The 266,485-nt window shown below is 59.5% G+C and overlaps 19 protein-coding genes and 3 long non-coding RNA genes across 63 annotated transcripts in view; 11 read left to right on the forward strand and 11 right to left on the reverse strand.

The window, feature by feature from the left end:
* Positions 1-5,757: 5,757 nt before the first annotated feature.
* PKP3 (plakophilin 3) lies at positions 5,758-15,074 on the forward strand. The gene is made up of 14 exons (XM_086676466.1): positions 5,758-5,890; positions 7,483-7,678; positions 9,794-9,873; positions 10,013-10,638; positions 10,732-10,855; positions 11,261-11,465; positions 11,805-11,979; positions 12,416-12,533; positions 12,605-12,775; positions 12,852-13,037; positions 13,803-13,956; positions 14,165-14,357; positions 14,434-14,521; positions 14,732-15,074. The coding sequence occupies exons 1-14, from the start codon at positions 5,810-5,812 to the stop codon at positions 14,765-14,767; spliced, it is 2,433 nt and encodes an 810-aa protein (XP_086532592.1). The 5' UTR covers positions 5,758-5,809; the 3' UTR covers positions 14,768-15,074.
* Positions 15,075-15,852: 778 nt separating this feature from the next.
* Positions 15,853-24,796, reverse strand: SIGIRR (single Ig and TIR domain containing). 8 transcript variants are annotated; one of them, XM_086676474.1, is made up of 10 exons: positions 24,568-24,796; positions 20,063-20,212; positions 18,950-19,148; positions 18,413-18,546; positions 18,145-18,285; positions 17,626-17,769; positions 17,153-17,255; positions 16,936-17,086; positions 16,495-16,684; positions 15,853-16,178 (listed from the first exon to the last, which is right to left on the reverse strand). In XM_086676474.1, the coding sequence occupies exons 2-10, from the start codon at positions 20,067-20,069 to the stop codon at positions 16,015-16,017; spliced, it is 1,233 nt and encodes a 410-aa protein (XP_086532600.1). In that variant the 5' UTR covers positions 20,070-20,212; positions 24,568-24,796; the 3' UTR covers positions 15,853-16,014. The 8 variants fall into 8 exon arrangements, 7 of the variants coding, with proteins under 7 accessions (XP_086532600.1, XP_086532597.1, XP_086532599.1 ...); XM_086676471.1 differs by having other exon boundaries at positions 20,063-20,215; XM_086676473.1 differs by having other exon boundaries at positions 24,517-24,796.
* A 248-nt stretch (positions 24,797-25,044) lies between these two features.
* On the reverse strand, positions 25,045-40,818 carry ANO9 (anoctamin 9). 2 transcript variants are annotated; one of them, XM_086676468.1, is made up of 24 exons: positions 40,702-40,818; positions 34,795-34,869; positions 34,585-34,712; positions 34,261-34,404; positions 33,368-33,414; positions 33,182-33,240; positions 33,025-33,098; positions 32,639-32,773; positions 32,427-32,523; positions 32,177-32,237; positions 31,979-32,061; positions 31,754-31,858; positions 31,585-31,680; positions 31,394-31,430; positions 31,065-31,176; positions 28,517-28,574; positions 28,196-28,293; positions 27,904-28,043; positions 27,622-27,774; positions 26,716-26,863; positions 26,045-26,146; positions 25,865-25,958; positions 25,636-25,748; positions 25,045-25,529 (listed from the first exon to the last, which is right to left on the reverse strand). In XM_086676468.1, the coding sequence occupies exons 1-24, from the start codon at positions 40,813-40,815 to the stop codon at positions 25,502-25,504; spliced, it is 2,301 nt and encodes a 766-aa protein (XP_086532594.1). In that variant the 5' UTR covers positions 40,816-40,818; the 3' UTR covers positions 25,045-25,501. The 2 variants fall into 2 exon arrangements, with proteins under 2 accessions (XP_086532594.1, XP_086532593.1); XM_086676467.1 differs by having other exon boundaries at positions 31,519-31,680.
* Positions 40,819-53,816: 12,998 nt separating this feature from the next.
* PTDSS2 (phosphatidylserine synthase 2) lies at positions 53,817-77,719 on the forward strand. Its single transcript, XM_086676483.1, has 12 exons — positions 53,817-54,163; positions 60,926-61,027; positions 68,475-68,557; positions 72,401-72,468; positions 74,361-74,495; positions 74,930-74,980; positions 75,281-75,394; positions 75,484-75,602; positions 75,839-75,953; positions 76,027-76,172; positions 76,264-76,449; positions 76,627-77,719. The coding sequence occupies exons 1-12, from the start codon at positions 53,982-53,984 to the stop codon at positions 76,784-76,786; spliced, it is 1,461 nt and encodes a 486-aa protein (XP_086532609.1). The 5' UTR covers positions 53,817-53,981; the 3' UTR covers positions 76,787-77,719.
* RNH1 (ribonuclease/angiogenin inhibitor 1) lies at positions 77,681-85,337 on the reverse strand. 10 transcript variants are annotated; one of them, XM_086676476.1, is made up of 11 exons: positions 84,957-85,190; positions 82,905-83,058; positions 81,633-81,803; positions 81,004-81,174; positions 80,310-80,480; positions 80,053-80,223; positions 79,758-79,928; positions 79,343-79,513; positions 78,862-78,944; positions 77,980-78,150; positions 77,681-77,885 (listed from the first exon to the last, which is right to left on the reverse strand). In XM_086676476.1, the coding sequence occupies exons 1-10, from the start codon at positions 85,054-85,056 to the stop codon at positions 78,023-78,025; spliced, it is 1,491 nt and encodes a 496-aa protein (XP_086532602.1). In that variant the 5' UTR covers positions 85,057-85,190; the 3' UTR covers positions 77,681-77,885; positions 77,980-78,022. The 10 variants fall into 10 exon arrangements, with proteins under 10 accessions (XP_086532602.1, XP_025771189.1, XP_086532608.1 ...); XM_025915404.2 differs by lacking the exons at positions 78,862-78,944; positions 84,957-85,190 and adding an exon at positions 85,205-85,337 and having other exon boundaries at positions 82,905-83,010; XM_086676482.1 differs by lacking the exons at positions 78,862-78,944; positions 84,957-85,190 and adding an exon at positions 85,205-85,319.
* An 86-nt stretch (positions 85,338-85,423) lies between these two features.
* Positions 85,424-118,224, forward strand: LOC147576273 (uncharacterized). 2 transcript variants are annotated; one of them, XR_015240625.1, is made up of 5 exons: positions 85,424-85,562; positions 85,761-85,916; positions 86,619-88,715; positions 112,385-112,571; positions 115,174-118,224. It is a non-coding gene; the product is annotated as an uncharacterized LOC147576273 (long non-coding RNA). The 2 variants fall into 2 exon arrangements; XR_015240624.1 differs by having other exon boundaries at positions 85,437-85,562; positions 85,652-85,916.
* Positions 118,225-121,133: 2,909 nt separating this feature from the next.
* LOC147576274 (uncharacterized) lies at positions 121,134-123,766 on the forward strand. The gene is given in 4 exon segments (XM_086679311.1): positions 121,134-121,176; positions 122,135-122,287; positions 122,516-122,874; positions 122,908-123,766. Coding segments are annotated over 4 exon segments (837 nt in total). The 3' UTR covers positions 123,190-123,766.
* Positions 123,767-124,366: 600 nt separating this feature from the next.
* HRAS (HRas proto-oncogene, GTPase) lies at positions 124,367-127,515 on the reverse strand. Of its 4 annotated transcripts, XM_086676490.1 has the most exons (6): positions 127,372-127,515; positions 126,105-126,270; positions 125,752-125,930; positions 125,439-125,598; positions 125,251-125,332; positions 124,667-124,798 (listed from the first exon to the last, which is right to left on the reverse strand). In XM_086676490.1, the coding sequence occupies exons 2-5, from the start codon at positions 126,213-126,215 to the stop codon at positions 125,270-125,272; spliced, it is 513 nt and encodes a 170-aa protein (XP_086532616.1). In that variant the 5' UTR covers positions 126,216-126,270; positions 127,372-127,515; the 3' UTR covers positions 124,667-124,798; positions 125,251-125,269. The 4 variants fall into 4 exon arrangements, with proteins under 4 accessions (XP_086532614.1, XP_086532615.1, XP_086532617.1 ...); XM_086676488.1 differs by lacking the exon at positions 125,251-125,332 and having other exon boundaries at positions 124,367-124,798; XM_086676489.1 differs by lacking the exons at positions 125,251-125,332; positions 127,372-127,515 and adding an exon at positions 126,984-127,119 and having other exon boundaries at positions 124,367-124,798.
* LOC147576276 (uncharacterized) lies at positions 126,393-128,767 on the forward strand. The gene is given in 7 exon segments (XM_086679312.1): positions 126,393-126,464; positions 126,595-126,776; positions 127,021-127,315; positions 127,318-127,494; positions 127,496-127,561; positions 127,563-127,614; positions 127,617-128,767. Coding segments are annotated over 7 exon segments (1,728 nt in total). The 3' UTR covers positions 128,501-128,767.
* Positions 128,768-128,962: 195 nt separating this feature from the next.
* LRRC56 (leucine rich repeat containing 56) lies at positions 128,963-148,607 on the forward strand. Its single transcript, XM_086676487.1, is given in 15 exon segments — positions 128,963-129,548; positions 131,124-131,363; positions 131,842-132,020; positions 135,587-135,674; positions 136,264-136,324; positions 143,666-143,762; positions 143,835-144,035; positions 144,516-144,615; positions 144,694-144,948; positions 145,341-145,517; positions 145,596-145,660; positions 145,874-146,010; positions 146,230-146,351; positions 147,732-147,997; positions 148,000-148,607. Coding segments are annotated over 13 exon segments (1,761 nt in total). The 5' UTR covers positions 128,963-129,548; positions 131,124-131,363; positions 131,842-131,855; the 3' UTR covers positions 148,027-148,607.
* Positions 148,543-153,720, reverse strand: LMNTD2 (lamin tail domain containing 2). Of its 3 annotated transcripts, XM_086676486.1 has the most exons (13): positions 152,967-153,720; positions 152,741-152,893; positions 152,221-152,335; positions 152,006-152,122; positions 151,645-151,716; positions 151,476-151,563; positions 150,839-151,135; positions 150,505-150,583; positions 150,013-150,202; positions 149,810-149,929; positions 149,525-149,721; positions 148,936-149,188; positions 148,543-148,815 (listed from the first exon to the last, which is right to left on the reverse strand). In XM_086676486.1, exons 1-13 carry the CDS (start codon positions 153,152-153,154, stop codon positions 148,684-148,686), a joined length of 2,001 nt encoding a protein of 666 aa, XP_086532612.1. In that variant the 5' UTR covers positions 153,155-153,720; the 3' UTR covers positions 148,543-148,683. The 3 variants fall into 3 exon arrangements, with proteins under 3 accessions (XP_086532612.1, XP_086532611.1, XP_086532610.1); XM_086676485.1 differs by lacking the exon at positions 152,967-153,720 and having other exon boundaries at positions 150,839-151,131; positions 151,475-151,563; positions 152,006-152,741; XM_086676484.1 differs by lacking the exon at positions 152,967-153,720 and having other exon boundaries at positions 149,804-149,929; positions 150,839-151,131; positions 151,475-151,563; positions 152,006-152,741.
* A 1,376-nt stretch (positions 153,721-155,096) lies between these two features.
* Positions 155,097-157,923, forward strand: RASSF7 (Ras association domain family member 7). 2 transcript variants are annotated; one of them, XM_025915677.2, is made up of 6 exons: positions 155,097-155,247; positions 155,891-156,021; positions 156,204-156,916; positions 157,055-157,183; positions 157,261-157,342; positions 157,424-157,923. In XM_025915677.2, exons 2-6 carry the CDS (start codon positions 155,898-155,900, stop codon positions 157,453-157,455), a joined length of 1,080 nt encoding a protein of 359 aa, XP_025771462.1. In that variant the 5' UTR covers positions 155,097-155,247; positions 155,891-155,897; the 3' UTR covers positions 157,456-157,923. The 2 variants fall into 2 exon arrangements, with proteins under 2 accessions (XP_025771462.1, XP_025771461.1); XM_025915676.2 differs by having other exon boundaries at positions 157,261-157,923.
* A 1,726-nt stretch (positions 157,924-159,649) lies between these two features.
* LOC147576277 (uncharacterized) lies at positions 159,650-161,274 on the reverse strand. Its single transcript, XR_015240626.1, has 2 exons — positions 161,161-161,274; positions 159,650-160,680 (listed from the first exon to the last, which is right to left on the reverse strand). It is a non-coding gene; the product is annotated as an uncharacterized LOC147576277 (long non-coding RNA).
* Positions 161,275-166,288: 5,014 nt separating this feature from the next.
* PHRF1 (PHD and ring finger domains 1) lies at positions 166,289-196,668 on the forward strand. Of its 8 annotated transcripts, none has more exons than XM_086676498.1 (19): positions 166,301-166,449; positions 166,817-166,934; positions 171,152-171,267; positions 171,673-171,792; positions 175,716-175,939; positions 178,739-178,822; positions 180,323-180,441; positions 183,771-183,868; positions 184,065-184,234; positions 185,092-185,221; positions 188,706-188,833; positions 189,866-190,047; positions 190,399-190,518; positions 190,988-191,142; positions 191,800-194,376; positions 194,645-194,802; positions 194,947-195,207; positions 195,298-195,426; positions 195,942-196,668. In XM_086676498.1, the coding sequence occupies exons 3-19, from the start codon at positions 171,174-171,176 to the stop codon at positions 196,083-196,085; spliced, it is 4,893 nt and encodes a 1,630-aa protein (XP_086532624.1). In that variant the 5' UTR covers positions 166,301-166,449; positions 166,817-166,934; positions 171,152-171,173; the 3' UTR covers positions 196,086-196,668. The 8 variants fall into 8 exon arrangements, with proteins under 8 accessions (XP_086532619.1, XP_086532623.1, XP_086532624.1 ...); XM_086676496.1 differs by having other exon boundaries at positions 171,676-171,792; positions 184,059-184,234; XM_086676499.1 differs by having other exon boundaries at positions 171,676-171,792; positions 184,059-184,234; positions 190,402-190,518.
* A 169-nt stretch (positions 196,669-196,837) lies between these two features.
* On the reverse strand, positions 196,838-199,955 carry IRF7 (interferon regulatory factor 7). Of its 2 annotated transcripts, none has more exons than XM_086676501.1 (10): positions 199,866-199,955; positions 199,304-199,620; positions 199,058-199,220; positions 198,768-198,975; positions 198,478-198,533; positions 198,180-198,387; positions 197,908-198,003; positions 197,321-197,830; positions 197,112-197,230; positions 196,838-197,038 (listed from the first exon to the last, which is right to left on the reverse strand). In XM_086676501.1, the coding sequence occupies exons 2-10, from the start codon at positions 199,321-199,323 to the stop codon at positions 196,883-196,885; spliced, it is 1,536 nt and encodes a 511-aa protein (XP_086532627.1). In that variant the 5' UTR covers positions 199,324-199,620; positions 199,866-199,955; the 3' UTR covers positions 196,838-196,882. The 2 variants fall into 2 exon arrangements, with proteins under 2 accessions (XP_086532627.1, XP_086532626.1); XM_086676500.1 differs by having other exon boundaries at positions 198,478-198,536.
* Positions 199,956-201,052: 1,097 nt separating this feature from the next.
* On the reverse strand, positions 201,053-207,723 carry CDHR5 (cadherin related family member 5). The gene is made up of 15 exons (XM_086676502.1): positions 207,572-207,723; positions 207,315-207,490; positions 206,865-206,915; positions 205,444-205,536; positions 205,217-205,318; positions 204,995-205,105; positions 204,735-204,905; positions 204,061-204,151; positions 203,790-203,887; positions 203,488-203,688; positions 203,293-203,406; positions 203,128-203,215; positions 202,673-202,984; positions 201,926-202,131; positions 201,053-201,586 (listed from the first exon to the last, which is right to left on the reverse strand). Exons 1-15 carry the CDS (start codon positions 207,624-207,626, stop codon positions 201,149-201,151), a joined length of 2,307 nt encoding a protein of 768 aa, XP_086532628.1. The 5' UTR covers positions 207,627-207,723; the 3' UTR covers positions 201,053-201,148.
* A 1,355-nt stretch (positions 207,724-209,078) lies between these two features.
* On the reverse strand, positions 209,079-210,121 carry SCT (secretin). The gene is made up of 4 exons (XM_086679331.1): positions 210,016-210,121; positions 209,832-209,933; positions 209,606-209,698; positions 209,079-209,318 (listed from the first exon to the last, which is right to left on the reverse strand). The coding sequence occupies exons 1-4, from the start codon at positions 210,090-210,092 to the stop codon at positions 209,195-209,197; spliced, it is 396 nt and encodes a 131-aa protein (XP_086535457.1). The 5' UTR covers positions 210,093-210,121; the 3' UTR covers positions 209,079-209,194.
* Positions 210,122-212,502: 2,381 nt separating this feature from the next.
* Positions 212,503-223,066, reverse strand: LOC147576279 (uncharacterized). 3 transcript variants are annotated; one of them, XR_015240627.1, is made up of 3 exons: positions 222,962-223,066; positions 212,970-213,144; positions 212,503-212,717 (listed from the first exon to the last, which is right to left on the reverse strand). It is a non-coding gene; the product is annotated as an uncharacterized LOC147576279 (long non-coding RNA). The 3 variants fall into 3 exon arrangements; XR_015240629.1 differs by lacking the exon at positions 222,962-223,066 and adding an exon at positions 219,167-219,273; XR_015240628.1 differs by lacking the exon at positions 222,962-223,066 and adding an exon at positions 213,584-215,641.
* A 68-nt stretch (positions 223,067-223,134) lies between these two features.
* On the forward strand, positions 223,135-227,213 carry DRD4 (dopamine receptor D4). Its single transcript, XM_086676503.1, has 4 exons — positions 223,135-223,455; positions 226,081-226,193; positions 226,267-226,745; positions 226,874-227,213. The coding sequence occupies exons 1-4, from the start codon at positions 223,186-223,188 to the stop codon at positions 227,188-227,190; spliced, it is 1,179 nt and encodes a 392-aa protein (XP_086532629.1). The 5' UTR covers positions 223,135-223,185; the 3' UTR covers positions 227,191-227,213.
* A 3,473-nt stretch (positions 227,214-230,686) lies between these two features.
* DEAF1 (DEAF1 transcription factor) lies at positions 230,687-254,673 on the reverse strand. Of its 3 annotated transcripts, none has more exons than XM_086676510.1 (12): positions 254,053-254,673; positions 251,703-251,800; positions 249,540-249,669; positions 249,126-249,272; positions 248,463-248,602; positions 247,883-247,948; positions 245,212-245,338; positions 244,097-244,225; positions 243,521-243,649; positions 241,794-242,041; positions 234,903-234,992; positions 230,687-231,108 (listed from the first exon to the last, which is right to left on the reverse strand). In XM_086676510.1, exons 1-12 carry the CDS (start codon positions 254,339-254,341, stop codon positions 231,004-231,006), a joined length of 1,698 nt encoding a protein of 565 aa, XP_086532636.1. In that variant the 5' UTR covers positions 254,342-254,673; the 3' UTR covers positions 230,687-231,003. The 3 variants fall into 3 exon arrangements, with proteins under 3 accessions (XP_086532636.1, XP_086532637.1, XP_086532638.1); XM_086676511.1 differs by lacking the exon at positions 254,053-254,673 and adding an exon at positions 253,150-253,262; XM_086676512.1 differs by lacking the exons at positions 230,687-231,108; positions 234,903-234,992 and adding an exon at positions 240,537-241,239.
* Positions 254,674-254,771: 98 nt separating this feature from the next.
* Positions 254,772-261,675, forward strand: TMEM80 (transmembrane protein 80). Of its 2 annotated transcripts, none has more exons than XM_086676513.1 (5): positions 254,772-255,150; positions 257,831-257,850; positions 258,603-258,696; positions 258,979-259,071; positions 260,543-261,675. In XM_086676513.1, exons 1-5 carry the CDS (start codon positions 255,132-255,134, stop codon positions 260,746-260,748), a joined length of 432 nt encoding a protein of 143 aa, XP_086532639.1. In that variant the 5' UTR covers positions 254,772-255,131; the 3' UTR covers positions 260,749-261,675. The 2 variants fall into 2 exon arrangements, with proteins under 2 accessions (XP_086532639.1, XP_086532640.1); XM_086676514.1 differs by lacking the exon at positions 254,772-255,150 and adding an exon at positions 256,357-257,718.
* Positions 261,676-263,548: 1,873 nt separating this feature from the next.
* The window catches only part of EPS8L2 (EPS8 signaling adaptor L2), a 17,008-nt gene continuing 14,071 nt past the window's right edge, over positions 263,549-266,485 (forward strand). The window contains exons 1-3 of one of the 5 annotated variants that reach the window (XM_086676509.1): positions 263,549-263,703; positions 266,225-266,331; positions 266,416-266,471. In XM_086676509.1, coding sequence (XP_086532635.1) covers positions 266,288-266,331; positions 266,416-266,471 — 100 coding nt within the window. In that variant the 5' untranslated portion in view covers positions 263,549-263,703; positions 266,225-266,287. Of the gene's footprint in view, positions 263,832-266,224; positions 266,332-266,415; positions 266,472-266,485 lie in introns of those variants that run through there. The other 4 variants (XM_086676504.1, XM_086676506.1, XM_086676507.1 and 1 more) reach the window with 4 other exon arrangements.

The raw sequence follows: 266,485 nt of genomic DNA on the forward strand, positions 1-266,485 counted from the left end.
CATGTAATAACGTGGGCCTCACAAGTCCTGCGGGTCCACGGAGCGCGAGTGCCTACAGGGCAGAGGACACCACCACGCTGCCACATACCTGCTCAGAAGCTACCAGATGCCTTTAGCTCACACTGCCCGCTTCTCCCCAAGTATCTAGTTCAAGTATCTAGTGAGTGGGAATTTTCTCCACTCACAGATATTTCATAACAAGAAAAAAACGAGTGCTGGATTTAGAAATACATTCTCAGGGCGCCTGGGGGACTCAGTTAATCCCACTTCAGCTCAGGTCATGATCTTGCAGTTCATGAGTTCGAGCCCTGTGTCAGGCTCTGTGCTGAGGGTTCAGAGCCTGGAGCCCGTTTAGGATTCTGCGTCTCCCTCTCTCTCTCTGCCCCTCCCTGGTTCACACCCTGTCTCTCTCAAAAATAAATAAACATTAAAAAAAGGAATACATCCTCTAAAGGGCAGGGGGCATGCAAGCAACAGGCAGATGAAGCCTCACACCAAAAAAAAAAAAAAAAAAAAAGATTACTTCCAGAAGCAGAAGAAAATCTCAAAATCACATATAATCTGGACTATACATAAACCATAATTTATTAATCCATTTTAACAACTGTTCATTGAACACCGACTGTGTTAGGTGCTGAGGAAAGGTGAACAAAAGAGACAAGAGTCTGTCCTTGTAGAACTTGGCGGATGAGAGACAGAATAAGAAAACGTCTAGCATATTAGATGGTGGCAACTGTTGTGGAAAAAATTAAGCCAGGAAAGGGAATAGTAAGTTTGAGTGAGACTGCAGTTGTAAACAGTGGTCAGAAAAAGCAAGTCTGGGAAGGTGACATCCCAGAAAAGATCTGAAGGCTGTAAAGCTACCAAGGATGCCACTGGGGGTACAAGGGCTCAGAGGTGACACTTGAGGACTTTTTTTTTTTTTTTTTAATTAGCAGTAAATGCCTCTCACCACTCCGTTTCAACAACATTGGAAGTACAGCTGACTTCCAGGTTAGGGGCAAAATCCCTGCACAGTCAAACATCTGTGCATAACTTTTGACGCCCCCAAAAGTTAACTACTTACAGCCTACTGTTGACGGGCAGCCTTACCGATAACAGCCAATTGACACATGTATTTTAAATATGTGTATTATATATTGTATTCTTGAAATAAGCTAGAAAAATGTTATTAAGAGAATCATAAAGAAGAGAAAATACAGCACAGTACTGTATTTGTTTTTTAAAAAATCCACCAATAAGTGGACCCGCACAGTACAAACCCATGTTGTTCAAGGGTCAACTGTACTAGCTAATGCAATAAGACAAGAAAAAGAAATAAAAAGTATACATAAGGGAAATAAAAGGGTTACATACATGAATGGCTTTGTTTGCTGATGATCATCTATGTAGAAAATCTAAAAGAATCAGCAAAAAAAAAGAAAAAAAAAAACAAAAAGAAAAAACCCTCCTGGAATTAATAAGCAATTGTAGCAATGTTGCAGGATATAATAAGGTTAATACACAAAAGTCAATTGTTTTCCTATACACCAGCAATGAACAATTGGAATTTGAAATTTAAAAAAAAAAAAATTTTTTTAACGTTTATTTATTTTTGAGACAGAGAGATAGAGCATGAATGGGGGAGGGTCAGAGAGAGGGAGACACAGAATCTGAAACAGGCTCCAGGCTCTGAGCTCTCAGCACAGAGCCCGACGCAGGGCTCGAACTCACGAACCGCGAGATCATGACCTGAGCCGAAGTCGGCCACTTAACTGACTGAGCCACCCAGGCGCCCCTGGAATTTGAAATTTATAACACAATACCATTCACATTAATACCAAAAAAATTAGTTACTTCAGTATAAATCTAACAAAATATGCACGAGATCTATATGAGGAAAACTACAAGACTGTAATGAACAAAATCAAAGAAAAATCAAATAAATGGAGAAATATCCGTGTTCATGAGTAGGAAGACTCAATATTACCATGATGCCTGTTCTTTCCCAACTTGATCTGTAGATTCAATGCAATCCCACTTAAAATCATAGCAGGTTATTCTGTGGATATCAACAATTGATTCTAAAGTTTATACGAAGAGGCAAATGGCCCAGAATGGCCAACACAACACTGAAGGAGAAGAACAAACTTCGGTGGATGCCACCTGACTGAAAAGCTAGTGATCGAGACTGTGATGTTGATGGAAAGTAGACAAATAGGTGAATGGAACAGAACGGAGAGCTCAGAAACAGACCCACATAAACACGGTCCTTGACAAAGGAACAAAGACCGTTTCTTCAACGACATTGCTGGGCCAGCTGGACGTCCACATGCAACAGACACAGACCTTAAACCTTCGCAAAGGTTAACTCGAAATGGATCCTAGGCCTTAATGTAAAACACGAATCTATAAAACCCTTAGAAGATAACATAGGAGAAAACCTGGATGACCTGGGGCATGATGATGACTTTTTAGACATGACATGAAAGGCATGGTCCATGAGAGTAGTAATTGGTAAGCAGGACTTCATGAACTTCCGTGAAAGACAGTATCGAGAGAATGAGGAGACAAGTCACAGCCAGGGAGAAAATATTTGCAAAAGACACATCTGATAAAGGACTGTTATCCAAAATACGGAAAGAACTCTTCAGACTCAATAATAACAAAATAAACAACAAAACAAAACATTTTTAAAATGTCTTTTTGTAGTTGTTTAATTATTTTTGAGGCAGAGAGAGAGCGTGAGTGCGGGAGGGGCAAGGAGAGAGGGAGACACAGAATCCGAAGCAGGCTCCAGGCTCCGAGCTGTCGGCACAGAGCCCGATTCGGGGCTTGAACCCGCGAACGGTGAGATCATGACCTGGGCCGAAACCAGACGCTTAACTGACTGAGCCACCCAGGTACGCCAAAACAAAACATTTTTAAATAAACGGTAAAAAGTGGTCCAGAGACCTTAACAGGCACTTCACCAAAGAAGATACACGGATGGCAAGTGAGCACACGAATGGCCGCTGTGTGTCCTGCGTCATCAGGAAATGAAAATTAAAACGACGAGATCCTTCTACACACCTGTTAGAATGGCCCAAATCTGGAACACTGACGGCAAACGCTGATGAGGACATTGGGCACCAGGAACTCTGTCATTGCTGGTGGGAATGCACACTGGTGTGGCCACCCTGGAAGACACTTGCCAGTTTCTCACACAGCTGGAAAGACCAGTGGTTATCAGGGGTTGTGAGGGTGGGGGAGGGGATGAGTAGGCCGAGGGTTTTAGGGCAGTGAAACCACTCTGGCTGACACAATGATGGGCACATGTCATGACGTATTTGTCCAAGCCCACAGCGTATACACCACCAGTGTGGACTGCGGACTTTGGTGGTAATTACGTGTCCATGTAGGCTTGTGAGTTGTAACGAATGTATCACTCTGGGGGGGCATGCTGGGAAAGGGGGGAGTCTATGCATGGGGGGGCGGGGAAATCGCCGTACCTTCCTCTTAATTTTGCTGTGAACCTAAAACTGCTCTAAAAAATTCAGTCTTCTTTAAAAATCAGTGATAAAAACCAGGGACACAGAAGACAAGTCCAAGAAAAGTGCACAAAATGAAATGGAAAAGAACAGAGCTAAAAGCGATTTCTGAGGAGACAAGAGAAGAAAAGTATGTGAGTGATGTAGCAGGAGAAAACTTTTCTGAAATAAATACATGCCAGGATCAAAAGTTTGAACCAACTGATGCCAGAAATTTAGCCAATGCACAGGCACAGGTGGTCAGCGGGCTTCAGAGGTGAAGATCCCGGAGAACACGGCCCGGGTCGGGGCGGGTCGGGGCAGGGCAGGTCAGCGCCGGTTTCTCCTGCGGGGCAGGAGAGCTCCCGGGGAAAGCTGCACACATCTGGGTCACACCTGCCTTCCCCAGAAGAGCCCCAGGTGCCTAGAAGAGTTCAGGACACATCTGACCAACACACAAGGGACGGACGGACGGACGGACGGACAGATGCGGGGGAAGAGCTGGGTGGATGGGTGTGGAGATGCAAAGTGCCACCCCGCTCCCTGGGCCACCTGGCGCCCGTATCCTTCACCTACCTTCCACGCCAAAGGCGCAAGGCAAGAGGTGGGGGCACAGAGGATGCCAGGTCCCAAACGTCCCAACCAGGGTCCCCGGGTATTAGACGCAGAGGGCAGCCTGCCCACAGGGCCAGGGGGTTGGTGGCCATCGCGCTAACCCAGGTGGGCTCTGTGGACGAAGCGGGCGCAGGCTGCATTTGGCGGGATCCCAGCCCGTGGAACGTTGGAAGCTTTGCGAGCGTGGGCACAGGCTCACAGACAGGAAGCCTGGGAGGCTGCGCCCGGGGGTGGGGGGGGGGGGTGCTGGAGCGGGAAGGAAACAAGATGTGAGCCTTGGCCCTCCCGCCGCCAGTGAGCTGCTGCGCCCTCCCCTCCAGCCGTCAGCTCCATCAGCTCCCGGCAGGTTCGCCGATCCACCCCCACCCTTGCGGGCTGTGTGGTCCCAGGCAATCCGCTTAACCGCTCTGTGCGCCAGCGCCCACATTTGTTGTCGATATTCTTTTGCCGCAAACTTTCCCCATCTTCTGCTCCCTAACAACCACCACTCCACACCCCGCTCCTGATGGTGGGGTAGGGCTGGGGTGCCCTCTGGGCCCCTCCTCCAGTTCCAGGTCACTGAAGCCAGCACTAGGGGGTCCTCCTTCCACCCCCTCCCTCCACTCTGGCACTGAGCCCTGGAGGCCTCCCCATCCCTTGCCCCCTGATTTTTGTCCCCCGCTCCTCTTCCAGAGGTTTTTCTAACAGCCGCCTGGGGGTCCCCACCTCCAGTCGACCACCTGGCACATCCTCTATGCCCAGTGCAATGGAGGAGTATAAATGCTAAGTCACCCCACTCAAGCTGCCACAGCCTTTCCTTCGAACTCCCCAGAGCAGAGTCCAGGCTCCCCCCAGGAGCTGCCCACCTCCCAAGTGAGAGCCTAACTTACTCCCCCGTGGAGGCCCCAGGCCTCAGGTTCTCAACACTGATGATGCACCATAAGCCATCTGGAGGGTTAGACGCGGGTTCCCAGGCCCTGCCCCACAAACGGCCCTATCCGTTTTCTAAGCTCCCTAGATGGATCTTCCATTTGCCACAAATCCACCTCCTCCAGGAAGCCTACTATCAAGCCTAGGTTTGAATCTTCCTTGCACTACAGGGAAAGGGGAACTCTGAGGAGGACAGAGCAGAAGACTGGTCGCAGAGGCCAGATGCGGCTCCCAGCCTGGGCTTCAGAGTGCTGGTAACAGGTCTGGGCCACGGCCAGCCCCCTGGCCCTGCGGTGGTTACAGCGCCCAGAATCCCAGACTTCCTAGGAACGCTGGGCCACAGAGGTAAGAGGTCCATGGTGGGGGAGGGGTCCACACGTCCTCAGGGATGCTCAGCACAGCTTTGGGGCAGTGGGAGCCAGCCGTGCCACCCCAGCAAAGCCCCCTCCACTCCTCTGCAGCCCCGGCTGACCCGGCTTACCCCTGGGGCTACCCCACAAGCCCTTGGAACCCCTACCTGCAGCCTCGAGGCTGGTTCCCCAGGCAGGGCCCCAGGTGGGCCCAGGTAGACCCCAGATGGAGGGCGGGCCCGAGGCCCGTGCCAGGCGTGTGCCTTCAGGTGAGCTCAGCGCCGCACAAACTTGTCTCCCAGGATTTTTCCACACAAAACACGTCTCCCAGGGAAGCAACCGGTCTGATGAGCTAGGCGTGCGGGCGTTCCCACCCCGCCCTCCTGGTGCCCCCACAGTCCCGTCCTGCAGTGAGAGGCCGCCCCAGACGGACGCGCTGGGCCTGGGATGGAGTCCAGGACCCCTCTGCCTGTAGCAGTGGCCTCCGGGTTGAGCCACGGAGCCTGCAGGATCCAGACCCCCAGCACGGTAGGTCTCCCACCCAAGCGCCCACCTCGGCCCAGCAGTCCCACCCCAGGCTTCACCTTGACCTTTCCGAGGACCCTCCCCTCCCCTTTGAGCCTGTCCCCACCCTGCCCCTTCCTCTCCAGCACTGACCTCACTCCTAGGCCGGCCTTCTGACCCTGACCTCCCTCCTCACCCCCAGGCCCCCATCCACCATCCCCACCTGGGGCCACATCCCCTGAAAAGACCGATTGCAGATTAAGGCAGTTGTCTTCAGGGGCCAGGGTAAGGGACTCCCGCGGGAGAGAGGAGGCTGTTAGGGTGGGCCCCACAGTGACTCCTCAAGGGGGCCCCAGGAGGTACCTGAAGCCACTCAACCCCCCCACCCCTCCAGCCCTGCCCAGCTCACCCCTTGCCCCTACTCCATGCACCAGGGGCCTATCCTAGATTCACTCCAGGCCTACCCAGGAGGCCTTGCAGCATGCTGGTCCAGCTGGATGGGAGCACCCCAGGGAGACTTTCTGGGGGCAAGCCCTGATAGGCCCGGGCCCCCCTCCCCACCCCTGATGCCGACCCCTCCTAATCACTGTTCTGCCAGATTCCTGGGTTCTTCCTCCCCTGACACAGCCTCTGCTCCTGCACCCCAGCCTGGACGGGGGGGGGGGGGGGGGGGGGGCAGAGGGGGGGGCTCTGAGTCAATGCCTTGTGGCAGTCCTGCCTACCCTGCCCCATCAGAGCTCTGTTGAGCTGAGCCCTGACTCACATGTAGGGAATGGCCTTCTACCTCACAGCCTGGGGGGCAGAAGCCAGGGAGGGGTGAGAGAGAGGGCCAAGCCAGCCCTTTGGAGGCCTCTGCAGAAGTTGGGGAGATGGGAGCAACTTCTGGGGTCTACAGGACAGAGATCCAGAGGGTCACAAGACTAGGGTGTGGGCCAGTCTATCTGTATGCTTCTGGGGTCTCCTGGGCACCAAAGATCGAGGTCCATGGGGCCCTCTTCTACCCGGAAGCTCCCCCACCCCAAGCCCTTTGTCCTCAGTCCTCACCCTTAGCCCCTGATTCCTAATAGTGACCCAGGATGCTGACCCCTGCCTGGCTCAGGGCCCCCAGTCACCCAGGGAGGGAAGATCCCTCCCTTCAGACTCCTGGAGGTGGCTGGCCGTAGCTTCCCCAGTGACCTAACCTGGCCCTTCCCTGACACTCAGGACAGTGGGGCCTGATTACCCCGCCCCTACCCCAAAGGCCCCACTGTGGCCGGGGAACCCAGATGGGCCCGGACCCTGCCGCCCCGTCCCGGAACAGGCGGAAGGAACGGGGAGGCCAGGCCGGGACGTGGGGCCTGTTCTTCCGCCCAAATTCCACCTTAAGCTGGTGGTGGCCCCTCCCTCTCACCTGGCCCAGGTGTCCCCGCCCCCAGCCAAGCTCAGGGCTGGGCAGGCGTCTGTCTCCAGGCTGGCTCTGGGCGAGGCCAGTGGGGAGGGGACTTCGGGGACGGGACGGTGAAGACTGCTCAGGCCGAGGAGGCCCCGGCGGCGGCGGCGGCCCAGGCCGGGCGCACACCCAGCCCCGCGCGCCTGCCGCCATGCAGGACGGTAACTTCCTGCTGTCGGCCCTGCAGCCCGAGGCCGGCGTGTGCTCCCTGGCGCTGCCCTCCGACCTGCAGCTGGACCGCCGGGGCGCAGAGGGGCCCGACGCTGAGCGGCTGCGGGCGGCCCGTGTCCAGGAGCAGGTCTGCGCCCGCCTCCTGCAGCTGGGCCGGCAGGCTCGGCACAACGGGGCGGCGGAGCCCGAGGGCGCCACCGAGGTGGCCAGAGGTAAGCGGGCGCCTGCAGGGTGGGTGCCGGGCAGCGGGAATGGCAGTGGGCAGAGGTGGCCTCGGTGGGTGTGGCGGTACGAGGGCCAGAGGCCGGGGTAGAGCCGGCATGGGGTTCAGCGCCCTGACTCACCGAGGCCTCGCACTGAGTCACCCGCCCCGCCCGCCAGGTGTGGGAGAAGGCATGGGTGCGGCCTCCCACCAGCCGGCAGGGACCCCCGAGCTCGGGCCCCGCCGCCCCTTCCGCCCCGAGCGCCGCCGTCGGCACATGGCAGGATCGGCACATGGCAGGCCACCCGGGCCTGCCTCTGTCGGCAAAACAGGACCGCGCACACGTCCGGTCCCACGTAACACAGGCTCGCACGCGGCCTCGGGCGCGCAGACATACACGTCAGTCCCACTAAGACACAAACACCCTGAGACACAGACACCCAGACTCCAGCGTCCCTCCCCACCACCCTCCAGGCCCCAAGGGAATAACCAGACAGAAACGTGAGGGGGCGGGTCTGGGAAGCCTGGACCAGAGCCACCTGCCTGTCTGGACCCGGGTCTCCCTGTGGAATTGCGGCGGGGTGGGGGTGGGGGCCCGCAGGAGTGACCCAGATATTATTCCCGAGAACATCAGGTGGGGGAGGGCCCCCTCGGTGCGGGCAGACCGCCCTGTGTCAGAACCCCGGCTCTACCAGGGTGTGCGTGAGTTCGAGAGCAAATGCGTGAGTGTGCCTGCATGTGTGTGTGGATGTGTGTGTGTGCATGTGGGCGCATGCCTGTTAAAGGATCCCACAGACACAGTGAGTTCAGAGCAGTTGTTCTAGAAATGCCATTTCCTCCCTGGCCAGACTGCAGCAACAGGGATCAAGGTTAGATAGTAAGGTGAACTTCCCAGGATGTCAGGAGCCAAGACACCAGTTCCACAGTGGTTCACGTGACCTTTAGAGGGCCCTTTCCCAGGACAGGTCTCCAGATGCTGGCCAGACGGGGGGGAGAGGGTCAGCCAGCATAGGGGCCTGCCAGAGCAGCCTGGATTCCTGGGTCCTCTCCTCCCTGGGCCTCAGCCTTGCTGGTGGCTAGGTAGTTGGGTGCCCGGGGGTCATGGGGTGGAGGAGGGAGCAGGGAAGGGTTAATTACCACCCTGGCTACCCTGCCAATTAGGGGGAGGATTATAATTTGGGGGTGGGAGTAAGGTCCCCAGGCTGGGGGTGTGTCCCCCCAGGCTGAGCCTCACTAGCGTCAAAGGGTTAATAGCCCCTGCCCAGAAGCCTCATTAACCAGGGCGGGTCTGGGGAATGTACTGGGAGGGGAGCCCCCCAGACCTAGTTGGAAGAGGCCGGGGGAGTGGCTGAGGCCCCCTCCCTTCACTCACATCATGAGTCCTTTCAGCCACTCACCCTGCCTAGGCTCTCTGGGGACGTGTGACTCTTCTCCCCCAAGATATGGCCCTAGCAGGGACCCTGGCAGAGGCTGATCCCCTCCAGGCACCTCCTCCCTGTCCAGAGACGCCGGAGCCACCTCAGCCCAGTCCATCCCCCTGCTCTGCTTTGGTCTGACCTTCACCCAACCGTCCTCAGTGTTTCCAGCTCATGCACCTGTTGTCTATCAAACCAGCCATCCATCTGTCCATCCACCCCTCCTTCCAACGGTCCGACCAGCCCTCCCTCCTCCTCCTCTGCCATCTCTCCACCCTTCACCCACCCCCCCTGTCTGTCCACTCACCACAGAGTCGGGCTGGCGCCAGCAGCCTCAGTTTCTGTGTGGCTTGATAGGACGGGCGTGGCTTTTCCAGGTGGGACAGGGAACTGTGTGTCCTTGGCGAGTGTGGCATCACTCCCGTGTGACCACAGCAAAGGACGGGCTCACAGAGGTCAGTGTGGCTTCCTGGAGGAGGGGGTCAGGTGTGTGTCCTGGCAGGGACTAGAGAGTTGATGGAGTCCCGGCACACTTCCCAGGCAGCCAGGGGGTTGGGGGTGGGGGTTGGGGGGGGGGTGAGCGTGCCCATCCCCCAGCACAGCTGGAGGGGCAGGGGGCTGTGGGAGAGGTCCGACCAGGGTTGACCCACAAGCGGAGGAGACCCATGAGGCATCTGGCCCAGCCAGGCCACCACTGTCCCTGTCGGCAGGCACATCCCGCGGTCACTACCACACCCTGCAGTCTGGCTTCAGCTCGCGCTCCCAGAGCCTCGGTGGGGACAACGTCTCTGTGAGTACACTCTCTCCAGCCTCAGGAGAGGCTCGTGGGGGAGGCTCTGGGGGAAGCTGGGAGCTGCCGGGTCAGGGAGAGGGGCTGGTGCCAGGTGAGCCCCCAGCACCCACTCACCGCTCTCCTCCCTGCCCCGCAGACCTTCCGGCCCGTTGCCAAGCCTGCCTACAGCCCGGCCTCCTGGTCCTCCCGCTCAGCTGTGGATCTGAGCTCCAGTCGGAGGCTGAGCTCTGCCCACAACGGGGGCAGCGCCTTTGGGGTCGCGGGGTACGGGGGAGCCCAGCCTGCCGCACCCATGCCTACCCGGCCCCTGTCCTTCCACGAGCGTGGGGGGGCGGGGAGCCGGGTGGACTACGACACGTTGTCCCTGCGCTCGCTGAGGCTAGGGGCTGGGGGCCTGGATGACCGCTACAGCGTGGTATCCGAGCAGCTGGAGCCCCCAGCTGCCTCCGCCTACAGGGCCTTTGGCTACGAGCGCCAGGCCAGCTCCGGCCGGTCAGGGGGCTTGGACTGGCCGGGAGCCGCTGAGGGGCCGCCCAGCCGGACCATCCGTGCGCCGGCCATGCGGACCCTGCAGCGATTCCAGAGCGGCCACCGCAGCCGTGGCGTGGCCGGGGTGGCCCCAGGGGGTGTCCTGGAGCCTGTGGCCCGAGCACCATCCGTGCGCAGCCTCAGCCTGAGCCTGGCCGACTCCAGCCACCTGCCGGATGTGCGTGGACTGGACAGCTACGGTGGCCACCGCACTCTGCAGAGGCTCAGCAGCGGGTGAGCTGGGCCTGGCTTGGGGAGGGGACTTCTGCCACGGCCCTGGCCCAGCCCCAGGGTCAGCCTGACCCCTCCTGGCCCCCGTCCCTACAGATTTGACGACATCGACCTGCCCTCAGCAGTCAAGTACCTCATGGCCTCAGACCCCAACCTGCAGGTGCTGGGAGCAGCCTACATCCAGCACAAGTGCTATAGCGATGCGGCAGCCAAGAAGCAGGTGACCCACCGCCCCCGCTGGTGCCACTTGCGGCCCACTGGTCCGTGAACACCCCTGCCTACTACCCTCGGTGATCCTCCCACTTGTCATTAATCTCCGGTCCCTAACCACCCCTCAACGGTCCCCACGCTGAGTGGGCAGGCAGACCCCCCTTTGGCCCAGAGCCTCCCCAGCAGACGAGGGGCAGGAGGAAGTGATGTGCATACGTACAAGTACAGCTGCGTGCCTCTGCGCACACCTACACGCATCTGCACACATCTAAAGACACCTGCGCACCCCTGCACACGCCTGACACGCCTGCGTACACCTGCACGTCTCCGTCACCAGCACACGCCCTCCCGTACTCGCACCCGTCTGCGCACGCCTGTGTGCACGTTGCTCACACCCGCGTGCCTGTGCGTGCAGGCCCGCAGCCTTCAGGCCGTGCCCAGGCTGGTGAAGCTCTTCAACCACGCCAACCAGGAGGTGCAACGCCACGCCACGGGCGCCATGCGCAACCTCATCTACGACAACGCGGACAACAAGCTGGCCCTGGTGGAGGAGAATGGCATCTTCGAGCTGCTGCGCACGCTGCGTGAGCATGACGACGAGCTGCGCAAGAATGTCACAGGTGCCCTGCCAGCCCACGCCAGCCCTCTCCTTCCCTCCCTCCGTTCTCTGTTCCTCTGTCCCCGCCACTTCCATTGGTCCTGACTGTTCTTGTGCCATAGGTCTGCAGCTAGCCTCCAGCCCCCAGGCCCCATGTCCCCAAGCGTGGTCTCTCGGCTGTGTCACAGCCCCGTGACCCGTAGGTTGTATGCAGGCTCTCTCCATGGGGCTCTCGAGCGAGGCTCCAAACGCCAGGAGGGGCCCTGGGAGAGGTTGGGAGCCTCGTCCCCACCCTCCCTGGAGGGCCTGGAGGGGACTAGTGGGCGACTACTGACCATGGCCACGGCCCCGCCTGCCCCAGGGATCCTGTGGAACCTGTCCTCCAGCGACCATCTGAAGGATCGCCTGGCCAGGGACACACTGGAACAGCTCACAGACCTGGTGCTGAGCCCCCTCTCGGGGGCCGGAGGACCACCCCTCATCCAGCAGAATGCCTCTGAGGCTGAAATCTTCTACAATGCCACGGGCTTCCTCAGGTGCGCCGGGGCGGGGGGCAGCAGAGAGAGGCTAAGACGGTGGCCGTGGGGAAAGAACTGGGTGCCTGGAAGGGGGCAGGGGAGGCCTGGAGAAGGGGCACTTGAGTCCCAGGTCTGAATGGCAGGGTGGGGCTGGCCAGGGCGGCAGGCAGAAGCAGCCCGGCCACGCAAGGTACGGGTGCTGGCACAGAAGTGAGACAGGCAGCTGGTCCCAGGCAGAGCGACGATATGTCAGGGGGCAGCAGGCCCTGGGGTCCGCAGGCTCCCCTCCGCTCTGGACACTTGGCGGGGGGTGGGGGAGGACGGGCATGCAGAGGGGCTGCAGGTGCCAGGGGGCGGGGCCCAGCTCAGGGCAAGGAGGTGACTGGGGCTCAAGGGCTCGGCCCTTGGGACTGGTTCCCACTGGGGGTGCTCCCCGGTCTGCCTCCGTCCGCAGGAACCTCAGCTCAGCTTCCCAGGCCACTCGCCAGAAGATGCGTGAGTGCCACGGGCTGGTGGACGCCCTGGTCACCTACATCAACCACGCCCTGGACGTGGGCAAGTGTGAGGACAAGGTGAGGGGCGGCCACTGCCGAAAGGTCCTGGGGGGTTCTGGCCCACGCTGACCACGGTCCGCCCTCTGCAGAGTGTGGAGAACGCCGTGTGCGTGCTGAGGAACCTGTCCTACCGCCTGTACGATGAGATGCCGCCCTCCGCCCTGCAGCGGCTCGAGGGCCGGGGCCGCAGGGACACGGCCGGGGCGCCACCCGGCGAGGTGGTGGGCTGCTTCACGCCTCAGAGCCGGCGGCTTCGAGAGGTGGGCGCGGGCCTGGGCAGCTGGGAGCAGGGCCCCCCGGCCCGAACCCAGCTGACCCTCCACACCTCCCACCCAGCTGCCCCTCACGGCTGATGCACTGACCTTCGCCGAGGTGTCTAAGGACCCCAAGGGTCTTGAGTGGCTGTGGAGCCCCCAGATCGTGGGGCTGTACAACCGGCTGCTGCAGCGCTGTGAACTCAACCCACACACGACCGAGGCAGCCGCGGGAGCACTGCAGAACATCACCGCGGGCGACCGCAGGGTGAGGACCCACGTGTGGCCTTGCACTGGGGACACGAAGGGTGAATGAGGAGGGTGCAGGAGCTTTCCAATTTAGTCTGTTGGAGCGGGATGAACACAGCCAGGTGGATGAGCCAAAACCCAAGACGGAGGGGACAGGACGCTGCCAGGGGTGCGAGAGGCAGGGGACACCGGAGGGGACAGGACACGCAGCCAGGGGTGGGAGAGGCAGGGGACACCGGAGGGGACAGGACACGCAGCCAGGGGTGGGAGAGGCAGGGGACACCGGAGGGGACAGGATGCTGCCAGGGGTGCGAGAGGCAGGGGACACCAGAGGGGACAGGACGTCCAGCCAGGGGTGCGAGAGGCAGGGGACACCGGAGGGGACAGGACATGCAGCCAGGGGTGCAAGAGGCAGGGGATACCGGGGGACAGGACGCACAGCCACGGGTGCGAGAGGCAGGGGACACCGGGGGACAGGACGCACAGCCAGGGGTGCGAGAGGCAGGGGACAGGAGGGGCAGCCAGGAGTGTGAGGCCAGTGTCCCAGACGGGACAGGCCCCCAGGATCCCTGAGGGTTTAGGGAGAGGCGTGAGCTGAGAAGGGGCTGACCCAAGTCACACGTGATGAGGTTCCTGGCTGGGCTGTGAGGGCAGAAGCAGAAAGAACAGAGCAGGTGAGAGACAGTGGGGTCCAGTCCTGCCTCAGGGTTCTGGGGAGGGAGAGGGACGGGGACAGAGAAAAGCCCCAACCCGCGGCGCTCACCAGCTCCTCTCCTACCCGCAGTGGGCGGGCGTGCTGAGCCGCCTGGCCCTAGAGCAGGAGCGCGTCCTGAACCCGCTGCTGGACCGGGTTCGGACCGCTGACCACCACCAGCTCCGCTCGCTGACTGGCCTCATCCGAAACCTGTCTCGGAATGCCAGAAACAAGGACGAGATGTGTGAGTCAGGCCACCCCGCAGCCCGGGCTCTGCCCTCACCCTGCCTAGCTGGGCTCACACCTGGGGTTTCTTTCCTGCTGCCCGTTTGGGCGAGCCCCTGGCAAGCTAGAGCCGAGCGGATAGATGGGGGGTGCGGAACGGGGGGTGGGCGGGCGGCCAGGAGCGGAGGCTGCCTTCCTGACCTCCCCACCTCCCGGCCTCCCGGCAGCCACCAAGGTGGTGAGTCACCTGATCGAGAAGCTGCCGGGCAGCGTGGGCGAGAAGTGTCCCCCCGCCGACGTGCTGGTCAACATCATAGCCGTGCTCAACAACCTGGTGGTGGCCAGTCCCATCGCTGCCCGAGACTTGCTCTACTTTGACGGGCTCCGAAAGCTAGTCTTCATCAAGAAGAAGCGGGACAGGTGAGGCCCCTCCGGCACCCTCCCTCACGGCCCAGCCTGTCCTCCTGCTGACCCCTGCCCTCCCGCCCCACCCCAGCCCCGACAGCGAGAAGTCCTCCCGAGCAGCCTCCAGCCTCCTGGCCAACCTGTGGCAATACAGCAAGCTCCACCGAGACTTCCGGGCGGTACGTTCTGGCGACCCAGGGCAGGCAGGGCCGGACCCGGGGGCGGGACATCGGGTGGCAGGGAACAGACCTGGCAACTCACGTGGAACAGGAGACTCGGGAAGTGGGGAACGTGAGAAAGGAGACCAGAGACCCAGGGAGGAGTGGGGCATGGGGACCACAGGGCCCGCGGGCAGGAACCCTGACTCTGGGCCCCCCTCTTCACTGCAGAAAGGCTATCGAAAGGAGGACTTCCTGGGCCCATAGGTGAGGCCTTCCTGGAGGAGGATGCAACGTCGCCTAGCCTCCAAGGGATAGGCTCAGCTCTGCGCTGCTCGCTGGCCAGCCTGGCGGAGAAGGCTGATGGCCCGGGGCCTCTCACGGGAGCCCCGTGTGCCACTTTGCAGGGGCCCAGGCACCAGGGAGGGCACGGGGGTGCTGTTTTAGGGATTTGGCTTCTATAGGGCAGGGGTAGGGCAGGGCTTGAGGCTGCTCGGTGTGTGGGGTGGTGACCGGGTCATTGGGCGGAGGTGGTGAACTGCCAGTGCTGGGAATAAAGATAGCTATGGACACAGCCCTGCAAGTTTCTTCGGCTGGCTCGACCTGGGGGTCCAAGCCAGGGACTCAGCAGCGTCCCTGAGCATAGCCGTGCCTGCCCCTGATGATACTCACCCCGAGTCACTCAGATGCTTCTCCAGGTCAGAATGCCCAGGACCAGGACAAGAGTATCCAGTGGGGAGAGAACTGGAGGGACCAGGGCAGACAGCAGAGGCAGCCCAGGGGCCAACCGAGGCACAAACGCAGCGGTGTTGGGGACCGTGTGTGCAGAGGGGTGGCCACTCCTGGGAGAGCTGTGACCTCCCCTGGCTGAGGTGCTGCCCTGCTGGGCCGTCCACACCCAACACTTGTCTCTGCCCTGCCTCGCCGGGCCTGGGGGTGTCCTGACCAGGGACTCGCACCGTCTGACTGAGCCGTGGGAACCCATCTCACCAAACCAGGACATTTGGTGGTGAAGCTCCCTCCCACTCACATTTTTACAACAAAAGGCTTCTTCTGCAAAGCTCAGAACCTGCAGACTCTAAGGGGCCTGCCCCTCCTCCAGGACCTGTGTGGATCAGAGCGGGGCTGGGGACCGTCATGCCCCCAAGCAGAGAGACCCAAGGAGGCTACTGTTAAGAGATGTGTCTGAGCTGGCTCAGGATGGAGGTTGGAGAGAGGGCGGGACTGCGTGGACAGCCAGACCTGTGACTGGGTGGCCGTGGGGATGAGGAAGGGGAGGGGCTGAGGGCCGTGGAGACCCTGAGATGGACGTGCCCCTTCCTGCCCCAGGAGAGGAGAGGCTGAGGCTCAGGCAGGATCTAAAAGGACTTTATTTTCTGGCACAAGGAGGCACACTAGAGTCCCCCCACTTCCCTCCAGGTCTCATGGCTGGTAGTCCTGCTGAGAGGAGAAAAACCCCACCCCGCCCTGCACCCAGCTGTCCTTGGTGATCCTGACGCTCCGGCGGGTGCAGGCTACACGTCATCCTCAGACACCAGGCAGTAGAAGTCCGTGCGGGCACTGTAGTTGCGGGAGCCGAGGTCCGAGACATCCACCTCGCTGCCCCGGCCCTCTCCAAGGGCGACCCCACTTGCATGGGGTGGAGCTGATGGCTCCCCAAAGATAGGCCCTCGGACACCTGGGAAGAGGGTACCACCAGGCCTGAGGCTGGGCTGTCCACAGCCTGACTTCTGCTAGGACCCATGAATGCGGGTCACTCCCTGCTCACCCTCCTGCATAGTGGCATCTGAGGTCCTGGAGATTCCCAGGCAGGCCTTGGGTCCGCGTGCCTCCGGGAAGGAGGCAGTGAGGGTGTGCTGGGGGTCAAGCCCACCGATGGGCTGCAGGGAGGAAGTCCCCGCCACCTGGACCCCTTTCTGGGCTCCTCAGCCCCGTGCACCCCCTCCGCCCCAGGCCAAGCTTCTCAGGGTCGGGGTGGGACCAGGGGGGCATACCCAGGTCCCCCTCAGGGTCGGGGTCCAGCTCCAGGTGCAGGGTGCGACCCTCGGGCAGGTGGCCTTGCACGATCAGCATGGGGTCCTTGTCACCCTGCAGCCGGGTCTGGGGGTCTCCCTCCAGGGCTCTGTGCCGCACCTTCCGTGGCAGTGCCAGCTGCAGCTCCTTCCAAAACTCTGAAGAAGGCGCCTGGGGGCCAGGACTGGGCTGTTAGCCTGGTGGCCTTGGCCCCAAAGAGCACACCTGGAGGCATGCGTTCACCTGGCTCCAGGGGCCTCAAAAGAGGCCCCTCTTCTGGGCGGCAGGCCACAGAACCCTCACCCCCACGGGGTCCCATCCACAAGTCCCCACACCACAGAGCTGCCCACGGAGAAGCCCCTCCTTGGAGCCCGGTACCACCATCCCCATTAGGGCGCCCCTCCCCTCGCCCCTCTCCGCACCACGGAGCCGGGCTTCCAGAGCAGCAGGGTCACCAGGTGGCGGTGCTGGCGCAGCAGGCGGAGCGCGGGGTGCACGGGGTCGCGTCTCTGGCCCTCGAAGGTGATGAATATGGGCCTGCGCGTGAGCTCCAGTAGCCGGCACAAGCCCTCCCTGCGCGGGCGGGACCGTCAGGGAGGGGACGAGGCGGGGGCCCACCCCACCCTGCGCGGGACCCACCGGAAGCTGTGGCTGCACCAGGCCCGGCCCAGGAATGCTTCCGACAGCACCACGATGAGGCGTCGACAGCGGCTCAGGTTCACCAGGAGATCGGCGGAGGGCTCTGCGAAAACCAGGCGTCGGCGGGGCCGAGGGAGGGCGGGGCCCGGAGGGAGATGGGGCGGGGCCCCGGGGGGCGGGCCCGGGCCCAGAACGGGGCGGGGTCACAGAGAGCAGGCCCGGTCTCGGACGGGGGCGGGGCCCGGAGATGGGGCGGGGCCACGGAGGGCGGGCCCGGTCCCGGGACGAGGGTGGTACCATGGGAGGGCGGTCCTGAGCCCAGAATGGGGCGGGGCCACGTCGGGCGGGCCCGGTCCCGGAACGGGGGCGGTACTATGGGAGGGCGGGGCCCGGGCCCAGAACGGGGCGGGGCCATGGGAGGGCGGGCAAGGTCTCCGGACCCGAGCGAGGCCACCAGGCTGGGCCCGCGGTACCCGCGCGTGGCAGGAGGTCGCGGTCATCCAGGAAGAGCTTGTAGCCCCGACGCCGCTCTAGCTGTGGCTTCAGGATGAAGTTCACGAACTTCCGGTCCTCGGGGCTGTCGCTGTAGGAGACGTAGGCGTCGTAGAGTTTCCCGTCTGCGGAAGGCAAAGGGTCAGCGCCCGGCTTTCCAGGCCCGGGCCCGCTACCCTGGCCGCCGCCCCCGCCCATTCCGGGTCCTCTAACCCCTCCCCACGAGCTTGGGGGGACCAGGCCTGCCTACCTGGCAGATCCCACCTGGCAGATCCCGCACGCACGCCCACAACGCCGCCTCCAGCTCTGGATGCTGGCCGCCTATCTGGCTTCTGCCGACCCCAGCCCTCTGCCCTCTTTCCTGGACTGCGCGCTCAACAGCCCCTGAGGGACCTCCAGGGTCCCCCCTCCACACCTACCGGGGCAACCCGCCCACCCAAAACAGCCTAGGGAGGTCTCATAGCTGATTCATTCTCTTCGTCCATCCTGGCCCCACGCACCGTTCATCTCCAGCTCCCCGTAGGCGTCTTGGTACCAGAGCAGCACATTCAGTCGACACTTCACATAGAGCAGGGCCGCCAGGAGCAGGGCCAGCAGGACCAGGAGTGAGGCCAGCACTGCGGCCAGGTGGCCAGCTGGGCCTGCGACAGAGCTGCAGTCTGAACCACTGCCACCCCCACCCGGCATTCTCCAAGCCTCAAGGCTCCCCAGCCCCCCCACCCCCACCCCCCCGGCCTCCCACCTTCCACCCAGTGTACTTCCACTCACCAGCTCTCCAAAGAGTGAAGGAGGAGGAGCTGACATTCCGGATGGAGCAGGTGAAGACCCCATAGTCCTCAGCACTGGTCAGGTTGACCCCCAGAACACTGGACACAAGCACCTCTGATGAGTTGGCCTTGATCCTGGGGAGACCAGGCCCAACCCTCTTACCTGGGGCCTGAGAGCATCAGTGGATGTCCCTGGACTCACCCACGGAGGATGCAGGTGTGGGCTTCCTGAGTAGCCCTTGAGCCAAAAGCTAAGAGAAGTGGCCAAAACCTGGTGGGGGTGTGGATCTGTCTGGGGCAGTCACGTGATCTTGGGTCTGGGTTTTGGGGGGTCAGTGCCTAATTCAGGCCATAGGACTGTGCTAGCACCGTTGGCCCTGGGCTGTCTACAAGGGGCCATCTGTCCCTGCAGTCACTGACCCTTGGTCTGTGTCAGAAGTGGCACTCTGCCCATGTCCAGGTGGTTATAGACCAGGGTATAGGTGGCCTCGGGTATAACCAGGGTAGTCACCTGACCCTGAACACCCCAGTCTCTTACCGGGAGTCTTCATGGAGGCCACAGTGGCTTCCATTGCCCGGCGGCAGCCCATCTTTCAGCCACTGGACTGAGGGCAGGGGACAGTGGGGCCCAGAGACCACCCAGGCCGTGCAGTTCAGGGAGACCGCACTGCCCAGGGCAGGCTCCAGGGCCTGGTTTCCAGACGGGGAGAGAAAGTTGGGGGCCGCGTCACAGACACCTGCAGAGAGAGGACCCAGTGATTAGCCATGCCTGGAATGCTGGGCTCCCACCAACCACAGATGGTCTGTGGGCCAGGAAGAAAACAAGACGGTCAGTGCCATGTGATGCTTGGTGGCCTCACCATGTCCATGCACAGGTCCCACAGGGGACAGGGCCTGGCAGGGTCTTGGGTGTTCTGCCTGCCTTCGATGTGGCTGCTCTGTCCTCAGAGGACATTGGAAGGCAGGGGCCAGAGTCATAGCTGAGCTGACCCACCCCAGCTCAGGGGGCCCACCTGACTGCCCATCTACCCAGGACATGAGCCCAGCTCCCACATTTTCTGTGTGCACCTGTTGCCGGCAACTGTGACTCCCGCCCAGGTGAACGGCCAGGCATTGCACCCCTCCCCCGGCCCCTCTGCTGGGGGAGCTACAACAAGTGTAAACACCAGGGTTTGGGGGGCACAGGTGCTGAGCGTGCCACTCCTTCCACGTGGGATGGCAGCACGGGATTCCAGGACCTTCCTCTGTTGGCCACGAGCAAGCTTTCCCACCTCCCTGAGACCTACGCTTTCTGATCTTTAAATCAGGGCGAAGAGTCCCAGGGGACGTGAGAGGAGACCACCGTCATCTTGGTGGTGTGGTCTCTCGGTAGCCCACACCTACCCATCCTGCCCCCGGGGGCCCCCCACTAGCTGCCATTTCCAGTGTCTGTCGGCTTTACTGACTTCCACGACCATAGTCTAGAGGCTTTGGGAAGGAGAAGGCGCAGGGCCTGCCCTGACTGTGGGGTCAGGACCTCGGGCTACGTGGGAGGGGTGAGTAGAGGCCTTTGTACCCCTGGCCGGAGGCCAGTCAACATCACAGCATGGAGCCAGCCCGAGGGATGGGGGTGGGAGTGGGGTCCGTGCCTGTCCCTCTCTGACCCGTCTACCTGCCATGGTCTGGCCGGGGCCTTCTCGGGGCAGGCTGGGCACTGGTGCCACCCCCCCGGCTCCTCAGGGCTCCTTGGCTGAGCAGACTGGTCCCCCGGGGCTCTCTGTCTCTGTGGCCGGTCAGTCAGGACACCAGGAGGGGTCAGAGGCTGCTGCCACCCCAAAGGAGAAAGTTAAACAAGAACAGGATGAGTTAACATGTAACCTCGTACCAGTTGCCTGGAGGGTGCCAGGCACACCAGCACAGCATCATGTGTGGCACCTCATGCTGGAGTGGGCACGGCCCAGGGGGCTTGGGGAGCCCTCAGACTTACCTTCGCCTGCTCCGGTGTCACCACGATGGCCCAGGGAGGGCCCCCTGGCACCCCTCATAGGGTGGCACGTGGCTGTGTCCCCACTATTCCCCGGGATAGGGACGCCACAGACAAGGAGGACTAGGGTGCAGACCTCGCTTTACCCAGGCCCTGAGCGCCGAGGGTCACATGCAACCTGCCTGCCACCACGGGGTGGGTGTGGGCTGCTGGACTCGGAGCCATACTCCCAGCTGTAGCGTTTTGTCCTGGACATGTCCCGTGTGCACGCGTGTGTGGGGACAGGGCACCTGAGCTGAGCCAGGCCACAGTCCTCAAGGCAGGAGGGAGGGGGCCTGGCTGGACTGAGTCTGCTCCAGAAGGCCTTGTGGGTCCCCCCTCCTTCCGGGTCCCACACCCGTGTCCCCCCCGCCCCGTCTGTCATGTCCAAAACCAAAGACCTTCGTCCACATTGTCTAGTTCTCCAAGGGAGGCCCCCACCCCACCACGGGTGACCCTCCTCTCCTCTGTGGGGCTGGGACCATCCGAACCCAGACTCGGAGCAGCCGCAGGTGCCTCCTGACACAAAAAGCTCTAAGGCGACCTGGGCTGAAAGGAGGGGCCAAACCCCCCAGCGCAGGAGCCAGAGGCCTGGGGCCACCTCCTCGAAGCCCCAGCTGATGCAGCAGGTACTTACTGAGACCTCACTCCACTCCTGCCTAGGGCTGTCCTCCCCACGCCTAGGGCCCCAAGTCTCTCAGCCTCCCCTGCGTTCCTTCTGCGTGGGTGATGCCACCGTGGGCCTGGCCCAGCCTCCACACCCCCAGGAGCCCTGGGCTCGGCTGGCTCAATTTCCTCGGGGATTGCTGGAGCATCAGGCAGGGAACTGGTGAGGAGGTTCCTTCCCGAAGCCCTCTGGTGGGGGGCAGTCTCGGGAAGGTCCCTGAAGTAGAACCAGTCCACTGGGAGACTGTGGGAGACAGGGCAGCGCACACCCCCTCCCCAGGGTCCCCAGCTCGGCGGGTCCCAGGGAAACTCCTGCAGTAACACTCACACCTTTCGAACTCTTAAGATCTTTTACCCCCGGGGAGGCAGTCTCCGGCCTTCCTGGAAGGTAAGGCCAAACTGCACAACCTCCCCCTGCGCACCCTCCCCTGCATAGTCTGTTTTGCACACCACATGCACACACAGCCCCCTCCCCATGCACACCTGCACTACATGCACCCCACCCCCCCCCCCCGCACCTTCAGCACTCTTGTGGCCACACACACAGCACACACGTACTTGCAACGGCTCGCACAGGGCGCATGGCCTCGAGCATCTGTACAAACCCCACACCGCACGCTGCATCTCACACCTGCCCTTGCCACCCATGGCGCGCACACAGCCTCCTGTCACCCCCTGCTCTTACAGGCACACACAGGCTACACGTGCTGCGGGGCCTCCCCTCGGCCGGGCCCGACTCTGAGGACCGGCCTCAGGTCAGAATGTGTCCGAGGGCAAGGACACAGGCCCACGCGGAGCGGCAGGGCTGTCGGGGGAGCTCACGAAGTCACCTGGTTCCGGCTCTCTCCTCCTGGGGGGGGATGGCGGTCGTCGAGGTCATTGATGCTTGCTCGGGAGCAAACTGTGTGCTCGGCTGGGCCCCAGGTCCGGCCCGCAGCACCGCAGCCCCAGAGCTCATCGCCAAGCACAGTGAGGACCTGCCTTTTGTTCGTGTGTGTGTTTTAATCAACTTTCCCTGCAGCTTCCTGGCTTTACAGTCACATCCTCTCCTGACCCCAAACCCCACCCAGGCAGGCGCGCAGTTGGTGGTTCTCGCCCCTGCCCCGCCTGCTCAACTTCTTCCTGTTAACTCCGAGTCAAGCTGTTCCTTCCTCCGGGGCCCACCCCAGCCCACCGAGGCAGTGTACTTCCCGAGGCCAAGCCTGGGCGATGGAGAGGAGGTTGCGGAGAGGCTGGGGCCCCGGGTGATGTGAGGGGGTCCTAAGGAGACGCCCCCCAGTCAGGGTCATCCCGCACACAATCTCATAGGGTCACCGCTTCCCAGACACAGCCTACAGAGTGACACTCAGGATGGTGAGAGCCTCCAATGTGCATCTGGCCTGTGACCTGCTGGGGTGACGGGAGTCCTGTGGATATTCCTGCCAATAATGGGGCCTTGAGCAGAGCTTTTGGGCTCCCTCCGGGTCCACTTCCCCCCTACAGTGCCCAGACAGGGGCTGTGGTATCACATGGACCTTAGTTTCAGGCTGGGATGGGAAGGCAGTCCCCCCTTTTCCAGATAAGGAAACAAGAAAAGGCCTCAATAGAGGTTCCTGGGCTCTGAGCCCAGCTGTGGGGGGGGGGGGGAGGCAAGGCAGCTGGCATCCCCTTTTGTCACTTTCCCTCCCAGACTGACTGGGACTCAGGGCCCAGAAATCGGTGGCTGGCATCACTACCCATAGAAACCGGGCAAGGGTCCCCTTCAGGCCCTGTCCCTGCTTTCACCTACCCAGAGCAGAGGCCCACCAGTGGGCCACCCTCAGTACTGGCTTTCATTTGTCCTTGCTCTGACCCTACCCCAGCCCTGCTCACCCCCACCCCCACCCCATGGCTGGCAAGACCCTCAGCTGATGGTGCATCTAGGGCTCAGGGTCCCACAGAACTACCGGAAGACCTGCCCGCACCCTCTCCCCACCACACCCTCTCCCCACCGAGTTGCAGCTTCCTGGATGCGCGCGGGTATTGCTACCAGCCCCTCCTGGAAGGTGCCTCAATGGGCCTGACGCCCAGAGGTGGATGGTGTAAGCACCTGGCATACAGTCGGCAGTGACCGGCCTAGGGGTACCCAGGGAGGACACAGAGAGCCCCGAGCAGCCTTGCTGCCTCTCAAAGTTCCTGCCAGACTTCCTGTTGCTCAGTGTGTGTCCCCCGGTGCCACCATCGCACAGCCATGACGGCCCCCGCCTTCTTCCTCTAAACTACACCCTCCTCCCCAAGCTCACGCTCCAAGGTGAGCGCCCACAAGCCCACTTCACCTCAGGCACCATCAAGAACCGCCCCTCCCCTCCCCCCACCCCACCCCCACCCCACCCCCACCCCCATCCCCAGGGGTTCCTAGAAAGCTCCGGGTCTTCTGCTTGTGCTCTGACTGGAGGTCTGGCTCCCTCGGCGGCGGCGGCGCAGGAAACGGCGGGGGAAGGGGGGGGGGTGTGGGGGGTGGGGAGGGGCGGCGATCCCACCCCTCCGCCGTCTGGTTTGCTGCTTAGGACCCCACGGTCTCGTTACATCTTCCGCTCAGCGGGCCTGCAGCCCTCTGTGCGCCACGCGTTTGCTGCGCCCCCCGACGTGTCTCCCGCAGGACAGAACTGCACACAAGGTCTCGGCCCCGCAGGCGAGGAGCTCTGTCCCGCTCCCCCGGGCCACACGCCCCGTTCTCCTCCACTATACACCCCACCTCCGGCGCTCCGCCTTAGTCAGGGGCGATCCGGATTTAGCAGGCCCCCACCCTCCAGGCGCGGTGAGCACGCGGGTGGGGGTCGGGCACAGAGGGCGGGGACGCGGGTATCGCGATGGGAACGCGCACCGAGAGCCGAGGGCTGACTGGGGCGCGCACGAGGGGGCTGTCGATGGCGGGTCGGGCGCGCACGGCGGTGGCGCGGAGGGCGCGCAGGCCTAGCACGGCAGGTGGGGGCCACACACGGACGGCGGGAGCGCGCGCGTGACGGTAGCTCCGCCCGGCGACCAGCGCCGCGCACGGCCCCAGCCGGCTCCTCGGTACGCCCCGGGGGCCCTGGGAGGCCTCGCGCCTGGGATCCGAGCTGCGGGCGGCGGCGAGGGTCCCCGCGCGCCTCCGCGTCCCACCTCCCTCCCCTGGGCAAAGGTCACGAGGAAGCCACTGCCCACGTCGGGCGGAGCGGGAAACGTGGCCCTTGCGGTTCCCCTCCCTCCCCCCCCCCCCCCCCCCCCGCTCCGCCGCCAGGCCCACGGGGCCGGCACGCCGATAAACTCAGGCTTCCGGGCGACGGGGACAGCCGGCCCGACTCCGAGCCACTTCCTGCGGGACCGCGCCCGCCACGGCCCAGAGGCTCTTCGGGACAAGGGGCCCCCAAGCTCCAAGCCTAGTCCGGCTCCCAGGAGCCGGCGACCTCAACTCACCTCCGTGGGTCTGAGCCACTCACCTGCTGCCAAGACCTGGGGATCGCGCCGACCGCGGGGGCGGGGCAGCTCACCTGAGCCAGGTGCGCAGCGGCGAAGATCCCGGCGGCGGCGGCAGGTGCAGCCCCGCCCAGCAGCCAGGGCCTGAGGGCGGACCCGAGAGTCCCGCTTTGCGCCCAAGTCCGGCGCTTAAGACCGTCCTGCTCTCAGGCGCCGGGAAGCCTCGGAACTGCAGCCACGCAGCCTGGGGGCAGAGGGCGAACCGGCCCAACCAGCCGGCAGAGTCTTGGACCTGGGGGACTCCTCAGAGTTTCCACTGTCCCCAGGGGCACCGTTCTGGTTCTGCCCCTCCTCCCCAGCTCTTCCTCCGGGAAGCCTGCCCCTGACCCTCCCGTGCAGGGACGGTAGGATCTCAACACGGCGCTGCTCGCTTGGAAACCCACGGAAAACCAGAGGAGGACCAGGAGGCTACCACATTCCAGACTTTGCTCCATCTGGGAGAATTTCCCATCTAGCCCTGAGGACAGACACAATCCACAAGAGGCCCAGAATTGACATGAAGAAGTTTTTATTTTATTATAGAAAGTTCTTCAGGCTGAGGAGAGCCAGAGAGGTGGGGTCAGGGCCCCCTGACCAGCCAGAATTGGGCAGGGGGGGGGGGTAGGATATGGGTCCCACAAGTCAGAGAGAGGCTCAGGAGACTGGGCTGGTTTTCCTGTGTTCTGACCGCTGAGAAGCACCCCCCCAACCCCAGTTCTGTGGGTGGCAGGAGTCAGTCAGAGTTCAAGTCAGGGCTGTACCAAGCCTGAGCCCTAACACGTGAAACAGGCCTCCTAGACAACAGAGTGCTGCTCCGCAACACCTCAAATGCACGCAGGCCCTCCAAGACCCCGCGTATACACCGGCCTCCCGGGACCCCACACATAAGCGGTGGGGGGGGGGGGGGAGGTGGTGGTGGCTCTGAGTCCCAGCTCCGGGCACCAGTCTTCTTGGCCAGCTCTGGGTCTCCTACACATCTGTGCTCTTGCGGCTGGAGCTGGAGGCAGGACCGGGATTGTTGGGGATCAGGGCGAAGTGTTGGGGTTCAGGGTGAGGCTCTACCTCGGGCCAGCCCACCCCCGCCTGGCCTCAGCCTCCCATACCGTATCTTTTCCCGGAGTGTCCGGTACTTGTCTTCCAGAACCTTGTTCTTTACCGACTGGGGGACATCGGGCACGAACCAGGCGGCAATGAGCTTGATGCACAAGGCCACGTGCTGGGCGTGGGGGGACGGGACAAGGGCTGAGCAGGCATTTTAGGGGCTGGGGGCCAGGGAGAAGGGCTGGAGAGAGCCGCCTCCATTGTGGGGCCCCTCCCCCAGTTCTGGCCCACCTCAAACAGGATAAGGAAGACCAGGCGGATGGCCAGGAGGACCCAGAACTGCTCAGATAAGTTGTAGTCCTGAGCGTTGCGATAGTCCCGGTACCTGGCGGGGAGGGGGGGAGCACCTGAGGTCAGGGGGCCGAGGGCAGGAATTCAGAGGTTGCTCATGGGGGCTGTGGGAGTCCAGACCTGCACTCAGTCACGTTCTCTGAGCCCTCTATCCGGATGGGGTCCTGGAAGTCCTTGGTGTGGAACACGGACAGACTGTGGTTGATGTAACCTGTGAGGCAGCTGGGGGAGGGAGAGAAGGGCAGAGGCAGGTGTGGGCTGCAGAGCGTGGCCTCTTCTGGCTTCCAGGGTGCTTTCCTGGAGCTAATCCCTGCATGGTGGGGGCTGTCAGGGTGGAGCACAGCACGGAACCCCCTTCATTTCTCTGCGTGGGAGAGGGGCCTCTGGGGGTGACTGAAGGGACTGAGAGGGCCCCCCCTGCCTTCCGCGGCAAAAACCGAGGGGAGCCTTCCGGAGGGAGACCCCTGCAAACCCCATCTGTAGGAGCAGTGGTCCCCTGTTCGGCCCTCTTCTGTGGAGCAGACCCCAGAGGATCCGACTTTTGGGAGGGAGTCATTCTGGCGGTGGCTGCTCAGAAAACAGCTCCTGCTGGGACCCTAATTCCCCCATGGGGGTTCCTGGCAGATTGTCACGGGAGGGCAGCACCCCCCTCAGGCCCAGATTCATGACAACCACAGACGACACTGGCCACATCAAGCCCTTCCCCTGCGCTCCCCTAGGGCCGGGCTGTGGTTGGGCCAGTTTTCCCAGGCGCCTCGGGATAGTCTGAGGCTCCCCTGGCGCCCCCTTACTCGACTGCAGGGTCGGCCCCCTTTCGGCACGGGCCGTAGTGGTACTTGTACACCACTCGGGGGATGAACTCCGATGTGAAGGCGATGACCATTCCGTTGGCAATGACCGCCAGCACGCCGATGGTCTCCAGCACCTGCAGCCAGGTCCCTGGGCCACAGCAGTGGGGTGAAGCAGTCTGCTTCCTCCAACCCTGATCCTCTGACACTGCCCGCCCCACCTCCACCCATGGTCCCCCAAGGCTGGGAGCCTGGATGGTCATGGGGCCTTGTCACCTCTGCCCATGCCTCTGCTCAGTGGGCAGCATTCACCGACGAGGAAAACCTGGGCCGTGGCGGACATAGACCAGGAGGGGCTCAGGTCCCCCCTGGCCCCCATCTTCTGCCTGAACCCCTCAGCTGCCCCAAGCTTGCCCCACTCCCGGGTCAGAACACCTTAACCTGGGCCCTAGAGTGGGGCCTCTCCCCCCCCCACCTCTCCCTCTGCCCACACCCAGCACCCAGTCCCCTCTGCTCTTCCCTGATACCTGGCCATCTCGGCAAGGACAGTCTGGGTGACGGAGGCCACCTCTTAGTCCCTGCCCCCAGCTGCTGGACCCCTCCCTCCCTCAGCTCCGGGCTCTCAGAGCCCAGCTCCTCTGCCTGGGCCCCCCCCACCCCACCCCAAGCTGGATCCTCCTCTGGGAGGGAGGCAGGGGCCTGCGGGTGCACACCAGCCCCGCCTCTTCCCGGGGCCTGAGCACCACTCTCCAAGGCCAGCTCTCAGCCTAGGCAGAACCTGGGGAAGGACTGGGGGGAGGGGGCTTATCTTGGGATCATTTCGAGGGCACCACCTGGTCCCAGCACCCCTCGCCACCCCGCCCCTGGCTGGAGCGCCCGTGCTCCTCGCCACCGAGTCGGGCCCCTGACCGATGTCCTTGGCCTTGCGGGGCACCAGGCGCCGCTGCAGCCTGACCATCTTGATGGCGTCCAGGCGGATCTCCACGAGGTTGCTGAAGAGCGCCAGCAGCGGGGCGAGCGGGAAGGCCGCCACGAAGATGGTCGTGAAGCCGTACTGGATCACTGGGGGGTGTGGAGATGTCCCCTTGTGCCGTGGGGCACGCCACCCGCCAGAACGCCCGCCCCCTCGGCCAGTCCCCCAGTACCTGCCCCCCGAGACTCGAGGTCAGGCCCCCAACTCCACCCACGTACTCATCTCCATGAACTCGTCAAACAGGCTGAAGGTGTTGACTGGGTTCAGGAGGTAGTTGCGCCGCCAGTCCCTGAGCTCAGGGTCCTCGGATGCGTGGCCCAGCTTGACCCGTATTAAGCGACACTTGTGGGCCAGCCACCTGGGGGTGATGAGAACAAGTGGGGAACAGGGAGGGGAACTGGGGGCTGAGGACCCTTTGGGACTGCTGGCTCTGGGAGATGTGGAGATGGGGGGGCTCCCTGGGGTGGGGGGGGGAGCGGGAGGGCCCTAGGGAAGGAGGGAGGTCCTCACGGGCCCAGGTACTCCATGCAGTTGCTGAGTGTTTGTTTCAGACCCATGATAATGGCCATCTGCAGGAACAGGTCCATCATGCAGCCACTGAGATGGCACTGTGGGGGGATGGGGGGGGTCAGGGGGTCAGGGGTGGGGAGTGGGAGATCAGGGGTGGGGATGGGAGGTCAGGTATGGGGAGGCAGGGCTGTGGGGGATGGGAGGTCAGGGGTGGAGAGGTCAGGGGTTGGGATGGGAGGTCAGGTATGGGGAGGCAGGGCTGTGTCGGGGGGGGGTGGGGTGCTCAGGGACAGCATGACAAAGTGTACCGGACAGACTGACCTCCTCCAGCCTCCACAGCCCCGCCAGGCGCACAGACTTCCCGGGGTGACCATTGATCCTAGGAAGGACAGTTAGGCTAGAGGAGGGGCAGACCTTGCTTCTGACTGGGTGGGGGTGGGGGACCTGCCCACATCCACACACATCCCTCCACACGCACTCACACACACACACAAGCAGCCCGGCCATCCCAGGCGCAGACAGGTGCTTGACAAGACCTGTTAGGAGTGGCCTCAGTTTCTCCCCATTGAAACCGTGCACACAGGATTACTTTGTGCTTAAAATCACCTCCTTTCCCTTACATGATAAAAAAAATACAAACTGCATTAAACCAAAAATCAGGTTCCTGGCCAACGGTCAGGAAGACAGAGTCTCGCTTCTAGGGGGCTGGACCACTGCATGCTGAGACCCCCATACTGTCCCCCACTGAGCTCCCAGCAACACCGACGAGCTTCCTTCTGCCACCAGGCAGGATGCAGGGACTGACAGAGCAAAAGCCCCTCGCGGGAGAGGTGTGGCCCAGAGCACAGCCACTGGCACGCGCCTTTCTCACTGATGGACGGGGGCCAAGAACATCTAAGGAGGACAGCTAAGGAGGCCGCTAACATCCAAATCGGAGACCATTAAGGAAAGAGTAAAAGAGTGAAAGAAACGTGGAAAGCATAGAAGGAATCGCAGAGCAGAACGGGAAAAAAGAGGAAGCTCCTCAGACAAGAAAAGCCATGGGGTCAGGGGGCATGAGAAGGAGGCTGTGAAGGAACTGTCCAAAGGAGGGCCCGAGGGGAAGTGCGTGTACAGAAGTAAAACATTCAATCAAAGGGTTGGGAAACAGTGCCGAGAAGAACTCCCAGAAGCTGGAGCAAAAACGGGAGGAAAAAAAGCAAAAGCAATTAGGCGGTCCGTTCAGAAGGTCCCATTTCCAAACAAAAGGAATGGCGTCTGTGTCCAAAGACACAAGATGCACGAAAGCCACTCGCGACTGAAGGACCCGAGGCTCCGGGCCCAGCAAGTGCCTGGTCATTTCTGTCCATTTGACTGAGGTCGACTCTACAGGCCAAGCCTGCTGTGGTTGCCCGCTCGGCAAAGACCCCTCAGGGAGCTGCGGTCCCGTAAGAGAGACTGCAAGCAAAGAGACCGTGGGGCCAGAGGGAAAATGGGGAAAGTGGGGGGACCAGGGCTCTGGGCGCAGGAGGGACCGTGTGGACAAACGGGCGGTAAGGCCGGCGTGTCGCCGGGGCGTGTGAGGGGGAACGAGAGGCAGCCGGACCCGTGAGTCTGGACTTCAGGGAGAGATCTGTGCTGGAGACAGGAACGTGGGCCTCACTGATGTGTCTAGATGACGTCAGGTCATGAGGACAGATACCGGAGCGTTGGCATGTTTCGAGGCCGGGAGAAGAGGAGAAGTGGGCATCCAGGGAAGGGCCGGCAGGCCTGGGGAGGGGAGAGGCAGGAGCAGGGAGGCCCGGACATCGGGCGCACTGCTGACAGCACTCCTGGAAAGGAATAGGGCAGGAGACTTGTGTGGAGGTGGAGATGATCCTGGACAGAGATCGCCGTGGACGAGGCAGAGGAGAGAGGCGAACCGCTCAAGCCCGTCCAGTGAAAACACCCACCAAGACAGTCTGCTGAGAGCTTGCAGAAGCCAGCGTAGCCGAGGTTAGAGCAGGGAGAGGTCTGCCTCCAGCAGTAGGGGCCTCCGATTTCCTACGGACCCTTCCTCAGGAAGCCTGGGAAACCTGGGGTCCCACACGGCAGACCACAAGGGGCTCCCGGACCCAGCGTGAGCACACACAGCCGCAAGGGGAGGGGCAGGCCCCTAGGCGGGGGCATCTCGAAGGACGGCCCAGGTCTAGGCACCGCCTGATGTCTTTGAACGTACTTGGAGGAGTTGGCGTGGTTTGGGTTGGTTTTGTAAGTTCTGCTGGAGTTTGGAACCAATTGGCAATATGTTTGTGTCTTGTGCTATTTAAACGCACGGAACAGGTGAAGCAATTATTTTTTTCAGGAGGGACAAAAAAGTGTACGTTGGCCGAACCGAAAACGTGTCCATTTCGCCAGAAGGAAAGGGAATGGGGGGTGCGTGTGCGTTACACGGGATGCAGCTTTATGAAGCTCAAACATTGGAGATGAGCCGAACGTCCACAGGCCGAACTGAGGAAACAAATTCCAGCACGTTCCACAAAATAGCGCTCATAGCGTGGTCTTAAAAATGAGGCCTCAGCATGCATGCGGAGGTGGGAGGTGCCCATGGTATGTTTTCAGCGTAAAGAGAAGATAGGATTATTTACAGGAGACAGCAGTGTATGTCAACAGGTGTATATGCGTGGGTACTTCAATGTGTAAAAAGTTCTGGAAAGACCCACCGAACGGTTACAGGGTCACCTCGAGGGCAGGGAGCAGGGAGCCGGGGGTTCACCGTGGGCTCTTGCACGTGGTTTTACATCGGGCTCCAACTGCTCTGAGCACAAACCGTTTTAAAAATTAAGATGAGCAGGTATTTCCTTTAAAGGGGAAAGAGTCGGAGGCAGGCGGTGGGAGGGGCCGCCCCTACCTGCCCAGGATGAAGGCGATGTAGACGAGGGAGGAGAAGTGGGCAAAGAACTGCAGAGTGAAGAACTTGACGGTGAACTTGCTCTCGCGCTCTGAGAACGTCCTGGGCTTCTCTAGAATGAGACGGGGGCTGTCCCTCTCCCGTCCCCAACCTGTCCCTCTCCCGACAACTCAGAGACACCGCCAGCCCTCACCTGCCTGCCGGCTGTGAGAGGCGGCGGAGACACAGAGGATCCAGGGACCCGGGCTCCCAGCCCCGAAGGGTCCTGTCCCTCCCCTGCGCACCCCTCCCCCCAAGGCCAGAGAGGCGCCGGACGCCTCCTCTCTCACCGAAGTCACAGAGCTTGAGGGCCACACGCTTGTTGACCTGCAGGACGGGAGACCAGACGGCTCACGTGGGGCCTCGGTGGAGACCCCCGCCCCGCCCTCCCTCTGTCCGCCCCCCCTGCAGCCACCTTGGTCATGATGAGGATGGCCACGTAGTGGACCAGGGCCCCGGTCACCACCACGGCCGTGGTCACCTGCTCTTCCTGGAAGAGCAGGGCCGAGTTGAAGAGGGCGGCGGCCAGGACGCGGTAGACCACCAGGACGTGGGCCATGCCGATCATGAGGCAGATCTGCGGGGAGGGTCCTCAGGAGGGCTGTCGCCGGCCCAGGTCTCCAGCCCCCCGGCAGGCCCCGCAGGAGTACCATCAAGAGACACAGAGTGAGGATGGCCGTGCTTCTCAGGTAGGAGTGCTGGTGTGGCCGGAGCTTGTAATCAGGGCAGTTAATGAGCTCAAGTGCCATTTCCTCCTGTGGAGGGAACGCAACACTCAGTCGGGGGACGGCCTGCCACACAGGGACACCCGCGTCCCACGCGCTGTGGGGGCCGCACGGGGCGCTGGAAAGAGCCCTGCACGGCCGGCCGCTCACCTGGTCCTCGTCCCACCCATACAGGTCCCAGTGCAGGACCACTCGGGCTCGTTGCCGCTTCCAGATCTCCAGGAACACCGTGGCTGGGGGGGGGGGGGGGGGAGAGGGGGCAGGGCTGGGGTGGTGGCAGGGGGCGGGGAGTGGCCCCGGGGCTCAGGCCGCCCCCCCCACCTCCCTCCCAGCGCCCCAGCGACTCACCCCACAGAGCCATGAAGATGGCAAAGAGCACGGTGCCCTCGTTGTCAAAGAGGTGAGTGAGCTGGGGAGAGCGGCAGCCGGGCTGGGGACAGCCTTCTGTGGCCTGCCGCCCCCCACGCCACGGCTCTGCAGGGGCAGACCCTCCGCCCTGCTCGTGGGAGAGGATGGCCGGAGGGGACCCCCGGCTGGGAGAGGACAGGCCAGAGGGGACCCTCGGGTGGGAGGGAGCAGAACCCCCGGAGCCGCAAACCTTGGCAGACATGCAGGTGTCCGAGAGCCGTTGGTACTTGCGGCCATGGTCCCCGCGAGGACACAGCAGGATGTCGTCCGCCTCACAGATCTCCTTGCTGAGGGCGCAGGGACGGGCTGGTGGCGGCTCTCCCCTGACTCGGGGAGGAGGGGTCCCTGAGGGGTCCTGTCCCCCCCCCCCCCCCCGCCGCGTCCCAGGCCTCCCATCCCCACCTGATCTGACTGGCGTTGAACAGGGAGAAGCCGCTCAGGAAGATGACGAGGCCGGCCACCGCAGCGGGCACCAGCATGTATGTGTACCAGCCCAGCCAGGCGAAGTACAGGGCCACCTTCTCGCCAAAGTAGTCCCTGTGGGGAGGCTGCCCCGTCAGGCCGCCCCTCCCCACCCCCGGATGTGACCCCACAGGCCAGTGCCGGGGTCCAGGTGCCACATGGGGAGACCAGACTGCTGTGTCCCACCCAGGAGCACAGACACATCTGTCTGCCGTGGACACGGGTGTGTCTGGGGATCTTGGGTGTGTCGGTGGGCACATGCATGTGTCTGTGGGGCCACGGGTGTGTCTGTGGGGACGCAGGTGATTTGTCTGAGGCAGTGTCACCTGATGTCATCAATTGGCTGCTTGTGCACCATGTTTCTCCACTGGGCCCATTTCTTCTTCAGGTCGTCCTCCCCCTGGGCACAGGTGACAGACAGCGAGGGCTCCCTGCCTCCGGTCCTGCCCTCAAGCCTTCTCCCAGCCCTGGCCCACCCCTCACCTTGTGCAGGGCGAATCTGGTCTCAAAGACCCCATTCTTCACCAAATCCTCTAACGTGTCTGGAGGTCACAGGGAGTGTCGGGTCAGAGGGGTGAGGGGGGACCCTGCCCTGCTCTCCCCACATCGACACCCCTCCTGGGGCAGGGGTGGGGCGCTGCACAGGCCACCTGCCCACCCCATGCTTACCACCAGCTGCTGTCTTGCTGTTCAGTACAAAGTTGACAATTCGGATTCTGGAACACAAGAGCTCCTCAGGGGACCCCACCCTCTGTCTGGCCAGGTCCCAGGCCCCTCTGTGTCCCTAGTGGAGCCTCCAGCCTGCCTGCCTTGATTGCCTGACCGGAGCCCAGAATCTAAGACTCACCTGGGAGCCCGACCCCCACCTCTTAAGTCTTCCTGTGGCCTGTGCCCCACGGCTCCAGGATGGGGCTCTCTCAGGGTAGGCCCTCCCCTCCCAGGACCCCTCCCAGGGCTCAGGCCTGCACCGTTCCCTCCCAGATACTGGGCCTGGACCCCACCCCCCGGCCTCCAAGCACACCTCCCACCTGGAGCCCCCACACATTCAGAGCACACTCTACGCCTTTACATGCACATATCCCCCTCGCACCCCGTGAGCCATTTTGCACACGGGGAGACTGAGGCTCAGAGAGGCCTGTGCCAAGGCCAGGCAGGTGACAGAGGAGGGATATGGGGAGCGAGGGTAGAGTGGTGTGGAAGGTGGAGTCTCAGCAGGGGAAGGGGATGCTTGCAGAGAAGAGGCTGGGAGGCCTGGGAGGCTGAGGAGAGAGGTCCAGGGAGGCGCGGCTGGTCTGGAGAGGGGAGGTGGGGACCCACATCCCAGGTCGGCGGGGGTAGGGGGAGGGCTGGCTGGGAGGGTCCTCCCGGCCTGTCCAAATCCCGCCGTCCCTTCGGGGAACACACGTAACCTCCAGAACTCTCCTAGAAGCAAGAACTGAATTGTCCCTTATCACAGACACGGACACCGAGTCACGGAGCCCGGCCCCTGGGACCTCTGACACGAGACCACGCCTAGAAGCCTGACGGGACCAGGGACACGGCGTTCTGGGCCAGCCTCTCACCTGGTGGTGGCTGGGATGGGGGCTGGCCTGGCAGGCTGCACTCCGGCGGCAGGACCCTCAGGCTCCATGAGGAGTGTGCGGTATAGGTCAAAGATCCTGCTGTCGGCTCGGACCCCGAAGAACACCTTCTCGCGGTCCTCCAGCCTCTGGGGGGCGGGAGGGCGCTTGGGGACCTCCGCTCCACTTTGGAAACCATCCCCTTCGTCCTTTTTTGACACTGGCCTGTCCCTTCCACCTCAGGCACAAGGCCCCAGCCGTGTCTCCGGGCCCCCGGGACACACTTGTCCCCTGTGCCCCACACCAAGCCAGGCGCTCAGCCAGCACACCTTGTAATGGAAGCCCTTTGTCCTGAGCTCCTCCAGGAACCGTCGCTGCTGGCAGGCCTGCCCGGGGTTTCTCTGGGTGCGGCGGTCAGCCACGAGGACGTAGTCCCACTGCTCGGAGGCCTCGGTCTGGAGGTAGGAGGCACGAGGCTGGGGCCGGCACAGGGCCCGGGAATGGGTGGGACCCATCTCCCCTCGCCAGGGGACTCACCTCACCGGCGTTGATCTCCATCAGCGGGAGGCTGTCTCCTTCGGTCCCCGCCAGGATCCGGAGGCTCTCCTCAGCCTGGGAGCAGAGGAGGGTGGGGCTCATTCCTGCGGGGAGAGCCCTCCCGGCCGGGGCGCCTCGGCACCGAGGGGGCAGCACGTAAAGCAGGGGTGCGGGAAAACGAGCGGCCGAGGGGGAAGCTGCAAGCGGGGCTGGGACCACAAGGAGCAAGGATGGCTGCAGAGGCGTCGGGGCCCCCGGCAAAGGTCTGTTCAAAAACGTAAGCGAACAGCTCCTCAAATCCTTGAGAACAGACCAGCAGCAGAGAGGGGTTTCACAGAAGAGGAAGACGCGGGAACTCTAGACGGTCAGGGAAACACGGGTCAGGTCACCGGAGGCATCCCCTCTACCCGCTGGGTTACGGGCGTTTCAGTGGCCCGACCGCGTCAAACAGATTCCCTGCGCACGAATTTGCGAGACAAAGCTGAACATCCTAGACTGTACAGCCGGGCCACCTACCCCTGAACAGGATGCCCCCGGTAGCATATTGCATACAGAAATTGTGGCGATAACCCGAGTCCCCACCAGCGGGTGGCTGGATGAAGTTATCCCGCACACGGTGGACAATCACGCAGCAGAGACGTGAACGGGCTGCGACACACGGAGCCCTGGGGACCAACGTGACACGGCTCTGAGCTCAGTCAAAGTCGATGAGAATCCCCAGGGGTACGTGCTGCAGGCACGTCCAGACAGACGGATCATAAGTCAGGGGCAGAACCTCAAGGAGGAGGCGGATGAGTGCACAGCCCCCGGGGCCCCTCCTGGGCCCCCTTACTGTGGCGGCGTTTATGGACAGCACGGGGCCTTCTCTCTTCCTCCCTCGGTGCTCCCCCTTGTGAGTGTGCTCCAGCCTTCCCGGTCGAGAAAGGACGCGTGGGAAGGGGAAGGAGAGGAGCCCAGCGGCGGGCCCCGCCCTACATGATGAAGGTCTAGGTCACAGTGGTATGGGTTAGCTGTTAGGGACCCCCCCCCCAAAACACGGAGTCCTGGGTCAGCTTGAGAAAACAGCAGACTTTCTCCAGAGCCTGAGCAGACTCAAAGCCGGATGGCCAGGGACAAGGAGGGAGAGAGGGAACGTCACAGACGGGAGGTGCCCAAGGAGACGTGAGGATAAGTGCCACGTGGGATCCTGCAAGGACCCGGGAACAGGAAGGACGCAAGCGGGGCAGCTGGTGACATCGGAGTCCAGGTGCCCGTGTCGGGCTCTAGGTTCTGACCGGATCCCCAGCCACGGGGCTGTGGCATCGGGGCAGCAGGGCGAGGGACGCTGAGAAGCCTCGTGCTGTCTCTATACCCCTCAGGAATCTTTACAGAGGCGCTAAACGTGCACAGGTGGGGAGGGGGCGGGCTCAGGCCTCACTCCTCATGAGCAGACGGACAGCAGGCTGCGAGGCAGACCTGGGCCCTTTCGCCGCGGGGCCGGGCGGCCGAGGGAGTGGAGGTGCGGGAGGCGGGCGACGAGGGCAGACAGTCACAGTGGGTCCCAAGGGGGGAGCTCCAGGCTGAGATGTGGAGGGGACCTTGGCCTTGGAGCCCAGAGCCTGGGCTGCCAACCCTGTGCGCCCTCAGGCAAGACTGCCCACCTCTTCCGGCCTGGCTGCAGGACGCGCCCTGCACCCCAGTGTGGCGCTAAGCGTGCTTCCCAGCCGGCAGCTCTCCGGGGAGGCGCAGGGACCCCGCAGCGTCCCGGGGATGAGGGTGCGGGGGACGCCCTGGGGGCTGGGCCCACAGAGCACCCACCTCGCTCCTGCTGGGCTCTTGCCATGGCCTCCTGCCAGCCCACCACCCCTGCCGCCCTTCTCCTTGGGCTTACGAGCTCAGTGTGGGCCGCGGCTGTCTGGCACCACATCACACCCTCCTCTCTATCCTGCCCGCTGCCAGGCCTCCTTCCCCCTGCTGGTCCGCCCACCTCCTGCCCCTTCCCTTCCACAACCACTTTCCACCCAGCTCAAGACCTGCCTCCTTCAGAAAGCCTCCCTGGGCTGCTCCAGCCAGTCCGCCCTGAAGGGCTGTCAGGAAGAATGCAGGCTGCCCGGTCCCAGTTGAATCCGAGACAAACAACAGAGGCTTTGTAGTGTAAGTATGTCCCAATTATTGCATGGGACACACTTATACCTAAAAAGAAAGTTTTCCTGTAAAATTCAATTTAACTGGGTATCTGTTTTTTATTTGTTTCAAAACCTGCAACCCCACTCAGGCACACCAGGAACTACTAGCCCCAGGGTGGGACCCGGGTCGGCCCCACTCTCCCTGTGTCCATCTCAGAAGCCTGGGCTAACACAGACAACAAGCCTCTGGCGCTCGGATGTGGCTTACGGTGTCTGAAACTCCTGTCCCATCTTGGGCCAGAGGAGAAACCTGCCGTTCACAGAATTGCAGGGACGGGGAGAGCCCCTGGGCTGACGTGCCTCTGTCTCGGGGAAGAGAGTAAGGTCTCAACTGGATGGGAACAGGGACATCCAGGTCATCAGCCTCGGGTTCTGTGACTCGCCCACCACAGGCTCAGCAAGTGCCGTGTCGGACGATGACCCGTGCACCGACAGGACCTCATGTGCTTGACCTCAGACGCGGGAGGGGGCTCTCCCTGTCCACCCCCAACCCCGAACTGAGCGCCTCTGGCAGATCCTGCGAGGAGAGACCCCAGCTTCAGTGGGAAGAACAGGCAGGACAACCAGGGGTGGGAGATGGGACCCCAGGTGGTGAAGGGTTAGCACGGGGAAACCAGACTGGGCAGAACACGGGGGTCCGAGCCGGAGGATGGAGCCTGGGGAGGAGGGACTGTCCTAGAGGCACCTCAAAGCTCAGGCTTTTGGCGGGGGGCCCTTACTGAATCCCAGAAATGAGGCTGCTGGGCCTGGTACAGCTCCCGGTTTGGACAGCACCTTCCCCTACCAGAGACATTGCACAGCTTTGGGACAGTTGCCCAGAGCAACTGGGAAAGGCTGACTCGGCCTCTTCTGGGGGCCTGGCGTGTGACCTGGACAGTGGGGAGTGATGCACCTAAGATATCTGATTCCCGCCACTGGACAGAGGACCCCCCCCCAGGTCACTGCCTGGTCACCCCCGACAATGGGCAGGCACCCACAGGAGCGGTCAGGTCAGGGTCCCCCCTCCCGTTTGGCCGTCCTCCTCCCCACAGCCAGACAGGGACCAGGTTCTGAGAATCTGCTTCCCATGTACTCTGGGCTCACCATCCCTGAGGTCACTCGCTGGATGCAAGTCCCTTCTGTGGGCCACAGCCACAGCCACGGCCTCCAGGACGAGGCTGTCCATCGGTCCGTCTGTCCTCCAGGGTGACAGGCCTTCACACGTGGGGACTGGGCTTATGTGAAGTCGCCCCCACCTACAGCAAGCTCCACCTCCGGGAAGCTGTGTGTGCCCATCAGGCCCCCAGGCCCCCAGGGCAGAGACAGGGGCTGTCCCTACACACTTGGCCTCGGCCACGTGCAGACCCCAGGCAAGTCCCTGCACAGATGAGGGGTGCAGGCTCGGAGACCCATACTGTTCCCCCTTTAGTCCTTACAGCTTCCACCCCCGGCGAGCCGCACACCTAGTGGGCCAGGGCCCACGGCGTAACACGGGCCAGAGTGGCTCCAAACGAGGAAACTTCTGGAGACACCACAACTCCTGGGAGACATTCCCGCCCCGACAGCACAGGACACGAACAGTTAGAGCTGGGGAAGTCCTTCCCAGTTTGGCCTCTAGGTCACCAGTGAGACTGAGGACACTGCTGTGCGGGTGGGACTGCCACCCAGCTCCTGATCAGGTGGGCCACATGGAGCACGCACGGGTGACACCCCAGCTGCACAAGGAATACGTTTGGACCGCCCCTCACTCTCCGTGGCACATCTCACCCTGGGGTCACAGCACACCTCTGCCTGGGCCCCATGGGCATCCTGGACTTTCATCATCCAGCAGGGGACCCTCCTGCCCCCACTAAGGTATACAAGCACAGAGAAGCCCACCCTCGCTTACTCAGCCCAAACGCCCTGGGTCCACCCTTCCTGAGCGAATCTCCCCACACCTGCTTCTCTCTTCAACTTCTGAAGCCAGTCATCTGCACCCCCCCAGCCCCCCTCCACCTCCTCAGCTGTCCGTCTGTCTTCTGTCAGTTCCTCGTCGCATGTGTCCATCCACCCATCCCCAGACCCTTTATGATGCAGCCTGCTACAGAGCAGGCTTGAGGGTGATGTGCGGTGTAAGTAGACACAGGGGCCTGGAGAGGCGGCCCGGAGCTCGGCCTTGTAGGGCAACAGGCTGGCAGGAGGCAAAAAAAGTAGGGGCAGCGTTCCTGGGAGAGGGAAACATGTAGGGACAGGCCCTGGGGGGCAGCATGCAATCAGTGTCCGGGGACCTGGTACTCAGGACTTCCCAGGGACTCAGCACTCAGCACCTCCAAGGACTTGGTACTCAGTACCTCCCAGAGACTCAGCGCTCAGCATCAACAAGGACTTGGTAGTTAGTACTCCCAGGGACTCAGAACTCAGCACTTGAGCTTGGCAGAAGCACGAAGAGCAAGAAGGGAGCTGCCAGGAAGTGAGGCTGGGGGTTGGCAGAAGAGGGATTATGGAAGCTGCTCGGGCCGCTGGGGCCATGGGGAGCCATGGTTGGGACCGGAGTGGAAGGGTGTGTTCAGATCCCGCTCGTGGCTGGGGCCACCAAGTCCTCCAGGCCGTCTGCATCTGCCTACGTCCCTTTCTTTTTTTTTTTTTTTTTTTTTAATTTTTTTTTTCAACGTTTATTCATTTTTGGGACAGAGAGAGACAGAGCATGAACGGGGGAGGGGCAGAGAGAGAGGGAGACACAGAATCGGAAACAGGCTCCAGGCTCCGAGCCATCAGCCCAGAGCCCGACGCGGGGCTCGAACTCACGGACCGCGAGATCGTGACCTGGCTGAAGTCGGACGCTTAACCGACTGCGCCACCCAGGCGCCCCAGCCTACGTCCCTTTCAAGGCACTGATTCTCGGGCCTAAGCCAAACCCCGTGCCACCTCCCCTCCCGCCCCTCGGCAGCCCCGAGTGTCTCCCTCACCCCAGCTTGGGACTGGCATGAGGGGAAAGGGCTGGCAGAGGAAGCTGGGGTCAGGCTAAGGTGTGCCCGTGTGCTAGCCTGAGCAGCCAGGTGCCAGAGTTGGCTCTCGGAGGGCCGAGGAGGCCCTGGGCAAAGGTGGGGCGGGAGGCCGCCTGCTCGGCCCACACCTGGCAGAGCCCCAGGGAGGCTGAGTGGGAGGCTGGTTGCGCTCTCATCCTCGGCATGGGTCTCCTCCCAGAGCTACCCAGTCGTTGGCCCAGGCCCGGATGACCTTCCCAGGCCCGGCAGAGGGGAGAAACGATGTCTTCCCAGGATGTTTTCCTGCCCACCTCCCTGGGACTCCCACAGCCTCCTACTCTGCCTCGCAGAGTCAGAGTCCAACATCCTCCAGCCGGCCACCGACCCGCCTGGGGCAGGACTCCCAGGGAGCAGAGGGCCCGGTCGGCCACCCTGGGCCTCCCCAGCCCCAGGTCAGCCCACCCTGGAGGCCAGAGCCCCCTCTCCCTCCGCAGGGCAGAGCTGCAAAGTCTAGAGATGGACGAGCTCTCCTCTCGTGGGCCCTACATATGCACTAAAGGCCTGGCCCTGGGGTCCCCAGAATCCCTGGCTGGGCAGGAGGAAATCTGCCCTCTGTCCTGCTCCAACCCCCAGCCAACCCAGGGGCTCCGTCTGAGCTCTGGCCACCCTCACCTCAGCCTTGAGGGCTCCAGGGAACCTCCACGGGCACTTTCCAGGCGAGGCTGGCAGGGCTGGCTGGAGGGGCCCACGGGGTGGGCGTGGCCTGGCCTCAAGCATGGACCCCGCCCAGCCCGACTCACCTGCATGCTGGTCCCAGAGTCTGGCGAGGGGCTAGCGATCGATCGCGGTGCCCGCAGAGCTGGACCGGAGTGTGGCAGCAAGGCAGCTGGGCGCGTCCCACCTGACTTCCGCATGGGACTCACTCCTCCCTCCTTCTTCCTCCTTCTCCTGGCTGATCCTTCTGCTGCCACTCCTGTGCTGGAAGGCACACCCCTCCCTGTGTGTGTGTGTGGGGGGGTGTTGACACCTTCCTGAGGACCTGGTCAGGTGGGGACCCCTCCCCCGACCTGAGGGCATTGCCCTCACCTGCAGGGGGGTTCCCCTATAAGATGAGTTAGATTGGCACCTCCCTCCTGGGGTACAGCATGAGTGGAGCGCATGAGCACTCCCCACTATCCCAGGCTTCACTCTTCCAGATCCCAGGACACACTTTCCCCAGCCCCCCACCCCTCGCCCCCAGAGCATCCAGCCCTTGACTCCCACTCCCCAAGTCCAGTGTTTGTTCCCTTAGAGGAGAAATGGGCAGGAAGGATTGAAGATGAAGAAACTGTTGCCCTGAGCCCCTGCTTTGTGGACCCCAACTGGGAGAGGGGAGGACCTTTGGGATCCTGAGGGCACACGCTGGCCCTGGGCCGCATGGATCCTATGGTCCTAGGGCAGCAGTTGGGGAAGGCTCTGGGCCACCAGAGAGCAGAGTGCCCCCAACAGGGACGTGGGGCACCCGGCTCGGAAGCTGAGGACGGAGCGGAACTGCAGCGGGGCGAGGCACGTGGAAACATGGAACAGCGTTAGTGGGCACCTGAGGTCACGGGGGACAGGCAGCGCCCACAGCGTCAGGGCACATCATCATGCAGCCCATGTGACCCTGTGGTCCAGGCCCAGCGTTGACACACATTTGCTCTGGGATTATGTGGCTCCATCTCACCCACATTTCTGCTTCGGAAACCCCATGGCAGGCTGTGACAGCAGCAGGGCCCAGGACCAAACTGTGACAAAGAGGGGCCGAGAGAGGCACCTAGCGGCACAGAGCCTGTGCGGGTGTGATGGAGCAAACCCAGACACGTGCACTAAGACGGAGGCCGCGGAGTCCCCATGGCAGGGTTAGTCCAGGACTAGTATTAATTGTTGTTCTGCCACTGTAAACACTTGGTCTCACCACATGGCTCAAAGTGGCTGCTAAACCACCAGGCATCACAGCCACGTTCAAGCCAGCAGGGAGAGGAAAGTGAAGGAGGGGCGCTCCACCTGTCACATAGTTGGTCACTTGCCCAAACTTCCTGCAAGGTAGCCTGGGAACTACGATCACTTTTCCTGAGAAGGTAGAAGCACACTAGGGTCACTCAGCAGTGTGCACAGGCCAACAGGCTTCAAATGGCCCATTAGAGTTCAGGGAACAGAGGCAAGGGCTTTTGAGCACGAGTAATGCGAACTCACGGTCCACACTGCCAGCCAGCTCCTGGGCTCAGTCGCCTCCTGGTCTCCAACTCCACCGGCGCAGGGGGGTCTGTCTGCATTTACATTCGCATCATGTTAAAACAACCCAATGGATTTCCCCTGACACAGGCGTCACTGCAGGTGTCTCCAGCCCAGGTGGGGGAGGAATGCCTGGCCTGACAGGGACAGGTGTCCTACTCTCGGTGAAGGATGTAAGATACAGGCCGATCTCATCACCCGGTCCCATCTGGCACAGCCCTTTGGGAAAGCAATTCAGCAAAAAGAATCAGAAGCCTTAAAATAGCTTATACTCTATTAACTTAACTTTTTATAAACTATCCTAAGGAAAAAACCCCAAAATAATGACAATGTATATGAATCTGTCCTTGGAGGCAAAAATTATAAACCACCTACGTGTCCAACTGCAGGGAGACGTCTGAGAAAGCACCGCTGAGCCGTTACAAAGTATTCTTTCAAAGTGCTACGAGCATATGGGAAAATGCTTATGTTACACAGTTAAGTGAAAAAACAGATTAAAAACACATATGCATTTTTTTGTCTCAACTGAGTGAAAATGCCTTAAAATAACTGAAGAGTAGGTTGAATATATATAACTGTGAATGGAGGGATACGCTTTTCTTCCCTCAGCTTGCTTTCCTCAAGTTTTCCATAACACACATCATTTTTACAAACTGAATCATTACGGGGCGCCTGCGGGGCTCAGTCCACTGAGCGTCTGACTCTTGATTTCAGCTCAGGTCATGATCCCAGGGTCGCAGGATGGAACCCGTGTCGGGCTCCACGCTGCCCTGTCTTGGGGAGAGCACGAGGCCTCCGTGGGCCACGGACCCTGGACCCTGCTCCGTTTTCCTTCCTCCTCCAAGCTCCAGAGCACCCTGCCCAGCCGTCGTCCTCCGTGAGGCCAAAGTACAGCAGGAGGCGGGACTCCCGTTCCCACTGCCTCCAGGCTGCCTCGACTCCTTGTTTTTTTTTTTTTTTTTTAATGTTTTTATTTATTTTTGAAACAGAGAGAGTCAGAGCATGAGCGGGGGAGGGGCAGAGAGAGAGGGAGACACAGAATCCGAAGCAGGCTCCAGGCTCCGAGCTGTCAGCAGAGAGCCCGACGCGGGGCTCGAACTCACGGACCGTGAGATCGTGACCTGATCCGAAGTCAGACGCTCAACCGACTGAGCCACCCAGCTGCCCCATGCCTCGACTCCTTTTAACTGGGGGCTGGTGGCCACACTGCGGAGGGGGTCAGGATGACAAAGCCACCGGGAGTGCCCCAGGTAAAATCCCGCAAGCAGGAACGGGCATGTCCTCACCTTGGGAATCTGCCCTCCCAGCCCCAGTGGCCTGTCTTGTGGCCCAAAGATACTCTGATGTCTCAGTGAGGACAGTTCTCAGAGGCTCACAGCCAGGTCAGCTGGAGTCAGGGCCTCCCAAGCTCTCTCTGGGCTGGTCCCAGATGCCCCTGGCCTCCGTTTGGCCTCTCTGGCTCACAGCGCCCGTCTGGGGCAGCAGACACCCCCACCCCCCCCACCCCACCCCCCGTCCTCAGGCCCCTGCAGGGAAGATTCCTCTCCCAGGCTGGGCCTCTGCTCCTGGGATCGGCCAGACACAGGTCCTTGCCTGTCAGACCAGGGCTTCAGGGTGGGGACCCCAGGCCCTGATGTCCTCGCCCCGGGGGCAGCTCTGTCTCCCTGATGCTCTCCTGGCCAAGGCCTCTGGGCCTTAAATTCCCAGCAGCTCCTGTTTTTAAGGAGCAGAGAGTCGTTCTTGCCTGGGCTGACAGTCCCGTAGCCCCAACCTCTCCGTCAGCCCTCAGAAAACGGAATGTGGGGGAGTTCTCCGCAGTGTGTTCACCTTTACAGACTTACAGGCGTCGTCCCGACACCCGCAGATTTCTCTCCCTTCCCTGTAAGGGTGTTTTACGAGAGCATTTCTGTGAATACTTTCAGTATTTACCACCACGAATGTGGGTCCTTCGGGCCTTGGGAAACCTTGGGATCTGAGGCCAGGACACATGCCACCCAGATCTGTGGCTCCATGTGCTGTGCTCACAGGACCAGCTACGCCTGAGAGAGGCCAGAATCGGCCGCCTTCACGGCCCCCGGTGCCTGGGCCTTCAGGCAATCGCCTGTGTGGCTGAGGAAGCCCAGGGCCGCTGGGCCCTTCCCCAGGCGGGGTGAGTCCTGCTGACTCGGGCCCCCTGCGAGCCCCAGGCACGGGGTGTTGGACCATGTCGTCAGAGCTGCTCTGCTAAGTGCTCTGACCTGCCACCAGGCCACCTGAGCCACAAAGTGCCGGGCTTCTGAGACAACTTCCCCGCTCCTGAGTCCCATGGTGGACCCTGCCAGGCCACGCGTATCTGAAGGGAGGGTTGAGCCAGGCTGTACCCAGAGTGAAGGGTAGTGGTCCAGGCGGGGACACGGTGGAGGCGAGCTCAGGCCCAGGGGCGAGGCCGCAGGTGGACCGCTCCTTGCAGAGCAGGGGGGTCGGGAGAAGCTCTAGGTTCCAGTGGGGACAGAAGAGCTGAGAGTAGGGGGCTCACCAACATTCTGTGCCTCAGCATCTCCGTCTCTCAGCCAGAGACGAAAAATAGAACCCGAGAGGGTGTGGAGGTCACAGTAGTTAGCATTTGTTTTTTGTTTTTAATGTTCTTATTTATTTTTGAGACACAGAGAGAGCACGCATGAACGGGGGGAGGGCAGAGAGAGACGGAGACACGGAATCCGATGGAGGCTCCAGGCTCCAAACTGTCCGCACAGAGCCCGATGTGGGGTTTGAACCCACAAGCCACGAGATCATGACCTGAGCAGAGGTCAGATGCTCAACCGACTGAGCCCCCCCCCCCAGGTGCCCCACAATAGTTAGCGTCTGTAAAGCTTTGGGAATTCTCACTGGCATGTGGCCAGAGCCTGGTGGCGACTGTTAACTAACATGTGGTCTGCACTCAGGGCAGAGGGCACCCCCCGGGGGTCTGGCTCAGCCCCTGCCCGGTGTTCCACTCCGGCCCCCAAACCTGACAGACCCTATCCAGCTCCACCCCCGCCCAGCCCTATCCTGTCCAGTGTCTGTGCCTTGGAGAGGCAGTGGCCCCCTTCACGTAGGAGGGGGGTGGCTCCCAGCACAGTTTGGGAGAAATACCCATATCCAAGAAGTTATCCCCACAGCAGAGGGCAGCACTGGGAATTTGGGTGGAACAGAGCTGGGGTGGAGAAAAGGGGCCTTGAGGATGGCTCTGAGGGGCCCTCAGGGCAGAGTGAGGAACCAGCCCGTGGGGTGCTTGCTGGAAAGAAGGGGGGGTGGGAGCTGACCTGCTCTAGGCACCCGGGTCCAGCATCGCTTCCCTGGATAAAGCAAGTCTCGGCGTGTCAGTCTGGGCAGGCCAGTGCAGTGGGGACCGCGGTCCTAGTTCGGGTGAAAGTGACCTTGTGTGACTCCTTGTGGCCTTTGGGACGGAGACCAAGGTGCAGCCCTAGCCTCACACTCGCACGTGCACTGGACGGTGGCCACAGAGAAGTTGGCAGCCCAGGCCCGTGTGGGTGGGGTCAGGGCCTGGGGTGTGGAGTTGGCCCAGGGCTGGACAGAGGGCATCCTGGAAGGCTTGTTAACCTTAAAAATAACACCGTCAACCATAATTACCAGCAAAATGAGTTTATCTGGGAATAGCAGAGAATTCAAATCTGGGACACGAAAGTTACAGCAAAACCACAGGCGAGTTCCCAGAACAGAGGAAGGGGGTGGTTAGGGGCCTGTTGTGAACCAGAAGTCCCCTGGAGTAAACTGGGAGCTGGGAGTGTAGTGGCCTCTCGCTGGCTAGGCTATTGCCTAAGAGGAAAGCTCGCTTCCTCCTCCTGGGGTTGTAAAGTGGCATCCACCTGCGAGGTGTGTCTCTTCCTGTTGGCTCTACAGTTGATAACTAGTGAGCATGCCTCCTGCTGGTCTCCCAACTCCATTCTAAACAAGGGTTCCTTTATTCGGTTTCACAAGCCAGAGAGCACACCTCCTGGGGCCAGCATTTCTTTGCACATCTACTGGTGCCTGGCCTATTGGGAGGCTCAGCATAGTGGTCAGGGACTGCGACTTGGAGTCACATCACAATCAGGCCCCATGCTTGGTGGGTGGGCCTGGGAAAGGGCGCCAGGTGAGTACATCTCTATATAGATATCTATACAGTGAAACAGAATAAAGGAAACCTGACTCACACTCAGTGAAGACCAACAGGAGGAGCTCTCATGTGCATCCCTCACTCCCGCAGCCCTTTGCATTCCCAATGGGCTTCACAGCCCCAGGGAAGGAAGGAGGGTTTTCTCCCCTCCCTCTCCCTCAACAACCCAGCCAATGGGGGACCATCACGGCCCAGCCAATGAGAAGTCACTACACTTCCAGCTCTTAGTCCAATGGACTTCTAGTTTATAAGAGGTCCTCCCAACTCCCCCACTTGCTCTATAAAAGAGCATTTCTCTCTTCTGTTCTAGGGAACTCTCTATGGTTTGGTCATAGCTTGCTTGTCCCAAATAGCAATTTTCTACTATTCCTGAATAAACAAACCCATTTCGCTGGTAAAATAACTGGCAGATCTATTTTTAAGGAAAACATTACTAGGTGTCAGAAGTGGGATGCAGGCAGGACGCACACACACACCGCCCCCCCCCCAACCCCACCCAGCGACTGAGGCTGGTGAGCAAACAGGTGCCAGCACCCTCAGCGCCAGCTGGGCTCACTGCTTCCTCACCAACCCTGGGGTTTGAATGTGAGTTTTTGCCTGGATTTGTGCTTCACTCTCTGTTTTGAGCTCTCCAGACTTTATTCGGGACCTGCTCTAAGGCTTCATCCTTTCAGAGAGTACTCATGTGGCCTTTGTCTGACTCCTTTCTAGAGCCCGGCTATTCCTACTGGGGCTGTGCTGTTCAGGAATTTTCCTCTTGGCTCTGGAGAAAAGCCTCTGGGAAATGGGATTCCAGTGATCAAAATGCTTTGAGGGTGCCCCTGCCCCCACTCTTCTGGGAGCCCCGCCGGTTCCATGATTAAAAACTGTGCTCCCTCCTCACGTGCATTCTTATATGGACTAACTTAACAAAAAACAATTTACAACTTCAATGGCCTTTATGGGGAACTTTCGAGCTCCCCAAAATTCCCTTCCTCACAACTCAATCGGACAGCCATGGGCTCTAAAATTGTCGAAACTGAATTGGATGCTTATTTTCATTGATACCTTGAGGCTCCCAAACAGTTTTTGGATTCAAAGTCTGCCTTTTTGCAAAGTACTATTTGTAAACTAACCGAGGCAGGCAAACAATTGAAAGATGTCCACATGGCTTCTGAGGCCTTGTCCCCTCCCCATCTTCTTTGTCTCTTGACAGGTGGGGCGGCCTTGCGCTCAGGCCCCACCTCTGGCACAGTTTCCCTCTCTTCTCTCCTCACTGTCCCCAACACCCCCTCTACCCATCTCCCATTCTAACTCTTTTGCTGAGCTTCCTTTTCCCTCCAAACTTCTCCTCACCCCTCCTCTCCCAAGCCTATTAATACCTACCCCTCTACAGTTAACTCTGCTGGGGGTCCCGAAGAACGCCACATTGCTTACGTTGCCTGGATTAAGGCTGAGTTTTGAGCCATAGTGAAAGAGTTTCCTAAAGTGACTGAGACCCCATAAATTTGCTGAAGAATTTAACATAGTTATTCAAATTTACTAATCTGAGTGCTCAGATTTATATCAATGGGTCCACATGCGTGTTGGTGAGGGTCGGGCCAAACACCGGATGAAAACATCCTAATAGGCACATCCTGGAAGGGATTTAAAGAAACAGATGCCTAAATTTTGGCAAGATGCTAGAACATTCACTGGAAATCTCCACTGAATGCTTACAGCTTTTCCTAAGCCTGTCGATCAGAACAAGATCCAGGCTTGCACACAAAAGCCTGACGAACCTGTTCATGACTATCACCATCTACTCCACATTATCTTCGAAGGCCATTCTGGATTGCTGTAGATGCTGAATCCACCTTGGTAGCTCTTAACTCCATGTCCATTGACAGGCTGAACTGGGGTTGTTCTCTTTTAGTTAAAAGGACCAAGATATAATGGGAAACTATGTCCACTCCGGATTGAGTTAATTTGGCAAACCAGCTCGCTGGCATCCTCGAGGAGTCACCTAAAGGAAAGACCACTACAATCCTCAATTTTCAGCTCCAGCAAATGAAGGCCCCTCAACAAACCCAACCCCTGCCTCCTGTTTCTGCTGTTACTACAAAGAGCCAAGGCACTGGGGAAGACGGAGTGCTCCCGTGAGGCTGTCCCAGTGTCCTCCTAATTCCTACTGATGGGGCTCTGGTCCTTTCTCTCCAGATTGGGAGAGAACCTCTCTGTGTCCTTATTGGCCCTGGAACTGTGCGCCTGGTGCCCAGCCCACAGCTCTGATGCAGCCCCTGCTGCAACGTATTAACACGGTTCCAATGGTGGGGTTCTCTCATAAACCCCAACAGGTTCCTGTCTCTGAGCCTACTCCTCCTGTCTGGCCCTTTGAGGGGTATGCGCCCTTTTCTCCTCAGTTCCTCTGCCTCTAGTCCTCCTTTATTGGGCTGAGATTTCTTGGAAAAGCATCATGTCAGAATTCGCTTCTCCCAAAAGGAGGAGAGAATTCTAGAATTTGACAGTAGTAATCAAAATGGGCAACCAGGGAAAATTAAATGATTCTTCAGTATCTTTTTTATGCTGTGTCTTCGATGGCACTATCGCTGAGTCTGAGGACACTGGCTGTTGGCCCCTAGTGGGTCATCTACCACCCTCTCTATGGGCAAAATCTTCAGCTGATACAGGCAGAGTGCAGTACCGGTGCACCTCCCAACAAGAACGAATGAATACCCCGTAAATAAGCACGCCCCTCAAGGCATCAAGCCCGTTACAGGGGACTACCAGGCTTGGGGCTTCACTGCCTCCCGCACTCGTCCCCGGAACACCCACTTTGAGAAAACTCAGTGACTGAGGTGCAAGTTTTGTCCGGGACCTCCAAGCGATAAACAGCATCCTTACTCCTCAGCAGCCTCCCACCCTACGGACACCATTTGCCACAGCTCGCTGCTCCCAAGGCCAATCTGGTCCGAAGGGTGCTTTTTCATATGATAATGTGGATGCCCAGCAATTGGTCCCAGAGGGGGAAATCTAAGAACCGTTGGCTGGAAAGGAAGAGAGCTCTGGTTTGGACCAAATAATAATCTGGCCCCATCAGAAAGTCTAAAACTCCCACTACTTACCCTGGACGAGCATTTAACCTACTGACAAAGTGACAGCACTCGTGACCCACACTGGTGGGGAAATATTAATGAGGCAACGAGAAGTGCCCACCTTCCGGTCCTAACTGTCCGAAGTGCCGTCCACAGAATCCCATTCACACAATGGCTTTCATACAGCTGGCCCATCTCGTGGACATAAGTATGTTTTTGTCACGGTTTGTATGTTTTCTCGCTGGGCCAAAGTTTTCTCTTACAGACAGGCCACTGCTTCCTCTGTGGCTAAAATTCGGTTAGAAAAGATTATCCCTACCTGGGAACCCCTCTTGAACTGCATAGGACCGGGCAATCCATTTTACTGGCCGGTGGCTTTGGCAAGTCTGTGCCGTTCAGCCGGTTTTATAGCACTGTCACCATGCATTTCATCCCCAATCCTCAGAGTTTGTCAGATACACAAATAACACTTTTAAGACTTAATTGGACAGTTTGTAGAGACCGTCCAAATACCTTGGTCAGAAGAACTGCCGTTGGTCCGTCTAAACCTCAGATCCACTCCCTTGGAAACTCATAGACTCTCACCCTTTGAGGCAGTCACAAGATGCCCAGTGCACTTGGCCCTGCCTCCCTGACCCACAGTTGCTAAAAGGAGATACATGTCAGTACTGTAAAGGTCTAATTGCTTCCATTAAAAGTAACCGTGATTTGGGGCGCCTGGGTGGCTCAGTCCAGTTGGATGAAGTTGAGCATCCATCCAACTTCAGCTCAGGTCATGATCTCATGGTTTGTGGGTTCCAGCCCCACATCAGGCTTTGTGCTGATGGCGGGGAGCCTGCTTCAGATTCTCTGTCTCCCTCTGTGCCCCTCCCCCACGAGCTCCCCCCCCTCTCAAAAATAAACAAACATTAAAAAGCAAGTAACCATGCTTTGGTAGAGCGATCTTTTTCACAGTGGGCTCCTGGAGACAACGACCTGAAGCATCATAGCTTGCAATCTGGAGACTTCATTTGTGGGAAAATGACACATCCAGAAAGGCTCTCTTCAACCTCACTGGAAAGGCCCTTATCAGGAACTTTGAACCAACCCTCGTGCTGCCAAACTCCAGGGAATAAACTCTTGGACTCACACGACACATCTGAAGACAGCACCAAACCCCGACTAGCCCTGCACACCAGCTGGTGTCCTGAGAGTGGACTTCCCAGAATTGAAGCACAGGACATCTGACGAGACACTGTCCCGAGACGTCCAGACAGGCCCCTGTACCTTTTCTCACTGCTGCTGCTTCTCTCTTTCACAGAAAGACAATGCCCTTGCTTCTGCATTTCCCAAAACCTTGAGAAAGACAAAATCTATTTTGATTATGGCCTTTTGTAAACAGCCTCATCACGAACCTGTGACAAATTCATCTTTTCAGCTGTTTTTTCTGGATGGTTAGAAGGCTCAGGATTCACAAGTCCTTCCTTCATCTGAACGAGTATCTGGCTCTGGATTCCTATCCAGATTCATAGCTTCTGAATTTGCAACCTTACAGGCTGTCTGATTGGTATATGTGCTGCTGAAGCGAGCACACAGGCCGTCTGATTGGGTAACAGTTGTTTCCAATCGGTTCTTTTGAGATAACAACATAGTTTTTTCTTTAATTTTTTAAAATGTTTTTATTATTTATTTTTGAGACAGAGAGAGACAGAGCAAGAGTGGGGGAGGGGCAGAGAGAGAGAGGGAGACACAGAATCTGAAGCAGGCTCCAGGCCCTGAGCTGTCAGCACAGAGCCCGACGTGGGGCTGGAACTCATGGACTGTGAGATCATGACCTGAGCCGAAGTCGGACACTCAACCGACTGAGCCACCCAGGCGCCCCAAGATAACAACATAGTTTTAATACATCCTTGAGGTTTTGCTATTGCAAAGAGTTCATCAGTCATTGCATCATGTTTATATCTGCACTGTAACCCCCCAAACGCACCTGATCCTGTGTGCTCTCATGGCGTTCACTATTCTGCTTTTGTGGTTGCTTCAAGTGGGGACCTCCAGGAGGCATATGTGACTCCAGGTTTGCCTTTGTGGGGAGAACTCTTCTCCCCTAAGTCAGAACAGGTGCCAATAAATATTTCAGTTGGCTACTTTCAGACCTAGGATCCTAGTTTAGAAGCATCACACGATTTGGAATTGTAGTGTTACTTCTGTTTTGTCTAAGTTTTGCATTTTGTCACCTGTCAAACTTTTGTAAAAATGGTGTACCAAAGCCATGATCTCCAATGCTTATGGTCTTGATAAACACGCACAAGAGATGGGGAGCACCTGGAAGTCCTCCCTCCTGACCTTCCTTGTTACTCAGCGTGGCCTTAAGTGGTTTCCAACTGCTGTGCACTTTCCCTCCATCATGGAACATGACAACCAGAAAAGGTCCTCCCTAGCACCGAGAGACAAAAGCATTAAATATGGAAAACCTGACTCTTGATCAGGATGCTTTCAAAGAGCGATCTTGATCAAAAGGGGAAAATGTGAAAATTAATAAAAGGAAATCGCGTTTAGAATGGAATCAGGAGGGTGGGCACCTGGGTGGCTCAGTCAGTTGAGCGTCTGACTTCAGCTCAGGTCATGATCTCGAGGTTCGTGAGTTTGAGCCCCACGTCAGGCTCTCTGCCGTCAGCGTGTCAGCACAGAGCCTGCTTCCGATCCTCTGTCCCCTGTCTCTGCCTCTCCCCCACTTGCACACGCTAAAATAAATAAATATTTTTTGGGGTGCCTGGGTGGCTCAGTTGGTTGAGTGATGGACTTCAGCTCAGGTCATGATCTCGCAGTTCGTGGGTTTGGGTCCCGTGTCGGGCTCTGTGCTGACAGCTCAGAGCCTGGAGCCTGCTTCGGATTCTGCGTCTCCCTCTCTCTGCCCCTCCCACTCAAGCTCTCTCTCTCTCTCTCTCTCTGTCAAAAATAAACAAACATTAAAAAAAAATTTTTTTTTAATATTTTAAAATAATGGAGTTAGGAGGCCAGCAGGGGGAGCGCTCACGCACAGCACTAGTTGTCAACACAGCCAACAGGAAGGTAGACACCTTGCAGGTGGAGAGTACTTCGGAACCCCAGCAAGAGGAAGCAAGATTTTCTCTTCCTGGGGCAACAGCTCAGCCAATAAGAAGCCACTATACTTCCAACTCTCGGTTTACTCGAATGGACTTTTAGTTTATAACAGCTCCCTCCCCCAACTCTTCCCTCCCTCTGTAAAAGAGCTCTCCTCCCTTCTGTTCCCAAGACGTGCCTATGGTTTTCTTGTGGCTAGCTTGTCCTAGGTTGCAATGTTATTCCAGAATAAACCCATTTTGCTTGCAAAGTAACTGACGGTTTCATTTTTAGGGTTCACAAGGTAAACACATACATATACATTAAACACAGTTTTGAGGTGTAGTTCACATATCACACAATTCAGCCATTTGGAGTGTGCAGTTCAGTAGATTTTAGTGAATTCACAGATGTGTGCAACCATCACCGCAATTTTAGAGTATTTCCATGGCCCTTTAAAGAAACCCAGTACCCTTTAGCAATCACCTCCCCCAGCCCCCTTCCCTTTCCCAGCCCGTGGTAACTATTAATCTTAATGTCTCCATGAATTTGCCTATTCCGGACATTTCGTGTAAATGGATCATATAATATGTAATCTTCTGGGACTGGCTTCTTTCACTGAGCATAATGCTTTCCAGGTTCACCTTGTTCCTCGTTTAGGGCCGAGTGATTTCCCATGGTTGTACGGACAGACCACACTTTGGGTAGCCATCCACCAGTTCTGGGACCTCAGCTTGCTTGCCCCTCTGGCTACTGCGAATCATGTTGCCACGGACATCTGTGTCCTGTTCTGTATCCTCCCTTGGGCACACACCTAGTGTCACATATAACTGCGCGGGAAGCTTCAAAGGAACTGCCACTGTTCTTCAAAGCAAAGAGCTTCGGGGCCTTTTTTTTCCCCCTTTTTTTTCTGCGGGGGCCCTCATCGTATTAACAATTTGAGCCAACCCAAACCAGCAAATCCACGGCATTGCGACCGCGGAGACCCCGTGAAAGAACCACCCGCCTGCCCGCGGACCCTGCGGACTAGAGCCCCGAGCGGCTGGCGGCACCCGGCCCCTCGCACGTCGGATAGAGGGTGGAGAGGCGCCCCAAAGGGACGCGGGTGCGACCACACGGCGGGAAGACGCTCCAAGGCAGCGCGGGCGAGGCTGCGTAGCGGCCAGGGCCGGCGCTCGGAAGGGCGAAGGGGTCGAGAGGCTCGGGGCCCGCCGCCGGGGCAGGAGGGTCTGGCGTTGCCCCTACGCGCCAGGACGCGGGGAGACGCCAGCTCACCTGGCCTGCGGGCTCCGGTTTCCTAGCAACGAGGCGGCATCCTTCCCAGCAAGCACTGCTTCTGACCCGCGGCGTCGGAGACTACGAGACCCAGCGTGCCCCGCGGCCCGGCCGCAGGGACTACAAATCCCACAAGGCACCGCCCACCCTTTCCTAGCCGCCCCCAACCCCTGCTCTCCCAAGACCCCGCCGTGGGAGCGCCGCGACCCCTTCCCGGCGCTCCTCGCGCCGTGCGCAGCGCGCCCTCGCGGTGACCCGCTGTGCGTGGGGTCAAGGCGCGGGGCGGAGCGGCTGGGCTGGCGCCATGCGGAGGGGTGAGCGCAGAGGCGCGGGGGGACCGCGGCAGGGGTCCCCTGTGCCGGCGGGCAAGGCCTCGCTGGAGGAGCCGCCCGACGGCGCGACCGCAGGCCGAGCGAGCGGGCCGGGCGCTGGCCGCCGCAGCACGGAGTCCGAGGTCTACGACGACGGCACCAACACCTTTTTCTGGTGAGGGGCGGCGGTCGGCGGTGGGGCCCCGGGGGGCGCGAGGGTGATGGGCACGTCGTGCTGGGGTGGAGGGGCGCCTGCGAGACCCGCCCGGCCGCGGCTGGTCCCTCGCGGCGGTCGCGCCCGGCACCTGTGACCCCTGCCCCATATCCCGGGAGGAGTAGGCTCCAGAGTCATGTCGGAGAGGCTTTTCCTGTCCCAAATTCACCTGTGCCCGCTGTCATCTTGTTTCTTCGCAGCGCCTGCGTCGTGCGGAATCGGCTTCTCCCCCCAGCGCGTAGCAGTAACGTTAGCGCGAGCACCTTCCCACGTGCCCGGAGTTGAGCGGCTGTTTGTCAAATAAGGGTTCTGTCTCTTTTCAGGGGCTTCTCGCGGAGCCTGCTCTTCGACCCCCGTACCGCTGTCTGCAAGCCAGGCCCCGGCGTCAGGCTGCCCGCAGTCTGCCTCGACGGGTGTTGGGGAGGGAGAGGCCCCCGGGAGCATTCCTGACCGCTCCCCCCGCCCGGAGCCTGTGTTGGAAGAGTTCACGCTCTTGCTTTATGCTGAATTGGGCACTTCTGTATGTGAGGTCCCAGGCGTGGCTCCTACGCCACATGGCTCTGTGACCTTGGATTAGCCCTTCACCTTCCCCAGCCTCCTTGCTGCTCTGTAAGAGAGAGAAACCCCGTGTACTAGACAGCATGCTTCTTGAGGGCTGGGGTTTGGTTTTCTTTGCTGGATGCTGAGTTCCTGTCAAGAAGACAGTGCCTGCATTTGAGGCCTGCGGTAGGCCCTGGGGGACAGAGGGAGGTAGATGTGGCCTCCAGCTGCAAAGGGAATGCCACGTGGAGGCAGCTTTTCAGAGAACCGAACTGTGGGATTGTCATGGGAGGTCTGATCGGGGAATGCGGAGAGCCTGATGGGAGTAATTGGACGTTTCAGGGGAGGGTGCCGCCGCAGGGGCAGAAACCGAAGAGGAGGCGCGCGTGGGGCCGAATGGGTGTCGTGGTTTCTATCGGATTCAGGAGAGGTACAGGGTGGTGGTGGGTGTTGATAGGGCTGCAGCCCTGCATCTGGACGAAGTTGGTGTCTTCCCTGTGGGTGCTGGCAGCTGCCGTGCAGGGTTGGCTTTCAGCCTTGCTTTGGGGACACGGTGCATTCAGGTGGCCTCGGAGCCCGTGGGAGCGAGACAGGGATGGCATGCCTCATCCAGGGCGTTGTGGCCCCTGAGCTAGAGACCGGAGCACTCCTGGACCTGCTGGGCCTGCGGCATGCAGGCCAGGCCTCTTCACCAGCTGTGTCTGTGAGCACGCCCCTTCGGGCTGCAGGAGGGAGGGCTTCATCCTAGGACACGGCGGCTGTTCTTGTTTCCTGCTCGTGCACATACTTGGGGGCCCCAACTGGGTGCCCGTTGCTGTTCTAGGGACTGCAGCAGAGAACCAAACAGGAAGCTTAGACTTTGGCGTAAGCCTGGGGCCTCAGAATCACGAGATATACTGGCTGAAGGGGATGCACCAGCAGGAACCGGGGAGCACACGCCTCACCTCATGCAGTGAAAGGCAGACGCCCACGACAGCCCTCGGGTCCTATGCACAAAGGTGCTTGGTCAGTCGGGTACTGGACACACAGGTGCCTGCTGTAGCCGGGTTTACCTATGAGGAGGGCTGCTGGGGGCCTGGAAGGCTTTCCACGAGGAAGTGTGACAGGGCTGGCTAGCTTCAGGGGCCTGCCTCGTGGATCTCCTGGGTGGGTGGCTCCTGCCTCCCCACCGCGGGTGTGAGGGGTGCTGTGCTCTGTGGTCCGTGCAGGCCCTTGCTGCGTCCCAGGCCCCCCCTCACCTGTATAGGGGAAGGAACTTCTCATTTGTCCTGGCAGGTAACCAGATGCCTGCTTGGTGAGAATTACTCATTCTTACTTGTAGAGCTTAGCCACTCGCCACCTTTTTAGTCTCTCCTCACTGACTTGATGTGTTATGGTTTTGAAAACTTTTATTTTGTGTTTGAGAGAGTTTTAGTAACGAATGGTACAAAACCTCCTGTAGAGATTAAAAGTTAGTATTTGTGGAAATGATTTTTTTGTTCCAGAATTACTCAAAGGAACTTTTGCAGGATTCGAAACCTTACTTTTAGGGTTTTCCCCACAGATGCCCAGTGACGGTGCTGTGCACGGCCACGTAGGAGAACTCTGGAGTGTCTTTGTTTTCCCTTGTCGGCCAGGGGCTGTGTAATTCGGTTCAGGATTTGCCTGCGCCTTGGAGCTTGAGGCTGGCCTCCCGGAAACAGGCCCAAGGGGGCGGGCGTGAGGACTGCCGGGGTCTGTGGTGGCAGGGACACCAAGTCTTCTACTGGTTGTGGTGGTCCTCTGGTGCAGAACATCCAGGGGGAAGCAGGACCGCAGACTCAGAGGAACGGCACAAAGATGTGTTAGCCCTCGTTTTCTAAAGATTATCTGGGAGCCACTTGGAGACTTGATGTCCTGGAGAGGTGCTACCGAACGCTGCCACCTGTGGATGGAAGGTGGGTGAATTGCCACCGGATTGGCACATTTCCTAACCAGCTCCTAAAGCAGGGAGGGGAGGGACGGTTGTGACGTTGTGGGAGTGCTTGCCGTGTGCTTGTGTCTTGTAACACTGGGCCTTGGGTGAGCACTCTCGGCGACCCCAGGACTCTTGTCCACAGCATCCGATAGTAGCAGCAAGAGTGCGCAGGGGTGATCTCGGTGCCCCGGGTTCTGGAAAACGCCTTTCTCAGTCATTGTGGGGTAGGGGTTTGCCAGCTCTGCCCGGATCTGGAAAGCTTGACTCTGCAGCGGATTCCTCTTTGGTCATGTTGATCAGCAGCCGGGGAGGGTCAGTGTCATGGCCGCAGGCACTTCTGGCACACCTGGGGCAGGCCCTCTGGTCTTGGCCTTTCCTGGCCGAGGCTGCCTTGTGCTCGCGGTGTGCCAGCCACACCTTCATGTTTCCTCTCATTGGTTTGGCGGGCCTGCCTTCCTGCCCACTTGGCGTAATGAACGTGGTCATCTCGAGAGAGGGACTGACAGCTGGGTATTTTCCACTCATCGTGGCAGGGAGCCAGCTGTCCTCACGCCCTCGCCCTTGCTGAGTGACTGGAGAGTCACGGGATTTACGGCCGCTCAGAGCTCCCTGAGTTCTCTATTAGCCGTTAACCCAGAGGATGTGCTGGTCTTCCCAGTACCAGGGAGGTGGGACAGGGGGCGTCTGGGAGGGACGGGAGGTCTCCCCGAGTGTTCCACACGTGGAAATGGTGCTCTGAAAGATGAAGAAAGCTGCTCAAGACCGCAAGTCTACTGAGTGGCAAAGCTGATGACCAAAATCCGTATTTTCCCACTGTGCCCCATTGCCTCTCCAGGGAAAACTGTCAGAGCAGGAAACATAGACTTTACAGGGAAAAATGGGAGGAAAGCACAGGCCATGGATTGAGCGGTGGTCTGAAAGAATTCTCGGCATTCTGTCTCCCGGGCGCCGACCTGGCATTCCCCTTTACCACTGCCGGCTGCCTGTAGTGACTGCTGTGTCAGGGATCGAGTCCTGACCATGCAAACCCCACTTCGTCCTCCTGGCAGCAGGTGGTCTGCACCTACGTTTCTGCCTTCATCCAGAGTGCCTCTGTATCTACCTGTGAGTTTGGGTTTTGTGTCTAGATTCCACACGTAGGAGAGATCACGTGGTGTTTGTCTTTCTCCCACTGATCTCAGCACGATGCCCTCGAGGGCCACCTGTGTTGCCGATGGCAAGATTTCATTCCTGGGTGTGGCTGGGTAACATTCCTTTCCGTCCAGTCGGTGAGCACTTGGGCTGTTTGAGTAACGCAGCAGTTCCCTAGGGGAGCGTGTGTCTTTCCAACTTGGCGTCTTGTTCCCTCCAGTCCCCGGTGGTGGGACGACTGAGTCTTAATGGCAACTTTATTCTCGTTCCTCGAGGAACCTCCATACTGTTTGCAGAGGCTGCACCAGTTCGCACCACTGGCAGCGCATGGGGTCCCCTCCTCCTCATCCTCTCCGACACTGGTGGTTTGTCTTTTTGACGCTAGTCATTCCGACAGGTGTCAGGTGACCGCTCGCTGGTTTTGATTTGCATTTCCCCGGTAATGAGTGCCATCGAGCACCTTTCCACGTGTCTGTTGGCCGTTGTGTCTTTGGAAAAGCATCTGCTCAGGTCCCCTTGCTGTACAGAAGGAGGGAGCCTTCGTAAAGATGCATTTCATCATAATTTAGTAATAAAAATTTTACTTTCTAGTAGCACTTGACCTTAGCAGTTCTGAAGTCTGTTGTTCTGTGAGACTTTGGTGCCCTGTGCTCTACCTCTGGGTCCTGGACTTTGTGCTCCTTCCTGCCTCAGATGGGACAGAGGGAGGCCTACTTATTCCTTATTCCTGTTTCCACAGGGCCGGGGGTGACTGACCGAGTGACAGTGGGAACGTTTATTTCAAAGGACAAAAAGTTGTTTTTCATTTTCAGATAATCCTTGTGTTTTTTCGGAGGATGGAAAGATCTGTGACTGGAGCTGTCTGGGGCTCCTCAGGGAAGGTGTCTTAGCCCAGAGAAACGATAGGAAGATTATCGTGTTTGTGGAAATTAATACGAAAGAAGCCAGAGGGTTGAAGTCATTTTTTAAGTCCTGGGACAAAAGCTTCTGTGCTCCAGAGGTGCGGTTTCGGTGGGGCACCTGCAGGGTGCCTCTCGTGCTGTGTGTTTCTTAGATCCTGGCAGGACCCGGTGCCTGTGCGTGGAGGGGTGGGGGGGTGCCCAGCGGGCCCCTGCACAGCACCTTGGCGTCCTGATGTCCCTGAAGCCGCGTGGACGGGTCCTGGGCCACAGCGCATCAACAAGGTGTTCCCTGTGCCCCTCGGGTCTCTTCCAGACCGTGTGGTCGTCTCTCCTCAAACTGACTGGCTTGTTTTTCCTTCTGCAAGTCTGATGCCAGTTTGTGGGCTGTTAATCTAGTTTACTCTCCTTCCTCCCTGAGGCTGGGGCTCCTTCCCATCCCTTTTCTCATAGACACTTGCCTTGCTGGGAACCCTCTGGGCCAGGTGGCCGCGCAGGCCTATGGCCAGGCCCCTGGGACAGTCCTGTCCCTTTCCTAGGCAGATGGCTCCCAGCAAGTGCTCCCATGAACACCGCACACTGTTGGTCTGCCTGCTGTGGGCATTCTCCCAGTTCTGGAGGCCTGGAGCCCCCTTGGACCGACCTGTCACTGGTGGGGAAACAACTTGCCACTTCGGAAACATGCACCCTTTGGAGAAACCCGTTGAGAACTCCTGGGACAGGAATTGGGCCCAGCGGGTTCTTGCTCTGTGCACCTTACCTGTGCTGGTCTCTGGGTGGTGTCTTCTCAAAGGTACACGGGACGGGCGTTCTGCCCCGTGCCCTGTAGACCACTCCGGCTCTCCTGGCGTGCTTCCCTGGATCCTGACCTTGCACCAACAACGGTCGATTTGTAACGTTTTGTTGTAAGTTGCTGTACAGTGAATCTGTTTGTCGCTTTGGTGCGCGTAGCTTCCTGGAACCGCCGTCACGGGTCAGGCACAGAACAGGACCTCACTCCGGCCTCTGGCCCGGTCTCTGTCATCATAGCTTGGCCTTGGAGAAGGCCACGTAAGTGGGGTCGTGTGGTGCGTGCGTCCCGGAGACGGGCCTCCCGGCGTGCCTGAGGCCCCCACAGCCGAGCGGTATTGTGTGTGGCACAGTCTCCATCATCCAGGTGTTTTAGGGATGTCCGGTCAGTTAGTGATGAGTCTGCAGTGGGGTCTGCCGGTTTCCGGTCTCTGCTTCCGTCCCCGTCTCCTCCACGCCTCGGGTGGGTTATGTGCGCCGCCCGCCCCCCCCCCCCCCCCCCAGCCCGTGTCGGTTTGGGTTACGTCTCCGCTGTTGCCGCAGGGATGCAGTGAGCCTTCTCTGCTTCCCGGTCTCCGCGTCCGGGAGACCACATCTGCCACATGGAGTCCACATTGATCCGTGCAGCGTCTCCTTCGGCCACGGCGGCCCCGTCACGCGGTACAGTGGCCGCTTGCCGTGGGCGGACACGTTTCGAAGAGCTGGGGCGGAGAACAGTCTGTTTCGCCGTTTCTCTTGCCCTTTTTCCGTTCGCGGTAGCCTGGTTTCTCTCTTCCTCCGGCAGCGCTCTTGGAGCAGCCCTGCTTCTCTCCTTACTGTCTCCTCTTTCCTGCCCAGAGAGCGTTCAGTTCGTTCCTGAAAGACGTTTGTGCTGGATGTGGAAGCATCCTCTCTCCGAGATCAGGACACGAGGCGTGGAGGGGTCGCGTCCTCTCCAAGCACTCGCAGGTGTTAGATGCGGAGAGCCAGGGTAGTGTCTGGAGTCTCGGCATCGGCCGCTCGCCCCACAGCCTGGGCGCCTGCCCGGTGCGGGCCCTGTTTCCCGGGGAGGCCGTCCGCTGGCTCACGGACGGGGCCGGAGCCCGTGTCTCTCCGCGGCGGACACGCACCGTCTCGCTTTGGGTCCGGGGGTCCCTTTCTCCGAGTTCCTGGGCTGTCCTTTCGGAGCTCTCGGATGTGGTCGCTTCACGAATTGTGAGGCTGGTCGTATCGTGCTCAGTGGAAACCGCCGCGTTTACCTGCTGCCCGCTGCCTCCACCCCGGACCCAGCAGGGCCGCCGCTTCCTCTGAGCCACAGCCCGCGGCGCCCACCGCGCCCCCGCCCGGCCGCCGGCTCCCAGCCGGGGTTTCCGAGCTGCGGCCGTGCCCGCGCGTCCCAGGTGCGGTAGCGCTCCGGGCTCTGACGCCAGCCGTGTGTTTGGGTTTCAGGCGCGCCCACACCCTGACGGTGCTCTTCATCCTCACCTGTGTGCTCGTTTACGTGACTCTGCTGGAGGAGACGCCTCGGGACACGGCCTATAACACCAAGAGGTAACACGGCCCCCGGCCTGGCGGGTGCAGGCGCCTGGCGTGCTTGGGTCGGGGGGGGGGGGGGGTCCCTGCTCTCCGCAGGCTGGCCTGTGGCTCGCGGGGCCAGTATCCACTCGTGGGCTGGCCAGGCTCCCGGTGTCCCCACTGCGTGTGCCTGAAGCGTCCCTCCCAGGCTGCCTCCTGGAGCTCTGTGCTGTGTTTACCCCTCCTCCACCTGTCTCAGGACTCCTGAGGGTGCTGCCCCTCGTGGACCTGCAGCCAGTGAGGGATTCGCATGAGTAACAGACCACAGTGTGCCTCAGCGCCTCCAGGGGTGGAGCCCAAGAGGGGTCCTGGTCACTAGTTCTGGCGGGAGGGATGGTTTCCCTACACATCCCACCAGCAGTGCCCTGGACCCTGCCTGAGTGTCCTACAGTTCAGCTCAGTCCTGCAAGATCACCCCCCATCACCCCTGCAGGTGCCAGCCATATGCCCCAGTTGTCACCGGTGCTTCTGACCGAATGGCTGCAAATCAGAGGTTTCTGTGACCCCCTTCTTGGTACTATTAATTTGCTAGAGCGACTCACAGAACTTGGGGAAGCGTGTTGCTAGATCACCGGTTGATTAAAAAGGAAGTAAGTGAGGGACAGCCAAGGGTGAGAGGTGCCCGGGGCGAGGTCTGAGGGCTTGGGGCGTCCGTGCCCCCTCCAGGCACGCCACTCTCCCCCGACCTCCACCTGTTCACCAACCCAGAAGTTCTCAAAACTTGGTGCCCTGGGTCTTGTGGAGGATGAGTGACTGTCCCATCGCCTTTGGTGATTTGACTCAGCCTTCAGCGCCTCTCCCATCCCTGGAGGTCAGGGGGTGGGACCGAGAGTTCCAGCCCTCCAGTCCCGCGGGTGGTTCTCCTGGCGGCCAGTCCTCACCCTCAGGTGAGGGTCCGAGACGCGCCTCAGTAACATAACACAAGAAACCTTTAGCCCTTCAGAAATCCCTGCGGTTTTAGGGGCTCTGTGCCAGGGGCGGGGCGGGGTGGAGGCCAAGTGTTTCTTATTATAAATCACGGGACCACAGAGCCTGTGAGTTTGGGCATCTGAGAGTGTACAGGTTTGTGTGTGCAGAGCCGTTCTGAGCTCTGATACTGCTGCTTTTGGAAAATTTTAAGTGGGTTTCTCGGGCGTGATGCCGTTGTGCGGGTCGGGAAGCGGGTAGACTGCCTTTGCCATATTATTTCCAGACTCGCTGGCCGGTTGTGTCCCTTGCTGGAATCCCACGGATTCTGAGGCCACTCTCAGAAGTGTGTGAGGAAGATTGGCTGGTTTTAGAGCAGATTCCCGTGAGGTTTCTGCATTGGATGGACTCCCCCAGGCTCAGGAAGCCCCTGTTGCAACTCTGACCCACTTGCCCTGGTGTGACGGGCACCAGGGCAGGGACAGAGGCAGAGGGCAGCGCCGGAGGACCGGAGGTCAGATTTGGTTGGTGGGGCCAGGCTTGTAAAGTAGGGGTGTTAGCGCCGGCCCAGAAGTGCGTCCTGAGCACCGTTCTTTGCTCTCAGGCATCAGTAGCCCGTGAGGACGCCGGGTGCTCTCAGCGGTGTGTCCAGCCGCCCATGAGGGCACGTGCTTCAGAGCCCCCAGTTTGTCTCTCAGGCCACAGCCAGAGGGTGGGGGCTCTGCCCCTGCGCCCTCCCTGCGCCGTGTCCCTGGCTCCTGGTTGCACGCCCTGTGGGCCGCCTTCCTGCATCTCTCACGCTGTCCCCTGGGTGGCTTTGCCGGGTCTATCTCTTGTTTCCTGAGCCCTGGGTGTCAGCCTGGGGCCCAGCATGTCTGCACACGGCACTGCCCGTTACTTGGTGTCCCACTGGTGCAGGGGGGCTGCTCGGTGCAGCGTGTGTGCGTGATGGGGTCCAGAAGTAGAGGGAGCTTGGCCCTTCTGGGGGGCCCCAGGTTGCGCTCACTGTGGCGGGTCCCTCATCAGGGACACTGAACCTGTGGATGTAGGAGACAGGGAGGCTGTGGTGGGAGCCCGAGTGTGCTCAGTGGGCATTTCCAAGTAGAAGGTGGCCTTCTCTGTGCCTTTGTCTGTTAGTGCCAGGTGTCTGCTGGGCCCAGATGGGCAGAGACCAGAAAGAAAGCAGGACTTGGTCACATTTAAGAGGTGTCCCCCCTTGGCTGTGGGGTCAGGCCAGAAGTGAGCAGTTCCAATGACACCAGGCAAGAGTTGTCACAGGTAGGGCACAACCCCAGCCACAGTGGGCCCACGCAGGGCACCCTCGGAGTGCCCTCCAAGGGCAAGGCCTGGGTTCTGACTCATCGGACGCCTGCCAGGGAGCCCCTCCAGCCTAGACCCAGGGGCACGTCCCACCTCTTGGCCCTGTGTCGGCTCCTATCCTGAGCTGCCCCTGCACGCGAGTGGCTGGGACAGTGAGCAGCAGGTGCCTGGGCCCTCGCCCAGCAGCCCCTGTGCACGGTCACTGAAGGAGAGGCCTTGAGGGGTGTGGGGATGTGAGGGCTCCTGGACACTTTGCTGCTCTGAAGTTATGTGTCCTGGGGACACTGGAGGTCTTTGTAGCTCACAGTCTCTCCTTCCTGGGACAGAGAAGAGCCACCTTCCTGGCCCCGTAATTCTGCACGTGGTGCCTGGAACCTACTCCTGGCTCGTCCCTGGAGGCCTTGCTTCAACCCCACTCTCGCGCCACCCGTGGCTCTGCTGCTGCTTCCCAGGATCTCCTGGGTGTGTGGACACATGGGCACACAGCCTGCCCCCAGCTCAGCACCCCTGCCTGGCTGAGGCTGGCACTTCCGGGCAGCCCCCCAGCCCCAGCCCCGCCCCTTGGTAGCACATCAGAGCTTTTGATGCGCTCGGGCTTATGTCTTGTGTAAAGGAAGAGCTTCTAAAAATTATGCTTACTGTTAAAAAAAACCCAATGAGTACATCGTTAAAAAAGTAGGAAATTGGCTTGTGTTCCGTAAGCTCTCCATTTCAGCTTGTGTGTATTGTTCTTTTTATGGGTCTAACAAGTCCTGTTACTTTGGGGGAGTAGGTTTGGTTTTTCTCTTGAAGTCAAGTTTATTGACCAGTAATTTAATGCAACATGTGTCTAACCAGAGCACGGCTCAGTGAGTTTCCACAGATGCACAGACCTGTGGAGATACAGCCCTCCGCACAGGCCGTCTGTCCCCGCAGGTTCCTCTTGTCTCCTGTACCGTTTCGTGTACACGGAGTCACCCACCCTGCACACTGTGTCTGGCTTCTTCCGCTGGGCATGATGGTCTCGTGACGTCCGCGTTGCGGTGTCCATCGGTGGGGCAGGATTGCTGGGGGTGTGTGCTGTGTGGATGGGCTTCACCCTATCGTCACCATTTACCCATCGGCGACATTTGGGACGATGGCATGCATGTACACAGTGTGTACACAGAGATACGTAAGTTGTTACATGTAAAACGTGAACGTACTTTGCGTATTAGAACACACAGGAGATACAACGTACTCCGAACACTGAGGAGGAACAAAGCTGGAGGAACGACACCAGCTGACCTCGCTGTGAGGCTGCAGTGACGAGGCCAGTGTGGTGTTGGCAGAGCGTTCGGCTGGGACGGACCGGGGGGTGCAGGTACATGCCCACGTCAATGCAGTCGCCTCGTCGCTGCACAGGAGCAAAGGCATCAGGGGAGAGCCTTCTCAACAGACGGTCCCGGAACAGCGGAGAGTTCCCTGCGAGAAAGGAGATGGATACGGGCTCTTCACTTCTCACGATAATTAATTGAGAAGGTTTATAGACCAAAGTGTAAAATATGAAGCTGTACAACTTCCTGGAAAGACAGAAAATCTGGCGATCTTGGGTTTTCAAAGATGACACCAGAAGTTTGACAGTCTCTTGTAGAACTAAAGTTATTCTAACCATGGAATCCGGTAATTGGACTCGTAGGTATTTATCGAGATTAAAGTGAAAACTCGTGTCTACGCAAAAACCTGCACGTGGATGTTGTACCAGCTTTATTCTAATTGTCCAAATGTGGAAGTGGCCAGCGTGCCCTCCAGTAGGTAAACGGGTAAACAGAAACAGGCACATCCAGACGATGAAATGTTATTAAGCAGCAAAATGAAATGAGGTACGAAGCCATTGTCAAATGACAAAAATTGAAGTAAATTTAAAGATCAAGCTGGCTTCGTTCAGTGATTGATGGATGGGCGGTGTCCCATCCAGCAGTAGAAGGGACTCTGCCAGGCTTTTTAAAGACGAAAGGGTGGCGGTGAAGGAGGTCATTAACAGAGACCACATGGTTTGGGGCAGGGTCACCCTCCTGAGGGGGGCAGAAGGGGGCTCGGGCCAGCTAGTCCCATGTGGGCCGGTTCAAGGTTGCGCTCCTGGGACCGATACTACACTTTGTTTGGGTGGGGATTGAGTTGTGGTTTGCTGACGTGGGGCTCAGCCCAAGTGACTTTGTTTTGGGCCTGCTGTCTCCTTTTTAACACTGCAAAGACGTAGGTGAAACTCAGACGCGTCTTACTAAGTGAAAGAAGCTACGTGGAAGGGCCACGCACGCTGCAACCGTGTGACTCTGGTAAAGGTGCAGTGGTGGTAAGGTCACTGGTTTCTAGGGCAGTGGGGGAGCCAGTGGTAGAGCGCTGGGGAGTGTGGAGAGTGTTTTGAGTGTTCTGTACGGTAACTATGATGGTGGACCTGTGGCTGTGCGTTGGTCAGTGTGCACAGGACTCAACAACACAGAGTAAACCTAATGTTCACAAGTGAAGGAAAGATAATTTCGGACGTCGGGGACCCAGGAAGGGATGCAGACGGTGGCCAGACTCTCGGGGTGTTACAAACGCGTGAAACCCCCTCACTGAAGGGGCGGGAGTCCGTAAGACTCGAGGCAGGGCACCCGCCCGCGAGCGCCGGGCTCTAGTTGACAAAGTTGTTCCCGGCGGGGTCAGGTGACCAGTTCTGATCCTGCGGCCCGCGTCCTGGAGTGGAACAACTGAGTACGTGGCCGGCAGCCAGTGGGAGCCCCGTGCGGTCTCACCGCTGAGTGGGAGGTTCCAGGGGATCGAGGGGAGGATGGGCCCTGGGGTAACGGGTGGTGGTCAGAGACGTAGTAAGAACTCGTGTTTAGCTTAACGTAGGTACAGCTGGTTGCGCAGAGAAACATTTCTCATTTGTGTGTTTGCATGGTTTGTACACACAGCTCTGACTATCGGCCGAGAGGCCCAGAAGCTATAATGCCCCAGTGGCAAGGAGCACGTCACCCCCCAGAACGTGGCTCCCAAGACCATCCTCCAGGGAAGGAGCTGGGGCTCCCAGAGAAATGGCTGAACCCAGGCTTGGGGCAGGAGATGCCAGGAAGGTCTGGGAGGGTCATCTAGCACCGGAAAGAAAGTGCTCAGAAAAAAGCACAACGCCCCACAGATGGGGTTATGTTAAAGCTCTGATACAGGAGACCATCGAAAGGGCTCCCAATGGTCAAAGTAGGTAAATGGATACAATTTGAGCAAAAAAAAAAAAAAAAAAAAAAAATCTATAAATTATTACCACATCATAATCCAAAGTATAAAATGCATATCCGTGAGTCCGTGCCAATATAAATGATAAAGTAAGTGAGGGAGAAGAGACAAGTAGACCGTGTAGATAAATTCCAGATAAACATAGGTGCTCCCCAGCCCTTGCGTGCAGGCTGTGTAGAGGGACCCCTCCCCCCAAGAGCAGAGCAGGGAGGGCACCTGACAGGTGTGTCCCAGCCAGGGGACGTCAGAGATCATGTCGGTGTGATGTGATCTTACTCCCAAAAACAAGATCGAAATCACAGAAAGTGGCAGATGGCATTCGCTAAGGGTCGTCCTCCAGAGCACCCGACCGGTCTTCAAACTGCAGGCCATCCAAAACAACGCCTGAGGCACTGTCACAGCCCAGCGGGGTTTTGACCCCGAATGTCATGGAGGTCCTGGTGGGGTCCTGGGCCAGGAAAGGGACTTTGGATGAAAAGTGAGAAAGTCTGAAAACAGTGGACTGTGGTTAATGTACCGGTGTGGATTCGTAAATTGTGACAGACGCCCCATCCTCACGTCGGGTGTTAATGCAGACCTGGGTGCAGGGAGTGGGGGGGATATTGTACATCCTTCACCTGACTCACAGATCTTGCCAAGTGACCCTAAACACTGCCTCAAGATGTACAACCGAGGTTGGAATCGAGACTCTGACCTGGTGAGGGCAGGTGGGGCACAGGCGCCCTGAGACTTCACCTCCCTCGTTCTGTTCTGGTGGTGACTTCTCTGGGGGTCACCCGTGGCTCCAAAGCTATCTCTCGGTCGTGCCAGGAGGGGCCTCTCCTGGGGGTGGAGGGTGTCACACTGGGAGCGCTGCCTAGTGGGGGTCTGTGTGCCCCTCCAGGCAGCCCCTTGCAGACTTCCCGCCTCCCCACACCCTGCCCTGAGCAGTGGGCACTTCACGGGCCCTCTGTGTCAGCCCCTGTGATGGGGATGTGGGTCCCGCCCTGCTGAGCGCAGTGGCCAGTGTCCATTGGTCCCTCCACACTTACTGTGGTCCGGAGGCCGGCAGGAGCAGGGAGCCTGTCCTACTCGGGATAGGACCGCTCTGCACACCCACAGCAGCATGCTGCCCGGTGCGATCGGAACACACCCTGGCCACACAGGGGCGGGCAGGAGCGGAGGGGCTGGCAGGCGGTGTCCTGTGGAGCCCGGCCTCACCGGTGCCTGCCCTGGACCCTGGGCGCTCTTAGCGGGGGGGGGGGGGGGGGGGGGGGGGGGGCAGGTGCTTCCAGGCCGACGCCTCCGGCCTCCCGTGTGGTGTCGCATCGTGCTTGTTGGAGGGCAGCAGCCCAGCTGCAAACAGCAATGTGCGTCCCTGCCATGGGACTGCCGGCAGTGGGGGGGGCAGGCGGCACTGCCCCCCTCAAACCCTGCGCTGGGCGGGCGGTGGCCGTGTGAATGGAGCGTGAGCACCGCTGTCTGTGTGTCCTCCTTGCTCCGGCCCCCCCCCCCCCCTGTGCAGGCACGTCTCTGTGTGTCTGTGCACTTGTGGTTGCAGCACGTCCGCTTGGTCCTGTTGTGAATTAGCCCTGTGGGGATTGCGTGGGGGGTGCTGCCCTTGCCTTGCGGGAGCAGAGAGCCTTTCGACCCTAGCATCCTTCTGTCTTCGGCGGGCCCTCGGTGCCCTGGGTGGTCACATGTGGGATTTCAGGGGCTCTTTCAATGGGAAGCACACACACTAGTGGGCACCGCTTTGCAACCTAAACGACGCACAGCCTCCACCAAGGGTCTCGTCCCGAGGGCGGGTCTGCCTCTGGCGGTTGGCCTGGGCGCGCCCCCCCCCCCCCCCGCCCCCGCGAGGCCCGGCCTCCTCCCTCCCTGGGGACAGGGGCTGTCACTGCAGAGGGCATCCTGGGGTCCCTCCTACCCCCAACCTCCCGCCTGGGAGACACACACTGAGGGGCTGTTTGTTCTTTGTTTGCAGAGGTATTGTGGCCAGTATTTTGGTTTTCTTATGTTTTGGAGTCACACAAGCTAAAGACGGGCCATTTTCCAGACCTCATCCAGGTAACTCGCCCTTTCTCTTTCCGTGTGTGCCCATGTGACGGTTCTGTCCCGAGCAGTCGCTCCGTGTCTGTGCTGCCGGGTGTGAATGTCCTGTCCTCCTCTTCCCAGCCCCTCCCGCCAGCCAGGGCGCACTGTCACAGCTGAGGACGAGGGCTGGGTTTCCTGCAGCCCCTTCTCCCGTCTCTCTGCTCCTCACCTTGTCCCGCGGCTGTCCTTCCCCCACCCCCCACCCCCCACCCCCCGTGTGCCTTCCACCCACTGTGTCTCAGGGGGTTGCTTCTGCAGACCTTGGTGCCCCAGGACTGGCCAGCGGGGTCGGCATGGGCTTCAGCTGGTGGCCCTGCCATCGGCCTGCTCGCTGGGTGCCATCTGCAATGAGTTCTCCTGTCTCTAACCACCCCCAACCCCCAAGTTGAGGGAGTTCCAACAACCCCCTTGGCCTCGGAGCTGCAGAGCAGTGCTCGAGCTGCCCCCTAGTCCTGCCCCCTGCCCCCCCACCGCTGGTCCTGCCCCTGCCCCCCACCGCTGGTCCTGCCCCCTGCCCTGCCCCAGCCCCAGTGTGTCTAGGGCTCCAGCCTGGTTGAGGGGCCGCCTCTAAGGGCAAGGCATGGTTGCTTTCCTGAAATGTTACAACTTAGTAACCTTTGTAATCTTAGAACCTTTGTTTCTTTTCTGTCTTAATAGGGGTGTGTATTCATTGTAGAATACTTGGAAAGTACAAAAAGTATTTTAAAATAGAAACCAAAGCCACTCACAGGAAGAAGCCGCTGTTAAGGTTTAGTGTGTTTCTGCACATGCTACACAGGTAGCATTTAAACATGGGACCCTACTCTGTGTGTGGTTTTATATCAGACTTCCTCACTTCAGGGAAACACGAACACCCCCTTACTCATTTTTTACTTGGCAACTAGATATTTAATGGCTGCTCGTTTGGTGGTCATCTGAACGCACTCCGGTTTGTTTCCCAGTCATACCATCGCCTGTGTCCGATCATTCGTGTAGCACAAAGTCCTGGGAGGAGAAGCAGCAGCTTAAAGGGCGGGACTATTTTAGGCCGTGCTGGAGGTGACCGGACTGCCCTGGGGAAGGGGTCGGTGAGCGCTGTGGCTGTGAGCTAGGTCCTCGGGTACTCCGAGCGGTGCGGGGGCACCTGCCCTGGGGAACCTGCGCTGGCTGGTCTCACCGGCCACTCTGCCCCCCTCGATGCCTGGTTGGGACGCTGACACTGGGTGACACCGCCTGGTGCCTGCCGGAGGGGCAGTGGTGAGTGCACGCAGCTGCACGGCCTGGCCCTGCGGCTCCCCACCTGCTCAGTCTTCTGGGCCTCAGAAGGGTCTGAACTAGACAGAGTGAGAGAACACTTTAAAAGCCACCAAAAGTCCCGACAAAAGTCCGGGTGCCTGTTGGATCGGCCGGGAAGAGTTCTGGAGAGTCAGCGGACGGAGGGGGGGCGGAGCAGGTCGCTTGTGGGCGCTGGGCCCAGCCTGGGATCGGACAGCGGTGGGCAGCTGCTTGGCCTCGGGGCTCCTGGGAGGCCCTGCATCCCGTTCAATCTGGGGTGCCGGACACCCGCTCCCATCTTGCGTGCTGGGCTCTGCTGCGCCTGCCTTTCGGTTTGGTCGCTTGGTGTGAGTGGCTTCCCTGCCGGTCTGTGATTTACCGAATGCGGGGGCCTGCTCTGGGGCACCTGCTCCCTGGTGGCGGGCAGGACGCCTCAAACTTGTCAAGTCAGAGCACATGGGAAGTGGTCCCCTCAGTCCTGGGCAGCACGCCATGGGGCCGGTGGGGAGGGTTTTCTGGCCCAGAAACAAGGTGCTTTGTTGGGAAACTTGAATTGGCTACAGTTCCAGTTGAAAGTGGCCTGTGAAAAAGGCACCCTTCTCTTCACGATTTCTGTTTTCATGCGCGGCTCCCTCTGGAAGCTGGAGTAAACAGAATATTGTGAGGGCTGTGGGGGCCGCTGGATTTGATGCGCAGGAAGAAAGTGGGTGGGCAGGTGGGGCGGGTGCTCGGGGAAACCAGGGGCGCACCCGCTGCGTGTTTGGGGGCGGGGCGGGCCCTGGGGGTTCTACAGGTGGAGGGGGATGGGCAGTGGGGCATGGCCAGCTGGAGGCCGTCTGATGGGGGAGGGGGGCAGCGGTCGGGGAGGGGAGCAGACGAGCTCAGTGTCACAGGGTCCGTGAGGAAGGTGCCCTCGCGTGGCTGTGGGGCGAGCGCTCCGGGGAAGCACCCTGAGTCGCTTTACCGCAGGCCCTTTTAGATCCTGCTGCAGCCTTGACCAGAGAACTTTCCAGGCTTTTCCCAGACTCCACAGCAGCAAGGCTAGTTTGTCACGTCCACTGTTTACCCCACGCCCAGAGGCACTTGAGCAAAGCATCCTTCGTGCTTTGTGCTTCCTGCCTGCGTGAGCTGCAAGCGGAGGTTTCACAAGCCCGAGGGTGCTGGCTGGGCTCCGGAGCCCCACACAAGCGCCTCCTTACCAGCTGCCCTCCCTCCCCCTGCCGGCGGCTGGGATCCCCAAGGCCAGCGGGGCCAGGGTCTCTTCCACATTTGTAAGCACCACCGTTTTTATTCAGGGAAAATCGTTTTTAAAACTAAGCTGGTGGTGTTTCTTTAAGCAGACACAAGCAACGGCAAAGTGGATAGTTTAGGCTGGTATTAAACAGGATTGTCAGGATTGTTGGAAGGTGAGAGTTGTCATTTGTGGTTTAAAAAAAAATTTTTTTTTTTAACGTTTATTTATTTTTGAGACAGAGACAGAGCATGAACAGGGGAGGGGCAGAGAGAGAGGGAGACACAGAATCTGAAGCAGGCTCCAGGCTCTGAGCTGTCAGCACAGAGCCCGACGCGGGGCTCGAACTCACGGACGGTGAGATATGACCTGAGCCGAAGTCGGACGCTGAACCGACCAAGCCACCCAGGCGCCCCATTTGTGGTTTTTTAAATTTATTTTGAGAGGGTGTGCACGTGAGTGGGGGGCGGGGCAGAGGGAGAGAGAATCCCAAGCCGACTCCAGGCTGCCGGCGCAGAGCCCCCTGTGGGGCTTGGTCTCATGAACCCTGAGGTCGCGACCTGAGCCGAAGCCAAGAGCCACGTGCTCCCCCATCATTTGTCTCAGACGATGGTTTTAGATGCTTCCTCTGCTGCTCTTTCCTCCCCTGGTAAAAATCTGAGCCTCCCCTTTCAAGGGATGAAAACCAGGTGGCCGATAAAAGGAATTTGGGGGACAAGTGGTTTTTTTCTCTGCTTTATTGAGATTTCACTGGCCCAGAACGACGTGTGGGTTTAAGGTAGACCAGACGATTGACAGCCCCCCGTCACCCCCGCAGAATTAGTTTCTTTTTTGTGGTGAGAACACTGAAGATCTCCCTCAGCAGCTGTGAAGTGTGTATTCCGGGGACCCGCGGTGCGGGTGGAGATGGGAGTCTCCTGAAAGCTCGACAGAAGCAGGGTCGGTCTAGCCTCCGGCTTGGCACTGGAGACCGTTGTCAGTGCAACTCACCGCGTTAGCGCTGAAGGAAAACGAAGTCTCCTACGCATTCATGGTGAAAACAGCATGCTGGGATTCATAGGTTTTCTTAACTTGCCAAAAGGCGTCTGGCAGAAACCCACTGCAGGTTTCCTCAGCGGTAAAGGTCAGAGGTCTCACTGGTACACACGCGCAAGGGCGCTGGCTGCCCCCGCTTCTGGCCCCCGAGGAGGGGGGAGCGGGGAAGCTGGGAGCACTGGCTGGAGGCATGGGCACAGCCCAAGCTCGCTTCTGAGTGAGGCCTCGCGCAGGCGTGCTGCCGGCCAGTGGCGGGGCTGGCGCCCCTGACGCTTGTGTTCTGTGTCTCTCTGTAGCTTACTGGAGGTTCTGGCTCTGCGTCAGCGTGGTCTATGAGCTGTTCCTCATCTTCATACTCTTCCAGGTGAGCGGGTTTTCTTGGATAATCTGGGAATGTGGGCGGTGCCGCGGCCCCGGTAAGCGAAAGGTGTCCGAGAAGGCTTTGCCCACCAGCCCCTCGGGAGCTTTGGCAGGAAGCGAGGCTGTGAGGGGGGCCCTCCAGAAGGGTCCGCTTTGGGAAGGCTGCGGGCACCGCGTCTCAGCAGGGTCTCTGCCCTGAGCCGCGTGTGGGCCCTGCCCAGACGGCCCCTGCCCAGACAGCCCCCACTGGCGAGCGGGGACGGGGCCCAGTGGGACGGTCTGCTCGGGTGGGACGCCTGCCTGTCCCCCGAGCAGCAGGGTCCCACCCCTGGGGAGGGCAGCACCCCCACTAGCTGGTCCTGGGGTTTAGTCCTCGGGGCTTCTCCCTCCGAGTGCACCTTGTGCAGCAGGATGGTCCGGAGGGAGGCCAGAACGTTCTCCGTAGTAAACCGTGGCTCCCTACTTGCTGGCACTGGTGTCTCTTTACTAAAGCTTTTCCTTCTGCTCAACCCCACGTGCACCTAGACGGTGACCTTCAGTTTACAAAGTACTGTCTTATTCACGAGCTCACAGCTCCCGTCAGTTCTGTCTCTCGTGGTTTATCGCCACGTGGTGAGATTCACTCTTAGCGTGGTGTATGGTTCTGAGTACTGACACCTGTATGTGTAAACCCATGTCTAGGACACAACAGTGGCTCGTGTCCCCCAGAGCGCCAACCTGCTCTCCCTCCACCACCAAGTCCTGCCCTGTGAGAACCCCCTGGGGGCGCGCTCGCTTGTGCCTCCTGGGCCCTTGGAGGGCGTCGGGGTCATTGGGGTCGTGGGGGTCGTGGGCCATCTCCTGCTGGCGGCCTTGACCTCGAGCGGGAGCCGTTTCCTGAGTGGGGCTGCTGGTGACAGGCCCGTGTGCACCCGAGCACGTGTTAGGTCTGCTTGCACTGCTTCCCGGCATGACTGGCCAGTGGCTCCCTCCAGGAGAGAGCTCCTGCCACCAGACCCTGGGCGGCACCCGCGCTTGTCGGAACCCTTACCGTGGCCGCGTCTCCTGGCCTTGTTTGCGTTTCTGGGTCAGCCAAGTGTCCCGTGGTGCGGTGCTCGCACCGCGGGGCCGTCCTGCTCGGGGTCTGCAGCCTGCACCTGGCACAGCTGTGCCCGAGCGTCTGGGTTTGTGCTCTCTGGATACAGCAGTGCCCAGCCTCCGATCCTGTGGCTGATGTCACGGTCTGAGGGTCACTTCCACAGACCCCAAGCTGGGGACAGGTCGAGTTGCAGGACAAGGCAGTGCGTCTGTCTGGCACAGATGTGATGCGGGTCTGAGGCCAGAAGACATCTGTCACCCGACCTCATCCTCTGCCCTGCTTCGTCCCTTGGCTGGTACTTGGGGCAGGAGTGAGGGGATGGTGTCCTGACCGCAGGCCTCCCGGGGCCACTCCCTGTGGGCCAGTGGCCAGAGGGGGCCTGAGGGAGGGGTGAGGCTGTGTCTGCCGCAGGCAGCCTTCCATCTGTCGACCCCAACCCCAAAAGTCTCCTTAGCGATAAGGCCAGAAAGGGCGGTTTGCTGCTGTTGGTATCCGTGTCTGGGAAGGCTGACCTGATGTCGTGTTTCTTCTGGGAGGGCCTGTGGAGAGGGGCAGTAGCAAGACCCGTGACCTGTGACCCCGCCTGTGTCCCCACCCACACAGCCTCCACGTGGGGAGCGTGGCGCATCTCCTTGGACTCGGGGCCTCCCCACCCCCACCACGTCTGCCTGTCCCTGCACTGCAGGGTGTTTGTCCCCACTCGGCAGAGGCGTCATCCACACACCCCAGGCCACACGCACGCTTTCGGGACTTTAGCCGAGCTCTCCCATCGCCACCAGCAGCATGTGGCCTCACTGACCAGGGCGCTGGCCTTGCAGACTGTCCAGGACGGCCGCCAGTTTCTGAAGTATGTGGACCCCAAGCTGGGAGTCCCACTGCCGGAGAGGGACTACGGGGGAAACTGCCTCATCTACGACGCAGACAACGAGAGTGACCCCTTCCACAACGTCTGGGTACAGGCGGGCCCTAGGAGCTCCGTGCTCGGGGTGGGGCCAGGAGTCACGTGTTTAATCAGCTCCCCAGGTGCTGACCTGTCCTGCATGTTTCTGGAACCCCGGTCGTTCTGCAGATCAGACAGGGTGGGGTTGGCGTTGGCCTTGCCAGGCGCTGACCTCCCTCCTGCCTGACCCAGGGCTCCCTTCAGCTTAGCCCACTTGGCGAAGGGTCCGTGCAGCCCCCTTGTGGGGCAGGTCCCTGCGTCTCAGCCTGGAGACCTGCTCTCCTCTGTGGTCAGGGCGTGCTGTCCGCCTGTGTGTGGGATCCCAGCTTTGTCCCTGGGATCCAGTCAGCACAGCTCAGAGAGGCAGGAACCGGGCCCAGGTGCCCATGGAGAAGGAGGGACCAGCGGCTGTGGGCCGTGCACGAGGCCAGTGTCCTGTCCCCATAGGACAAGCTGGACGGCTTTGTGCCTGCGCACTTTCTTGGCTGGTACCTGAAGGTAAGGTGACCTCGTCGTCAGAAGGACACCCTGGTTTTCAGGTCTGCCTTGTGCTCTGAAGCCACTTCCCAGCCACAGGCTGACGTTCAGAGTGGTTGACTGTGGTGGGCGAGGGTCTGGGGGCCATGGCTCAGGCCAGGCAGCTGTCCAGAGAGTTGGCACAACTGCTTGGGCACCCTGGGTCCTGCCCCGACCTGCACTTGTCCTTGGTGTCGTGGCCTCCAACCAGTGCCTCGCCCCGCTCCTGAGGGGGTCAGGGGTGTCGCCCTGGAGCGGCTGACGCTCTGCCGCGGCCTGCAGACCCTGATGATTCGTGACTGGTGGATGTGCACAATCGTGAGTGTGATGTTCGAGTTCCTCGAGTACAGCCTAGAGCACCAGCTGCCCAACTTCAGCGAGTGCTGGTGGGATCATGTAAGTGCCAGCAGCTGCCCTGGGGGGTCGAGGGCAGGATGGGACTGGGGACCACAGGCGCCCACCACCTCCCTGGCTCCCGCCCCCAGTGGATCATGGATGTGCTCGTTTGCAATGGGCTGGGCATCTACTGCGGCATGAAGACTCTTGAGTGGCTGTCTCTGAAGACGTACAAGTGGCAGGGCCTCTGGAACATTCCGACCTACAAGTACGGCTCTCTAGCTGCCCTGGTCCGTGGGGGGAGGGATGTCAGCCCGACTCCAGCCTGTCTAATCAGGTCCTCCTCATCCCCTGCCAGCATTTTTCAGAGGCTCTCCAGGAGCTGCCCCCATTAGGTGACCCGGGAGGGCGGGGGAGTGGGGTCTCCCGCCCATCCACGGGCCCCCGGCATGGCTGCCAGGTGGAGCAGAGGGGCCCCGGGCTGACGGGCACCTGTGCTCCCAGGGGCAAGATGAAGAGAATCGCCTTCCAGTTCACGCCCTACAGCTGGGTCCGCTTCGAGTGGAAGCCCGCCTCCAGCCTGCGCCGCTGGCTGGCCGTGTGCGGCATCATCCTGGTGGTAAGGCTGGCCAGTCTCGTGTGCGCGCCTGCTGGGCAGCCCGGCTCGCCACCCACCCTCCTCTGTCCCCCAGTTTCTGTTGGCAGAGCTGAACACGTTCTACCTGAAGTTCGTGCTGTGGATGCCCCCCGAGCACTACCTGGTCCTCCTGCGGCTGGTCTTCTTTGTGAACGTGGGCGGCGTGGCCATGCGGGAGATCTACGACTTCATGGATGACCCGTGAGACCCGGGGGGCGGGCCCGGGCACACTTGGCGTCGCTGCCCCTGGGGCACAGCCACAGTGCCCTCAGCCGACTGCCTTCCCCCGCAGGAAGCTCCACAAGAAGCTGGGCCAGCAGGCCTGGCTGGTGGCGGCCATCACAGTCACAGAGCTGCTCATCGTGGTGAAGTACGACCCACATACGCTCACGCTGTCGCTGCCCTTCTACATCTCCCAGTGCTGGACGCTCGGCTCTGTGCTCGTGCTCACCTGGACCATCTGGCGCTTCTTCTTGCGGTGAGTGCCGTGCTCCCGGTGGCCTCGACACCAGCTCGGGGGCCGTGTTCGGCTGGTGTCTGGGTCCCACGGCCCCTGCCTGGAGCTGGGTGGGGGCGTCCCTGTGAGGGGCGGTTTCGCCCTGTGAGGGGACTGCCAGGGGCCGGCCGGTGGTGACTTGGCCCCCACTGTCCCCAGGGACATCACCCTGAGGTACAAGGAGACTCGACGGCAGAAGCAGCAGAGCCGGGGTGACCAGGGCAGAGCCGGGGGCGACATGGATGGACACCTGCCTGGGCCGGAAGACCCCCCAGGGCCTGTGGAGCCTGAGAGGGAGGGGGTGCCAGCCCCAAACTGATGCACCTCACGACTGCCCAGAGCCCAGGCCTGCTGGAACCTTCTGACAGGCCTCAGCCCTTGTGGTTTTATTTTCCCTTCCTCCCATGCACATAGCTGGGCTCTGTGGGATGCAGGTGGCCGCTGACCCAGAGAGGTGTGTGTGTGTGTGTATGTGTGTGTGTGTGTGCGTGCGTGCGTGCACATGTGCTCCTGGGGCTCCTCTCAGCCTGACCGTTGTGGCTGGGCTTGCTCCGGGCAGCTGGTCCCCTCCCCTTTCTGCACAGTCAGCCCGCCGGCCTCTGGGCCACAGCGAGCCCTCAGCACCCAGACGGACGGCTCAGGCCCAGCAGAGGCATCACGGTGCCTTCCTCTGCTCCCTGGGCCCCCAGCCACTCTGAAGCCCTGACTGCACCTCACTGGACCCCCATTAGCCCCTCGACGGCACATGTGAAGGACGACCATCCAGTGATACCCTGAGACAGCTGAGAAGGGGCAGGTCTAAGCAGGCAGCCCTGAGCCACTTCCTGGGGAGGCTTCATCTGACCCAGCAAACCTGGGGGTGTGAACGGGGCCGGAGGTCACCGGATTGGCTCCTTGAGGAACGTGGAGTCAGAAACTCAAAGGCTCTGGGCCTGAGGTTGGGAGGAGGGGCAGAGGGTCTTCGAGAGCTAACAGAACAAGTAAAGCAGGTCCTTACCAGCTCCCGGCCCTGTGGGCCCTGTGCATCGTGTGCCCAGTGCTGGTGCTGCCCAGAGGGCTGGGGGGACAGGGGCAGGTGTGCAGATGGGCTGCCCCGGAGCTGCTGCCGGTGGGGGTGATGGGCCACTGCACGAACCCAGCGGGGGAGCCCTAACAGCTGCGACACTGACACCGTGCCTGGTGGAGACCCCACAAGAAGGACAAGCACTCCTCCTGCCAAAAAAAGTGCTTTAATAAAAGTGTCTGAAACTTTCCCACAGAAGTCCATCGATTTGAACCCTTCTCTTCATTCTCAGCCAGGAGGTCCGGAGGGGGAGGGGCAGGAGGCCTCTCAGGAGATAATCCGCAGGCCTGGCTTGCGTTCTCCCAGGGCCTGAAGGAGGTCCTCAGTCTGCTGCGTCCAGTAGATGTCGTACAGGCTGCGTGCGCAGGGAGGAGGCTGGGTCATGGCCTCGCGGGCCATCCCCCAGCTCCCGCCCCCCCTCCAGCTCCCCCCGACCACGCCCCACTCACACCAGCTGTTCCAGCGCACAGTCAGGCCGCTCCAGGCTCTCCATCAGCCGAAGGATGCCCCGGTCGTCCATGCAGTTGTTGCTGAGGTCCAGCTCCCGCAGGCTGCGGTTGACCACCAGGAGTGAGGCCAGGCTGTTGCAGCCGCCGTTGGCCACGTCGCAGTCCCCCAGCCTGGGCAGACAGCAGGGCACAGGTCAGGACAAGAGGATCCGCCACAGAACAGGGTGCTGGCGGGGCTGTCCACGCACCGCGATGTTCATGGAGCCCTGAGGCACGTGTGCATGCACACCGCACGCCGAGACCTCAGGGTCGTAGCCGTTCCCCAAACCTCGAACTCGGGAGCACGTCTGTCTCTGACCCAGTGGCCGGCCCCAGGCAGACACCCGACCGGAGAGGGAAGGAAGGTGCACACAGCTGCCCTCCAGGCCGAGCGGTCAGACGGACCTGAGGCTGGCACACCCTGGCCACAGCCTCCCCGGGGCCAACTCGGGTCACCAGAGGGCCTCCTACAGCCGCTTGCTTGCTCACCGCCAGGTGCTAGAGCCTGGCTGGGCTGCCAAGGAGGCACCCAGAGGCCAAAGGTGGGAGGGAGGAGGGTGGCCGGAGACACAAAGTACACAGAGGCTTCCAGCCTCCAGAGCAAGGACACCTAGGTGGGGGGTGGAGCTGAGGCCCCAGAAGCTCCAGGCCCCCTGCCTGGTGTGACAGCTGAGGTTGACCTGAGTCTACGTGGACCCAAGTCACGCCCCCTGCCCCGCCTGCCCCCAGAGCACCCCAAGGAGCTGGCAGCAGACCAGGCTCTCTGGATAGAAAAGCAGGGGACCCTGTCGGGCTCAGCCTGCAGGGCCAGCTGTCCAGGGCTTCTTCAGCCACACCCTTCACCTGTGTCCCGCCCAGCATGGCCAGGCATCCCCAGAAGCCACAGTGAGAAGCAGAGATCCAGAGGCCGCCAACAAAGCCAAAACCTGCGACAGCAGAAGCAAACGGCTGACGGGCCAAGAGAGAACAGAAACAAGAACGGGGTGTCGGGCTACAGGGCGGTCGGTGAGACCCAGCAGTGGGTTCCTGAGAGCTCCAGGAAGCAAGAAACAAGATTGGGAAAATCCTCAAAGGCTCGACACTGGAGCACAAACAGGCGTCCAGCACAACAAAGGAACCAGGACCCCGGAACACAGCCGTGCAGGGCAGGGGCCAGGGGTCCCAGCGCACAAAGCAGGTGCTGCCAGGCCTTCGGGAGCCCGCGGGTTCCGGGAGTTGCCAGACGTGGCCGTTGGGAGTAGGGAGGGGCCCCAGGGGGACGCGCGGGACCCCGGACTTGGACCCATCAGACTGAGATGTGCCCGGCACGCCCGTGCTCGCTCACCAGAGCACCCGCAGCGTGGCGCTAGGCTGGCTCAGGCCCTGGCAGAGCTCCTGGACGCCGGAGTCGCCCAGCTTGTTGTCACTCATCTGCAGCTCCACGAGGTGCTTGTTGTGGGTCAGCATCGCGCTGACGTGGGGGCAGCACGCGGCCGTGAGGCCACAGGACTTCACCCTGGGAGAGAAACAGCACTAGGGCCTGGCCACGCCCACACCTCCGGGGTGCTGAGGCCCCGGAGGCCCCGCCCTCTAAGGACACGCGGCACCCCCTCCCGCAAGCCTCCCCTGCCCGCGGGCGCAGAAGCTGACCTGGGGCCTGGGCCCCGGGGCACCAGCACCACTGTCATCCCCGAGGTGTCCCCAGGCGCCACGCTCCTCACAGGCCCACCGTCCCCCGGCTGCCCTCGGGCTGCGCTCACCACAGGGACTGCAGCTGGCATCCAGGCTCCAGCAGGCTCTCACACAGCAGCCGGGCACCCTCGTCCCCCAGCGCATTGCCTGCCAGGCTCAGCTCCTTCAGGCTCTCCTTGGCCCTGAGCACTTGGCACAGGTCTCTGCAGCCCGTGGTGGTGATGTCACAGTCCCAGAGCCTGCAGAGCCGGGGACGCATCACTGCAGGGCCCCCAGGGGACACACAGCCAATCTTCTCAGATACTCCCCACCCGCCCGCTGGGGCCACGGCTCTCCGAGGAAGCAGGGCGGGCGCAAACTCACCACAGGACCCTGAGCCGGGAGCTGGGGTGCAGCAGCGCGGGGCACAGTGTGGCGATGCCCTGGTCACCCAGCTTGTTGTCACCCAGGTCCAGCTCCTGCAGCGAGGCCTTGGAGGCCACGACACCGCACAGGTCCTTACAGCTGGCCGGCGTGAGGCCACAGTTCTCCAGTCTGGGGGCACAGGGGGGCCGGCAGAGCTGGGAAGCCCCCGTGGTCCCGTCCCCCCGCCCCCCACCCCCGCCAGACCCCACACTTACTTGAGCGTCTCCAGCTGGCAGGCAGAGTCCACCAGGCCCCGACACAGCGCCTGCACGCCAGCCTCGCCGATGTCGTTGTTGCTTACCACAAGCTCCTTGACGTGCCTCCAGGCCCTGAGCACTGCGGCCAGGGGCTCACAGCTGGCGGCCGTCAGGTTGCAGTACTCCAGCCTGGGGACAGGTGGGTGTCGGGAACCCTGGCCAAGGGAGCTCGGTCTGGGTCTCCTCTCCCACCCCAGGCTGCAGGGCGCATGAGACCAGAGGGCTGCTGGGCAGGGACAGCAGTGGCTAAGGGGCCATCTCCTTGCACGGTGGGCGCTCAGGGCCTCTGGGAAGCCGGCCGCCAACCACGAGCCCCACCCTGAGCTTGGGGGTCACTGGACCCGGGAGAAAGATGCCAGTCTCCCGATCTGGGTCTGCCTGCCTTCCTCCATCGCTGAGCCCATCAGCACACTTCTGGTGGCCAGGCCGCCCCACACGTGATGTGGGGCTACAGGCCACCTTTCAGCTTTTGGACCACAGCCCCAGCATCACACAGAAGGACCATCGGCAGGTGCCCCAGAGCTCCCCCTTCAAAGCTCCCTGCAGCCAACACGCTGAGGCAAGGGCTTGCCCAGGGCAGTCCTCAGCCAAAACCACAGTGACCCGGAAGTGTAGGGCTGGGGGCGGCCTGGGTGGTGGGCCCCACACTCACTGAAGCTTCTCCAAGTGGCACTGGGGGTCCAGGAGTCCTTTGCAGAGCAGCTGCAGGCCCGCGTCCCCCAGCGGGTTGTCGCTGAGCTGCAGCTCTCGCAGGGTAGGCAGGGAGCGCAGCGCGTCGGGCAGGACCTCGCAGCCGGTGTCCGTCAGGCAGCAGTTCCGGAGGCTGGAGCACGCCCAGCCAGCCATCAGCAGGGTCCCCGCCAGCCAGGCCATGGCCCCCAGGGAAAGCGCCCCTCTGTCCTCAGGAGCCGGGGTGAAGCAGACACAGCACCAGCACCTCCCCCTCCCCCCCCCGCCCCCCTCGCCTGGGAGAGCCCTGGGCCTGGCCTTGCAAGAGGGCCGCCGTCTCCTCTGGGGTCTCCAGGCAAAGGAATAGAGGGCAGGAGGGGATGCACCTCGGGGCCTAGAGGACACTGGGTCGCGAGCCCAGGAACAGGAGGCAGGGCCGTGGCGTGAGCAGACCCCACAGGGGGACAGGGGCCCGAGACAAGGCGGGAGAAGCCCCCACGCTCCCGGACCTGCTGCTGTCTCCTGCCCCCCTTCCCCAGGCTGACCCAGTAGGTCCACACCTGAGCTCGGGGTGGGGCAAGCACCTGGGCCGTGTGGATCATACAGGCTCACCTGAGCTTCTGGATCCTGCAACTGGGGCTCTGCAGGCCCTGGAGCACCAGCCGCACCCCGGCATCGTGCAGCTCATTCGTGCAAAGGCTCAGCTCGGTCAGCGAGGGGTTGGCCTGGAGGGCAGAGCAGATGTCCTTGCACCGCACCTCCGTGAGGCCACAGTCGTCCAACCTGTGGACGGGAGCGTACGGGTCACCTCACGAAGCTTCCGCCGAAGACACCAGCACGTACACGGGTGACGTCTGGGCCCCCACACCCTCCACGCCGCACTGCGGGGGCACAGTCGGCACGTGAGAGCTCTCGTCTGCCTCCCGGGAAACACCAGACCGGCACCAGGCGGCAGCTCTGAGAAGTGCCACGGAAAGGGCACAGCACCTCGGAGGGGCCAGCCAACCGGAGGGGCTCGCCAGGACGGGCACGTAGGGCAGGGGCCACCCCGACCAGTGAGAACTGAACGCTGGTGGGAGGAAAACCAGCTGTCGCTCGCAGGAGAATGACAGCTGATAAATGTGAACGGAATGAGGGGATTAAAAATCCCCATTAGGGGGCGCCTGGGTGGCGCAGTCGGTTAAGCGTCCGACTTCAGCCAGGTCACGATCTCGCGGTCCGTGAGTTCGAGCCCCGCGTCGGGCTCTGGGCTGATGGCTCGGAGCCTGGAGCCTGTTTCCGATTCTGTGTCTCCCTCTCTCTCTGCCCCTCCCCCGTTCATGCTCTGTCTCTCTCTGTCCCAAAAATAAATAAACGTTGAAAAAAAAAAATTAAAAAAAAAAAAAAATCCCCATTAGACAAAGGCCCAGTAATAACTGTTCTGGCAAGATCCACCGACGGATGACAAAACCAGGAGGTGAAAGTCTGAGCAGAAGCAGGATGTCAGCAGTCTCTGCGTATCTCACCCAAGATATTTACCAATTACAACGGGGAAACAGGAACTCTGTAGTGGGGACGGCCGGCAGACGCCGCCCTCACAGGGGGTCACGGTGACCAGAGGTGACCGTTGGGTGCCATGGCAGTCGGTAGGATACAACATACCCCGCAGACACAACAGCATTTCTGCATATTCTCGTGAAAAACTTGTGACTCGGCCCTGGCGGGAAGTCAGAAAGACTTCCCAGAGCCTGAGCAGGCTCAAGAGTCGGGTGGCCGAGGACAAGGAGGGACCATGTAAAATGTGCAATGTGCATCAGAAGCCCCGCCCACTGTGGTGCCAGGGGGAAGGCAGCAGAGCGGCCGGCCGGGGTTGGGGGCCCACCTGCCACCTCCGTGTGCACCTACCTGACCACCTGGTACTGCTGGATCAGAGGCAGGAGCTCCGTCCACCGGGCGTCACTCAGCTGCTGACACTGAATGTCGAGATTCATGGTTCGAGGTGAAGTGTCTTCTAGACAGAAGGTGGACAGAGAACACTGTAGCCAGACTCCCTCAACGCCTGATGGGCCAGGGACCCCGCAGAGGGGAAAAAAGCCCTAATAGGACCCCCAAGTGGGGGCTGATGGTTCAGAAGCCACGGCCCCTCCCTTGGCCAGTGAGCACCAGCTTTGTTTCCTTTCTTCAGCACCCTTATACACCACAGCCTCCAGGAGCAAGATCGGGGGTGGGCGGGGGGAGGCTGCACCTGCTGGGCTCCCCTGACAAAGGCCACCGCAGAGCTTGGGGACAATGCTGTGGGGCCTCACCTCTCAGCCTCCTACGCTCAGCCTTTATGGGCCCCTCCTGCCCAGCCGGGCCAGGACCTGTGCTGGCCATCGGCCGCCCCTGCTTCTCACTTGCCTGTCTGTGCAGTGCCATGGACACTCTGCCTGCCAGCTCAGCCAGCTTCTCCCCTCTCAGAACCAGAGGGCTGCACTGGCTGGGCAGGCAGTGCCACAGCCCCACCTGGCCAGAGAACCCCCCACCCTGGCATTCCAGGACCCTGGGCCTGAGCTGCCTGTGCTCACCTAACAGTTCTCCGAGGGGTATCAACCCCAGATGCCCCGGAAAGGGCTGAGTAGGTGGGGGGTGGGACCCCAGGCCCACTGGCCCGCACTCTGGGTGGTGCACTCGTGGGTGGTCACTCTGGTGCCCATGTCCACAGTCCCTTTCTGGGGGCTGAAGACTCCAAACAGGCCGGGGCACATCCTCAGCCCCACCCTGGGTCAACCCAGGGCCACGGAGAAATCAGGCCATCAGGCAGAACTTTGGCAAAGCAGTCTGGCATGGGAGCAGCTCACCAGGGACAGCACAGAGCCTGAGTAAACGATTAACTGCCTGCTGATGCCGGAGCTTTAGGGGAGCACTGACTGTGGCAGGGGGGCCACTGGCAGGCGAGAGCAAGGGCATCCTGCTGGGGTGGAGGCAGGGAAGGGAGCTGGGTTTCACTCAAATGCAACAGAAAGCCCAGGAAGGACCCACACCTGGAAACAATGAATTCCTGCTGCCTTCCAGAAAGGTCAGGACAAACAGGATGACTCAACCCCATGTGAGACTCCTGGTGCCACGACACCCCAACTTCCTGCAAAAACTGCCTCATTCGTGTCCCTGGCCGAAGGCAGGAGTCCCCCCTCCCGACCGCGGCAGGTTCAGGGCCAAAGTCCCTGGGAGGCGCGGACCAGGTAAAGGCTCCCACCAACCAGCAGGCAAGGTTTACGTGTGCAAGTCCTGGCGGATGAGCCCGCGGAGGAAGCTGGCTCCCACAACCGTCCAAAGGAGGAACCCAGAGCTCGCCCAGTCCGCTGCCCAGGCCGCGTGAGCAAACCGGCTCCGCCCCCGCGGGTCCCAGGGTGTGGTCAGTAAACCCTGAATCCAGAATCCTTAGTCATCACGGGAGAAAGGGAGTGGGAGGCGGGGCTTCAGAGGGACCCTCTCTCCGATTCCTGTCTGACATCCAGGGCCTGGGCTCTCCCGAGGTGATCTGCAGTGCAGAACAAGGAAACCCGAAGCGAGCAGCTGAGTTCCCCCCCCCCCCCCCACAACACCCTCCCAGGACTTGACCAGACCCTGGGAGAACCCCTTGGTTGGGCTGTGGCGCTAGGAGGACACTTCTTAACCTCTGTGGGCCACGGATCCCTTTGAGAACCCCAGGAAAACCTGTAATGCCCGCAAAGACGCCGTATCTCCCTGCTTCGCCCGGAATCAGGACCCCCACCAGCTCGGCTGCTCCCTAGCGTCCCAAGAGGACACTTAGTGCTTTCGCGTGTGACAAATGGCCGCTGCGCAGGGCCGTGCCCGGAGGGCAGGAGCCGGAGGGTTGCGTCCCCGGCCTGAGCCCACCCGAACCGGACCGGAAGGCTGGAGCGCGTCCCAGGCCCCCTGAGCCCCAAGCCCGGCGGCCCCGCACCGCGCGGTTACCTGCGCGAGGCGCGGGGGGCGCCCAGGGGTGCGCCGGGGTCCGCACCAGGCCTCCCAGAGCCGCGGCCGCCGCCCTCCCCGCACGCCGGAGGCCGCGCATGTGTCCGGGGCCCGCGCGGGATTGCTCTGCGGGGCGGCGGCCTCTCGGGGCTCGCGCGCGGGGGCCCCGCGGAGGGTCCGGACGCGGGTCGCCCCAGCCCCCGCTCCCGCCCCCAGCCCGCCCCCGGCCGGCTCGCCGCGCAGCTCACCTCGGGCCGAGCCGCTGCTTCCGCGGGGGCCTGGGCGTGGTCCGGGCCCTGTCCTGGGGGTGGGGCCACGTCCTGGGCCGCAGCCCGAGCGACGCGACTCACCCGCGCGCCGCCACCCCGCCACCCCGCCTCGTCTCCCCGGGCACCCTAGCCCCAGACGGGGGCCCGCCCTCCATCCCTCGCGGGCAGCGTTTCTAGGCGAGAGCCGTTTTGGGAGCTGGTGCTCCGCAGGCAAAACCTAACTCGGGCACTTGTATTACAAAGAAGGGGAGGCCCGACCGTCAGGGCTTCTCTACAGCACCCCGACTCTGCCCGTGAGAACCATCACTGACGGGGAAAGGTCTTCAGGAGGACCTTGGTAAGGTTTTCAAACACGCGGAACAAGTCACACTGTGTTTCAAAAAGCCCGGGGGGCGGCGCTTTACGCCTTGCTCTCGGCCCGCGTAGGCCACCTCCTGGGGCGCGCGCACCTGGAGCTCGTGTGTCAGCTCTCCCGCTTGGACGGGCTGCGGTGATCCGTTCAAGGGCGTCCCTCACGGACCTGTACGCTCGTTAGATCAGGGATGATGGGTGCGTTCTCATCACACCGGCATCCGTCACTTCGACCACTGCTTACCGACCACCTACTGAGTGCCAGGCGCTATGGTGGGCGCTCGGGCTGCAGGCCAAGCAGAGCAACGTCTCAGGCCTCATATGGAGCTCGCAGTCCAGTGTGAGTAAATTCATAGCATTTAGAATGTGGAAAGCACAAAGGTGGGGAGGAGGGTGGATGATGCAGGATAAAAGCGAGTCAGGAGTGAGTGCTGGAGGGGCAGGACGGAGGTCACTTCCCCAGTGAGAGCAGGTCTCTTGAGGCTGAGGCCCAGAGGCTGCGGCAGGCCGGAGGGAGACGGGTTGGAGTGTTCAGTTGCACAAACACTGGAGAGTGCCCACTGCAGACCTAGCATGATCTCTGTGGCCACCAGGGGACAGCACAGTATGGGTAGGGGATTAGGGACCTGGGAGGTGGGGAGTCGGTCCTTTGAGGGGAATAAGGCGAAGGGTTATTCAATTTGGCGAGAATATTTGCCTGGGCCAGTCCTTCCTTGGGCAGCTTGCTGGGCACCAACAGACAAGGGGGTCAGGGCCACCACTGTGGGGCGCCAGGGGTCCCAAGCGGATTCGCAGAGGTGGGCCAAAGCAGAGCCCCCCGCCCCCACCCCCAGAGCAGGTGCAAGTTGTCAGGTTGTCATTAAGCGAAGGCAGCAGAGCAGCTCTCTTCCACCTCGATGCAGGGAGGTGCGTGGAGCTGGGAACTGGGTTTCTGAGTTTCTTGCAGAAGCTTCTGAAGGCTGAGGGCGGTTGAGGGTGGAGGGGCCTCTGGATGCAACAGTGTTCCAGCCAACTTCCACAGGATTTTGTTTGTTTTCTTCAGGCAAATACCCAGAAATGAAATTAAAGGATCATTTGGTATTTTTAACTCTCTGAGGAACCTCCCTACTGTTCTCCAGTTACATCCCCGCCCACAGTGCGTGAGTGTTCCCTTTTCTCCACATCCTCACCAATAGATCTTACCCATTCTGACAGGCATGAGGTGGCCTCTGGTTGTGGTTTTGATTTGCGTTTCCCTGACGAGTGATGGTGAGTGCTTTTCATGTGTCTGCTGGATAGCTGGTGTCTTCTTAGGAGAAATGTCTGTTCAGGTCCTCTGCTCATTTTTAACCAGATTGTTTTGGGTTTTTTGTTTTTTGGTGTTGTGTTGTAAGAGTTCTTTATGTTTTTTTTGGATTTTAACCCCTTATCAGATATATCATTTGCAAATATCTTCTCCCAATCAGTAGTTTGCCTTCTCATTTTGTTGATGGTTTCCTTTGCTATAAAACGATTTTTGTCACAGGAGCAGTATGTGGTCTTTGTAGAAAAACCAGAAGATACAGATAAGAAAATGAAAAGCCCTAATATGCCGCCTTCCAGACACAAAGGCTCTGACATCTCTGGATATGCTCCTACTTCTCTGAATGCACAACACACGTTTTCTTAATAAAAAACGAGATATTAGAAATGGTAGGCAGGATAATAACCAAAGATGACCATGTCCTGATCCCTACCTTATGTGGCAAAGGGGTCTTTGCAGATGTGACTGATTTAAAGGTTTTGAGATGGAGAGACTGTCCTGCATTACTTGGATAGGCCCAAAGTAATCATGAGGGTCTGTGTAAGAGGGACGCAAAAGGGTAAAAATGAGAGATATGACAATGGAAGCAGAGGTTGGAGTGGCTGTGTTTTGAACAGGGAAGAAGGCAGCCTCTAGAAGCTGGAAAAGGCCAAGAAGCAGATTCTCCCCTGCAACCCTCTGGAAGGAACCAGGCCGGTGGATAGTTCGATTTAACCCCTAGGGCCCATTTCCCACTTCCAATTTTAAGAGCTGTAAAATAAAAAAATCTGTGGCAATGTGTTACAGCAGCAGTAGGAAATTAAAGCATTATGGAGCTCCTGTATTTTTAAGAGTACTTGTGTATACCCTGTATACGCAAACATACAGGTACACTAATCAGTATGTAATACAATCTTTTAATGACCACATTGTGCAACTGAATGTATCCAGTTCGCTCAACCAGTATCTACAGGCTGACATTGACTGTTTTCAGGTTTTTCAGGCTTTGCAGCATATTTTCGTACCTGGTTACCTTCCTGGCACACCATCCAAGAGGGTGGCTTGCCTGGTTGTGAGGTCCTTCCAACACACTGCCCACCTGGCGACCTGAAACGCTGCAGAAGTCCACTGGCTTTCCCCACACTCGCAAGTCTCCACACCCGAGTGCCAATGATGCCAGCCCAATAATGCAAAGTGCCTAGACGCCCTTTTTAAATTTCAGCCAATCCTCTGACAACCCCGACCCCTCCGAGGTGCCGTCCCATTTACGTTTTGTCTTCCCCACGTGAGCCTTCCAAACAGCTCTCCCCAGGGTTGTCGGGTGACTTGACACGGGCAGAGATGCCGAGCGGGGAGCTGGCCAGGCCCAGTATCCTGTGGGGTGACCCGGGCAACTCCCCTCTGCCAGGGCCGTCCTCCTTGGAGGGGCGGTTCTTTGGGGAACAAGGTCCAGGATTACTCCGGGGAAAATGTCGGCTGAGCCAGTCCCTGCTTGTGTAGCTTGCTGGGCGCCAAAAGACCAGAGATCAAGTCGGACCCCAACAAGGAAAGGACAGAACTACCAAGACTCCGACCGCACAAGCGCATACCCATCGCCCCAGAGCAGGGACTCCCAGCGTGCCCCGGGAAGTGGGCCGGCGGCAAGGGCGCACGCGCGGAGGGCGCACACGGATGCCCTGACGTCATCGGGACGCGCGGACGCCCGCGGGGCCCCGCCCCGACCCCCAGTCCAGACGGCTCCCCCAACGACCCCGTCCCCCCCCCCCCCCAGCACCCCCGGCTCCAGCACCCAGCCCCCCAGTGTCGCTTCAATAGCGCACGTCTCTCCCGGGCAGCAGGGCCCGGCGCGAATCCACAGTCGACCCAAGGCCGGCGCTGGTAAGAGCTGACCCCGGGCGCGGACCCTTGCAGTGACTGACCTCCAGACGACGGACTGGGAGGCGGCCCACTTCCGACGGTGGGGGGCCTGGCCGGGGCGCCGCGTAGCTGCCGCGTCGGGACCGATGGTGGGGCGGGGTCTAGGCGGAGGGGCGGGACCTAGGCGGTAGGGGGCCGGGCCTAGACGGCCTCACTAGTGCCGGCGGGGCGGGGCTTCGTGTGGGGCGGGGCCCTGTCGGCGGGGGCGGGGCCTCGCATGAGGCGGGGCCCGGGCAGCTTTTCTCCCAGGCGGAGCACCTGGTCTCCGAGGTCTCACGTGGCTGCAGGGCGGAATAGGTGGTCCCGGCTCGACCCTCACGGCTCCCCGCCCGGGGCAGAAGGCGCGTGCCGTGGCGTGTCTCGGACGCCGGGTCCAGGCAGTGACATTAACGTGATGGGGCTGGGGGCTCGGTTCGTAGGTTGTGTACGGCGGTGCTCTGCGGAGCATCGACCGCGCGTTAGAGCTGGAGAGTATACACGAGTAGAGAGACAGAAAAGATGATTTTGTAGGAAAGAGTGTTATTCACAAGGTGACGTTTGTAATCTGTGCGCAGTGTTTCATTTGTCTAACCCTGTCAAGAGCTGTTCTAATTCTGTGCCCCACTCAAGTGCATTCATTCAATAAATGTTTATTATATAACCCCTTGTGCCCGGCTGTGCTGTAGGTGCTGAGGGTTGGACATCGAGCAGACCAGGCAGAAATCCCTGGTGGAGGGAACCGTGGGAGCCGAGGCCCGGCCTGGGAGGGTTCCCTACGGGACTACCGGTTGATGAGGGGCGTGGCCAGGTGTCCACAGACTGAAACAAGTGGCGCTCAACCGGGGGCATAAAATTGAAAGCTGAGAGTTTTACGGAGAAGGGGAAGAAAGGTCTGGAAGCAGCAGTCAGGAGCAAGGAGGACAGGGACCCGCCCTCCAGGAGAGAAAGCAGCTGTGCTTGACAGGCTGGTAGGGGAAGCCGTCTCCGGCTCCCGGAGCAAGAGGGATGGGAGGGTGCTCAGGAAAAAACTGGCTTTTCTCGAGAACTTACTCCTTAAGCGCCAGAATTTTATTTTAACAGTTTTAATATAAATTGATTATTTAATTATACTACGCACTTTCCTGTTGTACAGACATAGCATACTGACCTTGATGAACTTTTCTAAAATTAGTTTCGGCAAACTTTGGGAGACCTTCTGTGAGCCAGCACCTCTGCAGGGGCCTGGGAGGAAGGAGGGGTAAGCAAGGCCAAGGCCTGCCACCTGGAGCCACACGTGGGGCAGCAGTGAAGGCCTCAGGGGTCACAGATGCCCTACAGGTATTACAAAGCTGGGTGGATTGGAGGAGGGAGAAGAAATCTGGGCAGTTGTTTTTGCCGAAACATGGTGATACTCACGTGATATCTTAAGATGACGTGCTGGTGCCAGATGTACCCGTCTTGTTGTCTCTGTTTTAGTTCATTTCTGTGTTTATTGGGAAATAATAGTCTAAGACTGTTGGAATTGGGCCTAAAGTGAGTACATGTCTGAGCGGGGATCAGAAATGTTCTCACAGGAATAGACATCACGAACTTTAGTCCATAAATGTTACAACTTACGTTTCGGGTGCTTATCCATGAATAAGTTGTGGACTAGTCCCCATTTCTCAGAATTGACATTTTGGCAGATGAGGTTTGCAAATAAGGGAACTATGTGTCAGAGTTGATCTTTGGCATTTTATTAAACTGCTCCACTGGTTGTCTTCAAAGGAGATGGTTGAGCCCAGGGCCTGGAACCAGCTGACCCGGGTGTGACCTTGCCCCGTGGTGACCACGGGCAGACACTGTGCACCTCTAAGCTTGGTCATTTTCACGTGGGCACTAGTGCCACCAGCTACCTCCCTCCAGGTGGCGCGGGTTCCGTGACGTAATGCAGGTCAGGGCACACACGCGTGGGCTCTAAACATTGCTTATGCGAGTGTGCAATGCAGAAACAGGGCCCTTTAGCTGGACTCTGGGTGCGAGGTTTCGACTTCATCCCAGGACACCGGACCGGCTCTCCCAGGCTGACTGTGGGAGTGGCTCCCTCGCCTACCACAAGAGTCACATTTTTGGAAAGCTGCTAAAATGGTCTACTTTCATTTTATTCTTTTCTGTGCCATAACCTCTTAGATTTGTTTCCTGAAATTCTTGTAAGGATAAAGAAAACTGTTTAAAACAAGGGTTTGGCCCTGTTTGGTCCCCTTTGTGACATCCATGCGGATGTGAGGACTTGGCTGCTGTGAGGACCAGTGAAGCTGAACTCGAAGGTCACCACCGCACGTGCGTCCCAGACAAAGGGGGCCACGTGGGATTCACCGGGACTTAGGTCTTTATTTTTGAACTCACCTGATTCTCCCAGCTAAGTCTTTATCTTCGTTCTTAAACTGAGTTCAGCTGCCGCGGGATCTTTGCTGCATAGAGGCACCCCGGCTGCAGTTTCGTATCGTCCCTCCTGGAGGTGACCACTCTCGTCCGCTTCCGGCGTGCACTGTCTTCTCGATCCAGCCCCAGACAGGCGTCCGATGGACATGAGTTCTCGGCCCCTTCCCACCCGCTCCCACCCTTATGCCTCTGTCCCCACCAGACTCCATGTTTCCTGAAGTAGAAAGCCTTTGGATACTTCTTGCCACTTCCTCGAGCCCGTTGCAGGGTCCCGACATAGAGGGTCTCAGGAAACAGGAGCGGAGGGGCTGAGGGGGGAGACCTCAGTGTGTGTTTCTGAGATGCCATCCCAAAGAGACTGTAGTGCCACCAGCCAAGCGGTCAGACACGCTTAACCAGACGCGTCTTTGGGTGGGGCCCCTGTGGCTCTTCTACTTTCGTAAACATTTTCCGTTAGAAAAATACCTTGCTTATTGAAACACAAGACACAGAAAAGTGCACGTGGTTGACGCAGGGAGCACGCTGGATTTCCCCAGCCTCGCCCCGCGGTGAGACAGAAGCCATTCAGAGCGAGGTAGCGGGTGTTTGAGAACTGAGCTGGATCTGCGGCTGCTCTGCGTTCCCGTGTGAGCAGTTACGTAACTGACAGCCTTCACCTTACGCTAGAGAGGGCCGGCCGGGTTGTGTTCTCCACTTTCCGTAGAGTACCCTCTGATCTACGGGCTGAGTTCTGTCATTTGGCGGGAGGAAGTTCACGTTGAAGCAGGGGTAGGGGAGCCTTTGCATACCCTGGTCAGCTCCTTGCCCTGAGGGAGAAGATTTGGGCTTTAAGGAGCTGATTTCAGTCCTGTAGTAAGGAAGCAGGCCAGTCACGGGGGGTCAGTGCGCACTCCGAGAGTCCTGCGTTCCGTGCTGGCAGGGTGGTGTGGGCGCAGGAGTGACCTCCTCCCTCCTGCACGTAAACACTACAAGGATTAGACATTCCTATAGGACCCCGGGTTGGACCCTGAGCCAGCCTCTGAGAACCGAACAACATTAAAAACAAGAGCCTGCCCACGGGAGCTGGTGGGACAGCTGTGCAGTGGTGGGCACCAAAGGCCTTGGTCAGTTACCGTGGTGAGGCCAGGCAGGCGGCTTCATACAGGAGGTATTTGATGCCTCCATACCTAACGTGGTACGGAGCAAAGCGTATGTAAAGGCACGGGGGTTTCAAATAACCTCTCTTCTGATCTCATTCTGCCTGTTTTTGAGATTTATATAAATGGAATTTGGGGTGCCTGGGTGGCTCAGTCAGTTAAGCGTCCGACTTCAGCTCAGGTCATGATCTCACAGTTCATGGGTTCAAGCCCCACATCAGGCTCTGTGCTGATGGCTCAGAGCCCAGAACCTGGTTTGGATTCTGTGTCTCCCTCTCTGTCTGCCCCTCCCCCACTCACATGCTGTCTCTCTCTCTCTCTCTCTCTCTCTCGAAAATAAATACCAAAAAATTAATAAAAATAAATTATATATTGCATGATATCTTTTCTTTGCTGAACAGCTGTGTGAGTAACCGCCATCATTTCGTTGTGAGCGGCAGCGGACTGTATTGTTTTCTACTGCGTGGACAAACCACACTCTACCTACCCATTCCTTCTTGGTGTACGACTCTTTCCAAACCAGTAGGTTTTCGCATTGCTGTGAATGTACGTGCCGTTTGCTGAATGTATGTGAGCGTTTCTGTTGAGTGGGAGGGGACTGCAGTTTCGGTACCAAGGTTGTGGTGGCCTCTCAAAGTTAGTTGGGAAGTGTTTCCCCTTTTCTGTCTTTTCAAAGCATTTGTGTAATATTGGTGTTAATTATTTCTTAAATGTTTGATAGAATCTGTTAGTGAATTCTTTTATTTCTTTGTAGGAGGTTTTTACATCGTGGATGCTCTTTCTTTAGTAGTTCTAGAACTACCCAGACTTTTCTGTTTCTTCCTGGGACGGTTTTTGTAAGATAACTGTCAGCCGTGTCAGGTTTGTTAATCTTTTTGTTGTTGTTGTCGTTCATCTACACCTTTCGTGGATTCTTTTGTCTCGTCGAGTAGTTGCTAAGAGAGGAGTGTTGGCCCTCTGGCCACGGTCGTGTGTCTCTTTTCAGTTCTGTTAGGTTTGTGCTCTTCTGTCTCCAGACTGTGTTACGAGCGCCATGTTTGAAGTCATCTTAGCATCCCAGCAAAGAGATTCCTTCTCCTTGGAGATGCTCCCTCTCTGTTAGCAAGCCCTCCTGCTCAACAACAGACCAACCGCAGCAGTGAAAACCACACACAGGCAAGACCACTTGACTCATGCTCGGACTGAAACCCATTTTTCTGATTTCTTTCTGCACTCTGTTGAGGCATTGATGAGGATGTTCTGCAGTGACTGGAACGTTCCGACCACCAGGCTAGAAAAGCCCTGACGTCAGTGGAATGCCTAGAAGACCACACCTCACGTGTCCCCTCCCCAGGCCGTGACCACACACTGAACACAAACCGACCCTGCCCTGATGGTGCGCTCCCTGCCTGCCCTGAACCTTTCCCTGTGAAACTGGAGGTGTCCATCTTGCTGGCAGAGAGGTTGGGTGGTAAGGCCTGAGCCGCCACCTCCCCTCGCTGCCAGCACCCAAAATAAATCTCTCCCTCTCGCTTTTCTTTTCTTTTTCTTTTTTTTTTTTTGACTTTGCCTATTTATTTATTTTTCTGATATAATTTATTGTCAGATTGGCTTCCATACAACCCCCAGTACTCATCCCAACAAGCGCCCTCCCCTCCCTGTCTCTTTTCTGACCCCCCGTCCCTTGAGTTACTGGCTTCTCTTGCTATGAGTTTAGCCAAGTGTGGTCGGCAACAGTATTGGCAAACCTGGAGGGACTGTGCCTTCCATTTTTCCAGCCAGCTGTCTGGGGTGGTTGTGACCGTGGCTGTGCACCTGAGCTTCCCCTGTGCATCTCCTGACTTTGCGGCTACGATCCAGCGGTGACATTTCTCTCTTGCGGGGCTTGTCCCAGAGTTGATTCTGTTGGATAACTCAGCCATGCCAGCTTTTTGGGGGATGGTGCTTACACGGTATGCTCCTTCGCATTCTCTTACTTTTAGCATTTCTAGATTCTTTCATTTAAGGTGTTCCTTGAGGGGCGCCTGGGTGGCGCAGTCGGTTGGGCGTCCGACTTCAGCCAGGTCACGATCTCGCGGTCCACGAGTTCGAGCCCCGCGTCAGGCTCTGGGCTGATGGCTCGGAGCCTGGAGCCTGTTTCCGATTCTGTGTCTCCCTCTCTCTCTGCCCCTCCCCCGTTCATGCTCTATCTCTGTCTGTCCCATAAATAAATAAAAACGTTGAAAAAAAAAAAATTTAAGGTGTTCCTTGAAAGCACGACGTACTTGACATTTGGTGGGGTTTCCCAGTCTGATGATCTCTCTTTTCATTGGAAAATTTAGACTGTTTACATGTAATCGCTGATATATTTGGGGCTTTCTGTTGTATCTGCCTATTCTGTTTCTGTTTCTCTCTCTTTTTTTTCTTTTGCCTTTTTCTGGATTTTTTAAATTATTTTCTCTGGTTCGGTAGTTTTGCATTCTTTTAGTATTATTTTAGTAGTTACCCGAGAGATTATATGTACGTCTGTGACTTATTAAAGCTTAATAGAAGTATATACTTCAGCACTTCCTGGACAATACGGGAACCTTAGGGCATGTTTGTCTCTATCTGTGAATAATAATTAATTATTATTAACTCATGCAGTCAGTATTCATTGAGAATTTTGTTGCTCTTCAATCTTGGCATCTTCCTACTTCCGTCTGGGTTTTTTTTTTTTTTTTTTCTGCCTGGAGAACCCCTAGTATTTCATTTGACGTGAGTTTACCGGTGATGGATTCTGCCAGAGTTTTTGCTTTTCTGAAAATTTCTTCGTATGTCCTCTCTTTTTGAAGGATATTTTTGCTGAGTATAGAATTATAGCTTGGCGGTTCTGTCGGCGATCTCAAAATGTGACTTCATTGTCTTCTGGCTTTTATACTTTCTGTCCGTTTTATTGTCACTCCTTTGAAGATAGCGTGTCTTCACAGGTGTTTGGAAGAATCCCTCTATTTTCAGTAGAGGTTTTGTTGTACTGTGCCTCAGTGTGTGTTTGTCCATCTTGATGCTCATAGTGCTTCCAGAATGTACGGCTTGATACCCTTCATCAGTGTGGGGAAATTCTCAGATTTCTCATTTCTTTAGATATTTTGGATGCCCCTTCTCTTTCTGATCACATGTGTGACCAACCTTTCACTCTGTCCCACATGTTTCTTGCACTCTTTACTAGAGTATGTATCCTTTCGACTCTCTGTTTCAGTCTAGGTAATTTCTTTTCACCTGCCTTCTAAATCACGAATTCTCTCTTTCTCTGTATCAAATCTGTTGTCAACCCCATCCATTGCGTCCTTAAATCTAGTTATTCTGTTTTTCTCTTTCAGAGTTTCCATTTACTTTTTTGGTTTTGTCTCCAGGTCTCCCCTTAACCAAATTAATCTTGTCTTTTGACAATGTACTTGATTGAGTACGTTAAGTACAGTTATTTAAAGTCCTTATCTGATAATGCCAGCATCTACGTCTCTCTTGGGTCATTTCTGTTGCCTGTTCCTTGTCGTCACATCTTATGTCCTGGTATGCCAAGTTACTTTTGATCGAGTGTTGTATATTTCCTACTTAAGAAATCCTAGAGAATCCGATGATCGGCTGATGCATCAGATAACCTGTCTTCTGTCAGGGCAGACCGTTAGGCCAGGAGTGCCGGCGATCCCCGGGTCATCCTAATCCTGGTGGTGAGTTGGGGTCACTTGGAGGTTGAGCTCCAGTCCATACCGTGGCCGGTCCCTTTTCTGCTTACTCTCGATCTGGGGTGTAGCCCTTCCAGGACCCAACCCAAAGCCTGGAGAATGTAGTGGGGCCCGTCTTCCTCAGCACAGTTCCTGAAATCCACTCTTTTCTCACATCCCTGGGACTCTGTAGAAAGTTCCAGTCAGCCTGCTGGCTGTTGTCTTCTGAATCAGCAGATGCTTCTGGTGATTTATCTCTTGGGCTGAGCCTTCTTCTGGTTCTTACCCTCACAGTTCCTCACTGACTTGGTAGCAGGTTAATAGGTTTGTGTATTTTGTCTTAATCCAGTGCCTAGCTCTAATTCTCAGGGGCTTATCTGAGCCTTTACTCACCATCTCAGGTTATGGGACCACCTTCCTCATTTCAAGATTACAAAATGCAACCTGTACTTGGGATTATACTCTAAGTCCTTGGGAGGCCCAGAAATAGGTATTTCTGAGAAATAGATATGACTCACATCATTTATACCTTTGGGAGTTATTGGTTTAGGGTTAGCAACTCAGAGTAGACCCCAGGTATCTAGGCTGGAGTTGGCTCATACCCAACTTCTTAGGTTAGAAAGGAGACCAGAAAGGGGATTAAATTTTCCGTTCAGGACACAAGGAGTTACTGAAGGTGTTAATGACACCGACATGTAAGAAACATTACATCGATTTACTGTCCCAACTAAAATCAGATCTGCTCCGAGCTGCCACTTGCCGGGGTGCAGGTGCTCTGCACAGGTGGACCACTCCAGTTTCGGTGCAGCATCACTGTGGTGGTCGGTCAGGGGACCTCATGAAGCCATGGATCCCCCCAACTCAGGATGGGAAAGAGGGAATGGAGGCGGAGACAAGTGTGGCACCCTGGTTGGGTGCCTGGTTGGGTTGGAGCCTGTGGCACTCTCCACTGGCTTCCCCTTGGTGCCCTGGTGGGCTTCTGGGGCACAGCCCCATCCTCTTGGAACCCCTACCATCCCTTCAAATCCCCCCACTTCCCTGGGCCCCCCCTCATCCCCTGGAAGCCATCCTATCCCCCCCAGAGCCCTGCTTGTTCCCCAGGAGCTACTCCTCCCTCTGGGAGCCCCCTGTCCTTCTGGAGCCCCACCTCATCCCCCTAGGAACCCCCTATCCCTCTGGAGCCCCCCAGTTCCCCCAAAGTAACCTGTCCCCTGGGAGCCCCCAGGGCCCAGTAAGGGTAGAAGTGGGACAGTCGGGCCTCCAAGCTGTACAGACTGCCTCTCAGCCCCTGACACACAGCCCAGCTTGGCTCTGTCTGAGAGCAGGGGACCCCTCCGGAGTAAAGGTCATGGTGGTCTGGACCGGGATGTCCAGTGGGCTTTTGGAGGCACAGGTGAGTGACAGTGGTGAAGGGCTGGCAGTCAGGGCGAGAGGAAGGGGCACTCTGGGTGTCAGCTGTGGTAGCTGAGAGCATTGTCGGGCCGTTTACCGAGTGGGAGGGCCAAGCAAAGCCACCTTGAGGTGGGGTAGAGTTACTTCAGGCGTGGTGATTTGGGGATGCCCACGAGACACCCAGAGATTTAGCCGACTGGCCTTTGAGACAGCTGGGTAGAGACTGACCACGACCTGGTGCGTCTTTAACCCTGTGGGGAGCAGGCCCAGAGCGGACTCCTGGACGGGCCTGTCCTTCACTGTCAGCCAGAAGGGAAAGCTCATCATGGGGGCCGGGGCCAGTTGCTCGTGGCTCAGGGAGGCCAGGCGAGAGTGTCGGTTTGGCCTGAAGCCAGTGGGGCTCGGTACCCCTCACTCGCTTAGTCCCCCTGGGGCCCCAGAATAGACCCAGAATGGCTCTGTTGTCACATGTTGTGAACTTTGTCAAATTAAAGCATTTTGATTGGCCTCTTTCCACTCCGGCATCTCCTCTGTTACGCTCCCCCTCTGGCCAAGAAAGCCAAGTCAGGAATATGCCGTCTAAAGTGCATTTGGACAGGGGCACCCGGGTGGCTCAGTCGGTTGGGCATCCGACTTCGGCTCAGGTCATGATCTCGCCGTCTGTGAGTTTGAGCCCCGCATCGGGCTCTGTTCTGACAGCTCGGAGCCCGGAACCTGCTTCGGATTCTGTGTCTCCATCTCCCTCTGCCCCTCCCCTGCTCATGCTCTGTCTCACTCTCTCTCAGAAATAAAAATATTAAAAAGAAGTAATGTTGGGGCGCCTGGGTGGCGCAGTCGGTCAAGCGGCCGACTTCAGCCAGGTCACGATCTCGCGGTCCGTGAGTTCAAGCCCCGCGTCGGGCTCTGGGCTGATGGCTCGGAGCCTGGAGCCTGTTTCCGATTCTGTGTCTCCCTCTCTCTCTGCCCCTCCCCCGTTCATGCTCTGTCTCTCTCTGTCCCAAAAATAAATAAACGTTTAAAAAAAAAAAAAAAAAAAAAAAAAAAAAGGACAACGAGACCTAAGCCGCGGTGCACAAAAGGGATGTGATTGGCCGAGAGACTTTGCAAGGCCCTCACCTCTACTGGTGCTCAGAATGCAAATTAAAACCACAGTAACACATGACCTTTTGCTCATCAGCTAAAATTTCAAAGGCTGTCGCTGTTTGGGGTTGAGAGGCTGGGGAGCTGCCGTTGTCGGGCCCTGGATGAGGTGGGAGTCCACGCTTAACCGGCCCGAACAGGACAGCTCGGCAGCGTCCGTCAAAATCCACAACTCCTGTGTACTTTTATAAGCAATTCGGTTTGGCGGGGGGCGGGGGGTCTGTCCTAAGGAAGGACACGGAAGGCTGTTCGTGGCCTCACTGCCGGTACCAGAGAAGAGTTGGAACAGCTTTGATGCCCAGAGGCAGCAGGGTGGTCAGTGTGCCAGCACCCGGCGTTGAGAAGGAGAGCCCCTTCAGGTGTTACTTAGCGAGCAGAGGAGGATCGCGTGATGGCCTTGGTTACAAAGAGGCTGGACCGGCTGGAGGAGAGAAAGGGAGGCAGAGGCACTACCCAGAGCTGAGCGGCACCCAGCACCAGCACCCCTCGGGCGCTGCGGGTCTGCAGGAGGAGGCCCCGTGCTGGGGGCCCGTCACCGGCAGGCCTGTTGCCCTCTGGCTGAGAGCCCGGCCAGGAGCGGGACACGCGGCTCCTCCCTTCCTTCCGCCTCGTCGTAGCTCCTGCTGGTGCCTCCCTGGCAGAGGCCAACGAGAAGCTGAAGGTCGGGGAGTCGGGGAGACACGGTTTGTCGCCTTCATGCCTGGGACTCCGAGGTGAGCACCAGAGGAGCTATGAGCCAACAGAAGGCTGGCCCCGCTGATGAGGTCAAGGCAACCCTGTAACAGGGAGTCCCGGGTGCCAATTACGGATGAGGAACACCGTCCCGCAGCACACGGGAAGTGAAGAAGCCACGTCACGGGACGGGACCGGGGTCGTGGTCTGTACAGGAAGGCGATGCCTGCATGTGTGCGTGTAGACACACGCACGTGCGTATGTCTCTCTTGAGCTCCGTCTCTCTCTCTTTTTTTGTTTTTTTCAACGTTTATTTATTTTTGGGACAGAGAGAGACAGAGCATGAACGGGGGAGGGGCAGAGAGAGAGGGAGACACAGAATCGGAAACAGGCTCCAGGCTCCGAGCCATCAGCCTAGAGCCCGACGCGGGGCTCGAACTCACGGACCGCGAGATCGTGACCTGGCTGAAGTCAGACGCTTAACCGACTGCGCCACCCAGGCGCCCCTCCGTCTCTCTCTTTCAAAAGTAAATAAACATTTTTAAAAAATTAAATAAATAAACATTAAAAAATAAAAAAAACAAAAAGATATGAAAGATACTAAGGACTCAGTGAATTTGTATGAGTTGCTGTGGGTAGAACATTGTTTCAGATTAGGAACTTTTATTTTGAGGGTTTTTTTGTTTTTTTGCTTTTCTCCTTTTCAGTTTTTTATTTAATTTGTAGTGAGTTAACACAGAGTGAAGTATTGATTTCAGGAGTAGAATTCAGTGATTCATCACTTACACACAACACCCAGTGCTCATCACAAGTGCCTTCCTGATACCCATCACCCATGTAGCCCCCCCACCTCCCTCCATCAGCCCTCAGTTCTCTATCATTAAGAGCCTCTTCCTTCCCTCTTTTCCCCTGCCTTCCCGTATGTTCATCTGTTCTGCTTCTTAAATTCCACATATGACCGAAATCATGTGGTATTTGTGTTTCTCTGACTTATTTCACTTAGCATAATACCCTCTAGCTTCATGCACATCATTGCAAATGGCAAGATTTTGTTCTTGTTGATGGCCAAGTAATGCTCTGTTCTGTATATAAACCACATCTTTATCCATTCATCAGTCAATGGATGTTTTGGCTCTTTCCATAAATCAGGAGTGATTGTAAACATCGGGGTGCATGTGTTCTTTCAAATCTGTATTTTTGTATTCTTTGGGTACATACCTAGTAGTGCAATTGCTGTGTCATAGGGTAGTTCTATTTTTAGTTTTTGAGGAACCTCCATACTGTTCTCCACGGTGGCTGCACCAGTTTGCATTCTCAACAAGAGTGTAAGAGGTTCCTCTCTCTCCGCATCCTCGCCAACATTTGTTGTTGCCTGAAGTGTTAATGTTAGCCATTCTGACAGGTGTGAGGTGGTATCTCATTGTGGCTTTGATTTGTATTTCTCTGATGATCAGTGATGTTGAGCATCTTTTCATGTGTCTGTTGGCCATCCGGATGTCTTCTTGGGAAAAATGTCTATTCATGTCTTCTACCCATTTCTTCACTGGATTATTTGTGTTTTGGGTGTTGAGTTTGATAAGTTCTTCATAGATTTTGGATACTAACCCTTTATCTGTCATTTGCAAATATCTTCTCCCATTCTGTCAGTTGCCTTTTAGTTTTGCTGATTGTTTCCTTTGCTGTGCAGAAGCTTTTTATTTTGATGAGGTCCCAGTAGTTCACTTTTGCTTTTGTTTCCCTTGCCTCTGGAGACGTGCTGAGTAAGAAGTTGCTGCGGCCGAGATCAAAGAGGTTTTTGCCTGCTTTCTCCTCGAGGATTCTGATGGCTTCCTGTCTTACATTGAGGTCTTTCATCCATTTTGAGTTTATTTTTGTGTCTGGTGTAAGAAAATGGTCCAGGTTCATTCTTCTGCATGTCACTGTCCAGTTTTCCCAGCACCCCTTGCTGAAAACGCTGCCTTCATTCCATCGGATATTCTTTCCTGCTTTGTCAAAGATCAGTTGGCCATTCGTCTGTGGGTCCATTTCTGGGTTCTGTATTCTGTTCCATTATCTGGGTGTCTGTTCTTGTGCCAGGGCCAGACTGTCTTGATGATGACAGCTTTGTGATACAGCTTGAAGTCCGGGATTGTGATGCCCCCTGCTTTGCTTTTCTTTTTCAAGATTGCTTTGGCTATTCGGGGTCTTTTCTGGTTCCATACAAATGTTAGGATTGTTTGTTCTAACCGTGTGAAGAATGCTGGTGTTATTTTGATAGGGATTGCACCGAATGTGTCGATTGCTTTGGGTGGTATCGACGTTTTAACAATATTTGTTCTTCCAATCCACGAGCATGGGATGTTTTTCCATTTCTTTGTGTCTTCAGTTTCTTTCATAAGCTTTCTGTAGTTTTCAGCATACAGATCTTTTACATCTTTGGTTAGATTTATTCCTAGGTATCTTGTGGGTTTGGGTGCAGTTGCAAATGGGATCAATTCCTTGATTTCTTTTTCTGCCACTTCATTATTGGTGTATAGAAATGCAACCAATTTCTCTACCTTGATTTTATATCCTGCAACTTTGCTGAATTCATGTGTTAGCTATAGCAATTTTTCGGTGGAACTTTTTGGATTTTCTACTTAGAGTGTCATGTTGTCTGGGAATAGTGAAAGTTTGACTTCTTCCGTGCCCGCTTGGATACCTTTTATTTCTTTTTGCTATCTGATTGCTGAGGCTAAGACTTCAGTGTTATGTTGAACAGCAGTGGCAGGAGTGGACATCCCGTCTTGTTCCTGACCTTAGGGGGAAAGCTTTCAGTTTTTCCCCATTGAGGATGATATTAGCTGTTGGTCTTTATATGGCCTTTATGATCTTGAGGTATATTCCATCTAATCCTACTTCGTTGAGTGTTTTTATTGAGAATGGATACTGTATTTTGTCACGTGCTTTTTCTCCACCTATTGAGAGGATCATATGGTTCTTATCCTTTCTTTTATTAATGTGTATCACATTAATAAAAGAAATTATAAATAAAAGAAATTAATTGATTTGTGAATATTGAACAACCCCCAAAGCCCAGGAATAAATCTCATTTGATCATGGTGAATAATTCTTTTAATGTACTATTGGGCTCAATTTGGTAGTATCTCGTTGAGAATTTTTGCATGCATGCTCATCAAGGATACTAGCCTGTAACTCTCCTTTTGAGTGGGGTCTCTGTCTGGTTTTAGAATCAAGGTAGTGCTGGCCTTGGAGGAGTTTGAAGTTCTCCTTCCATTTCTATCCTTTGGAACAACTTGAGAAGAATAGATATTGATTCTTCTTTAAATGTCTGGTAGAATTCCCCTGGGAAGCCATCTGGCCCTGGACTCTTTGTTGGGAGATTTGCTTTCATCAACATCAGTCGAGTAAATTTGAAGATCATTTGGCTTTACAAAACAATTCACGGGGCGCCTGGGTGGCTCAGTCGGTTGAGCGTCTGACTCTGATTTTGGCTCAGGTCACGATCTCGTGGTTTGTGGGTTTGAGCTCCACATCGGGCTGTGTGCTGACCGTGTGGAGCCTGCTTGGGATTCTCTGTCTTCCTATCTCTCAAAAATAAATAAACATAAAAAAAAATGAATGAAGTAGCTTTGCACGTCCTGATATGGAATAATTTCCAGGAAATACGAAGTGTGTTTACAGCCCGTTAGCAGTGTGCCTGCTGCCCTTCCCTCTGCAGGGCCCGTGTGTCTGTGCAGAGAACCTCCAAGGGGTTGCTGCGTATCTGCTGTGTCCCCCACACGCAGCCTCAAGGTCACACGTATGTGCAGACGCGCTGAAGCCTGTGCCTCAGACTAGCCTGGTTATCTGTGGCAGGGGTTACCGTTTCTCTCGTCTGACTTTGTCTCCCTTCATGGTGAAGCTCGTTTTCCTGAGCCTCTTTCGTTTTATTTCTTCCTTTCCTTACCTGAAATCCGACTCCTTTAATAGGCCGAAGTGTCCGCCCTCATTCATGTTCAGCTTGTTGTACTCCGGTCTCACACACAACTGACAGACACACCAAGGGACCTCCCTGGGCTGTCCCTTTGACCTCTGTCTACATTCGAGCCCATATGTGAGTTGTCTGCTATTCGTTGTTTTTACAATCAGAAAAAAATCTATTCCATTTTTGCCCAGCAGTTTGGTGCCCCTGCCCCCTCCCTGGGTCTCAGTTCCTTCTTCTGGAGAGACAGAAGCATCCCGCTGTTGGGGATTCTTTCTTTCTCTTATTGAAGTTACGTGGACACACAATGTTACATAGTTCCAGGAGGACAACATAGTGATTCCACAATTGTGTACAGGATAGGTGTGTGATCACCATCCGTCCCTGTACAGAGTTTTTACAGTATCATCGACCGTATCCCCTGTGCTGCATTTATTTTATAGCTGGGCATTTGCACGGCCTCATCCCCTCCCCTGTTTTGCCCATCCGCCTCCCCCAACCTCCCCTCTGGCACCATCCCATTTATTTTCTGCATTTAAGTCTTTTTTCTTTGTTCATTTGTTTTGATTCTTTAGATTCCACATGAGTGAAAGCATACGGTATGTGTGTTTCTCTGTCCGACTTATTTCACTTAGCATAATGCCCTCGGGGTCCATCCATGTTGTTGCAAATGGCAGGATTTCCTTCCTTTCTACGGCTGAGTAATTTTGCGTCGTCTCCGTCTCCCACTCTTCTTACCCATTCGTCTGCGCATGGGCACTGGGGCCGCTTCCACAAGTTGGCAGCTGTAACATCTGCTACAATAGACTCGGGGGCGCACGTCCTTTCCAGTTAGGGTGTTGGTTTTCTTGGGTAGATACCCACAAGCGGACTCACTGGCTCCTGCAGCAAGTCCACGTTTTAGTGTCGGAGGAACCGCCACACTGTTGTCCACAGCAGCCACACGGGCTTACACTCCGCCACCAGTGCGCGACCGTCCCCTTTTTCTCCACACGCTCACATTGTTGTGGATTCTGACGAGGATGGGCCCTTGATCTGCTCACTCTGGCGAAGAGGCACGGGCAGGGGGTAAAACCCTGTCTCACAGCCTGCCTGCCAGAGCAGACCCTGGGAGTTCAGGGACGGCTGGCATTCCGTCCGATCTTGCAGGGGAAGCCGGCCTGGACCCGCACTGGCACTGAGGCGCGCCAGCCACAGGCGGGAAGTTCCCCTCTGTGATTCCGATGGCCTAGTGTACTCCCGTGGCCGCAGTGGCCAAGGCCGTCTGCACAGCTCTGTCCGCGGGCTGTCCTCGCCGGGAAGGACTCGGCTCCACCGCGTCCTCGGAGGAGACCCAGCCCCGCGAAGCGTCGGCAGCTCACACAGGTTTTACAGAGCGACGGAGGAGAGGGTCAGGACGTGCACCGCCTTGCTGAAGTCAGTGTAGACGTCCGATGTGTGCGGCGCCCCCAAGGTCCTTTCTGGCTGCCAGCTGCCCTTCCTCCCACGTGATCCCCACCCCCAGCTCCGTGGCTGCTGGGGACCTCACACAGGACCCCTTCTGAGGGGGGACGTGGGGGCCTCCCGCAGGGGAGCCAAGCCCACCGTGGGCCATCTTTGCACAACCCAAAATCCAGGATGGGTTTCACACTGTAAAGGGCTGCAGAAAAACAAGACAAAAAGCTGGAGAACACGCAACAGGGCCTGTGTGGTCCCCAAAGCCCCAAATATTACCGTCTGGACCTCAGCAGAGAGTCCGAGAGCCCCAGTCCAGAGTGACAGGAAATAGCACCAACAGGAAAACCCGAAATCCCCCTGGCTGGCTCTCGTCTGCTTTCTGCACTGTGGGCAGGGGGCAGGCGGGCTGGGGGGCCTGGAGGGCTGAGGACTTCTGGGGTGAGCTGGGTGCAGACCCCTGCCGGCGAGAGTGTCTGGGCTCCAGGCGCCCCAAGGCTCAGACAGAGCGCTGCGTCGTGGTCCAGTTGTAAGCAGCCGCCCTCAGGACGGCCCTGGGTCTGTCCTGTGCCCTTTGTCACAGAAATCCGTCTAATGCCAGGAACACCCACTTCTGACCCCTGAATGCTGTGACTCTGTTCTCGTTTCCTTGCTCCGTGGGCATCTGAGGGGCCGCAGACCGCTGGCGTCCTGTGACTTGGGTGGGTCACAGGGCCAGCCAGCCGCGGCCGCTGCTCCGGTGGCCCAGAAGTTGGGTCCTTCGGCTTCTGTGTTGCTGAGGACGAGGCCGTGGCCTGGGACGAGCAGGAGAGCGCCAGCAGCTTTGGGGCTGTTCTCAGGGATGGATGAGAAGCCTGGAGCCCAGTAGGCCCCGTCGTCACCGCCACCGGGTGGTCTGCGGGCGGAGGCACAGCCCAGTCCTCCCGAGCCTTTCTGGGAGACGGCTGAGCGAGAACCCCAGGCCGTTGCGAGTTCTGGAAGGTTCCATAGGCTTATTGAGATGCAGCCTCCACTGTGATCCCAGAGAGGCGGGCAGCGCGGCTGTTGCTGGAGGAGCAGAGGCTGCTTTCGTGTTCGCAGCCGCCCAGCGGGAAGCCCTCGGTCCACAGCCGGCTGCTCGGGGGCTCCCTGTCCGCAGGCGCACGCCCTTCCACACACCGTGCACGTGCTGCTCACGTTCTTCTGCACACTCCGGACACGCCCCGCGCACACCCCACGCGTGCCGCATCTGCTGCTGATCTCCCGCAGATCCTCCCCGAGCGTGTCCTGGAACATAGGCCTCCCGGAGACACCTTCTCAACCTTGACCTCTGAAAATGTTCGCATTTCATCCTCGTCGCTGAAGGGTGTCTCCACGGGGTGTGGGAGGCCAGGTCACTGCCCTGCTCCCGGACAGAGGTGGGAGCCAGTGGCGCTGGCCCGCGGCCCCAGGTCCCTGCAGGTTCCTCTCCGTCTGCTTCTTTCTGGTGGCTGCTTCCAGGACTCTCCTGTGCCTGTGGCTGTTGGCAGGTTGGGTAAGACGTGCCCCCCGTGTGGCGCTCTCTCCTCGCGCTGCTGGAGGTTCCTGGGTCTCATCAAAATATTTAGCCCTTATTTCTTCAACAGTCTTTTAAATGTTTATTTGTTTTTGAGAGACAGAGTGTGGCCGGGGGAGGGGCAGAGAGAGAGGGAGACCCAGAATCGGAAGCAGGCTCCAGGCTCCGCGCTGTCAGCACAGAGCCCGACGCGGGGCTTGAACTCATGGACCCGGAGATCATGACCTGAGCCGAAGTGGACACCTAACTGACGGAGCCCCCAGGCGCCCCAGCAATTTTTTACTCCCTCATCTTTGTCCTCTCCTTCTGGGATGTCAGCACTGCACATGTGGTATAGGCGTTACCTCCCGGTGTTACACGTTCCCTCACCCTGCATCACGTCACAGATACTGCGGTGCTTACAAACGGAAGGCTCGTGGCGACCTTGTATCGAGCAAGGCTGTGGCACCACTTTTCAATAGCATTTGATCCCTTCGTGCCTGTGTGCCCGCTGAATAATAAAGAACTTGACTGGTCTTTGTCCCGGCTTTCTGGGGTGGAGACTCGAAACCCTTGAGTTTTGAGTCACAGGGGCGTCCTTCTCACTCACACGTGAGTTTATGTCATGACCACCTGGCCAGGTGTGCTCGCTATTGGGGTTTCTTTGCTTTTAGGGTGAGGAGATACGGTTGACCCATGAACAACGCAGGTGTGAGCTGCACAGGCCACGTGTACGTGGGTTGTTTCCAGTGACCACAGCACAGTGCTGCAAACGTCGCTCTCCTAACTTTCCTAATGACATTTGATTCTCTAGCTTAGTTTATTGTAAGGACTTAGCAGGTACTGTATACAGCACGCAAAGTACATGGTAATGCACTGTTTATGTTACCAGCAAGACTTCCAGTCAGCGGTAGCTGTTAGTCAAGTTTCTGGGAAGTCAAAGGTTATATGCAGACCTTCAACTGCACAGGGGTGGGGGGCATCGGTACCCCTTGACCTGTGCATTCTCAAGGGGCAACTGTATATGTGTGTGTACAAACCGTGCAAACACACAAATGAGAAATGTTTCTCTGCGCAACCAGCTGTACCTACGTTAAGCTAAACACGAGTTCTTACTACGTCTCTGACCACCACCCGTTACCCCAGGGCCCATCCTCCCCTCGATCCCCTGGAACCTCCCACTCAGCGGTGAGACCGCACGGGGCTCCCACCGGCCGCCGGCCACGTAGTCAGTTGTTCCACTCCAGGACGCGGGCCGCAGGATCAGAACTGGTCACCTGACCCCGCCGGGAACAACTTCGTCAACTAGAGCCCAGCGCTCGCGGGCGGGTGCCCTGCCTCGAGTCCTACGGACTCCCGCCCCTTCAGTGAGGGGGTTTCACGCGTTTGTAACACCCCGAGAGTCTGGCCACCGTCTGCATCCCTTCCTGGGTCCCCGATGTCCGAAATTATCTTTCCTTCATTCGCGAACGTTAAAGTTCTGTGGGTTTTGAGAAATGTGCGGTGCCCTATATCTGAAGGAAAGTATTTGCAGAACAGTTTCACTGCTCTAAAAATCCCCCTACCTGTTCAGCTCTGCCGCCTCCCAGACCTCTGGCTGCTGCGGTCCGTTTGGCATCTCTATAGCTTTGCCTCTTCCCTTAGTAAGGTGCACGTGGGCTTCCTCCGGTGTCCGTGCGGCCTCAGAGCTCATTCCTTTTTATCCCCGAATAGCAGTCCCTTGTCCGCATGGACCACGGTTTGTTTATCGATCCGCCTGTTGAAAATACCTCGATTACTTGCAGTTCTTGGCGATTATAAATGAGCTGTTATCAACGTTCAGTGAAGGTTTTGTGTGGACAGAAGCTTTCAAGTTAGTTGGGTAAATAACTAGGAGGGTGATTGCTGGGTTGTACGGTAAGAGGATGTGTGGTTTTGTAAGAAACCGCCAAACTCAGTTCCAGCGGCCGCACCATTCTGCACCCCCGCCTGCAGTGAGAGAGGCCCCGCTCTTGTCCTACTGGCAGCCGGTGTTGTGGGTTCCTTCCATTTCAGCCATTCTGATAGAGAGTTGTGTCGGGGCATCTCCGGTGGCCTTTTGATTTGAAACTCCCTGATGACACACGGTGCTGAGCATCTTTTCGTGCTCTGACTTGTGTGTGCACGTCTTTGAGGGGAGATGCACGGTCAGATCTTTTGCCTGACTTTTACTGGGTGGTTTGTTTTGTTATACTTGAGCTTTAAGGGTTATTTGTACATTTTGGATAACAAGTCCTTTATCTGATAATGTGACTTGTGTGTATTTTTTGTATTGTGACTTTCTATTCTTTAAATGCCGCCCTTCCCGGGGCGCCTGGGTGGCTCCATCGGTTAAACATCCGACTTCGGCTCAGGTCATGATCTTGTGGCTCGTGGGTTCGAGCCCCACGTCCAGCTCAGAGCCTGGAGCCTGCTTCAGATTCGGTGTCTCCCTCTCTCTCTCCCCTTCCCCCACTCGCTCGCTCTCTCTGTCTCTCTCAAAAATAAATAAACATCAAAAAAAGTTTTTTGATGTTGCCATTCCCAGAGCAAAAATGTTTAATTTTAATGGAGTCTAACTTGCAAAATTTTTCTTTCAGGGACTGTGCTTTGGTGATGCGTCTACACGCAAGGTCACTTTTGTTTTACTGTAGAAGTTTTACAGTTTTGTGTTGTACATCTAGGTAAATTCAAAATACATTTTTCATATTACTGTGGCTTATAATTTATTTTGAATTAAATGTTGTATAAGAGTTAGGAGCTGCATCGAGGTTCGTTTCTGTACATATGGGGGCTCAATTCTAGAACCGGAGATGTTTGTATATTCAGCTTTTTTCTCCCCTGTAATGTGGAGCGATTTAATTTGCTATGTTCAATATAGAGACGGTTTCTGGAGATAATACAAGTTGCCCTCTCAGTAGAATTCGTTTTGCTTTCTTTTCTTTTAATAGCATTGCTGTTTCTTGGAGAATTCTGTGGTAACTATAAAAAAGTAAAAACAGTATTTATTTCCATCAGTTAATGAAGCAATATATAAATTGTGACACACTCATAGAATTGATTTGTGAAAAATAATTAGTGCATGTATTAACATAAATTTCACATTTTTAATTGAGTGACAGGCACATAACAAAATAATGGGTATGCTATGTACATTTTTTACAGAAATATAATTAACATAAAACAGTGGGTGTCAGGTGTGCATCGTAACAATTCGACGTTTGTGGAAATGGGGAAATGGGGAAACGATCACCACAACAGACTTAGGCAACATCCATCACCTCTCCTGGTCACAAAAACTGTTTTCTTCTGATGAGAACTTTTAATCTACTATCTGCCGTTGCAACTTTCCAACGCACGGTATGTGATTATTAGCTAGAGTCAACATGCTGCGTGTCACATTCCCCGGGACTCGTTTATTCTGGAACTGAGGTTTGTCCCAACGGACCCCTTTCATCCCGTCTGCCCACACCCCGCCCCCTCGCAGCCGGCGACCACCGCTCGGCTGTCTGTGTCTCTGGGCGCATAGTCATGCGCAGTAGGTCCTACGTGTGCGTGTGCGTCCGCGTAAACGCGAAGCCCTGCAGACCCATCCACGTCGCGGCAAACGGCAGGATTTCATTGTTTTTATGGCTGAGTAATATCCCATCGTGTGTATGTGCCACTTCTTTATCCGGTCCTCCCTCGACGGACATTTGGGCTCTTTCCACGTCCAGGCTGTTACCAATAGTGCCGCAGTGAACGTGGAATGCGTACATCTTCTCAAGTTAGTGTTTTCATTTCCTTTGGATAAATTCCCAGAAATGGGATTGCTGGGTCATCTGGTAGTTCCGCTGTTTTCTCACTGTCTTTAATTTTTGGAGGAACCTCCACACTGCTTCCCAGAGCGGCTGCACCAACGTTTACTTCCACCCGCGGTGCTCGAGGCTCCCTTCTCCGCATCCTCGCCAGCACCTGATACGGCTTGTCTTTGGGCCTCGCCTTTCCGGCAGGTGTGAGGTCATATTTCACTGTGGCTTTAATTTGCATTTCCCTGATGATGAGAGACGTTGAGCATCTTTTCATGTGTTTGCTGGTCACCTGTGTCTTCTTTGAAAAAATGTCCGTTCGTGTCTTCTGCCCATTTTTAAAATATTTTTTTTAACGTTTATTCATTTTTTTGGGACAGAGAGAGACAGAGCATGAACGGGGGAGGGGCAGAGAGAGAGGGAGACACAGAATCGGAAACAGGCTCCAGGCTCCGAGCCATCAGCCCAGAGCCTGACGCGGGGCTCAAACTCACGACCGCGAGATCGTGACCTGGCTGAAGTCGGACGCTTAACCGACTGCACCACCCAGGCGCCCCTCTTTATACCTTTTAATATTAGCTCCTTGTCACATCCATGATTTGCAAATATCTTCTCCCACTCAGTAGGTTGTCCGTTCATTTTGTCGACGGTTTCCTTGGCTCCGCAGAAGCTTTCTGGTTTGTGTGGTCCCGCGTGTTTAGTTTTGCTTCTGTTGCCTTTGCTTTCGGTGTCAAATCCAGTAATCGTCGCCAAGACCAGTGCTAAGGAGCTTAAGCCTGTGTTTTCTTCCAGGAGTTTTATGGTTTGAGGTCGTCCATTCTGAGTTGGTTTTGTGTATGATGTGACGTAGGGTCCAGTTTCGTTCTTTTGCCGGTGGCTGCCCCGTGTTCCCAGCACCGTTTGTTGAAGAGACTGTCCTCCACCATGTGTATTCTTGCCTCCTTCACCGTAATTTACGTGACCATATGTGTGCAGGCTTATTTCCGGGCTCTGCATTCTGTCCCAGCTTTCTTTGTTCTAAGATTTAATTCAGTGACCTGAAAACAGTTTGACTGTTTCACGTGTTCCTTTTATACTTCGTTAGGTAGAGCTGGGGCATTCTTTAGTCGGGTTCATTCTTCCCCACCATCAGGGGAACACCTTTCTGAACGTTCTCGCTGATGCCCCATGAATGGCGAGGCCCCATCTAGCTGTTGGGAACAGGCAGTATTCCCAGCAACTCGTGAGGGTTCCCTGGGGACCGTTCCCTCCAATTCCTTTGGATTCTCTCCGCCAGTCGGGCAGTTTCCTCACGTGCATGTGCTGACTAGCGCGCTGCTGAACGCTCAGGGGGCCCTGGGGGCCTCGAGTCCTTACTTTGTGCAGACGCTCGCTGACCGACAGCACAGATTCTAGCCTCCTTGGCCTCCCAGCCTCCAGGCTCTGTCGCCTTAACCAAGAAGGCCTCTGGGATCCGCGTGGGTTTTCTAACCTCTGCCGTGGGCTGGAAACCTCCTCCAGGCAGGAGCGGGGGCCGTCCTGTGCCTCACCTCGTGCGCTTGCAGTCCAGCAGGGTCCTTTGTCCCTGGGTGTCCCATATCTTCATATATCCTTTCAGGTTTTCGTAGTTGTTTCTGGTGGGAGAGGGATACAGTCCCTGTTACCCTGTCTTGATCAGGAGCAGAAAGCCTGATGGCCACGTTTCGGTCGAGTTTGAAGAGACGTAACCCGTGAAGCCCGCTGTCATTTTACTCCTCCGGGGTCCGCTTCCCCCCCAGGGCCCGGTGCTATCCGAGCCACCACAGTTGCGCAGCCGGGAAAGCGACCTGGGAACACCCACTTTCAGTCGCCATCGGAAAGATGTCTTTGGAGTGTTTCACTGAGTTAGGATCCATATCACACACTCCCGCTTTGGACAAGCATGAAGGTGCCTTCCTTGGCTATATTTACGTGTATTTAAGAACGGTGAGAAGTTCAGATTAAAAAACCCATCAAACATGAAACAAAAGCAGTGGAGGTAAGTGATGGAATCAGTAGAAGTCATCCCATCAGCGGTAAGTGACTTGTTACAAAATCCTTCCGCTCTCATCAGAAGGGAAGGTGTTAAAAGGAGGAGACCGAGCTCCAGTGGCGGCAGTGAGTGGACTCACGACGTTCGCTGGCCCAGGGAACGAGGAGCAGGTCGTGTGGGCATGAGGGGGCCGGGGACACGTTTCTCGCCGACCTGCCCTGACAGCGGAACATGCAGCACCGGGGGACGGTGGGGGGGTGCCGTGCGGACCTCGGGTGTGCGGACTGGGGGGGCCCGGCCCCGAGGAAACCCAGAGGCCCGAGGCCACCGCTGGGACGTGAAAGAAATTTGACAAGGACGCTCCCGTGAGTCACAGCCCGTCGCGGTGGCAGGTGGTGAGGCTCAAGAAGCTTGAACTGGCAGCGGTGTGAGCGGTTCAGCCCCCACGTCGGAGGAGGACTGGCTGCGGAGGCCCCACCGCCCGGGGTCCCCTCACCCGCCCGCCTGGGCCCAGCCTTCCGGCGCTGTGTTCGCGCAACCCTCTTTTCGAGTCGTTGGACACGGTTTTCATCAATTTTGTCTTCTAGGGGGTGTGAGCTCATCGCAGAGTAACTGAAAATACAGAGAAGGAAACTGGTAGCCCCAGTACGATGTGAAGGGAGCCCCGCGGGCACCTTGATCACCGTTACTCACGTTCTTCCGAGCCCGGCTGCTGCCGCCAGTGGAGGTGCCACGTGAGCCACGCCAGGTGCTCAAAGCCACACGAGGGGGACGGTACGGTGGGAACATTTCCTGTGTGTGTGTGTGTGTGTGTGTGTAAATTTTGGGTTCTGGTCTCATAACTGAGGGGAAATAGACACCCACAAACACACATAACAGGTGCGATCTAGAGGCGAGATGAGGCGCCCCCTGTTGTGGCTGCAAAAGCTGTGAGGCGGAGCCTCGGCTTCTCTTCTGGAGGGGGTGAGCACCGCTGGCCCGGCCTCAGGCCTCGCCACGGGAGCCTCGGCACAGAAGCCGGGCGCCTCCTCGTGTGCCCACCCCCAGGAGGCCCCAGGCTCCGCTCAGCGAGTCAGGGAACCCATGGAACATTTTCCCAAGTTTCTCTGATCCTGGAAACGGCGAAGCCGCCAGTGACACTATATTCTCCACAGCCCAAAGGCCAGTGGTGCATGGCGGGGAGAGAGCTCTTTTATAAACTGGGTCAGCCACTGCTTCGTCCTGGGTGACAACTTGTGTCCGGGCTTTGGGTGTAAGAGTGTGAAGTGCTGGGAAGTAGAAAGGTGGGGTCTGCTTGGGACAGGACATCCCTGTAACCAAAAAACATTAAAAAATGTGCTTAGAAACAGAGAAAAAGACACAGAGAGAGGGAGAGCACGAGTGAGGAAGGGACAGAGAATGAGAGAGAGAGAGAGAGAGAGAGAGAGAGAGAATCCCAGGCAGCCTCTGCTGTCAGCACAGAGCCTGATGCAGGGTTTGAACTCAGGAACCGCGAGATCATGACCTGAGCCGAAGTCAGATGCTTAACCAACTGAGCCCCCCAGGCGCCCCCAAAAAACATCTCTAAGGTAATAAGAATAATACACTTTCCAGAAAAAAATGCTTAGAAAACACATATAAGTATAAATAACAAAAGTAAGTCACCCACAATCCAATTACTAATCAGTAGCAAACATGCCTAAGATTTTGGTGTTTCCGTATATATGTGAAACATAGACATGTGTGTTGTGTTTTGTTTTGTTTTTAACATTTACTCATTTTTGAGAGACCGAGAGTGTAAGGGAGGGGCAGAGAGAGAGGGAGACACAGAATCTGAAACAGGCCCCAGGGTCCGAGCTGTCAGCACAGAGCCCGACGCGGGGCTCGAACTCACAGACGGCAAGATCATGACCTGAGCCGAAGTCGGACACTTAACCCGCTGAGCCACCCAGGCACCCCCATATGTGTTTTATTTTTTACTGTTTACTTATTTTGAGAGAGAAAGAGAGCAAGCAGGGGAGGGACAGAAAGAGGGAGGCAGAGAAGCCCCAGTAGGCTGCACACTGTCAGCACGGAGCCTGATGCCAGGCTGGGATTCACTAACCGTGAGATCATGACCTGAGCCAAAATTGACAGATGCTTAACCGACTGAGCCGCCCGGGCGCCCCTACTTATGTGTTTTATTATTGGATCTTTCATACATACAATCATTTTCAAAACACGAACACCCTCTACTGACCCTATCTTAAAAACGTGATCAGAGCCCCTTGAACACCTTCTCTGATCCCACCCTGCATCGTTGCCCTGAAGGTAACTACCAACCTGAATTTAGTTATTCCCACAGATTTCTACTGTCACATAAGTGTGCATTCCAAAAAATGTAAACTCCCGTTCTGCCTTCTGCCTGTGGTAAACCGTGTATAAATAGTACAGTGTATATCCTTCTGCAGATCGCTTTTTTCCGTTCAGTAACATTGTAGATACAATGTAGTTTGTTCATTTTAACTGAAGCAGAGGATTCCATGGCGTGAATATGCCCAGATTCATCTGTTCACACCCTCTTGTTTCTGATGTCTTGCGCTGAAGACGCACTTCGGGGTATTCACACTTTGTGGACCTGTACACCATGAGAGGTACTTGCTCGGGTCTCGTGGAGTTGCCCTCCAGCGTGGTGGTGAGCACTCGCACGGCCACCAGCAAAACGGAAGCTTTCCCTGTCGCTCCAGGTCCCCACCAGGAATCCCCTGGACAATGTCAGTCCCCCCACCTGAGTCGTAAGAGGGAGAAATTGTGTCTCATTGCCCTTTTGACTGGCATTTCCCCAGCATTGGCGAGGTTGAGTGCACTTTCATATGTTCCTTGCCGTGCATATTTTCTCTGACTTGCCTGTTCATGCTCTGTGCATATCTATTAACTTAGGAAATCCTTCCTCACCCAGGGTCATAAAGATACTGTCTTCTAAACATTTTTAAGGTGTGCTTTTCACAGTGAGGGTGTAAACCCACCTAGATTTGATTAGAGAAGGTATGACCTGAAGTAGAGATACAATATCATAGTCCCTGTGGCCACCACTGAGATATTTACACAAAGACAAACCATAAAAACGTAATTGAAGTGAAATACCAAAAGGAGTTTGCAGAAACCAAAAGGAGGCAGAAAATGGCAAACAGAGAAACAAGGCACAAATAGAAAACACGTAAAAAATGATAAGACTTAAGTCCGAACGCATCAGTTCTTCCATGAGCTGAAAATGGCCTAAGCACATTAAAGACCGACGGTCAGCATGCTGTCAGAAAGGGTCTGCTGCTCTTACCACAGTGTGTGTGTGTAGAAAATCCCTATAGACAGAGACTGTCAGAGCACTTACGAGAAATAACAACTATCTTCTGTCCCCAAGAAACTCGCTTCAAATGTGAGCTTACAAGACGGCTTGAAGAAATGGCAGAGGACACACTGGCAAACGGAAACAGAGGGAGTGCCAGACAAAGTCAACTGCAGAGCAAGGAAAATGCAGAGACCAAGAGGGACATGACAAGAAGACCCAACAAGCCTCAACGTGTAGGCACCTAACACAGGGTCTGCAAAGTACAGAAAGAAAACACTGGCAGGATTTCAAGGGGAATTTGACAAACTCCAGTTACACTCGGAGGCTCCAGTGCTCCTGTCTTGGGAATTGACCAAACTGGTAGAAAGTGAGCAAGGATATGAAGAGGAGAACAGCATCGACATGAACGTGTACACATACAGGTGTCCACACACACGGAACATGTACACATATAGGTGTCCACACACACACACACACCCACACACACACACACACACAAGCATATATACACGTGATATATTTTTATATCTTCACCCAACACAGTAGAACACAACCCTTCAAGTGCACACGACACATTTACCAAGATACACTCTAAAGTCATTGAAAGTAATTGAATGACATAATGGTATTAAGCCAGGCATTGTTAACAGAAAGATAACATGAAATTCTCCCACACTTAGAAGTTAACCACTCCACTTCTAAATAGTTCATACATCAAAGAGGAAGAGTCAAGGGAGATTAGAGCATATTTTGAACTAAAAGTGTCCAATTTATGGGATGCATATAAAGCAGTACTTAGAGGGAAATTCATAGCACTAAATGGTGACATTACAGAAGAAGACAGGTCCCAAATCCATTAACCAAGTGTCCACCTTAAGACGCTCCATGGGGAAGGGAACTCATAGCTCGTGAGTTCAAGCCCCATGTTGGGCATGAAGCCTACTAAAACAAACAAAAGCAAAACCAAAAAACCCCAACAAATAAACCCAAAGCAAGCAGAAGGAAGGAAATGATAAAGATAAGAACAGATATCAGAAAAGTTGAGAACAGAGAAAAATCAGTGAAACCAAAAACTAGTTCTTTGAAAACATCAGTATGTTGATAAATCTCTAGCAGACAGAAAGAATAAAGGAAGACATAATTCACCAATATTAGGAAAGAGAGCATATCACTACCATCCACAGAAACATAAAAAGGGAAACTACAAACGACTGCACACACATTAATTTGACAACTTAGATGAAATGAAGCAATTCTTCAAAACCACACGCTTGCAAAACTCACTCAAGACGAGTTAGGTAACTGGGATAGTCCTCACAATGTGTGTGTCTTTTTCCACATCACCCAGGAATTAACTCCATTCTCACAGACAGTGACCAGGTGTCCCACCAAAGTAACTCAGTTCTGACTCTACCTGCCTGAAGAAAGCACCACAGGTGAAGGACTCAGTCCCACAGCCTGCCCCCAGTTCAGATGCCAGTCCAGGTTGTCTCCTGTGCTTCTGACTCACCAGCTATTAATTGGTTTCCACGACCCCCTCCTCTGGTTCTGTTAATTTGCTAGAGCAGCTCACAGAACTTGGAAGACAAGTTGACTTACTAGATTGCAGGTCTATTACAAAGAATATTAAAGGATATGAATGAACGGCCAGATGTAGAGATACATAGGGTGAGGTGTGCAAGGGTCCCTGGACCCTTCTGCACGTGAGTCACCAACCTGGAAGCCCTCAGGACCCCCTCCTTTTGCGTTTTTATGGAGGCTCCAAACCCTCTAATCATAGTTGGCTCCTCCTGGCACCCGGCCCCCATCCTTAGGGCTCTTCCAAAAGTCTCCTCATGGACACAAACCCAGTTGTGGTGTAAAGGGGCTGTTTATGCGGAACAGGACACCCACTTCACCCTCATGGCTCCGAAGGGACTTCAGGAACTGAGGATGGGAGACCAACTGTTGTAACAAAAGACGTTCCCTTTTCTCTTAGAGACTCCAAGAGTTTTGTGAGCTGTGAGTGCCAGGATCCTGGATGAAGACCGAAATACATATTTGCTGTAAAGCACAGTGTCATAGTCCCATAACCATTTAAAAAATTGAAAATGTAGTTACCCCTCCTGAAAAACCTCCAGGCCCCGAATGCTTCAATGACAAATTCTACCAGACACTTAAAGAAATAACACCAATTACATTCATTCTCTTCCAGAAAAATAAAACAGGAGGGAATATATCCCAACTTATGAGGACAGCATTACCCTGATATTCATACATAAGAGTACAAAAAGTAAAAGGAAGGGAGGGTGGGAGAGAGGGAGAGATGGAAGGAAGGAAGGAAGGAAGGAAAGGGAAGGAGGGAGGAAGGGGGAGGGAGGGAGGAAGGGAGAACTACAGACAAATACTCCTATGAGCCAAATGAAAATCCTCAATCAAAATATAGTCAAATCAAATGTTATATAAGAAGAAGAATACACCACAACCAAGTGGCATTTATCATGAAAATGCAAGGTTGGTTCATCAGTTGAAGACGTATCACTATCATTTGTCATGTTAATCATCTAAAGGAAAAAGATCACACATCGTATCAGTTGGTGCAGAAAGAACATTTGACCAAACCCAGCACCCACTCATGAGAAAACTTCCCTCAAAGGGCGCCTGGGAGGCTCAGTGGGTTCAGCATCCAACTCTTGACTTCAGCTCAAGTTGTGATCTCAGGGTTTGTGAGATCAAATCCCGAGTCAGGCTCTGCACTGACACTGTGGAACCTGCTTGGGATTCTCTCTCTCTTCTCTCTCTGCCCCTCCCCCGGCTTGTGTGCTTTCTTAAAACCAACAAACAAAACTTCCAGCAAAAAAAAGGGGTAGCCGGGAACTTCCTCAACCAGATAAGGGGCATCTACAAAAACAGACAGCAGCTTACATCACATTTAATGGTGAAACACTAGATGTTCTCCCTGAAACTAGGAATAAGACAGAGAAACCTACTCTTAGGAGTCTCATTCAACACCATACCGGAAGTCATAACCACTCTAAGGAAAGTTTAATAAATGTACACATATGGGGAAAAAAAAAAAAGAAATAAAACTGTCCCAAATAACCTGTAAGAAAAACTTGTAGAACAAATATGTAAGTTTGGTGAGGTCGTGGGATGGAAGATTGCAACAGAAAAATCAAACTTAGAAACCATAAATTTAGAAAATACTATCTACGGTAGCTCCAAAAAAGCCCCATAAATACTCAGGTACACTCCACAGAAAACATGCACTGGGTCTGTGTGTTAAAAAATACAAAGTTTTAAAGAAAGACATCTCTAAAGACTTAAATAAATGGAGAGACATACCATGTTCAGGGATTTAAAGGTTTGACATAATAAAGACACCAGTTCTCTTTAAATGATGTGTGGATTAACTGCATTCCCCAAATCCCACAAGATTTGTTGATATAGGTAAGCTGATTCTTATATGCAAAGATGGAAAAACTAGAATAGTTTAAAGAATTTTGAAAAAGAATAAAGGTATGAGCATTACGTTACCTGATTTTTTTTTTAATGTTTACTTTTGAGAGAGAGAGAGAGACAGCATGAGCAGGGGAGGGACGGAGAGAGAGAGAGAGACACAGAATGAGACTGACGCAGGGCTCGAACCCACGAACCGTGAGATCATGACTTGAGCCGAAGTTGGACGCTTAACCGACTGAGCCACCCAGGTGCCCCTACGTTACCTGATTTCAAAACTGACTCTCAAGTTGTGGCAGTGGAGCCAGTATGGTGTCGGTTGGTGAAGGATAAATATGTAGATCATGGAACAGAATCCAGAGCCCAGAATAGAACCAGACAAATAAGGGTAATTGATTTTTTTACAAAGGTAGAAAGGCAGTTCACTAGAGAAAGGGTAGTTTTGCAACAAATAGTGTTGGGACAACTGGAAATATATATGCAAAAAAAAAAATGAATCGTGGTCTTAATTGCATAACTTATGCAAAGATTAACTCGAAATCAGTCATAGATCTATATATAAAAATATAAAAGTTTTGAATAAAAACAGGGGCACCTGGCTGGTTCAGTCAGGAATATGTGACTCTTGATTTCAGGGTTGTAAGTTCAAGCCCCACGTTGGGTACAGAGACTATATAAACAAACAAACAAACTTTATCTTATTTCTATTTTGGAGAGAGAGAGAAAGAGCATGAGCAGGGGAAGAGCCGACGGAGGGAGGGAGAGAACCCCATGCAGGCTCCACACCCAGCACGGGGCCCCACACAGGGTTCCATCCCGCGACCCTGAGATCATGACCTGAGCCGAAATCAAGGGGTGACGCTTAGCCGACTGAGCCACCCAGGTGCCAATAAACTTTATTTATTTATTTTTTTTTCAACGTTTATTTATTTTTGGGACAGAGAGAGACAGAGCATGAACGGGGGAGGGGCAGAGAGAGAGGGAGACACAGAATCGGAAACAGGCTCCAGGCTCTGAGCCATCAGCCCAGAGTCTGACGCGGGGCTCGAACTCACGGACCGCGAGATCGTGACCTGGCTGAAGTCAGACGCTTAACCGACTGCACCACCCAGGCGCCCCAAAACTTTTTTTAAAAAGGAAGAAAATTGTACTCACCTGAAGTTAGGCCAAGAGTTGGTACATAGGACATCAAAAGCCAAATCTGTAATAGGACATACGTCTCCTGGTCCACCGAGGGGCGTGCCACGTGCCCCCTGTACCTGGGTGGCCCCCGGAGTGTGGCCGTGTCGCTGCCAACCTGTGACCAGACTCCACCAACCCCCGAAGCCCCTAGCCACCACCCAAACACCCACCACCCCACGGCCACCACTCTGTGTTTCTCGCAGAGACGGGCCCAGATCTGGGGAGCAAACCCTGCCCGTCGGCACAGAATCGGTGAGGTGTTCTGTGAGGGTCAGGTGGGAGGCATTTTCGACTCGGGGCCAATGTGCCGCCATCCACAAAAGCAGCCTGTTCCATATGTGAACTCAGGGGCCCAGCTGCGTTCCCATCTGTGACTGCCTTTTAAGCCCCCGGCCGTGTTGCAGGGTGAGGGTAACTCATTTGGGGCATGAGAAAACCAGAACGCCAGAAGAGAGCAGGGCCGTGGATGCCGAGGAAGAGGCTGGTCCACCAAGAGAGGACAGGAAGGAAGTCATTGACAAATTGGAGTTTATCTAAATTAAAAATGTTCACTCTGCAAAAGGCACCATTCAGACAGCAAGAAGGAAAGTGACGGAGCAGGAGACAGATGCCAAGTCGCGCGTGTAGAAGGGCCCCCGCAGACTGAGACCAGCCAGCTCAGTGATCTGACAAACGACCAGGCGCAGAATGGGCTCGAGATCTGAACAGACACTTCCACGAAGAAGCTACAGACACACAGATGCGCATGGATGCAGTGTGTGTGTGCGTGCGTGTGCGTGCGCGCGCAGAAACGTGCCGAACCTTGACAGCACAAGACAGCAGCACCCGCCTGTGGGCAAGGCTGACGGCATCCAGCGCTGGCGGGGCGAGGAGGGCAGGTGGCGGGCACACAGCGAGGCCGCCACGCTGGCAGGCAGTCCGGCCGCCGCCTCCAAAGCGCAGCACGCACCTGCTCGTGAGTACTGACCCCACTGGTTTGAAAACGTACGTCCGCACAGCCTGCGTCCCAGCGCTCCCTGCTGCGCTCCTGACACCTGCAGGCAGATACTCTTGGATAAACACTGGAAGGTCACAGAACGGGACAGAATCCAGCGATAGGTGATGAGACGAGCTACCTGGGAGCTGGGCCGGGCGGCGGGGGGGCTCCACACATCCCACGGCGAGCTTTAGTGGAGGCAAACTGAAAACAGCAGAATGAACATAACCCATCCAACTTTCTGAGGTGTTTGCATCTCATTGTGCGTAGACTTGAGCCCAGAGAAACGTGGCCTCCGAGGTGCTCGTGGCGAGCCGTGGGGGCTGCACGCACACGCCCGCCCCCGGCCTCCCTGTGGGCCACACTCCCTGCCCCTGTGCCTGGAACCCCATTGCCCCTGCTGTGGCCGCTGCAGGGAAGAGGGTGCTGGCCAGACATGCCCGGCCCCCAGCGCAGGGCACCAGTCCGGCCGGCTCTCTGTGAGGAGGGGTGTCCTCTGCCCCTGCCACCCCAGGCTCTTCCCAGCGCGTGTCCAGCCAGGGCTCGGGAGGGCTGTGCACACAGCGGAGCCACTGCACCGAGAGGAGGCCCCTGTCAGGCACTCAACCCCCACCCGGTGGGGACGAGGCTCCGACTGTCGGCGGGCCTGGGGCCTTCTCAGGCTTCTTCATTCCAGGCCCGTCACAGCACATTCTAGACAGAGTGCCCCCAAAGCTGAAGAAACATGTGGCGAGTAGAAGCGTCCCAGAGGCACTGGCCTTGTGTGTGTGGGGGGGGGGGGGGGGGTGCAGAGCTCTGTGCAGCCGGCAAGGCTTTGGTGACTTCTCCCGGGGGGCCCAGGGGCGCACTCGGGGCTGAGCAGGGCCGTGGGGAGCGTGTCCGCCTGGTTCCACGGGGCCCTGGCGCAGGGAGGTTTCTGACCCCCGGCCGGTCCCGAACACCTACGGCCCTCCCTCCAGGAGGAGGGGCAGATGTGCACCACCCAGATGGGATTTACACCCCCCAGTGGGTCCTTCAGTGTCTCGGTGACGGGTGCGGCCACCCCGGGAGAACTAGTCCCTGAGCCGCTCGCCGCCCTTGGCCCGAGGGAGGCCCGCGCTCAGCCCCACCCCCCAGACAAGCCAGGCCACGCGCAGGGCCTCTAGGGTGGGGGCCGGAAGCTAAGACCCGCCCTGGGGAAGCCCAGGGCCCCCTGCAGGAGGCGGCAGTGCACGGATGGCCAGGCCAGCCTGGAGTGTGGACAGGCCCTTGGCCTGTGCTGCCACCAGCCTGGGGTCATGTTGCCACTGAGCGTGAGGCAGCATCCGTTGCCCCCCAGGTTTGCGGTCATGCTGGCCAGGCCCTCACGACCCCGAGCGGCCTGTCCGTCCTCGCAAGTGCACCCACACGGGGGGCCGCGGGGGCTGCGGTAAAAGGGGGTTCCTAGCCCGTGCTGAGACCTCAGTGGGTCCTGCTCAGGCTGTTCTTCCCACGCCTGCTGGCCCCACAGACCCCCCTTCTCGCTCACCCCGAAGCTCTGGAATGTGTACATCCCGGACGGTGAGCACATGCTTATGGCCACGGCCCGCACTGTCCTCAACGTGCACAGAAGTGAGTGAGCCTGTGGAGGCGGTGGGCAGGGGCCTCGGAGGGAGGGCTGGGCGTGCAGGTTGGGCAGGGGACACTGCCCTGAGGACCAGCGGGCAGGGGGCCTTCCCCCCCCCCCCCCCCGCTGCTGTGGCACTGCCCAAGACACTCCTGGGCACAGCCGGACCCCCAGCAGCTGCCCCTGGGAGGCCCCTGGGGCAGCAGGGTGGGGCCCCTTTTGGCCTGACTCCCAGACGCTTCTTAGGACACCCCTGGAGTCTCTGGAGTTTCTGCAGGACACGCTGGCCCAGACCTAGGCCCTGGAGGACGACGTGATGCTGAGGCACCTCATGGCCCAGCCTCCAAGGGCCAGGTATGAGCCACCCCACCAGATGGGCCTCCCTCCAGTCTCCATCCATCTCCTCTCCTGCTCTGGGATTGGGAGCCAGCCAGGGCTGGTCATCCGGGCACTCACTGCAGAGGCTGGGGGTCAGCTGCCTGGAGGGCTGTTGTGTGTCAGGCCAAGGTGGCCGCGCAGGGAGCCACGAGGGTACCCTGGTGCCCCACCCCGCTCAGGACAGACAGCTGGAGAAACTAACCCCCCTCCCCCCCCCATCTCTTGAACAAAACTCGAGCTCCCCACGATGCCCCTGGGCCCAGAACAAGTGTCCCTGGCACCCAGGCCTCCCCTAGCCTCTCCTAGCTTCGAGACGCTCCCCAGCCCAGCCACCGAACATGAGCAACCCGGACCCCCTCTCGGCCAGGCCAACCTCAAGGCCTTGGAGCAGCTGCAGGAGGGAACCTCCACGGAGCCCGCGGCCGCACACCTGTCTCCGGATCTGGCCTGTCTGCTGCACCCCCCCACCCCACCCAGAACCCTCTCTGTCCCGCCTGCTGCCAGAAGTCCCTCTCAAAGCTCCCAGTGAACCAGAAACTAGAACTTAGAGCTACAACACTGGGTCCCCTTCCCTTCAGCACCTGCCAGGGCCACCCCAGGGGCCACACTACACACCCGGCCCTGGAACCCCACCGGGACCCCAGTGACAGGGTCTGGCCAGCCCACCACACATGAAGCTGGAGCGCCCCGTTCACCTGTGCTGCCCCGTGGCCTGCAGCTGATGCCCCTCTCTGGGTAGAGACTGGCATGGCCAGCACAGAGGCAGGGCAGCACCCTGCCACTGCCCCAAGGCTGCCAACGTTCCTGCAACCCTCTGACCTCTGCGCCCACAGAGAAGCTATATGCACGAGGGCCTCTGGAGGAGACGGTGATGAGTGTGGTGGCCCCGAGGCTCTGGGGGAGGAGCAGAGGCAACACAACCACCCCCCCCCTCGGCCCCCCCGGACAACCAAAATGAAGACTGATGGGACCAAGCCCCCCGTGGCCCTGGCCGGTCCTGGATTCTGGCCCAAAGCCGGCGGGCCCTGTCAGAGCGGTAAGTGGCTGTCAGGGACCTGGGTATGGCCCACAGATCCACATAGGTGACCTAAGGCAGCTCTGAGAGCAGCAGGGGTGGGCGGGTCGGCCCCACCCTCACCCGCACAGGGCAGCAGGCTCCGCCAGACCCCAGGTCCTAGCAGTCAGTCACCTGGCACCAACAGGGCAGAGGCTGAGGCCAGGGAGACGTGCTGGGGTCCTGCGCCGAAAAGGTCAGACGAGAGGAGCTGGCAGGTGCGGACCTGGCAGGCCGAGACCCTCCGTCGTCTGCTGTCCTCAGCACCTGCCTCTCAGGGTCCCCAAACTCAGGAAATGTGACGCCCCCTGGAGTCAGCAGAAGAGGCTCCAAGGTGGCAGACTCCAGCACCCCTGCCCCCGTCTGGTTACTAACGGGGGCCTCCCCCTCCAGGGGAAGACACACACCCTTGGCTTCAATCCCCCCTGTGCTGTTTCAAGTTCAGTGAGGTGTTTTTGTGGTAAAACACAGAGCCAGCCTGCAACCACAGCGCCCAGGGCTCTCGGCAAGAAGCGCCAGATGCCCCGAACAGAGACCGGCGGCTCGGCCCCGGCCGCAGGACCAGCCCCTGCCACGCGCCCCTGCACAGGGGTCGCCCGGCACGCAAAGCTGAGGTTCCCCTGTGCCTCGCAACCTCGGCCAGACGCCAGGGTCAAGACCATCAAATAATTTACTGTAACTCAGCCTGTGCCCAGCGGGCCAGGACGGGGCTGGGAGGAGAGTAACAGCGGGGTGCCGGTGGCGTCAGTTCACGACAGTCCGTGCAAAGCGTCCTGGGAGGTCTGCGGTCACTCTGTCCAGAGAGCCCGGGGCTGGCCGGACTCCGGGAGTGCTTCCTTCCTTCCTTCCCCTCCTCCGTCCTCCGTCCGCACCTCCTCCCGGCATCCGGCACCTCCGGACCCCGTGCCTGTGCTCGTGGGGCACAGAGGGCCAGCGGGCCGCCAGGGTGGACGCGGAGGGGACGTCAGGAGAGCAGGCACTTGCAGCTCATGCAGCCGGGGCCACCCTCGTCGGGCGGGCTCAGCTTCCGCACCTTGTGTTGCCGGATCTCTCGGACCAGCGTGTAGAAGGCGTCCTCCACACCCTAGGAGGAAGGGGCCGGCTCAGAGGGGGACTCAGCAGGGGAGGAAACCCAGAGACCCCTGCCTCGAGCTCATGCAGACTTCCAGCCCCTTGCCCGCCTCCTCCCCACCCCTACCCCGACAGGCAGGAAGCCCCAGGGCTGCCCCCACCGGGCGGCCTGATCCCCAGGGGCTCCCCCACAGGGCGGCCCCAAGGTCTGGCTCCGAGCTTGAACACCCCGTGTCCCACTCCTGTCTGACCTACCACCCTCATCCCCCGTAGCCTGCTAAGGGGTCAGGGCCAACAAGGGCCCACGGGGATCTCTGGGGGCAGAGGGGCCAGGGCCCCAGGGTCACCGCTCCGGCCTGGCTCAGGGCAGCTCTCTCCAGGGACCTCCACCTCCCCCTGGAGCTGTGTCAGCCCAGACCCTGGGCCCTGGCCGCCCTCACTGCCCTGCCATCCGGGGAGACTTACAGCACTAGGGGCCGCTGGGTCACGGGGGTCCCGGAGGGTCCCAGAGGGTCCCGGAGCTGGAGCCAGAGCCAGAGCGGCTGCCCTGTGTTGGGGGAGAGGGGGCAATAAAGCACTGCTCCCTGGCAGGGTTGGGGCGGGGCGGGGGGGGGGGGTCCCTGGCTGGCGGTGGGGGTGGGGAGCCGGCTCACCTGGCGAGTCTTGGCCGACGTCTCGATGTACGGGATGCCGTAGCTGCGGGCAAGGTCCTGCGCCTGCCGGGACTCCACGGTGCGCGCGGCCAGGTCACACTTGTTCCCCACCAACACCATGGGCACGTCATCGGAGTCCTTCACTCGCTTGATTTGCTCCCTGCAAGGAAGGAGGTGTGATCCAGTCACGGGCTGCAGGCATAGCTGCATCCAGGACCTTGAGAGCAAAGACAGAAAGACGGAGAGAGAGAAAGGGACAAAAAAAGGGAAAGAGGGAACAGGGAGGGCCCCTGGGGGCCGGCAAGCAGCTCACCTGTACTGGTGGATGTCCTCAAAGGACTTGGTATTGTTGATGGCAAACACACAGAGGAAGCCTTCTCCAGTGCGCATGTACTGGTCCCGCATGGCGCTATACTCCTCCTGGCCCGCCGTGTCCAAAATGTCCAGTAGACACGTCTCGCCATCAATAACCACTTGCTTCCGATAGGAGTCCTGCAGAGGACAGCGCTTAGGGACCACCCCACCTCTCCTAGGAGGAGCGGAGCAAAGCAGCCCCTCCCGGGGCCCCACCCATGCCCCGCCCCTAGGCATTGGGAGGGAGGGAGGCAGACAGAAGAGGAGCCCACATCAGGATGGAGGGCTGGGAACAGGGGCAGCACGGCTCACCTCGATGGTGGGGTCATACTCGTCCACGAAGTGGTTCTGGATGAGCTGGATGGTCAGGGCACTCTTCCCCACACCTCCAGCGCCCACCACCACGAGTTTATATTCCGTCATCGTTCCTCAGGGGGTCGCGGCACACGGTACCCTCCGGGGTGGTCTCCTGTCCCACCTGCCGAGGAAGCCGCGTTCAGCCACAGGCCAGGCCCCACAGAGCAGGCCTGTTGAGCTCCCTGGGCTGGCCCGTCCCACCCTCTGGCCCCAGACAACCAGGTAACAGGGGTGGCAGCCAGAATGGAGGCCCAGCCGCCCACCTGTGGCACCTCCAGCCCAGGGGTGGGAGACGGGCCCCGCCTCCAGCTGCAGGTAATGGCTGTCAGAGAGGCAGGGAGCTGGCCCCCCAAAGGCAGGGCTGACAGCTGAGAGCATCTCCCAACCACGCACCCGAATTAGAAGTTGCTGGGTAGGCAGAAAGCCTGAACCGGAGGCCCTGCAGGCGGCGGTTCCCAGTTCCCCTCCCTGCGAAAACAGGTCTTGCCACCGTGGAGCGCCCAGCAGCGTGCCCAGGCAGGCCAGTGCCCGCCTACAACCCGCTCCGGGCCCCACGGAGCGTGTTGCTGCATTTGACAAGTATTTACTGAGCGCCTACTGTATGCCAGCTGCTGCTCCGGGCGCACGGTGACAGGCAGACAAGAACCCCCTGCCCTCTGTGGGCTCTGCCCGCACTGCAAGGAGACCGGCACACGTTAAAATAACGGGAAAACCCCGGTATCCTGTTGCCGTACGAACTTTGGAGAAAAGAAGGCAGATGAGGCAGCCGGGTGGGGGTGGGGGTGGGAGGTGGGGGGAGGGTTCCCGATACGCAGCTGACTGAGAGGAACAGACCCAAACGACGTGTGCAGCGGGCGCACAGGTGACAAAGAACGAAGGCCAGGGCCAAGGCCTCCGGCTGGGGTGCCCCAGCCCGTGCGATTTCACGAGCGGACGCCCTTGCGCGGAGAGCGGGCAGTGATTTCCTGCACCCCGGCTCGCCGGCTGCGCGTGATGGCCGCCTGGTGCCGGAGCACTCGGGGGGCAGCCTCGCGACCGGAGGGCGGGCGACCCCGCGACGGCCGCGGCCCCGCGCAGGGCAGGGCCGGGGACGCGGACGCACAGCGCCCCCGCCGCCGCCCGCGGCTCACCTGCGCCCCCGCGCGCCCCGCCGCCGCCAGCCGCCCGCCCGGCCGCCCCGCAGCCCCGGCCGCCGCCCGCCGCCCGCCCCCGCCGCACTCACCGCTCACTGGCGCGACTGCCCCCGGGGCCGGGGCCGGGGCCGGGGCGGGGGCGGGGAAGGGGGCCGGGGCCGGGGCGCGCGGGTCGCCCGGCGCATGGGCTCCGTCCGCGGAGGGTGCGGCTCGGGCTGCGGGCGGCGGGGCGCGCGGGCGGCGGACTCTCGGCCGGGCCGGCGCACGCCCCGCCCCGCGCCCCGTCCGTCAGCCCGGCGCGGCTTGCCATTGGCTGCCTGCGCCGGGCCCCGCCCCGCCCCGCCCCGCCCCGCTCCGGTTGGCCGGCCGGCCCGCCTGTCAAAGGCCGCGGCCGGGCGGGGCTTCCGGGAAACGGCGCGGAGGGCGGTGCCGGCCCTGGAGGCCCTCGTGGGCCGCGGCCTAGGGGGGCTGGGCTCGGGCGGGCGGGAGGACGCTGGGGTCGCGGGTCCGGGGACGACGGCTTCCCCCGAAAGGGTCGGGAGTCTCCCGAGAAGACAGCAGCCCCGCAGGGGAGCGGGTCCCTGGTCGGGTGTAGACTGGGGCGGGGTCGCTGCGGTCCGGCTCGAGCCCCCTGCCCTGGCGGGGAGGACTTCCTTGCCCCCCGACGCGCAGCCCGCCGAGGGGGCCCCGGAGCGGAAGGGTCAGTCCGCGGGACGAGCCTCAGGGACGATGGGACCCACAGGGTCAGCACCGCGGACGACCCCCGGGCTGGGGGCCGGAGGAAGGCGGAGAGGGCGGCGGGGACGGGGGTCAGGTGCCTGGAGCAGGCCCGGGCCGCGCCGGGAGCCTCTGGGTCCCCCAGCGGCCGCGGGCTCGGCTGCCCGACACCCGTCTTCCCCGCAGGTGGCTCCGGAGCGGGCGCCAGCAGCCCTCCCAGGACACCCGGCACCTCCGGCGGAGTCCTGGGCGCGGCACAGCCGGTGCGCCCAGGGCCAGGCGGTGCAGGGGCGTCTCGGCTGGGCGGGGACCCATCTGAGCCCGCGGAACAGCGAGACCCGCTGTCTTTTCAGCTGCTTCTCAGCAGCGCGCAGCCCCTCCCAGGGCTCCGCGCAGCCCCTCCCCCGCAGCCCCTCACCACCAGCCTCGCCCAACTTGGGCAGGCCCCGCAGACCGGCCCACCTAGCTCCCCCAGCCCAGAGGCTCCAACGGTGCAGGTAACAAACGGCACCCGGCAAATCCAACCCAAAAGTTGCCCAAGTGGGTGACACCCCAAGCACAAACATGCATGTCCTGTCTCCTCTCAAGAAAGACATGTTTTTAACATTTTTTAAAATTTCAGTGCAATGTATAAACACACCTCTCATTTTTACAGAAAGCATGATGCGTTCATCACACGTGAGACCCAACCTCGCTTTGCTCAGACGGCACCCCCTCCCTGCCCCTATCCCCTCCCGTGCCCGCTCCGTGCTGTTCCCTGGGAGCTCACCCCACTGCAGGCCGTGACCTTGGAGGGCCCCTTCGGGGACCACCCCCGCCCCCATCACAGCACCGACCCCACCGGCCGTGACTGTATCCGGCTGGCGGTCCCGCGCACTGCACCGCTGCTACAACAGAGCCGGGCCTGCGCCTGACGCGCACAGACGCGAAGTAAAGGTGCGCAAATGGAAGCGGGTGGTGGCGTCCCTCTCGAGCGTGGACCCTCCAAACTCCCCTCCTGGTGTCCATGTCTGCATTTGCCTCGTCCTCAGGGGCTCCTTTTGTTTTGGCTTCCGTCACGCTCCGAGGCGGAGGTAAATCCCGCAGGGCCAGGGCCAGGGCCTCACGGGCGACCCTCCCAGCTGGGAGAGGTGGGTGCTGGTCTGCTCCAGAGACCCGCTTTGCAGGGGCTGACACCTGGCCTGTCTGCGCCCCACCCCGCCGTCCCCGCTTGATGGCGTCTCACCTCTGCCCCGGCTTCCCTCCCAGCCCAGGGGGCGCCCGCGGCCTACGGGGCCCGACGCTCCCGATCCCGATCCGGGTTGGCTGCTGCCCCGCCCCCTTCGCCCTGCCTGAGCAACTGTTGCTAAAGGGGCGTGGCTCGACCTGGGAGTCGGGGAGCGTCCCGCGGCCTCATGAATATTTGAGTATTCAAATGACGCTCCGGCCCCGTTGCCATGGCGCCCAGGGCCCGCAACCCCGCCCCCGGAAGAACGACCGACCCGGAGTCGCAGCGAGCCCCCGGCGGCGGAGGACGCCCAGGGCGGTGGCACACAGACCAACCCCTCAGGTGAGAGCCAAACACGCCTTTGGGCCCCGGGGCCGCAGGCCTCGCTGTCTCCCCCGTGCCTCGGGGCAGACAGGCCGAAGAGCAGGCCCCAGGATGAAGCGGCAAAGCCAGTGGGGAACTCAGTGGTACCCCAGGTGTCAAATCTGGTCTTCCAGGGGCCCTGCGCAAAACCAGTAGCCGGGCTCCCACTCACCGGGATAGGAGGGGCCCCAAGCCCCGCCTCTGGGGAAGATGGGGAGGCAGGGACCCAGACTCTGCTCTGGGAGTTTCCGTGGTGGAGACCCACAGGGGACCAGGCCCTGCCCTCAGAGCTCCTCCCGCTGTGGTGAAGGCCTGGAGGGCGGAGGGGACCCAGAGAGCTGATGAGCCAGACCAGGGACTGGCATTAGCCTGGGCTGTGGGGACAGACAGCCCCGTGGGTTTCCAACCTGGGAGGCTTGTAGGGCTCGCAGAGTGGCAGGGCAGGGGCTGGGAGTAGAGAGCCATGAACAGCACAGACAGGTTCCAGCCAGTGCACGAATGTGAGGGGACAGTGTTTACAGGCCCTGCTCCTTGGACCCTGAGACCTTTGGGCTGGACCAGACCGATGCTCTGGGCCCCGTCAGGGGTAGGACCTCTGCTCACCTGCTGTCAGGCACAGAAGGAAGGAGCAGCAGGCTTGGCCCTTAAGGCTGCCAAGGGCATCCTGGGGCTGCAGCCTGACCAGCCCACGCACTCCGTCTCCACAAGGCTGGCAGGCCTGGGAGTGGGGTGGCCGGCACGTTGTCAGGAGGCACAGTGGTGGGGTCCTCCTGCCAGGCTTAGGGCTTTTCACCAGCTAGAGAAAGGCAGGCAGCAGAGGGAACTTTTGGAAAGAAATCCGGGCTGGAAACCCCATGGCCTTAGCCTCCCTGGATCCTGGGTGTTTGTGTCACTTTCCAGGTGAGGTCACTGAGGCGCACAGAGCCAGGGCTCGGCAACCCTCCCAAGGCCTCTGTCAGAGCCCAGCTGGCCACCCTCCCTGCCCTAAGCATGGCGGAGAGGATGCGTCTTGAACGTCCACAGAGGCTGATGGATAAGAACAGTGGCTGGTGACTAGCGCAGAGCCCTGTACGTTGTGGATGCAGCGGGCAAGCATCCTGCCCGCACAGAGCCCGCGTTGTCTTGGGGTAAGGTGCTCACTCACCAGGATGCGTTGTAAAACGCAGAGGACCATAGAACGAGTCAGACTTATAAGCAGAGTAAATCCAGGAAGGAGAGGAGGGAATACAGGGGCAGGGGTCAGCGAGGCCTCAACCCAGTTGGAGGGAGGTGGCCAGAACATCCCGGGCAGACTTCTGGCTCTACCCCAGAGACGATTCCCAGGTCCGGGGCTTGGCAGGTATCTGCATCTTTAAGGACCAGTGCCAGGCGAACCTCGTGCAGGTGGGTGGCTCAGGGACACACTGAACAACGCCTGTGGGGCCTGGGGCTGGGGGTCCTCAGGAGGGACAGCATGCCAGGGAGCCCAGCCCGTGAGGGACAGTCCACTGTGGCAGACCCGGAACCCCTTTTGGAAAGAGGATGCAGCCAGCCACCACCTGACTTCTTCTTCAGCCGGTCCAGGTCCCTCATCGGGATGACTGAAAGCACCTGAGGGCCAGTCCCCACACTGGCAGCCCCACGCATCTCGGCACCTGCTCACTTTTGAGCCCTGTGACCTCAGTCCTGCCTGTCTCAGATCCCCTGGGCACAGTGACCTGGCCAGGAGGCCAACCCACCTCTCTCCTGCAGGTGCCACTTGGGGACACCTTGCCTGAATGTTTGACCCGTGGTGGAAAAAGGCAGCTGCCTCAGGTGAGGGGGCTCAGCGGGCACGGGGGTCGGGGAACGCCTGAGAGCCTAGTCCTGGGCCCCCACGCTTGGAGACCATCGGGGGAGACGCACAGCACAGGGCTTGAGGCAACGGCTTGCTGCTGGTCACAGCTGACAGAGCAACCATGACCTGGGGCCAATGGCACCCCCCCCCCCGGGTCCCACATCTCACAGCCTACGTAGGACCTCAGATGGGGGAGTCTAGAGCCAGTACCCCTCTTGTGGGCCCTGGAGGATGACCTTCCTAGACCCAAGTGGGGTGTGAGCTAAGGCTGAGCAGGGGACTGGGGGGGGGGGGTGCGCAACAAGGCCCCCGGGCAGGGGGAAACTAAATGAGTGACAGCCCCCCAGAGCCGGACAGGGGGAGCCCCACGGGGGCTGGCTGTGCAGGGGTTTAAGCCAGGCTGCAGATCTGAGGGAGAGCAAAGGCTTGGCATCGTTGCCTTCTGCCCATCCCCAGCAGGTTGGATGTGAATGGACCAGGCCTGGGACAAAGCCCACCGGCCTTGGCCGAGCACAGCCGATATCCTGGTGCGGGAGCTGAGCTGGCAAGGCCCGCACAACCCCTGCCCGAAGAGCAAGGACCCGGGCAGCCATGGCGAGCAGTTGGTAGAGGAGTACCTGTCACCTGCCCGACTGGTGAGTGCCAAGGGCTTGGGGGCTCAGGCCGCAGGGCTCCGCGTGGGGCAGCGTCCCAGGGCTGGTGTCCAGCCCGCCCTCGGTCCCCAGCCCTCTAGGCTTGCCTGGCTGACAGACGTCCTCAGCCCTGCTATGGGACACAGGTGCTTGGTGACACAGATGTGCCCCCGCCATTCAGGACCCCAAAGGGAATGAGCCGGGCAGGAATCCCACAGGTATTTGCCTGGTACCCGCTGTGTGCTGGGCTCCAGGGACCCCTCTGTGAACCGCTCCATGAACCTGAGGAGCCCCTCGTTCAAGCGGCTGTCATCCCGGCAAGAGACAGGGTGGGGAGCCGTCAAAGTGGCCGGCACACAGCAGGTGCGAACCACCGGGGATAGGTAGATAAAACACAAGCTCGGTAGGGGAGCCCTGGCGTCCGGGCCCAGCTGGTTAAGTGGGGGCCACTCCGGGGTCCCACCGACTGCGTCTGGGGCAGCTGCTGAAGGCTTTCTCCCACATCTGGGGCTGTCAGCCCCGCCCCTGTCCTGAGGCCCTCCAGGACGCGGAGAGCCCTCACGGCTCCCGATTCCTGCCCAGCGACCCTTCTGGGCAGCTCTGCACGTCACCCGCTGCTGGCCATGCCGAGGGGGCAGACCCCGCCAGCTGCAGGCACCGCCACACCCACGCTTGCACGGGGTAAGAGGGTGAGAGGCTCATGGAGAGGGGTCCCTTGGAGACCCTGCCGTGACATACTCACCGACGTGCAGCAGAAGGAAACCTGGCTGCCTCAGGCCCCCACCTGCCTCCCCGGCCAACTCAGAGATCGGCGCGGGTGGGACTCGCCTGCCAGGCCCCTGTTCCCGCGCTCCGCACGGGCTCCTCTGTGCGTGCAGCCCTCCAGCCACCCTGCGAGCCCAAGACTTCCCAGTGCCTTGGTCCAGCACGGAACACATCGGGACGGCCCCCCACCAGCTCCTCAACAGCCCCCCCTGACAGGGCCCCAGGGGACAGAGACGGATTCACAGCTGCACGCCACCTCCGTGCTGGCCAGCTCTGGGGTCCTGTGTCCCTTGGTGCCAGTGAGGTCTGGGTTCAGACACAGCGGGCGGACGTGTTGGAGGGGGCCAGTGTGCACAGAGCTCAGGGTGGTGCTCCTGTCTCAGGCACGCCTAGGGCCACAGGGAGCCCGGGCTGCCCTGACACGACGGCCTGGCTCTCAGAGGGGACTCGGGCACCGGTCGACCTGGGCACAGGGCTGGAGCGTCCTCTGCTGGACAGAGCAGCCGGCTGGGAGCAGAGCAGGGGCAGGGAGGGCCAGGGAGGGCAGTGACCCTCACCTGCCCCACGAGGACCTAGCCTCAGCACCTACCGAGCACCACACACCAGGAGTTAGGCCAGGCCGACTGAGCGAGCCCGCCGTGAGCACCCTCAGGGCCTGGAAGTGAGCTCATGCCAGAGGCCGAGGAGACAGGACACAGGCTCTGGGCCAGGTGGCTGCAGTCCGGGTGCAGGAACCACCCCCCCCCCGCCCCCCGCCCCCGCCCCAGCATCCGCGGAGCCACAGACACTCCCGGTGCTCAACGGAGTGTCTGTGTTTCATTTCCCTCCGTTTTGTGTTCCTTCTCGGCTGACAGTGCCCAACAGGGAGGATGTTTGCAGGAGGAGGTATGGCCGCCGTGCCTTCCTCGGATGGCCGGCGGGACACTCCCCAGAGGGCCCCGTCACACAGAAGGCTTTGTACAGCCTGGGATCCCCGCAACCTCAGGCCCGGGCGGGGTGCGAACGTGCCACGAAGCTGTCTCCTCAGACCCACGTGGACGCCCACCTCAGACTGCTCCCGGGTGAATCTCGCTGACGCTCAGGCGCCCACCAGCAGTCCCCAACCCCTTGGCAGGGGGATCGCTGTATCCCGTGTGTCGTCTGTGGCCACAACGCTGACCATGAGCCTCCCAGACTCTGGCTCCAAAGACAGGTGTCCGTCCTGAGGCTGCCCTGCTCCCAGCCACACCGCGGGCTCCCACTGGGATCCAGGCTCGAGGGGCCACACGGGACCACCCTGCTCAGGGCCGACGCCGGGGTGAGCAGCGGGCGAACCCCAGGTGCAAACTCGTGGGCTCCCTCCGCCAAGCCCAGCGTGGACGAGGCCACCTGCTCTGGGGTCTGTGTTGTCGCCCGCCAGGGAATGGGCGCACCGTTCTAATTCAGGGGAGGAGCGACCGGCGTGAGCGGCGACCTACCCACCCCCACATCCAGACCCTGCACACTCCCCAAGTCCCCACGCGCCCCGTCTCAGGCAAGTCCAGTGTCCGGGGAGGAAACTATACCGCACGCATCCGAAGAAGGGCCTGTCCGTGAGACCCAGGCGGGCGTGAGGACCAGCGTGGCCCCCCAGCCAGCCTGCAGAGGGGGACACAACAGGCTACCTTGCCAGCCTCTCCCAGTTGAGAGGGGGGGGCCCTGGTCTGGTGGCACTGACCCCCACCCAACAAATGTCTGGGTGCCCTGTGCTGGGAACACGCATTGATTGGAGATCGTTCTGTCCCTGGTGTGGCTTCTGTCCATCCTGGGGCCCCCTTCTCCGCCTGGCTCCCGGCTGGGGAAAGGGCCGCTGTTGCGGACGACCTCCGTGACCCCCAGTCCGGGCCGTGGCGGCCTGGTCATCAGAGGCCCACAGCCCGTGTGCTTCGCCGTACGAATGAGTCCGGCCGACGCCAGGACCGAAAGCCACACTTGCGATTGTGTCCGGACACGGTCCTCTCTGCGGACTCTGTCACTGCGAGCCGGGGCCTCTCCTGAGAGCCCGGGGCCTCTGCGGGTGCGGTGGGTGCCAGGCAAGCTGGCTTCGTCCCTGAGACTGGCTCACTGGGTCGTCCTACCTGCAAGCCCTTCTCAGCTTTCTCTCTTGCGGGTTGGAATCGAGAGGGCATTTTATTTTTCAGACCCACGGGCTCCAAACCTCCGGGGCTCTGTCCCCTCCCTCTGGACAGCCCCCTGTCAAGGGCACTAAGGGGGCTCAGCTCACTCCGCCCGCAGCGTGCTGGGACCTCTCCACTCAACGCGACAAGCTCCTCGTGCACGCTTTCTGCCATCCAGGCTACCGCAGGAGACTGTCTCGCATGGCACAGGCGTCCGCCTTTTCAGACCCCCAACCCGGTCCCAAATCAGTCACGTTGTTTAGTCGTGTTGTCGTGCGGACCATGGGAACCGTGCCTAGCTCCCGCGTTCTGTATGAATCCGCTATGGCTGCCACGCTCCGTGACAAACAACACCCAGCCGCCGTGGGTGGGTCCAGGCACGCTCGTCCGCGGGTCCGGGGGGCTGTGGTTCAGCCACGCTCAGCAGACTGGGCGCCGAGCTCCGACACACTGGGTCTGTTGCCCGGGTCTCATTTGGACACTGGCACCCTCAGGGCAGGCCCTTGTCTGCAAAGAGCCCCACCAGCCAAAGCCATCCCTGGCCAAGGTCAACACAGATGAGGCACGGGCATTTCTGCCCCCTGTTCCAGCCCCACAGCCGAAGGCGGAGACTGGGGAGGAGTGACCGCGGTCCAGGCCCCAGGGCTGACTCTTCATTGATTTTTGCAGCGCGCCCTGGCCCAGGTAGATGACCTTCGACTGGTGGGCATGCTGGAGATGTGCGTCAGCACCCGTGAGAGCAGCCTGGGGAACTTCGGTGAGAGCCCCTCCCTGTCCACACCCCACTGCTGGCAAGGTCAGACCTCATGAGGGTCCGTTCGCTGGAGGGCTCCCTGCCAGGCTTCGGTCTTTGGACCACTGCACCCCACGGGCCTGCCCTGCATCCCTCCTTCAGGGATCGGGGACTGTCTTGCAGGGTCAATGCCCCGTTCTTGGAAGGAGTCTAGCTCAGAACCCTTTCCCTGGGGGTTTTAGGGTGCACAAGGACACGGGCTCGGGGGTTCCTGTGCTCTGGAACAGAGCCGCCAGTTGATGCAGGTTATAGTGTGGGGTGCCTGTGGCTGGATCTGGGATGCGGCTCAGGGATAGGACCCAAGCTGTGGCGGCCCCGCCACACCAATGGGGCGCCCCTCCTCCGAGTGGACTCCTGGAGTCCTGGGGCCTCTTGGCCTTCCGGACGGGCCCGTCTGCTCACGTGTCCCTGAAGCACACAGCCGCGAGGTTGCCTCCAGGACTCAGAGCAGCCATCGATCAGGGGCCAAGGGGCACGGATGTCTCCGGAGGGTGCAGAGAGGTGAGTGAGGGGTAAGGCTTAGTCTCTGACCTCTCCCTCCTCTGGCCCCCAGGGGTGCACCTGCCCAACCTCAGCCAGCTGAAGCTGAACGGTAGCTGCCTGGGCTCCGTGAGGTGAGTACCTGCCCTGGGATCACGGCGGAGGGGGGTCCCCACCGAGAGCCTCCCGGCGTCCTGCTGCCTCTGTGTCCGGGCCCTAATGCCCGCCCTCCAGCCTCACTCTGGGACATGTGGCACGTGTCACCCACCCCCAGTTTGTTGGAGGCACCCGCTGAGAGTGACACACACCACTCAGAGCCTGTAGTCAGCTTCAGGCTGGTCACACCAGGTCTCCAAGGACCCACCACGGGGTGCCCGGAAGATGCTCCCCATCTTTGGCAAAGAGTCCCCAACAAGCAAGGGGTCTCCGGTGGGTGCCCCGATACCACCCAAGCCTTCAGAGTTTCAGGCGTCCCTGCGGCGGGGCACGTAAAACGTAATGGCACGTGAGTCATCAACTTAAGAGACAAAATTCAAAAAATTAAAGACAGATTAACGTCCTTTGTTTACGTCATTGGCCGGAAAGAGCAAAGCTGAAGCAACATCAGACTGTTTTTGGTGTCGGAGCAAAATGGGTTTTACGTAGCCAGGGCCGGCCAGCGTGAGGCAGGGGGTCCGGTCAGAATTCTGGAAAATGATCCAGACGTTTTAAATGGGCTCTCAGCACCCAGTCATGTCTAGGGGAGTCCAGAAAGGTATTTATGAAGCAACCTCCTTCGAACGCTTTCTTGATTTTCCTTATTTATACTGTTATTTATCAAATAAAGGTCAGGTTCAGCCCCAAGGGCCAGAGCAGAGAACGGGCCTCAGAGGGCACAGAGGGCACCGTGTCTGCAGTGAGGGTCTAGAAAGTGGGGTTTCAGGAACGTGCCTTGAACGTGCGGCTAAGCAGTGTTCTGACAGAGAAATCAACAAAGACAAAAAATCCTGTTTACTCCTTCCTTGTTGAGTCTTCAGATCAGCTCAGCGAATAATGAAGTGTATAAAACTCATAAACGAAAGGATGACAACTACAGAGAAGTGGAACGTATTATAAAATTAAGAAATATGATACATCGTTTGTAGCAAAACAAAATAATTCAATTCCAAGAAGACAAAAAAACCCCAATTCCAAGAAAAATGATTAGATCATAAATTGCAAGAAAACACGTTCTGTCCCTTGATAACAACAGTGACAAGTGTAGCAAGTCTTTTAAGTTTTCTCTTCCTGAACCCTGAAACTGGGCCACATGAGGTTTGCAAATCTCCACGGGCTGAAAGTGGACAACAGTTTGTAAAAGGAAGTTATCTAATTAAGCGTGGCAATCCAGTAAATTCATGTGCGGCTTAGCTGATAACAGCCATACTAAGGGCATTAAAATCTCAGGCCGGGGTGGGGCGCCCAGGCTCAGTCAGAGGAGCGTGCGACCCTTGGTCTGGAGTCGTGAGTTCGAGCCCCACGTTGCGCGTGGAGATTACTTAAAAAAATAAAATCTCAGGCAGTATCTTAAGGGCTGGAAAATGATTTTGACGTAATGTCTGTCCGTTCGGCGGCGGCTGAGAGAGAATTCAGCAGCTGAAATGTCGCGGGCGTGAAGGCGGATGTTCTTGATCACACGGGCCGAGCGTGGCTTAGACTCTGCGAGGCTCCTCAGCCCGCCTGCCCCCGCTGACCTCGCCTGTGGCGGCCTTCGCTTCCACAGAAACCCTTCGTTTTGACTCGGTCCGTCAATTCTGGCTGGTGATTTGGGTCTCATCCAGGAAGCTCGTCCACGCCCCCGAAGTCGCGGGATTATTCTGCCTCTCCTTTCGTTCACTCTTACGGTCTCTACCTGTGAGGTCGCCTTCAATGGCGGCACGAGATCGGGACCCAGTTTTAATTCCTGCCATACGGTGAGCCCCTTTTCCCGACCTCGTCTCTCCAGCAACCCACCACCTCCCTACAGACCACTCTGCCACTTACCGGGTCCTCGCGCAGATGTGGACGTGGGAGCTCTCGGCGGCGTCTGTCCGTCTGTCCTGCACCAGTGCCACGCTGCCTGTACTCCTAGGGCTGTGTGTTCATGTGTCCGTGTCCGACGGCCTCCTCGTCGCCTTCCTTTTCCCAAAACGACCGGGCTGCTCCCGAACGCTTCTCCTATTTGACGTTTACGATCTGTTTGTCGGGCGTTGCCCGCACGACTCTTTCCAAATTCTCTTTGCAGCGAAGAAAGATTCACCCGCTACTTCGGGTTTATTTGTTACCCATACACGTTCACGGAGATGAATAGCTCTCCACCCGTGTGCTCTTTGTTTTTAACGAGTCTTTAAGCTTCCCCTAGGTAGGAAGCTTGTTATCAGATAGAAAGCCTTCCGCCGCAGGTCACGGGACGCTGTATCCCCCAGCGCGCACCCGGGCCGAGCCCCGTTCCGGGCCGCGGACGAGGCGGCCGTGACCGGCACGCACGAGGCCCGAGCAGCAGAGATGTAGTCTTTCCCGGTTAGGCAGAGCAGAAGTCAAGGCGAAGGTGGACGGCCCTGGCTCCTTCTGGCGCTGCGAGGGAGGAGCCGTTTCGTTCCGCTCCGCTGGGGGGGGGGGGGGGGCAGCTTGCTGCCGTCTTCGGCGCTCCTTGGCTCGTAGGCGCCTCCGCCCCGACTCTGCCCCCACGTTCACACGGCATCCTCCCTGTGTCCCCACCTGCGTCCCCACATCCCCTTTTCATAAGGACACCAGACGATATTAGCGCCCACCCCGCGCCGCGGGGAGCTCGTCTTAATGATTACACGTGCTACAACGCCTTCTCCAAACAGGGTCGCATCCTGGGGTGCTGGCAGTAGGACTTTGACTTACGTGTTGCTGGGAGGGGGGACACCCTTCATCCTGTACCGGGCAACGTGCCCTCCTGCGTCTGACAGTAAGAACAAGCAGGTTCCCAGCGTCCCTCCTGCGTTTCTCTGTGCAGAACCGCATCCTGTCACACTCCCCGGCACCAGCCGCCAGGAACAGAATGTGATCGTGAACCGAGGCGGCGTGAGCTCAGCCAGGAGCCACCCCTCCCGTCCCCACTGCTGCTTGGGACAGGGCAGGACATCGGCCTCCCTGAGACCAGAACTAAAGGCCCACATGTTTACGGGATTTTTACAATCACGAATGGGGCTCCGTTTCTTTTGTATTTTCTGGTTGGTTGCTATAAACGTAGAGAACTACGCTGACGTAGCGCAGATTTCTTTTCCATCAGTACAGCACTACTGACTCTCATACGTGGGTCTGGTCTCTGGCAACCTCGTGTCTTGATTTTCGACGGAGCAAAACTGCCAAGCTCTCCTAGAACCCCAGTAATTTGTTAATTCAGTCGGGGTTTCTGTCTTGAAGATAGAAAGACCGGCAACTTTCCCTTCTAGCCCACACGCTTCTTCGTCTCACCCCGTAGCCTCGGCGGGCCCGCCCCACGGCACGACGTGAAATACGAGCAAAGACGGCCGCGGGCACGCTTGGTTTCTGTCTGTCTGAACGGGCACGTGTCTCAGTTTCTCTGCGTCTGTCCACACGATCACGGAACGATACTCCTGGACCCCATCGGTGGTGGTGATCCTTCCCTGTGCGTCTGCGGTAGGACTACTGGGTCACGCTGAGTTAACATCACTGTGACTTTGAATTCTATTTGCTCGGCAGTCTTCCTGTCCGTGCTCACGAGGGCCAGCCCTTCACCTGCCCTGTACTTCCCTGGTTCTGGGATCAGGGGTTGACGCCTACGTTGCCTCCCCCTCTAACTGTCCTTTTCGACGGCTCTATTTTTTAAACTTCTTGTGTACAAAACTGTTGTGGAATATCGACATTGTCGACTCCTTGGTGGCTCATTACAACTTACTTTTAAAACCGGTAGGGGCGTCCGGGTGGCTCTGTCGGTTGAGTGTGCGACTCTTGCTTTTGACTCCGGTCACGATCCCAGGGTCGTGGGATCCAGCCCGTCGGGATCTGACAGCACAGAGCCTGCTTGGGTTTCTCTCTCTCTCTCTCTCTCTCTCTCTCTCTCTCTCTCCCCCTCCCTCTCTGCCCCTCCCCTGCTCTCTTTCTCTCTTCCTCTCTCAAAACAAATAAATAAACATTTTTAAATTAATTCACGAAAACCAGTCCAGGTCTGAGGACTGTGAGGGTTGGGGGTTGGCCATCACCACTTAATTTCTTTAACCGAGTTTCATATTTCCTTGCGTGCCCGCTTTATCTAGGTTTTCAAAAATGTTGGTCTATATTTTGTTTACAGTGTCTTCTGTTTGTTTGCCACGGCTGCGCTGGCTGTAATTCTTCCTCCTTCGAAATGCCGTGTATTTGTTGGCATCGTCTCCTCACCTTCACTTTGCGGGAGGTTGTCCGTTAACTTTTTGCGGAGTCGGCTCTCGGCTCTGTTGGGTTTCTGTACAGTCTGGTTGTTACTCGTCTCGCCCGCATCTTTATTGTGTCTTCACTTCTTGTTCTGTTTGAAATGTGCTGTTGTCCTCTTTCCAGCTCCTTGAGCGAAATGCGTAGCTCTGTTGTGGCGATCCTTCTAGTTTTCTGAGAAACACACTTGAAGATGCAGCTCTGTCTTCCTGGGCAGCGTCAGGCGTGGTTCCACAAACTCCGCGTGCTTTGCTCTTTGTCATTACTTCCAAATATTCGGTAATCTTCCTATTGAATCTGAGATGAGGCAAAATCTGCTAGTTATTCCCCCGTACCCACTCTCCTGTAACACCGGAACTGCCCGCTCTCGGCTGGGCACGTAGCCACCTAGCTCTCCCCCCCCCCGCCCCCCGCAGCCCGCTCTGGCCGTGCCCCTCGGGTCTGAACCGCAGGTCACAAGCAGACTCTGAAAAGAAATGGAATGGAACAATAATACCATCTCAGAAATGAAGACACACTCCAAAGAGATCCTGCGGGAAACCCAGCACAACGTGCCGCGTGGAGAACAGGAACGGTCAAAACGACCACACCTGACCGTAAACGGCGTCCGGACGGACCACAAGGGTGGAGGGCAGGCGGAGGGTCTGCTGGGCACGTGACTGTGATCGCTTCAGAAGGAAACCGAAATAAGGGAACAGAACAAATAGTTAAAGGTTAAAGAAAACTTGTGAGGGCGCCTGGGTGGCTCCGTCGGTTGAGAGTCCGGCTTCAGCTCAGGTCATGATCTCACGGTTCGTGGGTTCGAGCCCCACGTCGGGCTCTGTGCCGACAGCCTGGAGCCTGCTTCGGATTCTGTGTCTCCCTCTCTCTCATTCTCTGTCTCTCTCTCTCAAAAATAAATAAAAGTAAAAAAAAAAATTGTTTTAAAAAAAGAAAACCTAGGGGCGCCTGGGTGGCGCAGTCGGTTAAGCGTCCGACTTCAGCCAGGTCACGATCTCAGGGTCCGGGAGTTCGAGCCCCACGTCGGGCTCTGGGCTGACGGCTCGGAGCCTGGAGCCTGTTTCCGATCCTGTGTCTCCCTCTCTCTCTGCCCCTCCCCCGTTCATGCTCTGTCTCTCTCTGTCCCAAAAAAAAATAAATAAACGTTGAAAAAAAAACATTTAAAAAAAGAAAACTTGTGAGACACAAAAGAGGACTTTCAACCACACGTTGAAGGGAAAAATCGAAGGTGGCCAGCTAACACTGGAACGCACCCTAACGAAGCTACTGGACGTGAAGATGAAATCTGGAGGCGGCCGAGGAAAGGCATCACCTCCTCCTTGAAGGTGAACCAGTCATGTGGTTTCCCTGGGACCTCTCTACAGAAACACTCAAGGCCAGGAGGTGGGGTGATGCCCACATGCCCAGTGGAAAGAAAGCAGGAACGGGAATTCCACGCCCAGCCAATGCTTCGGAATAAGTTACAGATCAAGGAAAACAGTTTGATTGGCCCCTCTCGAAGAAGTCACTAGACACAGACCTCAGCCAATTAAGAGATGATGGGAAGATACACTGGCTGCAGCGGACTGGGGGTGAACGTGGAGACCCCGTAACGGGAGTGGGGTTCACAAAGGTGACGTGGAGGTTGGGGGGACGGCAGCCAGGTGAGGCCGTGGGTCAGACATCACCATGGTGGGAGGAGGGGGCATGTGCACTGGAAGGTCTGAGGAAGTCACCAAGCCGTGCAGAAAAGCCATCGGATGTCACAGGGCTGGGAGGAGGACACAGGAACAGGAACAGCTAAGCAGGGAGAAGGGCAGACGCCAAGTCCCGAGGCGAAAAAACGCAGGGGTGCGATTTCAGGAGCACAGGAGTCACGCTGCAGCGACTGGTCCCCACCCTCACCCCAGGCCCCGGCAGGGAAGCCCCCCCACATCAGGGTCCCGGCAACGCAGCTCTTCTAAGCAGCATTTCAGGCCCTCGCCCCCAATTCGAATGCCCAAGAAGCTATTAATGGTACAACTAGAAATATTAGGGTGCCTGCAACACGACACGCAAAAGTCCCGGGGGAGACTAGGCAATAGAGGGAGGAGAGTAAAACCCCCAAACTTCAGCAGATACTGCGAGAGACACGGAAGATGTGGCTTCTTGGCATCTTCAAAACAAGAATAGCATGCTACGAAAAAAGAGCGGAGGACAATGAGGGGCACTTAAGAGTCAGACATGGCGGCCAACAGAAAAACATCAGTAGCAATGTTGGAAAATGAGCAAATCTCCCAGAAAGCAGAAGACAAGGCAGAGAGATGGAAACAGGGGAGAGAAGATAAGAAAACGAGGGTCATCCTCAGACAACCGAGGAAGGACTGGTAGAGCTCCAGATGTGAGAACGGGGAACACGGAGAGAGAAATACAAAAGAAATGCCATCAAGAACCTCCCCGAACCCGATGAAAGGATACACCCTGTCAGGGGGCACCCAGGAATGAAGGGCCCCTGCAGGCAGCAGTGGGCCCAGAGAGCCCCAGCGTTGTTCTAAGATGAGGCAGCACCGGCCTGCCCGTCTGCAGGGGAGTGGCGGCAGACAAGGCTTGGGCAGGGGACGGCCCGGGGCAGGGGTGGGGGAGGTCTTGCAGGCACAGCTGTCTGGCAGAGGGGGTGTAACTTGGGGCAGCCAGCCACAAGCACGGCCCAGAAAGGGAGTGGGGCTGATCCCACTGGGGCAGGGCCGCCTTGCCCAACCCCCACTCCCCGCTGCAGCAGATGGTGGGTGGGTGCGGCTCAGCCAAATAACCCCGCCCAGAGGCGGCTCCCCTCCGCCAGACCCAGCCCTCCGGGGGTGGGGGGCAGGAGGAGGGGGCTTCTGCCGTGCCCAGACCCGGGAGTCTGCAGCAAGGAATGAAGGCAGGGAGGCAGGGGGCTCCGGGGCCCTTTCCTCAGCCTGGAGGCTGCCACGCACCAGCCACAGGTCATGGGCAGCCCTGCACCTGGAGAGAGCCAGATGCGGGTGGTGGATGGGCTCGCGGCATAGCACAGGGCCTTCGTGGACACACACGTGGCCCTCCAGCCCAGGACGGCGCTGACCAGGCGACCCTGCCCTCCACAGAGACCTGGGCACCTCCCTGGGCCGCTTGCGGGTGCTGTGGCTGGCCCGCTGCGGCCTGACCGACCTGGATGGCATTGGCTGCTTCCCGGCCCTGAAGGTGGGTCTGTGGTGCCCCGGGCTGGGGAGAGGGTGCCGACCAAGCCCTGGCTGAGGCCCCCTGCTGTCCCAGGAGCTCTACGTCTCCTACAACAACATCTCAGACCTGAGCCCGCTGTGCCTGCTGGAGCAGCTGGAGGTCCTGGACCTGGAGGGTAACAGTGTGGAGGTCCTGGAGCAGGTGCGTTACCTGCAGCTGTGCCCGAGGCTGGCCACGCTCACCCTGGAGGGCAACCTGGTGTGCCTGCGGCCAGGGCCCAGCCCCTCCAACGAGGTGCGTCTGGTGGGCGCCCGGGGAAGCACGTGCACGGGATGGGGAGACGCTCTTGGCCCTCCCACGGCCCCAGGGGCCTCTCCGCCCACCCGGAAGCTGGTCATGTCCAGGCAGGGCGGCGGGATCGTCCCCAGGAGCGTCCCCCAGGCACAGTCCACCTGCACCCTGTGACTTGTTCACCGGGAACTCATTCTCTGCTATCGCTGGAGACCTTCTAGGCCGGGACCAGACCCCACGGGGCCACGTGCACACAGGCCCCCAGCCCACGCACAGACCCCCGTGAGGCCCATGCACACACCACATGGAACCACGCGTGTCCGGTTCGGTCTGCACATGGAATCACACACGCACACTCACACACAGCCCCGTGCACGCCCAGTCCAGAGCCCCCCTCATCTCCCGCAGGCCCGTGCACACCCCACACAGCTGCCCACACCCCCGCACTGCCCGTGCCCAGAGCGCACTCTTCTGCCCTGCTAGCCTCCACGGGGTGGTGGTGCCCAGCTAGGCCACAGCTCTGGGCTCAGGGGAGCTCCACAGGCCAGAGGACACCACTGGACCTTGGCTGTGAGCCTAGAGGGTGAGTTCACGTGCGGGGGGGAGCTCAGGGTCCCCGCAGTCCCTGGTGGCCAAGAGCGACCCAGGCCGGCACCCACAGGAAGGTCTGGAGGAATCAGCCACGGGAGGGGCCCCGCTAGACCCAGGCCCGCCACGCCCTCCACCCTGCAGGTGCCCCCCGGCTACAACTATCGGGCAGAGGTGAGGAAGCTCATCCCACAGCTGCGGGTCCTGGATGAGGTGCCAGCCACACACACGGCCGTGCCGGCCCCCCGGGAGCTGCGCCAGGACTGGCTCATGGTGAAGGAGGCCATCAAGGAGGGCAGTGTCTCCGAAGGCATGTTCCCCGGGCTGGGTATGGCGGCCACTCCCCTGCCCTCTGGCAAGGGCTGCCCTACCCCGCCTGGAGACCTTACCGGCTGGAGCCCCAGAAGACGCCGCCCCCCCCCCCCCCCCGCCGCCCCCAGGAAGAGAGCTCTGCACCCCCCAGCACCCCCCTAGGCCTTTCAGAGATGAGCAGCCATATTTCACATCCCTTCTCAGCCTTGACCTTCTGTCCCCAGAGCCCCGCATACCTGCCCCCAGGCCAGGATAACCTCCCTGTGAGCAGAGCAGCGCCTGGTGGGGTGTGGGCCTGCAGACACACAGACACGTGCTAGGGGGCGGGGGTCCCTGGCCTGTGGACAGTGTCACGGGCTGGCCGGCTGGCGTGTGCTTCCGTGACCTCCGATTCTGACCCTCGGGTAGATCATCCCCACGGAGCCCCCATCCGGACACTCGGCTCCCAGCTCTCCTTGCCTGAGACCCAGCCACGGGCCCCCAGGCCACGGCCCCCCTCCCTACTGGTCACTGGGGGTCCCCTGCCGGGAGGCCTGCTTCCCAAGGACCCAGCTCCACAGGACGACACCAGTAACCTCACCCACGGTAACTACCCACCTCTGCACAAAGCTGACCCCGCAGCCCCGCAGCCCCAGAACAGACCCAGCCACCCCTCTTCTTCAGGTGCTAGCCGAGTCCTCTGCGGAAACCCCACCAAAGGCCTGCGGGAGCGTCGACACCAGTGCCAGGTGTGGCTTGTCACCCCCAAGTGGGTCACAACTGCAGTGCTACCACAGGGGACCCGTGTGCTGGCCTGGCAATGCCCTGGCCTACAGTCACTGCTGGCCAGAAGTCCCAGCCTCCCCAACACCCTGCACAGCCAGATGAGTCCTGCCTTCAGGGTGCCCCCCACCTAGCCCCCTCGAAGGCTGTGCCCCCAAACCAGCCCCTTCTCTCCTCAGGCCTGGACACCTCCGGAGCAGCTGGCCCCACAGGAGGACCTGGCTGCCAGTGCCTCCACCCCAGGGCCTGACCCTGCAGACAGCAGTGAACTCCTGGCCTTGGCTAGGCTCCAGGCCCGGAGGGAGCTGCGCCTTCGGTGGGTGCCCCTCCCCCTCCCGGCCCCCAGCCCTACCACTGCATGTCCTGGTTTGCTGGGAGGTCATGGCGGGGGAGGGGGGGCTGCCTAGGTACCCCGGATGGCTGGGGCAGCTGGCCGTGGGAGCCTGAGGCTGGGGGACCACCCCAGAGCACATTCGTTTGGGAATGGCCCTAAGGGCAGGGCTGCACCCCCTCCCCCCTCTGGTCCCCTCCCCAGTAGGTACCTGGAGTCCCAGCAGGAAGGTGCCACAGCCCCCTGGGGCCCACGGGGGGCGCCCGAAGAACAAGAGGACGAATCTAAGCCCAGGACTCCCTCTGGCCCCCAATGTCTGGTCCCAGGTACTAAGAGTGACCCCACTCACTGCCCCAGACCAGCATTCATCGGCTTGGGTCCCCTTCCTCAGCTGGACTCTGAGAGGGGCTGTAACGGGGAGGGCCTCTCCTGACGGTGAGGACTTACAGTCAGGGTTCCAATCCCAAGTCCTCCTCCCCTGAGCGCTCGGGATAATAATGCCCCAAGGGCTGGACAAAAGGGGGTATGAGCAGGGGCCCTGGACTGAAAGAGAGGGTCGGGTGGCAATGGGTGGCCAGGACAGGCCCACTGGGCAGGGAGCAGGGCACAGGCCAAAGGAGGGGAGAGGCCGCCAAACGGGCCAGGGGACTGAGGCGGGGAGGGTGCTGCCCTTACCCTGCACACAGGGCCTGTGTGCTGGGCCCAGGACGCGAGTGTCCTGCATGGGACAAACGTGGGGGGCTGTAGAGACCCTCACGCAGCAGGGCCCAGGGAGGCTTCCTGGAGGAAGGGTCTGAACTGACGCGTAGAACTGAGGGGGCAAGCCTGGGAAGGGGGCATTGTAAGCAGGGGCAGCAAGTACATAGGCCATAGGCGCTTTTTTTTTAATTTGATTTTTTATTTTTTAAAATTTACATCCAAATTAGTCAGCATATAGTGCAACAATGATTCGTTAGTGCCCCTCCCCCATTTAGCCCATCCCCCCTCCCACAACCCCTCCAGTAACCCTCTGTTCTCCATATTTAAGAGTCTCTTCTGTTTGGTCCCCCTCCCTGTTTTTATATTATTTTTGTTTCCCTTCATAGGCCATAGGCTTAAAGGTTGGCTGAATGACCCTCCTGTGGGTTGGGGAGTCAAAAGGGCCAGGATGGAAGAGAGACAGGACAGACAAAGCCTGTGCCCTTCCCTGTGTGGGCTTGTGCCTGGGCTGTTGGGTGGGGGGGAGACAGAGGACAGGCAGAGCAGCCAGCGGGAGTGGTAACAGACAGTGGGGACCCAGGGACAGAAGGGTGCCAGGGCCTCCCACTCCAGGCCAGGTCCAGGGAAGCACTCACTGGTCACGGCCACACCTCCCAGTCTGCCCTGGGGGGGGGGGGGGTTCCAGGGCCTCACTCTATAGCGGAGTGTTAGGAACTGGCCCAGGGCCACTCTTGGTGCTGCGACTCAGTGACCCAAAGCCAGAGCTCAGACTTTGTGGCCTCTGCATGCCCAGAAGTGGGTGTGGCCCCAGCAAAGTCACAAGGCCGCAGAGCCACAGCCTCCCAGGGGAGCACAGGAAGTGGAGGAGAGGGGTGCCGCTGTGAGGGGGTGAAGGGCTGGGGGCGGGGTCCCAGGGGACACTGCCACCTTGCTGTGGTGGCCCTCGCCCCATCTACTGATCCCTGTGGGGACCCTTGTCTGACAAGCTCTCTTTCCTTGTTTTCCAGAGTCTTCTAGGACCTCAGGCTGTAACCTGATCCCCTCTCCCCCTAAGTTCCCCTTGCCATCTGATTCCAGCAACACCTTCTGGGGGTCCACAGACCTGCAGTTCAGGAGGCGTAGGCTCAGAGCCCTAGGCAGCTTGAGGCCTGGCCTGGGTCAGGGGCTAGCTGCGGTGACAGCTCTAAGAGGCCTGGAGGTGGCCTCGGGGCCGAACCCTCGAGCCCAAGGATGTCCCAGCCCAAAGCCAGCCCCGGATCCAGCAGCCAGACCTCCCCGGCCTCCGGTGCGTGCAGCACCTGAACCCTATCACCCCAGCCCAATCCCACCCCTAGTGTAACCCCCCACCCGCTGCCAAGCTGGCCTGGACTGCGGGCCAAGGAGCCCCAGTGTGGTCGTGGGAGCCCCATGTGAACTCTGGCCTCATGGAACCCAGAGCATCTTGGAGAGTGTGTTGGGGGGCGGGAAATAGGCTTGACATAAGAGGGACCCTTCTTGGTGGAGGGGAGTGGGGGGGTTGGGACTGCCAGGGGCGGGCACAAGGAAGGGCCCAGGATAGGAGAGCCCAGTTCCCCACCACTGGCCCCGCTGCCCACTCCTTCCATGGGGCCCGGCCTTCCCAGGAGGAGTGGTCAGAGCGACGAACCCGGAGGACACAGGCTGGGCCCAGGCTGAGGTGGCCGGAGTGCAGCCAGGCCCCCCTCGCCCCCCGACCCTGGGGGATTTGTGCGGGTCCTCGCCCACGCAGGGACAGGGCAGCCAGTGCCCTTCCCTTGGGATGGGGCACCCCAAAACCAAGCGAATCCGCTTTAAGGACTCTCAGGTGTACATGAATGCGGTTTACTTCGTAGGCGACGTTGGTTCAATAAATTGTGCAGCTGGCACTGCTGGTCTCCCACGACTTTCTCCCAGCGCGGCCCATCGGCCTTGGGCGCCCACGCCCGCGCTGCCCTCCACCTTCTACACCCGAGCGCCCGGGTCCGCGGTGACCGGCGGGCAGGGGAGGAAGCGGAAGCCGTATCTGCTCTCAGCCGTGCTCTGCACTGACAGCGCTACCATCGGGCAGCCCCGGTCCACGCTCCTCCGGCACACCTGGGGGGGGCGGAGCCTGAGCGGCGCGGGGGCGGGGCCCGAGCGGGGGGGGCGGGGCCGGGAGGGGGACCCCGCGGGAGCTCGGGTATCCCGCCACCGCCCGCACGCGCGCGCGCTCACCCGGACCCTGTGCTCCTTGCTAGCCCCGCAGTGCTCCAGGCACAGCCCGGCCTCTGCGAGGGACAGCGACGGGATGGGGTCGGCCGGACTCCCACTCCCCGGCGGTCCGACCGCCCTCCGCGTCCCCGTGCGCTCACCGGGCAAGGCGGGCGGGAGCTCGGGCGTGCGGGTCTCGGCGGCCTCGGGCCGCGCCGGCACCTCTCGCGGGCGGAAGAGCTTGCTGGTGCTCAGCCGCGGCAAGAGGCCCCGCGTCCTGGTGGGGCAGGAGGGTCGTGAGGTCCGGAGCCCGCCCGCGGGAAGGGCAGTCCTGGAGGGGAAGGGGCCTGGGAGGCGGGAGCCAGGGGCTGGTCCTGCAGGGCACGCCGCGTGGGAGCGCTCTTGAATTACTGGGGGGGCGGGGGGGGGGCGGCGAGGACGGGACCCGGGGAGGTGGGTGGTGGTCCTGCACGGGAACCCGTCTGGAGAGCGGCCTCAGAGGGGATTGGACCTGAGGCAAGGGAATGGTCCCTTAGCAGGGAGTCTGGGGGGACGGTTTTTGCGGGGGTGGGTCCTGGGAGGCAGAGGAGACCCAGGGACCCGCGGTGCCCACCCGGGCCTCCGGCGTCTGGCTCCGGCCTCCCGCACCCTGCCCGCGCGCGAGTGTTGAGGCCCGCGACTCTGCTCCCCGGGGTCGGCCCCAAGCCCGTCCTCTGAGAGCGGGAAGCGGTCTACGGAGAGGTCGGTGTTGTCAGCGAAGATCCTCGAGACCGGGGTCACGCAGTGGGGGGCCCGGTGCTCGCTCAGGACCTGCGGGCCGGCCGGGAGGGGCGCAGCGGTCACCCCCAGCCCGCGGGGCTCTCCGCCCACCCCATCCCGGTCTGAGACGCACCCTGACCTCGCCCTTGGGGTTCAGGAGGAGAGTCACGCATCCCCGGCCGGAATGGAAGTGGACAGGCTCTTGGCCCAAGGACAACGGCGGCTGCTTCTTGGTGCTGCTGGGGCCCTCGCCCCAAACCTGATGGACAGAGCGGGGCGGCGGGTGAGGGGCGGTGGGGGCCGGAGCAGAGGCCACGAGGGCTCGCGGGGAGTGGGGCGCACCGTAACGTGGTGCCCTGGAGCCAGCAGCGTGCCGGGCGGGAAGCGGTACATGCACACCGGGAAGCCGTACAGGAGCTGCCGCAGCGTGAGGCCGCCCAGGTCGGCGGTCTCCTCCAGCGACTGGTTGACGACGCGCACGAACCTCTCCTTGCGGCTCACGGCCACGATCTTCAGGCTGGAGTTAACGGGGCTGGGCGGGTGAGCAGGGAGGGTAGAGGCACCGCAGAGAGGCTTGGGCACCCCTCCACCGCGGTCCTGCTAGGAGACCCACCCCTGCTGGGATCCCCCACCCCCACCCCGTGTCACCCCCCTCCCCTCCCACGGAGGCGGCGCCTGGGAATGCGGTGCTCTGAGTCTGCACAGGACTCCCCTGTCAGGACCGTCTTACCAGGTGGGGGGGGGGGTTTCCAGGGATCCAGGGAGAGACCTGTCGGAAAGAGGACCTCCATATGGAGCATCCTCTGGGGACATCGAACATGAGGCCAGACTAACCTGCAGTACCCTGAGGCCGCACGTGGGAGAGGAACAGCTCCAGGGGTCAGATCCACAGCAGGAGGGATGGCCCCGGGGGCTGAGGGAAGAGGAGGGACAGCTCAAAGTGCTGGGGAGGGGTGGGAGGGAGCGAGCCAGAGTGCAGAGGAGGTAGCGTCTCACCTAAGGCCACCCACACCCCTGGGGATGAGGCAGGAGAGGCCCCCAAGCGGCCTTGCGCTGAGCTGTTGGGGAGACCAAGCTGCTGGAGACGGCTGTTTAGGGTTTGGGGTGGAGATCCCAGCCTCACGGTGGGGAGAGGGAGGAGCCACCAGGGAGACCCGCCGTACCCCACCTTCAGGCAGTGCCTGCATTTCCCTGCGGAAGCTCCTCCGGTGTGGTTTTGTCAACTCAGAACTGCGGCCTGCAGCGCAGGGTGGCTGTCCCGTCGCCTTCTGCACGCGATGAGGCTCAGCCAGCCAGCCACTGCCGGGGTCAGAGTCCGTGCCCCCTGAGCTGCTGGTGCCCACAGAGGGCAGGGAACGCCACTCGACACTCTTGAGATGCTGTTCCACACACTCTCTATGCAGCTCCGAGCCCCACTGGCCAGGCACTGGGGCCGGTGGGGATGGCAAGGCCCGGGGGTGCCTGTGGGCCACAGTCTGCTGACCTGCTTGCTGCCTGCTGGCTCTGGCTTCTGAACTCCAGCCCTGCCCCCATCTAACCTCCCCAAGGTGGGCGGGGCACCCCGAGTTGTGGTTCCAGTCCCTGGGACCCAGCCTGGGAGAAAGGCCATAGATGGACTGTGATGGCTCAGGAGCCCTTTCCCTTCAACCTTCACCTCCTCCTGTAGATCAGAGAATTGACCTTGGGAGGTGTCAGTGGCTCCTCCAGGGACACTAAGGGGAGATCTTGGACTCTGGTGCACACATGCCAAGGCACGCCCTCTCCTCCCTTCACCCCCGCAGGAGTCCCTGGCCAGCACAGTTACTTTTGATCTGAGTTGGACTTGATGTTGGCGAGGAGGTTGGGATACCGATGGGCAATGCTGTTCCAGTCTACGTCCTCCAGCCGGAAACCCTGGCCAGGAAGCAACAGGAACATGGCTCTCCCCTCCCACGGGCCCACCGAGCCATGAAAGCACACGGGGGCCTTGCTTACCTCTCCAGTAGAGGGGACCTGATCATTCTCAGAGAGGTCACTGGAGTCCATCAGAGTTTCTGCAGTTACCACCTGCAGAAGGGGAGTGGAGGCCAGTGGGGGGGGGAGCCGGGGAACGAGCCTCTCCCCTTGGAGCCTCACCAGCACCCCAGGCACACATTTGCTGTGCATCAGGTGGGCGGAACCAGGGGGTTCCTCCCTGCCTTAGACCACGGTCCTGGGGGTCAGGCTTCCCAGGCAGGCCGGGGCCCCCCAGCGGAAGCACCAGCCTGGAAGGGACACCCTGGCTCTCCAAGGGAAGTCCAAGGAGGGCTGGGGAGGGGGACGTGGGAGGCAGGAGGGTGGGCCGAATGGGGCTTACCTCCACACTGCCGGTGGAAGATCGCAGCACGCGACCCACCCAGGAGGAGCGGGCCAGCTGCAGGAGGCAGGACCTCTGGACCGCCTGCAGCTCAGTCTCCAGCTGGGACTTCTCCTGCTCCGGGAGGGTGCGCGGGTGGGGCAGGGCCTTCTCCCCACCCCCGGAGCCACCCCCTGCCTGGCCCCTGATCCTCACCCCAGCCTGGGTCCCCTGACCAACCCCTGATCCCACCTGCCCCTCACCAGTTGGGCCTGTTCCTTCTGCCCTTTCAACTCCAGAGTCAGCTTCTGGACCCGGTTCTGCAGGAGCTTCTCCTGACTGTGTGAGCAACTGGGGGAGGGGCCATCTCAGCAGCCCCCACCTCGAGGTCAGTAGCCAAGGAAGGGAGGAGGAGGGGCTCCTCTTCACTGACAGTGGAGGCCTAAGGGCACAGAGTCCCACCGGGCCAGGCCAGGTCGGGTTTTGAGAGGTGTGGGTCATAGGTCGAGTCTAGGTTCAGCGGCCATCGACATGTTTAGAGTCAGGGTCTGGGCAGGTTTACAGCATATTCACTCTTTCAGGGTTAGGTTGGGGGGTGAGAGCCAGGTAAGGATAAGGGCTAGAGGCAAAAATCAGGGTAATTATCAGGTGGGAGTGTTGGTCAGCCCCAGCGGTTGGGGATGAGGGCAGACAAAAGCCATTTCAGGCCAGGACAGAGGCTGGGTTGGGCCGAAGGACTGGCACTTTGCCGCTCACCTCTCGGGTGGCAGTCCAGCCACCTCGTACAGGATGTGGCAGTGCCGGGCATTCTGGCGGTTCCGGATGGTCCACCGCAGAGCCTGGATCTCCAGTTCCCGCTGACCCCACAGCAGCCGCAGGGTGCGGGGGTCCAAGGACTCAGGGGCCAACCTGCAATGCCAGCACCCTTGCCACTTGATCAGGCCCTGCCCTCCAGCTGACCACCCCTCCCTCGCTTCCTTACTGCAGGTTGACGGGGAAGACCACGGGCGTGGAGCTGGGCTTGGTGTCCTTCAGGCATGCAGGAGCCACTGGGTCTTTGGGTGTGCCAGCTGGAGGCTCCAGGTGGTAACTGACCGGCTCTTGGTCCGCCAGGGATAAGGCAGCCTGTTTCTCAGCTTTTTCAGCCTCTTGGCAAGGCTCAGGGGCCATTCTCGATGTTCCTGGGGGAGCTGAGATGGGTAGTGTGGCTGTCACCCTTGTGTCCCATGGGTAGGTACCACGTGGGGCTCTTCTTTCATGGCCACAAGTGTGTGCCTGTGTCTGACAGCCCTAGACAGCATCACTCCAAAACTGCCCTTGTATGTGTGCGCGCGTGCGTGTGCATGCGCACGTGCACGCCCCCAGGACACCAGATTGTCAGCCACATGTGTGTCTATGTCTGTGTGTTTCTGACCAGGACAAGGCAGCAGATAACTGTCCCCCACCCCCTTCCCCAAGCAACATGTCACCAGGATGTATACACATTTCCTGTTGTCTCTCTGTCACCCTTGCCCTCTACGACCTGAGGTCCTGCCCTCAGCCTAAGGCAAAGGTCCCCAGAGGTGTTAATCCTTTGCCTGTGATGCCCCCAGACCCAGGGCCTTACCCCCAACACTCACCTGAGGCCTGAAACCCAAGCAGGCCTAGGGAAAGAAAGGCTTTACAGTGTTGCCATGGATACCAGCACCAAAAGGGGAGGGGCTGTTTGTTACCAGCAGCTTCCAGGGAGACCCCAGACCAGGACCCTGAGTGAGTCCTGGACCCACCTCCAGATCCTGCCTGAAGGAGAAGTGGTAAGAGGCTGGGTTGTCGGCCAGTGAACCTCAGGAGGCCCAGGGAACCACAGAGCGACCAGCCAGGCCTGCCGTGGCCACACAGTCCACCACCCCCAGCCTGACTGCCTGACTGTGGCACTTGGTGGGTATCGGGGGCATTGCTGCCCTGTATGTGGGGGCTTACTGAACTCTAACCGGCAGTGAGGCCCTCCTGAGTGTTTCCCACAGCTTCTTTGTCCTCAGAGGCTGATGCCCACCTACCTGGCCCCCAAGCAAGAAGCCCCCCCTGCCCCCATCCATCTCTACCCCCTGGGTCACCTCAGGGAGCCCCGGGGAACCTCTCATAACCACGATAACTGTTCCCTCTGCCCCACACCAAAAATGAAGCACCAGATCTGACACACAAACTGATGCTCTCCAGCCTTCACCCCGACCCCTTTCTAACTTTTTCTTTCTTTCTTTCTTTCTTTCTTTCTTTCTTTCTTTCTCTCTCTCTCTCTCTCTCTCTCTCTCTCTCTTTCTTTCTTTCTTTCTTTCTTTCTCTTTTTTTCAGACTCTCAACTTCGCGTTTTTGTAGGACTTCCTGTGCTGCGGAACATACAGGCTGGCAGGTGGATCCCCGTGGCAGAAACAGGGCTCTGAATGCCTGGTCCACAGACAGCATTGAGGCTGTGAGGCACCCTGGCTGCCGAGCTGGCTTGGGTCCGACCAGGCTGGAGTGTGCCCGCGGGCGTCCACAACTCGAGAGGGCACCGAGCTCCACTGGGGGCAGGCAGGGGTGGGGGAAAAGAGCCCAGGGTCTATGTCTTGCTTTGTCCCCAGCAACCTGAAGGCGGCCTTCTCCCCTCACCAGGATTGCCAACCTGGCTGCAGTGGCCCGCCAGCTCCACCTCCCTCCCGCGGGGGCTCACGGTTCCCCGACCCCTGTGCGTCCCGACGACGCGCCCTAAGGGAGCAAGGTCGGTGGGGCCCTGGCCTTGGGGACCCCGCTGCCCCTCTCGGCGCAGAAGCTGCAGGGTCCCAGGCCAGCGCTCCCTCTCTAGGCAAAAGACTCATCAGACTGGGAGGTTTCTGAGGAGGTCGGCCCGGGAGCGGAGCCAGACACCTGTCCCACGCGCCGCCCGGGGGCCAGGGACGCGCTTCCGCGTAGTTCGCGGTCCTCAGGCGTGCGTGGACCAGGCTCGGCCCGCCCCTCCGCGCTGCCGAGCTCCGCCCACACCTGGGCGCCGCTGAGGGCGGGGCGGGCGGGGAGCCAATGGGAGGGGCGGGGCTCAGAGAGGTAGCCAATGGGCGTGGGCGCGGGGCGGACGAGGCGATGGTGGGAACCAATGGGGGCGCTCGGGGCGGGGCGCTCGGGCTGCGGGCCAATGGAGCTGCGGGCCGGGGCTCGCCCGCCGCGCTGGAGGCGGCAGGTTGCGGCGGCGACGGCGCCGGCCGCCGGGAAGCAGCCAGTTCGAGCCTAGGTCCGGGAGGCCGGCGAGCGCCCAGGTGAGAAGCGCAGGGCCCCAGATCCTCCCGAGTGCGGGGCACGGCTCCGGGCGGCAACTCCGACGGAGGGGCGCGGGCTGGGCGGCCGTAGGGGGCCCCGCAGCACCTGCAACGGCCCCCGCCGCAGAGACGGCAAGCGCGGCGGCTGTGGGGAGCGGGAAGGGGGCTGCCCGCGCCGGCAGGGACCGCCCAGGCGCGGTTCCGTGCCTCCGGAGGGCCGAGGTCTGCGTCTCGGGCGAGGGGGCGTTCCCATGGCAGAGGGAAGCCGTGTTTTCGTGAGGGCGCCCTTGGGTGCCTGAGGACGGCGTCCCGTGGGAGGGGCAGTGCCCTTCGAGCCAGGTGACTGGGGAGGCAGGAAGTCCTGGATCTGGTTAATGATTCGCCTCGTTCCGGGATTGGGGTGAGGCGAGAGGAGGCTGGGCAGTGGAGGAGCCTCAAAGTGCCCCTTGAGGGCGGACTGGTTCCCCCTGCGGGGGGTGGGGGGGGGTCTCCACTACTCCCACCCCAAGAATGTGTGGCCTACGGGTGGGGCTGGGCACAGGAGAGCGGGGCTGACGTCAGGGGGACAGTAACCCTGAGCCAGTTCTGGGGGAAGAGAGGAGAGCCAGGCTGGGCCTGACCCTGGCCTTCACCCTCCGTGCAGGACAGGGATGCTCTCAGGGCTAGCAGCCATGGAGCTGAAGGTGTGGGTGGATGGCATACAGCGCGTGGTCTGTGGGGTCTCAGAGCAGACCACCTGTCAGGAAGTGGTCATCGCGCTAGCCCAAGCAATAGGTGAGTCCTTTCTGGCACGGATGGCCCAGCAGGTGCACCCGAGACTGGGCCCGCCCCTATGGCCCCTTTCCACCAAGGAGGGTGGGGCTGGTTGCTGATCCCTGTTGCTCTCCCTCAACTTCTCAAGCCAGGTGGATGGAGGGTGGGGGGGATCTAGGCTGACCCCTCTCCTCCTACCCCAGGCCAGACGGGCCGCTTTGTGCTCGTGCAGCGTCTCAGGGAGAAGGAACGGCAGCTGCTGCCCCAGGAGTGTCCAGTGGGTGCCCAGGCCACCTGTGGACAGTTTGCCAGTGATGTCCAGTTTGTCCTGAGGCGGACAGGGCCCAGCCTCGCAGGAAGGCCCTCCTCAGACAGCTGCCCACCTCCTGAACGCTGCCCAGTCCGGGCCAGCCTCCCCCCGAAGCCACGGCCAGCCCTGGGCCATGAGCCCCGCAAAGCACTGACCTTCAGCCTTGGGTGCCCTGGGCTGGCCCCCATCCCTGCGCTGCCCGAGCCTGTGGCCCCCGTAGCACCAATGCCAGGCTCCTGTGCAGACCTGCAGGGCCTGGAGCGAAGGGTGCGGAGGAACGCACTGGAGCTGGGTCAGGAGGCCTTCTGGGAGCAGGAGCTCAGGCGGGAGCAGGTGCGGGAGCGTGAGGGGCAGGCACGCCTGCAAGCCCTGAGCGCCGCCACTGCCGAGCACGCCGCCCGGCTGCAGGCCCTGGATGCCCAGGCCCGTGCCCTGGAGGCTGAACTCCATCTGGCCTCAGAGGCCCCCGGGCCCCCCTCACCCACGGCATCTGCCACCGAACGCCTGCGCCAGGACCTGGCCGTCCAGGAGCGGCAGAGCGCGGAGGTGCAGGGCAGCCTGGCCCTGGTCAGCAGGGCTCTGGAGGCTGCCGAGCGTGCTCTGCAGGTAAGCCCCCCTGGGCCCCGAGCGCCTGCTGACATCCCCAGCATGGGCAGCTTGGGGGGCGGGTGTCAGGGTGTGACCAGGGGGAGCACGAGGCCGTGGAGCCCTGCGGCCGTCTCCTGAGGGTGCCCTGTGCCCCAGGCCCAGGCCCAGGAACTAGAGGAGCTGAACCGGGAGCTCCGCCAGTGTAACCTGCAGCAGTTCATCCAGCAGACGGGGGCTGCGCCGCCACCACCCCCGCAGCCAGATGGGGGCCCCCCTGGCACACAGGTCAGCGCCGTTCTGGAGGGAGGCTGGGTGGCAGGGGAGGCCTGGCCCAGTCCTAAGCCGATCTGCTCTCCCCATAGGATCTTCTGCCTCTGGCCAGAGAAGAGCCTTTCACCAGAACCTCCCACGGTCCTGCTCTAGTGTCCAGCCTGAGCCCAGAGAGTATGTCTGTCCCCCCCATTCTGGGTGGGTCAGGGTTCTCCTGTGGCCTCCTCAGTCCCTCAGCCTGTGTCCTCCCCACAGTTGTCCCCATGAGGCAGAACTCCTGGAGGTAGCAGCTCTTGCCCCAGAATGGACATCCACTGCCAGCCCAGCCTGGCTCCCATGACATGAGCGTGGGCAGCCAAGGCGGGGCCCGACTTGGACAACGGCAGCATCAGGGGTCCCAGAGGGTTTATTGCCCATGGAGTGGGAAGGCCTGGTGCCCTGGGCCTGAGACAGAATGCCTCAGAGCCCAGGGGGTTCTGCTCTGGGGGGCAGCGGGAGGCTGAGGGTGCTTGCCCTAGTCCTTGCCAAGTCTGCCGGCCCCTTGGAGAAGCAGGGGGCACGACCGGCTCAGAATTCGCTAGGCCCCAAAGGCCATGGCTCCTTGTAGGGGATGGGAGATGATATGTGGACACTGCTCAGCTCTGGGTGTGTGCTTGCATGTGGGAAGTGTCCTTTATCACACGTGTGCACACACACACAGGTATGCTGCCTCCCCTACCCTGACCCTAAAGCCTCAATAAACTGCCCCAAATGGCTCGAGTGTGTCCCAAGGTTGCACCGGACAGCGTCTGTGGGGCCTGAAACCGAGACTGGCTGGGGTCACTGGGCAGTATCCCCAAGCTACCCGGGGCTGGCCGCAACTGGGGCTCTTGAGCAGGGCGTCTCCCAGGGGCCAGCGGTCAGCTGGGCCTAAAGCCTGGGGGCATTTGTGGGGCCTCACCTTCCAGGCTGCTCTGCCCGCCCACCCCCAGGGGCTCTCCTTGGCAGCGCAAGCCTGGGGTTGAAAGTCGGACAGTACGACTGTACTGCTTGCAGCAGCCTCAGCCCCGGCCCGGGTTCCTGTGTGGACCTCTTGTCTGCCTGGTTCCCCTCCTCTGGCCTAACCCTCAGCAGGAGCAGGAACTGCCACCCCATCTGGGGTGGCTCCTGGACATGGGGACTTAAGGACATGCCAGACCTGCCTGTCAGGTTTCCTGAGAGCTTGTGGGGGCAGCTCCCCAGACTCCTGGTCGGCCAGGACCAAGGAAGCAGCAGCCCTGCCCAGAGGAGCTTTGTAGGCCCCGTGAGGGTGTGGCTGCCCAGCCTTCCCGAGGGCCCCCCTGCTTCCCAGCTGGATGTGAAGCCTCAGCTGTGTGCCTGCGGCCTCCAAATTAGGGCAGAGTGACGTCCAGGCAACAGTCCTGGTCCTGGTCCTGCAGTCACACCTCTGAGCACAGTGGCTGAGACTGGAGCTCTTTGTGGTGGTCAGAACCCAGGTGCTCAGTGCAGCCACAGGCATGGGGAACAGGAGAGGGGGGCATCCTAGATGATGGGGGTCTTTGTGCTGAGTTTGGGGGTTGGCAACTGTGGGACAGACTCAGCCTTCTGGAGTGGCCCCTGAGCTGGGCCTGGTGTTCCCCACTTCCTTTGGGGCCGACCACGGGGGACATGAAGTCCTGAGTACCAGGAGCAAGGAAGCCACCAAGAGGCAATGCCACCTTGAGAGCACAGCTTGGGGTAGGGGGTGGGGGGGCAACTAGGACTGGGCACTTCCTGCCCAAGGTGGAACAGGATAGGGAGTGAATGGCCAGGCCAGGCAGCAGCAGGGGGCTCCTCACTCTAAAGCCCCCAGCCCTAACCCAGCTCCCACCTGAGCTCACTGCCCACCTCACAGCAGCCCATTCCAGACAGGGCTAAGCGAACAGGCACGTGGGATATAGTCTGGAATGCAAATGCTGACTGTGCTGTGTCCTGGGTGAGAGGGCTGGGGCCACGGGCAATCAGCACCAGGCTCCAGGGGTCTGCTCTCCCCGCCCGCAGCCCTACCTGTGTGCAGAAGGGCTAGGTGTGCCCCGGGGGGGGCCTGTCCTGAGCCCCAACACAGGGTCATCTCCCAAGCTGAGTGCACTGGCCAGCAGAAGGCAAAGCCAGGTGCCATCTGGAGACGAGGCCACGCCCTCCCAGGGTTATCTGCTCTCCCACCAACCAAAGGACGTAGGCCTGGTGCTCACAGAGCTCACCCCACCCCACCCCTCCGCCAGGCTCCTGCGTCTGTTTTCAGGGAACACCTGTTCAGAAGCCGTTTCCAGGGACCTGTCCCTGGTCTGCTGCTGGTTGAGGAAGCTGATGAGCCCTCTTTTGAACCTTGGAGGGGTCCTCAGGTAGCACCTGTGCTCTAGGGTGGGGAAAGGGACAGAACCTTCTTCCTCTAGGTGTTCCAGGAGGACAAAATCCCACGTCCCCAAGAAGTTGCCAGAAGTGCTTCAAATCACTAAGCAAACCTTGGAGTTGCTGAAGTTTACTTTTGAGCTTTAAACTGTACTTTGAAAACAATGATGTGAGTTCTGTTGAGGTAAGAAGAGGCCCAGCTCCCACACACACAAACACACACATCAGTCCATGGCAGGGCAGGTCCAGGCCAGGCCAGCTCCCCAGGCAAGCCTGGTGTGAGTACACAGGCAGCCGTCATCACGAGTCTCTGGAGGGCCAGGCTGTGTTGGGGGCTGGCACTGGAGCCCCTCCTGACCTCAGGGTTTTTGCTCCCCCCCCCTCGCCCCCAGTGCAAAAGTGGCCTTTTGGGTTGGCTGAGAACACCAGGGCTCACTGAAGGGTCACCCACAGCAAGTCATTGCCCTGTGGCAGCCAATCAGCTCCACTGGTTCTCAACCCCAAGGCTATGCACGCCTCCCTGTCACCTGCAGAACGTGGCCCTACTAGACCTGCTGGGTGTGACACTCGGTACGCCACAGTGACCTTTAGGACAGGGTCCCTCCAAAAGTGAGCCCAATTCCATGCCAGTCTTCAACTAATCCTGCCTCTCCCTCGGGCTGTTCTGGCAATCACAGAGCCAGTTCCAGCTGTCAACCCCCACTGTCTGGGAGAGGACACCAGGCCTGCGGGAAGTGTCCTGGCACCTGCACGCCAGCAGACTGCTCTGGGCATGCCCCACAACCAGCAGGTTTTCACAGTGGACTGAGAACCCACGGCAGAGAAAGCAGGCCTGGAAGATGGGCTGGGGGCTCTGCCAGGTACCCCAACCTCTGGGAGGGGCATGTTGCTGGTCACCACGAGCAGGTCCTCCGCATCCCAACTCTTTTAGCGGCCTTGTTTAAGAGGCAGAAATGCACAGAAAAGCCAAATCTGGCACCATCTTCCTTAAGAAAGTTCCCAGAGGTGGCCCTCAAGAGGCCAGTAGTAGGGGCTCCAGTCCTGAGTGCCAAAGGTCTGACCACAACACCCGTTGCCTGCCCAAGGCTGCCCTCAGCTTGGCAACGTTCAGAAGACCGTCCCGGTAACTCTGCACATCCTGGCACCTGAAACACACAAGGAAAAGAAAGTTCCCTCCTAGGGCGCATCTGGCCCACCTGAGCCCCCTCATACGGAGGGCAGGGAAGTCCCAAAATGTTTCCCCTTTCCCCCCACCCCCCTGCTGAGCGCAGATACGCAGACCTGGTCCACAGGGGCGCCCTGGCCTCTGCTCGCCTTGGTGCTCACCCGCTCACCCTCCCACCTGGTGTGGCTGTCCCCTGCCCGACAGAGCAGGGTCACAGAGGGGCCGGGGCGGTCGCGCTGCCCAGGGACAGATCAGCCGCTGTCACACGCACAGTGGGTCCGGAGCAGCGCAGTGTGCGGTGGGCAGTGGCTGCCCTGCGCCTGGAGGGACCGCCGGGTGGACGGAGGGGGCCGTCCCCCACCCCCGACCCCCCTTCTCCTCCAACTTGTGCGTCCTCGTCCCACCGCACCAGCCCGGCCCGAACCCGCCGCCCGCCAGTATGGGACCCCTCGCGCGTCACCTGCAACCCCGACGCAGGACCGTCGCCAGCTCTCTGCCCGAATTCGGCGGCCGCCGCTGGGCCCCGACTCCCCCTCCCGCCCCGCGCGGGGCGCCCGGCCCGCGCCCCGCGCCGGCCCGTATGCAAATATGAGGGTCTCGCAGCCAATGGCCCGCCGGGCAGGTCCCGCCCTACTGCGCCGCAGCCAGTGGGCGCGAGGTGTGGGCGGGGCGCCACGCCCACCGCCGCGCGGCCCCTCGCGGGCGCGGCCGGCGCGTTCCTTTCCGCACGTCGGCCTCGGGGCGGGGCCGCCACCTGCCGGGCGGGGCCTGCGGGCGCCGCGCTGCTGCCGTGCGGGGCGGCTCCCCCGCCGGCCGGGGCGGGTGGTACGGCCCGAGGCGCTCCCCCGCCCTCGCGGTGGGCCGGCTGCTCCCGGGAACGCGCGGGGCCCCTGCGCACGTAGCCCGGCCGCGCCCTCGGGACGCACGTGCGGTCCGCGCTGCCCAAGGCCACTGCGGAGCGCTCTGGCTGGCGGGTGGGGGGGCTCCGGGTCCCTCCGGCGGGACCCGTCGCCTTGGAAGGCTCGGAGTCTGAGTCCGGAGGGGACACAGAGCGGTGCGCAGGGCCATCGGTGGCCGTGCCCGTCCTGTTTGGGCTTTGAGAAAGTATAAGTCATGAGAATGGACTGTTTAAGATCTGAAGTTACTGACTCCTGGGTGGTGCCCCAAGGTGGCCCTGGTCCCCTTCCCTTCATACTCAGCTCCATGCCTCCATGGCCAGGGGATCCCTGCGGCGGAATCACGGGCCATCTGGATCCCTGATGGGGTAGAGAGATGCTTGCTCCCTTTTTGTTCCTGACACAGCAGTCCTCCAAAGTAAGCCAGAGGGGGCCACTTTCCCTCACCTCACTCCAATCAGTCCATGTCTCCCGCACCTGCCTCACACCCAGGCCCTCCCTCCCTGGAGGACTCTACTCACCTGGCTCCAGGCAGCTTCAGAGGAACTCTTTTCTCTTCGGTGCCATTCTGGTCCTTCACCCAGGGGCCGTGCCCCCTCAGCCTCAGCCATCGTGGTCCCCTAGTGGCTCTCCTGTGGCCCTCCTGCCCTGTAACTCACCACCTGTTCTTCGTTCCTTTTTCCACATCCCACATGTGCCTGGGCTGGAGCCCATCACCTGTCACAAAACCTGGACGTCCGAACTGCACACTTCCCATCATCAGATCACTTCATTTCTTCCTTCAAAACCACTGCCAGGGGTGCCTGGGTGGCTCAGTTGATTGAGCATCTGGCTCAGGTCATGATCTTACGATTTGTGGGATCGAGCCCCACATTGGGCTCTGTGCTGACAGCGCAGAGCCTGCTTGGGATTCTCCCTCTCTCTCTCTCTCTCTCTCTCTCTAAATAAATAAATAAATAAATAAGCCTTAAAAAAAAATTGCCTGATTGGCTAAGTGCTGAGGTGCCAGGAAGGCATCTGCCCTGCCTGGGACATCAGGAGCCTGAAGCCTTGGGATAGAAATTCAAGTACATGCTGTGGGTGTGGGTGGGGAAAGAATATAGAGGAGCAAGGAGCTGGCTCAGCTCTATTGGGGGTCAGAAGTGGAAGGGTAGCAAAGTCTGGATCATGTAGTCTTGAAGGAACCCCTAGGAATCTGCAGGATCATTGAGGAGGCCCACACCTTCAGGACAGGGCAGAGGTTTGAAGGAAAGAAGTCTGGGACTCAGGGACAAGGAAAAGCCAGAAGTCAGGGTGACTCTGAGTTCCTGTCTCGCCTTTATTGGTACGACCCTTAGCTGTGCCCTCCAGTCCTACTGCTTCCAAATGCAACTCTTATCACCCTGTGTAGTGGTTGAATAGTGTCCCCACAAGAAAATGTCTGTATCCTAATGCCTAGACACTGTGAATGTTACCTTACTGAGAAAAAGGGTCTGTGCAGCTGTAATTGAGCTAAAGCTCTTGCGATAAAAATCATTCTGGGGCACCTGGGTGGCTCAGTCTATTAAGCGTCCGACTTCGGCTCAGGTCATGATCTCACGGTTTGTGAGTTCGAGCCCTGTGTCGGGCTCTGTGCTGACAGCTCAGAGCCTGGAGCCTGCTTCCGATTCTGTGTCTCACTCTCTCTCTGCGCCCCCCCCCCCCCCCCGCTCATGCTCTGTCCTAAAAAAAATTTTTTTTTAAATTAAAAAAAATGACGATGATGATTGTTTAATAAATTCCTTAAAAAAAAAAATCCTGGTTTACCTGGGTGGGCCCTAAATCCAATGCCAAATGGACTTATGAGATAGATGAGAGGAGAGATACAGATACACAGGAAGGAAAGCCATGTAAAGACAGAGGCAGAGTTGGGGTGATGTAGCCCGGCCACGCCCTCGGGACGCACGTGCGGGCCTGTACTGCCCAAGGCCACTGCGGAGCACTCTGGCTGGTGGGTGAGGGCTCCGGGTCCCTCTGGCGGGACCCGTCGCCTTGGAAGGCTCGGAGTCTGAGTCCAGAAGGGACACAGAGCGGTGCGCAGGGCCATCGGTGGCCGTGCCCGTCCTGTTTGGGCTTTGGCTACAAGCCAAGCCCGGAGCACCAAAACCCGGAAAAGGCAGAAAGGATTCCCCCTACAGATTTCCAAGGGAGTGCAGCTGCCTCAGAATTTGGACTCGTGATTTCCAGGACTGTGAGAGAATAAACTGCTGGTTAAGCTACCCAGTCTGTGGTCACTGCTTAGGGTAGGACCAGGACACTAACACACTCACCTTCCCAAGTCTCCTCTGGTGCTGTGTTTGTGTGTAGGCCTGATGGCAGGGGAGAGGGCTGGCCTGGGCTGGACACAGCCAAGGTGGCTCCCAGCCCAGCTCCACCCTTCCGGCACAAGGTAGAAGTGTACATTTCATGTATGTTCCTGCTTGTGCTTTGGAGCGGGAAGGCAGGGTGCAAGCAAGGGCTTCAGAGTGCAAATCTAGAGGGGCATGTGGGCAGGGTGCACACATGTGTCCTTGCTTGGAACTAGCATGTGAGAGGTGGCAGGTGCGTGGCTAGTCATTGCGCACTGTGGTGATAGTACTGATGGGGGTACAGTAGGTGTACCTACTGTGGGGGGGGCATCAGTAGGTGGGAGATATAGGTACGTATGTGCCTATGCTCTCAAGAGGTACCACCTATATTCAGTTTGGGCCCAGACCAATGGCTCTGGGCACTTTCCTGAGAGCACGTGTCATATGTGAGCACAGGTTGGCATGACTGGGTAGGCTGTGCTCTGCCCAGGGATGCCTGCTGAGTAAGCCTTTTTCCCATTGTGGGTGCATATGTTTATTATGACGAATGTTCAGCAGCCCCTGGGGAACATCTGCACATAAAGGTAGGAAGGACTGCTGCCTCTCCAAAAGGGCTCCAAGTTGGCTATAAGCTGTTGCTTCAACTCTTTCTAGGAGGGTCAGCAGGGTGCCCCTACCATTTGGTAACCTCTGCTGGGTAGCGTCCTCACATCCAACGGTTTTTAGCAGGCAGGCATGTGTATGCAGAAGGGCCAGCACATGCCAAGCTCCAAGCTGAGAAGGAGGGGGCGGGGAAGGTGCCTGATGCAGGGTAGTTGCGATGCTGGACCCCACCTGAAGTGCTATCCCAATACTCACCCATCCAGCTCTCAACCTCCCTGTTTTACAGCCAAGGAGACTGAGGCACAGAGAGGTTGAGAAGCTCTCCGAAGGTTACGTGACTGATACGCTCTCCGAAGGTTACGTGACTGATACACTGGGAGCCCAAGTGCCCAGGTTCAGGCACCTGGCCTGGGGGACACCCCAGAGGCACTATACTGTAGCAGCCACCCCTCCAGACCCCGACCTGATGGCCAACAGAGAGGAATCACTCCAGAGTCCCCCACCATCCATTCTTCCTTTCTGCAAAGTCATTTACAGGGTTTGTAAACTAGCCCTTGCTTCTCCAGTTGTAAACATAGAAACAACCCTCCCTTGACTGGCTCCCTCTTGGCCACCCCTGCTCGTCCTTCCTTTTGCAGTGGAACCACTTGCAAGAGTTGCCGCTGCTGCTCTGGTGACCGGTCCCATTCTCTTTAGACTCCCTGCGCCCCCCCCCCTCCAACGCTGCTGTCCTCAGGGTCACAGGGCCCCCACCTCACTCACCCAGGCCCCTGCTTGATGGGCCTTCCTTTTCCTTCCCTAACTTCCAGAAGCTCCCTGCTCCTGGGTTTACTTCGCACATCCCCCAACACACCGCCTTTCTTCAGAACCTACCAGGAACTTCTTGCTTCCCGCACCTGCGCTGCCCCCACCCGAGCCCGAGCCATGGTGGTCCCTGAACTGCGGTCACCGAAGTGGCCTCCTGACCGGTTCCCTTGGGTCTGCCATCGCCGCCCCGCGGAGCCCGTAAGCCAGCACACGTCATCCTGCCCTAAATGCTCCTTCTGGGCCCCTAGCGCCTCTGGCCACTCCCCGCACCGGGCCCAGCCATCCCAGCCTCCTTTCCGAGGTCCGGCGGCTTCTCGGTGCTCTCCCCACAGCGGCCCAGCTCGGCCCCTTTGAGGTCCAACCTCACCACTTAACACTGGCTAGTCCTCCCAGGCTCCTGAGCCCCGGATCCTACCCTGCTTTATCTTTCCTCCTAGCACCAGTCAGCTTCTCCCACACCACACGGTGTAGTGATTTACAGTGCTCGTGGTTTCCTGTGTCCGGGCCGGACGCGACGCGGGGCTGCGGTCTCCTCCGGCTGTGGCCAGCACCCGGAGGAGCCCGCGCACGTAGGACTCCGTCAGTGTTCGGTCGGGACAGCAGGCGCCCGGGGCTGGGGGCGTGGCCAGCAGCGGGGAGGGCCGCGCCGCCGCGTGGGGCGGGGCCACAGGCGTGGGGCGGGGCTAGATCTCAGGGGCGGGGTCTCAGGTGTGCCGGACCGCCGCTTCCTTTCGCCCTGGGCCGCGGGCGGGGGCTTGGGCCGTACCAGCTCCCGGCGGGGGAGGGCGGCCAGGAACAGCCTACCGTCGGAGGCCTAGACACCAGAAGTTCCTCCAGACACTGGTCTTCCTTGGCGGTGGTCCAGCATTGAACAGTGTTTCCAAAGTCTCGGGGCCCTCGGCTGCGGCGAGCGGTGCCATCCGCCACCTCAGGCTCTTCTTCCCCTCCCTTGTCCCAGTGGTTCCCGCCAACGGGAGGGGCGGGGCGGGAGGGCCCCGGAAGCCGGCACCGTGCACTTCCGGGTCGGGGAGCGCGCGGCGGTGGCGGCGGCGGCGGCGGCGGCGGCCTAGTCGAGGGTTTCGCTCGGGCGGCGGCGGTGAACGCCCGGGCGCAGCCGGAGGGGCACGAGGTTCTCGGGTACGTGCGGGGCCCGCGGCGGTCCCGGGGTCCTGCCGCGCCCCGGTCGCGTGGGCCGTCCTCGAACGCCGCGCGCTTTGTCTGAGGCCTGCCCCGCGGTGCGAGGCCTGCGCCGCGCTGGCCCCGGGCGGGCGGCGGGGAGCTCGGCGCGGGCGGGCGGGCGGGCGGGCGCGGGGCCGGGAGGCCTCGCGCCGAGCCTGGGCGGCTCCTCGGCCTGCGGGCGGGTTTCCGGGTGGCCCGCCTCAGGTCCCCAGTCGCGGGGAGCGCACCCCGCCCCGTCCGGCGGCCCCCCCCCCCCCCCCGGCCAACTCCGCGTTATTGCTTTCCCCTCTGAGCGAGGTGTGACCCTTTGCCAACTCGTTTCCAGCTCCCGGTCGTCACTGCTTTCGTCGGCAGCCCGAGTGGTTCGCGGGATGATTTCCTGTTAACTTACGTAGTCTTCACAACAAACCCCGGGAGTAGGGGTCGTCCTTCCTCTTCTACAAGTGAGCCGAGCCGAGCCCCGGAGAGGTTAAGTAACTTGCCAACGGGGCGCACAGCTGCTGAGCGCGCAGCCAGAGCGCCGAGTTAACGCAGCCCGGGACTCTGGGGCGGCGCTCTCTTTAGCGGCGCTCATGTTACCCCGTTGTCAGTTCAGGAGACTGCATGCCAGTCTGGCGTCTGCCTGGCGCGCCGCCTTCTAGCCAGTGGTCATACGGGTAGAACGTGAGGCTGAGGTGAGGTTTGACTTGGCACTTAGCACGCCCTCCCTGTCCCAGGACCACCGGCAGGCTTCGTGTTTATGGGAGAATGTGAAGTCCGAATAACAGTAGCTGGCGTCTTCCGGTGCATTCTCTGCACCTGGCCAAGTGGCAAGGCTCTGACGGGGCAAGCTTGGCTTTAGTCCTTTCTGCAGCCCCCCAGCATGGATCCTCCGAGGTCATCTCAGCCCTGCGAAGACCTCAACGGGCTCTAGCTTTTTCACTTCCGTTGCAGTTTGCAGTTCCAAGGTCTCCTGTCCTCTGTGGCAGACGGTGAATGGAGAATGACAGCCCTGGCCCGGTGTGCAGTGTTGGACTTGGCAGCCTTGCCCAGGGCCTGGCGACGGGCACTCTTGCTTCCGGTCTTGGCATAGGTGCCAGTTACCACCAAAGCTCTTGCTTCCTTAGTGACGGTTGGAATTGTAGGTGCTTTGGGTTCCTGCATTTGAAGAGAGAAATATTTTTTCTGGCTTAATTATTCCCCCTGGATGCCCTGAGTCTAGAGTTTGAGCAGGAGAACCCCAGAGCACCACCAGCACTGCCGAGGGCGGCCAGCAGCCGGGAGGGGGCCGTGGGCCTTCCTGCCAGACAGCTTCCCGGCCTGTTATCTGGAACACAGGGGCAGAGGTAGGGACGGTACATCTGGGCGGGTATGTCTGGGCTGGGGCTGCTGGTGGGCCATTAGGTCCTAAGCTGGGGTCCTCGTTAATGAAGAGTTCTGATTGCAGTTCTGACAGGGAAAGGGCTGTAGGGATCTCTAGTTGTGGTCTCTGCCTTGGTATTTGCACAGGTGTTTGCTCTGGAACGTAATTTCAGGGGCCACCTGGGTTTTTTTTCCCAGTGTCCTAACTGCCGCGTGACGGAACAGGAAGGGACGATGTTCAGCCTCCTAATCGACCCTCTCCTGCCCCGGTAGAGCTTTCCCTCCCCAGCAGTGGTGGGAGTACAAGGCCCTGGGACTGAACCCCACAGGGGCAGGGACTCAGGGATTCGACCCCATTCCCGGGCTGGCATTTCTGGCAAGTCCCCGGGTACCAAACCCCATTATGGCCTTGTTGACCTCTTCAGGCAGCCCTCGGAGGCAGGCCGCGCCACTGCCCGTTCTAGGTGGACCTGGGTCGTAGTGCACCAGAGAAGCTAGGGGTTGTTTTTCCTTTTGAGCTGGTGCTCGTGTGACACGTCATCAGGGTAAGGATTTGCACCCGGAAAACTGCCCTCAGCTATGCTGTGTTGTGTCTTCGGTGGCCTCAGGGGTTACATTTTCTGGTGTCTAAGGGTTCACTGGAAGGTCTATGTGTGATGGTACAGTCGACCCTTGAACGACACAGGGATTGGGGTACCCGTCCCCATGCAGTCCAAGTGCCACATACAACTTTTGACTCTGAAAACTTTATTGTCAATAGTCTGCTGTTGACTGGAAGCCTTACCGATGACAGAAACCACTGGGTGACACGTGTTTTGTGTATGTCACAGGTCATGTTCTTATAAAGTAAGTTAGAGAAAAAAATGCTGCCAAGGAAATCCTGAGGAAGGAGAGCACATTTGTAGTATGGTACTTATCCAAAACAGTGTCACGTGTAAATGGCCCGGTGTACTTCAAACCCCTGTGGTTTGAGGGTGAGCTGTATTTACCCCCCTTGTGGGGCAAGAAAGTGTGCTGCACACAGCAGGGGCGGGGTAGGTACTGGAGCAGCTGTCCCAGGATGACTTTGTGGAATCCACGTGTGGGAACGCTCACGACAGTGGCCAGAGCGTTCTAGGCCCTCTTCCCTGAGCCCTGAAGCCATTGTGCCCACAGAAGTGTCATTCTCCTGGAAGGTCTGTGGCATATCGTGCCCCATAGTCTGTGTGCCTCTAGCAGGAGTCATGGCCAGGACTTGTAGGACAGGCTGGGTCCCTGCTGTGTTGCTGAGTCACCAAGCACCGAGGGTGCAGACCAGACCCTTTGTTGAGTGGGACTGTGGCCATTTCTTTCTGTTTTTTTTTTCTTTTAATTTTTTTCTTAACGTTTATTTATTTTTGAAAGACGGAGACAGTGACAGAGCACAAGCAGAGGAGGGGCAGAGAGAGAGGGAGACACAGAATCCGAAGCAGGCTCCAGGCTTCGAGCTGTCGGCACACAGCCGGACGCGGGGCTCAAACTCACAAACCCTGAGATCATGACCTGAGCCGAAGTCGGACACTCAACCGACTGAGTATGGCTCATTTTCTTAACCTTAGAGCACTAAGTATGAGAAAGGTGGTAGCTTTAGGGGGTTAATAACTCCACAAAACCATCTCTTGATGCATTATTTTCAGGTGGAAGCAATATAAAGCAGTTGACAGTTTCATCACGTTAACATGCCCTCACTGTTTTAGGAAACGTCATCCTAGAATCTGGGGCTTTGTTTAAAAAAATTTTTTTGAGTTTATTTATTTTTGAGAGAGAGAGAGCATGAACAGAGGAGGAGCAGAGGGAGAGGGAGACACAGAATCCTAAGCAGGCTCCAGGCTGTCAGCACAGAGCCCGACACAGGTCTTGAACTCACAAACCACGAGATCATGACCTGAGCCAAAGTTGAATGCTTAACCGACTGAGCCACCCAGGCGCCCCTAGGATCTGGGGCTTTGTTAGGGAAGCTAGGTAGGCACTCTGGAATCTGAACCTGACCTTAGCCCCACCAGGAGATTGTTCTCTGGGAGCATCTGTACAAAGGTGGTGGTGATAGCCCCTCTCCTGGGTGCCATGGTGCGTGTGAAGCTCTTGGCGGGTGGCCCATGGCCCGTGGGAGAGAAGCCTGCACGTGGGATCCGCGAACGAGAACCTTGCCTGGCGCTCAGGCACGCTGGCCTAACCCAGCTTCCTGCTTTGCCCCTCTGCCTTCTGGTCTTTTGTGCGACCCCTTTCCTCTGACCGTGGAGAGTGGACTTGGCCCAAAGCACACTGTGCACGGAGAGGGTTTTCTTCATTACGTCTTAGTTAAGTGTGTCCTCCAAGAGTCTTCTGGGAGACGAGGTGAGTGTGTTGTTGAGAAAGGAGCCCTTATTTGGGCTCCAAAGTTGGAGGCCTGGTGAAGGAGGTGGATTGTGTCTTCTGCGTTTGCGAGGTCGTTTGTCTCCGTCTTCTGTGTCATCTTTGCAGCGGTCTTGCAGAGTAGGCAGGACAGGTGTCCCCACTTGGAGATCAAGAGCCCGAGAGCAAGTGGCCATGGTGGCTGAGTGGTGGAGCCCGACCTCCGTACTCCGTGCTGCTCTTGGGCGGTTGCGTCTCGCCAGTGCCCTGTGGATGCTCTCGGGGTGAGGTCAGAGCAGCCCCGGCTGACCCGCAGCCTCCCAGCGGTGGTCTGGTGAGCCGAGGTTGGGCTGGCCAGCTGTGGCTGAGAGTGACATGGCAGGGGATGCAGGGAGGGGGTTTTGTTAGTCACCTAGGCCCTTCTGGCACCTCCCACCCCCCTGCATCAAAAACCCCACTTTGCCTCAGCTTGTGATAAGCCATTTCATTCGTGCCCAGTGTCAGGATTCTTGAGGAGTGTTAAGGTGTCGTGGGTGCCTGACTGAAGAAAAATGTTGCCAGACTGAGCTAAATTAGGTCCATTATAAATTGAGATTTGACTTGGAGCATCACTCTGTAGATGGGAATCGTTATCTTTTTTTATATGTGTGCACAGCTTTGTGGTTAGAATTGTTTTGTTTCTTTGTTTTTGTTTTTAATTTGAGAGAGAACCTTAAGCAGAACCTTCATGGCGGGCGTCCCACCACCCTGGGATCATGACCCGAGCGGAAATCGAAATCAAGGGTGGGACGCCCAGCCCACTGAGCCCCCCCACGTGCCCCTAGAGTTGTTGTGTTTGTTCTATATCTCACGGCTTGGCCTCGTGTCTTACAGATGAACACGTGTCACTGGAGTGACTGTTGGGCTTGCAGATGGGGGGAGTGTTGCATCCTGGGACAGTTAGGAATTACCTGACTTTGGTTAATTTCAGAGCCAAACGCCAATGTCTAGCGATGGATGACGACAGCCTGGATGAGCTTGTGGACCGAAGCCCAGGGCCAGATGGACGCTCGCGACTCAACCCTGCTGTCCTGGCCAGCAGCGCTGGTGAGCAGGTCCCCCACTTCTCCCCCGGAGGTGGGCCAATGGGTGTTGGAGCTGGCATTGGTGGCTTGCACGTCTCCAGGTTGTTGGCTCTGGGAAAAGCTGGAGTTCCCTTTGGAGGGTTGTTTACTCTTGTTAATTTCAACTCTTAGTCTTAGTTAAAAAGTTACTCTTTGCTTTTAAGTTGGTTAGTGATACATTTTATTTGTGCCGGGACAGATGCTAGTGGGGAAGAATGTGCTTTCCCTGCATCTGTCCCCTTCCAGCCCACCTTCCCCAGCCCCACCTGGGCAGCTACGCTTTGGCTGGTGCCTGGAGCACCTCCGGGCAGCTCTGAGCCAGCCCTGGCCTTTTGCTGCCTTGTGTGACACTTCCCCTGGGCTTGTGTCTTCATCTCTTTCGCCTTAGAAGACAGCGGTGACGGCAGCAGTGGCAGCTCTGAGGATGACACGGGCAGTGAGCGCAGCTACAGCACCGACGGAGAGGACGACGGAGAGGACGAGGAGGGCGGTCTGGAGGACCAATCCGGTGAGAGCGCTAGCGTCTGAATGGCTTCCTGGTATTTCCTCTTGTGGGGGCAGGGACAACAGTTCACCCAGCGTTGTTAGTGGAGCCAGCTGAGGGCCGTAGAAATTCCGAAGAGGCTCCTCGGCCGCTCATCGGGCCTGGCAGTCCCCTAAGGCGAGCCCTCGCTTTGGTTGTCATCCTCTGTGTCGAGAGTTCAGTTTGACGACACAGCCTCACAGGCCTCTTCCCTGGTGACGGCAGGAGACTCAAATGTCTAAGAGGGCGGAGCATCACGAAGTGGGGTCTTTCCAGGACGAGCACACGGGGGGTGCACTTGGTGGCCCCAGCTCCCACACCCGCAGGTACAGGGCAGGGTTAGCCTAGCTGAGGTTCACTGTGGCCCGGGGCCACCTGGCCGGGACTCTCAACAGGTCAGTGGCGTCATCTGTGGTTTGTTCTCGTTCTGACCAGAGCCCGAGAGCGCTGACAAACGCAGGAGATGACTTCATTGAGGAATTCACAGCGCGGGTTTCCTGGTTGGCATTTGTGCCCTTCAGCTGCTGCACAGGGAACGTTGCTTGAAGCGACTCTGGTTAGGCTGACAGCGCCTCCTTCACTGTCCCTTCTAGCTGCCCTGGTTGTGCATGGCCTGCAAGGGCCCCAGGCCGGACTACCCTGTCCAAGACCAGCTGTGATCACCTTCCTCTGAGGGAGGGCATGTGTGGCCCTCTGCTGACAGGGTGCTGAACTTTGGAAGTTTGGCTCATGGCTGCTTTCCTTCTGGCATAGTCATTAAGTCAGGAGAGGCATGGTCTTAAAGCAAATACTGTGATCTGTGTATTTGACTCTGGCTCCCGTGGTTATCAGTGTTAGAATGTTCCAGAAAGGGAACCTTTCATGTTTGCGACAGTGCTCATGAGGGACCAGGACTGAAGTGGCATGAGCCAGTGTGAGTTTGCAACTTTGTGTGTGTTGGTGACCTATTCTTCCAGAGTTAGATTTTTTTTTTTTTAATGTTTATTTTTGAGACAGAGAGAGACAGAGCATGAACGGGGGAGGGTCAGAGAGAGAGGGAGACACAGAATCTGAAGCAGGCTCCAGGCTCTGAGCTGTCAGCACAGAGCCTGATGCGGGGTTCGAACTCACAAACCATGAGATCATGACCTGAGCCAAAGTCGGACGCTTAACCGACTGAGCCACCCAGGCGCCCCCCAGAGTTAGATTTTTTTAATAAGTTTTATTTTTTTCCGGAGAGAGCAGAGCGCTAGTGGGGGAGGGGCAGAGAGAGGGCGGAGCCCAGACGCAGGACTCAAACACACAAACTGGGAGAGAGATTATGACCTCAGCTGAAATCAAGAGTGGTACACTCAATCGACTGGGCCACCCAGGCGCCCCCAGAGTTAGGTGTTGAATCCTGTACACAGGGATGTGAGATCCTGCCCGAGTTTGCAGGTCACGACTACTGTTCTTCTGCATATCCCCCAAGATTGAGTTGGGGCGTCGGTCTCAGGCACAGACAGTCGGCGCTGGCAGGGCTGAAGCCAGAAGACATCCTCCCTCGAGCAAAGGTCTGAGGGCCTGTTGGATGCCGGAGAATCTGGGCAGGGCCCGAGGGAGCGCAGGAACCAGCTCGGCTGGGGTCCCTGCTGCTCCTGAGCTCACCACTTAGCAGCAGACACAGTGGCACAAAGAAGCAGTTATAATAAGGGCAATACGTGTCAAGAGTGGGTGTGCAGGGGTGTCGCGGGAAGGGAGCTCTATGGCCCTGGAGAAGCAAGAGACTTCAGAGAGGCCCCATCCAAGCTGTGATCTGAAGGACAGGAGAGAAGGAGATGCGGGACCAGAGCCTGCAGGTGGCGAGGAGCCCCAGGAAGGGAGGCCGCGGGGCCCTGGGCGTGGCTGGCGGGCCTGGAAGCGTAATCGTGTGCCCTTCGGTCTTTGAAGCGAAAGAGGTGCCGTGTGGGAAGTGTGGTCAGACCTTGAGAAGGGAGTTTCCTACGAGGGCACTTCCTGCACCCCTTTAGGCCTGGCCCTTCCCAGGGGTGCTTTTTCTACTTGTTGCTTTTCTTGCTCTAGTGTTTGTTCCTGAAAACCGCTTGACTGCTGTCTGCTGAGTTTCCAATTTAAGTATTATCTGCTTAAGTTTTACCATAAAACCCGAGGACTTAGGGCTCTGATCTGCGTGTGGCCTCGCCCCCGCTCCCCAGGCTGCGCGCTCACGAGCGCCGCAGGGAGCCGTCGTGGACGAGGGAGTGTGAGTCATGGTGGCCGGCTCCGGGCACGGCCCTGGGCCACTCCAGTCTCCTCCAGCGGGGACCATGCCCTTCTCCGGGACCCTGTGTTCCTCAGCACTCGGGTTTTCAGGCCCACTGCCCACTGCCAAGCCAGGCTGGCACCCTCATCTGCACTGTCCTCGGTTTGCCCCCCCGACTGGTCGGGAGCACCTCCAGCAGCCCCTGAGAAGGGGTGGACAGAGGTAGAGGAGTCGGGGCCTCACGCATCTGCACGAGTGTCCACCCTCATCAGTGCTGGTCACTGTCCCTCAGAGACTTCGGAGGCATTGCTCTGTGAGCCGAGGTGCTGCACAAGGCCCAGGTGGCCCTCAGGTGGGCAGTTCTTTGCCTTTCGGGATTCAGTAGGAAGAGCCTGGTCACCTGGCTTCGACCTGCTTCTGCTTCCTTGGCCCTTTCCAGCAAAGCAGGAAAGCGGAGCAAAGTCCCGTGTTCACGCAGCTTTCTGCCTGGCCTTTTCCAAAATTTTGTACGTGCCAATTTCATTAGTTTCTTTTTTTTTTTTTTCCTTGCCGTGTAACGAATCATCACCAACCTGGCAGCTCAGGACAGGGCGCTCACTGTCTCCGTGTTTGCGGAGCCAGCTGCCCAGGTGTGGGTTGCTGGTCCTTCGCGCAGGTCTCACCAGCTGACATCAAGGGGTCACAGGGCCACGATTCCCGTCTGAGGCCCAGGGTCCTCCGCCGGGGTCACTGCTTGTTGTCAGGATCCAGATCCTTGCGGGGGTAGGGCTGAGGTCCTGACTGCTGGCCGGCTGCCGGCTGGAGACTGTCCTCACCGCCTAGAGGCCTCCGTTCGTCCGCACGGCACGTCACGTCAGCCGCGGGAGCACATCCCCCTGACTTCTTTCTCTGCAACCATCTGGGGAGCACGGCTGTTAGAGGAGTCACCTGAATAGTTTGAGCTCCCAGGGATTGTTCCCTCCGCCATGCAGAGGAAATTGAGTCACTTGGTGTGTCCACACTTCAGTGGATTGGATGGGGAGGAGTGCTGGGGCTCGTGAGGACCCTGCCTGCCACACCTCTGGTGCAAGTGAATTTGGGTCTCTATTTTAGTGGAGTTTGGGAGGGAGAGAAAACTAAACGCACGTGTCAACTGCTGTGCTGAACTCAGAGTGTCTCCTTTTCTCCTGGTCAAGTCCCAGCCTTAGAACTTCTCAGAAACTGATCAGAACTGTTGTGGCCAAATCGCCTAGTTAGGGATCTATGTTCCCTACACCCCAAAAGAAGGAAAAACGAGAGCTATAAGAGAGGTGTCACTCGGAGACAGATGGCTTGTTAACATCATGTTTTGAGAAGGGTTTTGGGGTCACGTGGCGCCGTCTGGAGGCTGCTGTGCCGAGCAGGGCCACCGCAGGGAACCCAGTTGTCAGAAGGGGGTGGCCCCTGGGACCTGCCCTGATCGTGAGGGTTCTGATTCTGCCTCCAGGTGGGGGCTAGAGGAGCTGGTATGGCCACTCAGCCGGTGTCACATCCCCTTAGCTTGGACACGGCTTCAGGGTGAGGTGCTCGGGGATGGTTACACGGGGCAGGGCTGCAGGAAAGGGATCTGTCCCTTGAGTGTGGGGTTTGGAAACACACTTTCCTGAGTGCAGTTGTGGGCTGCTTGCTTCCGGTGTCCCGGCTCACAAAGTTGTGCTCCTTCTTTCTCAAGGTTCTGAAGATTCTGAAGAAGAAGGAAGAGAAGAAGGAGGCTTGGAAACGTTAGTGGCCGTGGCGGATACTCAGGGGACGTTGGAAGCCAATGGCGCATTTAATTCTGATGACGATTCCGAGAGCTGCCCGATTTGTCTCAATGCTTTCCGGGACCAGGCCCTGGGGACACCGGAGAACTGTGCCCATTATTTCTGCCTGGACTGTATTGTGGAATGGTCGAAGGTGAGCGAGGCTCTGAGGTTCTTCCTTCAGGATGGCCTCTCTCCGTTGACTTTTTGTTTTCATTAAGTTTATTTATGGGAGAGGAGCAGAGAGCGGGGGAGAGTGAGAGAGGCCCAGGCAGGCTCTGTGCTGCTAGCACAGCCCACGAACTAAGAGATCGTGATCTGAGCCGACATCGAGAGTCAGGCTCAACCGACCGAACCACCCGGGCACCCCCCTCTGTCCACTTGCAAGTGACCCTGTCAGTTGCTAGCCTTTTGCTGGCGCTTCTCTCTCCTCTACAGTAGAAATTGGGGCCACAGGGTTGGGTCCTAGACCGGTCTTTGCTTTGTTGGTGTGCCGTTGGGGTTGCTGATAAAGCTCACTGTGGGGCATTGGATGAGGAGGATTATTTATGGGTTGGTATCCCTGGGGGACCTGTCTGCAGAAATCCTGAATGACCTGGGCGCAGTGTGTGGCCAGCAGAGTCAGCCTAGTATGCTGTAGTCTCACAAGGTGGGGTCATCTCAAAGAGGCAGAGAAAGCACGCGATTCAGTTTGGCAGTGAGTCATAACCGGCAGTGAAGGGAACCATCCTTGAAACAGTTGAAGGGAATTTACCAGAAAGACACGGTGTATTTCATGATGAATTTTAGAAGCAGGAGCCCCCTTGTATTAAACTTTCTACTGTGAGACATTTCAAGGAAGTAGAACGGTACAGGAGGAGCGGTGTGGGCCCCCCACCCCCATCTTCAGGAACCGCTAAGTCTGCTTTCCGTGTTTTGTCTCATCCTCTCCCCCCTCCCCTGTAAGTTCACCAACATGGACGCAGTGTGAGGGCGGCAGACCTCCATGCCACCACCTCACTCAGCGAGATTAACAGCAGCACCGTAGCCTCTAACCCCAGCCCTGCTCCCCGTTTCCCAGAGAGCCCAGAGCGTCTCCAGTGGGAGTTTGTGTGACCCGTCCTCATGGCCATGCGGCTGCTGGCTCCCTGTGGTGTCTGTCGATTGAGGGCTTCCCCGTCCTGATGCCACTAGTTCCTGCTCTGTGGCGCTGGATCCGTAGCACACGTCAGATCAAGGTTTAGGTTTTTGTGGCGGGCAGAGCCTTGGAGATGGAGGCACACCACCAGGTGGTGGTTGTCTCCTAGTCGATGTTGTACTGGAATAGTGCGAGGAGAAAACAAAGGTGTAAGTGTCATGTAGGAGAAATTATCATTTGCAAGTAGTAAGTTATCGATACAGATATTTTACCGAGGAGCTGCTGTAATGTGGAGTTCAGAAAGATTGCCAGACACAAGATTAATACAGATTAAAAGTTACAGTATACGTAGAAGTCAGTCCTGAAAAGACACATGAGACCTTTAGAGAGCTTTTCTAAAACCTTTGAGACTGACTGAAGAAAGCACTTTCTGGAAGGGAAATCCCACCTCAGAGAGACGGCAGTCACGTACAAGTTCATTGCCACCCTAACCAGAGCATCAGGGCCTAGCAGGGCCGTGAGATTCGTAGAGGAGAGAAAGCAAATGCCAAGAATTGGCAGTCCTTTTGAGAAAGGGCAGTCGCGTGCCGGCTGTTAGGATCTGTACAACTCCGGTGAGTATACCAGGTTGGTCCGGGAATGGACACCAGGCCCCGGGAGCGTGGCGGGGACTCGTAGGGACAACCACACACGGCAAACAGCAGGTAGCGTCTCACACTGCGGGGAGCGGGGCTCTCCAGGCATGTGGGAGAGATGGAGAGGAAGGGGGCCCGCTCGCGCCCCCCCCCCCCCCCCAGGATTGGAAGTTAGCAAGTGGTGCTCTGAAGCCTTCGTGGGAAAATGCAGGAACTGTCGGGACAGGGAAGGAGGCTTAGCGCAGTGTAGACCAGAGACCCGGGAGGATGGGAGCCCCTGGACCTCTCAGAGTGGAGGTGGTGTAACGTGTCCAGCCACGTGGCTCATGCACCGTTGCCCTGTGAGCTGGCGAGAGGATGGGAGTCCGTCTGCGCAGACCCTGCTCGGGTGGGTAGGCGGGCGGCTTGTCTTTACCCGCCGCGTGGGACACGGCACGGGAACCGGCGACCACTGTCGACCGTTCGGACGCACCTGCTGGTGAAGAGTGGGCGTGTGCAGCTGGAGTCCCGGTCCTGAGGGCAGGCATCTGGAGCCCCAGGGGACGGAGCAGGGGTGGGTGGGAGGGGCTGGAGGGCTTGGGTGCTGACCACACAGATGTCAATTTGTCAGGTTTCGAGTGCACGTTGTTGGGTATGATCTGCACGATAGAGGTATTTTAAAACAAACTTCTACGTGTCCAAACCGTATTAGTAAAGAAGAAACGTTTGTCACATTTGATGGGCAGCCGGCCACACTATGTGAAGAAATACCAGCATTTACTAAGAAACAGATGTTGAGCAACCTCGTGCACGCGGAGAACCGCGGCCCAGGGGGTAGGGGACGCAGAAATGGCCAGCATCCTGGCTGGCCTGGCTGGAGGCCAGCCCAGGAAGGCCCCCATCCCGCTTTGTGCCTAGCATTTAGCACGTGCGTGCCACGCGTGCGCGTGTGTGCGCATATGTGCGTGCATGTTATGTGCGCGCTCACAGCTAGCCTGCCTTCCCTCCTCCCCAGCAGGAGAGCAGCCCTGCACGGTGGGGGTTTGTCTTTTGGCTTCGCTGCTGTGCTCCCAGCCACTTGGCATGGGGCATGTGGACCGTAGAAAGTAGATTTTCAGTGTAAGACGAAGTTCTCACTTCTAAGGGAATGTTTTATTTCGAATGTGGTATTAATCGTGAAAACGATCCTATAGGATCCCGATGCAATTTTTATTTCTTACAGAATGCCAATTCCTGTCCAGTTGATCGAACTATATTTAAATGTATCTGTATTCGAGCTCGGTTTGGCGGTAAAATCTTGAAGAAGGTAAGTGCAGATGCTGTGCTAGAGGGCCCCTCCCCACACCTTATCATGTTGGTCTCTGTCTAATGGGAGAACGTGCGCTCACAAGCTGATTTGCTTTCCTGAAGTGAGTAAATACTGGTTAAGTGCTTTTGAGAAACCCGCGGAAGTGTCTGGAGCGCGAGCAGCGGCCAGAGGGGTGTGCTGTCTTGTCGACGGGCCCGCGTGCTGTGGGCGGTGCAGCTGGCGTGTCCCTCGCACTTCCTCTCCCCCGCTCCCACAAGCCTTCTCTACAGCTCACAGCTTCTCTTCGGCCACGACAGCCACGGGGGAGGCCAGACCTGGGAGAGGACGCCTGCTGTCTCGGGACCACGCATCTGCTGGTGCTGGGCCGGGGCGGGGCCGTGTGCCAGGGGGGCTGGGGACAGGAAGTGGTTCTCCTTTGTTCTTTTGCTTGTCTGCTCGTGAGAGGCTTGAAGGGCCTGTTAACGTCTTCTGTTGCTGAGGAGAAACGTTACAGGACCCGCCTTCGACGTGTGTCGTGCAGCTAGCCATAGACCTGCCGTTTTATTTACGTGGCGCACAAAGCTATAGATGCGCGGGGACTTGGCTCTTCGTGTGCAGATTTCTCGTGGGCACAGTGCTGGGCTGGAGGTGGCGGCTCTGCTTCTGCTCGTTCGGGCCCCCGTCACCTGTCCCAGACACTGTCCTCCTTCCCTGGAACCGGGGCCTCTGTTTCCGTGTAGCCGGTCCTCACCTACCTGGAGCATCTGCCACCCAAGTGCATGTCCCCAAGCCCTTCCTGTGTGTGCAGGGACCTGGGGGGTGGGGAGTCGAGGGGGCACACCGGCTAGTGCAGTTGGGGAAGATCGGAGAGTGACTCCAAGTCCAGTGCAGACGATGCCGGAGGCTGGGGAGGCCCCCGAGTCCCATCCTGGCCCCGGAGTAAAGGGCGAGCGAGCGGTGGGGTGTGTGACCTGGGGTGCTGACGCGGACGGACGGAGAGAAGCGCGGAGGCCGTGTTGTTCCGGGGCGCGGGGAGACGGGCAGGGGAAGGAAGCGTCTGAACACCTGGTGCGTCTCAGGCCCTGGATCACGGAGTCTTGGTGGTCGCCCCTCCTCGCCTGCCCGTAGTGGGCTGTTCTCCGTGCGCAGCTGTGACCACCGCTGCCACGGCGCAGCAGCGCACTTGACCGCCACAGCCACGGTTCTCGAGAGAATGAAGGCCTCCGGCTTTTATTCTCTTCCCTCTTCACGTCTCCAGCGCCGCTGCCCTGGGTGTCCCCACCTGCTTGGTCTGCGGGACCTTTCCATGGGTCGTCCTTTGTTTTCCGTCGGGTTCGCTGTTTCTCTTGGCTAACTGCCTGCACGTGGTTGCCGTGTGCACTTTGCCCCAGAGCCTCCGGGCCCACGGAGCCTGCGTGCGTGTCGCGAGGCGGCTCAGTGTGCTCTGCACCGGCCCAGCAGCCGCGCCTCGGATTTGGGCTCCGCTCGTCGCTGACCGGCGGGGCTTCTCTGTTTCAGATTCCAGTGGAAAACGCCAGAGCCGGCCGGGATGAGGAGGAAGACCCCACCTTTTGTGAAGTGTGTGGCAGGAGCGACCGGGAGGACCGGCTGCTTCTCTGCGACGGCTGTGACGCAGGGTGAGCACGGCGGCTTCCGAGGCAGACGAGGCCTTCGTGCCCCGGTCCCTGCCGAGCCCAGCCTCTGAGACTGGAGTGTTAACGTGTTAGAGGGAAGCCCTGCAGGGCTGCTTCTGTGCTTCGTACCCACAGATCTTCTCTGTGATGCTCAGGGGGGGCCACGCCCCCCGGTATTCAGAACGCTGAATCCCAGGCCGCTGGTGGGTAACCAGCAGGTCTCCCAGGCTCTTTTGTTCCCGCTCTATTTATATCCTCTACCCGTTCCCCCAAGATATTCTGAGGAGACTCTCAAAGATGCACGTGACGCGTCGAGACTGCGAAAAGGTGAGGGGCACGTGAGAGATTGGGGCTGGGGGCCCAGAGAAGGGCTTGTGCAGGACCCCTGCTTTCTGTGAGGGCAGGTGACCCTGTGTCCAGCAGGCCCTGGCTCCTGGGAGCCTTTCTTGGGCCTCCTTCCAGCACAGGAGGCATTGCCGGGTGTCTGAGGGATTTTTCTGCCACCAGGCTGTGGTGAGAGGCTACAGAAACTTCTCCTTTGGGGCACGAGCGGCAGAGAATCCCGTGAGGCTGGCAGGTTTGGAACTTTCTCTTGGGGAACAGGTAGCTCCTTTGAGGCCTGGACTGAGAAGCAGCAGGAGGTAGGAAGTGTCAAGCCCTGGTGGGCCCAGAGCTGCCTCTGGAGGCGCAGAGTTTATTCCCTTTGATTGCTGACCGGAGCCCACCTTCCGGGTGCCTTCCTCCCCAGACAGATGCCATGTGCTGTGCGTTTTGTCTTCCTGAGGCACCTCCCAGGGGCCTCCCTCTCCAGTCCCACCTGCTAGGCCCAGATACGCGCGGTCTGGTCTCCCTTCTTGCAAGGCTCTGCCTGTGCGCGTGCTGGATCAGTGCTCCAGCGTGGGGTCTCTGGGAGTCGCCTGGTCTGACAGCCCCCGCTCACTGGTGGCTGTGAGTCTGGCGGACAGGAGAGTGCTGCCTTGGGTGACAGAGCCAGCGCCCTGCTCTTGCTGTCCCTGTGCTAATTTACTGATGGGACTGAGTGCAAGCAGGAAGCTGAAGAAATGTGGTTTCGTAGGGACCTGGGGCCAAGAGGGTAGCTTAGCCCTCAGAACTCTGCTCACACCTAAAACAGATCCTTTCCCGGTGTGTTTGTGGCCATTCTGGGCATGTGAAGGAAGGGCCTAGGACAGCTGGATGCTGCAGGAGAGGCCATTCGAGGTGGGAAGAAGGCCTGCCTATGGCCCTTGTCACTAGCCCTGCCTCTGCAGCCCACGGCCCCCCAGCCGAGTGCTAAACTTGGGTGTCTTCTGCTGGCCTTGCGAACAGCACTCTGTACAAAAAGATGCTGATGGAGCTAAACGTTACGACTCTTTAAGTGTAGGTCTTACGTGTCCACACGTCCTCAGACTGTTCATATTTGCAGTCTGCTCAATTTGTTTTTTTAACGTTTTTTTTATTTTTGAGAGACAGAGACAGTGGGAGAGGGACAGAGAGGGAGAGACAGAATCCAAAGCAGGCTCCAGGCTCTGAGCTGTCAGCACAGAGCCTGATGTGGAGCTCGAACCCATGAGCCGAGAGATCTTGACCTGAGCCCAAGTCAGACGCTTCGGTGACTGAGCCCCACAGGCACCCCTGCAGTCTGCTCAGTTTTCGTTAACGGTTGTTTTTTAACTTAAAAATCAAGTCTGAAATTACTCTACTATTCTTCTGAAAATAGAGTCGTGAGGTTTTCTGTAGATAACAGGAATATGCCACATCCTTTCGTTGTTACAGGAAGTAAGATAAAGAGCATCTCTGATTTTTTAAACTTCTCTGTTTAACATAGAGGGGCAGTCACTAGGGAGACAGTTGACATCACCGCATCACGTAGCCACAGCTGTCCTTGCTGGGTAGGCGGTCCATTCTCGGGGGCTGTGACTGCTGGGCAGAGCAGCATGCCTGGCACGGGAGCTATGCCCCCATCCTCATGGGCATCTTGTGGCCCTCACTGGGTGTGAGTCTACCCCGTGGGGTGACTGTGCTGGACGTAGGCTGGCCGGGTCGGGCACCCGTCACACGCACCAGTGGCCTCTGCTTGAGGCCCTGGAGCTTGTGTGAGGAGAACGTAGGGTGGCCCATGTTGGATCCTTGGAATGCTTTGTGAGATTTTGTTCCCGAGACCACATAGGGGAGGATCTTCTGAGGCTGGAATCTACTTGGGGTTTTGGGGTGCTCCCTAGGACTTGACGCTGGGCTGAGTTACACTCTAGGAGGAGCCCCCTTACCCCCATCCCTGCGGTTCTCATGTGAGGTCCTGGCGAGGGGTTCATGGAGTGAGGGCTTCCACCTGGAATTCTGTGTCCCTGGCTGCTCGTGTGCCAGCACCGTGAGCAGTACGTGGTCTGTAAGCGGAGTTGAGTCTGCCCTCGTGTCTTCGGGCAGGGTGTCCGCATGGGGTTTTGCCTGGCTCAGGGCTGTGTGGGGTCTTGGGATGAAGTTTGGAGCAGGCTGGCGCAGGTGGCCCATGCCAGCGGTGACTCCTCCCAAACTGCTTTCCATGAAGACTGGATTGAAGCACCTGGAAAACCACGGTTAGGCTACATTTCCATTTGCTTTCAGCAGACAGAACCTTTCTTTCTCCCTGAGCTTCTCAGACTGGAGTGTGAAGTGTAAGGTGTCAACGTTTGAAACTCTCGGGGCTGCTGAGTGACAGCCGGGTTGGGGGAGGGCAAGCTGATGTCTGCTAACCGGAGATGAGCCTCCAGCCACAGGCAGGCGCCAGATCCCTGCCACGGTCAGTGGCAGAGCCCCCACAGGACGCAGCGGCCCGGGTCAGGTGGCCACTTTCTTGGCTCGGTCCGTCCACGTAGTGTGCCTCCCCTGCAGGGTTCAGGGGCTGTCAGGGCCCCTTTTGGTGAGCAGAGATCCCCGGCATGCCCCCGGGAAGGACTATGGGAGTATCACCAGCCTGCTGTCTCCCATCTGAGCACACCTCTGGGTGGGCTCCAGGTGCCTCAGGGTCAGGCTCTGGGGAGGCGACCCAGGCTGCCAGCAGCACCTTCTTGCTGTGTGCTTGTGGTGTCCCCTCTGCTGGGGAGAGGGAGCTCTGGGTCCCTCCCTTTCCTAAGGACCTGGGTCCACGGTGCCCACCCTCATGACCTCATTTAATTCCCCCCTTCCCCAGAGGCCCCATCTCCAAATACGGTCACACTGAGTGTTTGCTTTCAGGGGACACAGTCTAGTCTATAGCAGGGTGCACGGCGGCCTTGGGGCACATTTGGATGACTGTTGTGTGGCTCACTCAGTTACGGCAGGGAGACTGACGCTTGTCTGCCACCCTTGTGTTCCGGTAGGTACCACATGGAATGTTTGGACCCTCCTCTCCAGGAGGTACCAGTGGACGAGTGGTTCTGTCCCGAATGTGCTGCCCCTGGAGCTGCTCCCACCGCTGGTAATGTTTCCTTCTCGGGCAGGGCGTGCTGAGGGGGGCGGGGGGCTTCTCGTGTTGTGGGAGAACTTGCAGGGCTCTCCGGCAGGGCAGCCCAGGCTCCAGGGGGATGCCCCCCACCTCCCACTCAGTCCCCCTGCCAGGATGGGGGCGTGGCAGCCCCACATCAGTCCAGGGTTTTCTTTCTTCCCAGATGCAGGTCCCGTGAGTGAGGAGGAGGTCTCCCTGATCTTGGCTGACGTGGTGCCCACCACCAGCCGGCTTCGGCCTCACGTGGGGAGGACCCGTGCCATTGCCAGGACACGCCAGAGCGAGAGAGTCCGAGCGACCGTGAACCGGAATCGGATCTCCACCGCCAGGAGAATCCAGGTGGGTGCGCACGACGCTGTGGCTGCGAGGCTGCTCCTGGTTCAGCCCCTCTGGGTGCTGCCCGCCCCCGTCTTGGTGCACCTTGGCTGCCCAAATGCTCTGGGTGGTGGGCACAGCGGAGGGGTGCGGACGGCAGGGTGGGGCCTGCGAGGGCAGCGGCGTGCACCTGCGGGCGTGTCCTGGCTGCCGTGCGGGGAACCGAGCCCGGCGGGCCTGAGGGAGCAGGAGCAGAGAGCTGGTCTCTTCCAGTCCACAGTCCTGCAGGGAGGGCCCCACGCCGACCCTTCCAGCCTCCCTCCGGGTGTGCGCCCCGTCCTGTAGCAGCACCAACCGGGGGCAGCAGTGCCTGTCACAGGTCGGCGTGCTCACCCAAGGGGGCGTCAGCCGATGGGGAGGGGCGCGGAGGACTTTGTGGGGGCTGGTGCCCCACGCCATCACCCGCTCCTGTGTCCACCTGGTGCCCTGCATCTGGCTGCTCTTTCCTCTCTGTCCCTCGATCTCTTCTCTCCGGTCCCCAGACTGTGCCGGCTGGTTCTGCACCGGCACGGTGTGCTGACTCGTTGGCACTGGCTGTGCCGTTGGCTCCTTGCGGCCTGCCTGGCCCTCATTCTTTATTCTCACCCTGAACTTGCTTCTCAGGAGCACCGCCCCCCCCCCCCCCCCCCCCCCGGCCCCGTAGTGCCCACAGAAGCTCTTGGTGGCCGTCTGGCTTTTGCGGTTAGCCTGGCGGGGGCGTGTACAGGGTTGACCTCGAGGGCTCCCCGGCAGGGCTGCCCAGAGTCCTCACGGGGCACAGCGGGCGGTATGAACAGCCTGAGGGCAGTCGCCTTGCTGACGGCACCCTCCTTCTCGTGTAGCATGTCCCGCGGTACCTCATGTCTTCTCTGCTGGATGAGACCATTGAGGCTGTTGCTGCCGGTCTGAGCACTGCCGTGTACCAGCGCCCCATGGCGCCCCAAGCCCCCGCAAAACGCAGGAGGAGAGCAGGTAAGCCCGGGTGTGCTGGCTCGGTGAGGGCCGCACGCTCGCCCCGCAGGGCCTTCCCCCGGAGTCCCTCCTGCCGCCGTCACCTGGGTTTTCAAGTAGCAGAAGTGGCACACGGACGTCTTGTGGGCCAGCTGGGTCTGGTCCGCGTCATCGTTGCGAACACCCACTGTGGGCGGTGAGGTCCCTACGGCCGTGCTCTCTGCGTGCGTGTCGGGGCCACTTGGCCTTCGTGTCGTTGGGTAGGAAGCTTCTGGAGAATTTGGCAGAATTGCCTTTTCTTTTCCCTAAATGCCACAGTAGATCAGGAAGACCCCGGTCCTGGACTTTGCTGTGTGGGAGCAATTACAATGATTAATTCGTTGCTTTCTTGCCACGGGTCGCCAAGCTGTGCGTTCTTCAGTCAGCACTGTGCTCCCAGGGGCCCCTTTCCTTCTGCTCCATCACGTGTGACCAGTGAGGCCTCACAGACACCTGTCTTATTCACGGCTTATGATCTGAGGTCTTTAAAGTCCGCTTCATCGAGATAAGAATGTGGTGTGTCCGCTCCGTGTAGTTCCAGGTGTGATAGACGTAACGTTCAGCTGGCTTGGCCCTGCCCGTCCCAGCCCCTCCAGCCAGGTCCCAGCCCCGCCAGCCGGGTCCCCGTCCCAGGCGGGTCCCGTCCCAGCCGGTTCCCGTCCCAGCCCCGCCAGCCAGGTCCCGTCCCAGGCAGGTCCCGTCCCAGCCCCGCCAGGCAGCCCTGCTGTCCTCCTCAGCGCTGGGTGTCAGTTTGGTGTGTTTTCAGACTTCACGTAACGAGACCTTTGTGAGGTGCTGAATGTGCTCCAGCTTAGCGTGTGTGGTTGTGGCTGGCTGGCTTCGGCTTGTTGTTGAGGGAGCCCCCCACCCCACAGTCTGCCCCCCCATACACGGAAAGGCCGCACTTTGTCCCCTTTGCTGTCCAGGGTCACCTTTGTGTTGTGATCACGGCCGTGGAGGACAAAGGCGCGAAGTCCTGCCCGTTCGAGTACCCGTCTCCTGTGGGCAGGGTTTCATTTTGGGTCAGCACAGGACCTGGCTGCTGGCTCATTGGGTAGATGTGCGTCCCAGGTCGCGTAGCACTTTGTACCCCTGTCGGCAGTCTGTGAACCAGAGTGCTGCGCGTCCTCGCCCACGCAGGGACCGGGCGGCGTGTGTCCTCACCATGCCAGTGAGCTTTCTTGTGACTCGGTGTGTGTTGGACGTGCCCTGTGTCCCCCACCGTCAGGGCGGAGACCCGGTGCTGTCCCAGCTTCCTGCTTGGGGCTGTGCTGGAGTGGCCACCTGTGTCCGCGTGCCTCGTGTGGCCTCTCCCCTTTCTCGGGGGTGCTCTCTCCTGTCCGCCGGAGCAGGACTCACAATAGCAAACTGAGCTCCATGCGAGTTCTCTGCCAGGGGTCGGTCATCGCTCCTGGCTATTGGAGCTGGGGAATCCACACCACGGTCATACCGTTCCTGAGGTTTTCCTCGTGTCTCCCGTCTGTGTCTCCTTGTGTTAGAAACTCGACTCCTCAGGGCCAGCACCGTGCCTGCTCGCTGATTCTCCATTAGACAGTGGCCTCAGGGTCACGGCTGGGTCGTGCCAGCGCTGAGCAGGCAGGACTGACTGCAGGGGTTTTCCTCCGTCCCTCACGCGCACTCCACCGAGCCCCTGGCGTGCACTCTACCTGTGTGCGGGCAGCTGCGTAGATCTGTGCTTGGTTGTGCCTTTTTGCTGTTTTGGTTTTCTTTTGTTGGCTTTGCTAGTGAGTTTTTTAATGCTTCTTATAGACTTCTGCCAAAGTGGTGGAAACATTGGGACGAACGAGTGGAGTCCCCACGGAGCCAGCCTGGCCTGGCCTCCCTCTGCCTCACTCACCTGCTCCCTCCCAGGAGCCCTGGAAGCACGGCCTTTGTGTCTTGTCTTTTCCTTCCTTCCTTCCTTCCTTCCTTCCTTCCTTCCTTCCTTCCTTCCTTCCTTCCTTCCTTCTTCTTTTGTTTCTCCTTTGGTTTTTAAAAAAAAATTTTTTTTTAACGTTTATTTGCTTTTGAGACAGCGCGAGCAGGGTAGGGACAGAGAGGAGGTCACAGAATCCAAAGCAGATTCCAGTCTCTGAGTTGTCAGCACAGAGCCTGACGTGGGGCTTGAACTCACGAACTGTGAGATCATGACCTGAGCCGAAGTTGGACGCTTAATTGACCGAGCCACCCAGGCGCCCTATGTCTTTTTTTTAAGTTAAGCACAGTATCACTGTTGCACCTGAGGAGGGGAACAGTAATTCCTTAACCCCACGAGTCTGTTAGTATTGAAGGTTCTAATCATATCGTAAGTGAGGTAGAATTTTTAAAAATAGTATATTTGAATCCAGAGCCAAACAAGATCCACGTTGCACCAGCAGCTGTGCCTGGTAAGTGTCCCTGTGTCATCTTGATAGTGGGGTTGCCCGTACGCGCTGCTCCCCGGCGGGCAGAGACCGCGGGCCGCTGGTGGAGCTGTGCGTCCTTAGCTCTTTGCTTTTGCATTTGCCAGCTGCCCGGGGAGGGGGCGGGGGGGGGGGGGCGGTGGGCAGCAGTGACTGCTGGGCTCCCTGGCTGCGGTCTCTGCGCTCCGCGCTCCGCTCAGACCCGCGCTCGCACCGAGGAAGGTGCAGAGAGCCTTTGCTCCTGGCACTGGCTGCTTCCCACTCCTGTGGTTTTTGTGGGCAAAGCACTTAAGGCGTTGGCTTGTTTCCTTTATTGACCAGTTCTCAGAACCACCGCGTGACTAGTAGCCTCCTCAGCAGTGATCACGATCGCTTAGGATTTTTAGCCCCATCGTGAACTTAGGGAGCTAGATACATTTGATGCGTATTAAAACGTACGTACGTCATGAGGGCCGATCCCTCTGTCTCCTTAGAATCCCCTCCTTCCAGGCTGAGGTCCCTGCGGTTTTCCAGGGGGTGTTGGAGTGTCCTAGAATTAGGGTCCCCCAAGCCCGTGGTGGCACCCCTGAGGAGACGGACTCACCTAAAGCCTGGGTGTTCGTGCGCTTTAATCTCTAGGATGTGTTACTGGAAATACGTGGCGGTTTTTAAGTCTGTTGGAAGGAGTCCTCTGGGCAGATCAAGCAGACACAGATCCTTTGTTGCATTTTACTAACTTGGTTGTCAGGGTTTTTTTTGTTTTTTGTTTTCCCCCCATTTAATTTTGTTTCATAATGATGTAAAATATTTACTGGTGACAAAAGTCAGATTTACGGATCAGAGCAAACTCCAGAGTCACACTCTGTCCTTGCTGTGCGCTGCGTTCCCTCTCTTGCTCCTTTGTGAGGAAGCACTGTTTTTTCGTGATTTCTCCATTTACAAACCTGAAGCCACTACGTATAGTTGTCTGCGTGCCGGGTCCTGGCAGTGCACAGCACGTCCATGGAGGGGGACACGTGGGGTGGGGTGGGGTGGGGGCCTGAGGGCGCACAGTAAAGCACAGACTCTCAATGTCCTCTTTGTAGGAAGACGGAAGAAGGTGTCAGGAAGAAGGAAGACCCAGTCCAGGTCGTCTGTGAAGAGCAGGGGCTCCGGGACGAGGTCTAAGAAACGCCAGGGTCGTGCCAAGAAGAGAAAAGGGAAGAGGTCAAAGGTAGCCCCTCGGATAGCGGGGTGGGACTCAGACGAAGCCTCCTTTCTGTGTTTACTTAGAGAGTCACTGATAAACATGACCCTTTTCTGCAGCAGAGAGTAAAGGTGGGGCTGGGACAGGAGTTTTGCCAGGACCCTTTGGAGCTGGGCATCCTGAGGGAGGGGTCGTGTGCAACTCCGGGCACCCCAGAGGTGGGCCCTGCGGGGTGCGGAGGGGCAGACAGGCCAGAGGGTGGGGAGCGGACGCCGTCCCAGGCAGTTCCTTATCCTCGTTCGTGTGTCTGCCGCGGGCCTTCAGAGTGTGTGCGCGCCTCCCCCGGTGAGCGCCCGCCTGTGCTGTGCGTCCTGCTCCGTGGTGTCTGTCCTCACCCCAGCTCCCGGGCTGGATGCTTAAAGCACACCAGTACATAAAACATAAAAAGCTCAGTTGCAGCCAAGCGTTTGCCGCGTCCGTGTGTGAATTCCTGCTCAAGGTCGTCGCCTTTGCCTGGTTAACACACACGCACGTGGTATACGCTCACATAGATGTTTCTGTTAGCTTTCGGCGGGGCATTCGAGCACCTGCTGTGGTGGTTTGTCCAGACGGAACTTCTGGAGGGACGGGAAGCCGAAGCTGCGGCCGCACATGGGTGCTGGCACGCCCGCTTCCCACCGTGCAGACGTCAGCCCTCTGGCTCACTGCCCTTCACGCCCCGAACAGAGCCGACCGCGTGTGTCAGCGTCTCCCTGCCAGGGTGCCCCAGGGGCTGCTGCCCGCACGTGCTTGGGGTGGGAGCACCCGCCCCCCCAGCCCTCGTCCTCGGGTGGATGGACATCACCGGACAGTGGTTTTGCGTTGCGGGGGTCGGGGCTGTTGGGATGTAGTCCTCAACTCTGGGGCAAAACCTCTGAAACGCTATTGTTCCCCCAGTGGAAGCCGTCAGCTGGGGTTTAGCGCTTACTCAGTCTGGTGTGTGTTGTGCAGACTAGTCCTTGCACTGGTGTTTCTAGAGCCTCACTCACCCTTCCTGGTTTTTTTGTGACTTTGGTTCAGAATGAAGCCACAGCTCGGTCCCGCATTGCACGGACGCTGGGCCTCCGGGGTCCCGTCCGCGGGGCCTGCACCCCATCAGTGCACAAGCCTGCGGACCCCTCTCTGGGGCTGATGCGTGCAGACATCGGGGTGGCCACTCTGTCGCTCTTCGGAGACCCCTATGAGCTGGACCCCTTTGACAGGTAACCGCAGGGAGGGGCTTCCCCCTCTTTTCGTGGACAGTGGGCCCCAGATCCCACGTTTGTAAAGAGAGGGTAACGGTTCCTGAGTCTCCCACCCTCGTCGGACCCCCACAGGTGGTGCCCAGAAGGGACACCGTAGGTCCTCAGCCACTAACAGGGAGAACGGTGTTCTGCATGTCGGTCCCTGCTGCCCTGGGCCCGCCCAGAGGTGCATGCAGCTGCTGACACGAAGCTGCTACATGGGTCCCGTGTTCGGGTTTGGGGCACAGGTGCCGCCTTGTGTGGTTGACAAGGGGTCTCCTGGGCCTTCCGTGGGGGTCACCGCTCCTGTGGCCCGTGTGCTCTCTCCAGCAGCGAGGAGCAGTCTGCGGACCCTGCTTCCCCTTTGAGCGCCAAGAGGAGAGTTCTGTCCCAGTCGGCACTGCGCTCTCACCGGCCCGTGGCCAGGCCCGTGTCCGTGGGGCTCTCCAGGTGTGTGCCAACAGGGACAGTGGTCGGGGGGGGGGGGGGGCTGGCGCACCTCCTCTCCCAGGGCCCCTCCCTTGACCGTTTGTCGAGGACGTGCCACCGTAAAGGGCACGAGGAGCAGGAGGAAGGCTGCAGGTGTTTGAGGCTGCTTCTGCCCGCCCACCTCTGTCACGGGACTGCTATCCAGGGTGGCCACCCCTGGCTGGGTGCTTTCCTTCTACTTCACTCCTGATTAAAAAAAAAAAACAAAAACAAAAAACCAATGAAACCAGTAAATAGCCTGTCTGTTGGTAGCAGTTGGGGCCAGAAGCACCAGAGGATTTCACCTCCAGGCAGCCTGCTTGCTTGTCTTTTGTCAGAGCTACTGGGGGCAGGGGTGTCTCATGCCCTCCCCACACCGAGGTCTGGCAGGGCTGGGACCTGGGGGGGGGCAGGGGGGCACGGGGAGGCAGCAACGGGTCTGTACCTGCAGGAGGAGTGTTCCTGCTGCGGCGCCCGAGCCAGAGGTGGACGAGGCCCCCGTCCCAGACCTAGTGGGGAGCATCCTGTCGGGCCAGAGCCTCCTGATGATGAACGGTGCAGACATCACCATCCACCGGGACGGCTCCCTCAGTGCCAAGAAGGCAGGTGAGGAGGCCTCTGCATGACACCCAGTGGAGCCTGCGGGGGCGCCCTCTCTGCCTCGATGCTCGGGGCGGTTGAGAGGGGCATGTGAGCCACGGGTCCTGACGAGACCGTTGAACTAAAATAGGTTTCTGTTCAGAACGTACCTAAAAGCAGTTTTCTACGTGAGGTCATGCTTCCGTTAAGTCAACATCGCTTTCTGAACAGAGTTTGCAGGCTGAGTTTAGATGATGGTGGGGTCTCCGGGCAGCCCACAGACCCTGCGTGGCTGGCATGTGGCTGGCGTGTGTTCTCTCAGAGCCCACGGAACCGGCTGCTGTGGAGCCCTCCCCTGCACATCCGGGCCCTAGAGGGTGTTCGGGGTTGAGGGTGCCCAGCCATGAGGGCACGGCAGCGCAGAGCCGGGCGGCCCCTCCCGGGCCTCCCTGTGTAACAGGCACAGGCGCTTCCAGCGGCCAGTGAGCGCTGCTCGTGGGTGTGGCCGGGGGCCTCTCACCCCGTGCCCCCAGGAATACAGGACTCTAGCCCAAGGAGTGAGTAGGGATAGGAATTTAAAAGCCCAGCTTCTAAGAGAAAGTCATCTCGATCTGGACCAACAAAATGACCGCTTTTTAAAGGAGGCAGTGGAAACTGATGGCCACTCACTCTCGTGTCTTTCAGCACCCGTTTCCTTTCCGAGAAGCTCAGGCGGTCCACCCCGAGGGGGCAGAGGCCCCGGGGCCTGCCTGCTGCCCGGAGCGCCACGCTCAGGCAGCGGGCTCCAGAGTGCGGGGCTGCACTGCCACGGCGGTCCCACCCCCTCCTGCGTCCCCGCTCTCACCCCAGCGGCAGCCGTGAGACTGGACTCCTCCATGACCCCTCCGTCAGGTCAGGCTCAGAACCTGTCAAACGTAAGCAGACCTGGCTTAAAGCACAGTGACGCCCCTGGATGTGATGGAGACAGCAGGCACGCTCGGCCCCTTAGTTCTGTGTCCTCTAAGACCTCGGGCAGCTGCTCTCACTTGCCGCGTGCCAGTGCGCTGCAGGGACAGGCCGTGAAGCCAGCTCCCAGGAGGCCCAGCATCTCAGAGCTACCCAGGATACCGAAGGTCAGAAGGGAGGACGGTGGCGGCCGGCGGGCGGATGCGACCCCCGCCAGCGAGCAGCGTGTTGAGATCCCCAGCTCCTGCATCAGCCGGCTCACAGGCAGGGAGGGCCCCGGGCAGCCCAGCCACGGCGCCCGTGCAGAGGGCGAGCCCAGCAGCAGGGGCCCACAAGAGCCTGGCACACACTCAGGGGGTGGATCCCAGTCCCCCGCCACGCTGGGACCCTCAAAGGGGAAGGGTGTCAGCTCGACCTTCGAGAGCTTCAGGATCAATATTCCCGGGAACACGGCACATTCCGGCAGACTCTCTAACCCCGGCTTTTGTAACACGTTCCGGCCTGTCGACAATAAGGTGCAGAGGAAAGAGAACCCCGCTCCCCTCTTCTCCATCAGGAAGGCCAAGCAGCTCAAGAGCGAGATCTACGACCCCTTCGACCCCACAGGCTCGGACTCTGGTTCCGCCGGCAGCAGCCCCGAGCGCCTGGGCTCTGGCCTCCTGCCCTCTGAGATCACGCGCACCATCTCCATCAACAGCCCAAAGGCGCCGGCGTTGCAGACCGTGCGCTGTGTCACCTCCTACACGGTGGAAAAGGTCTTTGGGACGGAGCCTGAGTCCCCTCGCGGGTCCTCCGCCAGCGCGCTTGAGCTCCGGGGCGAGGGGGCTGCCGAGGGTTCCTCCGACCTGGAGCGCGAGGGCCAGGGCGTGGCCTCCAGGGCACAGAGGCCATCCCCCACAGAGCCGTGGGAGGACAGGGACCAGCTGCCCTGCAGTACCTTCTTTGGCTCCGAGGAGCGGACGGTGACCTGCGTGACCGATGTAGAGCCGGGGGCACCACCCAGCCCGGGCGCCCCGCAGACAACTACCCACAGGGTTGTGGAGCTGAGGCCCCCCTCCTGCTCCCGCTCCACATCCAGCTCCCGTGGCAGGAAGAAGGCCAAGAGGAAGCGGGCTGAGGCCAGGGAGCACAGGAGGACCCGCTCCGGCTCCCGCTCAGGCTCCCGCTCTGGGGAGAGGAGCTCACGGTCGGTGTCTCCACCGGTGGGTGAAGGGCACCCCAAGAGGCAGCAGCCCAAGGCCCGGGGCCGCAGGTCCTCCAGTGACCACTCCAGCAGCCACGAGCGAGCCAAGCGGAAGAAGGTGAAGGATGAGGGCAGGAGGAGGAGGAGGGACTCTTGGGGACGCGGCCGGCGGCGGTCACGGTCCCGGTCCCGCTCAGGCAGCCCCGGCAGCTCCTCCCATGAACGCAGGGAGAGCAGGAGGAGGAAGCGGAGGCGGTCGGGGTCCAGGTCTCGGGGGAGGGAGTGCTCCCCCCCCAGCAGCCTGGAGAGGGCCCGGAGGCACCGGCACACGAGGGAGCGGAGCCCCCGGGAGAGGAGCCCTCGGGAGCGCCCCCGTGTCAGGTGGAGCTCCCGGGAGCGGAGGAAGCGCAAGTCCGGGTCTCCACGGTCGCCGAGCACGGAGCACAGGTCCCGGGAGCATCAACGGCCTCGTTCCCATGAGAAGCGGCCGAGGCCTCGCTCTCCAGAGAGGAAGTTGGTGCCCCCTCCCCAGGAGGAGCAGAAGCCCGACAGGGAGCAGCCGGCCAAGCCACTGGTCTCCGTGGGAGCAGACGCCTCTCCAGCAGGGGCCGAGGCCCACAAGGAGGCCCCGGATGTGCCCGCGGAGTGTCCACCCGAGGACCTTGATTACGGGGACTCCGTCGAGGCCGGGCACGTCTTTGAGGAGTTTTCAAGTGACGCTTTCTTCCTGCAGCTTGATGACATGAGCTCTCCGCCCTCCCCAGAGAGCACGGATTCCTCCCCAGAGCGAGACTTCCCACCCAATCCTGTGGTGCCCCCAGCCAGCCAGCAGCAGGACCCTGCCCTGGTGGCTGTCATCAGACGCGAGGTGGCACTGATCCACGATGATGAGGCTGCGCAGCCCCTGCCCCAGGCACAGGGCCCCCAAGAGAAACCCTTGCTCCAGCAGGATGCTGCTGGGGCTGCCACGGCGCCTGACACCCTGGGAAGCCAGGCTGGGGTCGGGGTGCCTGCGGGGAAGGAGGAAGGCGCCTCTCAGACCCCCTTGCTGCGGGCGAAAGCCCTGGTGAAGAGAGTCACCTGGAACCTGCAGGAAGCGGAGAGTGGTGTCCCTGCCGAGGAGCGAGGCCTGCGTGAGTAGGGTGGCAGGGTGGCCAGGGCAGCGTGTGAGGATGGGGGTGGCCCGGAGCGGCCACCAGTATGTGGGGGCGGTCTTCTCTCCCTGGGTGGTACATGGACCTCTTTGGTCACTTCAGTAGCGTAGGCCATGGGGCAGGGAGATGGCTGCAGCCTGGCCCGTGGTCCTTGCTGCTGGGATGCTTTTCTGGAATTTCCCAGCCAGGAAGCAGCCTGTGGCCCAGGGGTAACCACAGAGCACCCACCTCCCGTGTTGGTCCTCAGGAACGCCGCTCCACAGGCCTCAGAAGCCCCGGGAGGGGGCCTGGGAAACAGAAGACGTGGGGCCCTCGGTGGTGTTCCAGCAGGCATCCTTCTCTGAGCCGCCTGCCCCTGGCTATGCACATGCAGAGTCTGGCTTCCCGGACGCCGAGCCCTCTCAGGTAGGTGCCTGGGCCGGAGGGACGCGGTCGTGTGCCGGGCCACACAGGCTGTGCCGGGCTGGGGCTGAGGGACTTCCCTCTCTGCCGGGGATCTTCCTGCCGGGAGCCTGAGATCTGTGCTGAGTGATCTGCATCTTTGCCCAGGTTTATACCCCCAACCTGCCCACCGCCCCAGCTCTCCCTTTGAGTCTCCCGCCCTACGTGCCAGCCAGCCAGCCCACGGTCCAGTTCATCCTGCAGGGGAGCCTCCCGCTGGCGAGCGGTGGGGTTGCACAGAGCCCAGCCCCGGCGCCCACTGCCCCGACCACGGCTTCAGAGCCAGCCGGCCACGCCACTGTTGCTGGCAACTCTGAGGAGAGAGCAGCTGCTCCCAGGCCTGCCGCGGAGAAGGCCAAAACCGAGGAGGTGAGTGTCCGTCCTCCCTCCTCAGGGGCGGGCTCCTCTCCTTAAAGGGTGCCCCCGGGCCCGGGTGGTCACAGGTGTCCTTGTTCTCAGTACATGAAGAAGCTGCACACGCAGGAGCGGGCGGTGGAGGAGGTGAAGCTGGCCATCAAGCCCTTCTATCAGAAGAGGGAGGTGACAAAGGACGAGTATAAGGACATTCTCCGCAAGGCAGTGCAGAAGGTGGGTGTGGGCGCTGCACCCTGGTCAGGTGTCCCCGGGGGCGGGTCTGTGCTGTCTCCCGCTGATGCGGGCTCCGGAAGGTGCTCCAGCCCGGGGTTGTGCAGCCAGGCCTGGGGCAATATTGGTGTGACCTGGCCACCAGGGGCCGGTTGTGTCCCATCACCGTAGCTCATAGGTGCTCAGGAAGAGTAGACCGTGTGTGTGAGGGGACGGAACAGCATCCTTGTCGCTCGTTAAATAGGCTGAGTGGCAGAGGGTAGTTGTTAGCACACCGAGCTTGCAGCCGGGAGGAAGACAGGACCCCGGGAGGTGGGCAGTTCTCAGGCCCAGGGTGTCAGGTTCAGATCTGGAGCCCACTGGCTGCACCACTCGGGCTTGGAGACGGACCCCCAGCAGTCGTGGGAGGCAGGTGGGCAGGTTGTGCTCTGTCCCTTGTGATGTGGACTCTGAGGGCCCATGATCACTATGGGGACATCTGAGTAAACTGTGCCTCCCCACCGCCCCCTGCCTCCCAGATATGCCACAGCAAGAGTGGGGAGATCAACCCTGTGAAGGTGGCCAACCTGGTCAAGGCCTACGTGGACAAGTACAGGCACATGCGCAGACACAGGAGGGCTGAGGCCGGCGAGGAGGCACCCCCCCAGGGCACCGAGAGCTGAGCCGGGCACAGAGCAAGGGGGCACCAGTCCCCATCCCCGAGCCACTCTGTTGGGAGAGGCAGGAGCAGACAACTCTGGAGACAGCCATCACTCCTGTGTTCAGGGTTCCTGTGACCACACGTGGTCTGTGCGCCTGTCTTGCTCACGGTTCAAAACTGGACTTTTTTATATGTATATTATAGATACACACTGTTTCCATGGTGTTCTAATTTATCAAAAATGGATTATCTTTAGAAACTTCTTGATTGACTCAGTATTTGAAAGGTGAAGCCTTTGGGATCAGGAGGGGCCGGGGGAATGCAGGGGGGCTCCCCGACCCAGCTCACAGATGGCCTCATTTTATTTTCTATCCTATTAAGGGAAGGCCCTTCCCACGTTTTCTGTTTGATGTTCTGTAAATGACGCGGTTTGCTCCCTCCCACGGGGCAGAGCACAGCGTTGGTGGATCTGGAAGGCAGGAGAGCCCTGCACACGGCACAGAGTCGGCCATTCACGCGTCCCCCTCCCCAGCACACCTGGCAGGAGCAAACACCTGCTGTCCCCAGAGCATTTTGTATTCTGAGTAGAGTTTGTTGGCTCTGAAGCGTGTGGCCTGTTTCTTCATTACGAAGACAGAAAAGGACGGGTGTGTGGGCGGGTGAGGGGTGGTCACCTCCCTTCCGGGACACGCACGGGGAGCCTCGAAGTCTGGGGGGCCCCTTCTTGAGTTCCGGCCCCACCCCTCAGCCCGCCCCTGCTCAGGACACCAGCGCTGGTTTCTTGGTTTACTTTTATTGGACTGCAGAGGGCTCTGGCGCTTAGGCGGGCTGTTCCACCTCCATGAGGAAGTGCTCCAGGGCCTCGTAGAGGCTGTTGCAGCTGGACAGGCAGAGGCCGAGGCTGCTGCTGTCCAGGGAGGACACGCCTTCTCGCTGCACGTACTCCAGCTGCGCCCGGCACAGCCACGGCTCCAGCTGCAGGGAGGATGTCGTCAGGCCAGACGGGCTGGGCTGCCTGCGGCCCCGCCCACGGGACCCCGTGCCTCACCTTCACCAGGACCAGGCTCTTCTCCTTGGGCCTCCCAGCCGACAGGTCCTGCCCAAAGCCCAGGTAGATGGTGTAGTGCGGGGAGCGCCGACGCCGGCAAGCCCGGAACTCTGCCAGCTCTGTAGGGCGGGGCTGTGGTGAGCAGGACGAGGGCAGGAGAGGGGCGGGGGAGGGCAGCGGCCCCCGCCCCCGTCGGGTGCATCACTGACCTCGGAAGAAGGCGCTGAAGTCGAAGATGGGGGTGTCCTGGTTCCTTTGCAGCAGGCACGGGGGCGTGGAGGGGCTGGCGGAGCCCAGGGGCCCGCCCACCTCCCAGTAGACCTTGCATTTGCCCAGGCGCCGCGCCCACAGCCTGGGCCCCCGGAGCTCCAGCTGCAGGCCGGGGGCCACGTGCTGCAAGAGCTTCTCTGTGTAGTGAAGCTGCTTCTGGTCCGGGAGCTCGGCCGGGCTCGGGAAGGCCACGTGCTGGGGCTCTGCGGCCTCGGCGGCTGGGCCGGGGGACCCATACAGAAACACGAAGCTCGGACGCCCCACAGTCTCCTGCAGCACTGTGCGGCCCTTGTACATGATGGTCACCTCCAGGGCCCCCGGGCCGGGCTCTGCCTGTGACCCGATCTGTGAGCGGCCGGGACCGGCCACGACCTCACCTGCCGTCCGGATGCCAGGCGCCGCCTCCCGTGGGGGCTGCCAGGGCTCCAGGGCTGGGGCCGGGCCTGCGTCTGGGGAGGAAGGCGGAAGCTGGCACCGGATCCCCCAGCCCCTCCCTCTTTCACGCCCTGCGCCCGACTCCTCTCACCTGTCACCTGGGCCTGCTGCAGGGCCTGGGGCCGGGGGCTGGGGGCTGTCTCCACTGCCCTAGGCAGGTATGGCACCATGTTGGGGAGCGCTGGGCCTGAGGAGGGTGACCGAGGAAGCAGCTGTACTGGCCCAGCTGTGGCTGGCACTGTCTCTACTGGTTACCCACCCCCCCTTGCCCTTTCTCTACAATGACTCTGCGGTCCTGCCTGCTCCTCCCCCTGGCACGGGGCCCTGCAAGGCACAGCACTCCCACCCAACCCGGCGTCTCACCAGGGACCTCCGGGGGGATAGGGTCCAACCCCCATGCAGCTTCCAGCAGATGGTCCTCCAGGCAGCTCTGCTCCAGAGCCTGGAGCAAGAGGTCCCCAGCATTGCCAGCGGGGCCCAAAGGGGAGCTGGGGGCACAGAGCTCAGAGCTCAGCCTGGGCCCCTGCCTCTCAGCAGCAGTTCCCGCCGGGCACGGCCTAGGGAGCCCACCCTGCAGGAGAAGGGCCAGCGTAAGCATCTCCTGGCTCCATCGAGGAGTGGAGACCCCCACCTGGGAGCCGGGAGGGCAGAGCAACCTTACCATTAAGGGTCGGGCGTCTTCCGGGGCCTTCTCGTCCCCCTGGTTAGTGCCTGGGCCTTCTGAGGGAGAACTGGGATGAGACTCGGAAATTGGGACACTGGGTGTGGATGCCCCCGACCCGTCCCCCACTAGTGCCAGCAGGCCACATAAGCTTTCCCCGCCCTCCCCAACCGGGCTCCAGCCTCTTCCAGGCCAGTTTCAGAAACCACAGATCTGCCCAGTGCAAAGTCCCAACGTGTCCTGGCACCGTGGCTCCACCCTGGACGACCTGCCTCCCGCGGGCTCCTCACCTCTCCACCCCAGTGCGGAGCTGAGCGCGTACACCTTATGTGGGTCGGTGGGGTCCCCCGAGTTGTCTTGCAGCATCACAAAGCGCTGGGTGCTGTGCAGCGCACAGCGGAAGTTGGTTTTCCAGCTGGCGCGGAGCGGGCCTTCGGAAGCCAGCTGGTCACTTCCGCTGTTGCTGGGCGGCCACCTGCCGCGGGCCACGGCCCAGGCCTGGGGTCAGGGGGAAGAAGGTGTGAGCTTGGGGGCGCGGGCCGGGGCCTGGGCCGGCCCTCCCTTCTGGCTGGAGGCCCACCTTGAAGATGCGCGCGTCGGCCTCGCCCAGGTCCTTCCGCGCGAAGTGCTTCCAAGGCACGCGGAAGCGCGTGCGGGCCGCGTCCAGCCACCGCAGGCCTTCGTAGCGGCCGCTGCCGACCTCCCCCAGAAGCCAGTCCGCGAAGCGCGGGCGCGGGGGCCCCCTGCGGGCGGAGGGCCGGCGGGGTCAGGGCGCGGCCGGCCGGGTGGCGTGGCCGCGCACCCTGGCGGTGGGACAGGCGCTCACCTTTCGGGAGCCGCGGCCATGACTCCCTCCGGAGCCCTGGGCGGAGGGGGCGGGGGGCGGTGCTGGGAGGGCTGGGCACGGGTGACAAGGGCTCCCCGCGTGTCACCGAAGATGTCGCAGGCGTGGCCCCGTTGTCAAGGTGTTGGGACCACAGACGCGGGGGGAGGGCTGATGGCCACGACGTCGCCAAGGCGTGGGATTCTTGCCGGCGGTGGCCGTGCTGTGACCACAAATGTGCGGGATCCGAGCGGCCGCACGCATGAAGTCACAGGTGTGGAGCCAGAGCCCAGACGCGGCGCGAGGGCTCTGGCGGGACCCTGCGGAGACACGACGGGACGGCCGCTCGCGGGGGGCGAGGAGGGGGGCGCGCCCGGGACGCCAGGAAAGCGAAACCGCCGGCGGCGGGAAAGCGAAACCGCGGGCGGCGGGAAAGCGAAACCTAAACCTTCGTGGGGCGGGAGGGGGGAGGCCTCCGCCGGCAGCGCCCCCACCTCTGTCCCGACCCGACTCCCCCGGCCGGACCCTCCCCGTCGCCGCGCCGCGCCGCTCGCCCCACACGTACCTGGGCGCCGGGTCACCGGGGCGGGCGGTTCGTCTTCCCGGGAGGCCGGGAACCAGCGCTTTTATGGAGGCGAGGCGGGGGCGGGCCGGGGGCGGGTCCGGCGGGGGGCGGGGGGAGGGGGCTGCAGGTGCAGCCGAGGAAGTCACGTGCTCTGGACGACGGTGCCCCAGGCCCCTCGCGCCAGCTCCTGGGTGCGGGCGGGCGTCGCGGAGGGGCGGCGGGAGGGACCGGCCCTGCGGGGTCCAGCCACTCCTCTCCCTCAAGGCGCCTCCCGCACATGCCGCCGGCCGGGGGGCCCCTGGCGACTAGCGGAGGGGCTGGGGGGAGGCGCTGGGGAACCTCACACGAAACCCGGCGCTTCTTTTCTCAAGGAACAGTGGGCAAAGGGAGACAGCGTGGGGCGTGTGGCAGCTGTACGGCTCGGAGTCTTGATGGGAATTGTTCAGACAAGAGCACTCGAGTGCCCTTGAGAAGACATTTGCAAAGAGATTCGTGATGACTTTTCATTAGGAGAAACACTGACGATCCAGAGAGACAGTGTGTGGTGGCCGTCAGAGAGGAAGTCCTGCCGGCGGTCCTCCCCTGGGGAGGCCAGTAGAGGGGGCTCTGTCCCTTACTCCGTGGCTCTGGTTCCCCTCGGCCTCTGATTGTAGCCGACCGGCCCCACCTGCCATGCTGGCCCACGGCCTGGGCCTGCTGCCCGCTCCCAGCTCCTGTCACCCCAGGCAAGCCTCTGCTCGGAGCCACAGGTCACAGCCCAGACGCCAGGGCCAAGTGCCTCAGAGCACGGTGCTTGCTTTCTGCACCGAACCTCACCGAAACACTGGCTGTGACCCCCTGGAAGGTCCCCAGGGACCTCGCTCTCCAAAATGAGTTCCTGAGGGCGGCTCCTCAGTTTCCCCAAGGCCAAGAATCTGCATGTCGTGTCGGGAGGGGGGATCCACAGCGCAGGGTGCCCCCCCTCCAGCGCGGTTAGACCAGGAGAGGAACTGGGCCACCAGCTGGCACCGGCCTGGGAAGCCCCTTGGCTGGCAGGCACAGCAGGTGGTTTACGGGAAGCGGCCTCGCCCGGCAGGCAGGGGCCGAGGACGTCCCAGCATATGGGCCGCGCCGTCACCTCCCACCGGTGGCAGCTCCAGGGGGACCCTGCGCGCCCCGGCCGCCCATCGACTTTGGCGCAGCCGAGCTTGGAAATCGTCGCTTTATTGTGCATGGTGCAGTGGGGGCGGGCGAGCAGCCCAGCCGACCTCAGGGTGGGCCAGCGAGGGACGCAGGGAGCCCAGCTACACGTAGGTGGAGCTGGCGTCGTCGCGGGAACCCCCGCCCGGGCCCTCGGCCTCGGCCTCGGCCTCATCACTGCTGTCCTCGCTGCCAGAGTCGGCAGCGCCGGCCGCGTCCGAGGCGGGCGTGTTGAGGACCACCACGTCGGCCTCGGCCCCGATGTCCTCGCCAAACCACACGGCCTTGTAGCCGCCCTCGGGCCGCCGCTCCTTGGTCAGGATGGACCTCACAGCCGCGGGGCCGCCCCCATCCTGGGCCACCTCGGGGGACTCGGAGGCAGGGTCCAGGGACTGGAGGCTGGGGGGCTCCGGGGGCGCAGGCTCCGGGGCCACAGCCAGGGTGGGGGCAGGTGAGGGGCTGGGAGCCGGTGCCCAGTTGGACTCTTGGGGAGCATGGAAGGCCTGGTTGTCAAAGCCCGAGAGCTGGGGGTGCTGGTGCTCCTGGGGAGGGGACAGGGGCAGCCAGGACATCAACCAGGACCCCAGGCCTGGGCTGGGCCCCACCCCTGGTGCCCTCCCCAGAGACAAGGATCCAGGCTCTCGTCCTTCCTTTCTCTGCCTTTTTCGGCCTCCTCCCCGTTCCGTGGGCTATGGTGTCTGCACCCCGTCTCTCCTCACCTCCCTCTCCTGCCCCTTCTCCGTCTTCCCCTGTCCCCCTCTCCATCTTTCTGTGGCTCGGTCCTCACCTGCACAGCCCTGTCTCCTTGTCTTTCTCTGTCCTTGTCTCTCTCTTCCCCTGTCCCTGTCCTGTCTGCTCCCCCCAGGCCCCCGGGGCCTCACCTGAGCTTTACCAGAGCAGCACTTGAACCGGTGGCCGTAATGCTTATGGACGAGGATCAGGAGAGCGATCAGAGTCAGAACCAGCAGCGCGCCCAGCACCCCGCCCAGGGCCGCCATCTCCACGGTGGAGAAGCGCTGGTCCTCAGTGTGGCTGACACCTGGCTTGCTGTCCCCTGCCGTGCTGCCTCCTCCAGGCTCTGGCGTCCCTGCGGCACCGACAGCCACTTACCGTTGGCGCCTCCGGCACTTCCCAGCCTGCACCAGGCTCTGGACGCCTCGAGCACGAGGCGGGCTTGGCGTCCTCCCAGAGCTGTGGTTCTGGGGAGTGGGTGCTACTGACACCCCAACTAAGGGGCTGTGTGTTCCCAGGGGCCCTGGGGGGGGGGGGGCCAGGCTGCTGAAGGGAGGCAAGGGAGCTGGGGATCCGTGCCCCCTGGCTCCAAGGGGAAGGCAGGGGCCTAGCACCCTAGGAAGGCGGTTGAAGGCAGTGCTGGGGCCTGGAATTGCGGGGCTCCTCGATCCCAAATCTGGCTTCTGCCCCACCCTCCACACACCTTCCCAGTTTACCTTGTTGGGGCCCCTGAACCCGTCTCTGCCCAGACCAGAGCAGACTCCCTTGCGGCCTACGGTCGGCGTGGTCCTGCCGGGCCAACCTGGGGTGGAGCCTCCCTGCTGTTATTCCCAGGACCACTCACGGTATGAGTCAGGGGGCATCCGGGTGACTCTAGGGCAACCGGGAGGTGCTACCTGAGGGCTGGGGGGCCCCGCTGGGCCCAGGGGACATCGGCTGAGAGGTTCCTGGCTTCAGCGTCTGTGTTGAGCCCCCGCTGGGTGAGGCTGGTGGGAGGGAGGTGCCGGTTCCCACACTGGGGGGCCTCCCAGGCGTAGATGAGGCAGGTGGCCTCAGAGTTGTGCCCGAGGGAGGGTGCGGGCCGGTGCTCCACCCAGAACGGGTCGTGGAGGACCCCTGAGAGGGCCCCGGGGGCCTGGGGGCTTCCGCAGTGGTGGCTCTGCTCGATGTTCCTCCAGCCTCTGGGGATGTGGGGGGCTCTGGGGGGCCTGGGGGACCTGGGGGCCAGGGGCAGGATGCGGGCTTGCCTCTGCCCCCAGCGTGCCTGCCTCAGGGAAGGCACCGCCCTGGCTGTGGCAGAAAGCCCCCCCTCCCGCCGCTGAGCCGTCACCCGGGTCCCCCAGAGGCTCACCTGTGGGGGTGGGCGCCTCCTCTTCTAGGACCTGAATTTCCACCACTGTGGTTGCTCCACTTGCGGTCACTGTGTTCGTGGCCTCGACCTGGGGCAGAGAGGGGGCTTGTCCCTCGTAGGCCCCGCCTTAATCCCTGCCCCTCGGAGACGTCCCCCTGCCCTCACCTCTGCATAGAAGACCCCCTCGTCTGCCAGCAGGGCAGCGGTCACCACGGTCTCGCCATCCATCCGGAAGTCGGTGTTATTGGTGATACGATAGGTGGTGGCGGAGTCCAAGTCCTGGACACTGTCCCAGTGAGTCCTGGGCTCGGGCTGCCCCCACTGCCCCCCCAGCCCACCCACAGAGGGGCCGCTGCCTACCGGGAACTCAGGGTCCCAGGCCCGGATCCTCAGAGGCTGGGAAGGGGAGGCTGCGTCCCTGACCGGGACGCCCGCGCCAGAGCCGAGCGCCACGGTGCCGCGGTACCGGCTCTCGGGGAACTGGAGCAGGCTCCCGTTGGCATTCCGGGCCTCGATCGTGACCCGGGTCACCGAGTAGCGGGCGTGGTCGGCCTGCTCGCCCTAGGGGTGGGGGAGGCCGCGGTGACCAGCAGGTTCTAGAGAGGCGGGCGCCGCAGCCTGGAGCTCGGGAGGGGCGCTTGGAGGCCTGGCCGGGGGCCCACCTTGACCAGCAGAGTGAAGGTCTTTGGGCTGCGGACGACCCCGGTCATGGTGAGGTTGCCCGAGTCAGCGTCTATGGCAAACGTGCCGTCGTCTCGTTCTGTGAGGGTGGTGGCAGCGTCTGGCCCCTCGGTCCCTCTGGAGGCCTGAGGTCTAGTGTCCCAGCTGGCTCTGCCCACCCGGCAGGTGCCCCCGGGGCTTCCTCCGCCCATGGTGGGGATGGGGTCCCGGACGTCGTGTGGGGACAGAAGCAGGGCTGTGGCGCACACTCACCACTCACGATGCTATAGAGGATGCGCTGGTTGATGCCCCAGTCCCCGTCCACGGCATAGATGGGCCCAGGACGCAGGGTGAGGGGGCCTTGCTGTGGGAACGGGGACAGGAGGAGGCACCATGGGGCTGGTGTGACGGCCCTAGCTCGCCCCCTCCCGCTCCCCTCAAGGGGGCAGCTGGCCGTCTCTCACGACTGCTGACCACACCCTCTGGGACCCGGCCAGTTCTGATCGGATTGATCCGAACAGCTCGAGTTTGGAGAGGTAGCACAGGCGCGGGACAGGGTGAGGTCACACAGGGTCTGGGCTCAGGGATCCTCCGTACGGCGGGAGGCCCCGGAGCCCGCGTCCAGGCCCCGCTGCCCTCCGCTGCCTCAAGGTGACTCTCGGGGCCCAGAGGGGACAGTCAACCGGTCGGAGAGGCGGCTGCACCCTGGAGCACCGCCCGTGGCCCCTCCAAGCCACCACCCTCTGGGTCCCCAGGGGCTGTCTGGCTCCGCCCCAGGACAGCTGAGCCTGCGCCCTCCCTCCAAGGTCAGAGAGGCTGTTCACGTCTCCCCATCCCGGGTTGGGTGCGACCGGCTTTCGAAGGGATGTCCACGTAAAAACGACAACCAAACTTGGCACCCAGGCCACTCCCCCGGTGCCCATTCTGCCCCTCCCTGCCCCCAGTACCAGCATGTGCCCTGTGGGGACAGCCCCGTGGTACTCGGCTTGGATGCAGATGTAAGAGTCTGAATAGGCACAGGGCAGGAACCAGGGGGGCCGAAGGTCAGCAGGCTGCACCTCCAGGATCACGGTGGCCGTGGCCGTGTGGCTGGGTGCTACGTTCTGCTCCTGTGTGTCCTGCAACAGCCGAACCCGGCCGGGTCAGGCCCGGGAGCCCCGGGCTGGGGGCGGCTCAGGTGGGGGCTTGAGTGCCCAGGCCTGCTTACCCGCACCAGCAGCTGAAAAGTCATGTTCTGACACCGGTAGAAGTCCAGGGACCGGTCCAGCCGCAGGGCGGGGAGGTTGGTGCCCACCAAGGAGAAGAAGTTACTGGCGCCCTGGGGAGGTGGGAGGGGGATGGGGCTCAGCCTGAGACCCTGGGAGGACCCGGGGCGGGGCGGGGGCCGAAGGGAGGGTCTGGGGCTGGTGCGGAGGCGGGGGACACTGACCGGGGTCACCTCCTGGAGGGTATAGAACAAGATGTCACTCTTGTCGGGATCGTGGGCCTCCAGCTTGGTCTCAGGGACGACGATGGTGTTCACTTTAGTGTCCTGGGGGCACGGAGGGGGAGTGGTCCAGCTGTACCCCTGCCCCCCCACAGACTGATCTCTGAGGCCAAGCCATGGCCACTAGCTCTCTGCTGTCCAGCCCCTCGCCCCTGGCTCCCCTCACTCACCTCAGAGACATTCTCAACCTTGGTCACAAAGGGGAACACGGGTGCGTTGTCATTGATGTCCAACACCAACACAAACACCCTCAGCAGGGTCACCTAGGGGGACAGGGTGGCGGTCAGCTTCCTCCCTGCAGGTCCCCACCCCAGCGGAGGGCCGCTCCGATGGCCTGGGGTACGGTTCACAGGGACTGCGGACGGACAGCAGGAAGCGACTACTGAGCACAGGAGGTGGTGAGTACCCTGGAGAAAAGTAACCGGGCACGGGTGGGCGGGGCAGGAGGGTGGCCAGCGAAATCCCAACTGAGAGCAATGGTGAAGCAGTCGAGTTGCCTCGAGAATAATTCTCAAAGGAAAAGGAAAACAGGAAGGAGAACACACAGGTTGAAAGAAGCTTAAGAGGGAGCGCGCGACTCTTGATCTCGGGGCCGTGAGTTCGAGCCCCACGTTGGGCATAGAGACTACTTAAATAAATAAACTTTAACAAGAAAGAAAGAGGGAGGGAGGGAAGAAGGGAGGAAAGAGGCTTGAGACACAGAGCAGCCAGTCTCATTAGGTGGCCACCCTGGGGTCTTGACTCAAGAAGCTGGGAAAGACCCCCACTGTGGGGAGAGGCGGACATCGGGGGTCTTGTGATGCCGAGAAGTTTCTACTTTTTCCAGGTGACAACAATGTGACGGTCGTGTCTAAGAAGGGTCCTTGTCTTTCAGAGACTCGTCCCGAGATACTTGTGGGCGGTGTGCCATGATGTCTGTGGGGGACACCCACAGGCCTCGAGGACAGGGAGAGTGGACAGTGGTTCCTGAGAGCTGACAGGTGCATGGGGCTGGGGTTGCAGCTTAGAATAGACTGGTCAAGAGATGGTGAGAGAGGCAGGCAGGTGCATATCCGGGGAGAGGGCACAGGGCCAGCCGGAGCAGGGTCGGGGTCCATGCACCCAGCCTTGCCCACCGCACAACGCACTTGGCCTTGGCTCTAAGTGAGAAAGCAGCTGGGGGCGTCCAGGGCAGGGATGGGCCGCTTGCTTGATCAGATCGTCCTGCCACGGTGAGACTGGACTGGGGTGGCCAAGGCCGAGAGGGGAGCGAGCAGACCAGTTGTCAGTTTCTAGAAAGGAGATGCTGGTGGCCAGGGGTCTGGTCAGCTTAGAGTCCAGCTTGAGGCAGAGCGACCAGATTTGCTGCCAGACGTGAGGGGGCAGTGGGGGGCGAGGGAACCAGAAGGGTGAGGCTCCTCCAGTGTTGGGGGGGGTCTGGAGCCCAGGGCAGCGTCTGGGCTGGAGGAAGTGTGGGCGCCAAGCCGGGAGTGACTCTTGAAAACATGCCACAGGGTGAGGTCACCAGGGAGTGGCCCTGGACCAGGCAGAGTGCTCTGATGTCACAGGGTCAGGGTGGCAGCACAGGGTGGGATGGGGGGGGGGGACTCACCACGGTGTCACCTCTTCTGCACTCCAGCTGTGCCTGCAGCATCGTGTGCTTCTGGGGGGGTGGGGGACAGACAGGTGTCAGAGATCACCTGCCCCGCTGATCGCAGCGCGCTGGCCCCGCTTCACAAGCGAGGAGACAGGCCGAGAGGGGCAGGCGCTCACCCGAGGGCCCCGGCATCAGTGCTAAGTCCAGAGGTCACTCAGCGCCCCCAAGAGCCCCACGCCCCCTGGGGTCTGTGCTCCACGAAGCCTTGAGGCCCAAGAGGGCTGGGTCATTGCCGGGCGGGCACAGAACCCTCAGGACCCCTGGGCAGACTGAAACCCAAAGACCCTGGAAAAGCCGCTCTCCGGGGGGGGGGGGGGGGAGTGTGGGTGCCCGCACAGGTCCTGTGGAGGGAGAGCCCCCCAGCTGCCCCCGCGGGGGTGCCCCGCCTAGGCCCGCCATCCACACCTCATAGTCAGGAGTCACATTGAGGAACAGCTGAGTCCCCTGGATCCGAAACGCCAAGGGGGTGGGTGAGGGTCCGAGGGTCACCTGCTCGCCTTCAGGGACATAGATGTCAGCCAGGGGCTCGCTCTGATTCGTGTTCTCCGGGACTTCGAAGTAGGTGTTGCTCACAGAGCAGACTGGAGAGTGGGAGAGGAGGGGTCAGTGCCCTCCCGCCACCCGCCTGCTGCCCAGCTCCACCGCCACCGCCCCGCAGGTACCCTGGGCCTGGGCCGTGGCCACGAGCAGCGGCAGCAGCAGGGCCCAAGCCCCCATCTCGGCGGCCGTCCGCCAGCGGGACCCTCTGAGCCGCTGGTGCTGGTGCCTTCTCAGGCTGGGCGACCTTCGCCCCTGCCGGGCACCGCCCCACGTTATGATCCTTTACAAGCCACCGGCCTCCACCAAGGGGGCTCTCGCCGGCCGCCTGGCCAGGCCCGGCCCGTGGCCAGGAGGGGAGACCTGGTGGTTGCCCAGCTGGGCCACATGTGGGGGCCCACGGGGGCTCAACTCACAGACGCCCAGGCAGGAGGCGGAAGTCGTTCAGAGAGCTGATCAGGGCACCGTGGGCCTGGCTGGGGGCGGGGGTGGGGTGGGGTGGTGGGGGGGTGGCTGGGGGTATGCCTAGGGGGGCAGAAGCTGGGGCAGGGCGTTAGAGCCTGGAGGAGCGGGGACTGGGGCGGGGCCTCAGCCCTGGCTCCTGTGTCTGCTGTGCCCACCCCCCAGGCCTGCTGCCCCTCTGCTGGACGCTTCTGCCCGAATCATCTGGGAGCCAGCTTCAGGGCCCAGGTGCTCCCGGCAGGACCACCCTCTTCCCACACCAACCACCTAGGTCTGGAAAGAAAAGGTTGTTTGTGTCTGGGGTTACCCCTGCCTGTCTTGGAAACAAGCCATTCTCCTCCAAGGGGGGCTGGGCAGGGCCACCGTGATGGGGATGGCATCAGGCAGCTGGGGGCTCCCAGGGGGCAACCCAGCTCCCCATGGGCTCTGGAGCTTGACAAAGAGGGGTCCTGGCAAGGCTCCCGGGCCCAGGCACCCGACTGCCCTACCCCCAAGCCTCCCCCCAAGCTCTCAGCAGCTGGGGAGAGGCCACTGGATGGGGACAGGAGAGGGGCTGCCGTGACCGTAGCGGTCGTGGGCCTTCGGGTCTCTAGGCCTTTGCTCTGCTGCTGCTGCACTGGGGGCTCCTGGCGCCTCTGCCTGCGCTGGGAGGGCCTCCATGGCTTCCAGCGACCCCAGCACCACTTGGGGTGTCATCACCGTCCCCATTCCACAGGCTCAGAGTGGTCAAGCCACTTGTCTGAGGCCACAGAGCTCGGACCAGGAGCCAAGACATACGCTTGGGTCTCTCTCTGTCTCTCTGGAGTGGACTCCTGAGCCCCTAGGTGACAGTCCTGTCACTCTCCGTGCCCCCTCAGACTGCCTCCACCACCTGCCCGGCACACTGACCGCAGGGCCCTGGGGCCGGGGCTGGAAGACATCCTGTGCCCCCCACCCACCCAGGGCCCCTGAGTGTTTGCGGAGTAGATGACAGGAGTGCAGACTGTCTCTGGGGAGCTCGGTCAACGGGACAGGAGAGATAAGGAAGGTGAGGCGCCCTGCTGGCTTCCCAGGTTTAAAGGGCAGCTGGGTGTGGCTGCAGCCCCAGAACCTGTGGACAGGGTCCTTCCGCCCTGCAGGGCTGCCTTGATGGCACAGAGATGGCGCACTGAGTGAGCTCATGGGGCCGGTGTCTGAATTCCTCTTTTATTGGTGACAGGTGCAACCCCTCCTCCTCCCGCTCCACCCCTCCCTGGCCTGGGCTCCACGGTGCTCCCCTTGCAGACAGAGGGGAGGCTCCTTCTTCCTCAGGGCCTCATCCGTGACATCTCAGCAGGAGGCACGGCCGGCTGTGAAAATGCGGCCCCAGACCCGGGTCCAGGAGGCAGCTGGGGAGACCAGGCCTCATCCAGGGGGTCCCTCAGGGGCATCCTGTGGAGACAGCCAGGTTAGGGGCTGGACGCTGCCACCCATCTGGCCAAACTGTGCCTCCTCTGGTCACCAGCTCTTTTTCCTTCCCAGACCCCCCCCCCCTCCCCGCCCCTGCCTGTCCAGTTCCTGCCCTGGATCTAGGGTGCCGCAGGGGACCAGGGGGAGGGGCTGGGACAGAAGTTTGTGGGTGGATGGGGGGGGGACGGGCTGATGGTGGCGGCTGGGGCCAGGACGGGGCTGGGGCGGGGAGGTGGGGGGGGGCGCTGGTGGGGGCTGGTGGCGCTCACCAGGCCTGCAGGACGGGCGAGTGGGGCCACTGCAGGCAGAAGCGGCCCTCAGACGACTTGGTCCAGCTCGTGCCGTTCTCTGTGTCCAGCTCGCTGCCCCCCACGCCAAGTCGGAATTAGTCCTGGAGCTGGGGGGCGCCGCCCCCGCGCCCCTCCCTCGGCCCCGGCCCCTCACCTGCTCCCCCCCACCCCGCGGCCCCCCCTCCCCGGGGCCCCGGCCCCTCACCTGCGCTTCCCCACCAGGCCCTGCAGCAGTCGCTGCAGACGCGCGCTCTCCCGCAGGCGGCTGAGCTCGCTGGTGAACGTCCCATCCGAGTGGCGCGGGGCCCTGGGGAGGGACGGCGGGGCCACGGGCCAGGTCAGGGCCGGGCGGGGGCGGGGCGGGGGCCGAGGGGCGGGCGCGGGCTCACCTGGGGGGCGCGGGGCGCGCGGCGGAGCCCGGCAGCAGCAGCGGCGGCAGCAGCAGCAGCAGCAGCAGGGGCCGCATGGCCGTGGTGGGCGCGCAGGGGGTGCTGAGCGCTGCCGCCGCCGCCCGGGCCCCGGCCGCCCCTTTATAGTGTCCGTGCGGGGCGGGCCGGGGGCGCTCGGCACCGCCCCGGCTCCGCGCAGCCCGGCCGCGCCCCCATCGATCGCGCGGGAAGGTCAGGGCCGCCCCCCCAGCTGTCGCCCCGGCTGGCCCGCCCGCCCTCAGCGCCGCGTCGGCGCCCCTCGGCCGGCTGGGGATGTGGGGGGGGGGGGGGGCGGGCCTGCATGAGGAACGGCAGGAGCAAAGCCTCAGAGCCTCGCCCCGACGCGCTTCCGAGGCGCGGCGAGGGCCGGGCACCACCCTCGGGGCGCAGAGGGGCGCGGGGTGGGGGGCGGCACGAGGGCGGAGGCCGGGACCAGGGGGCGTCCACCCGAAGCGCGGACTCCGCTGGAGAGGCCCAGGCCGGCTGCAGGCCGAGCTGGGGTCGAGCCCCCCGGGGCGCCCTGCATTTGAACTTTCCGAGGACGGACAGGAGGTGGAGGTGCGGAAAGGGGACAGAAGAAAGACGGCAGCTGGGTGACTCCTGCTCCCTCGTTTCGGGTTTAGGTCAGGTTCGGCTTCTAGAACCAGGACTGCTGACATCCGTGAACATAAATTAGGAGTCCAGTAAACGGACTTATAATAAACTAGGAGTTCTTGTGTTAGACTTTACATTCTTTTTTTTTTTTTTCTTAAGATTTTATTTTTAAGTAATCTCCACACCAAGGTGGGGCTCGAACTCACAACCCTGAGATCAAGAGCGGTGCGCCACCAAGGGAGCCGGCCAGCCTTCACATTCATTTAAAAATAGTAGAGGGGCGCCTGGGGGCTCAGTCCATTAAGCGTCCGACTTGGGCTCAGGTCATGATCTCAAGGTCCATGAGTTCCAGCCCCACGTCTGGCTCCATACTGACAGCTCAGAGCCCGGAGCCTGCTTCGGATTCTGTGTTTCCCTCTCTCTCGGCCCCTCCCCTGCTCACACACTCTCTCTCTCTCTCTCAAAAATAAACATTAAAAAATTTAAGAAAAATAATTAGTAGACTTTTTAAAAGAGCAGTTCGAGGGTCACAGAAAAACTGAGCAGAAAGTATGGAGCAGACCCAGGCCCAGCCCCCCTGCCCCTAACATCCTGCGGGACAACTGATGAGTGTCCCGGTCCAAACATTAGCTCTGATGGCCTGTCACATAATTTACTTTAGCGCTCATCCCAGTGTGTAAACAAGGGTTTTCGCAGATGCATGATGAGTGCATCCAACTCTGGCCTGTCCTGGCTTCAGTGCCCCTAATTCCTTGTGCCCCAGCTGCTCGTCCTTCAGTCCCCAGTCCCTGAACTTTGCACCGACCGCACTGTCATAGTCCCTGGTGTGGACGCACCACAGCTAACCCACCCACCTACCAAAGGACACCTTGGTCGCTCCCAAGGGTTGGCAGTTATGAACAAAGCTGTGATAACCGTGTGCAGGCTTTTGTGTGGACATCAATTTCCAGCTCTTTGGGATAAATACAAAGCGCGTGATTGTTGGATGGGACGGTCACTTTTGTAAGAAACTGCCAGACTTTCCCAACGCACCGATCCGCGCTCCTCCCGGCCCCGAACGAGACGCACATCCTGGGTGCCGGCGTTTGGGTTTTGGGCCATTGTAACAGGCGTGTAGTGATAGCTGCTTTCTTTACACGTGTTTTTAAGCAGCTGCTGTGGCTTATTCCTGCATGCAGTCGGCAGATTAAAATGCCCTGTTTCACACCGTTCACAGGTCGGTCACGTCCACGGGAACACGCCCACTCCCGACACTGGTGTCAGACTTCTCAGCACCTCAAACACTCAAGCCCCCGGGGAATAGCTTCCTAAGAAAAATATTCCCGTTTATCAAAAGTACACTAAAATTGAAGTTTACAAAATCTACAGCAAAATTAACGTGCAGTAAATGAATTTTGGCACAAGTCTTGGCTCGTGTAACCACCACCACAGTCGGGACACAACACCTGCACTCCGTCACCCCAGAGGCTTCCCTCCCGCTGCACCTCTGGGGTCACAGCCTCGGCCCTGAGCGCCTCTGGTCACAGCTTCATGAAGTCACAAGCAGTCACTGGCTCAGAGGGACAGACGGAGGGTGCGGCCAGGGAGAGGCCTCCTGTCACAGGATATTTGTTTCTACCGCCTTCTCTGCTGCCCAGGGTTTCTCCAGGGACGGCCCCTCCCTGTGCCCTCCCACACCTGCTGTGCGGGGGTTTGTCCCGCGTGGGTGGAGACTCGCCACCGAGACACCCCTGCCTATGCCACCACCGCGCCGGGAATCAGGAAGGAGGACGCCTAAGAAACGTGGCGCTGCCTCAAGCTTCGCTTCCCATTCTGTGCTCTACTTTGAAACAAACAACATGGGGTACAGGCCACGACTGCAAAATGCCACCTTTATAAAAGATGTTAAAAAGTTCTTTTTAATTTTTATTTTACATTGATTTATTTTTTGAGAGACATAGAGAGACAGAGTACAAGTTGGGAGGGGCAGAGAGACAAGGAGACACAGAATCCGAAGCAGGATCCAGGCTTCGAGCTGTCAGCACAGAGCCCGACGCGGGGCTCGAACCCACGAACCGTGAGATCATGACCTGAGCCAAAGTCTGACGCTCAACCGACTGAGCCACCCAGGCACCCCAGGATTTTTAAAAGTTTTAAGTCATCTCCATCCCCAACGTGGGGGCTCAAGCTCACAACCCCAAGATCAAGTGTTGCACCAGCCAGGTGCCCTGCAAAGTGCCACTCCCAACCCACAGGTTTCAGGGAGCACCCCCCCAGCCCGGGTCCCCAGCATTTCACTCTCAGCCGAGTCCTTGTTACAAACGCACAGAGATGTCGCTTACATGAACAGCCATTCAAAGCCCCGGATCGGACATCACTCTGTGCAGAGATCCTCATAATGGCCAAGTTCAGGGTCCAGGATTCGCAGGAAGAGGAAGCTTCATTTTCCCGGGGTGAGTGTCGGAGGCGGTGCGTTCCAAGCTGGAAACGTAGCTCAGTGTGACGCCGTTTCATGCCCTGAATAAGCAAAGAGCAGAAAGCAAGCTCGACTCCTTTTTGGGGGGTTTTGTTTCAACCAAGATTTAAATGTCAATTTCAAGTTAATTGTATCTACCGTTGGTTCTCATTAGGGGCGTTGTAGGAAAGCACTGAAGAGAATCCTCTGTCAAACCTACACTCCTCTACTCTTCCCTGCCTTCCCTCGGCCACACGACTGCACCGTGGAACCTGATTCAGGTGCTGGCTTCATACTTTCAGGCTATCAGCCTGGCGCTCACAGCGATATCACGTAACCTTATTTTAGTCTTAATGAACATACCCTCTTAAGGACTGGGGGAAAAACAACTTGCTTTTATTATCACAGAGAATTAACACCACACAAAAGTAGACAGAATAGTATAATGAACTCTTATGCACCATTGCTCAGCGTCGATCATTTATGACCAATCTTACCTACCCCTGCTTTCTCTGTTGTTCTCAAATGAATTTTGGAGCCGAATTTGTATCATTCTCAGAAACCGCATCGTTCATCTGTAAGGATTTCAGTATATATCTCAAAAAGATAAGGACTGCGGTCTGCTCTCCCCACAGATCACCCAGGAAACCTGCTGGTCAGAGCTGAGTTATCGAGCGCCTGGCAAGGACGGACATTAGCTGACAGTCTTAGTAATGATTCTAAAGGAGATATGAAAGTGAAGTGGTTATGGGGATTCAGGATAAGGGCTCAATTGCTTTAAAACGGGTCTTTCAAAGCAGGGATCTGGTGGGGACTACAAAAGGGTCGTGAATGGTTTAGGGTTGGTGAACACAGGGAGGCAACAGTCCTAATATTAATGAGGTGGAACTTAGAGTATTTTGTTACATTTCCGTCTCCTGTGCAAGATAAGACACCTCCCATATATCACCTCCCAAAGCTTCGTTATTTCAAGTCCCAAATGAGACCTGGAATTTGTGTTGTGTGTGACGTGAGGTAGTAATTTCATTTTTGTCTAGACGGCTGTCCAGTTGCCCAGCGTCAGTTATTACAAAGGCCATCCTTTCTCCACTGCCCTTCGATGCGTTTTATTTGTAAGTCGCCCATCTGCGTACGCTCAGGTCTACTTCTGGGCTCTCTGCCATGTGCCAGCGGCCGAATCTCACTCCTGCGGCATCTCAGGTGCGATGCCTTAATTATTCACCGTCTGAATCACAGTAACCATTTAAGTCTTACTGTCTAATACATCAAATGCTGTCCCTGTTTTGCTTCAAGGACGTCTGAGCTATTGTGACCGTTTGTATTTCCATTTAAACTTCAGGGCAACTTGTCAGGTTCTACAAGAAGATACTGCCAGGGGGTTGATCGGAACTGCATCACACTTAGATCAACTTTAGGAGGGCATCAAACTGTGGTTTTGGGTCACATCTCCTCAATTACTAATAATGTTGAGCATCATCTCATGTGCTTCTTGGCCATTTATGTACCTTCCTTGGAGAAATGTCCGTTAAGTCCTTTGCTGATTTTAAAATTGGGCTGTCATTTTGCTACTGAGTTCTAAGAGTTCTTTATATATTCTGGATACTAGGCTCATCAGCTATGTGATTTGTGGATATTTTCTCCCATTCTGAGTTTCCTTTTCACCCTCTTGACAGTGTCCTTTGATGCACAAAAGATGTTAAGTTTAGGGGCGCCTGGGTGGCTCAGTCGGTTGGGCATCCGACTTTGGCTCAGGTCATGATCTCACAGTTCATGAGTTCGAGCCCCGTGTCGGGCTCTGTGCTGACAGCTCAGAGCCTGGAGCCTGCTTCGGATTCTGTGTCTCCCTGTCTCTCTGCCTCATTTCCACTCATGCTCTGTCTCTGTCTTAAAAATAAATAAAAGATTAAAAAAAAAGATGTTAAGTTTATGAAATCCAATTGTTTACTTGTTTTCTTTGTGCTTTTGGTGTTAGGATTAAGAAACCATTGCCAAATTCAAAGTCATGAAGATTTGCCCCTATATTTGCTTCTAACAGTTCTATAGTTTTAGATCATATATTTAAATCTTTGATCCATTTTGAGTTATTTTGTGTGTGTGGTGTGAGGTAGGGGTTCAACTCCACTGTTTTGCATGTGGGCGGCCAGTTGTCCCAACACCATGTGGAAGAAACTCTTCTTCCCCCAGTGAACAATCTTACACTCTTGTTGGAAACAAATTGATTATAAATGTGGGGGTCTACATCTCAATTCTCAACCCTATTCCATTGATCTATAAGAAATCAAAACCGTACTGGTTTGATTCCTGTAGCTTTGCAGTAAGTTTTGAAATCAGGAGCAGTTGAGTCCTACAACTTTGCTTTTCTTTCTCAAGATTGTCTTGGTTATTTGTGGTTCCTTACATACAATTGCATATGAATTTAGGAGTGACTTTTCCATTTCTGTAAAAAGGGGGCCCTTGGGGTTTTGATAGGGAGCATACCAAATCTGTATGTTGGTTTGGAGAGAAAAGCCATCTTAACGACATGGAGTCTACCAAGCCACGCGCATTGGATTTACTCATTCTTGTCTTTAATCTCCAACCCCCCCCCCCCACCGGCAATGTTTTGTAGCTTTCGGTGAACACAGCTTTCACCTTCGTGGTTAAATTTCTTTCTTTCTTCTTTGCGATGCTGTTGCAAGTGAATTATTTTCTTCATTTCATTTTTGGATTGTTTGTTGCTAGTGTATAGAAATATAACTGGTTTTTATACGTCTATATCATACCCCACAACTTTGCTGGATTTATTTATTAGTCGTAACAGGCTGAGGCTGAGGGTGAGGGTGAGGGTTTTGTTTTGTTAGATTTTCTATACATTAGATCATGTCATCGGCACAGAGAAATCGTTTACTTTTTCCTTTCCAATCTTGGATACCTTTTCTTTCTTTTTCTTGCCTAATTGTTTGGGTAGAACTTCCAGAACATGATACAGAGAAGCAGAAGTGGGTGTCCTTGTCTTATTCTTGATCCTAGGGGAAACGCTTTCCATCTCTCACTATTGAGTCCGATGTTCGTTGTGGGTTTTTCAAAGATGTCCTTTATCATTTCGGGAGGTTTCTTTCTATTCGTAGTTTATGGAGTCTTTTTATCATAAAAGGGTATTGGGTTTTATCAAATGCTTTTCCTACATCGGTTGAGATTACTAAATGGATTTTCACCCTCTGTTCTATTAATGTGATATATTACATTGAGTTTTGTCTGTTGAATCACCCTTGCATTCCTGGAGCAAATCCCCGCTTGGTCATAGTGCATAATCCTTTAAAAAATGCTGTTAGATTTGGTTTGCTCATATTTTGTGGAAGAGTTTTGTATACACATATTTATAAGGGTTGTTTATCTGGAGTTTTCTTTCTTGTGATGTCATTGCTGAGCCCTGAGAGTTCTTTATATATGTTGTATAGAAACCGCTTGCTGAAAATAGGATTTGCTGATATTTTCTTACATTCTATGAGTGGAAATTTCAAATTTTAATGAAGTCCAGCTTATTTTTGCTTTAATTTGTAGACCATGCTTTTGGTGTCATGTCTACAAACTCTTTGCAAGGGGTGTCTGGCTGGTTCAGTCAGAAGAGCATGTGATTCTTGATCTTGGGGTTGTGAGTTTGAGCCCCATGTTAGGTGTAGAAATTACTTAAATGAATAAATAAAAACTTGAAAAAAATTCTTTGCCAAATCCCTGGTCACAAATATGTTCCCCATATTTCCAAAATTTTTATAGCCTTACATTTTACATTTACATCTATGATTCATTCTGAGTTAGTTTTTATGTAGTGTTAGCATTAGATCAAGGGGCTGGGGGGGTACATGTGAACATCCGATTGTCTCAGTGCCCCTTACTGAAAAGACTGTCCTTTCATTTGTGCACAAGATATATCTCCCAATTTATTTAGGTTTTCTTTTATTTATTTTACCAATATTTTGTAGTTTTCAGCATATGGATCCTGTACATGTTTTTAGATTTAAACATATTTCGTGTATTTTTATAGCTGTTGTAAATGGTAATGTGTTTTTACTTTTTTTTAAATTTTTAAAATGTTTATCGTGAGAGAGAAAGAGAGAGAATCCTGAGCAGGCTCACTCCGCCAGTGCAGAGCACGCTTTGGGTCTCATCTCACGAACCTCGAGTTCTTGACCTGAGCCAAAATCAAGAGTGGGACACTTAACTGGAGCCACCGAGGCCCTCCACGTGTTTTTACTTTTTAATTTTGGCTTCCAATTGTTTACTGCTGGTATACCAAGATATAATTGATCCTTGCGTGTTGACTTTGCATCCTGCTATCTGGTTAAACTGACTTATTAGTTCCAAGAGCCTTTGTAGATTCCCTGGGGGTTTGCTTAGACAGTTGTGTCATCGGTACACAGGGACATCCTTTCCAATCTGGATGTCTTTTATTTACATTTTTATTGCCTGACTGCACTAGCTAGAGTGGCAGCACAATATTGAACAAAAGGTGAGAGTCGGGCGCCTGGTTGGCTCAGTTAAGTGTCAGAACCTTGATTTCAGCTCAGGTCATGATCTCATCATCATGAGATCGAGCCCCGTGTGGGGTTCTGTGCTGACAGCACAGAGCCTGCTTGGGATTCTCTCCCTCTCTCTCTGCCCCTCTCCCGGCATCAAAATAAATGAGTAAACCTTTTTTAAAAGGTGGGAGTGGACATTCTTGCTTCTGAGTTTAGCTGGAAGGCACTCAGCCTTGCACCACAAAGTGTCATGCTGGCGATACGGTTTGAAGGTGCCTTTGTTGGGTTGAGGGAGTTCCTTCTATTTCCAGAGCACTAAGCACTTTTATCGTGAATGCAGGTTGAATTTTGTCAAATGTCTTTTCTGTATCAGTCAATATGATCATGTGGTTTTTCTTCTTTGGATTGCTAACTGGTATTTTACATTCATTTGAGTCTGTCCTTTTCAAAGTAAGCAGCTAATGCTATGAATTTTCCTCTGAGCATAGTTTTGGCTCTAGCCTATAAACTTTGATATGATGTATCTTCATTTTCCTTAGTTCCGAATATTTTATAATTTCTCATTTGACCCACGGATTACTTAGAATTGTGTTAATTCCAACATTTTGGGGGATTTCCCTGTTATCTTTCTGTTGATTTCTAGTTTAATTCCTTTGTGGTCAGAGAACATACTTTTTATGATTCTCATTCTTTAAAAAATGTCTTAAGCTTCTTTTTTCGATGCAGAATGTGGTCTATCTTGGTGAAGTTCCATGTGTATTTGAAGAGAATACGTATTTCTCTGCCGTTGGATGGACTGTTCCATAATGTCAAATATGTCTGCTTGGTTGGTGGTTGTTCAGATTCTTCCATAGCTTTGCTGATATTCTGTCTGCTTGTTCTATTAATTAGGAAGAGATTCTTAAACTTTTGAACAACTCTTGCGAGCCGAATGAACATTATCGTGAATGTCTTAAGCGTCCCATAAAACTCTGTGGCGAATGATTACAAAACTGGCCCCGAGACCTGCTCAAGTGTCACCACCAGGGTGACGGCTCCAGCTTCTGTCCTATCCTAGAGGGTCATAGACCTACTCCTCAGTCCCGGGAGGATGGAGTGGCCTCTCAGGACCCATCCAGCCTTAGAGGTGGCACATCACAGCTTCACTGGCCAGAGGCTCTGGACAGAATTAGGACCTCCTCCTCTCAGGCTGCGCTGCCCAGCCCCGTACATTTTATTGAGCTTCACCAAAGTTGGTCTGCAAACCTGGGGTCACAGACTTTTTGTGAAGTTCGTTATTTATGGCTAATTTTTTTTTAAAGGAGGCTTCACACCCAGTGCAGAGCCCAACGTGAGGCCTGAACTTATGACCCTGAGATCAAGACCTGAGTGGAGGTTAAAAGTCAATGCTTAACCACCTGGGTCACCCAGGCGCCCCTATGGCTAGTCTTTGTGGATGTATGGTTCTGTGAGTTTTGAAAGCTGTATTTGGACACCTGCCTGGTTCAGTCCAAGGAGCATGCAACTCTTGATCTCGGGGTCATGGGTTCAAGCCCCATATTAGGTGTAGAGATTACTAGAGAAAAAAAAAACTAAGCTTTAGGGGTACCTGGATGGCTCAATCAGTTAAGCGTCTGACTCTTGATCTCAGCTCAGGTCTTGATATCAGGGTCATGAGTTTGGGCCCCATGTTGGGCTCCACGCCGGGCATGAGCCTGCTTTTAAAAAAAAAAGAAAAAGAAGAAGAAGAAAGAAAGAGAAAAAAAAAAGGCTTTAAAAATAAATAAATAAATAAAAAAGTATTAGCTTTGTAGGCACCACCTAGTCCCATCACCTCCCAAACTCTCACTCTTTGTGAGCCCTAGGCGCCACTTTTCTTCTTCTTCTTTTTTTAATGTTTTTGGGAGAGAGAGACACAACATGAGCAGGGGAGGGGCAGAGAGAGGGAGACACAGAATCCGAAGCGGGCTCCAGGCTCCGAGCTGTCAGCACAGAGCCCGACGCGGGGCTCGAACTCATGAACCACGAGATCGTGACCTGAGCTCAGATGCTCAACTGACCGAGCCCCCCAGGCATGGTGGTCACTCCTCTAAATGCATACGCCCCTTACAAGAAGTCTTCAAAGAACACGCGCTGGAGCCGAAGGGAGAAATCGAAAATCCCACCAACTGTCCATGGAGGCTCTAACACCTCTCTCTCAGTAATTAACAGAACAGACCGGAAAGGAGCCAGGACACAGAAATCCGAAGAGCAGCGTCCTGATCCGACTGATGCACACGTCCACCTCATCACAGCAGAACACACTTCCTTCCAAGCAGAACATCTGCGGTGACAGATCATGTTCTGGGCCATAAACTAGACCGTAGCAAGTGTAAAGGAGCCGAGGTCCTCCGCAGCACCTTTTTCTCACTGGGATGGAACAAACAAAAGGCAAACGACAGGAAGTCGACAAGGAAATCTACCAACATTTGGAAACAAAACATCACAGTTCTACGTGACCGTGGTCACAGAAGAGAATTTTGAGCTGAACGTGACTGGGGGTGCCTGGAGGGCTCCGTCGGTGAAGTGCCCAACTTGGGCTCAGGTCATGATCTCGCGGTTCATGAGTTCGAGCCCCGTGTCGGGCTCTGTGCTGACAGCTCCGAGCCTGGAGCCCGCTTCTGGTTCTGTGTCTCCCTCTCTCTCTGCCCCTCCCCTGCTCATGCTCTCTCTCTCTCTCTCTCTCTCAAAAATAAATAAAAACATTTAAATTAAAAAAAAAGATAATTATCTATGCAGAAATTCTGAAGAAAATTAAGAAAAAAAACCCTTGCATTAATGGGGTTTCGCACAAGGGAAACACAAAACTTGTATTTCTACACGTTAGCAATGAACAGCTGGAAATGACAGTTTTAAGCAGAACCACTTACCAAATACGCCAGAAGCCATGAAGTACTTAGTTGTGAATCTTACAAAATATGTGCTGAAAACAAGATACTGATGAAAGAGATCCAAGAATATCCAAATAAATGGAGAGATACACCTACGTTCATAGATCAAAGACTTAACTTCATGAAGATGTCCGTTTGCCCTAAATCATTGTATGGATTCTGCACGATCCCGATCACATTCCCAGCAGGATTATTTTTGTAGATACAGACAAGCTGACTTTAAAATCCATACATACAGACAGAACTGGAGAAGCCAAAACAGTGTTGTGAAGGAACAAAGTTCAAGGGCTCACAGAGCCCGATTTCGTGACTTGCCATAAAGCCAAAGTGGCTGAGGCTGTGTGTTGACGCTGGAAGGAAAGACAGACAAAGAAAAGGCGCTCAAGTGATTTTTTGACAAAAGGTCAAAAGCAAGCCAGTGGTGAAAAGATGGTCTTTTCAACAACGGGAGCAGGTTGTTGTTGAACAACCACAGGCGAGAAAAAAAGAACCTCAGCTTGTGCCTTCCACAGAAGAATCGCCTCAAATGCGCAGTTGGGAGAAGGAAGCGTCAGGCTGCAGTCCGGGAGAGTATTTTCACATCATACGTCTGGCTTTTTTTCCCCCTGCCATTCTAGTGTGCGACGGCACGTCCTTGTGATTTTTATTGTCATATCCACGGTGGCCAATGCCACCGAGCACTTTCTCACAAGCTTACTGACCGTGAGAGTTCTCTGTTTGTAACGTGCCTCCTCCAGACCTTTCCCCTCGTTAAAACTGGACTGTCTTTTCTCGTTGACTTCACGGGGCTCTTCGTATATTCTGGATCTGCACCCTGTATCAGAGACCCACACTGTACGCGCCCTTTCCCGGTCCAGACTGCCTTTTCACCCGTAATGCTGGCAGACATCTAGGGACCAGGAGGAAACGCCAGGCAGATCAGACACTAAAGATCCGCTACTTGGCATCCAACCCAAGATCACAAAGCCACCCCTGTCTTGGGACTTGTGTCCTGTGAGAGAATGACCTTCCTACTGCTCCAGTCACTAGGACGGTGAGTTCTCTTGCTTGAAGCTTCAGAGAGGAAGAAAGCCTTCCTCCCTCTACTAATGTGCATGAAAGGGATCGAGCTCAGCAAGTTGGCCACTCTGTTCCCTGCTGTCTTTGAAATCAGGATCCCGGATTCCTGGCAACAACTCTGTGCTCCAGACCCATCCTGAGTGTCCCAGCCTCCCGGGGCAGGGGGCAGCCAGAAAGGGAAACTGAGGGGTCCCATGTGCATCACATGATCCCACAGAGGGATGCAGGCAGAGCGCCCACTCCACGGCCCCTTTAGTGACACTAAAGGTTGGTGTCACTCTGATTCCAGTAAGTCCATAATGGAAATTCTGGCTGAGGGGCGCCCGGGGTGGGGGGCTCCTCGGTTGAGTGCCCGGCTTTGGCTCAGGTAGTGATCTCGCAGCTCGTGGGTTCGAGCCCCACATTGGGCTCTGTGCTGACAGCTCGGAGCCTGGCGCCCGCTTCGGATTCTGCGTCTCCCTCTCTCTCTGCCCCTTCCCACTCACACTCTGTCTCTTGTCTCCTTCAAAAATAAATAAACATCAAAAAAATTTTTTAAAGAAAATTCTGGCTGAAATACATTTTCCATCTACGTTCTTTCCGTGCACATTTGTGACCCGATAGAGGACAGTCCAGGCCGATTCTGTCACATACAACTGTCTCTGGCTGACTCTGAGTGTCCCACGCATCTGCTCTGTGATAGTCTTACCTTCGTGGACCTGGGGACACTGCCCCCGGATCCTCCCATGCTCCCTAGGTCCTGGGGTGGCAGGTGGGGTGATGGACCCGGGACGGCCTCAGTGCTCCAGGGAGGAGGGCCCAGGATCTAGTGATTGTGGGCTTGGTGGGTGCAGGCTGAGAGGGTTCTCATTTGGGGCTTTTTCTTCTCTGTGAAGGAGGTGACTCCTTGGAGAGCGCCTTCCTCCTGTTACGTCATTTAATGCTGAGCAGTAAGCACCAGGCAGTGGCCGTGGTGGGGAGTAACTGGGCGTGGTTTCGGCCAGGGACGAGAGGATGGGGTGCAGGGCCCCAGACCGGCGTCTGCAATCATTTCGGGGGGATGTCCTGGGGCACGTGAGGTTGGGTCGGATGAACGAGGGAAGCCTCATCAGGGGGCCCACGGGGCCGCCGGCTAGGAGTTCGGGTCTCCCGGTGCCGGGTGAGCAGCGGCCCCGCCTCCGCCTGGAGGCGCCTCCCGGAGCCCCCCCAGCCCCCCTCCCCGCCCCGGGGAGCACACAGCCCTCCGGCGCATGCGGGACGCGGGGTGTCCGGGGACCGGCGGGACGGCGCTGGCGTCGGGTGCCCGCACTCCCCCAGGGGTGATCCGGCCGATCTTCCACCCCCGGCGTCTCGGGGCGCAGACCCGCGCGGACCTCCCCCGACCCTGCGCCGCGCGGCGCGACGCTGGGCCCGCGCGTGCCAGTCTTAACGCCTACCTCGAGGGCGCCCGCACTTGTCCGCCCGCCCGCCTCCCGGGGCGCAAAAGTCCGAGACGGGGCCCCCCTCCGAGCGCCCGGGGGGCCGGCCGCGCGGGGCGGATCGGGGCGGGACTCCGGCCGGGCTCGGGGCGGGCCCGGGGGGCGGGGCTCCGGGGTTCGCGACCCGGGCTCTGTCCGCGGTGCTGAGCGGCGCCCTCCCGGGCGCATGGGGCAGGTGCGCCATGGGGAACCGCAGCGCCGCGGACGCGGATGGGCTGCTGCAGGGGCGCGGGCCGGGAGCGGGCGGCGGCGCGGGGACCCCCGGGGCGGCGGCGGCGCTGGCGGGGGGCGTGCTGCTCATCGGCGCGGTGCTCGCGGGGAACGCGCTCGTGTGCGTGAGCGTGGCGGCCGAGCGCGCCCTGCAGACGCCCACCAACTACTTCATCGTGAGCCTGGCAGCCGCCGACCTGCTGCTCGCCCTGCTAGTGCTGCCGCTCTTCGTCTACTCCGAGGTGAGCCCGCGGTCCCGCCGCACGCGCGCTCCTCCCCTGCGCCTTCGTCCCCTGTCCCCGTCCGCACAGGGGACCCGAGCGACCCGGCCGCTCGGCTTCTCGGGAACCTCGAGAACCTGTGCAGGCCCCAGGACCACTGGAGCCTCGGTCCCCTGACACTCGTCCCCCCCCCTCCCCGCCCCCGCCATCTCGGTGTCCGTTAGCCCGCTCGGCTGGGCGACTGTCCGCCCTCCCTCCGCTGTACCTGTACCTCGTCCCCCTGTTTTGGCGTCTGCTCCCCAAGAGATGCCTTTGTCCTTCAAGCCAGGGAGGGACCTCAGAAACAGGTGACTTTGGCAGTCCAGCCACCCACCACCCCCTCAGCTGGGTTCCATTCCCCAGGGGAGCCAGATGGAAAGGCAGATTCATGCTCAGTCCCCCTGGCTCTCCCTGGGGCGCAGAGACACATACACATCACTGCACAAACCACAGCCGTGTGTGACCAGGCACACGCACACAAGAGCACCCAAGGGAAGGAGACCCTCGCTCACAAACATGCTCTGCCCATAGCAGGCGGGGTGTGGGGGTGTGGGGGGGGGGGAGGGGGCACTCAGCTGCTAGGAGCTGAGGGGGAGTGAGCAGGGCTGCAGGAGGGGAGGCCCTGACCCCTGACAGTGGAAGCAAGGGCAGGGGCTTCTGTGAGCTCCAGAGCCCCCGTCAAGAACCAGGGCGCAGAAGCTCCATCCCCAGACCAGGTCTGGCCCTTGTGTGGGTCCCGCTTGGTGCCAGCCCTGTCTGCTTTGCCGTTTGGGCAGAGAAAAGCTGCTTAGGGCTGGGCTGGGAACTCGGCGTCAGGGGCCGTGGGGGGAAGGGAGGCTCCAATTTTCTAAGGGCGGACATGGTGAGTCCTGGCCAGGCTGGGGCAGAGCTGGACAAGGACACCCATGACCTGCCCCTCCCCCAGAGCCACAGACAGACGTCACTGACTGAGGGCTCCTAAGCTCCTAATCGTCCCAAATCAGCGGGAGGGGATTTAGAGGGGGGGGTGGCTGTAGAGGGGGGTTGGCAGTAGAGTGGGGGGGGCTGTAGGGGGGGTTGCTGTCTGCTCCTTTGCCTTTGGTGGGGGCACTGGGCACAGTGAGGAGCCTTTATATCTTTTTTTAAAAAATTTTAATGTTTATTTTTGAGAGCGACAGAGACAGACAGAGTGTGAGCAGGGGAGGGGCAGAGAGAGAGAGGAAGACACACAATCTGAAGCAGGATTCAGGCTCTGAGCTCTCAGCACAGAGCCTGACGTGGGGCTCGAACTCAGGAGCTGTGACATCAAGACCTAAGCCCCGCCCCCCCAGGCGCACCGCAGAGACTTTATATCTTTTAGGTGATTTATCCTCAGGGCAATTCCGTGGATGCTGTCTTCACCCCTCCTCTACAGATGTGAGGTGATAATCGCGAGTCCCAGAGCAGTGACAGTTTAACCAGACAGGTGGACTCTTAGCCATCCTGTGGGGAGGAAATGGGGGCAGGGGCTTCACGCTCCAGGGCAGCAGAATCCCTGGGACCACCCCTACCCTGGGATCCTCTCGCCAGAGATCCGGCTCTCAAGCATTGACCTCACCTACAGAGTCTCCCCCAGGCCTTTCTCAGTTTTAACCGGTGGGGGTGGGGGTGGGGGTGGGGGTGGGGGTGGGGGTGGAGGTGGGGGGGAGGGTTGGAGGGGTGAGGAGAGGTGTGAGGGGGATTGGAGAGGGGGGAGGGGTTGGGGTGGGGGAGGGGGTTGTGTGTGGGGAGGGTTGGAGCGGTGTGGGAGGGGGAGGGAGTGTGTGGGGGTGGGGAGGGGGGTGGGGGGAGGATTGGAGGGGTAGGGAGGGAGTGTGAGGGGAGTGGGGAGGGGTGGAGGAAGGTCGGAGGGATGGGGTGGGGGAGGGAGTGTGGGGGGTGGGGATGGGGGTGGGGGAGGATTGGAGGGGTAGGGAGGGAGTATGAGAGTAGTGGGGAGGGGTGGGGGAAGGGTTGAAGGGGTGGGAGGTTGGGGTGGGGGAGCGGTGTGGGGGGAGGGTTGCAGTGGTGTGGGAGGGGGAGGGAGTGTGTGGGGGGTGGGGAAGGGGTGTGGGAGGGTAGGGAGGGGTGGGGGGAGGATTGGAGGGATGGGGTGGGGGAGGGAGTGTGGGGGGTGGGGAGGGGGGTTGGGGAGGATTGGAGGGGTAGGGAGGGACTATGAGGGGAGTGGGGAGGGGTGGGGGGAGGGTTGAAAGGGTGGGGGGAGGGAGTGGGGGAGGGGTGAGGGATGGACGGGGTGGGGGAGGGTTGTAGTGGTGTGGGAGGGGGAGGGAGTGTGTGGGGGGTGGGGAGGGGTGGGGGAGGATTGGAGGGGTACAGACGGGGTGTGAGGGGTGTGACGAGGAGTGGGGGGAGGGTGGGGATGGGAGTTGGGGGGACCCTGGGACCCTCGCCCAGCTCAATGTGAAGACTGCTGGGCCTGTGGACCTCTGGCTCCTTCCCGCTCCCCGCTCATATTCAGTCCCCGCTCCCCCAAAAAGGAGGGGGGTCGGATAGAGCCGGCGTCGGGTTCCTGGCCCCGGGGCCACTGCGGGACGACAGTCAGCGGGTCTTGTGTCTGTTGCCCCCTCCCTCCCTCCCCGGGCGCAGGTCCAGGGCGGCGTGTGGCTGTTCAGTCCCGGCCTCTGCGACGCGCTCATGGCGATGGACGTCATGCTGTGCACCGCCTCCATCTTCAACCTGTGCGCCATCAGCGTGGACAGGTGAGTCCCCGCCGCCCGGCCGCGCGCGCGCCCCCTGCCCCGTGCCGCCCGCCCTCACCGCGCCCCCCTGCAGGTTCGTGGCCGTGGCCGTGCCGCTGAGCTACAACCGCCAGGGCGCCGGGGGGCGTCAGCTGCTGCTCATCGGCGCCACGTGGCTGCTGTCGGCGGCGGTGGCGGCGCCCGTGCTGTGCGGCCTCAACGACCCGCGCGGCCGCGACCCCGCCGTGTGCCGCCTGGAGAACCGCGACTACGTGGTCTACTCGTCCGTGTGCTCCTTCTTCCTGCCCTGCCCGCTCATGCTGCTGCTCTACTGGGCCACGTTCCGGGGCCTGCGGCGCTGGGAGGCGGCTCGCCAGGCCAAGCTGCACTGCCGGGCGCCTCGTCGGCCCAGCGGCCCCGGCCCCCCGCCCCCCGAGGTCGGCGAGCCCCCCGAGGCCGTCGCGCCCCCCGACGCCGTCCCAGCCGAGCCGCCGCGGCCGGCACCCAGGAGGAGGCGCGCCAAGATCACCGGCCGGGAGCGCAAGGCCATGAGGGTCCTGCCGGTGGTGGTCGGTGGGTACCTGCCCTGGGGTCGGTGGGCGGAGTGGAAGGTGGCAGTGCCCCCGGTGGGAGGAGGTGCCCAGGGCGGGCTGGGAGCCGCGGGGACCCGGGTTCACCGCGCCCTCCGGCCCCGCCCCCAGGGGCCTTCCTGGTGTGCTGGACTCCCTTCTTTGTGGTGCACATCACCCGGGGACTGTGTCCTACCTGCGCCGTGCCCCCGCGGCTGGTCAGCGCGGTCACCTGGCTGGGCTACGTCAACAGCGCCCTCAACCCCGTCATCTACACCGTCTTCAACGCCGAGTTTCGCACCGTCTTCCGCAAGGCCCTGCGCCTCTGCTGCTGGGCGGATCCCTCCGCGTGCGCCCACTGCGTCCTCTGCGAGGACCTGGGCCCAGGAGGACCCGGCCATGCCTCGGGGGGCAGGACCCCAGTAAGGGAGGGGGTTTTGTACGACTAAGATTAAACAAATTCCTTCCTAAACACCTGCTGGGGAGGCTGCGGGCTGGGGGGTGTGGGGAGGAGCGGGAGGAGGGGCCTCTGCCCCACCTGGAGCCCAGACCCCCCCCCCCCCCCCCCCCCCCGCCAGGCCAGTGAACCCCTCCTTCCTTCTGAGGAAGCCCAGAGAACAGACCCCACCAAACTGGCTCCTGGCTCAGGGTCAGGTGGGAGGGATGCCAGTTCTGCCCCTAGGCTGGGCAGGGAGGCTCCAGAAAGGCCCATTCAGCCTCGCCCATGGAGAAGCTTCCAGAACCAGACCAGCTCTTGCCTAAGAAGGTTTGGGCTCTGCTTGTGGGGCTGTCCACGGGCTCACCCATGGTGACTCACACCCTCCTCCGAACGGTTCCCTCCCTGACACACCGTGGCACCAGCTGCACCCCCGCCCCCAGCTGTTGCCCCTCTTTCAGTGGAGAGTGTAGACAGCTGTCCTGCAGGGAGGAAGCAGTTTCCTGAGACTTCCCCAGTGGGAAGGCAGCCACCGTGGGCCATCAGCAGCCGGGCCCCCTGCTTCTGCAAGGACCAGCCAAGCGTCCACTCCACTGTCCTTACAGACTCAGCAGAGCCAGGCCCAGGTCAGAGCACGGCTCCCGGCCAGCTCCCGGCTTTGGTGATGTCCCAGGCCCCAAGGAGATGGGGCCGGGGGGCCGGGTGGGTGGGCCCACCAAGGCAGCCTCCTCGATCCTCTACCTTGAGGCTGCCCGTGAGGTGGCGAGGCCCAGAACAGGGGAGCCAGGAGAAGGTGCCCGGCCTGAAGCAGGGCAGAGCCACCAAGCTGCCCCGTGTGCTGTGGCTGACTGGCCCCCCTGCTCACAGCAAGGCTCCTGTTCCTAGGGAGGAGGGGGCAGCTCTGAGCCCCTCCGACCAGGGACAGCTCAACCTGGACTTCATCTGGGCCCTCCCGGTCCTGGGGCCCCAGGGTTACTATTCCCGTGTCGGGGACGCTGTCTGTGGTTCGAGGCGTGAAGTTTTCTTGCGAACCTGAGAAATGACGGGCTGTGAGGCTGGGTGACACCTCAGCAGGTTAAACTCTTCTGTGGACAGAGGGGGGCCGCCCCTTCCCTCCTGCTCAGGGTCTCAGTGGGAGTGGGGAGAGGGGCACCCAGTGGACCCTGGCTCTGGCGGCTGCTTGAGTTTCTGGCACCTTCTTGCCCATGAAGTGTGAGGGCAGCTGCAGCAGACACCCTGAGTCTCCCCACAGGGAGCAGCCCCGATATTCAGACAGGAGCCCCGGATGGCTGTCCCAGGCACAGACACCTGCTCCGAGCTGGGTCTACGGTCCCTCCCGGGGGTCTCAGACTTGGAAGTAAAGGGCAGGGACAGGGCCACTGGGGCCCTCAGGCTGAGGGCAGGGTCAGATTCGGGGCCCCACGTGCCCCCGATGCTCCCTTCACGTGTGCCCGTGGAGCCGCGCCATCGGGACGCGGCCAGCAGCTCCCCTGCCAGCCAGCTGTGGGCCCCTCCCCACCGGTCTGCAGGCTGACCGACCTCGTGAGCTGCACCCACCCTCGGCGACAGAGCTGAGAATGGGCTGGGAGCTGCTGGGGACCCCACCTCCTCCCCGCTGGCCCTCTGGACAGAATCTGCAGCTCCCGACAGAGGGGGACAAGGTGGGCGAGGGGGACGGGGTGGAGCAAAAGGTACATGGGAGCCACAGAGGGCCTGGCGGACCGGGAGGCCCCCGGAGGCGCCTCGGCCATCAGGCTCACTCAGCCGTGCCCGATGACGCCAAGGGTCACCCCAGCCTGCGGCGCCCTGAACGGCCCAGCCTGTGCTGACCGCCGGCTGACAGAGGCCGGCCCCTCGCCTGTCCCTGGAGGCTGGAGATGCCCTCAGAAGCCCTGACGTGGAACTCTGTGGACCAGCCGCGAAGCCTGGGCCCCCAAGGGCAATTTCCAGAAGCCTTCCCCCAGCCAGGGCTAAGGACACTTCACAGGCCTAGAAACGATACCCTTTGAAGCGCTGCCCCCACAACGTGCATTCCGGAGTGTTGTTTTAAGGAGTTGGCCGCCAGAGGGAGGCAGTGGCTCTGGGGCCCGCACGTGAAGTCTTTCCGGGCAGGCGGGTGGCCGGCTCTTCAAGCTGGGGGGGGTGCTCCCAGATCCCTTCTGCTGAGGCTGACGTGCCCCCCAGTCCCCTTTCCTGCCACCTCTACGCTGAGCAAACCCAGGGAAGCAGGGGGGTGGCCAGGGCTGAGATGTGCCCCTCCCCCCACATTGTCTGCAGCACTGCGCCTCTGAAGATTGTGCCCAGTGGGGGGCGGGCAGTCTGGGGGGCATCAAGGTCAAATCCCGGCGCTCACCACGGCCTCAGCTTGGGGCACATGCCCAGATTCCTCAGCCTTTATCTCCCTGAGAGGTGCTGGCAAAGGCAGGAAGGTGAAATTCGGTGACTCCAGTACATGCTAAACTCAGTAAAAGAAAATCCAAGCTTAGTCTGCAGAGGTCATGAGGGCAGAGGCAGCAGCTTCTGGGGAGCAGGACCCACGACGGGCTCCCTGAGAGCAGCCGACTGGGGTCTGTGGCGAGGCCAGGCCAGGCCCATGGACCCGAGGGCACCTCTGGGAGCCAGGCTCGGCTCGGGAGATAGAGCAGCATCTCCGGGACCCCCATGCTCACACCCCTTCCTATCAGGACTTTGGCCACCCCCTCAGCTCGTTCTGGAGCCAGCGTCCCCAAAGCCAAGTCTCTAGGGTGCTACAGACTTGGGAGAACTTTCTGGAAGTAGGAGCCCAGGAAGGGTCAGGGCTGGGGTCCCCCTCCCACAGGGGTGTGAACATGCACAGTTCGCAGAACCGGCAGATGAGCGTGAGAATCCAGGGAAGCGTGCCATTGTGCCAGCGCCCAGGGGCTGTGCCGGCTGCACACACAGGGCGTGTCTCCGGCTGGGGTGGGCCTTCACCTCCCCCCCACCCCCGGAACAATGGAGCTCCGGAGCCTCACGAGTGCAGAGAAAACAGGGCGACGGCAGGCCAAGGGCTCGGGGGCCACGAGGGCACTTCTGGAAACCCGCAGAAGCTTCCAGAACACGGGCAACTTCCTCAGGCACCACCCTTGGTCAGCAGAGGAGGCAGGTCTCGTTTCCAGAGCCAGCCAAGTGCTCCAGGCGCCGATCCCTCTCTGGCCCCCTGTGCCCTCTGCCCCTCAGTGCAGGTGGAAAGACGCAGGGCTGGCCTGGCCTCTGGGTGGTCGGGGTTCTCGGGGTATAACCTCATGCTAGAGAGAAGAAAGGCCGTGTGGCGGCGGCCATCAGGCAGCGAGTCTGGGCCGTATCACCTCAGAGACAGGGCCTGCGGCTCCCAGCAGGCAGGTAGCCAACGGCCGCCGGGGTCAGTGCCACCACCCACTCGCTGGTCCACACACTCGGGAGTTGTGGCCTCCAGACTGCGCGTCAGGAAACACAAAGCTGAGGCCCCCCCACCTCCGGGGCATCTGGGAAGTTGGAGCTGGAGTCACCCGTCCGGTGGGGCAGAGACGTCCGCTTTATTGACAGACACGTTATGTACACGCGTGTTACGGCACACGACACACCCGTGGGGAAGACCAGGGGATAAAAAGAGCACCGAGAGAAGGCGCCAAGGGCCCGGGGCCGGCGTCCAGCCGCTGCCCCGACCTCCCTCAGGGCTTCTGGGCAGCAGGGGCTCATTTCCAAGGGCGCAGGTCACTTAGAGTCTGTTAACAACTTGACCAGCAAGCGTTTTCACCTCCTCAGCATCCTCCGGAGTCCCCGGCCTGCGGCAGCCCGGCGGCACCGTGGAGAGGGGACCCAGGGACCCTTACACGGTGACTTTCTCCATCACGCTGTCAGTGACGTGGACTTCGTCCGCCTGGACGGTGACAGCTGCCGACTGGCCACACACGTGCTGGTGGTCCTTCCAGTCCTGAAAGGAAGGGCACGCCCCACGTGACCTGAGTGTGACCTGGGGAGCAGGGCCCGAAGCCCACCCCCACGTGGGAGGCGCCGGCTCAGATGGCAAACAACCGGGGTGAGCCCCGAGGACACCGACACCGTGAGGCCCACCGGCACTCTGATCCCTCTGTCGCCTGAGATACAGAGAAAAGAAAGTCATACCTGCAAAGAAATATTTGTACCCAGTGCCGTCGCCCACGGTGTTATTTATACCGGCAAAAACGAAAAAACAAAGCTGGGGCCAGCCTCATGTCCACAGAAGGGTTCAGTGGCTGTGGCCCACGAGAAGACTGGGGACAGGGCAGGTGTGCTGAGCAAGATACCACCTCCTCGTGAGGGGGAGCCCACCAAGTCCCTGGTCAGGGCAGATGCTGTCGGGCTGTTGGCAGGGGGAGAGGGGGCTGAGCTCAGGCAAGGCTGGAGCCCGTCTGCAGGCAGTGAGAAGCCACCTCTCAGCCCAGACTGGGGCTCTGGACGAGGACCCGGGGGCTGGACAAACGAGGACCGTGTTAGTCGAAACAGACGTAACCCTCGACTGGAGGTGAGGCTAGGGCTTGGTCAAGAAATGATGTGATGGCGGGGGCGGGTGCCTGGGTGGCTCACGCGGTTAAGCGTCTGACTTCGGCTCAGGTCACGATCTCACATTTCGCGAGTTCGAGCCCCGTGTCGGGCTCTATGCTGACGGCTCGGAGCCTGGACCCTGCTTCGGATTCTGTGTGTGTCTCTCTTTCTCTGCCCCTCTCCCGCTCATGCCCCACCCCCTCAGAAATAAAGAAACATTAAAAAAAGAAAGAAAGAAAAGAAACGACGTGATAGGAACGAACACAAACACGCTGGGCAAAAGCAAGTACAGATGGGGTGCTGTCCAGGACGGCAGGGTTCCGGCTGGTCGTCTCTGTGCTGTCCTACGTTTCCTAGGTTTTCTACAACAACCCTGCCCTGTTCTCACAGTAAAATAATTATATCCCAAGAACAGAAGCCTCCCCGGGAATCACCCACAAACTGTGGGAACGCACAAAATGTGTACAACTGCACGGGCCGGCCCGGGTCATGGCATCACACCGCACATGACTGTGAGCTCGAAAGGCGTCGTGGTGCAAACACGACAGTGTTTTAGGGGAAAACAGGAGGCCGGCACAAGTTCTGAGACACAACACCCACAGTGTGATCTCCATGAAAAACTTTTTTGATACGCTGGACTTCACCAACATTAGAAACTTTTGCCCTGCAAACCTGCTACTAGGAAATTAAACAGACAAGTCACAGGCTGGAAATCCTGGTAAATCACGTATCTGATGGAGGCCCGTGTCCAGAGCGTGCACAGAACCCTCTATACTCTTACTGAAATGACCCAATTCAAACGGGGGCAAAAGGTCTGAACAGACGTTGCCCCAAAAAAGACACACGACTGCCCGCTAAGTGAATGCGAAGGTGCCCAAATGACTGGTCGTTACAGGAATGCCAGTTAGCACCTGGTGGACAGCTGGTGGACAGCTGCGGCCGCTGGACCACGCCACGTGCTGGCGGGAGAGGGGTAGCACCCGCAGCCACTTGGAAAAGCGGTCTGGAACTTTCTCGGCAAAGCCAAACACAAACTGCCTGCACGACCCCGCGAGCCCACGCCAAGGTCCCAGCCCGGGCAGGGGAGGACACGCCCACCTAGGAAGGGGCGCGAACTCACAAACTCGGAGAGAGCGGCACTCCTGGTGATGGCCAGAGGGAACAGGAGAAAAGGGGCAAAGCCCGGGCTCGTGCCCTGGAGCGGAAGCCGCGAAAACGCGCCAGCGCGAGGAGCCAGGTGCCCGAGACCACACATCACAGCACTCGCCAAGTGACGTGCTCAGAGGAGGCAAACACACGAGGACAGGAAGTAGACTCGTGCTTCTCAGAGGCTGGGGAGGGGCCCACGGGGTCCTTCAGGGGTGGTGGACCGTTCCACGACCGAACTGGGATGTCGGCGCTACAAGTACTAACGATCACCAGGTCGTACCCTGAAAACGGGCCCATGTCGTGGAGTCCATGCACACACGGCAGACGAGATACGGAACGGAGACCACATCTGCGAGTTAAAACCTACCAGGTCATGGCCCTTGTCACCCCGCAGCACTGACCTCCCGCCCACGTGTTCGCAGGAGGGATCGAGGGAGCCGTTCCGGACGGGACTGCTGGCCGTCACATCAGCTTTTACCGGTCACCACGAGGAGCCCAGGCCTCTGTCTTCACACCCCCCACCCGCTGTTCATTTTGGGTCCAACATGAGAATTACGTATATTGAGATTCATTTTGTATCAATTTACAGAAATAAAACCAAAGCATGTCTTTATCAATAAGACACATCAAAGGAGAACAAAGTTAACATAATCCAGGGAAAAAGGGAGTCTTCGTCCACAAAATTATACCTAAAGTTTAGCCTGCCTGCTTCACAAGCACACAGCCCCAGGCTGCAGTTCAGACAAAATCTCATCTGAAGCGATTCCATCGGGAAGCAAACCCACGAACCGTCCTTGTGATCGTTCCGGTTCAAGGAAGATGCAGAAAGCAAGGCCCAAGGTTGGCCACATGGCAGCACCAGCCTGGGGCCCGCCACCGGCCCTGGCCACCCCATGTGCCCGCTCCTGCCCGCTCCTCCTCCGCAGCCCCGGGCACAGGCTGCTGCCCTGAGGCTCTAACAAGCCCGATGCCCCCTCCTCGGTGCTGACACCTACAGGGGAAGTGCAGACTTCCGGTCCCCAAAACTCTACCAATTGCGGGTGGAGGGACCGACGGGCTCCGGGCTACCAGCACGCGTGGGAGGCAGGTCCTGCCCACAGACACACCTACAGGCCACCTAGCACTTGACTACAAGATGCTCTCGCGCACTCTCCCGGGGCCGCGGGATGTGCACACATGCCCTTCCCCCCCACGGCACTGTGGGGAGCGCTCAGCGCTCAGTCATCTGCAGACCCGCTGGAACTCGATGTGCACTCGGCCCTGACCATTGTCCCCACCCACCTCCGTCTGCCATCTGCTATTCCTGCTCCAGAAATGCTGGCGACAGAGGCTCCAGAAAGCCACCTGGCGGGGACAGTGGTGTCGGCAGGCACACAGCTACCTCTTAAGGCAGCATGGGGGCCACGCTAAGGGCTCCATTAGCCACTATTTATCCATGAAATACACTGCCCTTCTTAACTCTGCTAAGTTTCAAATCAACACCAAGAAGAGACAGTGACAGCCTTGCTGAGTGTGGGTGGGAGAAATTAGGGACACCTGAACCAGCTAGCACCAGCGACTCCAGAAAACAGCGGCCGACAGGGGAGACACACACACACACACACACACACACACACACACACCACACACACACGGGAACAGCCGCTTGCCCAGGCCACAAATGCCTGACCATGAAGGCCTCGGGCCACTGCACTCAAGGTGTGTGGCTTCTTCAGGGCTTTGGTCCTGTGGACACTTGCAGGAGACTGAGGCCGGGCAGACAGGACTAATGGGCGGAATGTGCTGCGGTGGGCGAGGGAGGGAGCCAGTGCAGCTGCCTCTCCTAGCGGGTGGGCGGTGGCAGTGCAGAGGGCATGTGCTTGGGGCGGCAGGGGGGCACGTGCGTGGGGACAGCGTGGCAGGAGGGCACATGCGCGGGGACTGGGAGGCAGGTGGTGCACACTTGGGGACCGGACAGCAGTGGGGGGGGGGAGCGTGCCAGGGGATGGGGCAGCAGGGGGGCATGCGCATGAGATCAGGACGGCAGGGGGCACCCAGGCGGGATTAGGCACGCACCTTGCGCTGGCAGAAGGTCGAGCAGTAGTTGACTTTGTGGCAGCCGGTGCACTCGCTCAGGGCCTCGCGGCCACAGTTCACACAAGACTGCTGCAAGAAGGGACACGGGCGTCAGTGTCGCGGGGACGCCTCCCAGTCACCCCAAGAACCAGCTCCCTGTCTTCACCTAAAAGGGTCTGCGCTCACCCGGGGAGAGGAGCGGCCGCGGGGGCACAGGAACGTCTCCAGAGGCTGGGAAGGCTCGTCTCTGCCAAGTAAGCAGCCAAGTCCGAACCCGGGAATGACCAGCCTCTTCCTGAGCCACCCGGACCACGTCACCGGCTGCTGCGTGTCCACAGCCCGCACCCCAGCCACCAGCCCAGCCGGTCTCTGTGGCTTCATAGAAGTGCACACTTTGTGCCCTCTCCCCCGAAATTCCACAAGTGCAGCTTTTCCCTGAACTCACTGAGAATGGCTCACGGTAAGAGACCCGCCCGTTGCAATGCGGGCACCGGGCAGCTGTGACCACCAACCACCCCCACCCCCGCCAAAGCAGGGAGCTACGCCAGGCACAGGCTGGAGCACGGGGTCTGTGCAGGCCCGATCGCGGCGAGGGCCCGCGAGGAAGGGTCAGCGGGCCAGGGTGGAACCACACGCACGTTAAGTCGGACTCTTTACGGAAGAGTCCGGGCTCTGCGAGGATGCGCACAACCTGGTGAGCCGCGTCTGGGTTCTATTTGAACTTCAGCTTCCTTCCTTGCTGGACATTATTACATCTGGCACTCTCACGTTTTCCCACTCATAAGCCCCCCGGAGTGTGCTCGGTCACTGCCAGGAATAGGAGCGCCAGCTGGAATCCGAGGCGCTCACTTGGCGCCCCTGCCTCTGCTCTACGAGACCCAATACTTAGACACGAGACAGTCTGTGGCCTCATACAGAAATTAGCCTGGGGAGAGGGAAGGCTTCACGCCGAGAGGAAGCGGAGCAGTGGGGAGGGGGGTGGAAGGCGGCGCTGGAACCCCACAGACAAGAGGCTGTGGTGCACGGGGCTCACCAGGATGGTGCCTGCACGCACCGGGCTCCTGTGCTGGGTGAGCCTTCCTCACCGCCCTCGGGGCTGCACGCCGGAGGAGGAAGCAGGGGTCTGAATCCTCTCCTGGGACGTCTGGCCCTGAGGGCCAGACAGCACGCGCTCACCTGGGCCTCCTGTATTTGCGCTCCCAGCACCCAGCAGTGTTGATGGGGTGCAGTGACCCTGTGACCTGAATCAAAACGTCAGAACGAAGAGACCGAATGGGGCGGTTCCTCTACCACGCGTACGTGCCTTTGGTTCCTGGGCCTTCCCAGGGCACTCTGGGAAACGTTGTTTTAAGTTTATTTATTTATTTTAAGAGAGAGACAGAGAGAGAGAGCACATGAGCCAGGGGAAGGGCAGAGAGAGAGAGTCCTAAACAGGCTCCGTGCTATCAGTGCAGAGCCCAATGTGGGGCTTGATCCCACAAACTGTGAGATCACAATCTGAGCCAAAATCCAGAGTCAGACGCTTAACCCACTGAGCTACCCAGGCGCCCCCGAGAAAATTATTTTTTTACCAAAAGTAACTCTGTGGTCTGGACCAGAGTGAGACACGCCAGCACGAACCGGTGTCCGCTCAAGGTCCGGATACCGACAGACAGGTGCAGAAACCCGAGAGCCGTCTGTACACACAGGTCGTTTGCACACGTGGCTCCGACTGTCGGCCGAGAGGCCCAGAGTGACAAGGAGCACGCCAGCCCCAGAACGTGGCTCCCAGGACCATCCTCCAGGGAAGGAGCCGGGGCTCCCGGAGAAACGGCTGGGCCCGGGCCCGGGGCAGGAGACGCCAGGAAGGAAGGAAGTGCCCACCAGCAAGTGCACTGAGGGGAGGCCGCCAGAGGGACACAGGAGGAGCCAGAGGTGAGCTCCCAAGGGGCAGAGGTGCCCACATGAGAGCAAAGTAGGGCCTAGAGTATAACCTGGAGTGTGAAACATGTGGAAACACACCCATCCCAAGTCAGACAAACGGATAAAAGACAAATCCCCAAAGCAGAATTCCAAAAACACACCCAGACTCCCCACGCCCCCATCCAGGAGGACAGCCCCACCCCCACCCCGGGGTGGACAAGCTCGGTGACTCAGTGTGCAAAGGGAAAAGACACTTTTACAGAGAACAAACCTCCGAGTCTGCACCCTGCCTGTGACATGCCCCCAAAATGTGCACGCTGAGCGTCTGGGCGTTGGGGCCTCTAGGTTCACATCAGGTCGTGGGGGTGGGGCCCCTATCATGGGGTTAGTGCCCTACAAAGACAGACACCAGAGAGCACTCTGGGCCCATGTGGGGTCCGAAGTCAGGAAGAGGCCCCACGGACCAGACCCTGTGACCTTGCCCCACCCTGACTCCAGCCCCTGGCCAGCTGACGACCACACCCCAGGCGTTCCACTTCCGCTGGTGCACTTGGATGCCAGGTTACACGCACCTCTTAACTAAGCACAGAAGAGCAGTGGGGAGGCCACCACTGGCCGGGAGAAGCCCCCGTGGCGCCCCCAGCCAGATGCCGGACACCGTGCCCTGGGTGGGGGAGACAGGACGCTGTGCCCTGGGCAGGGAAGGGCATCTGCTCTTGGCCCAGGTTAACCTCTGGCGAGCTAAGTACACACAAACGCAAACGGCTCATGACGACAACTGGAGAAACACCCTGAATGGTCTCAGCCGGCCTAGACTTGATCTTCTGTTTAAATTCCAAATAAAACGCGGGGAAGTGCGAGGCCTCCTCCCTCTGCTGCAAACACCTGGCTTCTCCTCACTTGCGGAGATCACGAGGCCAGCGGACCCACCTCTTCCTGACTCCCATGGCCTTCCCAGGTCACATTTTGTCCCCCTGGTCCCCCTAGCACTCGGGGGACACTCTGGGACGGTGTTACCAGCATCCGCCTCTGCGGTGGCGAATGGATCCCCACACTGCAATCAAACAGGAGGACCGCTTGCAAATAACAAACCTTTGAGGGCACAGAAACTTCTCCTGCTCTCCCAGGGAGGGGCTCTGCAAAGGGAAATGGGCTTTCACCCCGGCTGATGCCAAACGCTCCCGCCACACCAAGTCCCAAGACAGAAAGCCCCCCCTCAATGGGGCTCTGCCCCGAGGGGATGCCGCACCCCCATGCCCCGAGGGCCGCTTCCCGAGGCTGGGAGTGCTCTGGGTCTCCTCACACGCTGCTCGAGCGGGGGCCTTCCCGCCCTTCTAACCCCTCCCGACCCTGTGAAGTCCCCGGAGAGAGGGCCCTCCACAGTTCAGGCAGATGTGAGGGCCCCTCATTTCGAAATCCAAGGGCCCAGAGTCCAGCTGTGGCCATCAGAGAGCCACACAAGCCAGACCCGTCGTCCCCGTGTGGAGCCCGGGTCTGCCAGTGCACGTGACCTCACCAGGCTACCCAGGGAGCAGGGATCCACTGTCAGGAGCGCAAAGCTGAGCTTTCTGCCCAGGTGGCCCTTCTGTCTGATGGGAGCCCTGCGTTCACAGGGCAGGACACGGGGGGAGAGCTGCACAGGGCACAGGCGGAGCACGATGGTGTCCCCAGGCTCCGAAGCACAGAGCCGCCCTCTGCCAGCCACCAGGGCTGGGGCACCCACCAGGTCCCTGGCTGAGAACCCACAATTCGGCGATCATCTAGGTAAGAACACAAACTGCTCTTTTCCAGTTTATGCTTCTGCATCCGATCTGAACCAGCAAGACGCAGACATTCCTTTCTTTCCATTCCTTAGATGCTCCAGGACAGCTGTGCAGACACAGGCTTCCTCCCCAGAGGGACGCTGCTGGACAGAAGGACGGACAAGCCCACAGCTGGCGGCTTCCCGGCACACGGCCTGGGCCACAGGACATGGTGGGGGCGGTCCCCACAGCCTCCCTTCACCCCTCAGATCCCTTTTAATTCTGGGGGGAAGGTACCGGTAACACCCGTTCAGTGACTCAAACGGAACCTGCCACTGAACAGGAGACCGGCGAACAACCTTAACTTGTGCGACGACAGGGTTTTTTTTAAAGTGCTTTTTCTAAGGAAACACAAATCACCAAATTGACAACAGACAAAAAGGGTGCCTGGGTGGCTCAGTCAGTTGACTGTCCGACTCTTGATTTCGGCTCCCGTCACGATCCTAGGGTCACAGGATCGAGCCCCGTGTCTCAGCGTGGAACCCTCTTTAAGATTCTCTATGTCCCTCTTTCTGCCCCTCCTTGCTAGTGTGTGTGCACTCACACTCTCTCTCAAAAAAAGGTAAATAAATAAAAATAAAAACAAAAAAAATGGGCAAACGGTCTGAGGAGACACTGCCCCAAAGCAGACACACGAGTGTCCAGCAGCCCCTGGCACGGAGCTCGGCGCCATCGGTCAGGGAGGAAAAGCAAATCCGAGCCACGTGAGACCCCACTTCACACCGACCGGTGTGGCCAGAGTCTCACGACCTACACGCCACACCAAGCAGCCAACGTACACATGTAACCGGAAGGGAGCAGACAAAGAGACCGGGCGTTAAAAATAGTTCTAGAAACAGTGACTGAATCAAACTGAATCAAAACCAAGGTTCCAGCTAATCCTGCCCTCTCGTTTACGGTGTTCTGTTGCCCTGACCGGTCTGGCCTGGGGACTTGCTACGCGGGAGGTCCACCCCTCGCAGGGTGAGCCCGTCCCTGGAGACACTGAACCGGGTCTTCCCGAGGCCACACCCCCACGCCCTCCTCCGTGGTCTCCCACACCCCACCCTGCACCTGCCCAGGTCACCCGAGGTCAGGCCCCAACAACCAGGCACAGAGGGCTCATCCTGCTGTGTGCGTTCCTTCCCGCAGAAGCCACTGTCCACACCCGCCCCCCATCTCCCGACCCACCCACATGCTTCCCCCTGTGGCCCAGTCTGCTGCCGCGTGGCACGCGTGTGTCCTGTGCATCCTGTTTCCACGGAGCTGTGAGCCCTCACTTCTTCCTTGAGAGAGTCATCCAGCCTCTGCGTGCCTTCGCGCACCCCGGCGCCCTGACATCATCAGCAAGCCCACCAAATTTAAATACAACGACAACCACACTCAGGTGCATCACAGCCAAACTGCCAAACACCAAAGGCAGAGACAGAACAGTCCTCGACACAGCCAGAGAGAGACGCAGGGCGTGTAAGAGATCGAGAATCCCGGCGGCACAACGCACGACGAGGACGGGCTAGCGTCAAGGTGCTGGTGACCACCAGAAGGCGAGGTCACTCAGGATGTGCTTCCGAAAGGAAAGGTGACAGACGGGCGTCTCCACAAAAACAAAGGACAGAAAATGCGGCACCGGAGGCGCAAGCGGGGCTGAGGAGCACGGCCAAGGCCAGCACGGGTGAGCGCACCAGCACCGCGCACGCGGGGGTGGGACACCAGCCTGTGACATCAGCCCGCGCACGCGGGGGTGGGACATCAGTCTCAGAGACTGAAGCTACAGATCCTGTCACGGAAACAAGACTGTCAGAATCCAGTGATGCCAAGAAACCTAGAATTCTCAAACACTGGAGAACCCAGCAAGCATTATCTTCGGGTAAAGAGATTAAGACCTTTTTTTCTGCTTTTCTCTTTCCTATAAAATTCATCACTGATTATGTATTAGTTTGGAACGCTAGCTTTTAAAAAAGGTTTTTTAATTTATCTCCTTCAGGAGAAGCAACATTTTTCTTCCTTGGAAAAACATTAATCACACGTTAAGTCATATAGAAAATTGAGAACCTGCAAAGCTCTTCTTCCCTCTGATTTATAAAAAATGGGAATAAACTAACAGAAATGTTCATATTATAGATATGATAGGGAAAAAAACCAATCTAACTTTTGTTTACAAACCAAAGTCCACTTTTACTGTAACGGAGAAAGCTCCCGTTAAGAACACATCGCTGGTGTGCCCCCCACCCCCACCTCCCGCAGGACGCCTCCGAGTGCACCACGCCTGCCGCGCACACGCTTCGGCTGGTGCTGCTCCGACCCTGGTGACCCTGGTGGCCTGCGCCCACCGACACCTGGGAGACTGGCCCTAAGCAACCTCCAGGCCGCGCACAAAAAGCCGCAGGGGCTGCAGTGACGAGCTGAGAGAATGTCCCCCGGCTCTGCTCCGTGAACCCGGACGCCCGGGATCCTCCTTCGGAAGAACCTGCTGGAAGCTGGAAGTGAAACAACACGGAGGCGGCCTCCATCAGGCATGGAGGTGCAGGCGGAGGAGCTCAGACGCGGAAGCTTCCAGCTGGTAATGGGGGAGACGCACGCCTGCCAAACACCCCAAGGGACGCATCTCCAAGCTCAACAGAACACAAGGCACGTTTTCACCACGTGACAATAATCTGAAAGTATAAATAATGCCCGTGACAGGTGAGTGTCCAAAAACTATGGCTGGTGTGTAGAACATTTTGTCCCTTTTGAAATAAGCTGATTTTATTTATAAAAGCACAGGGGCGCCTGGGGGGCTCAGTCGGTTAAGCTTCCGACTTCAGCTCAGGTCATGATCTGTGGTTCATGAGTTTGAGGCCCACGTCGGGCTCTGTGCTGACAGCTCAGAGCCTGGAGCCTGCTTCGGATTCTGTGTCTCCCTCTCTCTCTGCCCCTCCCCCCTTGTGCTCTCTCTCAAAAATAAATAAACTTAAAAAAAAATTAAAAACAAAAGCACAAATATCTTCCCACCAACAGCATTCAGTTATCTGTGAGGAAGGCTTCACTTGTAAACGATTCTCGAGCGGTGCTCTTCCAGGAAGGTAGGGGACGGCCGCCCCCGGAGCCAGCGGAAGGCGGGGGGGCAGGTGGCCGCAGACCCCAGCATCTGCCTGCACCGACATCACCTCCCCTGGCATCTGCCTGCACCAACGTCACCTCCCCCAGCATCTGCCTGCGCCAACGTTACCTCCTTGCGATCTGCGTCCGCCTGGACTCTGGCCTGGGCCGCGGCGGCTTCTCTGTAGGAGCTGGCCTGCTTGGCTTGTTCAAACAGTGTCTTCAGTTGCTGGGCCGTGCTGAGCAGGGAGTTGACCATCTCTTCCAGGTACAGCCAGTTCCGAGGCTCTGACATCTCCAGCCCGCTGACCACCGAAGGGGAGACGGCTTTGGTGGGGGTGGAGGGTGGGATGGCCAAGGCCGGCAGGGAGGTCAACACTAGAATATTCGGAATGCAAATAAAACAAGAAATTAACGTGTCTCCTCCCTTCAAAGCGGTCTCTGTTAAAACTTCTAATCCAATGTTGGAAAGTGGAGGCGCCTGGGTGGCTTGGTTGGTTGAGCATCTGGCTCTCGGTTTTGGCTCAGGTCATGACTCAGGGTTCACGGGATCAAGCCCCACATCAGCTTCTGTGCTGAGAGACAAGCTGCTTGGGACTCTCTTTCTCCTTCCCTCTCCCTGCTTGCATTCTCTCTAAAATTTACAAAAAAAAAAAAAAGAGAAAAGAAGGAAAGAAAGAAAGAAAGAAAGAAAGAAAGAAAGAAAGAAAGAAAGAAAACAAACGAACTGCTTAAAAAAAAAAACTCGGAAAGTGTGGGGGCAAGGGACAGACATAAATACCACACACCACACGGCCTCCCTGTAAACTGCCCCAGAAGATGGAGAGACATTCTTCCAGTCACAGCACCACACTTGAAAGCCCCCAGTGCCAGCACCAGAAAGCACACACGAAGGCCCAACCACGGACGTACGGGGCTGGAAGCCAGGCGCTCACGGATGACCCAGACCACAAAGAAATGTGCCCCGTGCAGGGGGGCCACCCAGACAGCGAGGGGACAAGGACAGCCTGAGGCAGCAGCTCCGACCGCGACACATCCCGTCAAGTCCTCCCCGGCATCCACGGCCACACACGGGGTCCTAATTAAGGGTCACGGAACTCAGGTGTCACAGGGGGAGGACAGCGTTACAAAGGTGGAAAGGAGGAAACCAGGAGGGACCCTGTGGTCTGGACGGGGCCAGAGCGGAACACACGTGCGCGTGCGTCCCCACCTCTGTGCGCCGCGCGGCCCGCGGGCAGGGACGCCCGAGTGCGGCGAGCATGCCCCTGGCTGAGCGATAACGGTCTCGCATCCAGCCTCCCGGGACAGACGCCCCGATGGGCCCGTGCAGGGGGTGGGGAGGGGGAGGCACACATGGTGAGCAAGCCTGCGAGAACGGAAGGAGGGTGGCGCGTCTATAAAACTACACGTTTCTGTCGCCGCGTCATCTAGAATGGCAGAAACGAGACACGCACAAACGCCCGCCAGCTGGTTTCGGAAGCTCCCTTTAAACGAAGCGTACTGACGGGGACGTGCCCCAGCTGTGTGATTAAGTGAAGGACCAAAGCCGCCAAGTGTATGCGGTGCGAGGCCGTCCCGTGTCAGACCGGGAGCGAGGCAAACACCTGCACTTCCGCTTCCACCCGTACCGAGCCCCGCGCCGCCCCAGGGAACACGCCAGAACTCACAGCCTCCCTCTGCAAGGGCCTGGCGTCGTCTCAGGCCCGTGCGGACCACCCAAGTGCGTTCACAAACGCAGGCCCCGATCCGGCGCAGCGACGGGAAAGAACCCACACGAAACCTACTTCGTCAGAAAGTCTTTCCCAAGAGCGACCCCAAGGCCGGAGTCGGCGGGTGCCGGACGTCTCTCGCACCCACCTATTTTGGGATGAGACGTTGGCAGTGCTGCTTCCGGGAAGGGTGCGATCTGGCAGCTGTCCTGATACCCTGGGTAGTGCGGCTCCGGGTGGCCGACTCTGCACGGGGGCTGCACGCCTGCCTCTTGCACTGTCGGGGACGAGAGGGACAAGACAGCCTTGGGACCCGGCTGGGGCCTGGCTGGGGCTGCACAGATTTTAAATCTCGACGTGTCTCCAGCTGCACCGTCCAAGGAGGTAGCTTCTGAGCCCCAGAAACGCGATGAATTGTTTGAATTGCTAGTATCCGGGATCTACCGGGTGAAGTACAATGTTAAATGTTAATCTCCACTTTCTTTCCGCTTTCTGGACGTGGCTAGTGGAACGTCTACAAGCACACGTGGCCTCAGGAGTCTCTGCCTCGCAGCTGGTCCACAGCAGGAGTCGGCAAACCGTGGGCATTTTGTGCCACAACTGACAGACCCGCACGCCTGTCCGGCGCCCGCCCGTGCACGCCAGCCCGACGCCCCTGCTCCAGGCCCCAGGTTAACAGGGGTGACGCGTGTGGCCCACAGGGCAGGTGCCAAGGACAACTCACCCGTGGCTCCCGCGAAGACGTCGCCCTGGGCCGGGCTCTCTGAGATGACGGCGGTGGCCTCCACGGTGGACGCCCGGTCAAAGGTCAGTGCGCCCGAGGTAGTGATCTGTCCTGAGGGGGTCACGGTGACTGGAAAAGCGGAAGTGCTTTTTACCACCGGCCTGACCACGGCGCAGGCCAAAGCCTGGACACAGCACGTGCCGCCCCAGGCACCTCTGCAGGGGCTGGAGAAGACCAGGGACCCTGCACCTCTGACGGGAACCAGGGCGAAGGCGGCGGGCTCTCTAGGACACCCTGCTCATATCTGAACCGGCAACAGAGGCATGAGCTGCCTTGTTGGAAAACAAAACATAAAGCTGGAAGTAACTGAGAGACTCCTTTGTGGCTGGAATTAAGAAAGACGTTCCCAGAGGTTGGGGTACCCGGGTGGCTCAGTCAGTTGAGCGTCTGACTTCGGCTCAGGTCGTGATCTCACGGTTCACGAGTGTGACCCCACGTCAGGCTGTGTGCTGACAGCTCAGAGCCTGGAGCCTGCTTCGGATTCTGTGTCTCCCTCTCTATCCCTCCCCCACTTGCACTCTGTGTCTCTCAAAAATAAATGTTAAAAAAAAAATTAAAATAAAAGAAGATTCACAGAGGTTGAAGACGAGAGCAGACTTGCCCCCACAGCCCTTCTGCTGCCCCATCCCCTTGGCCGCAGGAACCACAAAGAGAGAGCGCCGGGGTGGGAGGGCAGGGGCGGGGGCGAGGGGTGGGGGGACCGCTCTCTGTAGATGCTTGTTCACAGCCTCGGGCAAAGGCGCTGGCTGCAGACACCTGTCTCGTCCCTGCCTCGCCCCACTCTGGTTCTCACACAGCCAGGGTTTCCCTCCGTCCACCTGGTCCCCACCCCGAGACAACCATGTGAGGCATCTGGACACGGGGGCTGAGCAAAGGTGTTCCTGCGGATGCCCCCTCCCAGAAGGCATGGCTCCTGGTTCGTTCCATTAGGAAACATCTGCCGGGGGCACGACAGGGAGTCCACGGAGATGAGGAAACCCCCCCAGGGCGGCCCCCACAGAACAAGGGAGCCCCAGGGGTTGGAGGGGCCGCGCCTCCGCCTCATTCAAACTCACAGGCGGTGGCGGCGGTGGCGGGAAGCAGCGTGATGTTCTTGGGGGGCTCCTTCTTCACGGGGGTCGCAGGCGGCTCATTCTCCTTCTTGCGCCTTTTGTAGGGGACGAAGAGCCTGACCGGGCCGCTCTGCGGGGAGAGGCGCAGTGAGACGGGGCCGAGGCGCAGTGAGACGGGGCCAGCGCTGTCCCCGCGCCCGTCTCTGCCCACACGGGGGAGGGGAGGGGGCACAGCAGGACCGCGGCCGGGAAGCTGCAGAGGCCCGACCTCTCTGCAGGCCCCAAGGTCCCTGAGGGACAGAAAAGATTCTTTCTAAAAGAATACACGAAAAGCAGCGTTTAAAAACAAGGTAACGTTCGTCAACACACAGGATTCCCAGGGACTGCTAGAAGACAGAAAACAGAGAAGGACCCGGTAAAGGAGAGCCTCTGCCCCATGGGACAGAACATTCCAGCAGGACTGAAGAGGCTTTGGGAACAGACGAGAGGAGTAGCAACGGCAGAAGCCAGCCCTGCACCTGCCACCTGCCAGCCTCAGGCAGGAGGGGAGGCCAGTCTCTGGGGTCGCAGCCCTGCCCCGGCTGCGGTCCCCCGAGGCCACCCGAGCACATGGCGCCCTCCGCTCTGTGAGCATAAAGGGGGTCCTCGGAAGCCCTGGGTCGTGCCTGCTGGCCATTTTCTTCTGTGTGGCTCTCGTGTCCCGTTTCTTTGCAAGTCTTACAACGTTTTGTCGAAAGATGGACGCTTTAGTGATGTCCTGTAGCAACACTGAGACGGACTCCTTCTCTCCAGGGTTCCTGCTGCTGATCAGGTCAGCAACCTGGCTGTCCCCAGGCAGCAGGGAGGGTGTCACACCCAGCAGGGGCTGCGCTGTCCCCCAGCAGACTGCTCACGGCTCCGAGGCCTGGGGGCAGATCCAACTGCATTAGGGCTCCTTCATGGGGAGTTTTTGAGGCAAATCTTTCAGGTCTGTTCTTATCCCAGACGGATTCTTCTTAGCTGCCACCTTCCCTGCTTCTCGGTTTAGCGGGTTGCTCTCACTGCCGACCAGCCACCTCTCCAGGGCTCGAGTCCACGTGGCGAGGCTCTAGAGCTGGGGAGAGGACGCTGGTGGCACGGTCTTCCTGCCCCGCCACTCCTGGGGGTGGCCTCTGGCCTCAGAGAGGAGGCTGGTGAGGGAAGGAGCCCCCAGTCTCTTGGCCACACCTGCCCAGAATTTAGTTTCTGCGACTCAGAACCAGGGCTGGAGATGTCCCAGTAGGCGGAGGGAGCCCTAGGCCACGAAGTTCTCCCCTGTGTTTTCTTCCCAAAATGTGGGTTTCGTGTTTTGGATAAATTTGGATCTGTGATCCATTTTGAATTCATCTGCACATGAAATGCCAGGTTGGGGCCGAGAAGCATTTCTACGCCGAGTGCAGCTGTCCCCACCGCCATGCAGCCGACACCCTTTGCGGCCCCGCCGACCCCTCGCCCTGCCGACGCGTACGTCTCCATCACAACAGCAGTGGGAAAGGTCCTCAAGGGCCGGGACCCCTCCGACTTCAGTCTTTTCCTCCAAATTGCTCTGGCTGTCCTGCTTCTTTGCCTTTCTTACCAACTATAAAACCAGCTTGTTTAAAGCTCCACAGAGCCCCGCAGGGATTCCGAGGAGCCATGTGGAGCCTGCAGACCGTGAGGACAGCGCCCGAGCCCTCCCTGGGCCTCCAACCCCGGCCACGCCGCCTCCGCTCGGGGCTTCCCGCGTTTCTTTCCACAGCCGGGTCTAGGTGTGTCGCACACGCATCCCGCATGTGTCCTGTTTACACCCGTCTCCACATTCTGCGGCAACTGCAAAGAGTGCTCACAAGTTTTCTAAACTCCCTAACGGGACGATTCCCTCCTACTCTCTTCCCCCTACGAGATCTCGGAGTGCTCTCCCTGGTAGTTTCTCCAAGTGAACTTTAAAGCTACTTCATTTTCACAAAAATATCCCATTGTTCACTCCACGAGAATATTTAATCCATACACGAACTGGACGATTTTAGGATATTTCATTTTCCACCCAAGACTGTGATAGGTCTCTCCAATTACATCTCCTTTCAAATCTTCTAAAAATTAACCAGATAGCTCATCAAAATAAAACCAGGATATCTCGTTACACAGCTTTCTAGTTCACTTGAAAACATCTCAAAATAGAACTTAACAGTAAGGAAGGCTGAAACCAAACTAAGACATTCAGACACTACACGTTACTCTCACGTTTTTGAAAGCTACACGGCCACAAAGGTTAAAATCAATGAAAACGTCCATTCTTTTTGAAACTGTTAGTTGAGAACATAGAAATGTTTCAAAAGACCTTAAAAGCCCCTCATAATTTCAACGTAGTACTTTTAGGACATAACGTTAAAAAACACAGGATATAAGACAGCACACACGCACTCCCCACGACCGTAAAGAACACTGTGTGCTCAGTTTTGGGGTTAAGATGGTGATACTGGAGCAAGTTCCCCGCCTGCACCACCTGCAGCATCAGAGCGACGCCAGAGACGCAGAGTTTGAGAGAGAAACGTGACAGCCCCTGGATCGGCTGCAGGGGCGCCAGAGCCGTGTGCGGGGCAGGGCGTGGGGTCATCGCAGCGGCCCTGCCCGCCCACGCGCACCCCGGCCCCACCAGGTGACCCCCCCGGCCGCTCACCAGGGTCATGTCGTCACAGCAGGCGGCACAGGTGCATGAGGCAGCGTGAGGATTTAAGATCCCGTCCTGAAATTCAGAGAAGACACGGTACGTGAGAAAGTCGCCTTTCGGCAGCTCTACGGCGTGTCTGTCGCTCATAAACACAAAACCCTGTCGCTTCCAGAAACGCCTCTTCCTCGCACTTCCCTGTTGTACAAGGCGGTTATCGGCGGCAGGGTCCACCGAGTCCCTTCTGGGAGGTGAAGACTCTACGAGCGTTATTTCTTGACCAACACGCAAAGCGCTACCTGCAAACAGCAGTGAGAAGCCCGCCCCTCTCACGACAGGTAAACGGGGTGGGGGGGGGGTGGTCAGCGTCTGGGAAAGGTCACGCGCCTCCAGGGGAAGCTACGGTGTGGCCTCAGGCACTCCTGGCAAGCACCGTAGGCACCGAATGCGTGAAACACCAGGACACTAGGCGAGGTCACCTGCCCGGGACCACACGGCCAGGCGGCCTCTGTCTGACCGCACATGCTGGCCACGCCCCGGGGCCGCCGTGGGGACCCCCCGCCGTAGCTGCGGGGGGACGGCGCGCACACACCTGAATGAGGCACTGAAGCGGCCTGCCCGCGTAGCGGATGCTCCTCTTCCAGTCCTTACTGCTGGCTCTTCCGGCCATGGCTTCGAACTCAGTCGGGCTGTACCAGTTCTCCCCCTGCTTGATGCATCGGCCCCGGCCGCCTGAAGTGACACGAGGGACCAGCAAGTGGCCGCACCGCTCACCCCCAGCGGCCTCGCCGGCTCTTCCTCAGATGGGCCGCAAACGCCACAGCCCCCCCTGCTGGGCCTGCGTGACCCGCCCCCCGCCCCCACGGCCGGCCCGCAGCAGGCAAGCCCCCGCCACGAATCCACACTCGCAGGCCCACCGCACCTCCCCGCCCCACTGTCCACGGCCACCGCAAGCTCACCCCGGTCTCACGATGACCTCCTGCCACCTGCCCCACCCTGGGAACTTTCCCTGTGGGAACTCCTCTTCCCCCGCTTTCCCCCCTCCATGGGTTGCTGCGTCTTCTCACTGCGCCCCCACCACGCCCCAAACCTCTCCACGGCCCTAGCTCTAGTGCCCGGGGCCGTGAGCCACGTCCGCCCCGGCACGGTCCACACGTGTGTGGGGCCGCAAGGGGACGGGCGCTGTGGGGCCGCGAGGGGACAGGCCTGGCCCACACGTGAGCGCTGTGGGGCCGCGAGGGGTCGGGCGCCTCACCTGAGCCGAGCCTGCTCTTGAACAGCGTGCCGCTGATGTTCCGGCAGCGCACGGGCAGCTCGCTGTCGTACACCGAGGGGTCCCAGTTATATTTGGTTCCGCCTCGCTCCTGGCCGGGAGCTGCAGGAGTCGGAGGGCACTGAGGGCCTTGGGCAAAGGAAGCGTTTTGAGAGTAAGAGACGCCGGACGCACCCAAGATAACCAGGCAAGTACAACCACACCGACTGGCTTATAACGGCGGGTCGCCCGGCTGCCCCCAGACCACCCCGACTTAGCAGCACCAGGCAGCTCTTTCTCGGCTCGTAAAACCTCACTTTCTCTACTTAAACAGGAACACTTATATTACAAATTCACCACAAAAATAAACAGGTCGCCCCCAGCATGAACTCCACAAGCGCCCAGGTGTGCTGGCACCTGGAGTGAGAGGTGCAGCTGGCCCCTTCAGCCCCGCCGTCTCCACGATGCTCCCGTCCGTGTGCACAACAATCAGCGTGGCCTTCTCTGTGTTCAGGCTGTCCCCGATCTGCAGGGCTGTCCTGCCAGACTGGAGGAAAGAACGTTCTGTGAGTCTCCCAGACAAACAGCCGCGGGGCCTGCCGCTCGGTGCGACGGGACATGGGCCTCGCTGACTGTCACCGACAAGGGCGCCAACCGTGCCTCCGTGGGCTCTTTCAAGATGCCAGTAAAAGACCTAAACACGGGCGCCCGGGTGGCTCAGTCGGTTAGGCGTCTGACTTCGGCTCAGGTCATGATCTCCCAGTTCATGGGTTCAAGCCCCACATCGGGCTCTGCACTACAGCTCAGAGCCTGGAGCCTGCTTCAGATTGTGTCCTCCCCACCCCCTGTCTCTCAAAAGTAAACATTAAAAAAATTAGAAAATAAAAAAAAGACTTAGACACAGAGCCAAGAACAAGAAAAGACTGCCGTGTCTGGGTGGCTCTGAACAAATGCTCAGTCACTTACCAAAGTTAAAAAAAACAAATGTGTCCCACACACAAGGCCTGGAAAGAGAAAGAGCCCTCACGTCCACCTGAGCAGCTCCTGCAAGTTCACAGGTCTTGAGGGAGGGTTCTGAGCGACCAAGTCCACAGGCACAGGCAGGGTCTGGGGCAGGACTCTCTTCTCATGCTCATGTCCCACACACAGCTCTACTGATGGCCACCAGACGCCAGGGCCTCCCCAACCGCACTGCTCACACACCTGTCCACAGTGGCCGGGTGCTATCGTGACAGCACCTACTTCCTCTGGGGCAGCCTGGCCCTGCCCTTCAAGCAGCCCTACCCCCCCCCCCCGCCCTCCTCCCCCATCCCTGCGTGAGCCAGACGCCCTTCCCTGTCCTTGCTGGAGGAGAGACCCACCCCGCTGTCCCTGGGTGCACATCGCTCAGGTCTCTGGCAAACTCAAGGCCTTGCCCAGAGACGACACTCTAAGTAGCCTGCTCACACCCACCATTCTGGGACGTTCTAACACTTGCATGGCCAGAGCATGGAAGCAATGAAGGCAAAGTGAGAAGACATTTCCTAAAATCTGAAAATCCATCAGGGGGGTGAGTACACCTCCTTGTGGAGCTGAGGGACCCCCACCCATGAGCACAGGCACACCTGCACACGCACCCAGAGCCGGGGCTCATCACCCAGAGGGTCAGGGCCTCAGTAAGGGTGTTGCACTGCTCGTGTCTGAATCACTAAAGACATGCAACTCTCTACTGAAAAGAGGGAATGTTCTGTGTTCATTTACGAATCACAAAGTATTTTCCTTATTATTTTTTAAATGTTTGTTCATTTTTGAGAGACAGAGAGAGAGAAACTGAGCAGGGGAGGGGCAGAGAGAGAGGGAGACACAGAATCGGAAGCAGGCTCCAGGCTCTAAGCTGTCAGCACAGAGCCTGACGCGGGGCTCAAACCCATGAACCGTGAGACCATGACCTGAGCTGAAGTTGGACACATAACCAACTGAGCCACCCAGGTGCCCCAAAGTATTTTCCTTATTAAACCCAATGGAATACACATATATTTGAGACCCCCCCCCTCCATGTCAGTTTCGTCTCCGGGCCTCCCTGTCCTCAGAGCCCGCTGCAAGGACCATGTCCAGGAGGCACGGTCCAGGCTGTGCCCTGGTTCCCTGACCCTCTGGCTCCAGCCCCTTCTAGAAAAGAGGACAAGCCAGAATCTGCTTCTGGGAAGGAGAGACCCGTTGGAGGCATGAAATTGTCAGCTGGCTATCAGCTTGTACGCATGCTGACGCCCTAAGAAATAAAGCAAGTTTCTCAGGTCTGTACTCTGCTACTAAAATTAAGGGGTGAGTCTGCTGTTTGCTGCCATTCCAATGATAGCAGCTTTGCTTGCAGGTGTGTAGAGTCCTAGGTGTGTGATTGAGGCTAAAATAAAGAGAAACGGTAACTGACAGTTCTGGCAAAGCTCCAGGAGAGCCCCCGTTCTGTGGTTGTCGGGCAAGGATGGGAGATCACAGCACACTCCTCCTGGCGCCCACACAGCCCTGGGCAGGGCCTCTGAGGGAACCGGGGTCAGGGAGGTCACACTCTGGGGTCTGGGGAAAAGCGCTCGCGGAGCGGCTCACCAGGACGTGTCCCGAGAGTGAGGCGGCATTTGCCACCGACGTGGTGAAGACGTTGTCTGCAGAGGCGCCCACGTTGGCCACGGTCACAGTGGTCACCTCTGCAACACAGAAGCCTGATTCAGCACACCATCAGAGCCAAGGGCCTCCCACCAGGGCCCCAAAACAGCATTTCCCAAACAGGTATCTGCACTTCCAACCACGGGACTCCCAACATTCTTACACAAAGTGCTCACTCCACATTTCTGGACCACAGTCTAAGCAATCTGGGCCTTAGAAAAAGAAAAGAAAGAGGCAGCTCTCCAGCCCACTAGAGCCTTTTATTCACAGTGAAAACCCGCCCCCGCCACGCTCCCACTGAGCTGGCGGCAGGCTCTGCCAAACTGCCCCTGGGCTTCTCGTTCCCTTTAGCATAAAACCATACACCAAGGTTCCAGGAGCCCGGTGACCATCCTGTGGCCAGGCTCAGGCAGTGTCACCTACAGAGCTCCCTCCCTTGCTGGCACCCTCTCGAAGGTCAGCATAGGCCAGGGCTCAGGTCTCTCCTGCCTCCTCCTGGACCCCCTCTCCCATTCACTGCCCACGGAGAGGCTTTCCTGCCAGCTCCTTGGCCAGGCAGGCGGTCCCCTCTGTCACACAGCATTCTAGAATGGCCCATGAATAGGGCAGTCTCTGACTTGGGAAATGCTCACAAAATACTGGTGGAAAGAGTCCTGCATATTCCACTAACCCAGCACCCACCAAACTGCACTGAAAATAGCTGTTCCCCTTGTCTGCTCCTCCAGCAGACCACAGCCTACGTCCCTGTCTGAACGCGCACGCTCAGGCCAAGCAGCTATCAGGCCCAAGAAGAGGGAGCCCCAGAGAGGAGACACAACCTGCCGAGTTACCTGCACCCGGAAGGTATCTAACCTCAGCAACTTAAAAAAGTTTTAATGCTTCCATGTATGCAAAAACACAACTATCAAATTCTGCAGATAAAAACATGCAACGCCAATACATTTCTCTGATGCTGTGACAAACTATATCATGTTTCTTTTCTGCATCCAGAAAACATACGCAAAAAGCAAAAAAAAAAAAAAAAAAAAAAAAAACTGAAGAAAACTGCACAGTCCAAAGTCCCAACATCAAAGCAGAGTTTAGCGATGAGAACCGAATACTCTAATAGCCACAAAGCCTTCTTCCTTCTTTTGTGAGGACCCCAGACAGACCACACACAGACCAGCAGCTCTGGGGCAGCAGGCCAAGTCCCCCCGCCTACAGCTGCTTAGGGCTGGATAAACACCGGAGTGACAGGACCACCAGGACACAGGCTGCTGGCTCCTTAGGGGAAAGTGCCTGACAACACGTGCCGTGCCGGCAGTAACTCAAGGATGCACTTCCTGGGTCCCCACACTCAGCTAGGGAGCTCCCAGCTGGGAAGGGATACAACACTTGGGAAAGTCTCTACCTTCTTTGGGATGGCGATCTGGGAAGGCACTACTCCTAAAGGAGGCTTTGGGGCACAGTCTGAGGCTCCACGGGTCATGACACTTGAGAACGAGAATGTTCTGTGTGGCAAGAAACAAAACCATGGGCCAGTTTTCCCCTGGGAAAGGAGCTTGCCGGGAATGGTAGGGGGAAGGGAGGATCCATAAAGGAGATGGGATGTGGGGGGCCAGGGACGGACCAGGAGGGGAATCTAAGGAGTCAAAGCATGATGCCGACCTCTGCTCCCAAAGGCTGCAGGGCCTCCCAAGCTGGGTGAGCACTGCCTTGCTCCCCAGCTCTCAGGTCACCCCTGAACTGGACCTTAGGATTCCAAGTGACCAGACACACCCAACCTCAGGCTGCTCCAGGGCAGGATCCATGTCTGATCCCCACTCCCCTAATCTTCCCAGCCCCCCTTGTCACCAGCACCAGGGACAGAGAAGACAAGCAGGGCAAGAGGCAGTGCTGAGAAGGTTCTGGAAGGAGCGCAGGGTGCTCTGCAGGAAGGAACGGGGCTTGCACAAGGTAAACGGGTTCGGGAAGCATGTTCAGGGAAGTGTGCACACTGGGCAGGATCAGGCTGGTCACATGGGGCAGGGCGTGCAGGAATGGCAGGGCACACGAGGTAGGTGTGAGGCGTGCGAGAGGCATGTGCTCGGAGAGAAGGGGGCAGGCTGGTCCCCAGGGCGCGTGCAGCGGGCGGTGGGCGCGGGGCTGGCGTGGGCTGCTTGTGTGCGGTGTGTGCGGGGCAGGTGCACACAGGTGCACGGGTTTGTGTCTGGGGCCGGTGCGCGTGGGTCAGGTGCGGACAGGTGCATGGGCTGCGTGTGGGGGCAGGTGCGCACAGGTGCCCGGGTCGTGTGCGCGGGCGGGCGGCACTTGCCTGCGAAGGCTGCGGCCGCGGCGGCCTCGTCGGGACCCGGCAGGGCCTCGGCACCCATGTCCATGTGCCCGGACTCGGCGGCCATCACCGCCACGGCCGTCACCCGCCGAGTCTCGCGCTCTGCCTCCGAGTCTCCGTCCTCCTCCGAGTCCTCGTCCCTGCTGAGCACCGGCTCTTCCGCCTCGCCTCCTGCCGCGGCCGCGGCCGCCGCCGCAACAGCGGCCGCGGCCGCCACCGCCGCCGCCTCGGCCAGGCCCAGCTGCTTGGCGGCCGAGTCCGAGTCCTCCATCCGGACTCCGCCGAGCCCGCCCGAAGGCGCCAGCCGGGGCCGCCCGAAGGCCGGGACGGAGCCCGAAGCGCGCAGCGCGAGGAGGGCCGCCCGAGCCGGGCCGAGCCGAGCCGAGCCGGGCCGAGGCCGCCCGAAGCTGCCAGCCGAGCCGAGCCGAGCCGAGCCTGCCCGAAGCCTCCCGCGCCGCCGAGCCGAGGCTGCCCGAACAGGGGCCGAACCGGCACGAAGCGGCCCAGTCGCGCTCCGCCGACGGCCGAGAGTCCGGAACCGAGGAGGGCCGAAGCGGCCCGAAGTGCGGAGCCGAGTCTGCCCGAACTGGTCCGAGGCTGTACGAGGGCTTCCGAACGGCTCGGCGCTAACCCCTCCTCAGCGCCTGGGAGGCCACGCCACCCTTCGTCCCCCGCAACAGGGTCGCCGACTGTGGGGCAGAATCTCGCCGGCCTCCGACGCAGCGCGGCCGGGCCAGGAGAACCTTTCGTCGCAGGCTCCGCCCACCCCCCCGCCTCGAGCGGGAGCCGAGTCCGTCCGAGGTGAAGCCGAACAGAGCCGAGCGTTGCCGAGCCCCGATACTCCGAGCCTCGGCTCTCCGCCTCCGCCTGTACGAAAGTGCCCGAGCGCTGCCGGACGGGTTGATCGGGCCTCGGCCGCGGATCGGAATCAACTCCCGAAGCGCGGCGAGGTCGGGCCCCTTCGGGAGCAGAAGCGAAAATGGCCGAAGGGACGCGAAGAGCGCGGAGCCGAGAGACTGCCGGGATCGCGGCGGACTGGGCGGGCGGGGCCGGGCGGCAAGATGGCGGCCGCGCGGCGAGGTGAGGGCGTGGGGTGGGCGGCTGGCGGGCGTCAGGGGGCCGCGAGGGTCTCGGGACTGCGTGGCGCCCGTCGGCCGGAGGCTGGGGCTGGGACTCCGGGCGGCGGGGGCAGAGATCATGCCGGGAAGGGGGCCGGTTCGTTTTGGTTCTTTCTGGTGTCGGAAAGGCCGACCAGTCTGGGGTACCTCGTGGTGGTTGCGACTCCGCGGTTTTGAGTAGATTCGCGAGGTGAGGCCCCGGGCCCGTTGAGAGCCTCTTCCCCTCCCTGGCCTCACGTCGCGTGTCCTGCTACCACCTTTCCGTGGCCGGCCCCCGGTTTTGCGCAATGCGCGCGGTGGCGGCAGGGGACAAGGGCCAGGGCAGGGGACAGGGGCACAGGGACAGGGCCAAGGGGCTGGCAGCAGGGGCAGGGGACCGGCGGCCGAGGGAAGGGACAGGGGCAGGCAGCAGGGGCGTAGGCGTGGGCCCGGGCTGGCTGCAGTGTGACCCGTGAACTGCCACACTGCCCTGCGCAGCGGCTGCGCGCTCTCCAGAGAGCGAGGGCGGCCCGTGTGCCGTGAGGCCCAGGCGCCCAGGGAGCTGGCGGGGGCCCCGCAGGTCGGGAGGCACCCCGTCCCATTGCCAGCAGCTTTGTGTCCGAGACAGAATGCTGGGCGATGCGGCAGCCCCCCGGAAAGCTGGTCCCCGCCAGCGTGTGCTTCAGTCGTACAGATCCCCGCCCGCCCCCCCCCACCCCCCCAAGCGTTGACTCCTGGAACATCCAGTGAGTTGTTAATTCTCTCTGTGAAACACCCCCAGCTGGCAGACAGGTGGGCATAGCTTATCTTGGTCCGCGTCCTGCCCGGGTCGCCAGGGTCTGTGCCCATGAGTGTGCCATTTACGGTGCTGACCACTCAGTCCACATAGCAGCTGATGTGTGCACCGCTTGGGTAAGAAAAGTGCGGGATGGGATGGGGGCTGTGCTACTCTGGGTTGGGGTTGTCTTTGTGGTAGCGATCGCTCAGATAAAAAAGCCCACTTTGCACACCCCAGCTGTCAGGAATTACTTGCGGGGAAGACAGAGACGAGGGAGTGCGCTGGGCAGCAAGCGGGACGTCCTGCAAAGAGGTGGTCTCCGTTGTGCGTGTGCTTGAGGCAGAGCAGAGCCCTCTCGTCAGACCTTTGTGAACGGCCGCTGCTAGCGAGACGTGTTTCCATTTGGTGAGAAACTAGGTTTACGCCAGGGCAGGATCCCTGTGCACACCTTGTCTGTCACCTCGGGGACACGTTCGTTCTCCGCACCTCCACGTGTACTCCTGACACCCCTGTTCAGAGACACACTGTCACTACAGTAAATCATTTACCAAAAAAATGTTAGGTCCTGAAAACCACTGCTGTATTTAGTCACAATGAGCCGTTATGGGTCTGAAACCCTTAGAGCCGCCAATCTGATTACAGCTGCCTTTAACGTTAATTATGTAAAATCCTGTGTCACGTAAGGTTTTTGTGCAGCCTTTGTTCCTGAGCTGCCACGGTCCTGATCCATCACAGTGGCCGGCCGGCAAGTAGATCTGAAGTGTCTGAAAACGGCCTTCAAGAGAAGAATCAAAAGGGAGGAAACCCCCAGTTCACATGAAATCCACCCGATACCGACAAGTATCTAGGTGGCGGAGTTTAGCTAGAGCCTGGAAAAGAACAGGCCGGGTTTCAGGAGCACACCGCCTGTAACGTGATGCAAGCTTATAAATGACCCGTGCTCCACTGGCCCTCCCCTGGCTGCCGCTCCTCGAGGCTGAGTTCTGATCTGTGTCCCTGATTCCCTGGGCTGACCCATTTAGGACCCCTGCCCAAGTGAGGCACCACAGAAAGCCCAGATCTACTCGCCAGATCACCGGGGCTGGAGAGAAGACCGGCCGGGCTGGTTCCCATCGCTGGTCTGCTTGCCGCCGGCAGTATAGCTCAGGCCTCCCAGAGGGTCCATTTGGCAAATTTTCAGTCATTGCTGATGTTTCTGCGTGTCACAAACGTGCCACTGGTGTGAGCCTCTTCACACAGGAAATCTGCCCCAGGACACATTCGATGGGAGGATTAGAGACACTCAACACCTGTGATGCCAAGACCACTTCACGGGGAGAGAGGCTGTCAGCCTAGGAGGAGGGAGACCTGTGGCTGCCACGGGTGGGAGAAGGCCCAGGAGCCACAACAGTGCGAGAACTTGGGTTGCCGCTTCAGGAAATGCGTATCTGAGGGATATTTGGGGCCGTGTGTGAAATTCCAGAGGAAAGCAGGGTCTCTCATCAACCACACACAAAAAAAGGATTCGTACCCTGAATCGGAAAAGGTTTTCCTCTAGTTCTACCCACGTGGTAAATGTACAGAAACCTCAGAAGATGAGAAGAGCTGTCCTCTGTGTCCAGGGCGCAGTCCTTCCCTGTCCCGGCTGGGCTCAGCTCGGCCACATTCAGAGCCTTCTCCTCTCCACCTCTGAGCTCCCAAGTACACACTCCGGCCCAGCCTCAGCTTTCGAAAAGCCAACGGTCAGATCCTCGGATGGACAACCGCAGGCCCAGATAAACGTGGCTTCTTTCTGTAAATATGGGATCGCAGAATGGAGCCGGGGTCCTGGGTCAGCGTTGGACATGGCCCAGGAAAGCATCCGGGTTGGACCTGGGGCCTCCCTGACGGATACTTTCTTTTCTAGGGAGAGCTTCATCCGCGGTGGTATCCTTCTGCTGTGCCCACGTGTCCCCTGGTGGGCCTCCACAGCACGGTTCCTGAGGGCTGGTTTGCCAGACTCTTGAAGTCAGCTCTGAGTTTCTGCTTTCTGCCCCCACCTTTTCTATAAGTTCTGAGTAGAAATTGCACGTTTCAGTGGGAGGGACGGTCACTGACAGATGCAGAGAGTTCTAGGACTTCCTCCAGTGGAGCGTGCTGGCTCCATCACCCTCCTTCTAGGCCCTGCACCTTGAGTGGGTGGCTGCCTGCCTCCCCCAGGCCCATCTGGAGCAGAAGAGCAAAGACCCCTCAGTTTGAACACTTACAGAGTCCTTTTACGTAAGCAAACAGGAAGTGTACAGAGCTCGGGAAAGTTAGTGGACATTTAACTGCCCCCCCCCCAAAGAGAATACATTTTCTTTGAAGGAAATGAAAAGAATTCATTATTTTCAATCTCATAATCTGGGCCCAGATCAGGGTGGTGCCCGCAAGGAAGCCTGGCCATCCTGCCCGCAGTTACCAGGGACACGCCCAGCCCTCTGGTTCCAGGATAGGACATCTGTGACGGGAGGGGTGTGGGCAGAAGCCTCCGCAGGCAGGGAGCCGGTGGCCGGGTCTCCATGGCCACCCGCAGGTGCCTACACTGGGCCTGCCTGTGTCGGGCCCCTGGGAAGACGGGGCGGAGCTGGCCCCCTGGGGTGGACGCACTGCGAGGCTCTCTGGGTCTGCCTGGGACCGAGTCCTTAACCACTGGCCAGCTCTCGTCCGTCTCCTTGCAAGTGCTGCTCTACCTGAGTGGGGGGTATTATGCCCTGTATTTCCTGGCTACGCTCCTAATGATCATATATAAAAGTGAGTCTTTTTTAATGTTTGCTTTTGAGAGAGTGGGGGAGGGGCAGAGAGGGAGGCACAGAATCCGAAACAGGCTCCGGGCTCCCCAGCTGTTAGCACAGAGCCCGACGCGGGGCTCGAACTCACAAACCGTGAGGTCGTGACCTGAGCCGAAGTCGGCCGCTTCACCGACTGAGCCACCGGGCGCCCCATAAAAGCGAGCCTTAATCATAGAGGCACATGGGAGGCGCCCCTGCCACTGCCCCCCATAACTGGAGTTCTGCTCTGTTGCCTGTTCTCCAGGTCAGGTTTTCAGTTATCCTTGTCCTTACCTGGCTCTCGACCTGACTCTGCTGTTTCTGATGGGGATTCTGGAAGCAGTTCGGTTGTACCTGGGTGAGTCGACTGAAGACCGTGTGGTACTTAGGGTCACAGAATTACTAGCTTACGCTCTGGGAGCCTTCAAACATCTATCCCTTTATAACGTGGTTCTTAGAGACACTTTTGATGTCGACCGCTTAACCACTTGCTTTGCGAGCTCGCCTTACGACGCCGTTAAGTATTAATTAGTTTATTCAGAAGCTTTACTCAGGAGACAAGCAATACTGGGAGCAGCACCCGTGGGAGAGGCGCTTCTGTTTGGGAGTCCTGCGCGAGCCCCAAGGTGACCGACAGCACTGAGATTGGAACCCAGCTCGGCCAATTGACTCCGGGGCCCCCAAATCTCCACCTCGCCTCCTGCCTTCTCCTGTTGGCCTCAGCAGTCTGGAGAGGGAGGATCTGAGGTGTTCTCCAGGCGACGGAGCCTGCTCAGTCCAGGCCACTGCAGGTGCCCTCAGCCAGCTCCCCATTTCTATTCTCCCAACAGCGTGAGCTCTGCCGTCTGTCGCACCCCACCCTGCTCCGGCCAGGGCCACACGGTGCCCACGGCTTCCAGCCCCGTCTCGTTCCTGCTGCCTTCACGGCCCCAGGCACGCACGTGCCAGCACGTCTGTGTTCTAAAACAGGCTCACACCGTGCGTGTTCTGCCGATGGGTGTAGGAAATGCTCCCTCTGTTGCGATAGCAGAGGGAGCCGATGGCAGCCGACACTTCCAGGCCCCGGAGCATAGCACGTTCTGCCCGCCCGTGTACGCCAGGGTGCCCCATCACCAGTGGGGACGCAGGCACATGCCATGGTCATCAGACCCTCCGGACTCTGGTGGACAGAAGCAGGTCTCCTGGGCCGTCACGGACGAGCCCACAGACCTGGGAGGGGGACGGAAGGTGCTGGGATTGCGGGGCGCCTGCCCTGCCTGTCCCTGCCCAGGCGCCTCGGACACCTGCAGTCAGGGATCAGCGTTTCCTGTGACTGCCTATTTGTCTGTAAAATGCCGTGCTGGTTTGTTTTTTGTTTGTTTGTTTGTTTGTTTGTTTGTTTACAAGTGTGCATGAGACCTTCCAGAACCGATCTTAGCCCACAGTAAAATATTTTTGGAAATTTTAAACAAAATCTCCTCAGTCCACTTGGAATTAGGGAAAGGTGTCAGAATGCAATTGGGATCATTCTTAGAAAACCAAGTTCCCTCTCCCACCCCGACAACTGACCCAGAGACTGAGGTTCAAAAATTACAACTGCACTTGGTTCTGTCCTCACTGGGGAGAGCGCACCCCTCGGCAGCATTTTTGCTTTGTGACATTTCCTGAGTGATGTGGTGGCCACCATAGATCCTTTCCCTGGGAGCCGTCAGCCCTATGTCCAGGGGGATGTGCTGGCGGTGAGCTCGCGTCTGGCCTCCCCGCAGCCTCGGGGCCGTCCTGGGTGCACGTGGGTCCGAGTAGGCGTCCCGGAGCCCGGCGCCCACTCGTCCGCTTGTCCCCCTCTCCAGGCACCAAGGGCAACCTGATGGAGGCCGAGGTGCCGCTGGCCGTCAGCCTGGTCCTTACAGCGGGTGGCGCCCTGCTGTCCACCTACTTCCTGCTCTGGCAGACGCTGGTGCTGCGGGCCGACTCCACCCTCGGCGCCACGCTCCTCGCGCTCCACGGCCTGGAGGCCGTCCTGCAGCTGGTGGCCGTCGCTGCCTTTGTCGGCTAGGCGGGCAGCACCCGGCTTTGCCGGGCAGGACGGCTCTGCACAGAAACCCCCGCCCGGGAGCCCGGCCGTCTCCTCCCCCAGTGCGGGACGGAAGGGCACCGGTGTGGACGGGTAGGACGGTCTGGAGTGGTTTACGAATTTTGGGTGGTGGGGTGGTCAGGAACCCAGGGCAGAGCAGAGAGCCGGGGGAGTTGCCGGGAACAGCTGCACGAAGGGTCGGGAAGGGAGACCGCGGGAACATCTGCTCAGGCCCCGCTTTTGGCTGGTGAGGATCTCCCTCCGGCAGCTGCCCTGACCCCCGACCCAGAAGGGAACAGGCCCTTGGGAAAGGAGGTGGCCGAGCTGTGGCCACAAACCACCGTTCCCTGCCGGGAGGAGCAGGCTGGCCGTGTCTTGCCGGTTCCCCCGCGGGTGTGAGGGCGCAGGCCGGGGCGGTGCGTGTTCCATACCCACCGCGCTGCTGCTCTGCGGGGGGCTCCAGGGGCAGCATGGGAAGCGGGCAGCCAGGCCCCGGGCCGCTTAGGAACCGTGGGCCCTGGTGTCCGGGGGGACGTCGGCAGCTGCGGCTCCTCTCCCCCGGGGGCTCCTGAAGGAAGGACGGGCCGAGACCCTGGCACTGACGGGAGGGAGGCAGGGAGTGGGCCAGCGGCCAACGGCCCTCCACTGCCCCAGCCCGGTGCCCCAGTGCCCCCACGTCCAAGCCTCGGTCGTTAAAACGCCAGGGACGTTTGCACTGTGCTCCTCGCATTCTGTTTGTGCCTTCTTCCCCCTTCGCAGATCGTAATGGCTCCCGGAAGACACCGAGCTCCTGCTCTCCAGGACCTTTACCTGTTCACGCTGTGCACCGTCCACGTCTGGAACAAAACGTTGGGTATCTGGACGTTTTCCCTACCGTTTTGTGGAAATAAATGTTTATACCTCCCTGAATTCCTCCTGAGGCCGCCCACCTCTTCCGTACCCAAGAGCGCACACCCCATCCAGGCCTCCCCCAGCAGCCCCAGGAGGAGGGCTTCCCCCGGAGGACGGCCAAGCCAGGCCTCAGGGCCGGTCCAGGACCTCCACGGGGACTGGCTTCCTCGAGGGGCCGCGGCGGCCCCCCATGGCCTCTGTCCTGGCAGGGGCAAGTGGCAGCAGGACCTCTCTGCGCTGCCCGCTCTGGCTCTGGACCAGCGGGCGTCCTCCCGCCTCCCCGCTGCCTTCCCTGCTTCTGGCGCCGTGCGGACTCGGGAAGGACGGGACGGGTGCGCTCGCCTCTGGGAGCGCCCAGCCAGCTCCCCTGCAGACTCTGGAAGCCGGACACCTGTGGCCTTCAGGGTTCGTGATCTCCTGCCCCGAGCTGGGCTCCGGACACCCCTATCGCTTTGTTTACATGCAGGTGGCGGTCAGCTGCCACGGAGGGCACCACAGCTCCACGTGGCCACCAGCCAGCCTGGGACTCCAGGCTCTCTGCTGCCTCCTGATCGGGGTCAGTCCTGGTCTGGGGACAGTGACTTTCATTTCAGAAGCGCTACGGTCCCCACCTCAGCTGCTCCCTTGTGTGCCGGCCTTCCCGCTTTTTGCCCGTCCAGGCTCCGTCTCCAGGAAGGACGAGGGCAGGCCCGTGCCTTCCTCTCCCAGTGCTCAGCAGAGTAGGAGAGAGAACCAGGAAGCCAGGTCCTGCCAGGGCTCGGGGGCAGGGCTGGGCCCAAGGAGAAGGCCACTTCCTGCCCCACCTGGGAGAGCTCACCTGTGATGCTTCAGACAGCAGGCAGGGAGACCCGCCCCCGGGGTCCTGGTGACCCGTGAAAAGGCAGTGCCACTGACCGTCCGGGACCCAGTGTGCCTCCCTTCCCCAGGCGGATCCCCAGGAAGCGCTCCACGTCAGTGCCAGGCAAACAAGGCCAACTGCCCTGGGCCCCTGCCTCCTGACACACCCGTTTCCACCCCCACGCCACCCCAGGAATCATAGCCAGAGCCCTTGGGTCCTTGCACGTGCCTGGGGGTGCCCACCGCTGCCCGGACCTGCCCTCTGCCCCTTCACTTCCTCCCAGCCAGCTGGCTGAGCAGGGGCATTCTGGGAGTCCATTCAGGACACCTGCCCTACGCTGAGGGCAGAGGGTGGGGCCTGGGCCTAAGGAGGGGGGCACTGCCAGGAGTGCCCTCCCCCACCTGTTCTGGTCCCTGGCACCAGTGAACAGTCTGGGCCACAGGATCCCCACCCTCCCGTCTGACACCCACATCCCTCTGGGGATGCCCATGTTGGTTGAGGCTACTCGAAAAGACTATAGGATCTCCTGAATTGTGGAGGGGAGGGCCCCTCTCCGGCCTGGGAGACTCAGCGCGCAGAGCCCTGGGGTCTCTGGCCTCTGATCATAACTTTGACACCCACTTGCAGACTAAAGCCTGGCCCTAGCACTCCCCCCATCCCTCCAGAGCAGAGGGGCCAGCTGAAGGGGAGGGGAGTCTGTCCCGGGGCCCCAGAGAGAGCCCCTCTGCCGCGGCAGCTGAGGCTGGGGGTACCTGGCATCTGCTAGGGCTCATCCAGGGCTGCCTCGCGAAGGTCTCTCAGCCTTGCCCTGCTCGGTCACACCGGCGCATCTCCGGGGTGAGGGGCTCCAGATCCGCCTATCCGTCCGCGGGCGCCCCGGCTCTGGGGGTGGGTGGGGTCTGCAGGTCCAGGGGGCCCACGGGGGTGGGTGTGGGGGGCCGAGCGCTGGGAGCCCCGGGGGGCGGGGCCGAGCCGGAGAGGCGGGGCGTCCTCGTCCTGTCCCCACCCCTCCCCCCGCACCCGCCGGCTCCCGGGTCTCTAACCTGCCGCTCGGGTTCCTCCTCGCGGCCCCGCCCCGGCCCGGCCCAGCCGCGCGTCCCTCCCGCTGCCCGAGCCTGGGCGCCGAGGCGAGGAGACGACAGACGTGCGGACGGACGCGCGGACCAGGGCACCCACCGGCGGCGCGGGCACGGGACCGGGAGCAGCAGGTGAGCGCCCCCACGGTTTCCCACCCAGCGCAAGCCGACCTGCCGGGCAGCCGCCCGCGCTTTGGCCAAGGAGCGACCCAGGAGCCCCGAGAACGGACGGCGGTCCGGGTCGGCCTCAGTTTCCCCAGGTAGCCAGGAAACTGGAGGCTCTGGCCTGAGTCCTTGGGCCGGGCCGGGGCGCCAGGGGCAACGGGGTGCGAGAGCGCTGAGCCGAACCCGCGGCCAAGGAGCCCGGTGCCGTTGCGGCCTGGTCTGCCCCGCCTGGTCCTGGGGCGGCGGCGGTGACCTGAGTCAGCCAGCCGGCCCCCTCCCAGCCCCGGGCTTGGCGGGGGAGGGAACCCCTTCCTCCGGTGAAGGGGCCCCAAACCCCCCCTTCCACGGGACAGGCTGGGCCTCCTTGGCGGCCAGACACCAGACAGAGGTGAGCCAGTGGCTCTCTGTTTGTCAGGTCAGGAGGCACTTCCTGGGTGTCTGAGCGAGAAGGAAACATCAGGCTAGGGTCAGGCTCTGGGTCAAGAGGTGTGGGAGTTTCAGGGAGGAGGAGGCTGGGTGCTGTGTTGCAGGGGCCTGCCGGTGCCCCGCCTGAGGCTACCCTGGGTCCCTCCTCCCTGGGCCAGGCCGGCCTGGGGTGGTCCCTGTGCATGAAGGTGTCCCTGGTGGCAGAGGAGGAGGGTAGGCAGGCTTGAGGTGCTTCTCAGGCGCACCCACAAACCACCTCTGCCCCCACTCCAGGTGGAGGTGGCCCCAGCAGCGCTGGGAGCCGGGGCCCAGCTGGTGACGTCTCTCCTTCCCCACCTCTGCACTCTCCCCCCACCCCCCAGGGCCCTGCCCAGGCCTCTCCTGATGCCTGCCTAGAACAGGGCCTCAGTGGCTCGTCACTCCCCTGGCCCTGTCTGTTGGGTCCTCTGTGCCTGCCTCCCCAGTGAGCCTTAAGCCCACTCCTCCCCCACTCGGGCTTCCCAGGCCTGTCCCTGCTTACCAACCTGGTTGGGCCCTCCCCAGCCTGTAGCTCCCAGACCCCAGCACAGCCAGTGCCTGGGGGGTCCCCCGTTCCAGGGCTCCGCCCAGCTTCCTCTGGGCTTTAAGCCGACTCCTCCCCAAGGTCACTCGGCCTGCCTGCGTGAGCTGGAATTTGAACTTGGGGCTGGTGCCTCCACCCTCCCTGCCCTGCTCGGGCCTCCTCCACAGCCCAGCCAGGCGCCCTGCTTGGCCTTCCCTTTGCACCCGGAAAATGGCCGCAGTAAAACCAAAGTGCAGCCTGGGCCCCAGGTGTTGTCCGGTTCCCTTGGGGTTGCCCAGCTCCCCTGCCCCGGTCAGCTGACTGGAATGGGCCCGTAGGCGGCCCCTCCCCCAGCTGCTCCCCAACCCAGATGCCAGCTCCTGGACTCAGCTCTTTGGCTGGCCCTGCCGAGGCCCCCCGCCGCCCTGCTCCAGGGAGGTGAAGGCCACAGTGTTCCCAGCCTAGGCTCCCCAAGGAGAAGGGCCATGTGTCAACCTCTGCTTGTCTGTGTGTGCCCAGAGGCCTGGATTTTGCCCAGGTGTGTGTGTACCTGGACACACGTGCCCAGTGCCCTTGGCTCAGCCCATCAGGAATCCCATTAAGCAAACACTTGGCTCACTCACTGAGGTCATGAGCATTCCGGACATTCTCCACAGGCAGATGGTCAGAGGAATCTGACCAAGCCCCTACTCCCACCCATCCTGAGAGAGCCAGGACCCTCAGTGGCACATGGGAAGGGGTGATCCAAAGCCCCCAGACCCCTCACACCTCCTGGAAGCCCTCCTCGTAGGTGGGACCTGATCAAACCAGAAAGTCCTAGGGTGCTCCCCACCCCCAGGTACCAGCACTCCTGGCCTATGAGTACCCACTCCAGCAGACCCCCAATACTGAACCCCCCACAGAGGGACAGTCTTGTCAGAGGTCCCCATGGGGCACAGACACCATAGGACATGTTAGCCTGGCCCAGGGATACCAGGCTCTGCTCACCCCCCTGAGGGTGGGCTCCCTCTGGACTGGGTTCTGGGTCCCCGGGGCCACACCTTCCCCCCAACCCCATCCCAGACTCAGTCTCATCCTGTGCTGCTGTCCTCTCGTGTTGGCTCCCACCTGATTCAGGGCCTTTGAACATGCATTCCCTCTGCTTGGAAGGTGGTTCCTCCCCCAGTCCCATCTCAGAATCACCAGGACACTGTCCTTGCAGCCCCACGCCAGATAGCCTCGGGAGACCCCTCTACTGGCCCGCCCTGGGGCTCCCTGTGGAGGACCAAGGGTCTGGAGTGAGATAGGGGCACACGTCTGACAGCTGGGACATGGGCTGGGAGGTCCTGCCACATCCAGGAGGCAGGGCTCCGCTCCCTGAGGACACCCCGCCCAAGCACACTGGGGAATCTGGCCAGGACGCCAGGGCTGCAGCCTCTGGACCTGCGGTGGGTGGAGCAGGAGACCAAGCCGCGCCCTGGGAGCCCTGAAGCCACTGACCAGGCCCCAGTGAGGTGTCAGCTCGGCTACCCTGTCCACTAGGCCTTGGACCCAGGCCGCACAGGCCTCCATCACCCCCCATCGCCAGCCACGACCGAGGACGCCATGAGCCAGCCGGGGTCCGTGAGCTGCTGCCCCGGTGCTGCCAAGTGAGTCCCCACCCCCACCTGCGGAGCAGTCCCCAGGGAGGGGCGCGGTGTGGGCCTCGCCCTCACGGCGCCCCTCCCCTGCAGCGGCAGCCTGGGCCGGTCGGACGGTGTGGCCAAGATGAGTGCCAAGGACCTGTTTGGTGAGTGAGTCTCC

This window comes from Puma concolor, chromosome D1 (genome assembly GCF_028749965.1).
Source record: "Puma concolor isolate L17-30 chromosome D1, mPumCon1.1.hap2, whole genome shotgun sequence".
In the NCBI taxonomy this organism is placed as follows: Eukaryota; Metazoa; Chordata; class Mammalia; order Carnivora; family Felidae; genus Puma; species Puma concolor.

Excerpts from the sequence above, each read along its gene's own strand:
- PKP3 (XM_086676466.1), top strand. The coding sequence starts at position 5,810 with ATGGAGTCCAGGACCCCTCTGCCTGTAGCAGTGGCCTCCGGGTTGAGC. Across the intron at positions 12,534-12,604 it reads TGGGCAAGTGTGAGGACAAG|AGTGTGGAGAACGCCGTGTG; the intron begins GTGAGGGGCGGC and ends CGCCCTCTGCAG. Across the intron at positions 13,038-13,802 it reads TCACCGCGGGCGACCGCAGG|TGGGCGGGCGTGCTGAGCCG; the intron begins GTGAGGACCCAC and ends TCCTACCCGCAG.
- SIGIRR (XM_086676474.1), bottom strand. Across the intron at positions 17,770-18,144 it reads CGGGGAGCTGGAGATGAACG|ACGGGAAACTCTACGACGCC; the intron begins GTGCGTGGGGCC and ends TGCCTTCCGCAG. Across the intron at positions 17,256-17,625 it reads CGACCTCCTGCCACGCGCGG|AGCCCTCCGCCGATCTCCTG; the intron begins GTACCGCGGGCC and ends TGGTTTTCGCAG.
- ANO9 (XM_086676467.1), bottom strand. The coding sequence starts at position 40,815 with ATGCGGAAGTCAGGTGGGACGCGCCCAGCTGCCTTGCTGCCACACTCC. Across the intron at positions 32,524-32,638 it reads TTCAACGCCAGTCAGATCAG|CAAGGAGATCTGTGAGGCGG; the intron begins GTGGGGATGGGA and ends CTGCGCCCTCAG. Across the intron at positions 25,749-25,864 it reads TCTTCCTTATCCTGTTTGAG|CACGTGGCCTTGTGCATCAA; the intron begins GTGGGCCAGAAC and ends CCCCACGCCCAG.
- PTDSS2 (XM_086676483.1), top strand. The coding sequence starts at position 53,982 with ATGCGGAGGGGTGAGCGCAGAGGCGCGGGGGGACCGCGGCAGGGGTCC. Across the intron at positions 68,558-72,400 it reads ATTTTCCAGACCTCATCCAG|CTTACTGGAGGTTCTGGCTC; the intron begins GTAACTCGCCCT and ends GTCTCTCTGTAG. Across the intron at positions 75,395-75,483 it reads GCGAGTGCTGGTGGGATCAT|TGGATCATGGATGTGCTCGT; the intron begins GTAAGTGCCAGC and ends TCCCGCCCCCAG.
- RNH1 (XM_025915399.2), bottom strand. The coding sequence starts at position 85,056 with ATGCGCGGCCTCCGGCGTGCGGGGAGGGCGGCGGCCGCGGCTCTGGGA. Across the intron at positions 80,224-80,309 it reads TGCCAGCTGGAGACGCTCAA|ACTGGAGAACTGTGGCCTCA; the intron begins GTAAGTGTGGGG and ends CTGTGCCCCCAG. Across the intron at positions 79,929-80,052 it reads TCCCGGCTCAGGGTCCTGTG|GCTCTGGGACTGTGACATCA; the intron begins GTGAGTTTGCGC and ends CCGGCTCTGCAG.
- HRAS (XM_086676488.1), bottom strand. The coding sequence starts at position 126,215 with ATGACGGAATATAAACTCGTGGTGGTGGGCGCTGGAGGTGTGGGGAAG. Across the intron at positions 125,931-126,104 it reads AGTATGACCCCACCATCGAG|GACTCCTATCGGAAGCAAGT; the intron begins GTGAGCCGTGCT and ends TGTCCTCTGCAG. Across the intron at positions 125,599-125,751 it reads GAGGACATCCACCAGTACAG|GGAGCAAATCAAGCGAGTGA; the intron begins GTGAGCTGCTTG and ends CCTTCCTTGCAG.
- LMNTD2 (XM_086676486.1), bottom strand. The coding sequence starts at position 153,154 with ATGGCCCCTGAGCCTTGCCAAGAGGCTGAAAAAGCTGAGAAACAGGCT. Across the intron at positions 152,894-152,966 it reads GTCTTCCCCGTCAACCTGCA|GTTGGCCCCTGAGTCCTTGG; the intron begins GTAAGGAAGCGA and ends CTGGCATTGCAG. Across the intron at positions 152,123-152,220 it reads GCAGGTGGGATCAGGGGTTG|CAGGAGAAGTCCCAGCTGGA; the intron begins GTCAGGGGACCC and ends ACCCTCCCGGAG.
- RASSF7 (XM_025915676.2), top strand. The coding sequence starts at position 155,898 with ATGCTCTCAGGGCTAGCAGCCATGGAGCTGAAGGTGTGGGTGGATGGC. Across the intron at positions 156,917-157,054 it reads CTGCCGAGCGTGCTCTGCAG|GCCCAGGCCCAGGAACTAGA; the intron begins GTAAGCCCCCCT and ends CCTGTGCCCCAG. Across the intron at positions 157,184-157,260 it reads GGGGCCCCCCTGGCACACAG|GATCTTCTGCCTCTGGCCAG; the intron begins GTCAGCGCCGTT and ends CTCTCCCCATAG.
- PHRF1 (XM_086676493.1), top strand. The coding sequence starts at position 171,174 with ATGGATGACGACAGCCTGGATGAGCTTGTGGACCGAAGCCCAGGGCCA. Across the intron at positions 190,048-190,398 it reads GAGCTGGACCCCTTTGACAG|CAGCGAGGAGCAGTCTGCGG; the intron begins GTAACCGCAGGG and ends TGCTCTCTCCAG. Across the intron at positions 190,519-190,987 it reads GTGTCCGTGGGGCTCTCCAG|GAGGAGTGTTCCTGCTGCGG; the intron begins GTGTGTGCCAAC and ends CTGTACCTGCAG.
- IRF7 (XM_086676500.1), bottom strand. The coding sequence starts at position 199,323 with ATGGCCGCGGCTCCCGAAAG. Across the intron at positions 198,388-198,477 it reads AAGACGCCCGACCCTTAATG|GGTGGGCTCCCTAGGCCGTG; the intron begins GTAAGGTTGCTC and ends CTTCTCCTGCAG. Across the intron at positions 197,231-197,320 it reads CTTCAGCGCCTTCTTCCGAG|AGCTGGCAGAGTTCCGGGCT; the intron begins GTCAGTGATGCA and ends CCCGCCCTACAG.
- CDHR5 (XM_086676502.1), bottom strand. The coding sequence starts at position 207,626 with ATGGGGGCTTGGGCCCTGCTGCTGCCGCTGCTCGTGGCCACGGCCCAG. Across the intron at positions 203,407-203,487 it reads CCTGGGACCCTGAGTTCCCG|GACTTGGACTCCGCCACCAC; the intron begins GTAGGCAGCGGC and ends GACAGTGTCCAG. Across the intron at positions 202,132-202,672 it reads CGGGGCCCCCCAGCCCTCAG|GGACGCCAGAGCCTGGAGGA; the intron begins GTAGCACCTCCC and ends TCGGTGCCGCAG.
- SCT (XM_086679331.1), bottom strand. The coding sequence starts at position 210,092 with ATGCGGCCCCTGCTGCTGCTGCTGCTGCTGCCGCCGCTGCTGCTGCCG. Across the intron at positions 209,699-209,831 it reads GGCCTGGTGGGGAAGCGCAG|CGAGCTGGACACAGAGAACG; the intron begins GTGAGGGGCCGG and ends CGTGGGGGGCAG. Across the intron at positions 209,319-209,605 it reads TCGCCCGTCCTGCAGGCCTG|GATGCCCCTGAGGGACCCCC; the intron begins GTGAGCGCCACC and ends CTGTCTCCACAG.
- DRD4 (XM_086676503.1), top strand. The coding sequence starts at position 223,186 with ATGGGGAACCGCAGCGCCGCGGACGCGGATGGGCTGCTGCAGGGGCGC. Across the intron at positions 223,456-226,080 it reads CGCTCTTCGTCTACTCCGAG|GTCCAGGGCGGCGTGTGGCT; the intron begins GTGAGCCCGCGG and ends CCCCGGGCGCAG. Across the intron at positions 226,194-226,266 it reads TGCGCCATCAGCGTGGACAG|GTTCGTGGCCGTGGCCGTGC; the intron begins GTGAGTCCCCGC and ends GCCCCCCTGCAG.
- DEAF1 (XM_086676510.1), bottom strand. The coding sequence starts at position 254,341 with ATGGAGGACTCGGACTCGGCCGCCAAGCAGCTGGGCCTGGCCGAGGCG. Across the intron at positions 244,226-245,211 it reads CGCCACCGCCGCCACCGCCT|TCACCGTGACCCCCTCAGGA; the intron begins GTGAGTTTGAAT and ends CCGCTTTTCCAG. Across the intron at positions 234,993-241,793 it reads CGGACGCAGATCGCAAGGAG|CAGTCTTGTGTGAACTGTGG; the intron begins GTAACGTTGGCG and ends CCCTTCTTGCAG.
- TMEM80 (XM_086676514.1), top strand. The coding sequence starts at position 257,520 with ATGAGAAGAGCTGTCCTCTGTGTCCAGGGCGCAGTCCTTCCCTGTCCC. Across the intron at positions 257,851-258,602 it reads GGAGAGCTTCATCCGCGGTG|CTCTCGTCCGTCTCCTTGCA; the intron begins GTATCCTTCTGC and ends ACCACTGGCCAG. Across the intron at positions 259,072-260,542 it reads AGCAGTTCGGTTGTACCTGG|GCACCAAGGGCAACCTGATG; the intron begins GTGAGTCGACTG and ends CCCCCTCTCCAG.